General features: G+C 43.8%; 10 protein-coding genes across 14 annotated transcripts in view; 7 read left to right on the top strand and 3 right to left on the bottom strand.

The window, feature by feature from the left end:
- Positions 1–24,962, top strand: part of LOC310796129 (uncharacterized protein) — a gene marked incomplete at both ends in the record, with an annotated part of 167,935 nt that extends 142,973 nt beyond the window's left edge. Inside the window, 16 exons of the mRNA XM_083658276.1 lie at positions 351–404; positions 707–760; positions 1,646–1,690; positions 3,676–3,726; positions 3,966–4,010; positions 8,169–8,222; positions 9,511–9,555; positions 10,452–10,496; positions 11,063–11,125; positions 11,873–11,908; positions 13,883–13,927; positions 15,259–15,402; positions 17,666–17,732; positions 17,850–17,990; positions 22,690–22,767; positions 24,844–24,962. Coding sequence (XP_083514402.1) covers positions 351–404; positions 707–760; positions 1,646–1,690; positions 3,676–3,726; positions 3,966–4,010; positions 8,169–8,222; positions 9,511–9,555; positions 10,452–10,496; positions 11,063–11,125; positions 11,873–11,908; positions 13,883–13,927; positions 15,259–15,402; positions 17,666–17,732; positions 17,850–17,990; positions 22,690–22,767; positions 24,844–24,962 — 1,086 coding nt within the window. The remainder of the gene's footprint in view (positions 1–350; positions 405–706; positions 761–1,645; positions 1,691–3,675; positions 3,727–3,965; positions 4,011–8,168; positions 8,223–9,510; positions 9,556–10,451; positions 10,497–11,062; positions 11,126–11,872; positions 11,909–13,882; positions 13,928–15,258; positions 15,403–17,665; positions 17,733–17,849; positions 17,991–22,689; positions 22,768–24,843) is intronic.
- An 8,892-nt stretch (positions 24,963–33,854) lies between these two features.
- Positions 33,855–66,756, bottom strand: col9a1b (collagen, type IX, alpha 1b; the record flags this gene model as incomplete). Its single annotated transcript, XM_083658453.1, has 32 exons — positions 33,855–34,060; positions 34,152–34,229; positions 35,456–35,644; positions 37,328–37,382; positions 38,598–38,744; positions 39,359–39,391; positions 39,554–39,598; positions 39,747–39,782; positions 40,008–40,079; positions 43,958–44,011; positions 44,107–44,160; positions 44,724–44,777; positions 44,866–44,910; positions 45,500–45,553; positions 45,856–45,909; positions 46,761–46,814; positions 46,935–46,988; positions 47,584–47,637; positions 48,578–48,631; positions 48,770–48,823; positions 52,125–52,178; positions 52,438–52,494; positions 52,589–52,621; positions 53,291–53,344; positions 55,813–55,866; positions 56,018–56,041; positions 56,362–56,397; positions 57,785–57,838; positions 65,703–65,765; positions 65,884–65,919; positions 66,039–66,104; positions 66,682–66,756. 32 exons carry the CDS (start codon positions 66,754–66,756, stop codon positions 33,855–33,857), a joined length of 2,052 nt encoding a protein of 683 aa, XP_083514579.1.
- An 889-nt stretch (positions 66,757–67,645) lies between these two features.
- On the bottom strand, positions 67,646–77,612 carry col19a1 (collagen, type XIX, alpha 1; the record flags this gene model as incomplete). The annotated part of the gene is made up of 8 exons (XM_083658275.1): positions 67,646–67,668; positions 69,108–69,234; positions 69,673–69,756; positions 72,153–72,549; positions 74,677–74,809; positions 75,873–75,959; positions 77,109–77,179; positions 77,569–77,612. The coding sequence occupies 8 exons, from the start codon at positions 77,610–77,612 to the stop codon at positions 67,646–67,648; spliced, it is 966 nt and encodes a 321-aa protein (XP_083514401.1).
- Positions 77,613–86,821: 9,209 nt separating this feature from the next.
- Positions 86,822–106,498, top strand: fam135a (family with sequence similarity 135 member A). 2 transcript variants are annotated; one of them, XM_083658721.1, is made up of 18 exons: positions 86,822–86,939; positions 87,023–87,093; positions 88,008–88,181; positions 89,967–90,093; positions 90,382–90,535; positions 91,187–91,264; positions 93,010–93,059; positions 96,378–96,533; positions 96,691–96,764; positions 97,370–97,524; positions 97,655–99,674; positions 100,057–100,217; positions 100,320–100,411; positions 100,684–100,781; positions 102,608–102,759; positions 103,179–103,289; positions 103,381–103,494; positions 105,354–106,498. In XM_083658721.1, exons 1-18 carry the CDS (start codon positions 86,919–86,921, stop codon positions 105,557–105,559), a joined length of 4,014 nt encoding a protein of 1,337 aa, XP_083514847.1. In that variant the 5' UTR covers positions 86,822–86,918; the 3' UTR covers positions 105,560–106,498. The 2 variants fall into 2 exon arrangements, with proteins under 2 accessions (XP_083514847.1, XP_083514846.1); XM_083658720.1 differs by having other exon boundaries at positions 96,375–96,533.
- Positions 106,499–109,346: 2,848 nt separating this feature from the next.
- On the top strand, positions 109,347–127,515 carry LOC310795927 (uncharacterized protein). 2 transcript variants are annotated; one of them, XM_083658033.1, is made up of 14 exons: positions 109,347–109,481; positions 113,937–113,977; positions 115,087–115,177; positions 117,744–117,823; positions 119,073–119,149; positions 119,623–119,818; positions 120,432–120,587; positions 121,246–121,311; positions 122,034–122,102; positions 122,432–122,606; positions 123,203–124,165; positions 125,095–125,226; positions 125,348–125,418; positions 125,765–127,515. In XM_083658033.1, exons 4-14 carry the CDS (start codon positions 117,767–117,769, stop codon positions 126,032–126,034), a joined length of 2,232 nt encoding a protein of 743 aa, XP_083514159.1. In that variant the 5' UTR covers positions 109,347–109,481; positions 113,937–113,977; positions 115,087–115,177; positions 117,744–117,766; the 3' UTR covers positions 126,035–127,515. The 2 variants fall into 2 exon arrangements, with proteins under 2 accessions (XP_083514159.1, XP_083514158.1); XM_083658032.1 differs by having other exon boundaries at positions 113,937–114,114.
- Positions 127,516–127,864: 349 nt separating this feature from the next.
- Positions 127,865–151,536, top strand: tarbp1 (TAR (HIV-1) RNA binding protein 1; the record flags this gene model as incomplete). The annotated part of the gene is made up of 29 exons (XM_083658274.1): positions 127,865–128,795; positions 128,916–129,013; positions 129,102–129,171; positions 129,379–129,527; positions 129,615–129,667; positions 129,777–129,874; positions 130,633–130,768; positions 130,976–131,072; positions 131,928–132,017; positions 133,162–133,309; positions 133,952–134,188; positions 135,835–135,962; positions 136,062–136,220; positions 136,659–136,873; positions 137,104–137,320; positions 137,829–138,017; positions 139,141–139,334; positions 140,633–140,704; positions 140,834–140,954; positions 141,710–141,820; positions 142,281–142,430; positions 142,649–142,735; positions 144,635–144,846; positions 145,302–145,383; positions 145,509–145,680; positions 146,122–146,307; positions 147,425–147,549; positions 148,354–148,490; positions 150,537–151,536. The coding sequence occupies 29 exons, from the start codon at positions 127,865–127,867 to the stop codon at positions 150,688–150,690; spliced, it is 4,818 nt and encodes a 1,605-aa protein (XP_083514400.1). The 3' UTR covers positions 150,691–151,536.
- A 16,649-nt stretch (positions 151,537–168,185) lies between these two features.
- LOC310796499 (F-box only protein 11) lies at positions 168,186–199,595 on the top strand. 3 transcript variants are annotated; one of them, XR_014553677.1, is made up of 22 exons: positions 168,186–168,449; positions 171,511–171,638; positions 171,809–171,890; positions 172,676–172,820; positions 174,121–174,250; positions 176,555–176,638; positions 177,536–177,668; positions 177,835–177,941; positions 178,108–178,219; positions 179,090–179,196; positions 182,847–182,984; positions 185,695–185,912; positions 186,014–186,194; positions 189,293–189,415; positions 191,039–191,124; positions 191,365–191,441; positions 194,172–194,315; positions 195,237–195,347; positions 195,640–195,747; positions 196,681–196,731; positions 197,105–197,203; positions 199,002–199,138. XR_014553677.1 is itself a non-coding variant. In XM_083658697.1 (22 exons), exons 1-22 carry the CDS (start codon positions 168,362–168,364, stop codon positions 199,129–199,131), a joined length of 2,637 nt encoding a protein of 878 aa, XP_083514823.1. In that variant the 5' UTR covers positions 168,186–168,361; the 3' UTR covers positions 199,132–199,595. The 3 variants fall into 3 exon arrangements, 2 of the variants coding, with proteins under 2 accessions (XP_083514823.1, XP_083514822.1); XM_083658697.1 differs by having other exon boundaries at positions 172,679–172,820; positions 196,681–196,789; positions 199,002–199,595; XM_083658696.1 differs by having other exon boundaries at positions 196,681–196,789; positions 199,002–199,595.
- Positions 199,596–199,666: 71 nt separating this feature from the next.
- Positions 199,667–215,671, bottom strand: msh6 (mutS homolog 6 (E. coli)). The gene is made up of 10 exons (XM_083658324.1): positions 215,386–215,671; positions 213,729–213,931; positions 211,583–211,758; positions 206,705–209,291; positions 205,906–206,207; positions 205,621–205,738; positions 204,541–204,630; positions 203,650–203,804; positions 201,911–202,110; positions 199,667–201,798 (listed from the first exon to the last, which is right to left on the bottom strand). Exons 1-10 carry the CDS (start codon positions 215,655–215,657, stop codon positions 201,717–201,719), a joined length of 4,185 nt encoding a protein of 1,394 aa, XP_083514450.1. The 5' UTR covers positions 215,658–215,671; the 3' UTR covers positions 199,667–201,716.
- A 1,331-nt stretch (positions 215,672–217,002) lies between these two features.
- Positions 217,003–227,178, top strand: rab23 (RAB23, member RAS oncogene family). The gene is made up of 7 exons (XM_083658705.1): positions 217,003–217,326; positions 217,867–218,080; positions 221,269–221,354; positions 221,507–221,663; positions 222,534–222,616; positions 222,711–222,803; positions 222,889–227,178. Exons 2-7 carry the CDS (start codon positions 217,926–217,928, stop codon positions 223,020–223,022), a joined length of 708 nt encoding a protein of 235 aa, XP_083514831.1. The 5' UTR covers positions 217,003–217,326; positions 217,867–217,925; the 3' UTR covers positions 223,023–227,178.
- A 148-nt stretch (positions 227,179–227,326) lies between these two features.
- kcnk1b (potassium channel, subfamily K, member 1b) lies at positions 227,327–234,714 on the top strand (the record flags this gene model as incomplete). The annotated part of the gene is made up of 3 exons (XM_083658272.1): positions 227,327–227,835; positions 233,444–233,839; positions 234,482–234,714. Exons 1-3 carry the CDS (start codon positions 227,481–227,483, stop codon positions 234,712–234,714), a joined length of 984 nt encoding a protein of 327 aa, XP_083514398.1. The 5' UTR covers positions 227,327–227,480.
- Between the last annotated feature and the right edge of the window lie 12,577 nt (positions 234,715–247,291).

The following is a 247,291-nucleotide window of genomic DNA, read 5'->3' as shown; positions in this document are numbered from 1 at the left end:
TTATGACTTTGTTAAAACCAAGGGAGGAAGCCTGCACGTCTGGCGATATGTTTTTATAGGGGAAATTAAACTTGACAGATAAGCGTTGCGGATGGACTGAACGTAATATTTGTTGGACTTGGTGTGTGAGAGCCTACCTGCCTTATCTTAGAAGAGGTGCGAGGCAGAGTGGAGCGTGGACCACTAAAGTGCACGTAGGTCCTGGTGAAAGATCGGAATGAACGCATCTTTTCCTTCCCTTTATGTTTGAAATGAGCCATATCGGTGTATTTGCTGCTATCAGTTAATGTGAACTATCTTTGTTATTGAAAAATGATATGAGGTCTTATTCCACTGTGTCTCTCTCACAGGCTTCGGCTGGAGTACCTGGACTTCCAGGTGTAACGGGTCGTACAGGAGCCCCAGTAAGCAACCCCAATCTTTTTTTTTTAGCTGTGGCCAGTCAGGGTCCAGCTCTGTAAGTCACTGTGTTGGTTAGTTGGTTGGTTAGTTGGTTAGTTTTGTGGTCCACAAAATCAATGTCAATGGAGTGGATGACATCACGATGGAGTGGATGACATCACAGTGGAGTGGATGATGTCACACTTTGACTGACATGGCATATCTGGTTGCAGCCATTGCGAATGTGTTTGTATCATGACATGTTGAACGCTGTTCTGTTGAGGTGTGGAGCAGATCTGACTGCTGGATGCTCTTCTGTTTGCAGGGGCTGATGGGCAGACCCGGTCCAATGGGCCAACCTGGAGGAAGAGGAGACAAAGTAAGCAAGGCGTTTTGCTGATTGTCTGCATAGTGTGGCTATAGTGAGTCTTATCTCCTCCTGGGTTCTGTGCATACGACAGTAGATGATGGATAAGCTCACTATATGCCTTAGCTCATGATGCCATTGTAGATACATGTACTGTTAGGTCAACGTCACTGTGACCTGTCACTGTCCAAGGTCAAAGGTCAACGTCACTGTGACCTCACGAATGCCATTTTCATGCTCGTTAAGGCGATGTCTGAGGAAAGCCTAGACTGAATTTCGTCACATTTGGCTCAAACATCCACTTGGACTCGAGGAAACTGATTACAGTTTGGTGGTCCAAGGTCAAAGGTCAAGGTCACTGTGACCTCACGAACGCCATTTTCAAGCTCGTTAATGCCCTGTCTCAGTAACGCCTTGAATTTCGTCACATTTGGCTCAAATGTTCAAGTCTGGACAGACATGGATGTCGACTGCTCACTTGTTGGCGGAGGCACTGTATATCTGTGGTCTGGATATTGTCACAGTGCTGATTCAAATCTGCTTCTTTTCCACAGATTTGTTGAAAATGGCAACACAAACAAATCTAGGCCCTATACAGTATCACTGCTGTTTCCAAACAGTCAATAAAATACATCATACCAAAAATGGGTACTATATTTCCAATGCTGCTTTCTAAATCTTATTCTTTCCGGGGGAGGACACCCGGCCCCCCTCCCCTTCCCTCCTCCCCCTGTTTGGCTTTAAGATCTCCCCATTTCTGGACTGTACGGTTGGCAAGTGTGGTTCCACATCGTTGGATTGTGCTAGCATGGAGCTATGCTTGATGTATATTTGCAGGCAAAGCTGTGATGAAGACCCTCTTTGCTCTAAAGGTCTCTAATGCTTTGTGTTTGGCAGGGCGGTGAAGGCCCCCCGGGCAGAACAGGACTTCCAGGCCCTCCGGTAAGTTCCTCCTCTCTCATCGAGAAGCAGCTGGTGACAGTGACTCACAGGGGATCAGTTAGTGCCATGTGTTTTGACTCACAGGGGATCAGTTAGTGCCATGTGTTCTCACAGGGGATCAGTTAGTGCCATGTGTTTTGACTCACAGGGGATCAGTTAGTGCCACGTGTTCTCACAGGGGATCAGTTAGTGCCATGTGTTCTCACAGGGGATCAGTTAGTGCCACGTGTTCTCACAGGGGATCAGTTAGTGCCATGTGTTCTCACAGGGGATCAGTTAGTGCCACGTGTTCTCACAGGGGATCAGTTAGTGCCATGTGTTGTGACTCACAGGGCATCAGTTAGTGCCATGTGTTCTCACAGGGGATCAGTTAGTGCCATGTGTTCTCACAGGGGATCAGTTAGTGCCATTCTCCACATGGGTAGTGTAGCTGCCTAGTTACCAACATGAGGGTCGCATGTCCGAGTCCCCGTCTTACCTCCGACTTGGTGGGGCGTCCATACAGGCACAATTGGCCGTGTTTGCTCTGCGGGTGGGAAGCCGGTGGGGTATGAGTCCTGGTCGCTGCACTAGCGCCTCCTTTGGTCAGATGGGGGTTATAGCTCGGTGAAGCTCCTCGTTAGGAGTTGATCCACATTGCACAAGCACCTTCTTTTCTCCGAATTGAGTAAAGGTTAAAGGTCAAAGCTCTACGTTGGCATTTCGACCTGCGGAAGCGACCATCAGCGCATTTGACTGTGGGAGCTGGAAGGTGGGTGCTGCAGCACCCCCTGGTGGCAAGAGATGGGTTTTTTGAAATTGTTGGATTTGGCTGTCTTGTGTTTATACCACCAACAAAATGCATTAAAAAACAGTTTGTGCTTCCCAGCTCTAATCTTATTTCATACGCTCTCTCTTCAAAAGTTTTTGATTTTCATCATAATCTGGTTTTCCATAATAATAATAATAAGTTCAGTGTTTATGCCTGTGTTGCTGTCTGTCGTAGTGTAAAACGACTAAAGGGAGAGCAGGTGCTTACATGAAAGTGAGTGAGAAAAGGAGAAGATACTGAATAATGACATCACAACAGTATAATCCTAATGTTAATTTAAAATTAAATATTCTTCTAAATATGGACCATGAAAGTCCAAAAAACGTCAAATTTTCGTCGCCGCTGAGCACCGAGAGTCCCTTCCTTACAGCACCCCCTACCTAAAAGTACTTCCAGCGCCACTGCACGGTGTCACAGTGCTGAGTGTAACGAGAGTAACACAACTGTCCAACAAGTACAACTATGATGAGACTGTGGCGACCTGCTCGCGGGCCATAAATCACGTCCCCTCCCTTTAAAAAGGCCAGTGAGTAAGCACTTCCAAAGGCAAATCTATAATTCATCAACCGTCCCCTTGAACCTGCTGTGCCCCCCCACACCCCCCCCCCCCCCCCCACACACCCCCACACCCCCCCACACACCACACCCCCCCACAACACGCTCTCATAAAGTGCAGCGGGGAGGACAGGTTGCTCAGGTTGCTCAGTGGCCTGAAAAGGGCACGGGCGTCCACTCGCTTCTAAATGAGAACCTGGACTCCTCCTCTCCATTTACAACAGCGCCGCCTCCTCCCATCCGTCACGGGGGAAAACATTCTTTTCTACTCTTATACTGTCCAAGAAGAAGTCCAGATGATGTAATGTCTTCACGGGCCAATCTCTTCTCATCCGGCTGCTCTTTGTACTTCACAGATACAGATAGGTCCTGTTTGAGTTACCAGCGGCTCGCAGATGAAAGAAGCGTACCGCTCTCTGTTCTTCTCCTTTCTCCCTCTCTCTCTCTCCCACTTGTTCTAATCACCAGGTGCTTGAGCTATTGATCTCTCTCATGATGTAGCATTTAAGGGCTGAACATCAGCTCCAGACCCGCTAGTATAGTTTACTGCAGGACTATAGATGCAGGAGAGAAGGCGTGAGAAGATGATGTCCGCTTCACTGCTGTGCTTGCGTTTCAGGGCGTCCCCTATGTGGAGGGCAACGGGATGAGCAGCTTGTACAAGCTCCAGGTAAAGACTTTCTCACATGACATTATCTGTCATTATTACATTATCTGTAGTGTAACAGAGTGCATGTTGTAGTAGCGCACGTACACCATCATCATATTTGCAGAAAGGAATGTGTGCATGCGTCGTAAGAAAAGTGTTTGACTCAACGTGGCTTGCAAAGTGAATCTGTATTTCTCGGCCTGTTCATTGTGAACACGTTCAGTCGTGAAACGATAACGCACACAAAAATCTCTTTTCAGAGCGGTGGAGCGATGTTAGGACCTCCTGGAGCTCCTGGTGCTCCGGTAAGAATAATCATTGTTGTGCCTGCAGCGAATCTGTTACAGCGCACAGTACTATGGAATCATTCTAACACACAGGCTGATAGGGTATGAGCTGCACAGCCTGGGAGAGCTGATAACAAGCCGTGTGACTGGTGTGACTGTGTGACCATGCCTTCTGAGGCCCCTCTATCACTCACAGTCCACCCTGTTCAGTGAGAGCCCCTCTATCACTCACAGTCCACCCTGTTCAGTGAGAGCGCCCTATATCACTCACAGTCCACCCTGTTCAGTGAGAGCCCCTATATCACTCACAGTCCATCCTGTTCAGTGAGAGCCCCTCTATCACTCACAGTCCATCCTGTTCAGTGAGAGCCCCTCTATCACTCATAGGTCAGTGCCCCTGACCAAGGTACTGGCAAAAGAACTGGAGTTGGTCCCCGGGCGCTGCACAGTGGCTGCCCACTGCTCCTAGTTCTAGGAAGGTTCCTAGTAGAGGATGGGTCAAATGCAGAGGATTCATTTCCCCAAGGGGATAAATAAAGGATAACTTAACTTAACTCACTCACAGTCCACCCTGTTCAGTGAGAGCCGCTGATTGGCGAAGGCTAAGAGACCCCCTGACTCTCAAACAGGTGTCTCTGACCAGCCCCAGGAGCACAGCACAACATCGCTGATGATTATGCTGAATGGACTCAGAACTTCAGCTGTTCTGCACAGTGCCAAGTCGCACTGACCCCACTTGCTTATCAGCTCCCCCTGCTGGCCTGCTGCCTCTGATCAGCCAGCTGCTAATCTTGTCCAAACCCAGGAGCCATTCACTCACAGGCCCCTTGCATGTATCCATCTGCACAACCAACACTTCAGGTGAACACCCACTTCAGGTGCCTCCCACCCCTCCCTCTTCAGGTGCCCCCCCCCCCTCCCACTTCAGTTGCCCCCCACCCACCACCCACCCCCCACTTCAGGTGCCCCCCCCCCACCCCCGTACTGGTGCCCCCCTCCCACCCCCGTACTGCATCCATCACAATCAAACAGCTCCACTGGAGCAATCAAGAAGACAGCATCTTCATCAGTGTTAAGAGGGACCAGGGGCCCTTCCTTGTTTGGCAATAATTAACTATTTTGGGAGGTTGTTGAAACTGAGACGTAAAACATGAGTTAAACATTGGCGCTGTGCGCGCTCATTTCTAGGATGGAGACTCTGGAGATGATGCGCCATGGGTGCACTTTATTTTGGTGTGAGCGAACTCGTGCCGAAAGTTGGCACTGCACTCTGTCGGGCCCACAGCAGCTATAACTATAATAATGACTATATAATATATATATATATATATATATATATACTATATAATAATAAATAATAATAATAATTAATGTGACTTATAAAGCGCTTTTCAAAGACGCTGACAATAAGAGGCGACAAAAAACAAGTAAGAGGAACAAAGAGAAAGGAGGGAGAGGGAACAGGTAGAGATTAAAAAGGGAGGTAGGCAGGGAGACATAGAAGGAGGGGGGAGGGGCGGGGTAGACGAGAGGGGAGAGGAGAGAAGGAGCAGGGAGGGGCGGGAGATGTGATTATGGGTAGGCCTGGGAGAACAGGTAGGTTTTTAGGCGGGATTTGAAGATGGTGAGTGAAGGTGAGTCTCGGCCGGGCTGGGGGGAGAGGGTTCCAGAGACGGGGGGGGGGCTGCTCTGGAGAAGGCTCGATCGCCGAAGCTGCAAAGTTTGGATGGAGGAACGGTGAGGGGAGCAGTGGATGAGGAGCGGAGGGTTCGGGAGGGTCGATGGGGGAGGAGGAGGAGGTCAGACAGGTATCGGGGTGCCAGTTTATGGAGAGCTTTGAAGGTGAGGAGGGTGAGTTTGAAGTGGATGTGTTGTTTGATGGGGGAGCCAGTGGAGAGAGTGGAGGATGGGTGTGTGACGTGGTGCCGGGACCGGGTTCTTGTGAGCAGATGGGCAACTGAATTTTCAACCATCTGAAGTCTATGGAGGATGCGGGAGCTGATGCCGGTGAGGAGGGATTCAGCAGCAGCAATAGTATGAAATGTATGAAATTTGGCACTGCACTCCATCTGGTTCTCAGCAGCGCACCCGCCAAGTTTGAAGTCAATGAGATGAACGGCTCTCGAGATAAACCACTTTTTGTGCTGCCAGTAGGTGGTGCTAATGCCATAAAATTCGGCACTGCACTCCGTCAGATCCCCCTAAGCGCACTCCTCAAGTTTGGAGGCGATCAGAGCCACGCTGTGCCTCGCAACTCTGGACACACGGACGGGTGGACATACTGTACATACATACATACATACATACATACATACATACATATATACATATATACATACATACATACATACATAAATATATACATATATACATACATACATACATACATACATACATACATACATACATACATACATACATACACGCCGGCAATTATAGTAGTGAGATGAGATGAGCTTGATACTTACTTTTTTTTTAATCTTAGAGAAAAGTGACATTATGTAACCCTTGTTTACATTCAGTAAAAGGAAGAAAAAAACATTTATGAACACTACAAATTGTAATGAAACTACTAACATGCACGCTGCATACCAACCATACCAGTTGAATGTTTCAAAGTTTATTGAAAGCATTTTTCACAGTATGTATATTCACTGGTGATCTGTCCTTTTATTTTATCTTTTAAGGGTCCCAAAGGAGACGATGGAATTGTGGTGAGTAGTTTGTGGACTATATTTGATATTCCTTTGTGTGTCTTCTTTGTGTGCGGTCCAACCAAAATGGAGAAGTGCGAGTAGTTAGTTGCTCTAGAACACATGTAGTCTCTATGGCTTACTAAACCATAAGAAGTCAATACAGCCTCAAGCCTGAGCACTCAGCCACACTCAGTAGACCTCCAACACCCCCTCCTCCCGAAAGAAATCACATCTTCTGCCACTATGAAATTGCTGTGCCATATTGTCTTACCAGCGGGAACCTATGAACCCGCGACAATTTGACGCGTCTCCTATCAACTTGAATTCTTTATTCTCGCGGGGCCAATTGCATTTTTTTTTATTGTTTTGCTGCAGAGCGATTTTTCACCGGCATGTTAATTTGACATTTTAATAAATTGCAGCGGAGCAGCGCCGGAGCTGTGGCGGAATTGCCCCAATCCGTCTCCCAGCTGATCCTCTGGCTCTTAGCCACTCTGGCGTTATTCATGACAATCTACATGTGTGACAATTACCTGCACAATCCGTCTATGTCAGCGGCCCGCTGCCCCGCTACGCCGCGGAACGCCGTTTCCTCCACGGCGGCTTCGAGCGAGACGAGGCAGATAGAGGCCATCCGTTTTCCAGCACAGGGAATGCCTCTCTATTTTTAGTGCCAGAAGGCAGGCTAATTGTAATTTTCAAACGGAGCTCTTTCCTCCGACCTCACATGTACCCTACAAGCTGTGACAGCGTATGTCATATAGAACATGTACAGCGGTGTCGTACACGGCTTGCGTTTGAAGTGCTGTCCTCCTAGGATTGCATTAATATTGACCCAGGAATAGTTGCATGACTATAATACCCAGCCAAGGGTATCAAGAGGAGAGATGTGAATGATGTTGAAATCTGACATAAATGAATCTACTTGCCTTAATGTAGCTTTGATCTACATTTGCTAGCTTTATGAAACAGTTATTGACAATAATCAATTGTAAAAAATATGTGGCGATTCATTTTCGGACAATCGACTAATCGAATACCTTTTGAATGAATGAATGAAAACTTTATTTTGACCGCTAAAAAAATTAATATATGTGTATATACATCCACATACACACACACATACACATAAAGAAACAAAATAACCATTAAAATCTGTATTGCAAATAAGTACAATTTCTTGTCCGAAAGGGAGTAGGCTGAAGCACATGTTTATCTCGTCCTACCCTCTTCTTTATCTTATCTTCTAATATCGATAAGAATGAGAAGCGTCCGGCTGTGAGTGAGCAGAATTTTGTCCGGCCACAGCTATGCCGTTTTACGTGCGATCGGGCTGAAACTTTCAGGGGGTGTAGCTGGATTTTTTAATTAGGTGATTGCCCTAATTACCTAATGATGTGATGTCATCAGTGATGATGTCATCAGTGATGTCATCCTTCCTGGCTGAGGCTAAGTTCAGTGATTATGTCATGTGTTGCAGGGCGAACCAGGGGCCATGGGATTACCGGGGCTCGAGGGACTACCCGGTGCCAAGGTAAGCTACAGAACCGCCCCGGCCCAGAGGACTCTGTCATCCACCATGACCTGACCTGACCTGATTAGATGAAAGAGCGAGCCAATGGGCTTCTCCAGTAGCTCTTTCACAACACAGTACATTTGAACCGTTTGGTTGTAGAGATATCAGCATTTACTGGTGTGAAAGAAACACACATTATGGCAAGTTATGAGTCATCCTAATGGAAAGTACGGTAATTATGTTTTGGAGAATTTAAGCATCTGCACTTTAAAAAAAGAAAGACTGACTGCAGAAACTTTCTGAGATGGATATAGCATGTTGGAATCAAACAGCTGATATTGTGTGCGTGTGTGTGTGTGTGTGTGTGTGTGTGTGTGTGTGTGTGCGACTGTGTGTGTGTGTGGGGTGTTTAATTTTCCATGGCATCCACAGTGAATGATCTTTTAGGGGAACATTGTCAAAAAGGTGTGACTGACGTGCAAAATGCAGAAGACTTGAGCTCATCAACTCCATTTCAGCTCATAAAAAGGGTGTTTATCATAAATCCATGTTCGTGGTGTATCTGAGTAGAGCGTGCATTCTTTTATCTTTTATGTTTTTTGAAAGATTGCCTTTATCCCAAGATTGAAGGCACAAAGCAGCCGTGACTTCCTGTATTGACAGTTTGTGACATCAGTTTCTGTGTGTCTGCTTCACAGAGCAGCCATGACTCCCTGTATTGACAGTTTGTGACATCAGTTTCTGTGTGTCTGCTTCACAGAGCAGCCATGACTCCCTGTATTGACCGTTTGTGACATCAGTTTCTGTGTGTCTGCTTCACAGAGCAGCCGTGACTCCCTGTATTGACCGTTTGTGACATCAGTTTCTGTGTGTCTGCTTCACAGAGCAGCCATGACTCCCTGTATTGACCGTTTGTGACATCAGTTTCTGTGTGTCTGCTTCACAGAGCAGCCGTGACTCCCTGTATTGACAGTTTGTGACATCAGTTTCTGTGTCTGCTTCACAGAGCAGCCATGACTCCCTGTATTGACAGTTTGTGACATCAGTTTCTGTGTGTCTGCTTCACAGAGCAGCCATGACTCCCTGTATTGACAGTTTGTGACATCAGTTTCTGTGTGTCTGCTTCACAGAGCACCCATGACTCCCTGTATTGACAGTTTGTGACATCAGTTTCTGTGTGTCTGCTTCACAGAGCAGCCATGACTCCCTGTATTGACAGTTTGTGACATCAGTTTCTGTGTGTCTGCTTCACAGCACCCTGATTTATGTTGATGCTTTATTTGATGTGTGTGTCCTTTCCCTTCAGGGTGATATTGGTTTTCCTGGCCAGCCTGGTATACCAGGTCCTTCAGTAAGTAATCCTTTTTATTCGTTTACTCAGACTTGTCGTACACCAATTTGATCAATCATCTCTATTGACAATGTTCATAAAGTACACAGAATAGCAGTGATCTAAAACCAATGGTTCTCAACACGTTCTAGCCTCACAACAACCCACGTTTTCCCTTTTTTTATGGGCTCATTGAATCCACAAGATTCTCAGCTTTCCAGTCATACCCAACTCATGCAACTCCAAGACTGTTTAGGGACCCCGGTATGGAAACATATTTAAATAGAAGAGAGGAAAATAACTTATTCATACTGCATGCAAAAAACATGTGTGTTTTTGTGTGTGCCAAAAATGCCGTGATTAGCATAAAGCGGGCATTTCTGTAAAGGGGAGACTCGTGGGTACCATAGAAGTATTCTCATTCAGATATCTAGAGGTGAGAGGTCAAGGGACCCCTTTGAAAATGGAGTATTTAGAGTTATTTAGCCCCCTTCCTAGCAAGCATGACATCTTTGGTACCAATCGATGCCTTGGCTTAGGTCTTCTACTTTCTAGTTTCAGACGATACCACTATCTTCACTCTGTCTTTAAAAATGAGCCCAGTACGGCCTCTGGAAAGACAGCGATCCTCAAGGAGTAGAAGAACTTTTTTTTTTCATGCACACATCTGCAACCCACTCAAAACTGCCCACCAGTGGGAAGTCCATCTTCCCGGAAGAATAATAATAATGGCAAATACAAACAGTGGCCCTGCCGCTTCGCTAATAATATACTGTAAGTGGATATAAGGAGAACTTGTGTACAGAAAGTGTGCTATGTTGAATAGCTCTAGCGGGCTAGTTGGTACATTATAACTGGGTGCAGTAGATATGACACCATTTGACGACCTGTCTAATGTGACCGTGTGTGATTGACAGGGGAAGCCCGCCCCTCGTGGAGAGACAGGGATCCCAGGAGAGTCGGTGAGCCTCAGCCCCTTACCCTGTTTCAGCTGTCATACTACTGTCACTCCCTCTGACTGTCTGTCTGTCTCACTGCCTCTTTTTTTAAGCAATTTTTATTGATTTTCCTTTCAATCCAACATAATTTACATCATTTGCAGCGTATATTAGAGTGTATATAAGTGCTGCATTGTTTAAATGATTACAATTATGAACGTCCACATCCAACCCTACCCCCTCACCCACCTACTGCCTCTGACTGTCTCACTGCCTCTGACTGTCTCACTGCCTCTGACTGTCTCACTGCCTCTGACTGTCTCACTGTCTCTGACTGTCTCACTGTCTCTGACTGTCTCACTGCCTCTGACTGTCTCTGACTGTCTCACTGCCTCTGACTGTCTCACTGTCTCTGACTGTCTCACTGCCTCTGACTGTCTCACTGTCTCTGACTGTCTCACTGTCTCTGACTGTCTCACTGCCTCTGACTGTCTCACTGCCTCTGACTGTCTCACTGCCTCTGACTGTCTCACTGTCTCTGACTGTCTCACTGCCTCTGACACCTGACGCCTGTCTCTGTTCTCTGCCAGGGCGAGAGGGGGCCCATTGGAGAGACAGGATTTCCAGGGCCTGAGGGACCCCACGGTGTTCCTGTAAGGAGGCTACGTCAATGGCTTAGCTCATCTCTTTATACTCACTAGAGAGCAGTGTTATAGAGGTCAACAGGCACGTGACTTTTCGTGACGTAATTTTCCCCCGGAAGTAAAAAATCCACAACAACAATGTTTGTTCTCGCTTAAACCGAGTGTTTTACGGCCACTCAAGATTCTCTGGATCACGTGTTGGCTTTGTTCGAGCTTTAAAACTTGTTATAGTTGGATTGATCTAAATGTCCATGGAGAAAATGGATGCAGAACTTACTTCCGGGGCAAATTACATCACGAAAAGTCACGTGCCTGTTCTATAGCTCTATAGTCGAGTCCTTAGCTCTTCTCTTTATGCTCGTTAGAGAGCAGTGTTCTGGTCGAGTCTGACTCAACTCAAGTCTGAGTCCTGAACACATTTTCATGGAGGATTTGAGTAACACGTCTATATTGCAATCATTGTTGTTTTAGCCTTGTGTGGAAGTAATAGCATGATTCCAGGACAATATGGAGAAAATAAGCATGTTAGCTGGCTCTGATCCTGCCGACGACTGCATTACTGTATGTAATTACCCTCAGAGATGGTTTGTGTAATTTTCGCTGTAAGCACAGAATGGAGCGGTGTTCAGGATCATTATCCCGTGCTTGAGAGATCTCATTAACTGTGGAGATTACCAGCAGTGCAACAGGGCTGATCCAATCGAAGCCGGGAGCTGATAGCGATGTCTTTGTTTTTGTTGTTGCTGCTGGATTCAGGGGAGACCTGGGAAAGATGGGATCCCTGGATACGAGGTGAGCCTGTGTGAACAAATCCCCTTATAGAGTGTGCTGCTTCACAGTCCATTATTATCCCCTCCCAGCAACAGCATCCTAACAGGGCCCTCAACCGATTTGCATATTTGAGCATTTTAACGATAAGAACCAAATGAAATCCTGCCGATTTAAGGCTTTGTTGACTTTTAGTCTTTGTATCCTAATTATACAGTGAATGCCTTCAAGGCAACGATTGATGTTTGTAATAGAGGCCGGCAGACTTTGAGATGAAATATGTTTTCCTGCCTGAGCTGTTTAGATCAACCTGAGACAAAACAACATGCGACAGAAACAAATAGTGCTGTGAAGACTGCTGTTGAGTTGATGAGATGCTAAGCGTTGTGCACTATACACAGTCTACACCACACACGGACTGCACATCTGCCAAGCATAGCCATCCCTAACGCATTATACAATCCAACGCGCTAACTGCATCGTCTATGAGTAATAGCGTTCCCCGTGTGACACTCTCTGATGTGCGACACTTTGTCACCTAATACCTGAATGACAGGTCTGTCCGTTTATTGTTTTCTTCTTCTTATTAGTTATTATTCTTCCATCAAGATCTCAGCGTCGCAGCGAGCCACTCTAGATTCCCCCCTCGCTGTGTTGTCTCTGTCACCTTGCCGTGTGAGCGTTTGGTGGGGCAACAGTGCCACCTAGCAGGCGGAGTTGCTCCTCCTCGGCCTCAGAGTCGTCTTCGCACACTGCTTTTGTGGTGTAATGTGATGCTCAGGGAAGCACATTCCTGTGGGCACCGTGATAGATTGAAGCCTCCCCATCAGGCGCTGGGGAATACAGGGGGGAGCGATACAGAGAGGCTGCAGATGAAAGCAGGCGGAGGAGAGAACGGCATCACAAAGAGATGCTGCGTTAAAAACCACAATCATGCCACATTGTCTTCTGCACGGCTCCTGTAATCCTGCAGGAAACTCATACAAAGATGCTCCCAGAGGTAATCATGCTGCGCGTGGAGGTAATGCTGAGCGTGCGCTAAAGCAGAGCAATGAGGAGTGACAGCCAGGGAGGCATTGCCAGACAAGATGTTGTGACAGAGACAGAGTCAGACACTTGGTATAGGTACGCAGGCAGTTCTCAGAGCAAACAGGCGCGATGCAGAGGAGCCATGACATTGCAAAAGGGGAAACCAGACACAAGAGCCCTGTAAGAAACCATCAATATCATTAAAGGAACACTCTGCCCATTTTCAACCAGCTTTGTATCATTAGAACATCAGTAGTATATCAGAAAACTGTAAACTGTTTTGAAGTCTGTCATTTAATTTGACAGTTATTGAGTGTTAAAGTGTGGACCAGTGACATCACTGGTCCACACTAACTCAAATGAATAACTCATTAACCCAAATCAACTCTCAATAACTGTCAAACTAGATGAATGATAAATATTTTGACAGTTATTGAGAGTTGATTTGAGTTAATGAGTTATTCATTTGAGTTAGTGTGGACCAGTGATGTCACTGGTCCACACTTTAACACTCAATAACTGTCAAATTAAATGACAGACTTCAAAACCGTTTACAGTTTTCTGATATACTACTGATGTTCTAATGATACAAAGCTGGTTGAAAATGGGTGGAGTGTTCCTTTAAGTATTATTAATTAATTAATTATTAATATTAAGTTGCGCTTGCTTCCTGTTTTATAAGCCAAAGGAGCAGAAACGTCTGCAAATGTGGGAGCCAAATATGTAAACAATATTTGAACAATATACCAATATGGTGAATTTAAATTACACAGGGAGTCTCTGATTGTAACTGAGCAATACTAGTATATCAATACTTTGTGGGGAGTATAAGAAAGGGGCTGATGAATTTAGCTTCAGGATCAACATCATTTCTAATTTCCAATACATGCGTTACTGCGTTGCCTTGACAACAAAGGGTTAATTCAACTTGAAAGTTGTATCATTTGTCTTTGTGTTGTTTTTCCTCAGGGAGCCACAGGTAGAGCAGGGGACAGAGGATCCAAAGGAGAACGTGTGAGTACCTTCATTCCTGTTTACAGGAAGCTGTTTAATGAGGCAAAAATATCATTCCTGTTTAACGGAAGCTGTTTTGATTAGGCAAAATATCATTCCTGTTTAACGGAAGCTGTTTTGATGAGGCAAAATATCATTCCTGTTTAACGGAAGCTGTTTTAATGAGGCAAAATATAATTCCTGTTTAACGGAAGCTGTTTTATGAGGCAAAAATATCATTCCTGTTTAAAGGAAGTTGTTTTAATGAGGCAAAATATCATTCCTGTTTAAAGGAAGCTGTTTTAATGAGGCAAAATATCATTCCTGTTTAAAGGAATCTGTTTTAATGAGGCAAAATATCATTCCTGTTTAAAGGAAGCTGTTTTAATGAGGCAAAATATCATTCCTGTTTAAAGGAAGCTGTTTTAATGAGGCAAAAATATCATTCTTGTTTAACGGAAGCTGTTTTGATGAGGCAAAATATCATTCCTGTTTAACGGAAGCTGTTTTAATGAGGCAAAATATCATTCCTGTTTAAAGGAAGCTGTTTTAATGAGGCAAATATCATTCCTGTTTAAAGGAAGCTGTTTTAATGAGGCAAAATATCATTCCTGTTTAACGGAAGCTGTTTTAATGAGGCAAAATATCATTCCCGTTTAAAGGAAGCTGTTTTGATGAGGCAAAAATATCATTCCTGTTTAAAGGAAGCTGTTTTGATGAGGCAAAAATATCATTCCTGTTTAAAGGAAGCTGTTTTAATGAGGCAAAATATCATTCCTGTTTAAAGGAAGCTGTTTTAATGAGGCAAAAATATCATTCCTGTTTAAAGGAAGCTGTTTTAATGAGGCAAAAATATCATTCCTGTTTAAAGGAAGCCGTTTTGATGAGGCAAAATATCAGGCACAAAAAGCTCTCCATGAATACTAATGAAAGCACTGAGACTGAGGCACATGACTAATCCATGTAAGCACTACTGTAGATAAAGGCATTTCCAGCTCAGAGCTGTTTCCTATTGTACTTGGAAGCTCTGTCATCTATTGTAAATGCTGCTATTAGAGGGTAGAACGTGAAGCTCCTAGATGGATTGGCTAAGGTCTCTCAGTACAGGAGAGGTGAGTGAGTGGACACACTAAGAGTAATGGCTGACTGTGTGTACAGCATGTTCAATGATACAGCACCGCTATCATCATGTGCCACCTTCTCCCTGCTCCTACAGCTTTCATGTGTCTAGAGATCAGATGGAACTAAATCAGAGCAAACGGCCAGTGCCAACATCAGTCCATCAAAAACAACAACAACAACAACAACAACAACAACAACAGTTATGATGTGACTGGGTTCCATTACTGCAGGGTGACCCGGGGATCTCCGGAGAGAGAGGTGTTCAGGGCGAGAGGGGCCGGGCAGGGGATACTGGAGTGATCGGACCAATGGGGCCTTCAGGCCTAAAAGGAGACACCGGACCTCCAGGACCCTTGGGTTCAGTCAACCTCTTGGTAAGTGGGAAAGTTAGTAAATACCTCTCGGCAAACGGAGACACTCCTCCACATGATGAAAACTCATCAGCCTACTTGCCAGGCTTGTGTCACTGACACATCTTTCCGTGCAGCCAGCCACAGAAACATCTAGCGAGGCTTTGCAAGCAAGGTTGCCATTCTCTTTCTGCTCAACGCTTCCCACTCCTGATCGACTAAGTGCAACCGAGGGTCAGAGAGGAAAGGAGAGGGAGAGAGAGAGAGAGACACACAGACAGAAATAAAGACCGGGGGTCAGAGAGGGAAGGAGAGAGAGAGAGAGAGAGAGACACACAGAAATAAAGACCGGGTCAGAGAGGGAAGGAGAGAGAGAGAGACACACACAGACAGAAAGACAAATATGAAGGAGAGGGAGAGAGAGAGAGAAAGACACAAACAGAAATAAAGACCGGGGGTCAGAGAGGGAAGGAGAGAGAGAGAGAGAGAGACACACAGAAATAAAGACCGGGTCAGAGAGGGAAGGAGAGAGAGAGACACGCACAGACAGAAATAAAGACCGAGGGTCAGAGAGGGAAGGAGAGACACACAGACAGAAATAAAGACCGAGGGTCAGAGAGGGAAGGAGAGAGAGAGAGAGACACGCACAGACAGAAATAAAGACCGGGTCAGAGAGGGAAGGAGAGAGAGAGACACGCACAGACAGAAATAAAGACCGAGGGTCAGAGAGGGAAGGAGAGACACACAGACAGAAATAAAGACCGAGGGTCAGAGAGGGAAGGAGAGAGAGAGAGAGACACACAGACAGAAATAAAGACCGAGGGTCAGAGAGGGAAGGAGAGAGAGAGAGAGACACACAGACAGAAATAAAGACCGAGGGTCAGAGAGGGAAGGAGAGAGAGAGAGAGACACACAGACAGAAATAAAGACCGAGGGTCAGAGAGGGAAGGAGAGAGAGAGAGAGAGACACACAGACAGAAATAAAGACCGAGGGTCAGAGAGGGAAGGAGAGAGAGAGAGACACACAGACAGAAATAAAGACCGAGGGTCAGAGAGGGAAGGAGAGAGAGAGAGAGACACACAGACAGAAATAAAGACAGAGGGTCAGAGAGGGAAGGAGAGGGAGAGAGAGAGACACACAGACAGAAATAAAGACCGAGGGTCAGAGAGGGAGAGAGAGTCACACAGACAGAAATAAAGACAGAGGGAAGGAGAGGGAGAGAGAGAGACACACAGACAAAAAGACAAATATGAAGGAGAGGGAGAGAGAGAGACACACAGACAGAAATAAAGACCGAGGGTCAGAGAGGGAGAGAGAAAGAGACAAATATGTGAAAAATATGTGGGAGTAGAGCGTTGAAAACACCTCCGAGTCACAGGCATTTCAGTTGCATAAGTTATATAACATTCTCGGCAGGATGAAAGAGATCCTTTTTGGCCACAATAACTATAAAGTAGACTTTGAACAGTAATCTGCTAGCCTGCTAAACCAGACGGTCACGTCAACTCACATTTCATTTCGTTCTTCGTTTGCATCTGGCCTCCACTGCAAAGCGTACGAGCCAATCAGTGACCCGCTTCGTAGTTGACATCATAACCGGCCAATCAGGAACGCCACCAGCAAAACAATACTTGCCGCCTCCTTGCCTGTCCGCCTCGAGGAGTAATGTCAATGTTCATCGAGTTTAAACAGCCATAAAGTGCAGTTATTGCAGAAATTTACTCAATAACAACAATAGCAACCGCGGAATTTCTCAGCGGAAAATATGTTTTTGCCGTTCTCCCGAGTGGATTTGGGTTTGACTGGATCCAACGCTGATTGGCTGAAGGAGTTGTCTGTCAAGGCAAGTAAACCCGCCCAACTTCCACCCACTGCTAAACACTGGATGAAAGCTTCAGGCCAGATGGAAACAAAGAACAAAATGAAATGTGAGTTGACGTGACCGGCTGGTTTACCAGGCTAGTAATCTGCACTCCCACCCACTGTTTTCAACATAACATTTGGAGAAACAGTCGTTGGGTTGATTATTATGCCTTAATGCACTTTGCGGAGGCAACCGCTCTCCAGCGGTTCTTCGCCTCCACGTCGTGCATTAAAAGCATTGAACGCACACCTACATGTAGGGAGTGGATTATCCCTTCCATGATAACTTTCATCTCTTTATCTCCTTTGCTGCCATTTCACTGTGAATAAAACATGAGTGACTCATGCTGTCTCTTAAGTGCATTCTCCTCATCTGTTCAATATGTTTTACTGACGTGTGTTCGCTTCTGCCCCATCACACAGAATGATGCCAGCGCCATGGAGGAAATTAAAACCTTTATCCGAAATGAAGTATTGAGGGTCTTTGAAGGTACAGATGTAACCTCCAAAACTGTTCCCCAATATTATCTCTCTATTCTATCTTTTTCTCCCTACAGTACGTTATCTCTAAGCATTCTAAACGTGAATATTCATCTCCCGCTTGTAGAGAAATTATCCAGGTATGTCATGCTGCAGAAGACTCCAGCAGCCATTTTAGCATCGCCCGTTCACCAAGGCCCTCCAGGACCCCCTGGCAAGGACGGTCTACCAGGCACCCCGGGAGATCCTGGACCTCCTGGTCCTCAAGGTAGGAACCACTAGCTGGAAGCTGAATGGCTAAATGTTAACGGTCTCCACTACTGCTCCAATTAAACTCTAGACATAACACCCTTAACCTCCCATTGGCCTAAACCTGAGAATTAACCCTTTGTTTGTAACTGAACAAAGTGACATTCATGCATGTGTGTAGACCATATAGACTGTATAAGGTGTAGACATGCCATGGTGCTTAAATGGACCTACTATCACACCTCAAACACTTTCTCGAATAATTTAGCCCTCTTATAAGTACATCACTGTGTAACAAAGACTGTAAAGTCTGTGCAGAGGGACCACACTTCAGTCAAAGATGTGTTGTTAAGAGTTGAAAATGGCACACTAGAGATCACCTGTGATGAAGATTGCGTTTTGGGGCGCCAATGTAGACTGGCACTTTTTTGTAGGGATTCACGGGTATTTCTCTCCTGCTAGACCCATATATCAAAGCAGACTGAGGGGCGGGAAGCAGAGAGAAGGCCAGCAGATGGCGCTCACACAGCAGTATGGTGCTCACGCAGCGGCTCTCTGCTCTGGGAAACATGAAGACAAACCAGGAAGTTGGCTGAGAATCAGAGACAGTCATACTATATCAGTGTGGACAGGGAAGAGACCCGGGTATCGAAAGCTATGCGAAACAAAAAGGGGCGTAGTCAGGAAAGAGGGCGGACATTCTTGATCAAACTGCTACAGCTTTTTGACTGCTCATGCTAGCCATAGCCGTACATCACTAATGGCTTTCTCTGACTTGCTTAAAGTGAAAGGAAAACATGCTACAGCGCCGAGGCCTGCGCCGCGGCTGGCGAGCAGCTCCCCGAAAATGTGAGTCGACGCAGCTGACGCGAACAGCGCAAGTATAATATAATGTAGATGGGGGAGATAACAGGACAGAGTGAACGCTATTACCAAGTATATACACTGCATTCTCTCCTTGGGGTAACTTCTAGTCATTGAAATCCTAGTGAAATCACACAATTTACTTACAGTATTTTGCTGGGATTCTACTGCGACCCCCCTCGTCAAGCTGACGTTTGAGTGTAAAGGGCTAGCTGCTGTCGGCAAGGCTCCAAGTCGAGGCTAACGTTGTAGCATGTTTTCCACGTACGCCCGCAGCAGAATGACGGTCTTAACGTGAGTAGAGACTGCAGTGTGTTGTGTGCTGAAAGCAGCGCTGCAGCGCCCCCTGTCTTTCGGCTTTGTATCTACCTCGAATCATTCAAGACCACGTAGAATTGACCTTTCCTAAGTCCCGCCCCTTTTTCCTCTGTCAGCTTTCATGTGTCGAGAGAAGCAGAGCAGCAGCAGCAACTGTGAAATAGTGGAAAAGCTGCGTCAAACAAACGTCAATATCTCAAAAACTAGACATCACATCGCTTATATTTTCACATTGTGAGCGAGAGCAGAAGTAGCTGATGGGTTTGATGTATAATATATGTATGTAGCGTTAAAGTTGTGTGAACTGTCGCAGTTTAAAAATGTGTGAATTCAGTGAAAAGTACAGCCCGTCAGCTCGGGTGAATTAATTGTGTCATCGCGCACTCTCGGCTGGCTCCACAGGCGGCCATTATGAAGGTTGAAAAAAGCATCAAACTTGAGCTGCGGATTCTCAAAAAGGACAAAAGGTATCAAAAAGCTGAATAAGAGTGATAAATTAATAAAAGTGGTGACTCGTTTAAGGTTTGAGTGGAGTTTCTATCTTAAAGTAGAAGGAGTTAGGGTTCAAAGCCCTCTGGTTTGAACAGGCCACTCATAGCCGGGTACCAAGCTTGCCTAACTGTTATTGGAGCACATAGCAAAAATGGGCGGGACTTAGGAAAGGTCAATTGAACTCGTTACTACAATATAAGATGCTGCATTCAGTCATCAATCATATATATACTAAAAAAATGTGACTATTAGACTATAACTATTTGTGCTGTGTAAGCCGTTTGCATTACACACGATGTCTTGGATTTTGTTTTGCTTGTTTTATTTTGTATGCTTCAAAAGAGTGTTTTATAGGTGATTCTTGATGCAGCTTTGCAATAAATATGTATTGAAAATAAAGAGGAAAGTTATTTTGCTTGATGAATCAAAAAAGAAATTCGACAACTTTTTCATGTTTTTTTTCTTTGTTGACTCGTGCCTCCACTCAGCTGGGGAGAGAGAGTTTTGGGGTAATATTTTCTCATTATTTCCCGTCATCCTCCACTGGAGACTGTGCTCCTCTGGAAGAACCAATTTGACTTCTTCTGCAATATGCCAAAATTAATAGTTTATGGAGAAAAATCACCCACAGCCATGGTTTGATTTCACGTGGGTTATCGTCTCAAGCTGTTCAACTGCTCTTTTTTTCCTGTTTTCCTTTCTGCCTCTTTTGTTTGTCATTGAATTGTTCATTTATCATTCTATTCATATTTTCCTGAAATCGTCATGAAAATCATCACTGGTGTCATTGTGTTTCCTGTATGTCATATTTCATACATTTTACCTTTTGCTTTGTTGAACCTATATATTTTTTTAGTTTTCTAATCTACTCATGGTTACTGTGTATGTTTGTTAAGTAATACTGAGCGAAACAAGCTGTTTTTCTTCATGATATCAGGCTGTAAACTGTGTATCTGAAATGCTCTGCATTGTGCTGTACAGAATGGTAAATATGGGTAAATAAATAGCCCACAGTAATTGGTCTTTGATGGCGCTTGAAGAACGGTTTCCCTTTTAATTTGTGAGACATAGCATGAATAAAGAGATATTGCTGTTTACAACAGTGTGCAACACTAAAAACAACACTATTATTTTTCATTATCCTATTTTCTGCATTATTGCCTCTAGAAATGTTTGATACAGTTCATTTTCAACCAAGTGAAGAAGACACACTAAAGGCATTTTACATGTATCAGTGGCTGCACCAATTCAACGTGCCCGCCAAGCTTATTGCCCTGTGTACGATATGCAGTATTTCAGGTACAGTGCTCTTTTCCTCCATGGAACGTCGACTTGTTGAACGAATGCCCCGGGCACTGTGAGTGTTGAAAGACGTCTCATGATTGTGCCGATGTGTGGATCGCCCCTCTCTCTCCCTCTTTGAGACGCATTTTGGGAGCGTTCCTTCTCTGCCTTGTAAGCGCTGAAGCGTTGCCCCCTTCAGGCCTGACAGTGCAATGCTTGATACTTGAGTCAATGTGTCTGATGCACTCCCCCCCCATGCAGCCATTCACAGCCCCTCATATTCTCACTCGCTGCTGTTTGGAGTAAAGACCTCTCGGCTTTGTTTGCTATGAGTTTTGCACGGAGTGAATCTGATCCGTCCTTAGGAGTAGTACTGTATGTGTTTGTGTGCATATTTCTATGAACAGCAGCACACAGCCCAGTGACTGGGTTGAAAACTTGCCAAAATGCTTTCTTGACATGGTAAGCATGTGCTTGTGTTCGTCACAGTAGAACATATTTTTTTATATATTTGAGCGTGCAGCAGCCAATCGGCATCTTTAGAAAATACTGTCATGATTTTAACACGAGTGAATCTAATTGTCTTTGTGTGGCCGAGCAGCAGAGAGAGAGAGTGCTGTGTGCATATTGTTGTCCAAGCCCTAGTTTTTAGTTCATTTGCCGATGTTGTGTGACGTCTTCTTCCTTCAGAATTACGTACCCCTTTTGAACTTTTGGACCATCGATCGGAGTCTACTTGTCGTGAATAGACATGATTATTCCCTGTGAATGTCCTTGGTGATGCTCATATCTATCTGACCTCTGATTGGAAAAAAAAAAAAAACACTGCTCTTTTTGGAAGTCTTCAAAGGAATCTGCTTGCAGCCTTGGTGTTGTCAGAAAGTCCATACGAGTCTCATTTTGAAGACAAAAGCACAGATGGCTTGTTTGATCATTTCTATTTTGACAGGATGTCAGTGGGTTTTGCATTATTCAAAGGCTTGGGTTTGAAACTGGGAATTCAGAGTAGCCTATTTCTACACCAACTACCAAAGCTGCTACTCTAAACATGTTGATGCTTGACATGGTAGTCATTTTGATGCTGTTTATAACATCAAGACGACAATCTACATGTATATACCTAAGTCCCTGGACGAATCTAAAGGGTAACACTTTCCAATAAGGGTCTCTAAATTCCTGGCTAGTTAATGCTTCATAAACAACTAACCCTCCCTAACAGGCAATGTACACCAGATGCGTTATGGCTGCGTTGCGGATCTGGTAAAACTGTCCGATCGACTCTCGCCCATGTTAATAGATGCGGTACGGAGAAATTACGCGCCTGTTCTATTTTTGTCAGATCCCACATACGTCTGACAGATTACATGAGTGTGGGGTCTGTTCGCAGCCACACCGCATCTGTTCCGGAGCTGGTGGACATTAGCCTTAACCCTCACTGTAAACATTCAGTAACCATAAACCTTTAAATAATGCATACATGAATACCTACCTGGACACCATTAGTAAATGATTACTAGACACATTAGTTAACTGTTAATTCAGCGTTGGCCTATTTAATGCTTATTAATCATTCACTAACCCTTAATTGAGTGAGCCTTGTTGTAAAGTGTCAGGTGGGAAAGTTGAAGGTCCTTTGTAACAGAACACGATGTGGCATTTTGTACTAATCCTACTGATCACAAACTCCTGCCAGCTGACATCTTCTTGTCATCTTTAAAGCGGTTGACTCAGTCCAATCAGGGTGTTGTGTCTGTCCTCAGGCTACAGGGGGCAGAAAGGAGAGCGAGGCCAGCTTGGTCTGGGCTTACCAGGAGATCCAGGCCCCACAGGCCCACCAGGTAAGACCTGCACATTGGCCTGTGTGAGGGGTTTGCTACTTGATGTCATGTACTGGAGCATATTAACTATATTATATAATTACGACTATGAATGTACACTGTACAAAATGTGCAATGTGGACAAAGAGTGCACAAGTCTGCAATGTGCCTTTGCAATGTGAATTTAGTTGTGTCTTCATAGGAGGGGAGGGGAGAAAAGAGGGAGGGAGAGGAGGAGTCTCAGTCTGAACAGTCTGAAGAGCATTTATACAGCAGTATTTCCATGATATACAGTAGCTGTAGCTATTCAGCCCTGGTACACATGTCTTAAACCTCTCTTCAACAGCTTACAATTGGTCAGCAGTGAGGGTTTAAGGCCAAACGAATGTTTTCATCCTCTCCATAAAATCATAGCACACCCGCCGCCTCCTCTTGCAGAAACAAGCTGTCTGTAGCTCTGCCAACGTTCTGAGAGGCCAAACGCTGTGAACACCCGCCTGTTAGGCTTGAGTCTGGCATTAGCATCTTTTAGCAAGTAGGTGTAAGCTGCCATGCTAGCTAGGCCATGCTCGCCTTGGCACATGAGCTGTGTGGGCTAGCTAATGTGTAAGCACTAAGCCAGGGATACTCAACTTGCTTTGCCCGGGGGCCACTTTCGTGAAATGATAGAAGGCCAGGGGCCAGTTAATAAACAATCAATATAAATGTTTCTGTAGCGGATTGTAGGTGTCAGACGGAGTTTAGTCTGACAATGTTGTGCACACCGGATAGTTACTTAGGTTAAGTACATACATAAGTGCCTGGGTAGCGAGCAGATGGCGGTATTTGACAATTTAGCAGCTAAATCATAGATTATTGAAAGATATTCCATATTCCAGACTGAAATGTTATAACAGAAGTGGAGTATTGGCCAGAATTACATGAACATTTGGACACTTATTCAGCGGGATCTTGCATGTTGCGTTCAGGTGCACTGTAAAAAAAAAAATGTTTTTGCAATTCCATCACGGGCCGCCAGTTGAGTATCACTGCACTAAGCACTAGTACCACCACTACCTCAATAAAAACTCTTGACTCTCCAGGGGAAATGTTCTATGGTCTCTCCTGATTCTGAATAGAGCTGAATCGCTTGGTTTGACTGGTCAAACTCTTCTTAGAAGGATTTTTCTAAAGGGAAAAATTAATGGTGAATGAAATCCCTTAGGTCCCATGCTGAACCAGTTTGCAAATTGGTGCCTTACAGTTACTGTAGGTCTTCTAGTTTCATATGATATTAAGCAGTTCGGCCAAACCACGTCCTTATTTCTCACAATGCACCAATGCATGCACACACATGTGCACGGCAGCCATTACACACACACGTGTGCACGGCAGCCATTATACACGCACACAGAGACGCCCTGAAATTTGTTCCCCCACATTTTCCCCATCCTGCCTCGTCCTCCTCCATGGGCCGGCCAAGAGCAGTGGGCAGCTGCAGTGAATTCGCGCCCGGGGACCAACTTGATACCACAACCTTCTATTCACTCTGTCTTTAAAACCGAGCCCGCTGCCTTGTGAAAGACAGTAAACTTATCGAGAATCAGACCAAATACCGTCATGTCACCGAACTCATCGCGGGGCCACTAAAAACGTTCACGAAGGCTGCAATTGGCCCGGGGGGGGGGCGCACTTAGAGAACACCTGGTGTAAATTGAGCTATAGAGGGCTCGCTTTTATGTTGAGATACTGCATGGATAAAAAACAACAAAAAGGCCAGTAGTGGAGGAGAGCTTTGTCTGCTTGTCTTGTATCTGCAGTACATGAGAGCGAAGGGAGGAATGTAGATAGCTTTGCCACTGCTGCTAGCTGAGAATGAGGAGTATCTCTTCATAGAGTGATGTTTGGGAGGGCAGCATTTCATCGTAGAGATCTTCTCTGCATAGAGATGGTTTGGAGGGGATCATCTCTGCATAGAGATGGTTTGGAGGGGAACATCTCTTCTTAGAGATGTTTGGAAGGGGAGTGGGATTTGTATTCCAGTAATGAAAAGCCCTGTGGAAGAATTGATTAGCTGTAAACATGCTGCAAGAACTAATGTGTAAATTGTGTCTTCAGGCCTGCCCGGAATGGCTTCTCAGGGTGCTCCTGGCTCTCCGGGCCCACACGGGCCCCCTGGGCGGTGTGACCCTGCGGACTGTCTGACACCCTCCTCACGATCCCGGAGGAACGGTTAGTCCACTTCCATGACAACAGGCTCCATTCTTCACCACACTGCCAGTCACATGACCTGGAGACGGCCCATATCTCACAGACTCACAACCGACTGCTTGTGTTCACTTTACAATCACATTTTGGATGCAATTTTTTTCTGGGATTGCGAATGGGTTGGTTTTCAATGCAGTAGAGATCTTCTAAGTGATTTTTCTGCTATGCTGTACTTTTAAATTATTTCTTGTTTTCACACCCCCTACTGTGACCTAATGCATTCCATGTTGATTCTCATTATGTCTTTCAAGACCATGAAATGAGTTTGTTTCTTCAAGTTTAATCCTGTCTGGAAAAAATAATTATCTTAATTATTTGTTTGCCTTCTTAATGGAGGGGCATGGCTGTGCACTCTTCTGGTCTTATTCAGATATGCCACTGTATTGGCAAAAGGTGCATCTTGTGTGTTTGTGAGAGAGGAGAGATTAGGTGAGCGACTGGGTACATTTGTTTTATGTCTAGGTGAGAGAAATTAATCGATTTTTGAAAGCCCTTGTGCAAACCAAAGTGCAGGAGATGTGTCTGATATATAATTTATTTTAAGCGGCTTCTTCTAGACTTTATGAGGGGGAAATGGTTGTTCAAAATACTCGTCGTAAATGTAGCATGAATATCCTCTAATATTATTAATAGAACTTGGATTAAAAGATTTTAGGATTAAGGATTAAAATTACTCCTCATTTTGTTTTTTCCAAACTATCAGTCAGATTTGCATTGTGCATGATAATCAGTTTAAAAAAGAATTGCTGGTGAAAACCAATGGTGAAGAGGTGTTTAGCATTCTGTACAGGCTCTGTGTGAATAGCCTACACGCTCGTTAGCCTACACCTGGTCTGGTGATAGGACGAACACGTAGGCAACCGTGAAATCACACAATTCAAGATCAAAGTTTTCTTTTTCATGTTCTTTCATTTTACACAAGTTTAGATGACGTTAAAGAGCGCACTCAAGATAACAGTTTTAGGATCATCTAAATGGGATGATGTAGTAGTTATACACTACTATAATAAGGTAAAGGTTGGCAGGGCCCATAATTGCTCAGTTGGGCGTCTGAGCACACGCGAGGCAGGGAGAGCACGTTGTAGCGTGCGAGCTGCGTCTGTGAGCCCGCAAACCGGGCAAGACCTCGAGGGCAAGCCAACGAGGCACGCTAGGTAGAAATGAGCGCTGCCAGTTGAGCGAGGGACGCTCTAGAATATGAGCGCACGTAACGCGCGAGATTTCTAATATTTGGCAAACTAAGTTTGTTCACCAACTTTCAGGGCCATTTTCTCTGAGTATGAACATTCAAGTAAGCATGATCTTCTTCAACTATGTTCAGATTCCAATGTATGACACATGATCATCATTTGAAAGCTTACAATCTGCACTTTCATAATCTGTAAACAACTGAAAAATTACCTTGGCCTACTTGTTCCCCATAAAAACACCATGTCACATATTGTTTGACAGCCTACTAGGCTACTCAGATTGTTTCCATATTTTGAAACAGCTGACAAAAAAAAAACACATCAAGGACATGTTGAAAATAAATGAAAAGAATGTACTTTATAATGTTTATAACGTGTTTTGCAGGAGTGTGATCATGTGACCTCACTTTCACACGCACTCCCTTTATGCTCATTTTAATTTTTGCCTGGGAGAGGATGCGTTGAAGGCACTAAATACAATATTCAGCCCTACTAGATGCAAACCACTGCTACAGGCATGTACAAAGTCTGGCCTGCAGGGGGCCGGTTAAAACTGATTTTAAATGGCCCGTGGCTTGTCTCTTAAAATATACTAGATGACCCTTCACACAGTATTGGTTAATCACGCAAGTTCACTTTGCATTTTTTCCGTTCACCTAACAATGACGGCACTATCATACAGTTTGTAGACAAGCACCAAGTAGGACGGTAAACAGGATGAAGTTTTGGCAGACCAGACCAGGCGATCACTTTTTAACAGCTAATCTTAATCACTTTTTTGTGTGCAGTTCTTCTCACTTTTTGGCAGAACACTGGACATTGTGGTCAGTGGATTTACATTACTGTAACAGTGATGATGAAGCATGTATGTAGGCTATTATACTGACAACACCGCTGTCTGCTCGAACGAAGCGCTAACCAGCTGATTAACAGTAGGGGTGGGAATCACCAGATGCCCACGATACGATACTAAAACGATACTTGAGTCGCGATATGATAGTATTGCGATATTGCGATATGCTAGTATTGCGATATATTGAATATTGCGATATTTCGATATATTGTGATTTCTTACTTTTTCAACTGCAAATTATGTCCCCAAAGGAAAACTTGGTCAACATCTGGTTTATATCAGATCAATTTTCCATGTCTGCTCATCTGACTTCAACCGTTTTATTGCAGCAACATTGTCAAGTAGACAGAATCAATTGAAAAAGCAATTGATTCTATTATTCTAGTACTGTAATAGCAAACAGTTTATTTGCACATTATATAATAAAATATCGATACTTGGCGTCCAAATATCGATACAATATCAGCAGGCAAAATATTGCGATACTATGGTGTATCGATTTTTTCCCCCACCCCTAATTTACAGAGTTACTGAGGTAGGCTAGCGGCTGCTAAGCTAACGTCAGATCACCTTTTCACGGTCCGTCGGCTTAGTTCTCCTTCAAAAAAACACTGTGTGCCCATCCCTTATAGACAGAGAGTGAGCATGCGAGGCTTGTGAGCAGTTGTGGATCAAGCTGTGTATGTGAATGGAAAAAGGAAGCGGTCGTGGCCATGAAACAAAGTTATTTTCTGATGATATCACAGCTTGGGACCGTGTCAAAGCATTTCTGGGGTTTCCTTTGAATGCAGTCGGTCGGCTCGCTCTGCATAGTGTCCACTCCACCCACGATAGTGTTGGCACAGCCTGTCTCATACACACACAGCAGACGTCTAGAAGAGCGATGCCAGGGCATACCATAGCTTTGGAAGACGTGCCATATACTGTATTTTTATTTTTATTTGTCTGATGCTGCTGCTCTACCGCGACATCTACTGGGCTAAAACAAAATCGCATGTACAGTAGTGCCTTTAACTCTTCTTCAAGAGCCATGTTAGCATTTCTTGTTTACATAATAGTGTCGTGTATGATGATTCCGCCTCGGGTTTATATGTATATTTTTGATTTTCAGCCACACACAGAAATCAGAATGCTACACTACAACTTTTTACTTCACAATTGTTGTTATATTACACTTGCTAATTGTACTTGAACTTTTGTTTTGCTTGTTGTTTAACAGTGTCGTTGTCTACATCCTGCTCTGATGCTAGGTTTTTTCACTCATTGACCAGCACTGTTTAGATGTGATTATTGTTGTTGTTATTATTATTATTATTATTATTATTATTATTATTATTATTATTATTATTATTATTATTATTATTATTATATTATTATGTTAGCAGCACTGTTTAGTTTAGTTTAGTTTAGTTTATTAGGATCCCCATTAGCTGCAGCAAATGCTACTGGGGTCCGACACATATCATTATACGGTGTGTGTCAGTATATAGAGTACATGTGTTTTGGGGTGTCTTTAAGACTGGATTTTGAACTATTTATTTGTAGTCACATTTCTGAGTCCGTTTCAAGTTCTCTGCAGATTTAATAAGGTTCTCAATAAGTAACCTAAACCTCCTAATAACAGTAAACAAAGTTATATAATATATATATATATATATATATATATATATATATATATATATATATATATATATATATATATATATATATATATATATATATGTATATATACATACAGTATATAAAGAAAATACATTCACTTCTACCTTCCTACAGCTTTCACTTCCACTGAGAGAGTTTGACTCAAAAGCTTTAATTTTCAGAGTGATATGTTTTAAAGTCGAGCCCTGTTTGCTATACTTACCAGTGATGATGTTGTTTGGCAGTTCTTTCTCAGTACTGTTCCTCATAGTAGCTCTGGAAAGTTTGGCAAAAACAAAAGCAAGTTCAACGGGGTCATGCTCCTGTCTGTACCAGCTGACTGAAGCTCACTAAGTTTGACTTTGTGTGACTGTGGATGAAAATGTCAGTGAGCTTCAGTCAGCTTGTACATACTTTCCAGAGCTCCTAGGAACAGCATGTATTGTGCTGAGAAAGAACTCTACCAATCAACATCATATACATACACATACATCATATATATACATATACATATACATACATCATATCATGTAGCAAATAGGGCTAGACTTTAAGAAACTCTGTTTGAAAAGTTATGTGGGTGTAGCGGGACTTTGTGGCATTAAGAATTTAGCTGTCTATCTTTCATCGTTTAAGTTCTGTTTGACACTGTTTTTTTTCTTCTTCTTTTTGTGTGTTTCACATCATTGAAAGCCATCACGCTTCTCTTAAATTGTAACTAACATCGTTCTCTGACGTTTCAAAGTATTTACTTTGTTCTCAGCATGCCAGTTTGGTTTTATCTTGTCTCAATTTGATCTGTTTGAGTGGGTCTAATTTTCAAGGGACATAAAATCTCCTGTCTACCACTGACTTCATTTGTGAATTGAAAGAGCCCCCTGCTGGACATGGTTATGTTTTTTGTTTTGTTTTTGTTTGTTTTTAGCATATTGCTTGTAACTTGAATGAAATACAATCTTTCTTTAGGTTATAGGCTGCATGAAATATTCTCCTTCCCCTGGCTTTCACGGCCCTAATTTTCATATTCAGCTTAACGGGCTCCCTTCTCAGACAATAACATCAACCACAGCCAAATTCAGACAAGACTGGATCAGCAAACTACTAGGATCTGAAGTCTGGTGTGTGCTCTCTTGTACTGACGAGAATAACTCTCTCAGTGCATTGAATTGACTTTGAATTGATATCTATTTGAGGGAGGACACAGGATGTCACAGCCCACTTCAATGGCAAACTAAAGTAAAAACCGATCCAACTACTAAAAGTCATTCTTCTCTACACCAAGGCTGTCATTTGAAAAGTATAAATTCATGAAAAGCATCTGTTGCATAGATACATTCACCTCCTCTTTCATTTCTCAAGTTCAACCTTCTGGCACGCATCATCTATGGGCCCAATGTTCCTTGCAAAGAAGCTTGTGAGGAGGAGTAATATGGATAGGCCTCTCAGCATGGACCCCTTGGTATTTAGAGTGACTGTGTTATTCTCTGCTATTCTCTGATTCCTCTGTAGCTAATGCTGTGCGTCAAAGCATTTCTATGACTTTCTTGGGTGTGTTTGAAAGTGATTATTACTTTGAGAAATATCTACCTCAGTCTTGGGTTACCACATGTCTCCACCCTTCTCTATATTGGACACGTACAGCTATCACGGCACACACTTTAGCCTTCCGTTGTAAAAGCAATTGAAACCTCATCTCTGTGAAATTGATACATTGTAGTCCTGCGGGTTGGCATCAATACCAAGTGGCATCTGCTGAGCTTGTTGATGTAGAAGAGGGTAACGCTGTCCCTAGTGGAGGACGGTGTGGTCTGAGGTGGGACTATGTGGTTACAAGGTAACAGGTTGTTATATTTTACAACACTTTCTTTACAGCATCTTTTATTTACAATGATTCATGGCACCTGCCTTACTCCTGTGCAATAAATGATATTCAGCTTTATTCCATGGCTTCTCTGCTATTTTCAACACCAGCATGCTTCACCCATTGATACCTGATGCAGCATTTGCGTGTATATCCCTCATTTGTGTGTGTATCCCTTTAAGACCGGTTCGCGGTCTTAAAGGGATACACACACAAATGCTGCATCAGGTATCAATGGGTTAAAGGGCCACTTTGTTGATTTTCAACCAGCTTTGTATCATTTCAAACTCGGTAGTAGTATATATGCAAATGAACAATGTTTAACTTCCCTCCAGCTTGCCTGGACCGAGAGCTCCCCGTTCATCCACAGAACTTCCTGGACACAATGATGTCATAATGATGTCATTTGGAGCGGTTTTGCCATGGTGTCACTATTCGCCTACTGTCACTATCACTATTGTTATTGCTGTCTCTACCTTCATTTGCAGTCAACTTCCTGCACCAAATGACATAATTATGACATCATCACCAGGAAGTTCTGTGAATGAACGAGGAGCTCTCTGTCCAGGCAAGATGGAGGGAAGTTAAACAATGTTCATTTACATAATACTACTGATTTTATAATGATACAAAGCTGGTTGAAAATCGCCAACGTCACCCTTTAAAAAATAAAAATATTGATTTGATGGTGCATTTCAACAGTATGCATGTCCAGTTGCTGTGTCTGTTCAACGTATGCATTGCATTACATTATGTTTTGAATATTAAGATTGTATTAAGGTTAAGTTGATCAATTACTGTTCCTGTTTCAACACTCAGACACAAGCTTACTCTGTCCTGCCTGGACCACACATGAGATTATTCAATTTTTGCAGTTGTGTTTGGTTTTAAAATGGAATAAAGTCAGTGAATAGAAATGCAAAGCTACGTAAGAAATTTAATTTGAAATCAAGCTTTTTTATTCAACTTTGACATTTTGGTTTTATTTTGAGTGAACAATTTGTAGAAAAACAATTGAGAAATTCAAGTTTGCGCTTCTTTTCCTGAAATACAGAATAAATCACTTTTGGCAGTGATGATTCGACACTTTGTTTCATTTTACTTAATGAAAATATGTTAAATTTGTATGCAATGTTGGGGAGTAGTTAACTACATGTAGCCTAGTTGAACTATTTAGTTTAACTTTTGCAGGAACTTGCTGGTAGTTCAACTACATTCATATTTGGTAGTGAGTCAAGTAGTTCAACTACATTTTGGGCATTTTTTTGTAGTTTACTCAAACTACAAACTACAATTTTTGGGGAAAAAAATATAGGCCTATATATATATATATATATATATATATATATATATAAACGTGCAGCAAGGGAAAAAAATGAATGTAGGGTTAGTATGTGAAAAAAGTGCAGCCCAGGCTTAATGGATAAGGTGTGTGCCTTCTCATAATGAGGACTGGTGCTCGACTCCCGGATGAACCACACAGTTTTTATAAAACTAGGGTTAGTGTGCGCTTGTGCCGGGGGAGGGGGTGTGTCCTGCTCTTGTGCCGGTGCGGGGGTGTGTCCTGCGCTTGTGCCGGGGGAGGGGGTGTGTCCTGCGCTTGTGCCGGGGGAGGGGGTGTGTCCTGCGCTTGTGCCGGGGAGGGTGTGTGTCCTGCGCTTGTGCCGGGGGAGGGGGTGTGTCCTGCGCTTGTGCCGGGGGAGGGGGCGTTCCCCATAATCATAGGGGCGTTCCCCCACTTCTCCAGATAGCACTACACCTCTGGATATGGTAGGTGATTTGAGACTAATTAGATGTTGGATGTGATATAGTGATATGAGACTATATGGTTTTAGATTTAGGATATGGTGATATGAGGTTTAAAGAAGGTTTAAGGTTTAAGTACCACCCACCACCTCCAAGCTGAATTTAACTGATTGCACCTGAAGGAAGTCTGGCTTTCGTGTGAGAGAGAGACATATAATGAGAGTGAGAGAGAGAGAGGGAACAGGCAGAGCAGGGACGGCACTTCAGTGGGGCAAGGTGGGGCTAATAGCCCCCTCACAAATCTGCCAAGCCCCAGTTAAGCCCCCTCAAGCATTTTAGTATCTTTTTAATTTTTAAATAAACAAATGTGTAAAGTTAATAACCAGCCATTCTTGATTGATTGATTGAATTTATTTGCTAATTGATTTGAAAAAAGATACGTATACAACTGCCCAGCAGGAATACATACATTAAAAAATCATTGAGGTTGACAACACAAGAGAACACAATAAAACATCAGGGACCATGTTGGAAATAAGTGTTTTTCAGTTTTACATGCTATTGTTTGCATCTTTTATTGTGTCTATATCCATGAGTAAAGTCAACCAATTAATTAATTAATCAATCAATCAATCAAAAGGCTTATTTCCATTGTGGACTTAAAAAAAAGTAGTTTGAACTACTTTTTCTGCGTAGCTTGTATAGTTTCCTAAACTACATTTTTCCCAGGGTAGCTTTACCGTAGTTCGAAATACTTCCATGCTGAAGTAGTTGTTAGCTTCCTAAGCTATGCTTTCTAAAGTAGCTTCCCCAACACTGCATATATGCAAATCTAAACTCTGTTAGTTCTCTGTACAATGAGACAAAATCTCACATTCATTCAGTTTTGTAGGAAATATAATTAACCACATTTTCAAACAATTTACAGAGATTTACAGCATACACTGAAGTCAGTGTGACTTCACGTCAGTTTCATCCTCTCCTTTTTATTTTGGATAAAGGCAGTCAGGTTTGTAGGATCTTATGAAAAAGGTGTTTCAACAGGTTTATCTTTGGTACATAGTAAAAAAAAAAACAGCATAAAATAATTGAAAATTTATTTTCTTCAATTTATCTTGACAAAATCCAAATTCTGATTGGCTTTGGGCTGTTGCGATTCTTCTATGAAAACCTGGAGGAGCTTTTATTGATGTGTGAAGTATAAATGGAGAAAAGGAAATGCAGGCATGTGTACAAGGAGAGTGGGACCAACAAACATCTCCAGTCATGATGTATCTTTTCAGAAATGCGAGTACACGTCTCTGAAAATAACAGAACATCTCTCAGACATAAAAAAAAACGGACCAAGATGGATTTTGCAGCACATAAAAACATTGTTTTGTGTTTTTCAATTGGATGAGGCAGAGTTCCTCCGATGGAGATGTGACTAGCACCAAGCATTCTCACAGGACGAGAGGTTGGTGGATGGAAGGCACCAGAAGTCGTAGCCCCTGAGAAGAAACGGTGAGCAGCAATGTGCTCTGGGGAGGGGAGGTATCCAACAGTCTCTCTGTCTCTGCCAGAGTGGCTCTCAGTTCCCTGCGGGCCCCTTTAGATTGGAGTCCTCCAGAGACAGGTGTGCAGCCCCCGCCTGGAGGTTGCAGGCTGAGGGGTCACAGTAGCCATTGGGGCCGGCTGTTCCGGGAGGCCCTGGCACACCAGGCTGTCCGGGGACACCTGGAGGTCCCCTCTCTCCATCCCGTCCGTCCTGACCATAACCGGGCTTCCCCGGCTCACCTGTGATCACAACAAAATGCATTAGGAACAATCGGATTAGAAACAATCGGATTCAACAAGAACAGTTCTTCAAAAGGCGAATTCTACTGACCAGGCAGGCCGGGAGGTCCTGGTTGACCCTTGGACCCTCGCGCAGTGGGCCCTCTTGAACCTCTGTCACCCATTTCACCTGCAGCAGACACACACACACACACACATTATGCAACGATGGAGGACGTTGGCGTACATTTCTGAAATTCACCTACACCAGCCTCAGATTTAAAGCCCCAATATGTAACTGTGTTTTTACCTGAATGTAACAGTTTTTAAATCATTTTGATCTGAATATAACAGTTTTTAAATCATTTTGATGGCACACTGACTTCTAATATGGAGAAGGGGCGCCTCTATCATGCCCACTTTGCGCCCTCAACACCTGTTACTGCACCGTGTCACTTTGATGAAATTGCCTGGATGTAACTCCTTTCTGCTGCAGCTCCTTCATACTAAAAGCTTTCCCCTGACAAACGAATGGGACGCTTTTATTGTGGAGAATGTACTGTATAGGAAGTGAAATATGCGGTGCAATTAGTGACTCGTTAGACGGCGGCCAGACTGATCCATCAGAAAATGGACAAAATTATAAACGGATAGATTTCTGTCCGTTGGGTTGTTTTTGTCCAGTGGGCTACGTTGGAACGCCTCCTCGATTCTGATTGGCTAAAGGGACGGTGAGGAATCAAAGCGTTAAGAAATCTTCATGTAGATTTCTACATGTTCGGGGTTTAAAGCAGCTACGAGCAAGATTTTCGATTGTTATTAAACAGTATAATTACAATATTGATGCATCACATCTTACCTATAATAGTAGCTGAGACCAAAGCCGTGTGAATCGGAGATTGCTCTCTTGATGATTATAGAGTCTGTGTCTGTCTAACCTCGCGTCACCAGGCTCTCTCTCTCTATCTGTCTACCGGCGCCGGATAAACCCGGAAGTGAAACGAAACGGTTTACGGCAGCTGCCTGCGTTCCGCCGTTTCGCTCTGCCTAGCAACAGACCATAAACACGGAGAACGCCATGCAGGGGCTTGCTACTCTCGCGAACATCTCTCGTTTTATTCTAACAGTTTGTTTGGAAGTAATTTTGTTATTTTGTGGTTATGGCCGAAGTGGCTGCCGCAAACCGTTTCATTTCACTTCCTGATCTGCCCCGGCCGCAGACAGAGACACTGGCCGATTCACTCGGGGTTCAAGCGAGACTACTCTGCATTGGTCTCGTCTACTATTAGAGGTAAGATGTGATGCATCGATATTAAATTTAGACTGTTTAATAACAATCGAAAATCTTGCTCGTAGCTGCTTTAAGCTTCATTTCCAATTCAAAGGACAGACGCTTGAGAATCAATGCATTTTTACCTTTGGGCCCTTTGTTGCCCAAAAGTCCTGCTGGCCCTTTAAGTCCTGGGAGCCCTCTGGTGCCGGCCTGCCCGGGGAAGCCGTTGTCGCCTGGAGGCCCGGGAGAACCTGGAGGTCCAGGTTTTCCAGGTAGACCAGCGGCGCCAGACTCGGGCCTCCTGAGACTAGCAGCTAACTGAGCCAGCTGTTCTGTTGGAGCACAGAGGAAAGAAAAGCACAGGCAACAATACTGTACATTAATCACATCTCATCCATTACAGTTAAGTGTCGTCCGGGGGATTTGAAAGCTGTTAACTTGTTCTAAGCCGTGCCGCTGCACAACAACACCTCCCTGGCAGCATTCATGGCGTCGACAGTTTCAATACGTCCGAGTGAAACAAAGCGAGGTGAATGTCTACTCACCATATCCTCTTGAGCTTTTTGTGTTTTCCAACTTTTTCAATAGAAGCACAGTAAATTGAGCAGAAAGTTCATAATACCCCGTCATTTCAAGCAATCATTGACCGAAAATGTATATCCTCGGTTCCTCGGTATAGAGGATCTAATATTTTCTCATGTGGCTCTTTCCTGCATGGTGTTTTGCACTTAAAGGGGGACTAACCCCCCCCATATATGTGACAAAACGGCATGCTGCTTGATTTAAAAAAACAAAGAAAAGAAGCATAAGAGCGCCTCCTCTTGTCTCACTACACTCTTTGGCTGTATTCAGACCATTGATTGGTTCAGAACGGAAAAATAAACCGCCATGACACTTTTCCCCGCATAGAAGAAAAACGTTATATCAGAGAGTATCAGAGATAGAGTACGTTATAAATATAGCCACGTTATAAACAACTAACCAACGCTAAGTAACACTGTTTCCATACGGACCACCAGCGTTGGTCCGTATGGAAACAGTGTTACTCGAAATGGTTAAAAGTTATATCAATTCGGTCATTCAGTGGAATTCTACTGCCATGTAACATAACTAACTACCCACTAACATTAGCCACAGTAGCCGATTACCCACAATGCCTTGCGCTGTTAAAGGGCTCGCGCTAAAAACGGGTCCATTGGAGTGAATGGAGATGTTGCAACTCTCCTATTATGGCTCTGGTGTGAACTACAGTAATGATCACATGAAAAAAAAACATTTTTCACATGAGTGGCAAAGGGGGGAGTTGGCTGTGACATAACAGACAACCACATTTTGGGCATTTTGGAGGGCAAAAAAAAGCAGGTTTGAACCCATAGAGGGCACTTTGCTGCCTGAAAATAATACACTTTGCACACTTGTAACAGATTGGTCTCAAATGTGGAGATTTTGACCAGAATCCTTCACACACCACCCCAAAAGCCATATATATTGGTTAAAAGCTGAAAAAGGTGTTTTGGGGGGTTCAGTTACACTTTAAAATTCCAGTTTTCAGCTTCCCAATGAAAATTCATGCAATGGCTGCTTGGCAGCTTTTTTTCTTTCTTTCTTCTCCTCCAGGCAGACTCTGTGCTGCCTTGGAGCAGAGAACTGCAGGTCGGCTGAAGGTGAAATTAATTTTTCAGCACATCGGGTATAAAAAAGTCATGAGTTGTGAGGAATTGAGAGCAAAGAATAGAGAGAACAGAGGTGGTGACTTCAGTGGGAACATTTCTAAGGCTCAGAAGAGAAATGTGGGGGCTTTCATCCATCAAATAAACCAGGGCTGAAGCAGCTTTCATGTTTTGCTTACGAGTGTGAGATTATTCTGTAATCACCCACAGCAACGGGACAACTGGGGTGACTAAACGTGTGGTCGTGTAATTGGGCATTCTGGCAAAGATGAAAGTTGTGAAATGACGTACAAGGGAAAGATAAATGGTTCTAAGAAGAAAAAGTAGGTATTATCAATCCCTTACCTTGCATGACTCGCATGCAGACTTGTCTGATGTGCTGATCGCTTGGTTCTTTACCCTGGAGGAAAAGATGACAACCTTTTTTATGACTGTCAGAACATCCACATCCAGATTCCATAGCGCTGTTGTCATGAGAAGATTGACTTTTCCTAAGTCCCGCCCCTTTTTTGCTCTGTGCTCCAATAACAGTTGGGCAAGCTTGTAGCAGCCAATGGAGCCAGCCTGGAGTGCGTGATGTCACAAGTGACCAATCCGAAGTCACGCCCCCTGTAGTTACTTTTGCTATGTACAGTACATCAAATGTTTAGCCTACAGCTGACAGTCAAACAAGAGTGTCAAACAAATGTTCATATCTCAAAAACTACACATCCCATCGTTTATATTTTGACATTGTGAATGAGAGCAGTAGTAGTTGAAGGGTTTGCTGTGTAATATGTAGCGTTCAAGTTGTGTGAACTGTCACAGTTTTATGAAATGTGTGAATTTAGTGAAGAGTACAGCGTGGAAAGTCTGCTAGAGTGAATTGTGACATCACGCACTCTCTGCTGCCTCCAGAGGCTGCTACAAGCTTGCTCAACTGTTATTGGAGCACAGAGCAAAAAGGTCAATTGACTCTAGCTGATTGTCCAAGCTTCACTGTTTTTTTACTAAATTCACACATTTTAAAACACACAACTTGAACAGTACAAACACGCTATACATCAAACCGTTCAGCTACTTCTGCTCTCACTCACAATGGCAACACATAAACGATGCCACATCTCGTTTTTGAGATACTAACGTTTGTTTGACACAGCACACACACACACACACACACACACACACACACACACACACACACACACACACACACACACACACACACATATATATGTCTATACATGAGAGTTTACCGAGGTTCTGACCGAGGGGCGGGACTTAGGAAAGTTCAATTAATTGCCAATTTTAATTACACTTCAATTGAATGATCTCGTGCACCTCTATGGGTAGAGATGATTCTACCATCCTTGGGCTTATAAAACACTTCACAAATGCATGGCAGTCAAGCTGAAAGACGAGGCCTGTTTTCTGTCATTCTAACAGCAGGTAGAATCTGTGCTGGGGTTTGACTGATGGCCGTAGGCAGAACTGCATCCCCCTAAGCTGGAGGCTGGTAGGGATTCAGGCCCTGTTGTCCTAAAGCCTTGGATGGGTGCACAAATCTCTAATCTTTTGCCCAAGGACAGTTGTGACGTGTATCCTGATGGAGTCAAGTGTTTTGTGCAGGACTCACGGCTGGACCCTGGGTCCCGCGGACTCCAGGTGCTCCCCTGTTCCCCTGCATGCCTCGTGGTCCAGCGCTGCCGGGGGGCCCCTCGATGCCAGGCTGACCTCGGCTTCCTTCAGGTCCTCTGTTGCCAACCTCGCCGGGGTTGCCAAGCTTGACAGAAAGATCGGATAAATATCACACAACATATCACACAACATATCACACAACATATCACACAACATATCACACAACCGCAACAAAATACTAATACTCCTGCCCCCCCTTTTTTGATCAGGTTTCTTTCAGATTTTCTCCCATTTTCTCCCCATATTGTACTTGGCCAATTCCCCCTGCTGTCCTGGTCGTTGCCCCAGCACCCCTCTGCCAATCTGGGGAGAGCTGTAGACTAGCACATGCTTCCTCCGATACATGTGCAGTCGCCAGCCGATTCTTTTTTACCTGACAGCGAGGAGTTTCACCAGCAGGGCGTAGCGTGCGGGAGGATCATGCTATTCCTTCCCCCCCCCTGAACAGGCACCCCGACCGACCAGAGGAGGCACTACTGCAGTGACCAGGACTCATACCCCACCGGCTTCCCACCCGCAGACACGGCCAATCGTGTCTGTAGGAACGTCTGACCAAGCCGGAAGTACCGCTGCAGGGAATTGAACCCACGTCTCTGCGGTGGGAGGAGACTGCTTTTACCTCTACACTACCCAGACGCCCCAAACACAAATACTTTGGAGTGATATCGAGATGACAGGTGAGTGTAGATCTGAACTCACTGCTCCTTTAGCTCCGGCTTCTCCAGATTGACCCTGTGAGAACATGGAGAAAACAGAGGAGACAAGCAGGTAGACTTTAAAGTATGGTGAGATGCTACTGTGAAGATATACTTTAAAGTATGCTGAGATGTGAAGAGACTGAAGGCTGAATAGATGCATGCAATGAATAGTGTATGCGCTTGCATAACAACTTACAAGATCCCCTTTGTCTCCAGGGTTTCCCTCAGCACCTTGTTCCCCCTATGAAAATAGATGAGTCTGTGAATCAGTTATGTGAAGTGACCTACTTACAGTCATGTCGCAAATCTGTAAAGCCAAACAAATAAATGCCAGCGATTGTTTGTCATTATCATGTCATTGTTTTTCATTTTGAATTTGGATTTCATACCTGCTCTCCTTTAGGTCCTGCTTCTCCAGCTACTCCCTGAAACATTCAAAAAGTTCACTTGAAATGAAGTGCAAAGGTGGATGTCATGTCTAACATCATTGATTGATTATAGAATACTGTGTGTTATGTTTACACGCAGGGCAGCAGAGCATCTGGCTCTCTACAGGGCAGCAGAACATCTGCCTCTCTACAGGGCAGCAGAGCATCTGAATGCACCACACTAGAGGCAGCTGACAATCTGTAGGTTCAGTGTCTTCTTACCCTCTCTCCTTTCACCCCGGGCAGGCCAGAAGGTCCGGGGAGACCGGAGAGACCGAGGTCACCCGTGGGTCCCTGCAACACACCAAGCACATCATCATGATAATCTGAGTGGACACATCTGACACAAGGGATGCACCGATATCAACATTTTGGCCGATACCGATAACCGAAAACGTTGCTCTTATGGCGGATCATCGATATTTTGAAACTTTGAGTCGGGGTGAGGGTTGGAGTTAGATGACATAGGCTGAGGAAATGTTTTTGTATTTCTTTGTTTTGTTTAGTTTTTTGGATTTAAATTTTTGTTTACTTTAATGTATCCTTTTTCTGCTGTATAAGCAATCACTTTTTCTTGGTATGTATGTTTTTGTCTTTTTCCCTTTGCTGTGTCTGAGCTGTCTGAAAAAACAAAGAAAAACATACCGATACCGATATGATTGCCGAGATACATGTATCATGCATCCCTATCTGACATAATATACTGGGAGATATATATATATATATATAAACACATTTATGGGTGTTAGCAATACACCTTAGATGTAGCTTTTCATTCAATCAGAATCAGCTTTATTTGCCAAGTATGTACACATACAAAGAATTTGACTATGGTTTACCTTGCTCTCAAAGTACTCACACACAGAGAAAGGTATGCACAAGCTAGAACAAACAAGGGCACAGGTACATTTGAACATTTACAAATGTTACAGTGACTATGTACGATAAATGTGGTGGAAAGTGTCTTAAAACATATAAAATAAAGGTTAGGATATGCTGTGTGCCACAATGTATCTGCCAATTGTGCACATAATTAACTTGCAACATGGTAACAAGGCATTGCTCCGCCTCCATATTTTCTTGGGTGTGTTTGTGCGCCATGCCCTGCACATCTTTGATCAGTGACCGTCTATCTGAGGAATGCCGGAGGAACAGAGAGCTCTTTCAGCCTTACGGCCACCAGTGAACCTGTCTCCCCTTACTGTGAAAATAGCTCCCATGTGAGATGTAGTCGAGGACCAACGTTATTCTCTGTGACAACAGCCAGGTCGACACAGTCTGAGGCCTCCAGCCAGGTCCACACAGTCTGAGGCCTCACAGCCAGGTCCACACAGTCTGAGGTCCACACAGCCATGTCCACACAGTCTGAGGCCTCACAGCCAGGTCCACACAGTCTGAGGTCCACACAGCCATGTCCACACAGTCTGAGGCCTCCAGCCAGGTCCACACAGTCTGAGGCCTCACAGCCAGGTCCTCACAGTCTGAGGTCCACACAGCCATGTCCACACAGTCTGAGGTCCACACAGCCATGTCCACACAGTCTGAGGCCTCCAGCCAGGTCCACACAGTCTGAGGTCCACACAGCCATGTCCACACAGTCTGAGGCCTCCAGCCAGGTCCACACAGTCTGAGGCCTCACAGCCAGGTCCTCACAGTCTGAGGCCTCACAGCCAGGTCCACACAGTCTGAGGCCTCACAGCCAGGTCCACACAGTCTGAGGCCTCACAGCCAGGTCCACACAGTCTGAGGCCTCACAGCCAGGTCCACACAGTCTGAGGCCTCACAGCCAGGTCCACACAGTCTGAGGCCTCACAGCCAGGTCCACACAGTCTGAGGCCTCACAGCCAGGTCCTCACAGTCTGAGGCCTCAGCTTCAGGTCCTCACAGTCTGAGGCCTCCAGCCAGGTCCACACAGTCTGAGGCCTCACAGCCAGGTCCTCACAGTCTGAGGTCCACACAGCCATGTCCACACAGTCTGAGGCCTCACAGCCAGGTCCTCACAGTCTGAGGTCCACACAGCCATGTCCACACAGTCTGAGGCCTCACAGCCAGGTCCACACAGTCTGAGGTCCACACAGCCATGTCCACACAGTCTGAGGCCTCCAGCCAGGTCCACACAGTCTGAGGTCCACACAGCCATGTCCACACAGTCTGAGGCCTCACAGCCAGGTCCTCACAGTCTGAGGTCCACACAGCCATGTCCACACAGTCTGAGGCCTCACAGCCAGGTCCACACAGTCTGAGGTCCACACAGCCATGTCCACACAGTCTGAGGCCTCCAGCCAGGTCCACACAGTCTGAGGCCTCAGCTTCAGGTCCTCACAGTCTGAGGCCTCAGCTTCCCTCCTTGGTTCTGTCATTTTCTTTAGGGCTGCAACTAACCATTCTGTTCATTGTCAATTCATCTGCCAATTATTTTCTCTATTAATCGATTAGTTGTTTGGTCTATAAAATGTCAGAAAATGGTGAAAAATGTCGATCAGTGTTTCCCAAAGCCCAAGATGACGTCCTCAAATGTCTTGTCCCCCCCCCCCCCCCCCCCCCCCCCCCCCCCCCCCCCCCCCCAGAATCCAAAGACATTCAGTTTACTGTCGGAGTAAAGAAACCAGAAAATAATCACATTTAAAAAGCTGGAATGAGGGAATTTTGATTTTATTTTTAATTACTCAAACCGATTGATTATTAAAATAGTTGGCGATTAATTGAATAGTTGACAACAAATCAATTAATCATTGCAGGCAGCTCTATAGCATCGTGCTAATTATAGTTTGGCAGCTTCAGCCTGGTTTGTGTATTCTCTACCTATTCTTGATGTATCTTTTGTATTACTGCATAGCACCCATAAATGTTGGATATTATTCACACACACACACACACTGATAGAGTTTTATGAGTAGATGGAAAATATTATTTTTGCAGCCTTCTTAACACATTCCCTGCCAACAACGTATGAACACGTTTTCAGAATCCAGCTGTTCCCTGCCAACAACGTGTTTACACGTTTTTGGCATCGATTTTTTTTTTTTGACGGTGGGTTGTGCATCTAAGCCTTTTACATCTCTTATATAATTATTGGAGCCACCGAACGTTTACAACCCATTCCACCGACCCACTAAGTGGCAACAGTGCTCTCCTCGCTAGAGAAAGGAAAGCATTTTTTTAACTTGTCAAGCCATTCTCAGCCCAGCCATTCTCCTTTTCGCGCTGATTGCTGGCGATGCGGGATTGCAAATTTACATAATAGATTCAGCCGATCTACTATGATCGGGTGATAGATAACAGGTGGAGGAACACACTTTGAAACACGCAGCATAAATATGACCAGAATCGCAAAAGCTTCTCTCAACCAAAACTCCAAACGAGCGAGTCCACCCCGACTTCCTCAAACAGCGGCCGTGCAGACAGGCCAGACAGGCACAGGAGAGCAGCAAAGCACTGACTGGTGACAAGCTTGTCCGCCCACGGAGGGCGGAGTTGAAGCAACTCGAGAGGGAGGGAGAGAGAGAGAGAGAGAGAGAGAGAGAGAGAGAGGGAGGGAGAGCGAGAGGGAGGGAGAGAGAGAGAGAGAGCGAGAGGGGGAGGGAGAGAGAGAGAGAGAGAGCCAAAAATGAATGGTTAAAGTGACAGTTCCATCCAATTTCACAAAAAGCCGTTTATCTCTGAATATTCTTTTTCACGCTAAAACCATGCTGTATTCAACTGCTAATGCTTACATAACTACTAACTCTACAAACTAACTCTTTTAGACAGAGAAAGTACACATTCTATTAGTACTTTTGAGATATTGTATGTTCACAAACTCCAAGCTGAAACGAATCCTCGGCTCTTATAAAATGAGCCATAATCCTCAAAAAACGGCTTGGCAGAAGCTATCTACAGCAAAAAAAAACGTCTGGCAGTCAATGTGTTAAAGGATAATTTCACCCCAAAAAAATGAAGATTCAGTCATTATCATTTAGTCTCTATCAGATATGACACGGAAGTATATGAAGCCTTTAAGACACATGTGGGTTGAAAATTAGATGAAAATGATCCTTTGAGTATCATCATATATATATGATATATAGATACATGTACAGTATATGATGAGTATCACCATAGAGAGTGAAGTGAAGTTGCTGTTGTCTTAGCGACTGATCTCATTAGTGCTCCAAGTTGTGTGAACAACTTACCCTGGCACCTGGCTTGCCGGCTGCACCTAGTGGGCCTTGTTCTCCTACATCTCCCTGCAGGACGGAAGAGGAAATGATAAGAGGGCGAAAGTGGCTCAAATGAACAAATAGAATTAAAACCAGAAGATTCAAACAGGAATAAGACTTACAGGTCCACCGATGGGCCCGACGGGTCCCAGTTGTCCCTGTTCTCCTCGCTCTCCCTGTGGGGTGACAAGGACACGACACCATGACACACCGGACACAAAACAGTCAGTGACATCAGTCAGGATCGTAGCCTACCTCTTTTGTTTTTGTTTTTATCAACTTTCTTTTATAGGTTTTTCTTCCATTTTCTCCCCAATTTCCCCCCTGCTGTCCCGGTCGTTGCTCCACCTCCTCTGCTAATCTGGGGAGAGTTGTAGAAACTAGCACATGCTTCCTCCGATACATGTGCAGTCGCCAGCCGCTTCTTTTCACCTGACAGCGAGGTGTTTCACCGGCAGGACGTACTGTAGCGCATGGGGGGGGGATCACGCTAGTATTCCACCCAGTTCCCCTCCCCGCCGAACAGGCACCCCGACCGACCAGAGGAGGCACGAGTGCAGTGAGCAGGAGGACACATACCCTTAATCCAGCTTCCCACCCGCATTTGCCAGCCCTGTATGGATGCCCGACCGAGCCAGAGGCAACACGGGTGCTCGAACCTGCTAGACAGGGAACCTACCGCCGCATGACCCGGATGCCCCAATCAGAACCGTACTTCATAAATGTTGTTCATACTCACCACTTTGCCAGCAGAACCCATTGTGCCAAGGAACCCTTTCAGACCGGCATCTCCCTGTCCCAAAACAACCAAAGTGAGTCTCAGATTTTGACGATTAACTGTTCAAATTTTTTTTTTAATGATCACTGATAGCGCAAACGACCTTAGTGCCACCCGAGCCTTTGGGTCCAGGTGAGCCAGGCAGCCCCTGCAAAAACAGAGACATGTGTTGAGGAGATACAAGAAGAAGCAGGATCAAATGACTTGTCAGCTTCAGAGGAACGTCTGCTTGTCAAGTAGACATTTCAAAAAGTCGTGAAACTGCAGAGAGCTGTGCTGCGTAAAGGAGGCTGGGTTTGTTTGAGTTGAATTGGATAAAAGCTGTTCTCAGTATTTCAATGGCTTTCAATGGCTCTTATGGCACAGTCAGCACTTCATCTTTGCCCATTGATTCTCAATATAGTGCTTTTCATCGGACTAATCACAGATTAAGGGGCTGAAGAAACTCTGCTCTCTAACTTCTAGCCGAAGAAGTCAGTAATTGATGTGTCAGGGCATAAGCTATGAGTGTAAACACATGTAAATACTGAAATGTACCGTAATAGCATTCCCTTGAAATGAAGCTCTAGAAATTGTATTATTATGTAATAACAGCATAAACGCGACTATACAACTCTGTTGACTGCTGCCTGGTACTGTGATGCACATGTGGTGATACTGTATCTTGTGAGCGGCTTGGTCAGGTGCATCCAGTCAGAGTCAGTGTTGAATGCCCGGAGGTCAAAGGTCATACTTACAGGAAGTCCCTGAAGCCCAACTTCTCCAGCAGCACCTCCCTTCCCGAGCCCCCCCTACAGAGGAACAGGCAGAGACAGTGCTGAGAAGCAGACAATACTCCTAAGAGAAAGTCAGCCATTTTGGAAATTCTATAGAAACAATAGTTACAGTTTTCTTTGACTAAGATGAGACTAAACTACTCCGACTTTTTTTTGACTAAATAAAAACAGGAAGAGGTTGACTAAATATGATCAAAACTAACAAGGACATTTGACACAGGACACTAAGACTAAATAAAAAAATTGATGACAAAAGTAACACTATACCAAACGGAAATGTGTTTATTTTTAATTAAGTATGAGAATTGATGCTGTACCTTTCCTCCAGGCATCCCAGGAATACCCTCGCGACCGTCCACACCTGGTAACCCCTGGTTATAAAAAAGACAACTGGTTAGGATCCCAAAGCTTTATTTGTCATTGATAGGGCTGGGCGACATGGACTAAAAATCATATCACAGTATTTTAGGCTGAAAATATCCTATTTGCTACAAAGTTCAAGGTTCTTGAACTTTTTCCACATCGAGGACCCCTAAACTGACACAAATTAGACCATGTACCCCCATTTGATAAGATCTCTTATCCCAGAGTCCCCCATCTGATACGATTTTTGCTTTTAGAGCTTTTATTACAGAAAGGGTATGAACCCCATGACCAAAATAGTCATACATTCTGGCATTGTGTTACTTATGGATGGAATTATAGTGAAAATAAAGTATTCCTCTTTTTGCTGGGGACCCCCTGGAACCCCCTCAAGGGGCCCTGGAGGGTCCCCGGACCCCACTTTGTGAACCACTGGCCTAAGTGGAAGTGGGCTAAGTTGTAAGTCAAAGCACGTGATGACACGAAACAAAACAAAATGTCAAAAATGTCAAAAACAAGAGTCAAATGATGAGTGATTGAAATCAAATGCAAAGGCAGGGTTTCCTTCCCTGACTATTGGTGCTTTAACATATTGACACAATGAGATTTCTGATAAATAATCATCAGTAATGTGGATCTAATGACTAAGTGGGTAAAGGCAAATAATAGAACAGCTAGAACAGTCTGGTAAGTTCAGAAAATGACATCACTTTACTGTAATGCAGCCTTTAAAACCAGGAAAAGAAAACATGTATCACCATATTATTACCATATCAAAAAGACAATATCTAGTCTCATATCACGATATCAATATCAATATAATATCAATATATTGCCCAGCCCCAATAGGGACACTTACACCATCTCCCTTGGGACCTGGAAGACCTGTGATTCCTCTTGGGCCTTGAACACCCTGAAAACAAAACCGCATTTAGTCCATAATCGCACCAAGACAATATGATGCTAAATCAACATTCATTTTCTTCATCTGAGATCATTGTATCAACTCCTTCACGTGTTCTCTGATACTAACCAATTCTCCATTAGGTCCAGGCTCACCCATCACGCCTCTCTGGCCTTGGTCGCCCTGAAATAATGCATGGAACCATTATACATGAGCCGGGTTGGGGAGTAACAGAATACATGTATTTAAAATACAAAATATGAGTAACTGCATTCCGTTACAGTTACAGTTTAAATTGGTGGTATTCTGAATACAGTTACTGTCCTTAAAAATAGATTTGTGTGTTTGTTCTGTTTTATTATTTGCTCCATATGCCTGCCACACAGCACAAGACAATAGCAATGTCAGAGGAGACACACAACAGACAGGACTCTGTCAGGAATGTGTTTTACTGACAAACATACTGAAGAAGGTCGCGACGTTACATCAGTGTGCGTCGCGACCGCAATGCCCTCACATTTGCGTACATTCAGAGTGACCCAGGCAAATGGGCTCAGCAAGACGATTTTGAAGTATTCCAAAAGTAATCAACGTATTTAGAATACGTTACTTAATTTGAGTAATCTAACGGAATACATTATAAATTACATTTTAGGGCATGTATTCAGTAAGCTGTAGTGGAATCCATTTTAAAAGTAACCCTCCCAACACAGTCGTCTACTACATGACTCACATCACATTGAAAAACAAAAGCGTTTACATTATTAAAGCAACTTACAGAAGCTCCTCCAACCCCCTGGGGACCTGGCTCTCCATCATTGCCTCGAGCTCCCTGCCAGAGAAGAATATTAGTATCAGTCTGTTTTGAAGGATAAACGTCTTTACAGAGCGCTATCCAGAGAATGTGCTCACAAAGGAACTATTAGTATCAGTCTGTTTTGAAGGATAAACGTCTTTACAGAGCGCTATCCAGAGAATGTGCTCACAAAGGAACTATTAGTATCAGTCTGTTTTGAAGGATAAACGTCTTTACAGAGCGCTATCCAGCGAATGTGCTCACAAAGGAACTATTAGTATCAGTCTGTTTTGAAGGATAAACGTCTTTACAGAGCGCTATCCAGAGAATGTGCTCACAAAGGAACTATTTCAATCATGAGAGGCCAGTTGGTAGGATTAGACAAACTTTATTTAGCAATCGGCATGCATGGCAAATACTTTGGCGCTTGACTCCATTGGCCAGTGGCGCTGCTCTTGAGGCAAGAGGAGGGCACCTGCATAGGCTAGGAGATCCCCCCCCCGTGGGGGATCAGGAGTCAAGACTCGTTGGTGGCGGACTGGGGAGGTGGGTGGGGCAAAACAACGCTTCGGAGGACGGCTTCGAGGGAGATGGACTGCCGTGAAGCTACTGCTGCTATGATCGGCCAGAGAGAGAGAGGTGACGTAGAACCCTTGCTATATATATGAGGATTAACTGACGTCATATTTGACGTCATAGCAGACGTCATACTAGGACTTTGACTGACCACGTTATGCTAGGACTTGACTGTCATCAGGGGATGATCGGATTATGCATGAGTGGCCTTCAGCTTGAAATATGGTCTGGAGACCTCACTAGTATCAGTCTGTTTTGAAGGATAAACGTCTTTACAGAGCGCTATCCAGCGAATGTGCTCACAAAGGAACTATTAGTATCAGTCTGTTTTGAAGGATAAACGTCTTTACAGAGCGCTATCCAGAGAATGTGCTCACAAAGCAATCCCAGAAACACTTACTAGCTCTCCCTTGGGACCCATCATCCCTGTGGCTCCGCGGATTCCCTGGGGACCCTGCAATCACAAACAGATTAATAGTGGAATGACACCTTCAGTCAGGAGAAAAGGAGACGCTGACACAGGAGAGGGCAGATTATAATTTGAAAGGCGTTAATATCGTCTGGGTGAAACATATCAGTGGGAGGAGCTAACCGTGGGCCCTTGGGATCCGACGTCGCCTGTGTTTCCCTGGTCTCCTTCTTCACCCTGAGGACGTGATGGAGAGAGCATGACGACAGCAATATTCATACAATTTTAACAAAACAATGCAAGGATCTCCTGACACATGTTGTGTTCATTTTGGAGGAATGCAAAATGTCATAGGTGCTCTAATTATCTGTGTGCTTATCAGGAAATGAAGCAGCAATTTTGGAAAGCACTTTTTTTTTTTTATTAATTGCAAGGGGCCAAAAGCAGAGGTTTCATCACAAATGTAGATTAGTGTTATTATGGGTTGGAAATCACAAATGAGTTGTATCCTGAGGTCTAAAGCCTCCTTCACATGATAAGCACAGTGCATTTTTCTCAACGCAAAGTAGAGCGGAGCACAAATCTGCAGGACAAGAGGCGAGCAGCAGCAGCCTTCTTTTCCTCCTCTGATTGGTTGCGCTCATGAAAGGTCAGCGACCAGCAGGTCAGCGTTGAGATCTTTTGAACTCAAAATCGACCTGTAGCGTTGCCGCCTAGTTGAGGAGCAGGAAAACAACGGGACAGCCGGGCGCAGAGCTGTTTTTCCTTTTTTAATACATGTTTATTGAACATGATAAAACAGGTCTGCTTTTGTTTTTGTTTTTTGGTAACCCTTTTATTTTAACTACACATGAACTACATTATGGACACCAAATGTAATTCACCAATGTAATTACATTGTATAGCCTAAAGAGCACCGATGCCTTCGCCATCCTGGGAAAACACACATACGCACACACTTATGATGATGTCATCAGTGTTGTGACATCACTGGGAAAACACGCACACTTGTGATGATGTCATAAGTGATGTCATCAGTAATGCCACTTGAGCAAATGTACATTGGACATCACTGATGATGAGTGCCCGGCCACGACCCATTGCTGCGCAGCAGCTATAATTAGTGGCCGGGCCAGCGAAGCAGCAGGGCCACTTATTGTATTTGTCAATATTATTATTATTATGATTAACTAGTGCAGTGCCCATTCCCCTCATTCACCACCCCGTGAGCGCTACCCCCTACACACTGAACTCCGTCAGGTCCAGTGAAGCGCACTCCCCAAGTTTGAATTCGATCCGACAAACGGTTCTCGAGATACGCGAATGACAGACATCAGAATCAGAATCAGAATCAGAAAGACTTTAATGATCCCCGGGGGGAAATTGATACAGAAGTCGATCGGACAGACAGTCCTGGAGATACGTGAAAGCTGTGATCTTATTGGTTGAATTGCACAAAGCTGAAATTTCTCGGGTTCCTAGCAACGCACCCGCCAAGTTTGAAGTCGATCGGATGAATGGTTCTCGAGATAAACCGCTTTTCGTGTTGCCACTGCCAGTATCTGGCACTATGACTATGCATAAGTCCTAATGGCATGAAATGCGACACCGCACTCCATCGGGGTCCGAGCAGCGCGCTCCCCAAGTTTGAAGTCAATCGGACGAATGTTTCTCGAGATAAACTGCTTTTTGTGTTGCAGTTAGGTGGTGCTATGTCAAATTGCAAGAAATTCAGCACTGCACTACGTCAAGTTCTCAGCAGCACACTCCCCAAATTTGAAGTCGATCGGACAAACGGTTCTCAAGATAAACCACTTTTTGTGTTGCCAGTAGGTGGCGCTGTGCCGAATTGCACGAAATTTGGCATTGCACTCAGCACTGTGTCAAGGTTCTTGAGATAAACATTTTTTTTGTTGCCAGTAGGTGGTGCTGTGCTGAATTGCACAAAAACAGGGCACTGCACCCCGTCAGGTCCCCCTTAGCGCACTCCCCAAGTTTTAAGTTGATTGGACCAACGGTTCTCGAGATACGCGAAGGACAGAGAGACACACTGCTGGCATTATAGTATAGATAGATACGGTAGATAGTCTCTCGGGAAGTTGGACTTCCCAAGCATGAAAATAAACCAAACGTTGCACAAAGGTCCAGTCCCATACCAAACTTCGTTGACGCGAAATTTGCCGCGAATAGTCCTGATGGTGGTCTAAAGTTTCAAACTTTGAAAATTCATAAAAAATCAGGGATACGTGATGTCATCAGTGATGTCACTTGAGCAACATTGTGACATCACTGATGATGTCATCAGTGATCAGTGTTGTGACACATCACTGATGATGCCATCAGTGCCCAGAGATGGGGGGGACTTGGACTGGAGACTTGGACGAGAGTCGCACACACAGTGACTTGAGACTTGACTTGAGAGACTTGTCCTCAAAGACTTGAGAGACTTGGACTTGAGATTTGGGACTTGTGAACAATCCTTATTTTTGTGTGTATTAATATTAATGAAAGGTCTACTAATAATGTCAACTAATCAATGCTGATGCTGGATGCTAATAGATAGAGTGCGGATAATACATGTAGCCTACATGCTTTGAATCCCTTAGTTTTAGCTATGCAGTGTTCTAAGCAGACTGGATGGCATGCAGCAGATAACAGAACGCTCATCCATAAGAGACTTGAGACTTAACTTGGACTTGTGACCAAAGACTTGAGACCTGACTTGGACTATAGACGGTTTTCACGGAATGGTCAGTCCTGCACTTGAATGTTTTTTTTTCTTTTATGTCCATAGCAAACACTGCAACAGGAAGTGAGTGGGGGTTCAATTTAGAATGTTTTTGTTGTCAAGTTAAAACCGTCTATAGCTAAAAGACTTGAGACTTGACAGACTCTAAACTCAAAGACTTGAGACTTGACTTGGACTTGCAAACAAATGACGTGAGCATCTCTGTCAGTGCCCGGCCACGACCCATTGCTGCGCAGCAGATTATTATGACTATCACTCTGATGTGCAGAGAGCGGAGAAGATGCAACAGCACCCCTAAGAGGAAAATGTGGTGGAAGGAGAAAAGCCCAGGGAGACAGAGCGCCGTCAATCAGATGATGGCAGGAGGGGATAAGAGGAGATCACACTCATTTCCATGGATATGGTGCATGGACACATTATGGGGAAAGTGTAGTTGTGTTTGAACGTCATCTCAAATCAATCATATTCCACGCTGCATCACAAGGAGTCAGAGGTGTTACACACAGCCATATATCACTTCATGATACTTGTCCCTGAGGAGACAGAGATCCCCTCATTCCCCTCATTCATAAGGATTCATTCATATTGAAAGTCGGCCATATTTTTTCCTGATGTGGAACGTTGTGGTATGTGTGAAAGTTGTGAAGAGACAATTTATGTGGTCTTATGTGAGCATAATGCGACGGGATGATCTACTGTATGTAATGTTTACTATAGGATGTTCCATATGAGCAGGACTATCTATGGGGCTCAAAGCAAGGATTTCTCCCGAGAATGAATGCATCTTACCTTGTGTCCTTGCTTCCCAGGTTCTCCAGCGTCTCCTTTCCCACCTTTGTGGCCCTGGAAACATACAGAACAAGCATGGGGCCAGACTGGAGACTGGATATACAACAAATCTAGCAAATTAACCCTCGCTGCTGTACCGTCTGTCCAAAACACCAGAACCATACATGCAACCAAGCCAATCAAACACAACACTCTTCTTATCACAACACAACACTGTCTTATCACAACACAACACTGTCTTATCACAACACAACACTGTCTTATCAGACAAAGTCATTGACACCAGTTTCGACACTTCAACCCTTCCACTCACCTTCATGCCAGGCAGGCCAGGATGCCCGGGGGTCCCAGGTGGACAGGAGTTTGGGCACTAGACAACGATGTAAAGGTACAAAGTCAGACAATATTTTTGATATGTCATGAAAAAAATCAGATTCACAAATTTTTAGAAAGCAAAGCCTTACCAGATCAGCACTGCCTAACATTCCAGATGCTCCCTAAAATTGAGAGAAAATAGGATAGACGGTTCTTTCAAAGTGCAATCGACAAGACTAACATCACAATAATATATATATATATATATATATATATATATATATATATATATAGTGTAGTTGCCAGGCGGAACAGAGCGTGGATCATGCTATTCCCCCCAGTTCCCCTCCCCCCAAACAAGCGCCCCAACCGACCAGAAGAGGCGCTAGTGCAGTGACCAGGACACATAGCCTTAATCCGGATTCGCTAACATCACAATAAATAATGAGCAGGTCAATCCTAATTGAAAGGACATCCATGTGCAGTGGAGGCATCACTAACTGAGCTAGACCTTTCACATCTGGATCATATCTGGATCCACTGTTGTAGTGGAGTTCCACTCAACTCCAGTCGGGCCCGAGTCCTGGACACATTTTCAGGTCTCATGACTCGAGACGGACTTGAGTACTGATGACTTGGACCTGGGCTTGGACTCGAGCATTCATGCATTTGGACTCTGAAGTTGGAGACGAGGACTCAGACTTATTTTGATAAAGATTGTTCTTTTGTTTCCGTCAGTTTTTTGTAATAACCCCTAATAATTGCTAATGATTGCTATTATTTCATGCAAGGGCCTAGATCATGCTGGTTCCCTGGTGAGATAGGTATGAGATCTAGCCTGGGCTACTTACTCTGGGGCCCGCTGATCCTCGAGGTCCCTGTGGCCCCCTCACACCCATGGGTCCCTGTGGGGAGAGACACAAAGTAGAAGGTGGTGCACTCTCTCCATCCTCACTGGATACTGAATATGATCATGTACCACCTTTTTAGAGAGATGAGACTCCAGCCTGTGGCTCTATTACAACTAGAGCAGTGATCCTCACTATTTCTTCGATGAGAGCCGCACTGGCAGGACAAAGTCAATAGGAGAGCCACTTTTACCGCAAAACACCAAAAGCCACCCCAACCAAGCACATCTGCCTACCATTTTTTTGTTCTATTGTTTTCCACACACACACACACACACACACACACACACACACACACACACACACACACACACACACACACACACACACACACACACACACACACACACACACACACACACACACACACACACACACATAGATACCAGTTTCCCCTAGAAAATCTTTCAGGCCTGGAGGGATTTCGAAACGTACCCCGACCGCAACGGTGGGGGCCGTTGCTGGCGACGCTGAAGTTTTAGCTAACCTGTTCACATCTACGTTCGCAATAGCATAGCATCCCAAGTATCATCATACTATTATGGGATGCGATGCGAACAGTTGTATTATGGGATGTGCGTTTCCCAGGCAACGACACACGTTGACACGTTTTGGAACGGCGCTGCACGCTGGCACAATACTCCTAAAAGCAAAATGCTTATTGTTTTGAATGATTTGGCACCTTCTATTACTGTCAACACCAGTATTGTTGTATTGTAATAATATGCCATAAAGGTTTATTGAAATTTTGGGGAGAGCAGGAAAAAAAAGAAGATTTTTGCAATTTCTTAGAGCCGCCAACTAAAGCTTCGAGATCCGCCAGCGTCTCGCGAGCCGCGCAATGAGGAACTAGGAACTAGAGGCTCAATAGCCGCAACTCCATCTCTCTGGCCCTCCTGGTAGACAAGGTTTGGCTATTATTTTCTCTGGTGTAGAGGGTATAGCATGGTATGATATTACCTATTACCTATATTAATAGGCCAGTCAATATATGGTTGAACCCTGAAAAAAGTGATAGTTGTGGTACCATTGGTCATGTTAAATAACATACTAAAAATATAGGAAAATCTAACTTCTGGAAAGAATAATAAAAAAAATCTATTTTCTGAAAATGTTTTTTTTTGTCATACTCTGAGCCAGAAATCAGAAAGTACATACACCAAACTGTCCAGTTTTATTCATGTCTATATTCTGAAGGGTTTTACAGAGGAGTTTCTCCATATAATATATATCATTCAGACTCTGACTTACAAATTTATTCCTAAACGCATGGCGAAAACATTTTTTATTTTACTTTTTTTTTTAACAACTGTTGACAGTATGTATTTTCTGCTTTATGGAGTGATAAAAAGAGATATCCAAAATTCCCTCTGTAGAAACATTTGGCTCTAATATATCACCAAGATTAAACAAGAATTTTGAATCTGGAAATCCAGCTTTTAAAGATTTCTGTTCTGGAAATGTATGCAAATTAGTGCAGAATTAGGCTAGTGATCTCGCGTTCGATTTCTAGAGTGGAGACTCTGGAGACCTCTTCTGTGGTGTCTCATGGCAGTTGGCATCCTTTATGTTGCATTACCGCCTCCCTCTGGATTCATCCATCCACTGTTTCTCTCAGACTCTGGAAACGATGCTCCATGGGCGCAATATGTTGTGGGATTTATGACATGACTGGTGTCACTGATGATGTCACGATTTGTGTCACTTTTTGTGTCACTTCTGTTTTTCGGGCATATGACGTGATCATCTCCCCTCCACAGTCCCTTCCCCCGATGGTATGCTAAAACTCCCAAGCAGTCGAAATCGGAGATACGCACGTATTTACAAGTGTCACGGAAACATTTCAAAGCCACCTACCAAAGCAAAAGGGTTCATTGCTTCTCGACGGCGGGGTTTGAAAGCTCAAACTGTTGCTCTAGAATACACTGGGACTCAATGATGATGATAGCATTGCTGCTTATAGTGAAAATGGCTGGAAGTCATTTAACTAAACTAAATGGCTGATATTGTAACAATTTTACCTCACACATTTTTGACTTAAGACTGGCCATCTTTCTATGTTTTGCTAGGATAGTATGTGATGCTGTAGATAAACTATATAGAAAAAACATCTGTCTGTCTGTCTGTCTGTCTGTCTGTCTGTCTGTCTGTCTGTCTGCCTGTCTGTCTGTCTGTCTGTCTGTCTGTCTGTCTGCCTGTCTGTGTATCTGTCTGACTGTCTGTGTGTCTGTCTGTCTGTCTGTCTGTCTGTCTGTCTGTCTGTCTGTCTGTCTGTCTCTCTGTCTGTCTGCCTGTCTCTCTGTCTGTCTGTCTGTCTGTCTGTCTGTCTGTCTGTCTGTCTGTCTGTCTGTCTGTCTGTCTCTCTGTCTGTCTGCCTGTCTCTCTGTCTGTCTGTCTGTCTGTCTGTCTGTCTGTCTGTCTGTCTGTCTGTCTGTCTGTCTGTCTGTCTGTCTGTTTGTACTCACAGGTGGCCCAACTTTGCCCACTTCACCCAGAAGTCCTCCAGGCCCCGGCGGTCCCTGTTCAAAGTCACATTTACATAGTGTTGTTGTTATAGTTGAATGGTAACACAATTATGACAATTACAATTATGACAATTACTGAATTCAAGTATTAGAATATAAAGTATAGCATGGCATTATAACATGTAACATAAAGTAAATTACTTACATATTCTCCATCTGGCCCAACACCCTAAAGAGAAACAAACACACTATCACTCAATTTGCTGGAAACATGACAAGAAATACCATAGACAACTAAGACCGGAGATTTACTTTTTACAAATTGTCAACCCCTTGCTATGTACCTGGTCTTTGTGAATTGCATTCATGTATACATTATTATACCAGTTAAAAACAATTGTCAGTCATCCTATGTTGTATACTGGACAACAATTTAGAATGTAAAACGTTGACTGTGAGGTAAAACATCATGTTAGACCATGTACTTTCTGACAGAGATCTTTTGATCTGATGTTGGTTTTACAGGTTCAGAAAGGAAAAGTAACTCACAGCTGATCCACGGGGTCCAACTTTTCCAGGTTCACCCTACAGCGCAAAGAAGAACAGAAAAACACGGAAATGTGATCATTATACAATTGAGACAGAGAGAGTAGTATATACAACTAATCTTATTCCCCCAGCTAACACATAATAAACAGAGAATAGTATATACAACTAATCTTATTTCCCCAGCAAACACATCTTAAACAGAGAATAGTATATACAACTAATCTTATTTCCCCAGCAAACACATCATAAACAGATAATAGTATATAAAACTAATATTATTTCCCCAGCAAACACATCTTAAACAGAGAATAGTATATAAAACTAATCATATTTCCCCAGCAAACACATCATAAACAGAGAATAGTATATAAAACGAATCTTATTCCCCCAGCAAACACATCATAAACAGAGAATAGGATATAAAACTAATATTATTTCACCAGCAAACACATCATAAACAGATAATAGTATATAAAACTAATCTTATTTCCCCAGCAAACACATCTTAAACAGAGAATAGTATATAAAACAAATCTTATTTCCCCAGCAAACACATCATAAACAGAGAATAGTATATAAAACAAATCTTATTCCCCCAGCAAACACATCATAAACAGAGAATAGTATATAAAACAAATCTTATTTCACCAGCAAACACATCATAAACAGAGAATAGTATATAAAACTAATCTTATTCCCCCAGCAAACACATCATAAACAGAGAATAGTATATAAAACAAATCTTATTTCCCCAGCAAACACATCATAAACAGAGAATAGTATATAAAACTAATCTTATTTCCCCAGCAAACACCTCCTAAACAGAATAGTATATAAACTAGGGTAATCTTATTTCCCCAGCAAACACATGATAAACAGAGAGAATAGTATGTAAAACTAATCTTATTCCCCCAGCAAACACATCATAACCAGATAATAGTAAATAAAACTAATCTTATTTCCCGCAGCAAACACATCATAAATGTGACAACAATCCTGTACGAATTTAGCATTGTGTTCTTCCAAATAGATATTCTCTCATTGTATCAAACACACCACATTTCCAAATCCCGGTCATTTCAGTGTGATTTCAGTGTGATTTCAGTGTGATAACATTAGATAAATAGTGCATTGGGACCTTCCTGAGCATTCCTGAGACAGACTGAGTTAACATTCCTCCAGCTTACCCCGTGACTGAGCGCGGCCGGGCACACTTGACCCAGCAATGTTTAGCTTAATGAGGAGCGATGTCGGGGCTTCATTCCCCATGGAGATTACACAGAACACTTTCAGGATTAAGTCTCATTTGTCATGAGGAATTGCTTTACGCCTTGTAACTCTGACTGTCACGGCAAACGAGTGGACAGCAGCGCTTGGCACCGTTTCACCCAGGCTCTCTGAAGCAGGCTCATTAGTCACTCACTTTCTGTCCGAGGGGACCGTCAGGCCCGGCGTCTCCGATAGGGCCGGTCAAACCCTGCCAAGAGAGGAGAGAGATCAGGCTTAACCATAGGGCTTAACTACTACATCATAACAAAGCTTACAGAGGAGAGAGATCAGGCTTAACTACTACATCATAACAAAGCTTATAGAGAGGAGAGAGACCAGGCTTAACTACTACATCATAACAAAGCTTGGAGAGGAGAGAGATCAACTACATCATAACAAAGCTTATAGAGAGGAGAGAGAGCAGGCTTAACTAGTCCATCATAACAAAGCTTAGAGAGGAGAGAGATCAGGCTTAACTAATGCATCATATCAAAGCTTATAGAGAGGAGAGAGATCAGGCTTAACTACTACATCATAACAAAGTTGATAGAGAGAGAGACCAGGCTTAACTAATACATCTTAACAAAGCTTATAGAGGAGAGAGATCAGGCTTAACTAATTCATCATAACAAAGCTTATAGAGGAGAGAGATCAGGCTTAACTAATTCATCATAACAAAGCTTATAGAGAGGAGAGAGACCAGGCTTAACTACTACATCATAACAAAGCTTGGAGAGGAGAGAGATCAACTACATCATAACAAAGCTTATAGAGAGGAGAGAGAGCAGGCTTAACTAGTCCATCATAACAAAGCTTAGAGAGGAGAGAGATCAGGCTTAACTAATGCATCATATCAAAGCTTATAGAGAGGAGAGAGATCAGGCTTAACTAATACATCATAACAAAGTTTATAGAGAGAGAGATCAGGCTTAACTACTACATCATAACAAAGCTTAGAGAGGAGAGAGATCAGGCTTAACTACTCCAACATAACCATGCTTATAGAGAGGAAAGAGATCAGGCTTAACTACTACATCATAACAAAGTTGATAGAGAGAGAGATCAGGCTTAACTAATACATCTTAACAAAGATTATAGAGGAGAGAGATCAGGCTTAACTACTACATCATAACAAAGCTTAGAGAGGAGAGAGATCTGTAGCCTGTACTACGAAGCTAGTTTAATGCCTTATCCGAGTAAGTTTGAGTTTAAACCTGGTTTAGCCGTACTACAAAGCAAGTTAACTTTCAATCACCATGGCAACTGACGCTGCAAAGCTAACCTGGTCGCGACCAGTAGCCTGTACTACGAAGCTAGTTTAATGCCTTATCCGAGTAAGTTTGAGTTTAAACCTGGTTTAGCCGTACTACAAAGCAAGTTAACTTTCAATCACCATGGCAACTGACGCTGCAAAGCTAACCTGGTCGCGACCAGGTTAGCTTCAGAGGATAAGATCAAAATCCATGACAGACCCATATAATCGGCTCTCTGGAGTCACTCACCGTTCATATAAGATCGCCATATGAAAAATAGATTGCAGTCAACTGAGAATATAACAAGAAAAACATTTGTGGCTCTGTAGGCTACATAATTAAATTAAGCCTAGGCTACTTACCACTTTATGTCTTAACAGCTCAACTATGCGTGGAGAAATATGATCACTATTAATCACCGCAGCGCATATCATAGGCTAAACGGAGCCTCAAATGGAGTGAGGGTGATATTCTCCTACATGCCAGAAAAGCCTATACATATAATATAGATGGGATAAATATGGGATAGCCCCAATACTAAATATGCAGGCTTCTTGCATGTTTCAGCTGGAACTGTGTCCTGTAGGCTGTATGCCAATATATGAGCAAAAATAGGCTAGTTTTTATCAATGAAAAGTATGCCCGCATCGTCTCAATTCAGTCCAGCAGTTTTCTCTTTTATATTAGGATATCATTATTATAGCCTATACTGTATATGAATTATTCGATCAGTGCAACCACACACACATAATGAGTGATAGAGATCATTATTCATTGAGCATGCTTTCTAAATCTATGGTCTAAATAGGCTTACAGATTGTGGAAATTTATAGACTGAGATTACACATTTAATGTACATTTACACTCGCACAAAGCTGTAGGAGACAGAAATCGCTGATCAAAGTAAATCAAATGACTGATGTGAATACAAGCGGCAGCTTTAGACAGTCCTTCCCCCAACTATATCCAACGCGGATTTTCATTCTGCCATAGGTTACATTAAATATCCGCTAAAATCTCTGATCCCACTGTGGCTGCGCTTTTTCATTCAATGAGGAAATGGGTGTGGGCGTGGATCAACTCAGCTGTTCATAATGTGATTGGCTAGCGCACCTCTTTCGCGTGGACGCGCGCCTGTGCACGAGCGAAAAACGTGCGCGTGCACAGGCAGATCCCAGGTCCACTTACCTAGTAGAAAACCAGCGTCGTAGTATCAGTTAACTAGATAGCTTTGATCCTGTTCAGTCAAACCAGATCAAAGGGACTTATCGCGGATCTGTTAAACTAGCTTCGTAGTACAGGCTCCTGGTTAGCTTCAGAGGATAAGATCAAAATCCATGACAGACCCATATAATCGGCTCTCTGGAGTCACTCACCGTTCATATAAGATCGCCATATGAAAAATAGATTGCAGTCAACTGAGAATATAACAAGAAAAACATTTGTGGCTCTGTAGGCTACATAATTAAATTAAAGTCCCTGGAAACCAGAAATATTTCTTTATTATTTAGCATTTTGAGTTAATCACATCACAGGACCCTATGTTAATAAGCCACCAGCCAAATTTGAACGATGATGAACGTCGCAAAGTATATAAATTTAGGTTTGACAGCCATGGCAAAACTCATGAGATTTCATTATTTTTTAGAGTGTACTTTCTCCCGCGGAATGTGTGGGCGTGTCCCATCTACAGCAGGGAAATTTCTGTCTCTCGGAGAGCGCGAGAGAGAGGGGGGGAGGGAAACGGAGAAAGAGAGATGAGTGCACACACCGTGTGTGTGTGTGTGTGTGTGTGTGTGTGTGTGTGTGTGTGTGTGTGTGTGTGTGTGTGTGTGTGTGTTGCTCCGCGGCTCGGAAGAGATCTCTGTCCGTTCTTTGCCTGAGTGTCTGTCGAGAGAGAGAGAGAGAGAGAGAGAGAGAGAGAGAGAGAGAGAGAGAGAGAGAGGAGCGCATGGCTGAAACCCGACACCTTGCTAATCTCACAAGCACAGCGCTTGGTGGCAGACGGCACACAGGGAGGGAGACGGACAGCGAGGGAGCGCTGTCACTGGGGGCAAAGAACGGACTTGCCATAGGTGGGTGGGATTGCGTGCGTGTACAAAGGTTATAGAGCTTATGACGTCATAAGCTCCTGCGTTTTAGCACCTCGCGCACTGCTGTCTTCAATGAGGAAGTACTTTGTAGAATCTTGTAGAAAAGTGTCGATTTTAAGGCTTTGGGTTGAAAGTAATGTATAATAATTTCGGGAGGCACAAAATTACTAACATAAGACCCTAAATAACATAGTTAGAACGTTTTTGTGGATTTTGGTTTCCAGGGACTTTAAGCCTACTTACCACTTTATGTCTTAACAGCTCAACTATGCGTGGAGAAATATGATCACTATTAATCACCGCAGCGCATATCATAGGCTAAACGGAGCCTCAAATGGAGTGAGGGTGATATTCTCCTACATGCCAGAAAAGCCTATACATATAATATAGATGGGATAAATATGGGATAGCCCCAATACTAAATATGCAGGCTTCTTGCATGTTTCAGCTGGAACTGTGTCCTGTAGGCTGTATGCCAATATATGAGCAAAAATAGGCTAGTTTTTATCAATGAAAAGTATGCCCGCATCGTTTCAATTCAGTCCAGCAGTTTTCTCTTTTATATTAGGATATCATTATTATAGCCTATATATGAATTATTCGATCAGTGCAACCACACACACATAATGAGTGATAGAGATCATTATTCATTGAGCATGCTTTCTAAATCTATGGTCTAAATAGGCTTACAGATTGTGGAAATTTATAGACTGAGATTACACATTTAATGTACATTTACACTCGCACAAAGCTGTAGGAGACAGAAATCGCTGATCAAAGTAAATCAAATGACTGATGTGAATACAAGCGGCAGCTTTAGACAGTCCTTCCCCCAACTATATCCAACGCGGATTTTCATTCTGCCATAGGTTACATTAAATATCCGCTAAAATCTCTGATCCCACTGTGGCTGCGCTTTTTCATTCAATGAGGAAATGGGTGTGGAAATGGGTGTGGGCGTGGATCAACTCAGCTGTTCATAATGATTGGCTAGCGCACCTCTTTCGCGTGGACGCGCGCCTGTGCACGAGCGAAAAACGTGCGCGTGCACAGGCAGATCCCAGGTCCACTTACCTAGTAAAAAACCAGCGTCGTAGTATCAGTTAACTAGATAGCTTTGATCCTGTTCAGTCAAACCAGATCAAAGGGACTTATCGCGGATCTGTTAAACTAGTTTCGTAGTACAGGGCTCAGGCTTAACTACTACATCATAACAAAGCTTAGAGAGGAGAGAGATCAGGCTTAACTACTACATCATAACAAAGCTTAGAGAGGAGAGAGATCAGGCTTAACTAATACATCATAACAAAGCTTACAGAGGAGAGAGATCAGGCTTAACTACTACATCATAACAAAGCTTAGAGAGGAGAGACATCAGGCTTAACTAATACATCATAACAAAGCTTACAGAGGAGAGAGATCAGGCTTAACTACTACATCATAACAAAGCTTACAGAGGAGAGAGATCAGGCTTAACTACTACATCATAACAAAGCTTAGAGAGGAGAGAGATCAGGCTTAACTAATACATCATAACAAAGCTTATAGAGGAGAGAGATCAGGCTTAACTACTACATCATAACAAAGCTTAGAGAGGAGAGAGATCAGGCTTAACTACTACATCATAACAAAGCTTAGAGAGAGGAGAGAGATCAGGCTTAACTACTACATCATAACAAAGCTTATAGAGGAGAGAGATCAGGCTTAACTACTACATCATAACAACGCTTATAGAGGAGAGAGATCAGGCTTAACTAATACATCATAACAAAGCTTATAGAGGAGAGAGATCAGGCTTAACTACTACATCATAACAAAGCTTAGAGAGGAGAGAGATCAGGCTTAACTAATACATCATAACAAAGCTTATAGAGGAGAGAGATCAGGCTTAACTAATACATCATAACAAAGCTTAGAGAGGAGAGAGATCAGGCTTAACTAATACATCATAACAAAGCTTAGAGAGGAGAGAGATCAGGCTGAACTAATACATCATAACAAAGCTTATAGAGGAGAGAGATCAGGCTTAACTACTACATCATAACAAAGCTTACAGAGAGGAGAGAGATCAGGCTTAACTAATACATCATAACAAAGCTTACAGAATGTTACCGATAATTATTACGATATTAATCAATTAGTGTGTTAACACTATAAATGCCACTGGAAAAACTGACAATTTATGTCACGATGGATGTCTGCACCTACAAACGTCTGAAGAACGAATATAAGTCTATTGTATTCTGCTTCAATGCTTTGCACTGACTCAGCCTTGTAATGAAAGAAGCTGTAAATAATGTATATTATTGAAATATTGTATTATTACATTATTATTATTTAAAATGTATTATAGAACCTTTTCACAGGGGCCATTTTGTGTCAAAAAGGCAGGATAAACACAGGTGCAAGCAAAACACTAATGAGGGTTTCCATCTTCCATGATTGGAATTTGGAAACCCTCATTAGTGTTTTGCTTGCACCTGTGGTCATTCTGCCTTTTCGACAGAAAATGGCCCCCCTGAGGCATATATTGTATCACAATATATTGATATTGATTAGATCACCATGTCTTACATCAGTGTTACATTGCCACACGCATGTGCGTGTGTGGTGTGTACTGGCTGCCGTGCATGTGTGTGCATGTGCGTGTGTGTACTGGCTGCCGTGCACGTGTGTGCATGTGCGTGTGTGTGTACTGGCTGCCGTGCACGTGTGTGCATGTGCGTGTGTGTGTACTGGCTGCGGTGCACATGTGTGCATGTGCGTGTGTGTGTACTGGCTGCCGTGTACGTGTGTGCATGTGCGTGTGTGTGTACTGGCTGCTGTGCACGTGTGTGCATGTGCGTGTGTGTGTACTGGCTGACGTGCACAGGTGTGCATGTGCGTGTGTGTGTACTGGCTGCCGTGCACGCGTGTGCATGTGCGTGTGTGTACTGGGCTGGCTGCCATGTGCATGTGTGTGTGTGTGTACTGGCTGCCGTGCACATGTGTGCATGTGTGTGTGTGTACTGGCTGCCGTGCACGTGTGTGCATGTGTGTGTGTGTACTGGCTGCCGTGCACGTGTGTGCATGTGCGTGTGTGTGTACTGGCTGCCGTGCACGCGTGTGCATGTGTGCGTGTGTGTACCGGCTGCCGTGCACGTGTGTGCATGTGCGTGTGTGTGTACTGGCTGCCGTGCACGAGTGTGCATGTGCGTGTGTGTGTACTGGCTTCCGTGTTGCCAAAATGGTGTTTGTGACAAATAAAGACAGGGTTTGTCTGTCCGGTTTAATATTCATGAGCGAGCTAACTTGACTACCAGCCCTCCTCTGAAGTGCTTCAATAAATAGCAGCAAGTGCAGCTTGGTGTTCATCAGTCACATGGAGACCAAAGCTCAGTGTGGGATCAGACGTGACTTCCTTGACACCGGCTCTCCGTTCTCCTTCTTCTATGAAACCTACATGTATGCTGCAGTGCAACCCCATATCAGCTCAGAAGGCTTTGGGACACATGGTTGACCTGACTCCAGACAGTCTTCACCCTCACAGCCACACAGCAGAGTTAGACCTGACCTCAGACAGTCTTCATCCTCACAGCCCACACAGCAGAGTTAGACCTGACTCCAGACAGTCTTCACCCTCACAACCACACAGCAGAGTTAGACCTGACTCCAGACAGTCTTCACCCTCACAGCCACACAGCAGAGTTGGACCTGACTCCAGACAGTCTTCACCCTCACAGCCACACAGCAGAGTTAGACCTGACTCCAGACAGTCTTCACCCTCACAGCCCACACAGCAGAGTTAGACCTGACTCCAGACAGTCTTCACCCTCACAGCCACACAGCAGAGTTATACCTGACTCCAGGCAGTCTTCACCCTCACAGCCACACAGCAGAGTTAGACCTGACTCCAGACAGTCTTCACCCTCACAGCCCACACAGCAGAGCTAGACCTGACTCCAGACAGTCTTCACCCTCACAGCCCACACAGCAGAGTTAGACCTGACTCCAGACAGTCTTCACCCTCACAGCCCACACAGCAGAGTTAGCAGCAGGGCCAGAGGTGAACGCTCTCAGACTGTGAAGCCAGTGCAGGGCAGACATTCCTCTGGCTCATTTCAAACAAACCCACTGGGCAGAGATCATTCACACCATGTTGAGGATTCTCAACAGGAGACCCCAACAGAAAGCAGCCAACAATACTGCCCTTGTTTTAGAAATCCTGCTAGATGCACTCAAGGTATAACAACTGCAATGTCATATTGACTGTAGCCTATAAAAAGCAATAGATTTGATACGTTTGGCACAATTAATACAGCAACAGCAATAACAACGCATTTTGAAAGAATGTAATCATCAATATTATTACTCAATACTCTCTCTGCCTAGAAAATGCCTCTCTTTGTCATCATTCAACATCAGTGTGTCTGTTTTCCTACCCTTTCTTTAACCTCTGAAGGCCGTGGCTGTGTCATGTTACAAAGGAAATTTGGATTTGTTCACCCTCTTGAACAAATTCCTCACATTTTTGCACACTTTGACCCACGATTCTGTGGTAAATCGCACATTTCATGGGCCTACTGCAGAAGAATAATAACTGTAAGAACATATGAACCTATTTGGTGGGAGGAACTGGAAGTTCAATCCCTTGAGTCTTGAAAGTAGACATCATTGTGGCCAACGAACAACAATACAGCCAAACACAAAAGATTGATAACAAAATCAGAGTCTCAAATAAACTCACGTCAGCTCCAGGTATTCCTGGCAATCCTGAAGAGCCGGCTTTACCTCCATCTCCGGCAGGTCCCTAAAACAAGAGGTTAAAAACACAAATACAAACATTATTCAAGTTTGCTTTTTAAAGGCCACAAATCAAAGTGATTGAATCAATGATTTCAAATTCAAATGAAATGTCATATAGTTACAGGAGGGCCGTCCGCGCCTTCGTCTCCCCGGTTCCCCTGAAACAAGGAAACCAAACAGCTTGAATGTTTTGAGATCGCACGCATGGTGAGCCATTTTCAAAGTATCTGTCAGAACATCATATTATGGACAATAACACAGGAGCTAGAGGACTTACAGAAATGCCATCGATTCCTGGGACACCTGCAGGTCCAGGAGGGCCAGCAGTTCCTCCTTGGTTCCTCTGGAAAAAGTAGGTCAAAATAATGCGGATGTCACCTTAAATTGCTGAACATTATTCCTCATTTCTGCCTAATCTTCCAATGCCTAGAGCCACTAATGCATTAATGCACTGATCTAGCCGGGTTTGTTGAAAGTGTGTGTGTGTGTGCGTGTGTGTGTGTGTGTGTGTGTGTGTGCGTGCGTGCGTGCGTGTGTGTGTGTGTGTGTGTGTGTGTGTGGGGACAGGGGGGGTGGGGGGGCAGGTGCACAGCCTTATAGTCTCATAGAAGCTCAAACTTTTTCTGGAATACACTGAAATGCAGAGATAGTGCTGTGACTTATTTCAGAAATGCAAAAGCACTAGGTAGCACTCTGCAAAACGGGAAGCTTAGAATGGCAACGCAGCTGAAGGGTTAAGCTTGTTTCCATGATAAACTTGCAGGATAAAACAGTCATCTTGAACTTCTGCCCATAAGAGTAGGCTTTGAGAAATTGTTATGGCACTCACCTGCAGCTCTGCCTCGTCAATCTACACCAGAGAGAGAGAGAGCGAGAGAGAGAGAGAGAGAGAGAGAGGGGGGGACAAACAGAAGTCTTACTTGAGCGGAGCAGATAAGGACAATCTGCAGGAATAGCACCAGGAGTGGCCCTCGAAAGCCAGGGGCCCGAGCCATCGTTACCACCGTTGGCAGGAAAGGTAAAACAAAGTTTTAGTCCTTTCTCTGGGTTTTCGTTGGGTTGAAGGAGCCCCCCGACAAAACAACCCAACTGAATCCGCTTCAACTATCTAGACCGCCCGGTGTACCATAGCCATCAGGGTCTCATGTATATTCATACCAGCTTCCAGTTTTAGGAAGGGATTGGAGGGTTTCCAAACAGAGAGCGGGAGGGGAGGGGAGGGGAGGGGAGAGGGGAGGGGAGGGGAGGGGAGGGGAGAGGGGAGGGGAGGGGGGAGGGGAGGGGGAGGGGTTACACAGGGGGATACGACCAGTTTGCAGCAGCGGGTCATTTAAGGTCTGACATGACCAACTGCTTCAATTCATTATTTTAAATATGGCGAAGTCCCTTCATGCCATTTGCATTGGATCCAAACCCACTTATAGGCTAATAGTCTATCTGCTGATTTTCTGGGGACAATTAGAGCAATTAGCCTAATGACTGAAAATATATTAAGATGAGATCAATTAGACTATGCACTGTGATGCACACAATAGCCTATTCATCCTGGATTCTTCCTTGATGTGAATTTAGACAGCCTAACTCTACAAGATCAAATTTGGACTCAGATGTATGTACTGTATGTATGTATATGTCTGTATGTATGTATGTATGTATGTATGTATGTATGTATGTATGTATGTATGTATGTATGTATGTATTTAATTATTTAATTACTGTATTTAAACCGATAGCATGATACCTGTATACTTAAGCAATAGATCACTTCAGGCCGTGATATACAGTATGCTCATTGTACCACACCTAAGGGTGTTTTTGCCCTCCGCCGTTACCAAGTATGGCAATATGAAAGGAATAAACAAATCCAATTTAAATGGCTGTTATTCAGAAATCATACTCTTGGCTCCCTGCAGTTGCAATGTCAGATAGCAACACAGGGGTATGAATCTTAAAACTAAATAAAAGCTGTATCCGGGACAGCCCTACGGTAAATAAAGTTCTAAAGATGGCACTATTATTCAAGATACATGATACACACCTGATTAAGCCATCTCTACCACTCGGTTGAGATATGTTATGCAAAAAAAACTCTCGAATTTTTACCCACCCACCCACCCACACACCCACCCAATACACCCACCCACCCACACACACCCACCCACCCAATACACCCACCCACCCACACACACACACACCATAAATCCAATGCCACCATGGACCTGGAAAAGTAAAAAAGCAGTCTTGATGACACATTGATATTGACGCTGCTTATTCAGCTTACAAATACATGCTGCTCCCTCTCCACTGCTCTGCTCTCCACTGCATTGTAAGACTTTTTTTTAACAGCAACCTGAGGAGGAATGCCATCATTCTCCCTCTCGTTCTCGCCGTTCCCTCTAAATGTTTACTCTGAACTGAATTCCCAGGCGTTCTCCCCCCATTTCCCCCACTGCTTGAACCAGAAAATGATTTAGCCTCCATGATCTATTATTAGTAAAATACAGACACAGAAAGGGGGAAAAAAATCAAAATTAGAAATCATGCACTTTTATAATGATAATATGATAGTATACCAACAAATGTCAGCATGTTTGTTAGATAGTTAAAGAAATCATACTTATGAAATTATTTCGGCATAATAACACTAAATCTAACATATTAACAACAATGCCGTTTTATCCCATAGAAAATAGTCAATTTTAAACATTCTTTACCAAACGGTTGAGTTGCCACACCATGGACATTTTTACTATGAATTGCCAACTCAACCATTTGGCAGAGCAGTTAATTTTTTTTTTTGACCCATATAAGAATTTTTGTTGTTGCATCAAGTTACATAATTCTGTTAAGTAATATGTTAGATGAGATAATGTGTTAAAACAACTAAGCTTACATTTGAAAATTCAACCAAAATTAGTCCACATGTCAGAGGAGTGATTTTCTTTTCCAATTTCCTGGGAGCAGACTGACTGAAAAGGCTTACTGTTAAAAAGCAGAGTGCCCACTAGTGGCTTTTTTTAGCATAGCATAACTCAACCGAGTGGTAGAGATGGCTCAATAAGGGTTAACGTGGGTTCGACCAACCGTCATGATGTCACAGTGACCTTGACCTCTGGACACAAAAATCTAATCAGTTCATTGTTGAGTCCCAGTGGATATTTTTACCAAATTTGAAGCAATTCCAGCATAACCCCAACCAAGTGGTAGAGATGGCATGTATCATGGTGTGTATCATGTATCTTGAATGTTAGTACCATGAATATTAAGACAATGTTGTTTACTTTAGAACTTTATTTACCGTAGGGCTGTCCCGAATACAGCTTTTATTTATTTTTAAGATTCATACCTGGGGAGGTTGTTTCCAGGATTGCCCCAGACTTTCCAGGTGTTTCCAGGACTGTTACAACCTCCGAGGAACATTGGGCCCTGGGAACATTGGGCTCTGGGAACATTGGGCTCATGGGAACATTGGGCTGACCCCGATCAGGGAATCACAGTTTGTCTCACATTGCTTCTTTTTTAATGTAACGACAGTTAGCTAGCTAACTTTGGCTAATGCTTGTGCCAACGTTATTTAACGCTAATGTTTCCATTTCAGTAGGCAGCTAGCGAACGTTGTTAGCTAGCAAACGGCTAACTAGCTGTCATATCATATACTGATGACGTCACTAGCAGGAGATGACAGTAAAAACTACCGCAAGGCACTCTGGGTATTGTGGTGCGCGGAGCTCCCATTTGCGAGGCTAGGAGGCTAGCTAGCTACCATTTGTTTTCTATTTTCTCATAACTGTGGTATATTAGTGTGGTATACGCTAAATATACCACAGCTGAGCCAATCAAATTGCTTGATTTGAGAGAGCCGTTTATAATGAACTCAAATAGACGTTGGCTGTTTTGTTTTCCCTCCTTACCGACGTCCTGCCTGGCTGATCATTACATTCTTCTCCTCTTGGCCGCGTCACATCACAGTGAATCACCATTGATTGTAGTTCAAACTGCAGAGAAAAAAACAACAAGAAAAACAAACACTGACACAACACAATAACAAGTCGACTGTCTCTGAACTGAAACATGTTAGTCTTCACCAGCTGCAAGTTGAAAGCAGGCTATGTTCACAGTCACACAATGAATCAATAAATTAAAGTTGCAATTTGAGAAGATTGGACTGAATCCTAGTTCAGATTAGCTCAGGTATCACTATACCCGGAAGAAAATGTGGCTACTGAATTATGAAGAGTGATGTGTTCAAAGCATTTTTGTAAATAAATTCATGTTGTCGTGTGTAATTGCACACAAAAATAATCCCAACACCTGAATCTTTGGAAAACATGCATATGAGCCTCATGGTAGCCACCTATAGTAGCCTACTAGCCTGCATGTGTTCAACATACACTGCCTGCTCTTTACTGGACTTTGTTACAATTTCCAGTTTCCACATATCTGCCTGAGTGGACAGACAGGGACAGCAGCAGACTCCCTGCCTGGACACTGCTGGGGACAGACAGACCCAAACAGGTTGGTGAGATCAGGACACCCCAATATAGATTTGAATGTTGAATCCATCTGAGAAGGTGTTGTTGACAAATAGGCACAGTTAGCCTATAATTGTATAACTGTCTACTGAAGATGGGGAGGTAGGCCTAATGGCACAGTTAGCCTATAATTATATAACTGTCTACTGAAGATGGGGAGGTAGGCCTAATGGCACAGTTAGCCTATAATTGTATAACTGTCTACTGAAGATGGGGAGGTAGGCCTAATGGCACAGTTAGCCTATAATTATATAACTGTCTACTGAAGATGGGGAGGTAGGCCTAATGGTGGCACCCAATCTGTTACATCATCACAAGGCTGAACAGATGGTGATCAAACGACATCCACAGCCAATAAACCATATAGGCCTGTTAAGGCATCATCTTTGTAGGCTATAAAATGCAAATGATATCATGAACAGATCAAATATGCATATTTTATAATTCACTCATTATAGACTACTAACTGTCCACTACGATTAGACTGTTGACATACATCAGATGTAAAGAACTCTATAGGCTACTAACTGTCCACCACAATTAGACTATTGACATACATCCAACATAAAAACAAAACAAAAACAAAACTATAGGCTACTAACTGTCCACTACGATTAGACTATTGACATACATCAGATGTAAAAGAAAACTCTATAGGCTACTAACTGTCCACTATGATTAGACTATTGACATACATCAGATGTAAAAGAAAACTCTATAGGCTACTAACTGTCCACTACGATTAGACTATTGACATACATCAGAAGTAAAGAACTCCATTGAGACTAGTCTCTTAAAACAGAGGCGTTGGCTCCCGCAATTTGCAAATGCTATCCGTCAGTACTTCCTGCAGGGGAAGATTGGTCAAAACGTAAAGAGAAACTCCTGTGAAAAAATTGGACTCTGATTGGAGTAATGACCGGATGTCCCGCCTTAATAGTTCTCAATGGAAATAAGGCGGGTACATCCGCTGAAGCCCGGGCACATCAGCTAATGTCTCCAATCACCTGCCTCGGTTTTGTTTACATGTGTCGTGATTGGTCGAATATCATCGAAGGTCCTCCAGTCTGAAGCGTTTTCTCTGGCCAAATTTGAATGGGCTGAAGTACAGACTGTCTCTGGAGCATTCGGAGATTGTGGAAGAGATGGACTGGCTTGAGAGACTATTGAGGCCCAGGCTATTACAGAAAGAAAACAAACTGTAAACATTGAGTTAAAGGGACAGCTCACCCTAAAATCCAAAATACATAATTTTCCTCAAACCTGTAGTGCTATTTATCCATCTATATCGTTTTGGGAGTGAGTTTTGGCGATATCGGCCGCAGAGATGTCTGCCTTCTCTCCAATACAATGGAACTGGATGGCACTCGGCTTGTAGTGCTCGAAGAACCAAAAAAATACATTCGAAAAACTCTCTTTCCAGAAATCATGACCCGGTTACTCAATATAATGCACAGACTTTGTTGTGAGCAGCTTCATGTAGGAACTATTTTCTTTTGCAGTCTCATGTAGGAACTAGCTAGCAGCTAGCGGGTGTAGTTCGTTCAAAAGAAAATAGTTCCTCCATGAAACTGCTCATAACAAGGTCTGTGGATTATCTTGAGTAACGGGGTCATGATTTCTGGAAAGAGACACTGCTGTTGAGTTTTTCAAATGTATTTCTTTGGCACTTTGAGCACCACAAGCCGAGTGAACATCCAGTTCCATTGTATTGGAGAGAAGGCAGAAACTCTGCGGCCGATATCTCCAAAACTCAGCCAACTAACACAAAACGATATAGATGGATAAATAGCACTACAGGTGAGAGGGAATATATGTATTTTGGATTTTAAGGTGAGCTGTTCCTTTAACAAACTTACCGGAACTGCCATTGCTGGGTTCTCCTTGAGTTTCCCTATCAACGTGAAGCCATCCAGGCTGGCCTTTGCTCGAGGTGGGATGTTTTGAGAGTCGACCATGACACAGTCCACGAAGAGAGCGACGGCGTGCTTGGTGACGACCAGCAGAACTCTGTGCCAGCGGTCGTTGAACAGAAATGTGAGGGCGGAGAAAACCAGAGTCCGCCTTCCTCCACCCAGCGCGGTGAAGGAGAACTCCAGGGCCCGGGACTCTCCGTTCAGCCTGACGGCGAGCTGCTCGTCTCCATTCACATCCTGCATCTGCCAGATGTTCCAGTTCTTATGGACGGTGCTGCCACTCATGCGCAGCACCGCCACAAAGGCAAACTCCTCCGGCAGGCCCAGTGGATACGCCGATCTGAAGCACAGACAGAGGGAAGAAAGGTGCTCAAAAAAGGGACTGTGTATGATGAGATGTGTAGCCAGTGACAACACAATCCTGAAAGGGGCTACAGAATAAGTGTCGCAGAGACATTTCCAAAGGTACTCACTGACGCAGAAGGGTCTTGTGCTCAGATCTGCTGGGTTTTGAAAGCTTGATGCTGCTAATAAATAACTTTAATATACCAATCCTGTGAAACAATTTTTTTGAAAATGAAAAGGTCGCAGCCGTGCCTTCTTCTATGTTAGCTTCCGATCAGAGGGGTGTTGTGGAGCGCTGTGATGGCTGGGTGCACCGCCACAAACCACAGAAGGGTTGGTATATTAAAGTTATTTATTAGCAGCATTGAGCTTTCAAAACTCAGTGGATCTGATCACAAGACCCTTTTGCGTCGTCGGTGAAGACCACTGTGAGGACCTTCGAAATGTCTCTGCGACACTTGTAACCAGTGTTGGGGAGTAGTGAACTACATGTAGGCCTACAGTAGTTGAACTACATAGTTGAACTACATTTTGTAGTAGCTTGCTGGTAGTTCAACTACATTCATATTTGCGTAGTGAGTCAAGTAGTTAAACTACTTTTTGGTCACTTTTGTGTAGTTTAACTACTCAAACTACAAACTACAATTTTGGGCAATAAAATGAAAGGAATATACATATTTAATTTATTTTACCATAACTGTTGAACCAGAAGCCCCTTTGACAGGACTGCCTCTTTTTCTTTTCACCCTGATTGGATCCCGCTAATGTCACTGTACTTCTTGACACAAAGCCAACGCTGCCTCTGATTGGCTGGCCCTGATATTCTTACCCTAACCTTAACCAATCCAAGTCAAGTCTTTACTGTTTATTTGTCTGATAAAACAAAACCCAGAACAAAACAATTACATTGGATGTATTGGGTGTCAATAAACTAAATAAACAAAATAATAAATAAAAAGGCATATTTTTGCTGGCATTATGCTTTTTTGTAGGCTATTATATTGTATTTCATACTGTATATCACACATGTACATTGTCAATTGAACCTTGTTTTTTTGTTTTTTTACAAAGTAGTTTGAACTACTTTTTCTGCGTAGCTTGTAGTTTCCTAAACCAGAGGGTCTCAAATGTTTTTCAGCCAAGGACCCCTTACAAGATAGAAAACATACCGGGGTATGTTTTATACCCCCTCATTCTGATTTGTGATTTTGGGCTAAGCTTAATTGTTTCCACGGTAACGTACTTGACTTTTAAATTTATAGGTTTGTTAGATTAGAATGTAAACCATGAACCATTTTAAATTTAAAGCATAAAATATTTCCGTTGAGCTATGAAGCTTTGGCACAGAAAAAAGGTTTTTATTTTTATTTTCCTGAAAACTTTTCACGGACCCCCTGGCAAACTACCACAGACCTCTGCGGGTCCCCGGACCCCCATGTGAGAACCACTGTCCTAAACTACATTTCTTGCAGGGTAGCTTTGCTGTAGTTTCAACTACTTTTGTTTTCGCAACCGTTTTCATATCAAAGACCATAATTTAGTCCACAGACCCCATTTGATGAGATTTTGTCTCTCAGACCCAAATCTGACAATATTTCTATTGTCAGATATGATTTGGTGCAGGACTGTCTGTAGGCTAGAGATAAGAGAGAAAATATGGCCAAAACAGTCATTCTTACATTCTGTAATTGTCTTAACTTCATGTAAATGAAATTAGTTTTCCTAATTTTTGATCAGTTTGCTGGGGACCCCCTGGAATCCCATCAAGGACCCCTGGTGGTCCCCTGAACCCATGTTGAGAACCACTGCCTTATGTATCATTATAGTCATGTTATAGGCATATACTGTTAGCTATATAATGTCATTATAATTTTGCTGTGAGTGAATGCATAAATGAATGAATGAATGAATGGATGGATGAATATTAGTATAGTATGGTATCACTATTATGAGTTATTTTTTGTGTTAAAGGTCTGATTTCGTGCAGATAGGCCCTGGCTTGTGACGTTCAGCACCATGGACAGGGTAGCCAGACCCCCAAACCAACCACTAGGTGTCAGTGTTCACCTAGGCTATAACTCCGTCCAGCGCCCTCAGGCAACAGCACAGTGAGCACACTCACCTTGTGTTGATTCGGAAGTTGAAGGCTGGGCCTATTTGATAAGCAACGTGCTGAGGAGATGCGCCAACCACCTTCTTCACGGTGCCTCTTCTCGCCAGCTCAGCAATGTGGAACTGGGACATGATGTAAAATCCTGACGGCACAGGGACAGGAGGTAGGCTACATTAGAGAAGTTAAGTACAAAATCCCTGAGGAAAAGTCAGTCAAAATCCCTGTAATATTCCAATAAGGACTTGTAGTTTTGTAGTCTACTGTTTCGGCGGTTTGTAGCTACTTGTGTGTGGCTCAATGTGTTTGTGATCATCAAGAGTGAGTTTACCAAAACGGTAACACTTTACAATAAGGTACACAAATAATAGTAGTAAGTAGTAAACTAATGAGAAACTAACTTTTAGTTGATGAATAGTTAATGATTAGCTAATGGCCTTTAGTCATTAGTTAATCATTAATTAATGATTGGTTAAAGTCAATTCTGAGTATAGTAGTTAATCATTAGTTAGTCACTTTGTGATTGTGAGTATAGTATTAATCATTAGTTAATGATTAGTTGTCAGTTCCTTAGTAGAGTAATTAGTACTCATTAGTTAATGGTCAGTTTGTACTCAGTACTCATGAACTACTCTATATGATGCATCACTAAAAGTTTGTTTAGATGTTGGGGGGGGCGGGGCATTTTAGTTAACTAGTTAATTAGAAATAAAAACAAAAACTAGACTTCAGAAAAAAGAAAGCTAACAAACGATAGTGTAGGCTACTTACAAAACTAACTGAAATACAATAAAACAAAAACCTAAAATGTCTTTGGTTTTAGTCTTTGTTAATTTTGTCAAATTCTTACATCTTGCTCCATATAAAAAAGTAAATAAAATGAATACTCGAATAAAAACTAAATAAAAACTAATAGGAAACAAACAAACAAACAAATAAACAAAAAACTGAAATGAGAAAACCCACTCTAGCAAATAATTTAAATTAGACTATTAGATTAGATTATTAATTTGAAAAAAATAAAAAAATAAAAAAATAAAAAAATATTTGATGATCTGGTTTTTATATCATTTCTAAAAGGTGTGCATGATATTTTGTTTTTGTTTTGATATTTTGGGTTTCACTGCAGGACTACTAGAAATGGCTTATGTAACTTAGTTCAAAGAGTAAATAAACACAGTCAAAACTCGTGGTTTTAGTGGCTCCACCTGGGAAACGCTCATCCCCGATGCTGACCTGCGGGCACGCGGCAGTCTGTTCGATTTGAATACCGACTTCTGATGGAAATCTCACCGCTGCAAGGAAAAGACAACAGTTTAGTCAAAGTGTGTGTGTGTGTGTGTGTGCGTGTGTACAGCATGTGTCTGTGTGTGCCACTGGGCAGTGGTAAAAATCAGTCCATGTTTGAAAAGCTGCCCTGCTGCTGCCTTAAATAAATATTGGGCTATCTCTGATTGTTTGCGGTTTCCTGTTTAACACCCAAACTCTACATTGGCTTGTTATCACACATCTGGACAGGAAGTCTAAGTTCTTTATCAAGTTTGAATGGATGCTCACACAGGGGTGTAGTAAATAGCCTGTACAAGGGTGGGTCAACTACCCACCTGACTTCCCCTCATTTATTGATACATTTGATATATCCACATATATTGGATCCACATAATGTGGCTACAACAGATAGCCTACTCCTTCTCTTGACTTGCCAAGTGGTGCCAGCATTGTATTAAACAATGTATTCAAATGTATGACTTGTTATAGCACTGTAATATTTTGCCAGCATTGTATTTATCATTGCATAGTACTTAGTACATAATAGCTTGTATTGAAAGCTGTATCAGTGCCTTACTGTAGCATGCGTGCATACATATTAGTTTGCATTGCTCCATTCGGAAAAACAAACCAAGCCAGGAGTGTTACTAGTACTGTTCCTAAACCCACTGAGCTACCACAATAATTACACATCATCAAATATGGATAAGAGTAGCAGCACATAAGGAATGCATAGCTGCTATTATATGAATTATGAATGCTGTCTATAGCAGTGGCTGGATGGCATTTCGTTTCGCATCGACGTGTCCTGGCTATACTTCTCTTGCCAGAACATTTGACTCCATTCCTGACTTGATATTATTCTCTTTGACTTCGTCGTGCACCTTTTGGACTGTGGGTTCCTGTTTGTCACTCAGGTCCTTCTGATTTGTGTGTGTGTGTGTGTGTGTGTGCCTGTGTGCGCACGTGCGTTGATGTGACCACTATGCTGCATGCTTACACTAAGTCACTTTCCTCGTACCTGTGGCAATAAAAGTGATTGTGATTCTGATCTGAGGAATTGAAGCTCTACCTTGGTGCAGTGAGGCCTACACACAGTACTTACTTACTCACAGTGAGGCCTACACACAGTACTTACTTACTCACAGTGAGGCCTACACACACACAGTACTTACTCTGAGAATGGAGTCCTGTGCAGAGATACTGTGGGATCACGTAGCAGCAGCACAAGTACAGAAGGATTTTTCTGGAATGCAATCAGATATTGTGAGTTTTTGACATGTATGTTTGAGCAAACTATTGCATTACGACTGCCACTGCCGCCATACCTTTGAGAATCAACCTGTCTGTCACTCTGAATTTCTATCAATCACGTTCCTCATCCTTCACAGGTATAGTCGTTAAGCAAATCAATTACCTTTTGACTCCACCCATTTAACAGCTTGATCTGTGAATGAAAGCCCTCGTGCTGTCAGTGCTGCTTCTTCAGAATGGCTTCCGGTAGAGAACGAGACCCCTTGATAGCTGCTGCCTCAGCAAGACTGGCTAGCTGAAGTTGACAGTGAGGGGTCTTATAGTCCAGTCTGTTGTCATGCAGTGGGGGTGCGTCAACAGTTGGAGCCGCCTCATCCTCACATTCCACAGGATTCTCCTCCATGCAGCTCACATGGAAGATTCATGCTTGCCATTACCAAATGACAGTTTCTACCCAACTGCCATCAGCCTCTTCAACGAGACCCCAAAGCCCCCCACAAATAAGGACTTTATCACTCCCCTCCACCCCCGATGCCACCTGAAAGTTAAGGCGTTATTGTTTATTTGATTAAAATCTGATGAAAGCCCAAAACAGCAACAATCAACATTGTCACGGAAAAATAACTTCACAAACTGAATAAAAGTCCACGGCACCAGAAAATAGCCTTTGTTGTTTTCCTTTAAGAAACAGAGTGCAGCAAGATGACAGAATATAGAATCCATTGAGTACATTATAGACCTTAGTAAAAACGTTACATTTGCTTTTACAAATATTTGCTCATAAAATCACATTTCTACACACAACGCCCAGCACAACATTAGACTCATTTTGATGGATGCATCACTTTACTTCTCCTTACATACGGCCCTCGATATGGAAACTACAAGATTCAAAATTCACTTTAATAGCCACAGGAAGTAATCAGATTACAAATGAGAAATTTGGCTTAGTGCAAGTATGCCGTGCAGCTATCACATCAATAGCAGAAGATGGAGCAATACAGAAAAACAATCACTAATTATAAAGTGCAAAGTCCTTTAAAGTGACATCATAATAATAATGTCCGTGGGGGAGACTGACACCAGCCTGTTACTGAGCTGGTTGTGCTCAGGGAGATCATTGTGAAATCCAAACGCTACATATATTTGGAAGCTTATACAGGTATAGGGGGACAAGCAGAACTAGCTTACATACTTTGAGGCCCTTTTACTCAAAAGCATAGTTTGGAAACAGTTTAGACATAAAGGGGTGTACGAAGATCATTTTCATACCAGAAAGCTTTAAATTCTCCTCTTTCCAACAGTCAGTGTATTGAGCTCAAAATCGTTTGAAGGGTCAATGCTTCTCAAAATGATGCAGCATGCCGGTCACAAATGAGCTGTGCAGACGATCATGTGACAACATGGTGGCTTTGTCCAGAACTCTTGGGATGCCACATTCTTTGTGTCTCTATGGCGCCTTCACTGTTCAAACTGAACATCAAGAGACGCTGCGACTAAGAGCCAATTCAACATATTGACACTGTCAGAAGAAGAGGTAGCCAAGTCAGGCTTTTCTCTCTTTGTGTTTCTTAACCCATTGATACCTGATGCAGCATTTGTGTGTGTATCCCTTTAAGACCGCGAACCGCGGTTCACGGTCTTAAAGGGATACGCACACAAATGAGGGATATACACGCAAATGCTGCATCAGGTATCAACCCAGAGGCATCTTTATCATCTCAGTTCAAATCATTTCATTTACAGGGTATATTATGCAGGAATCCTGAACTTAAATTCAATTCTTTTAAGACCTTTTCAATATATTTTAAGAGCCCAATACCACTTTTGTCACATCAGCAATAGGGGTGTAAATCACAAGTTTCATCACGATACAACATAGATTCTTTGGACAATGATACGATATTTGCTGGCATCACATATAGGCTATACAGTAGGCGACTATCAACGCCAAAAAATGAGTCGCCAAGAGGCTAATAGGGGGACTGACCTGGCCCGACGCGCTGGCTGTCGGAGGACGAAGAATCACTGATCCAAAGAAAGAGTTACGTTTTGTAGATTTATTGCAGGTAAAAACATACAGCGTGAAACATCCACAACTAGAAAAGTGCACTCGGTGGAGCGCAGATCTCCCCCAGGCCCGCGTTTTCCCCCACACTGACCCATAGATACATGTGTATACTATATACATGTATGCTCTGCTGTTTATATGTAGGCTGTATTATGTGTTGCTGGTTGGGTGATACACCGGAATGTTTTGTTAATTATTCAATGTTGATGTGTCTGATAATCGCATGTGGGATGGTCAATTGTCCTGACACGAAAATAAAATTCATTCATTCATAGATATTGTTAATATTGTGCGTAATTGATTAATTAGAAGGTTTATTGATGATGAACTATGCCTCATCATTCATGTTAATTCAGGGATATTATGATGACAGTGGTTTGGGGGCTCCACTGTAAGATGTCACATAGGGCCCCAAAAGGGCCAGTAACGGCCCTGGGCAGGGGGGAAGCTGAAGCCACTCGCCATTGACTTGTGAAGTTGTTGGGAAAAAAGCTGAATGGATTTTGTTTATAAATTAAAACTAGAATGACCACACCGCGGATATATGCCTGCGCCAACAAGTGAGCAGTCGACATGCTGCATGCATATCTGTCCAGACGTTTGCGCTCAGTGTGAAGAAATTTGGTCAAGGTGTTACTGAGATATGGCGTTACCGAGCTTGAAAATGGTGTTTGTGAGGTCACAGTGACCTTGACCTTTGACCACCAAAATCTAATCAGTTCATCCTTGCATCCAAGGATTTCCACTAGGTATTCCACTTGAATACGAGGGATCAGCCGAGCAGCATTTTGGTAAACAAACCGCATCACTGCAAGAAAACGGCAATGGGACCCTATGGAGCCAGCCTTGAGTGCTCACTCTAGCCCCGGCTGTGCGGTTTACATTTTAAAAACTGCTGCAGTTTGCACAACTTTACCACGACATGCATATATTATACATCAAACTCCTGATCTACTTCTGCTCTCACTCAGAATGTCAAAATATAAGCGATGCCATGTAGCCTATAGTTTTTGAGATATTGTTTGTTTGACACATTTTGTTTGACACAATAAATGCTGTGGGCTTCTGCATTTCAGGGGGGAGTAGAGATCATCTTTCAAATTCTGTGAATAGCCTATCTATCTGCCATTGCCGTGTACAGTTTCAGTCATTGTCTGGGAAAATAGTACGAGAGAATTTTTTTCATCAACACTTTTATGATATGGGATATCGATACAAGTGGCAATCTTGGATGTGGCGTCAACTGCGCTTCTGATACGCAGTACTGCGCAGTTAAATGTTCACAAGCGCGCAGCTGGAGAGAGCCTGCGGTCAGCTCAGACTGAGTAGAGTAACGTAGCAGAAAGGAATCCGACTTATTTCCCTGGTTTGTGTATCATTTTGACGATTTTAGTTTGGAACGTTAGCGCGGCTAAGAAGTGAATTAGTCAGCATAGTGGTGTTTTCTGTCAACGCCTCAAAGGAAAGGGAAGGGACGACGAGAAGACTGAACTCGGAGCTAACGTTAGCGCTAGCTAGCTAATGTTAGTTAGCGAAGTAGCTTGCCAACGCAATGGTAAGTAGTATAAGTTAGCATGCTGTAGCTAACGTTAGATGTGTTTACAACTGTTGGTGGGTGGCTGAGCTAACAATTAGCGTTAGCTAACAGACTAGTATGAAGTCAGACGTTCCTAGTAAATGGACCGCTAGTCTGTCTGCCCACGGATTTTAACAAGTGGTGCTAATGTCAGGGCCCAAAACATTTAGTTTGAGTCCAACGCATCCAACGTTACACCTGTGACCTCACCCTGCCCATGCCGAGATTGTCAATCCACCAGTTAACGCTATAGGTAACATTACCTGCCTGTAACATCAAAATGACATGCCATAACGTTACTATGTTTTTGCTGCATTCACGTGCTCATCGGAAGCTCGTACTTGTGAAGTTGTGAAGTCGGAATTACGACATGACATTATTCAAGTGCTCTTGGTGGGAAAGAGCAGCAAACAAGGACGCCAGAAGTAAGGTTGTTTTCTCGTGGCTGGTGTTTTTCTTCAAAGCCCAACAAAGTGTAGTGGGTCATTATGGTAGCTATACATAGGCCATAATGTGCAACTCAATCTGGGAACCCAGAGTCTATTTTTATTTGAAAAATAGACTCTGGGACAGCCCTACCGTTTTCCCAGCTTCCTGTACAGCGCGCCTCTCCTGCCACCATCACTTCCTTTTCCGTGTCCGTGCTCAACTGTTTACAGTCTAAATAGCAACTTGCACCGCAACTTTACAGTAATTTTCCACTGTTGTTGTAGGACGAGTTGACGTCTTCTATGCAGTGTGTTTATGTGTTAACGTTATTAACGAATAGCCGAAATGGACGCAGAAAAGGAAGTGACGGTGGCCTTTCCGTCATTTCCGCTTTCCTTTTCTGCATCCGTTTCAGCTATTCACTAATAACGTTAAAACTGCATAGAAGACGTCAACTCGTCTTACAACAACAGTGGAAAATTACTATAAAGTCGCTGTGCAAGTTGCTATTTAGACTGTAAACATTTGAGCATGGAGGCGGAAAAGGAAGTGACGGTGGCAGGAGAGGAGCGCTGTACAGGAAGCTGGGAAAAACAGTAGGGCTGTCCCAGAGTCTATTTTTCAAATAAAAATAGACTCTGGGTTCCCAGATTGTGTGCAACTTAATATCGGTTATCGTATCAGCCAAAATTGCCATTTCGGTGCAGTGTTTCCCATAGAATTATTTTCAGGCCTGGAGGGGCCCACCAAAACAAAACCTAAACCCAGTCCGGGTGTACATAACGTTAGGGTTACGTCATTTCCAATTTGCAGAGTTTAACGTTACAGAGAAGCACATTGTATTGTTGTCGGCCTAAAATACTCCCACACTTTAGATGATTGTGGACAATGTTTTGTAGCATGTCCTGACACTTGGGAATAACAAATCCTACAGGTGTGGTGGTGAAGAGACTCATGTGATGACTTTGTGCTTATAGGCCTACAGGCGTGTCCCACATGATGCAAGGCACCTCGGCCTTTAAAGACCAAGATGAGTGAAGTCCAGGCAACAGTGGAGTTCTCTGTGGAGCTCCACAAGTTCTACAATGTGGACCTTTTCCAAAGAGGGCGAGTATTATCTCTGTTTTGCTAATTGTTCAAATTTTTCTTAATTGGCACACGTGTTTCAAGCATGCGATAAGTTACTAAAGTTTTAAATCAAGGGAGGACGACAATACATTTATTTTACGGTTTTGTACAATACAGGCTAACCTGTGCTTACAGTTAATTCTCTCCCTTGGATACACACACTTATAGACACGTTTAACTGGTTGATTGAAAATAGGCCTATTGTGATTATACAGCTTAAAGGGGGTTACACCTTTGTAATGTTGATATAGTCTGCAGAGAATAGGCTATACAGATCTCGACTAGACAAGCTTGACGCGGACCGATCTATGTTGGTGCGGAACATTGATTTATGCATTCAAACAACTGGACGGACGCGTCACATGGTTACACGAGCGTGGACCAAACTTCACTTCCATCACAACAAACTGATAGCAGACCAGAACCACAACACAAGCCATTGCCAACATTACACGTTAGCTTGCTTTCATGAAGAGTCACATAAACAGATGGAATAAAAATTTGTCAGACCGACGATGGTTTTGTATACGGGAGAGCTAGTTGCAGCAGACGATAGTTCTAGCTATAGCGTTAGCTGGCTGACATGAATGAGATCGCTAGTTAGCATTTTACTGTCAATTTTCTGCATTGGCAATGATATCATTAGCAATGCCAACCTTACTAGTATGCAGATCACATACTGTACGCATGTGACAACACAGTCGTAGAAGGCACTTCTACCGGTAGCGTTAACATAACACCAGCAGACCCCGAAGGGAATAACGTCGGTGTGTCAGTGATGTTTACTTTATTGAGGATGAAGAATCTGATATCGATAATAACGTTAATCCTCCCGATGCCGAGTGCCAGTGATGTCAACGTTGTTGTTGATCCAGAGAATGAGAATGACGTTAACTATCCTGAGAGACGCAGCAACGGTAATGTAAAGAAGAAAAAGCCCAAACCGAAAGATACGTTTCAGGAAGAATAATAAGGATGAAATGAGCTGCTCGATTTGTAAAATACACAGTGGTGTGCCTTTCACCAGCCGATGTTGGAGACGTACCACAGCTGGTGGACATAGGCCTTTAAGGCCATGGCACACCAATCAAACATTCTCAAACAAACACCAACAAACACCAACAGACAATTGTCTGTGAATGTTGGCAGATGTTGGAGATTGTTTGAAAGCATGGCACACCGACCAAACATATTCAGCACAACAGTCCCAAACATGTAAAAAAGAAATACCAGAAAAATAGAAACTGCACTGTGTTACAGCACATAGAAGATGGCTCAGACTGACAAAGTTAGTTATACATCTGTCGAGTAATACAATGATACACCCAGTTTATTTCTTTTGTAGCGACAGATGGCCTTAAACGCCACACTCACGTGACGCTTCTTGAGAGAGAGGTGAGGGAACGTGCATATTTCTGCAGACTTTATCGAGGGACCATGAAGGCGTCATGTGACAGGCAACGCTAGTTGAAGCCTGGAGGTCCTGCTGATGGCAGCTGCAACAGTGTTTTCTCTGCTATCAACCTGGTTAATCTCGCTATATTCTTCATCACAGCGGGTCATTACCCACTGTGTACTTAATCATGCACTAGTTCTGCATAAGCACCTGCAGCTCTCTCCTTATTTTACTGACGTTCTCAGTGATCACACGGCTGTTTACATGTGTTTCTGAACGGCTAGCTAGTTATTAGCATAGCTCGTTGTTAGCCTTCATGGATGTTCTCTCTCTCCCTCATTATGTAACCTTGCTGCGCAACATTACTTATTTGCGGGAGTGCATGGGAGAAGTCTCCCGCTAGTGTTGTTGATGCCCAGTGTGATGGCACATGGTTGGCAGAGAAATGTATGTTTGCTGCGTCGCGTGTAACGTTAGTTAGAGGAGGCTCTGCCTCTGACCAAACTGACCAGACAACCGCATGCATTAGGCGCGCATGCTTGAGCTCCGTTTCCATGGATACGCGACTGAAAACATGGGAAGTTACCAGACAACAGCGAACAGCGAACAACGCCGGATTGAACAAGTCGAATCCTGGCAAACATGACAGAACATCGCCGAACATCGCCAAACACGAACAGACAAGGACAGACAGCTATGACACACCAAACGAACATTTGTCTTTGTTCGTGTTTGTTCGTGTTTGTTTGTGTTTGTTTGAGAATGTTCGTTTGGTGTGCCATGGGCTTTAGAGTCTAAACTAGTTATTCCTATCAGTGTTCACTCTCTCTGTATTTGCAGGTTCTACCAGATTCTAAAATGTTGTCTGTATTTGCAGGTTCTACCAGATTCGTGCCAATTTGAAAGTGCCACCCCGGGTCCCACACAAAGTCGAGGCCAGTCTGCTTCACCCAGCAGGTGAATTCTTGCTCGGAGACTCGTACACTAATTGCCTTGTGCCTTCAGGAACCAATTCTAAAACTTGTTGTCTGGTAAAACAATGAAATCATTGTTTTGGCTCAGAGTTGAATGTTTTATGGTCACTCACGATTCAGTAGCTGACTGGTTAGTTTGGTTCCAGGCTTAAAACGCTTTTATATAAGGATCTTTCAAAACATCTAGTATGGAGAAAATGAATGGGGAATTTTCTGATGCAACGGGAGCTGTGAAAAAGTGGGCGGTCACTGTTGAGCTCTATCCACCTTATTTCTAGCCTGGGTAAACCCAGCCCCCAGTGACCTGCTCTCAGGCTCACCCTGCTTACAGTCACAAGCTAGTGACTGGGAACTGAGAGAGCAGGTCACGTGGGGGCTGGGTTTACCTAGGCTACCTTATTTCTAGCTGCCATGATGCCTGATGGGTGCTTCTTCCGCTTCCGGTGTAATAGACTGTTTTAACTTGACAAAAAAAAACGTCTATGAGGATTTGACAGCAGAGCCATTCTGCTCTACAGCCGTGTCGTTCGGGTGCTGGGATAACGTAATGCATTGTGGGTAGTCGGCTACTGTGGCTAATGCTAACGGCTAGCGTAATAGTTACTTGACATGGCAGTAGAACGCCACTGAATGACCAAATTGATTTAACTTTTAACCATTTTGAGTAACACTGTTTCCATACGGACCCGCAGTGTTGGTTAGTTGTTTATAACGTGAATATATTTATAACTTTTATAACGGACTCCAGCTTCCGGTTTATAATTCGGGTATGCAGCCAAAGAGTATAACAAAGGAAATGGCAAGCTGCAACAATGAGTCACGTTAAACCGGACCTTGTTCCCACAATTATTTTTTACAGTGGGCCATTCAAAAATAAGGTGGATAGCCTGTAGGAATTACTGCAATTCTATTGTATATTGGGAACCACTAATGTACACTGGGGAATTACCTTTTTCATACCTCCGCTGGCGATAGCCGTGGCCGAGGCATTATGTTTTCGGGTTGTCTGTCCGTACGGCGTACGTACGTCCGATTCTTGTTAACGCGACATTTCAGGAACGCCTTTACGGAGGTGCTTCAAATTTGGCTCAAATGTCCACTCAGACTCGAGGATGAACTGATTAGATTTTGGTGGTCAAAGTTCACAGTTACTGTGACCTCACGAATGCCATTTTCATGCTCGTTAACGTGATATCTCAGGAACGCCTTGAGTGATTTGCTTTAAATTTGCCTCAAACGTCTACGTGGACTCAAGGATGAACTGATTAGATTTTGGTGATCAAAGGTCAAAGTGCATGTCCGTCCGTTCCATGATCGTGGTGAGGGAAAGGGGCGGAGCTAGGGATATGAAGGTCATAGAGAGTCGGGATTTGAGGGGTGTGTTGGTGGAGTGAGAGATGGGAAGGGGTGTGGTGAGGGAAATGGGTGGGGCTAAGGAAAAGGGGCCATAGCTTGGAATAGGAAGGTGGTAGGGTCGGGGTTTGAGGGTTGGCTAGAGAGAGTTGCTAGGGGGATGTGGGTGGTGGGATGGGGTGTGAGGGTCAAGAAAGGGGGCGGGGCTGGGGAAAAGGGGCTGTAGCTAGGGACACAAAGGTCATAGAGAGTCGGGATTCGAGGGGTGGGTTTGGGGAATGTCTACGGCAGGGGTCGGCACCCTTTTTGGTATGAAGTGTGCCCGAGGTTTTTCATCTGGAGGACGTGACATTGTCTATCTTTCGCGCCATCATTTTCATCTGCTCTCTGGTGCTTTGGAATGTATGGAATGCAAGGAGGCTAACCAATCAGAGGCAGAATAGAATGGGTCACTACCGTAAATATCGTAAAATAACAAGCAACAGCAAACGGCTGTGAAATAGGTAATTTGGCAGGGCATTTCAACATTTCCACAAAAAATCTCAATTGCACACTTATTGCTACTGTGTGCTAGAAGAAGTGGCACTCTGTTTCTGAAGGCTACACTAGAGAATGCTATTGCAGACAGGTTGCTTGTGATCTGATTTGTTTGACACAGTAAAGTAAAGTAATGTTTTCTGTTTAGGCTCCGATCTGGCCTTCCCGGCTTCTGTCCAAGATGATGTCATCTGCAGCAAAACGTTCCAAATCCTGTACAAGAACGAGGAGGTTGTGGTCAATGATGTCCTCCTCTTCAAGGTCCTGATGCTGTTGGATGAGAAGAGGGTATGTTTGAAGGAGGGGAAGTGCTGCTGACACAGGCTGTGGTTTTATTGAACGTCGTCTAAACTGATTTTCAACATCCTCAGGTGGAAGAGTCCCTCACCGACATGGATTTCCAGCTCTTCTTGGATTTGTACTTCACGGATGGCGATTACACGTAGGTGTTGCAGAGAAATGCTGAAGATCTTCTCTATGTGCAATAGGGATGCACCGATATGAAAATTTTGGCCGATGCAGATAACCGATATTAACATTGCTGTTATGGCCGATAACCGATATTTACCGATGTCGATATGATCTGTATAAAGCCACATTTTTATGATCATCACATTTTGTACATACTGAAAAACACATGTTAACACTGAATTTGAAAAAGTTATGCATTTCTTTATTTGCAAAGCCTTTGGAAAAGCCCATAAATCATAGATTTACTGCATTATTTCATATCAATGTGAAGAATTTGGCTGATAATGATAACCGATATTAACATTGCAACATCTGACCGATACCGATATGACCGATATGTTAAAAAAACGGCCGATACTGGCCGATACCGATATGATTGCCGATATATCGTGCATCCCTAATGTGCAATAGAGTACCGCAGGAAATGATGTATTTTTGTATGCCAACCCAGAAGTCATGCACTTCCTGGTTCCCTCATCGGGAAGTCGATGGGACTTTTGTATGGAAATTTTCGTTAATGCCTGAAATAAGGTGTGCTTGAGGACCACTTTTATCATTTTTCAAGCGTTTTGTGAAAATTGCGATTTAAAAAAGATTCAAGATTCACATTGATGCTTCAAAAATCAAAGGTGGTCCTCATTTGTGAACATTATTTTGCTGAACACACGTTTTCGTAAACTTAGTTCATGCATTTTAACCAAAAACCCCATACAAAAATCCCATTGACTTTTACGAGGGAACCAGGAAGTGCTAACATAGCACATACATATAACTCAGTCCTGCTGTTATTTGAATTCATGAGTTGATACTTGAAGCTCCTATCTCGGTAAAGGAGATCATGATGTACTCCCGTCTGTGTTCCTTTCCCTCCTTTCATTTCCACAGGCCAGATGATCCAAGCTCTCTCCAGAATATCAGTGGCCGCTCTCTGCGTTTGCACTTTAGCCTCCAACGAGGCATCCACCAACACGTCAACGTCATGTTTGACTACTTCCACCTGTCTGTCATCTCCGTAGCTGTCCATGCCTCCCTGGTGGCACTGCATCAGCCCCTCATCAGGTGACACTCACTGCTCACCGTCCCAAGTTTTCTGTCTTTCTGTCACAGAAAATGGCTCTTACATTTTACTGAATATTGTAGTTTACTCTTACAACAAGTGTTGAAGATCTCGCATACATCTCCATTTTGCTATTTGTTGTTTGCCATCGCCAGACGGCAGTTGTACTCTTGCAGTAAATGGCAACTAGAGCTGCAACTATCGATTCTTTTAGTAATCGAGTATTCTACCGAATAATCCATCGATTAATCGAGTAATCGGATAAGAACCCTTTTTTGTGTTTTCAAAGGCTTATCGTAAATATACACCAAAAAATAAGATAAATCTCTTCAAATAAACAACTACATTAGTTTCTTTCTTAGAAAAAACAACATTTTTATTTTTAAATTGCATAGAACTGGCAGTGGCACCATTCATCTTTTCAACCTGACGTTTGAGTTCTTCCAGTGTACAGCAACCGTTAAATAATATGAATGAATGGCTTACTAGCTAGTTTACATCCTTCATTTACCTTACAGCTGCATGACACACACACTCTTTCTCTCTCACACACACTCACTCTCTCTTTCTCTCTCACACACCAACAGGCTAGTGTGATCACACACACACACACACACACACACACACACACACACACACAAAACGCTGTTAAATTAGCCGCTAACGTTAATAGGTTGAGCTTTGTATTTCTCACAGAAAACGGTCCAAACTTCTCAGAGAGAGCGGTCGGTATTCACTAAAGCCTTCATATCTCAGGCTCTGTAGTACATAGAAACATAAAATAAAAAGCATTTGAGAGCTTAACCCTTTGGCTTTTCGTATTATATTTGCTCTAATGTTAATTAAAAAAAAAAGATCTTTAACCCAAAAAAATAAAAATAAAAATATTCTAATGCATTTTAAGAAATGTTAATAAAGATTACGGCAAATGTAACCCTTCCAAATAAAAAGCCACGGGTTTAAGCTGTCAAATGCTTTTTATTTCATGTTGATAGCTACTATACAGGCTGAGGAAATACTTTCTGTTAAACCCTTGACAATTACTGCAGCAACGTTAGCGTTAACGCGTTAACGTTAACGATCTCTGTTTTGCAGTCGTTGTGAAGACAGTGAAAAGCCCCGTTATCTAACAACTACAACGGCAGTGAAACAACTTATCCAGCTAACGCTAGCTAATTAAATAACGTTACCTGATGTTGTAGTCGATGCCTCTCTCAACGTTACAGCTGAGGAGGTGCTGCTAACGTTACCTGCGGTGCGCTGCCTGCTTCATTCACCCTCAGCCTATCTAGTAATACGTTACAGTCTTCAGCATTTAGCTACTGTAAATATATCTTGTGTTTGACCATGCTTCCTCAAGTTTGAGGTGTTTCCCTGGCCAGCTTTGCAATTCACATCACAAATGTTGCAACCAGTGTTGTCTGAGTCTATCTTGGGAAAGTGTAGCCACATTTTCGGGTGGACCCGTTTGTTGATGTTTTCAGGTAGAGTGACATACTGACGTAACGCGCTCTCGCGTGTTGCCTTAAGGTTCCGTCGGAATTTCTATTTTACCCACTCTCTTCTATTACTCAGATGCGTGTCGAGGCGAATCATTTTGGCCTCGATCAATTTAATTATTCGAGTTATTCGAGGTACTCGAGGAATCGTGACAGCTCTAATGGCAACACAAATATATTCTTGTGCCTGAAACAAGGAACCGGACTAGGGAGGTCTGAAAACGCCCTGAATGTCAAACTTTACTATTATGTTGTATTGATTTTCATGAACTCTGTTTATCTATCTAGTTTTCCTCGGCCAGTGAAGACCACGTGGCTTAACCGCAATGCTCCAGCACAGAGCAAAGACTCTCTCATCCCACCCCTGGAGAGTGTGGTGTTTGGCAGCAGCTATGTCAAGCAGGTGTCCCCAGATGTAAGTAAGCCAAGCTCATCTTGAAAACTCTCTGGCAATCTCTGTTCTACACAACTGAAAGATGCTGCAGTTATGCACAACCAAAGAAAACCACTTGCACTTACTGCTGCTGCTGCTGCTGCAGTAGTGCCCCTGGAAACGGGCAACATCTATAACCGTTGAGAGTTGAGAAGATGAACATGTACATTGGTAGATGACCTGCACATTCAGGTGAATGCTCATATGCTCCTGCTTAAGTATAATATACTGTATCTTCTCTTCTTCTCCATGCCACTCTTGACCCCTCAGGGCAGGACGTTCCTGGTGTCTGACCACTGTCTGCAGCATGCCTTCAGTCTGCACCAGAACCTTTGCGCCAATCTGCTCCAAGCTTACCAGGGCCTTTTTGACTATTTCACCTCTGTCACCAAGGACCTGCCCTCCTCCCACCGTATGGAACTAGGTATACTGCACTGGAGCTTCACACCAACTTATGACTGTTTAGATCTATTGTAGCCTACCTGTATTTAGGCAGATCCTTCACGTTGCTGGACTGTTTGACTGGTTGACACCATTTACCGGTAATTTGTAATCACAAACCTGGTGGAGAGATGCTTTAGTTTAGCCCTTTGCACACTGTCTTCATTCATGCACTCACCCAGAAGCACTCAAAAGCATCCAGTACTTTAAAAGCTACACAATAAATGACCTTATTATATGATGATTATTATTTTGTCATGGATGGATGTTTATTGTTTTGATTGTTTATACTTTTCGTTGTTTTTGAAATTTCAATTTTATTGTGTTGCCATGTCATTTCACCCCAACCCTACCTGTTAACAGATTCCAGCCATTATTAGAACACCTCACACCCAGCAATCCACCATATTATTTCAGGGACCTAATTGTTGTTGACTGACCTTAATAATCATAAAAAATAATTCTACTTACTTGGATTCATTAGTTACATGTCAAACATGAACAGCACCCAGACACACAGCTCACCCTTCCTGACCTGGTGGCTCACCAAACCTAACCCACACAAGTGGACTGATATTAATCCATCCCAGAGAAATAGTAAGGTTAAACATGCCTATATGTGCAATCCTACTAGCCAAGCCCAGCATGCAAGTCCTATATGAGAGAGTACTCAGAAGAGCCTATCCCCGAAGCCAGAGGCACGTCTACATAGGTATGTCCCGCCCCTTCCAGTACCTCAACTCAGCCTGCCTCTCTTTCCTTTTTCCCCTCTCCTCTCCGCTGAAGTCTCCTGCTTGTAGACACATCTGATCTCCTTTATGCCACGCCCACTTTCACAGAGACAATATTGACTTTAGCCGCTGTCGTGCTCATCTGTTAACCTGCCTACGCTCAAGCCCAAGTTATGCTTTGTCTCTCAACACTTTTGAAACTGTCTCGACAGATATGGCGTCAGAAGAGACTGAAAAAAGTGTCTCGACACTTTTCTTTAACGTCGCCTACCCGAAGAATGTTATGTCGTGGACACGTCATATTTTGTCGTGCACTGTGATTGGTTAGAGAGAGAGTTCCATCAGTATAGCGGCGTGGCAGCCGGCCTGCCCAGCCAGCAGCTGCTTTTCCCCGGGGAAAACAGATGGCCGGTGTGGGCGGAGGTCTGGAGGAGTGGAACGATTCTCTGAAAAGAGGAGCGAGGCGAGCTGTTGTCTGGCAAAACCGATGCAGGGAGGTACAGATGTAGATCCCTGGCTATTCTTTGAATTTAAAGGTCCCAATTCGTGCAGCTGTAACCTCTTAAAAACGTGTGTCTCTGGTCCATAAAACATGATTCTGGATTAATTTGTCGAAAATATAGCAACCCCATTTGTTGTGACGGAGTTGTCCCTTCCTCATCCCGTTGCGTCCCAAGAATGGTCTGTTTCTATAATATATTCAGAACTAACAGTTCCCATTGGCCTCTGAGGGAGAGCCCGCCCCTGGCTCCCAGCGGCCAATCAGATTAGCGTCTGTGGACCAGCACGCTGGGTTGTGTCCACAACTAACGCTATCGCTAACTTAACGTTGCTACGCTAAAGAGGACATCTCAAAATGCCTAGACTTACCGAATGCACCTCCGCAGTTGCTGGATCACGTACAGTTGGCGTCGCTCCAGCTAGAAGTGTTAATTTTGTGGCTATAGACAAAATGGTGCAGATAGCTTGTGTGAGAGAGACCCGCGCAGTATGCTTGAGGACCATCGTGACGTCCCGATACCCCGTCTGGGGAACAGAGCGTTTGGGGGTGTGGCTTGAAGGAGACTGCAGGGGGAAGCTGGATAGGGACAAATCCAACTGTGGCAGTTCTGAGCTTGTGACCACTCATTACAGGGAGGGATGACAGCAGTATATATGCATTTACAAGTAAAAACAGCTTTTGCACGGAATGGGACCTTTAAGACTCGGGAGAGACGTTTTTACAGTGATTTAAAATATTTTTTACAGTGATTTGAACTCAGAAGAAAACAAACTCCTCGCTCCTCGGACGGCTCGGAGTGAAGCAGAGTTTTGTTGGGGGGGAGGGGCCGGCTCGCTGTTACCATGGAGACAACTGAATACCTGTCGCTGAAGTATAAATTAAAAACGTTGTGCGACTCTTATTTCTATCGAGAGACACTTATCAAAAATGTTGAGCGCCCTGCTATAAATTGAGCTTAAGCCTTTCTTTCTCTTCATAGTTTGGCCTTGGTCAACATCTCCTGACGCTATGACACTGTAGAATTTGTGGGCCTGTGTCTGCTCTCTTCGGTCTCGTGATTGACAAAATGCTCTTTGTCTGACACGACACCAATGCTGCTGCCAGCCTGACACCATTGTCTTCCACAGCCTGTCTTGCAGGTTCTTTTCAAAGCCTTCTGTGTGATCATTGAATAAATGATGAAAGTAAACCTTTCTTTCTAATGCCGTTCTTCTCCTCCCTCAGAGCAACATGACTTAGAGGCCCGTCTAACTGAACTTTGTGAACAAGTGAAGGTAAGATCTGTTGAGTGTCTTTACTCTTTGATCATTGTCTTTACGCTTCATTCACACAGACAACCTACGCCTTGCCTTGCCTCAACCCACGCCTACGCCGAGCTGGGCGTGAACCTGTTACACGCTTTTGCGATCACACCGCACGCCTTTTGCACGCCGAACCTGGAGCCGAGTCACAAGCGCCTCTCCTCTCTCCCGACTGTATTTTTTCACGTGTTGTCCAGAATTGTCATGGGTAGCCTCTAGGTAAAATAAATCGGATATATTTAATGTTATATTGATGCTGGATATGTATAACCAGGTCTGACTATAGTCGGACATTTTAGAGAGGTGATCTTGCAAGAATATGTGCTGGCAGCCTGGCACAACAACATTGTCCATCTTGCTTCTTCGGTCGCTATTCTCTCTCATGAAGATTTGTTTGCCGACGGGGAGAAAGCCCCACGTGATAGCCACCCGTCAATCTCTCTGTCTCTCTGCTCAACATGTTGTAGTAACTCCATTTTATTTTGAAATTCAGTTGACTTTTCCATTTCCGACGGATATTGTGCGTTTTTCTTTCATGGCTTGACAGAAGAAGTCTGCCTGCACGCGCCTTGTCGGCTTCAAAATAGAAAATAAAATCGGCAAGGCATAGGCAAGGCGTGGGTACACGCAGGGTTCACGCTCAGGCGCCCGGTGTACACAGCCTCGTTGACTAAAACGGACGCCTATTAAAAAGTGTGGGTAAAGGCAAGGCATAGGCAAGGCTTGGGTCGTCGGTGTGAAACCAGCCTTAGGCAATGAAACACAAGATGTCCTGCCACCATGGTGCACAGTAGGGGTGGGGGAAAAGATCGATTCACTTAAGTATCGCGATTTTTAATGTCACGATTTTTTGAATCGATCTTTTATTCCAGAATCAAAATTTTTTTTTTTTTTTTTTTTGGGTGCCCGCAGTCAGGCCACTCACTGAACAGCAGGCCAGGCGCCGCCTACTGGTTTACTAGTGGTTTTATTACTTTATTAGTTAGTCTGAAGTAATAATTACACTTCAGGGTTAAAATGGGTGCATCTCATTGTAAAATTGGACTTGGCCCAAATTGGGCTTCAAACGGACAAATTTCACACGCGTCGGCCCATATCGGCCTGGCCTGCTTGGTATCTAATGCCCGGCCTGAATTATGATCCCAGTCCCCCCCTGTTTTTAACTATATCGCCCAGCCCTACTCATGATATAATATACAGTCTCTAGTGTATGATTCAACTTTTCCCATGTTCTAATCTAGTGTAAAAAGCAAACAAACTGAAAAAAGAAAAGAAAAAAAGAAAAAAAAATCGCAATAAATCATAATATCGAATCGCAATAATCGTAGAATCGCAATACTTAAGAATCGCAATATATATCGAATCGGCACCCAAGTATCGTGATAGTATCGAATCAGGAGATAAGTGAATCACCACAGCCCTAGTGCACAGTATGCAGAACGTTGTTACCATGGATTGTGAACAAAAGAACTCAAGAACAATACATGATAGAAACTTAATATCATAGTGCTTGTGATGTGACCAGTGATAACTTTTTATCTAAGGAGCATAAAATAAATTGCTCCTTGTTTCCAAATATGACATACGTCCAATGACAACACTAGCAACCTTTTTATATAAAAGGGAGTAAGTGGGTTCTGCCATTTTGGTCACCTTTTTTGGTAGGGGTATGACCATCTTAGATCTTAGAATCGCGCTAGATGCAGTGCACATTCTATCAGTTGTATTTCTATGTCTGAAAGACGCTTCCAAAGTTTTCCTCCCCTCCCCCTTTTCACCTCACAAAGTGCGAGCAGCATAGCAGGGCTAGAGGGGGAGTTGGTTTGACACACACACACACACACACACACACACACACACACACACACACACACACACACACACACACTTAACCAGGGCTCAACAGGACCTCCCGTCATGCCAGGGACATTCAAAATAGCATCAGGGACGATGAAAATTAATTTGGGGACAGAGCCGGGACGATAGCCTAAACACACGCTCTGCTCGTTACAATGAACGGCGATGAAAATGACACGAACGCAAATTAAACCTCTTTACACACACACACGCACACTAAACACACATGCGGGTAGAGAGACAGACATGCAGATAGAATGGAAAAAGTGTCTGAATCATATCTATGGCAGCTTTACAGTTTGAGTTTTATTTGCTTCAGTCGGATTTGGGCAGTTATTTTAAACGCATTGCTCTTAATCTGCTGTCATCCTGCCTCGTATTCCCAGGTGAGCGTGTTTCTGCTCAGTTTCCCCCTCTCTCACTGCTTAAAGGAGAATTTCGGTTTATTTGAACCTGAGCCCTCTCCTCACATTAATTATCATCTGATGACTCACCCAGACACCCAGTGTTCTCCGTTGCGATTTTGAGCCTCCTAGGCGTTGTTGTGAGGTAAATAGTGTCCAAGGCAGTCCTTGAAAGGCGCTGCATCGGGGCCACATGGCAGCGTGCTGTTACTCCATGTAAATAGACTGTTTTCTTCCCGTTTTCTACCCATATCGTCATATGATCCCTAAAGAAACATCAGAATGCTAATCACCCCCGGGCTATTTCCAGTAGTGTTTACCAGGGATCTCATATCCTCATTCGGGGTCTGTGTCACCAACTCTCGTCAAGTCACACAAGACTTTCCTGCCGCGTGACTCTCACGTCAACCAGGAACTCCCGATCAGCCAATAGGAAAAATGGGAAACTTGAATTTCAAAACCACGTTTTGCTGTGCATATAAATGTAAAATTCAAATTTTTTGCACTTCAATGATTTGGAGCTGAAACCATCAGCAGCACTACTAAATTCCAATTGGTTTTCAGCTGAAAAAAGTGATTTGGGTGTGCAGTAACCTTTTAAAGTCCCCTGCAGAAATGTCAGAGCCATTATAATTCTATTACTATTATTTGTATCAAGTAACAATTCACTTCATTGTGTAAATGGTATTCAATGTAGCTCTTTGTCAAAGAGAAAAACTTACTCAACAGATATATCAGATACAGTTAATTTTCCTCCTTGGTTTTCAATATCGATATTAGAATCAGTGAACCCCAAGTTGTGAGCAGTATGAAAATTCTCTGCTCAAATTCATAGTAAAGGAATGCCAGAATATCTCCTTTACTAGATAATTATAATAATAATAATCATCATTTAGATTGATCTTAAATACCGTCCCTCTTGGCAGCTAATGCATAGAATCCATCACCGCCATTGCCTTGTGTGCTGAGGTTAGGCAAGTATGACATCACTGGAGCCCTCTGGTGGCTGACTTCTTTGTCCTTGTAGCAGAAAGCAGAGAGCCCCGATGAGCTGGCAGAGCTAGTGAACATGAACCTGGCTCAGCTCTGCTCTCTGCTCATGGCCCTCTGGGGACAGTTCCTTGAGGTGGTGTCCCTGCAGGAGAATATCGCCGCCCTGCTGGCTGTGGAGCACCACACACTCAGAGTGAGTCTCCACCTCTCATCTCATCTGCAAACATGAATATCTGAATATCTATCTCTAATGGCAATAGTTCTATTTTTGTCTGAGTTACCCCAAGGCTGGACTCAAGCATTCTGAGCTCGAAAAAACCTCACGTCTGAATCTTATGGTGTTATTGCAGGTAAGGCGATTTGCTGAGGCGTTCTTTTGTCTTGAACACCCAAGACAAACGGCGTTGGCGTATCAAGAGCTACAGTGAGTGCAGAGGCATATTTCCTCTTGATGATTATGAAACATTGTCTTAGTGTAACAAGCCTGTGCCAGCGCATACTTGTCTGAAGTAGAGGCCTTCACGGGTCCAAAATCATGGACCCCGGACCCTAATGGACCCAGGAAATTTGTGCCCGGACCCGGAGTGGACCCGTCTATTATTAGAAATCTGAAACCCGGCCCCGTTCAGAACCGTTCAGAATCGATCCACATTTGTGGATCGATGCAGAATCGTGCACGTCCGCATCGCGATGCATCTTATAATCGATTATTTTTGACACCCCTACCTCACGTGCGCTGTGTTTTCATGCGTTTCTCTCGTGATCAGCGCTGATCACGGGTCTTCTCGGTTCCACTCGGGTATTGCACATAAGGGTAAATAGACCCGGGACCCGTGGTGATAGAATCTGACCCGACCCGGACCCTAATTGACCATAATAAATATGGACCTGGCCCCGTACGGGTCTCAGGTCGGGTCCTAGGGTCCGAGTAGAAGACCTCTAGACTGAAGTACTGTAGCCGAAGTGTGGAAATGCCTGACTCTGTCTCCTTCTCTCTGGCTCTGGCTCTCTCCTTCCCTCCCCCTTCAGTGCTCACAGCCACCAGCAAATGACTAATGCCATCAAAAGCTCCAGCTACTTTCTGTCTTTGCCTCCACTTCCAGTGGAATGTGCAGACCTAGATGGCGATGTCAGCTCCCTGCCAATCATCTTTGAGGATAGGTACCTGGATTCCATCACTGAAGGTTAGTAATGTAGTAAGACTAATGAAGCCGTATTACACATTTGTCACACGTTTTGTCTATTCACTAATCTTTAAAACTAACAAATATCTGTCTGTTGCGGTTCTCGTTTCTTTCTGGGTTGACACTGAAGATCGCGATGGACCTTGGCTGGGCATGCACAATATAAGGGCTGGCTCAATGTCCAGTAAGACAGACAAGCCCAATTCCAAGGACTGCAATGCAGCAGCAAACTTCCCCGGCCCTCTAGCAGAGTCTGGGTATGCAGCTGTGGACACCACCTGGCCAGACAACTGCCATCCACCACCCAAGTCCAAAGGCAAGTCGGTCAAACTGAAGAAAAACTCCAAGACCGAGAACTCCAAGAAGCTTATTAGACAAGGCTCCAAGGACTCTGTAGTTCTGGTGGGCTACAAGAACCTCAAGGCTCCTTATTGCGATGCTAGCGCCAAGCACAAGGAAGGGGAGGCTCCCCTGAACCCGGAAGAGGAACGAGACGCTTTGCTAGGGGACTCGAGCAGTTGCTTAAGGACTAATGTCAATTCTGTTTGTGACTCTGGTGCCACAACCACACATGCTGGAACCACTGCTATTGAGTCTCTCACAGATGAAAACGTTGTAACTAGCACCGCTTGTCAAGAAGGTTCCTTCAAAAATCCTATGAGCTTGGATGCACAGAATAAGCCTCAGGCGGGTACTGGGGCTGTAGCTACATACAACCAAGCAGTGCACAGAGATGAGCAAAGTGACCACTGTAGCCAGAAGATGCCACAGTGGCCTACTGGGGTTAGGCACATTGAGGTGAAACCAAGTAACAAAGATCCGTTCCAGGGGGACAAAGTCAAAGTTCTTCTACCCTGTCGGACCGATGGGACTCTGAACAGAGAGATTCCCCAGATCACCCAGACAGACCTCTGTGAATCTAAACAGTCTGTGGTGGATTCAGTGTTTGAGCGGCCTGGTAGAGAGGCAGCCCAGCGTAGCCGGCCTGGTCTGGTCCCACTGCAGGTGAAAGGTGATTGCATCAGGTTCCCAGATGCAGGAGCCACCAGTGCCTCTTCGCGTCTCTCAGACTCCGGCATCGAGAGTGAGCCCAGCTCCTTTGCGGCCCAGCTGGCGCCAGGATGCCACGGTGGGTGCACAGGGCCGGGTGTAGCCGAATCAGATGGTGCACCCACACACCCTGAGAGGCCCCTTCTGAGCCCTGCACTACCACCTGTCCTGCATAGCTCTGTGCAGAAGGCCAGTGGGGCATCAGAGGGACTGAACCCAGAAAGTACCAGTGCTGTCAGTGGGGTCCAGTCCTCTCTCACCTCCATCAACTCCCTGCCCTCAGACGACGAGGGAGAGGGTTCTTCTCGGGGCTCCGGTGGCGCTGAAATCCGAGGCAGGAAGTCCAGTGTGTTGGTTCAGGAGCAGAGCGTAGTCTTCTCTGGGGATTTCACTAACAGACCTATGGTTGACTCCACAGCACGCTGCCCACCGCCTCCTCCACCACACCACTCTGCCTGCAGTCCGGACTCTGCTGCAGCTGATTCCCAGCCTGCAAAACCTGCCTCTGAGTTGGAAACAGACCCCAGATTGATAGGGAACCCTGAACTTGGGCTAGAGGGAGCAGTGGGCGCTGGGGCCAGTGAACCCCACACTGCCTGCCCTTCCAGTCATTCCGCCACTAGTAGTACTGACCTGGTGAAGCACGGGATGGTGGAGAACTACTTTGGCTCGCGCTCGAGCACGGACGTGTCTGAGATCAGCCCCGTGGAAACATCTGCCATCGCGCTAGGAATCCAGACAAGAGCACAGGGTGAGGAAGACGAAGACGAGGACGAGACGGAGCACGAGCAGATCGAGAACGGTTACTACGAGGAAGGAGATGGCTACGCTTTTGTGAACGGCGTTGCCGACGAGGAGCGACTTGGGGACGGGGATGCAGTTGCTCAAGAGACGAGTCTTTTCTTTGAGCAGCTGAGCCTGGGCTACCTCCTCGAAACAAAGGATATACCAAGAGCTCCCGTCTGCTCTGCTCTAGCTTGCAGCAGCGCTGGCTACAGCCACAGCAGGCCTCCCCGGCCCGCCACATCCTGTCCCGCCATTTCCTGTTCCTCGTCTAGCCTGTGCTGGTATGAGAGCGCACCCACACCACAGATGAAAGCGTGAGTCATGTTTTAATCTCTGCATGCACCTTACACTCTCTTGCTACGGCTTAAAGGAGAAGTCCGTTTTTTTAAACCGCGGACGCAGCTTTGAAAGCACGTTTGAACCCATAGAGGGCACTCTTGCTGCCAAAAATGAATACAGTCTGTACAATTGTAACAGATTGGTCTCAAATGTGGAGATTTCGACCAGAATCCTTCACACACCACACCGAAAGCCTCAAGCCATATATATTGGTTAAAAGCGGAAAAGAAATGTTTTGGGGGTTAGTCCTGCTTTACGTTTGGGAACCCTCCGGTCTACTGTATTTTAAATGCATGTATTCCGTTACTCCCCGCAACTGAAGACACAGTATGATAATTGTGCTTCATCATCATCCAGGTTCATCAAGGCCAAAGAAGAGATGAAGAAGCTGAGGCTACCTGGCTTCCTGTACAGCGAGGTGCCTGAGCTGGCGTCCAGCGTGCCCTACTTCAGCCTGGAGGAGGACGAGAGCTGTGAGGAAGGCATCCACCTCATAATCTGTGTCCACGGCCTGGACGGTAGGAGGCTGCCTCTTTCAGCGTAAAATGACCTCCTTTGAGTCTTTTTATTTCAATCAGAAGAACACATTGCAACCTTTTGTGTCTCCCAAATAACTACAGGCAACAGTGCAGACCTGCGGCTGGTGAAGACTTACCTGGAACTAGGACTGCCTGGAGCTCGAATAGATTTCCTCATGTCCGAGAGGAACCAGGTCATTAAATTTAGCCACAAAGTGACAATGCTGCCTACTCGGTCTACTCTAGTGTCGTCCATACTAAGCACAGCAATAAGACACAATGATACAATACAGACAATACAATACAGACAGACTGCTGTACCGGCAGTACTCTAGTCTCTATCTTATCTATCTGTATATCTCTCTATCTGTCTATCTGTCTGTCTGTCTGTCTGTCTGTCTGTCCGTCTGTCTGTCTATCTTAAATGGAACATTATATCTTTGTTTTTCTGAATGTTCATCCACAGAATGACACTTTTGCTGACTTTGAGTCAATGACGGACCGACTACTGGATGAAATAGTCCAGTACATCCAGATATACAACCTTACAGTCTCAAAGATTAGGTAAGATGTTCTTTCCATATGAGCTTACGAGTATATTTGAATAATACTAATTCCAACGGCATACTGCAACTAGGCATCTCGTGCGCTATGCACGCTCGATTTCTATGCTGCGCGGGCCCGCCCTGCAGCTCGCCGAGCTGGCCCTGCAGCTCACATACACAGCTCGCCCGCTGCTCAGCCTTGCCCGCAGCTCGGCTGCTGCGTGGCCTCGCCTGCTCTATTGGCATGCGCAGCGCGCAATTTCTCAACTTTGCATCAATGATGACATCACTCGCAAATAGCCTACAGTTGGTAGGAAAAGTTGGTTTGTGCGCAGGTGTGCTCACAAAATTGTATTATTAGTGGCAGGGCCACTGTTTGCATTTGCCAATATCCTTCTTCTGGGAAGTTGGACTTTCCATGCATGAAAATAAACCAAATTTTGCACAAAGGTGCAGTCGCATGCCAAACCTCGTCGACGCGAATTTGGCGCCAATAGTCCACTAGTCGTGGCGTGCACGTACCATTTTAACAATGGCCTTATGAAATGACGAGGAATATACGGTACATCTATTTTTTATATCATTTTGGAAGTAAATTGTACTCCCAGTCTTTCCAAGTAGCCCCTGCAGGCTGCTCAAGTATCCCTAGGGGTACACGTACCCCTGGTTGGGAATCACTGCTACAGGGTTTCCGCGGAGTCTTTGCTTTAGAATAACAATGCATAACAAATGTGAAGCCGTTGCATGGTTACCAACAAAATAAAAGATATAAACAAAATGTATTCATATTGTGGAGCAATTTGCACTAAAAAAATATGTCTTTGCTAGTGTTATCTCCGTTTCCCTGGAAATGGTATACATGGGGTATGACTAATAACTGGAAAACAATTAGTCGCGGCCAGTAGACTCCTTTGTAATTAAACCTAGTTTACTACTCCAGCAGGTAGACAGACCCGTAGTAACGACCTAGCAACAAGAGACGAGAACTCGTCCCTGTTGAATCAGCCAGCCAACTTGAGCTGACGCTTTCCTGTTGTGACAAAGATATCTGTTGATTTTTTTTCTATGTACAGATTTAGCCACTTTGTCGGCAAACTTCACGTGTATCTGTAAGCTAGTAGCGACGTGTCACCCGCTCACCGGGCCTGCAGAGCAGATGAGGGAGGATGCCAGGGCTCACCGGGCCTGCAGAGCAGATGAGGGAGGATGCCAGGGCACACCGGGCCTGCAGAGCAGATGAGGGAGGATGCCAGGGCACACCGGGCCTGCAGAGCAGATGAGAGAGGATGCCAGGGCACACCGGGCCTGCAGAGCAGATGAGGGAGGATGCCAGGGCACACCGGGCCTGCAGAGCAGATGAGGGAGGATGCCAGGGCACACCGGGCCTGCAGAGCAGATGAGGGAGGATGCCAGGGCATCTAGTAGGCTAACGTCATGGCTGAACAGCTTAGTGTTTCTCAAATAGTCCTGGAAACCTTTACAGCCCAAGAAGCTCCCCGCGACCTACTGACTTCTTTCCTAGACATCCTCCAAAATGATCAACAAAACCATTCATTTTGTGGAAGTGGATTAATATAATATAAAATTGAGTCATATTTTAGTGATGAGGCCTTTTTTTCATTTGACCTCTGCTATGAGTCATACTGTATGTGTGCGGTTAGGCTGATTTAAGCATGTTTAAAATGTCTAGTATTTGACCAATCAGATTGCTTGGTTGGAACTACCTGTTTATATAATATGTAATGCCCATTTGTCCCCCATATTCCTGCCATGAAACAGCCTGAATTCACAACATAACGATGGGCGCGTTGACAGTGTTTAAGCTTCTGTATTGTTGGCTTGCAGCTTTGTGGGCCATTCCTTGGGAAACCTGATAGTTCGGTCAGTGCTGACCAGGCCCAGGTTTAAGTGTTACCTGAGCAGGCTGCACACCTTCCTCTCCCTGTCTGGACCTCACCTGGGCACACTGTACAACAGCTCTGCTCTGGTCAACACCGGTAAGTTTCACAGCTTTAGCATGGTTGGTTGGATCTTCACGGATCCCACTAATGATAACTTCAGTGAGTTAACAAGTCCATTTCCTGCACAGAGTCTTCAAATTAAATGTTTTCCGCTTACAAACTAACGGGATGCTTTTATTGTGAAGTACATTTAGGAAGTGAAACGTGTTTGGCTTGCTAGCTTGATTAGCGGTGAGATTAGCTACGTCTCTTGCTCTTATTTTGAGCTATTTTTCCGAGTGAACCAGTTATAAACACTGTAGGAAGGTAAGCAAAGTAGAGAGTACAAGTAGAAACGGTAAACTAAGGCCGATATCTGAACATACAAACAGAGAAGTGTAGCATTAAGGTGGGGATGTAGTTTCCTCACACAGTCAAACTAGTGAACGGAGCTTTAAAGAACTGTTTCTCCCTAGGCCTTTGGTTCATGCAGAAATGGAAGAAGTCGGGTTCCCTCCTGCAGCTGACTTGCCGCGATCACTCTGATCCTCGCCAAACTTTCCTCTACAAGCTGAGCAAGAAATCTGGTAAGCTTTGCCATTTTTGACCAAAGATGTTTTGTACATTATGTTTGGTAAATGAGATTGTACCAGATAACTTTTATATCTGTATTTTAAGGTCTGCAATTTTTCAAGAATGTGGTGCTGGTTGGTTCGCTGCAGGATCGCTATGTCCCCTATCATTCTGCTCGTATAGAGATGTGCAAAACTGCATTAAAGGACAAACAGTCAGGTGAGTTGAGGTCGAAACCGTTGATTTAATTACCCAAGTACCCAGTTCCAAAACAAATCAAAATTAATCTTGGTTAGATTTTCATGTACAGCATATCTGGTGGGTGGTGTCTGTTGGGCTAACTGATGTAACAGCTTGCTAGCACAAGACATGCACCACTTTGGTGAGTGTAGGGGTTGCTTCAACTGTGAATGAGAGTTGAGCGAGCAGAAGAGAGATGAGCCAGGCAAAAGGGTTAAGGCAAGTGAGATGTTGATTGTGTAAACGGTGCTGCAACAAATATCTCTATTATTCACCGTTATATACGTAAGGGATAATGTATTGTGAGCCGGTGATTACTGGCGAAATAATGACCGACAGGTGAATGATTGAGCCCGACGCGCAGGGCGGAGGGCTTAATCATTCACCTGAAGGTCATTATTTCCAGTAATCACCGGCTCACTATACATTATCCCGCTTAGAACACGGCCTACAACTAAATTATTTCAGTAATCTGACAAAAATAATTATTCAAATAGATTTTTTAATAGCGTTTTCAACGACAAAGCGGTTTCATTCGTAATTGGCACACAAGACACCACAGCTGCAACTGGTTGGCCTAATTAGTAGTGTCTGCAGACAAAATGCTCTTATCAACTGATTAATCCAGGTGTGGCAGATTAGCGGTCGGTTGTCGAGAAATAATGACCGGTGAATCTTGTTGATTGACCAATCAGAATCGAGTATTCAAGAGAGCCGTGTTCTAATGTATGTATATTCCATGTATCTCTATTATTCACTGTTATATACACCTTATGTTGCCACGCCTACTTTTTATCTTCCGGCCAACTTCAGACATGCTCATAGCGTTACTGCTGCGAGGAGCCGATGGCTGTACCCGGCGGCATTTAACGTTAGTTACAAAAGCACGTCGACAGTATTTTCTCACTGCCAGTACAGTAGTGGTTGACAGATACTAGCCAGTCCGACCGGTCACACAGCCAGCGCTCCTCGCTGCTCGTTAAAAATGTCCAAATAGGCATTATTCTGATAAACTGGTCACATATTTGGAATGTTTTGATCTCATCCGGAAAAATATTAAAACTTTATAAAGTTTTTTTGTTGTTGCTTGAAAACAGCTTTTTGGCAAGTCTAAAAATGGTAAAGGTAGGAGTAATCTACTTCCGGGTCTAATACGGAAGAACGATTACAAAATGACGTAATGCCAAAGCGCCCTGATATGGGCAAATGGTAAGGTGAATACTGTATGTGTATTCCATTGATGCCAGGCTGTGAGAGACACAAAAGAGGACAGGACAGAACAAACCTTGTCCTACTCAAACCCACTGTTTCACTCTAGTCCCTTATTAGACTGTCCAGAAGTGAGAAAAAGCCGGCAGACCAAATGTCCCTTCACCGCTTTTAATGAGTCATCAGAACACTGAGGAAGGCAGAACACTGAGGAAGGTCTGTTGGCTGAAACGTCCCTTGTTGCTGCTGCCCAGATGATTCATTCAAACCTGTCAAAGGACATTTGGTGTGCTGGCTTCTGGACTCAGTGCCTTGCACCCGAGTGAGTTTTTATCTATTTTTGAGTGTGCTCGGCTCGCTACCAGTGGGTTTCTTATTAGACTGTGCCTTGCACACAGTATGCTGCTACTACCGTTTTCTTTATTACTACTGTTTATGCACTTTACTTGAACTTTGAACACTAGAGAAGCCAGGTGTATAATTACACCTTTACCTGAGTTAGGGATACCTGTTGCAAATGACTATTGTATCCATTTCAAAATTTTAGTATTGATACTTTTCGATAGTATCCATACTTTTGACAACCCTAACCTGAGTATAATGACAATAAAGATCATTGTGATTCTCAGGTCCTGTGTATGCTGAAATGATTGAGAACCTGCTGCTGCCAGTACTTCAGAACAAAGACTGTAATCTAGTGCGCTATGATGTCATTCATGCCCTGCCCAACACGGCAAACTCCCTCATAGGCCGAGCCGCCCACATTGCCGTCCTCGATTCGGAGATCTTCCTGGAGAAGTTCTTCCTAGTTGCAGGCCTCAAGTTCTTTCAGTAGAAACGCGTCGGAATCAAACTAACGGCTGTACGAGAGGAATGTGGAGCTATTACCTCACTACATCACATCTAAACCTAATTCTTATCATTTGGTTTTGAAATCCATATCCTCTTGGAAGGCACGAGAACAAAATCTGTTTATGTTCCATGTTGCATTTTATGTTTTATTGGAATGTTACTGGATACGGAGATTGCCATTTTAATGTTTATTTCCCCCATTTTTTTTTTCTTTTAAGATGATTTTTGTTTATTTGACATGTTTGGGAAATGATTCCCTCCCATCGTATGGTATATATTTCAGTGTTATTTATGTGTTATCCCCCCCCCCCCCCCCTTCTTTTTTTGTCAAGATATTAATTTTACTTTTAGATGCTGAACTGGAAATGTAGCTGCTAAAAAAACGAAATGGGTTTTGGTGAGCTGGCCCAAGTAAAATCTGCACATGTCGTCCTCACCATTGCAAATGTTGTTTCCACCAATTTTAAAGATACACTCTGCATTAATTTGCACCACAACTACATTTTACACGTTTTTGTACCGAGAATGGTCATTTGTACAAGTTACTTTTTATTAACCATTTTCCATCATTTTTAAAGGCAAAGATTGCAGTTGAACTAGGATTGTTCAGAATGTTCTGCCTTGGCGTTGGTCTTACGTAATACTATGATGTTCCTTGCCATTGGCAGCATTCTGTACAACATTTACCCAACCTGGTGTTGGGAGAGTAAAGCTTTGCCTAAAACATGAAAACATTTTATTACAGGGGTTGCAATGATCAGATTGAGCAAAAGCACATGTTGGTTATGTGAATTTGTTTTTGAAAGTATTTGGACGGTATCATTTGTGGATTATTTATGTGTTTAAACTGGAAAGTATTGCTTTGAATAAAAAAATATTGTTTAATGATTTATATATCAACATACTCTATCATTAAATATTCATATTATTAAGTGGAGTTTGTGATTTATTTTCTTAATTTCCAGGGTAAATCCAGTGATCTGGAGGAAAACCCAGTTCCATTCAGTCAATATTTATAAATCAAGTTTTATGTTATCTGAAGTGATTTCCTTTCTCACACATTAAACATTGTCTCATCTTGACAGACATGATTTACTTCTATTTATAATTTTCAATCTATTGAATTTCTTTGTCCTTTTTCTCATGATTTGCCCTTTGATTTTACAACCAATTTTAAGATTAGATTTTTTTTTTATCTATAAGTTGGCCCCAATATAGATGAATGAGCAGTTTTTGATTTACAGCCAGGCATTGCTCTGTGTGTAATGTCACTACAGGCCTTTTTCACAGCAGCCATTTTGTGTCTAAAAGGCAAGAAGTAACCAGTGTTGGGGAAGCTACTTTGAAAGCATAGCTTAGGAAGCTACCAACTACCTCACCATGGAAGTAGTTGAAACTACAGCGAAGCTACCCTGGGAGAAGAAACAGAAAAAGTAGTACAAACTGCTTCATTTAAAAAACCATTAAATTAACAATGTACATGTGTGACATATGAAATAAAATAGAATAGCCTACAAAAAAGCACAATGGCGGCAAAAATATGCCTCTCAATTGAGTATTGCAATAGTTGACACCCAATACATTCAATGTATTTAGGTTGTAAACAAATCTGGGTTCTTCTAGGTTTTGTTTTATCAGACCATTAACCAGTAGAAACTTGACTAGGATTGGTTAAGGGTAGGGTAAGAAAATCAGACGCTGCATAGGTTGAGTGTCTTGTCAAGAAGTCGCCTACATATGAACGCAGTGTTGTGGGTATTGGGTGTGCTGTATGCCGTCTGCTAAAATGGTCAAGTCACGTTGGATACATTATGGTAAATGATATAAATACCTGTCTCATCGCTGGTTGGAATAGAATTAGCGAGGCAGCTAGCCTAGCAATGCAAATTCCAGTAGGGACCGTAACGTCAAAATGCTAGTTGTCAATGTTAAGAATCTCTATATATGACCAAATCCGCATTATTTATTACAAGCTCCATAGCGTAATGGTTAAGACGCAGGACTGCGAAGCGGGAGCCGCAGATTCGCATCCCCCATGAGGTCATATTTTTTTCTTTCGATGTAGCAAAAATCGTTGAATCTGGACGATCTGGACACGTTGTCCATTCCGGATATATAATTAGACCCTGACTAGATGTAGTGGTTTGACGTACAGCACACGGTCGTGAAAATGTTTGCTGGGTAGTGAGATCCTGGTTGCCTTCACTGTCGTCTATGCTGCCTTCAAAGCGAAATAAATAAATGGGGATCAGTCCTGTAAAAGGGGTTCTTTGTATGTTTATGTGTTGACATTTACCAATTGTAGGGTACAATGCAATTTGTTAATAAACATAGGCTAGCTAAAAAATGTTTCCGCCCGGTTTCGAACCGGGGACCTTTCGCGTGTGAGGCGAACGTGATAACCACTACACTACGGAAACTGATGCCAAAATGTTCTAACTGGTGACTTATAGGAGGAATTACCGTGACGTCACTGCCATCCAAAATAGGGGGCAGTTAACTGCCGCGGGGTTACGCTATTTTGGATGACGTCACGGTAATTCTTCCTATAAGTCACCAGTTAGAACATTTTGGCATCAGTTTCCGTAGTGTAGTGGTTATCACGTTCGCCTAACACGCGAAAGGTCCCCGGTTCGAAACCGGGCGGAAACATTCTTTAGCTAGCCTATGTTTATTAACAAATTGCATAGTACCCTACAATTGGTAAATGTCAACACATAAACATACAAAGAACCCCTTTTACAGGACTGATCCCCATTTATTTATTTCGCTTTGAAGGCAGCATAGACGACAGTGAAGGCAACCAGCATCTCACTGAGTTGTGCCAAACAAACGTTAATATCTCAAAAAGTATAGGCTACATCACATCGCTTATATTTTTGACATTCTGAGTGAGAGAAGAATTAGCCCAAGAGGTCAGCCGGCTAGAGTCCGACTCTCAAACTCAGGCTCCATAGGGTTCCATCGCCGTTGCCACCCAGTGACGCGGTTTGTTTACCAAAATGCTGCTCGGCTGATCCCTCGTTAACATAAACCCTACAAGGATACAAGGGATGAGCCGAGCAGCATTTTGTTAAACAAACCGCGTCACTGGGGGGAAACGGCAATGCGACCATATGGAGCAAGCCTTGGCTTGAGTGTTCACTCTAGCCCTGGCTGTGTGGTTTACATTTTATTTAATTTTAGAGTCTTAATTTCGTTTACAAAAGTGCTAGGCAAATATTGCTTAATTGTCCTACAGGTGGCATAGCCCTTCTCAGGACGCTGTGAGTGAGAAGGCCTACAGGTGGCAGTGTCCTCACACTATACCGGGTAGGCCTTCTATTGAAGCTAAGATTATGACGAAAATGATGGCATGAAAATACTACCGAATATTTTGCGGAGGAGCTGGCATAAAGAGGGAAAATGATAATGACGCATGATACTACAATTCATAAACACCACACAATTGTACCGAAGAAGATGATTAGATTAGGGTCGCTTTTTAGTTCTGAGCCCATGGTAATCCATAGGGAGGAATGGGAGGACTCGTCCTGTCCTGTGATACCTTTTTCAAATATCTATATATATAACTATAACTATATAATATAGTTATATATAACTTTATTTCTCACTCAAAAACGAAACAAACCAATTAATTATATTCTGAATTGAGAAGTGAAAAAAATACAGTATTATCGTTATTACTCAGACCTCCCCTACAGCTATCAGAAATTGGTATGGCCCAATCTCTGCAGCCTTCAGTCTTCAGACAGCAGGCAGCGACAGGAGTTGTAGCAGGGTAGCAGTCGAGTCTCTCTCCTCTGTCACGTCTGTATGGGATAAAAGTGAAGAATGCGTCTAAACAAGCTTTATGGAAAACCCACGACTGAATTTTAAACGTTTTCCGCTCATCTAACTGAATGGTGAGTACTGCTCTGCTGCACAATTCTCTTTGGTTTAAATGAGTACCGTGCCTGTGTGAGTGATGCACTTGTTGCACCGACCGACCCCCCTGGAATAACGTTATGTTTCCCTATATAGGGAAAATGTTTCACTGCTTGGAATAAAGGGGGCTTGTTGTTCGGCTTGTGCTCGCCCATGGTCTTTAACGTTACATAGAAGTGAATTATGAACTGCATCGCCTGCATAACGTTAGGCAAATGTTTGTAACGTTAGGCGGCCATTTGATATAATGCAACGTAACGATAACGATCCCAATTTGAGATTTTAGTTGACATGATGTAACGGTTTACAAACTTCTCTAAGTTCTGAGGTAGGCTATTTGCTGGCTGTACTTCATCAGCAGTTTGGTAGTCTCTATTGGTACAGTAGGACCTATGACTGAGTAGGTGATCAAACGTCTCTCTGGATTTCCCCAGCAGCTCTGACTCATGCTCCATGTAACAGATGCCCCGCTCCATAGGCGGTTTTAGGTGAGAAACTCTCTGCCTTGGTAATGTCTACTGAGGGCATTCTATCTAAAAAAAACACGGAGCATTGTTAACTGCCATTGTTTTGAGTGAATCTTGTAATTTGAACAAGGTGTTGTATTATAGCTGTATTCTTTTCCCCCAATTAGAAAAAGTAATATTCAGACTATTTTAAGTATCACCCAAAGGTATTTGCTCAGTAGTATTAATCACACTTCATTCACTGAAAAAAAAGGTAGGCCATTTCCACCATGCTGGTTCGTAAGGGGAAAAGGCAATGTGATTTTAGTGATTTTAGGATTACGGTTAAATGCATGAAATAAGGTCTGTGGTTGTCATCACAAGCTCATGGGAGTGGAAATGTGTGTTCAGCAGGATAATCTTCACAAACGACGTCCTCGTTTGTGAAAATTATCTTGCAGTTCCACAAAATATGTAATCACTGTTTGCAAACTGACAAAAGGTCAATTATAGCACGTACAGACTACAAGATCCTCGTGAGTCTGCAGTCTGTTCCTTTCACACTGTACAACTGTCTGTCTTGTAATCAGGAGTCTTTTGAGTTGTTGTGGTTTTCACACTATATGACTGAGCTGCGACAGCATCACACATTACAAGATATTTCACCAGGAGAATCCCCGACAAGTCTGCAAACACACTCTCACACCGGCTTTATTCTTTCTAAACACACGCTCGCACATCAATGAGTCATTCTCCAAAATTGGTTCAATATATTAGATTCATTAAGTCTGAGTTATTAAGTTTATGGCTATCTAAAATATTATTGCGTTTCGAATGGATAATAGAATGATTTTAGTAAACGTGTAAGACTTGCATAGCTTTTTACATTTTTGTTTTTTGGTTGTGGGACAGCAGTTTGTACCAATCTCGGAGAATGACCTCCTCAGTCAGACCAGTTGTCTGTTTGTAGCGTGCTGCAGACAGCACGCATCACCCCGTCTAGTTTGGTCAATTATAGGACAAGATACACTTAGCGTACTGTTAACACAGTCTTGGGTTTTGTCTTCATTGTCTCTAGATGGACACAAGGCCACTAGTGCAACACCAGCCTTATATACAGTAGGTGGGGGGTGAGAAATGGGTGACCCCGGCTGTGTCTGCCTCACTACGCTCTGCTCTCCTGACCACACTCCCGACACGACTAGATATCAAGCAGGCTAGATATCTGTCGGACCTCTGTGATTGGTCGGTGAGTGAGTGCTCGGGGGAGGAGCTCCCCGCTCGCGTCTGTAGACGGTTCACAACTAATAAGCGAGCACGGAGCCAACGTGATTTGCCTCTGATCAGGTTGGTGTTTGTCGCCGAGCTCCAAAAACAGCTCGTCGAGGTCTCAGAGCTCCCTGAGGCGGCAGGGCACTATTTACAGCGACACACAGGGAGGAGGGAGCGGAAGCCGCTCTGATTGACATGGTCGGAACCAATGACGGAGCTTCTTAAGCGGGGAGCGGACATCCGGCAGCGTCTGAAACCCGACGCCTCCAATGGGAGAGCAGAGTAGAGCAGGGGAGGGTTTATCCCAGTTATGGAGACCTGCGGCGCCAGACTCCTCGGACGGAAGGGAGAGGAGGCTGGCCAGCGAGACTAGGGCGGTCCTGAACCATTTCTCAAGAATTGATTCGCATTGTAGTACATCAGGTCACCAAAAGAATCACAGCACCTTCCACACTTTCCTGTTCCAAAGCATTTTCTCCAGATAAATATTTTAAGAACATTCAGTCATATTGGCAAGAATATCTCATAAATTGCTCACAAATGGGGACAACCCCTGCTTACAATACGGTATATCCACAATCAGGTGGAATTGGTTTGTGGATATGACAATTAATCAGAAGATGGGGAAAAAAACTTGAACATGCCTTTTTAAAATGGACCAAGTATAGACCCATCCTGCTGAAGAAAAAACAGCTTAGACCAGCTTGTCTAAGATATATATATATATATATATATATATATATATATATATATATATATATATATATATATATATATATATATATATATATACTGTATATCCCCTGCACTGCCTAGGCTCAACTTGATTGTATAGTGAAATTAGTTTGGCCCTGTCATGAACAGGTTGGATGTTAAGGCTACTGGATTTTCAGGTTTTCAAATGTCTGTTTGCATTGACAGGCAGATGTGAGCGAGCGAGACTCTGTTTCAACATGTTCACAAATCCTAAATCATAGTTGGGAAGACGCTGTTTAGTCTTGTGGGCGGCCAACAACATTCACTTTAGAAGTTCCCACACCTTTGCTTTGTACACGGGGGGGGAAAAGCTTATACAGTATGTTGTTCGTATCAAGGTGAGTAGGAAGCACACAATAATTGCAGGTGTGAAGTATCAATGTTTTGGAGAGACATGTTCTGTCATGGAGCTTTGAAATGTCTTTCTCTTTGCCCCGCAGTGAATATTAAACTCCTGAGAGGAACACAGGTGTGACGAAAAGAAACAACAATTTGTTTGTGCTTCCTCAGTTAAAAGTCACTCTGAGAGGAGGGCATTTACTGGCACAAGAACATAGTCATTTGCTTCAGAATCGTGTGTATTGTGTAGCCTACTGCAATGGTTCTCAAATGGGGGTCCGTGAAAAGTTTTCAGGTAAAAAAAAGAAGAAAAAAAAATGCTACATGTTACTTATTCCTTCTCAAACCACTTCCTACATGGTGCTAGTCTATCAAAATATCTTGGCTGTCATTGATTGTGTTGCATAGTGGTTTTCTGTACTGTTGACAAATTGTGATATTGTAAGTCGCTTTGGACAAAACAAAAGTGTCTGCTAAATGACGTAATGTAAATGTAATGTAATAAAAAACATTTTTTTTTTTTTTTGCAAAATCTTCATAGTTCAACGAAAATAGTTTATGCTTTAAATCTAAAATGGTTCATGGATTACATTCTAATAACAAACCTATCAAATTAAAAGTCAAGCACGTTACCGTGGAAACAATTAAGCTTAGCCCATTCCATCCCCGGTATATTTTCGATCTTGTAAGGGGTCCTTGGCTGAAAAACATTTGAGAACCTCTGGCCTACTGTACTTGGTTTGTTTTCTGTTGGGTTTTGCTTAACTTCTGTTGTGGTCCGGAGCAGGATCTACAAGGGATCAGATTGAGCCCGCGGCACTTCTTCTTAATCTGATTAATAGCTTCAGAGACGCTAATCACTAATCAGATGAGGCTCGTACCAGTTGGGGCTTCGGGTCAATATAATTGCAAGCTTCCGATGGACACTGGTAATACGCTTCGAATACACAGTCTCCCTCCATCATGGCCATTTGTGTTTAGATTGTGGCTTTTTGTCTTGCCAATTAAGTTGAGTTGTAATAGAAAAGGTTTACATAGGATTATCTGAATGCTTAAATGGCCTGTTTCTTGTATGCTAATTGATCTAATTGGAATCCAGTATTGTCATCAGTCCAATGTTGACTTGGACTGAGATTTTGAGTCCAGATGCTTTTGAATCTGGACCTACTTACGTCATCAATACGATTCTTGCATTTGACTGATAATGGCTTTGATGATGATCCTGGAGGAGGATAAATCTGACGGTAATACATTTGGCTTCAAACCATTCAGATGGGACATGCCGTGTGGAGTTAAGCTAATCTTGGTGGCTAGATGATGATAAATGCAGTCAGCCCATGGTGTTTACTTATGTCTGGGTATGGGATTATTTTGGGGGGGATAACACAATACCACATGAATATATATATTTTTTGCTTATGAACCATTTGTATATGAACACAACAGAACTTAGGAATCTTGGGGTTGTCTAAAAGTTGATGCTGTCCAGTATCTGATCTGACACATGGACCAATGTTCTCATCTAAATTCCTTCATGGTTCATGTTGAAACCTTGTTGGGTTATCATGTGTTTTCACCTCCTTGCTTATTATCTCACTCTGATGTCATCTATCTTTTCAGATAAGAACATGGAAGAAGAAGTGCCCCTGGACAGATAGGAGGTGACGGAGAGACAGAGTTGAAGCCGTTTGACGGAGAGAGAGACAGAGACCCAGACACCATGTCTGTCTCAGCCAAGCAGGAGAGGACCATTTGTGTTCTCCTCCCTAATAAAGAGCAGCTGGACATCGCTGTAGGGGTGGGTGTTTTAATATGTCTCTAGCTGTCCTCTTGGCCAGCTTCTGGCCATCACTCTAGGAATTGGCATTTCAAGAAATCTTCATCGATCATCGGGAAAATTGCCAATCGATTAATCATTAATCATAATTTAAAAAAAAAGAAAGAAGAAGCCTATGGCAGAAAATACTAAAGAAAGTGTGTTTTCAATCATCAATCATATCAAACGATAATTGCGCCCCAGTTGGTAAGATGTCTCATTGCAGCCACATAGTGAAATTCATTAATTCAACCTCCGTTTGATACCAGGAAACCTCTATTTGATTTTGATACCGTTAGATCGATCAAATTCCACGTGATTGACAAAATTCTTAGCGATCGATTATTGATCAGCGATTAAACATGCCCATCCCTAATCACTCCAGTGTGAACTTGATGATTTCCTGCCTCCGTGACTGAATCCATATTGATCACACTTCTTTCCCTGTCCACTTCTTTCCTGTTATGAATTAAATGAGCAAACTCATGGTTTCCTCAAGTGCTGCAAACAGCTTGAATGATGGTTTATTTTCCTCCCGACCCGTCTGTCTTGTAGCTATGTGAAAATGCAAGAGGGTGGATATAGTGTTGCATTATGTACTGTATATATTTGAGACATACAGCCTCACTTCGGTGGGGAGAAATAAATGTTAAACTAGTCAGATATGACTTGAATGCCACTTGTGAAATCATCCACCCGTTTAACGTTAGTGCGATCTCGTGTTGTGGACGGACGCATTTTAGGCTGTGCAGCACACATCCCCCCGCCCGCTCTACTCAGCCCAAAAAACACAAGACCTTTTCCTGATGTATAGAAACAACGATCGCTCATGTCTCGAAGGGTAAAAGTGGTATTAATAACCTGCTCTGATATACCGGCCATGGTCCAGACCTCATGTTTAGAAATGGCTATATTACCGGTAATCACACTTGTTTCTCTGTCCACCTGCTTTAGCTGAAGTCCACGGGGCAAGATGTCTTCAGCCGTGTGGCAGAGCTCCTGGGCATCAAAGAGCTCTACTTCTTTGGCCTCACGGTGCTAAAGGGTGAGTCAGCTTCTTCACTCACTGATCTGATCCTTCAGCCTCTCAAGCCCAAAGCAATAGATGACCGCAGGAATGAGTCCAGAAGAGCTGGATGTTAGCATTTCTGCTTCCTTCATCTAGAAGTCAATGGGATTTTTGTATGGGGATTTTGGTGAAATGCCTGAAATAAGGTCTGTGGTCTAGGGGCCCGAGAGACTCCAATTCCGGTACACCATCGATAATATCATCAGTGACATCATCAGTGATGTCACATAGTATGCTTCTTTCCCCCCCGCAGAATTCTGATTTAATCTGAGAATTCTGACTTTTCTCAGAATCCTGATTTAAAGTTATAATCTCAAAGATTTTCATCTAAATAAAATTTGATGGAAGCCTTTTTACAGTATATAGTGACATTATGTGACATTACATGAATGCAACACTGTTACCACTCATCGCCATAGGTGTCACCAACAAAACTGAAATCTTGGAGATTATCACTTTAAACTCAGAACTAAAAAACAATAATACAAAAATCGCAAGTGACCCTACTCATCTTTGGTAGTATTAAAAAAAAATATATATATATATAAAACCACTGGTGTAGGAAGTGTGTGCTTCAGGCCATGCACAAACATCGCCGTATTGCAGCACTCAGTGACTTTGTTAACAAGATGTTTAGCATCTCAAGTAAGGCTGGGCGATAATTCAATATTATGGTTTATCCTCTTTCAGTTGAATCGTATCGTGATGATATGGTGATTTTGGGATATCTGCTGTCTAAATTCATGACAAGCACATTTTTCTCAATTTACTTTAGTTGACAAAAGGAAGTATGAAACATTTTGTAAGGAATATTATTGTAATATTTCTGTTTTGTATTACATCACAGGGGATCCTACCAAAACCACCAAATATATCGTTCCACTCTCCCAATCTACATCAATGAATAGGCTCATTCTTTTTTCTTTTCCTTTTAATTTTTATTACCTTATGTTGGTTTATATCTTCTCTTGTTCTTTTGATCCTTGACTGTTCTGTATTGTTTATATCAGGGATACTCAACTTGCTTTGCCCAGGGGCCACTTTTGCAAAATGACAGGAGGCCAGTGGCCAATTAATAAACAAATATTAATATAAATCTTTCTTTAGCCGATTGTAGGTTATTAGGGTGTCAGCCGGAGTTTAGTCTCACAATTTTGTGCATACAGGATAGTTAGTTAGGTTAAGTTAAGTTAGTACATAATACTGTAAGTGGCTGGGCAGCGAGCAGACAGCCATATTTGACAATTTAGCTGCAGCTCAGTCAAACTTTATTTAACATTAGTTTTCAATTGTGAATTAGAAAATGGTCAGGGGGCCAGTGGCTCTGCACCCTATCGCGGGCCGCATCTGGCCCCCGGGCCGCAAGTTGAGTATCACTGGTTTATATGATGCTGTGTGTTACTGTATGTCTTGTTGTTATAAGAGCAGGGACCACGTTGGAAATAAGTGTTTACACTTTTCCATGTCCACTTGGATTTTGTTTTCTATATCCAAAATAAAATCAATCAATCAATCCATCACTGAGCAAAGTGCTAAATGTTCTCTTTTCTCACTTTCATTCTCCTCCTTTGTACAAATATGTTGAAAAGCCTTGGTCATCTTTTGTGGCGGCTCACCTCCTGAACAAGCAGCCTTTTGTTTTTGTGGTGTGGGTCCAGCGACCACTCGGGCCTGGATTCCAGCAATATTAACTTCATTAAGCCTGGAATGCAGCCTGGCATTCCAGCTCTTCAGTGAGGGGAGTGAGGGGAGGGAGGGAGGGATGATGGAATGGGGAGAGTTGGAGTGGAGGGGAAAGAGCTGGGGGGGGGGGGGGGGGGGTGGGACTGGACATTGACCCAAGTCTTACTCATAAAGGCCTTGGTGAACGAGGAGAGGTGAAGGGGTTGGAGTGAGTCAGAGGAGATGAAAGGGAGGCATGGATGCTTGGAGGAGGAGTGTGTTGTGAAACAGTCCGGGGGACAGGATGCTTTGACTCATACGTTGCACAAAAGAAAATGAAGGAGGATGTTGTGCCGATGTGATGAACCATGGTGGTACCAGGGTGGGGCTGATACTGGGCTTATTTGAGACGGAATGTATTCAGTGCCGCTGCAGCACCTCCATCCTCGGCAAAACAGCTTCTCAGCCTCTACCGAAACGGAACAAATGTGATTTTGAAAACACAGGATTAGTTTTGGTGTAAAAAGTTAGATCCAAGGGATTATTTGAAAGAGAGATTCATATCGCAGCGTCAAGATACAAACATTCACAGTTGTATAATACAACGAAACAACAGCTATTAAGCTTACAGAATGTTAAAGCAACAAAGCTCTTGCCAGCAGTGTTTGGTCCTGAGCTGCCATGCTAACCACTGGGTTAACAAATAGACGCATTAGCATTAGCATTAGCATTAGCATTAGCTTGTTGTCATTCACAAGGGGCTTTTTCTTTCCCCCTAATTAGTCCCATTGTGAAGCAAATGCGTGCGCTTTGTTACATGATTGTTTTGTTTGTTTTGCTGAACGTGTTCTTGTTTCCCGATTGTCCTCCTTCCTCCCAGATAATGAGCACATCTTTTTGGACATGGAGGAGAAACTGACCAAGTACTTTCCTAAGGATTTGAAGCAAGATTCAGGAAAAGTAAGGCAAATATATAGATGATTTTTTTTTTTCTATCCCGGAGAAGGGAAAAAAAGATGGTGGATATTTTGGATATTTGTTGTCAATGCAAATTAGGAGAATTTTGCTCCCTGTTATGCCCAGTTCACACTAGGCGCTCCGAGCCCTCAGCGAGCTGTTTTGGGGCCTCGGCGACAAACCCCGCCCCCCCTGATCAGAGGCAAATCACGTTGGCTCGGCGCTCGCTTGTTAAGTGTGAACTGTCCACAGACGCAAGCGGGAAACACCCCCGAGCACTCACCGACCAATCACAGAGGTCCGACGGATATCTAGCCTGCTCGATATCTAGTCGTGTCGGGAGTGTGGTCAGGAGAGCGGAGCGTAGTGAGGCAGACACAGCCGGGGTCACCCGATTCTCACCCCCCACCTACTGTATATAAGGCTGGTGTTGCAGTAGTGGCCTTGTGTCCATCTAGAGACAATGAAGACAGAACCCAAGACTGTGTTAACAGTACGCTAAGTGTATCTTGTCCTATAATTGACCCGACTAGACGGGGTGATGTGTGCTGTCTGCAGCACGCTACAAACAGACAAGTGGTCTGACTGAGGAGGTCATTCTCCGAGATTGGTACAAACTGCTGTCCCTTAACCAAAAAACTAATTTAAAAAGCATTTAAGTAGCTATGCAAATCTAGGGCGGTACGGTGGTGCAGTGGCAAGCGCTGTCGCCTCACAGCTCGAAGGTCCTGGGTTTCGATTCCCACCTGGGACGCTGTGAACGCTGAAGGAGTGCGTGCCCGGCCGCATGTCCTCGAGTGCCCACCGCCCGGGTGGGCTCGTCAAAAGGGCCTTTCTGTGTGGAGTTTGCATGTTCTCCCCGTGCCTCCCGGGGGTTTCCTTCATATAGGAACCCCCTTCACAAAAACATGCAATATCATGGTTGCTAATGTGGTTCCTCCTCTGGTCGTTTGCAGACTTGTCAGGGATTCTCCTGGTGAAATATCTTGTAATGTGTGATGCTGTCGCAGCTCAGTCATATAGTGTGAAAACCACAACGACTCAACGACTCCTGATTACAAGACAGACTGTTGTATAGTGTGAAAGGAACAGACTGCCGACTCACGAGGATCTTGTAGTCTGTACGTGCTATTAACTGTCAGCAACAGTTCACCGCCATACAGTAAGAGCCACACATTGTCCTTTAGCATGACACACTTGAGATGGCAGGCAGCACACAGGCTAACTCCAGCATCTCTGACCCTTTACACAGGCCATACCGAAGAGAGTCCTGCCTCTGGTACTCTTTCTCAAAGTGCAGTACTACGTGGAGAACGGCCGACTCATTTGGTAAGTCTCTCTATTTGTTCAATGTGCATCTTCTTCACTATAGCACCAGCTCATTTATTCATTTTATTGTCGCATCCTGAACCTCTGTTTGCAATCTAATTGCCGTGCATCTTTGAGGCCATTTACACCTGGCGTTAACATGTGTTTTCTGTGATCAGATTGCAATCAGATTGTGTTTTATCACTTGAAAGTACAGGTGTAAACGCCCCCCAAAACGCATTGAAGGATTGCAATCTGATCGGCCAAACCACCTCCGGAGGTGGTCAGGGATGCATTGTGTACACATTGAACACAAGTGTAAATCCAATGTGTCCTCTCCATCCGGATACAGCAACTGTATGCGGATTGAGAGGACACCCATTTCTGCCATCAGATTGCAATCAGATTGCAATCAGATGGCAGAAAACGCATGTTACCGCCAGGTGTAAATGGCCTCTTTGCCCCCCCCCCCCCCTCTTGTTGTGCGGTGCCAGTGAGCGGAAGGCCCGTCATCTGTACTACTCTGACCTGCGAGAGCGCGTGCTGCGCTCTGAATGCCGTCAGCAGGAGGAGGTGTACTTCCAGCTGGCAGCTTACGCCTTGCAGGCTGAGCTCGCTGACCACCCGCCGCCCGGGGACGAGACCGAGGCCGCCCCTTACTTTCAGCCCAAGGACTACTTCCCTCCCTGGGTAGGTCCCCTGTCCCCATGTGGCAGCAGAGTTTACAATGACTGTCACAGGGTCTCCATGTTTGATTGATGACTACAGCAGGTTTCCTACACAGGTCTGAGAAGTCTGGAAAAGTATAACAAATGAATTGGGTCATTTCCAGGTCTTGAATAGTTTGGGAATTTGAAAACACTGTCTGGAAAAGTATGAAAAATGCTGTGCTTCAGGTCGGATACACACATAATGCTAGCTTTGATGTTGTTGTAGAGTCACTTTGAGTCCACAGTTTTTGTTGATGTGAAGAATAATGTTCAGATAGAAGGATGCTTTTATGACCCAGCCGCTGTCGTGCATTATATAAAATACTCTGCACCAGAATTATGGATGTACTGAATGCAATGATGGGTAAAAAGATGGCCCGCACAAGGTGTCTGTCTGCATCAATCATATTGAACATCAGACAAAATCTTAAAAATAAATCGAGAATAGAAAAAGTGGCATTTTTAAATTGTGTAGGATTAGGAACCCTGTTAACATGAATCATTTCTTTGAAGGGATTTGAATGTTTTGTGGTAAGTTGAGCTCTCTGCTCTGCTCACCACATCACCACATCTCTCCCTTTCTCTTTCCATAGATTGTAGCCAAGCGTGGAGTGAACTATCTCCTCTGCCACGGGCCCAAGGTGCATCAGGAGCTGTGGGGCATGTCCGCCCGCGACGCCGTCCTGCACTTCATCAGGGAGTCGTGTCGCCTGGAGGACGTGCCCGTCACCTTCTACAGACTCCAAAAGGTCAAGGAGACAAAACACACTATTTCAAAGCCATCTGAATCACACGAGTTGCTTGAATTGAGCCTCTGTAGCACACACTACGGCCAGGTGTGTTAATTTTGATGTTTGATGACAATGTGCACACCGAATGGCCGGAGCATTATCTATTTAAGATCATGGTTGAACAAGTAGTTTAAAATACTCTTGACGAAAGTCCAGAGGGACCGAAACACCCTTTTGCAATGCATCTGAGATAGTTGGATGTGCAAATATGTCCTTGGAAAACATGATGTCAATAAAATAAGCGATGGGCCCATTGGCTGAAGGAATGCCTTTTTGATCTATGGCCATTTCATCTCTTGAACTGAAAAACCGTCTTTCCCCACAGATGAAGGCAGTTTGGCTTCACTTGAGCTGTGCTGATGAATGGCTACAGGGCAGTTACATCACCTTATATCATATCTATCCCAGTTTATTGTCCTCCCCATTTCAAAATCACTCAACTGCGGAGTGATATTTTGACAGCTGGTCCACCAATTGCGCAACGTGCGGACACCATTAATTTGCTGTTAAGAGGGCATTTCCCGGTGAAACTAGTCAAGAGGGGCTAAACTGGGGAAAGGGTTTCTTATCTGAACGCTCAGATGCCTCTCTGACATCTCATCGTTCATTTGTCCAGGACAAGAAGGCCGAGAGAGGGACGGCATTGCTTGGTCTGACCCTGCGAGGAATGCAGGTTTATCAGGTGCGTGCATGTTGTGAGTGTGTTATTAATGTGTGTGTACGTCAACATCATACGTAAGAGCCAACCTGCAGATTCCGTTTGTGTGTCTGTGGAGCTGAAAATCCTCCTGACTAGCCATGTGAGGAATGTGTGGGATGCATCAGGAGATAGGGGGGCTGTCAGATGTTTGATCTGTCCATCAGGGGCCATCTGGGGGGGATTAGGGCTGCAGGCCTGGCTGATTAAGAGTCAGCAGACCGTGAGATACCTTGAAGAACTCGTGGCCTCTCAGCAAGGTCCAGATGGCTTTGACTGACCAACAAACACACAATGGAGCACTGATAATCCATCGCTAATTTTAAAATACTAGGCATCTCGCGTGCTCGATTCCTAGGCTCACCCGCTGCGCGGCCTCGCCCGCCCTGCAGCTCGCCGAGCTGGCCCTGCAGCCCACATACGCAGCTCGGCCTCCGCGCGGCCTCGCCCTGGCTGCTCCTCAGGGATACTGGATCACCTGTGTTGGAGCTGGCAACATACAGTTGTCCATGGCTGAAGATGGGCAACCAAACAATCTAGCTAATCTACAGCCTAACCTACTCTAATCTACCCTAACCTCAACTATCAACCAAACAATCTAGCTAATCTACAGCTAATATAGAGAAATCTTGTGTTTAGGCGCATACGCGCTCCCACAAGCGTTTGAGCTGTGTTGGATCACCCATGTGTGTGTTTTGCATTCATAGGAGATGAACAACATACGCCAGCTGCTGTATGACTTCCCCTGGTCTAACGTGGGACGTCTCACCTTCCTGGTACACACACACACACACACACACACACACACACACACACACACACACACACACACACACACACACACACACACACACACACACACACACACACACACACACACGTTCCATTCTCTGTTAACCCATTGATACCTGATGCAGCATTTGCATGTATATCCCTCATTTGTGTGCGTATCCCTTTAACGCGGTTCGCGGTCTTAAAGGGATACACACACAAATGCTGCATCAGGTATCAATGGGTTAAGATGAAGTAGAATCATTCTAATTATTTCATGGGCATTAGCTAGGCACACTAGCACACATGCATAATATCATGTTGTCTTATCCAGGGGAAGAAATTTGAGATCCAGCCAGATGGCTTGCCGTCGGCCAGGAAGCTGGTTTACTACACTGGCTCAGCGTTTCGCTCTCGCCACCTCCTCCTTCACCTGAGCAGCAGCCACCGCCTCTACCTCAGCCTGCAGCCAGCCCTCAAACACCTCCGTCAGCTGGAGGAGAGCGAAGGTGGGGCGAGGAGGAGTGGGATGTGCCCATATCAGTACAGCTGGGGGCCACCTGGGGCCTGCAAAACATGTCTGAGATATCCCAGTTATGTTGAGCAATTGAATTTGGAGCGGCAGCTGCTTAGATATGACATTTCTACACTTTTCGTTGAGCTACATCCAGCAACATTTGTATATTGACTTCTATGGGAAAATAACCAGGACAAGCGTATAATACATAATAATAATAATCATAGTTTTCAATTTAAAATATCTATTTTTGTTTCTGTGACATTTGAAAATATGGACAAAGCAGCTCTGTGAATTACAATTACCGGTATTTAACTGATCAACCATTTTGAAATGGGTGCTAATAATGCTGCCCACCACTGTAACAAAAAGCACCAAATTTGCTATAGACACTGAAAACTGACAGTTATATTAACTGGCTCTTAGCCTCTGTCAGTTTCCAGTTTCCCCGAGGCAGCTGTTTGAGAAGGTGTGATACATTCAGTATATCCACTTCAGTTTGAGAAAAAGATGATAACCGTCAAGATTTGATTGATTGGTGCAGTTTATGCTCTTATGTCAAAGAGTCGTCTGGTTCCTCCCTTCCAGAGAAGAAGCGTTACAGAGAGTCCTACATCAGTGATGACCTGGACCTGGACCCCCCAGGAAGCGAGAGCAGCCCTGGTCTGTCCCGTCACTCCACCAGCAGCTCTGGGATCGAAGCAGACACCCGGCAGCACAGCTTCTCCATGGGGATAGCTTCCATGGAGGAGGAGGGTCAGCACAGCCTCTCCACGGGAATCTCCTCCATGGAGGAGGAGGGTCAGCACAGCCTCTCCACGGGGATAGCCTCCATGGACGAGGAGGGGCAGCACACCCTCTCCACGGGGATCTCCTCCACGGAGGAGGGTCAGCACACCCTCTCCACGGGGATCTCCTCCACGGAGGAGGGTCAGCACAGCCTCTCCAGGGGGATAGCCTCCATGGACGAGGAGGGGCAGCACACCCTCTCCACGGGGATCTCCTCCACGGAGGAGGGTCAGCACAGCCTCTCCAGGGGGATCTCCTTCGTGGAGGAGGAGGGGCAGCACAGCCTCTCCACGGGGATCTCCTCCACGGAGGAGGGTCAGCACAGCCTCTCCACGGGGATCTCCTTCGTGGAGGAGGGTCAGCACAGCCTCTCCAGGGGGATCTCCTTCGTGGAGGAGGGTCAGCACAGCCTCTCCACGGGGATAGCTTCCATGGAGGAGGAGGGGCAGCACAGCCTCTCCACGGGGATCTCCTCCACGGAGGAGGGTCAGCACAGCCTCTCCAGGGGGATCTCCTTCGTGGAGGAGGGTCAGCACAGCCTCTCCAGGGGGATCTCCTTCGTGGAGGAGGGTCAGCACAGCCTCTCCACGGGGATCTCCTCCGTGGAGGAGGAGGGTCAGCACAGCCTCTCCACGGGGATCTCCTCCATGGAGGAGGGTCAGCGGCGAGCAGAGAAGTGTTTCAGCCACAGCAGCTCCTGCACCTCTCGCATCGACACGGGCAGCAAGGCTCGAACTGATGACCAGGAGTGGCAAGAGGAAGGTGAGACGGGAAACAGTTGTTCAGGGTTCCCACGCTCATGGAAAACCTGGAAAAGTCATGACATTTCAAAATCTCCATTTTCCAGGCCTGGAGAAGTCGCAGAATTACTGAAATCTCCAAAGTTTTGGAAAACTCATGGAATTTTGTTGTGTGTAATGAAATTAATTGTTGTTATAGTAATCTGCAGTGGATAACCTTCCAAGTAATGTTAGTGCTTTTTCTATTTTTTATAAAAACAAATGGATTTCCCCCCCCCATAGCTTCCTTGATGTAATGTGACCCACTGACTCCAAATCAATACGATACATTATTAGTACACTAGACAAATAGGACATGCCTCTTTAGATTGGACGTTAGTGCTTCTTGTATTTAATATTAATATTTTTATGGACAATTCATCTTCCATGTAATGCGCTGCAGTGATTCGTAAGCACTCAAATTCAATATTTAAGAGGTGTGTCCTATTTGTCCAGTGTACTAATAATTTCTGGTATGAGTCACCGCCTCACATTACATGGAAATTCCATTATGGATCTGTGAAAAGTCATGGAAAAGTTTTGAAATTTGAAATTTTAGCCATAAAAATGTGTGGCGGCTAATACCCATCCATCCAGTAGCATCTTATCTAAGTAGTATAGCTGTCTGAATGGCTCCTCCTGTGTTACCATTGCAATTTGTGTGAAGAGAGACATGTCGTCCTCACCCTCCATAACTCTTCATCTTCATCATGCTCCATCAATTCATACAAGGCGACAACACATTACTCATTGTCCCCCCCCCCCCCCCCCCCCAATATTTTATTTTCAGTTTTTATAGAATAATACACAAACAAGAAAAACAAACTCAGACACAGGAAAGAAGAGAAAAACAAAGCACATTACTCATTGTTGATAGATTACTTCATTCGGGTTTTTAATCATTTCCCCCAGACATCCAGACCAATGTAGGCAGTCCAAAGGAGGTTCTCGTGGATGATCCTGATCAGATGGTCCAGTTGGCTGATCTTCTTCAGGGCGTGTCAGTGGACGGCCCACTGCTCACCTCAGAGACTCACTTGACAGGTATAAAGAATTAAACTGCAAACCATGAGATCATTGACAGATATACTGTATAGAACATACAGCATATTATGCTTTTTCTTGTCAAAATCGACTTTTACAATGTGAGTTTTGTGCTATACAGACAGCAACGCGTGTCCTCCACACAGTGATGATGATCTCGGGAAATTACAAAGCAACGATACTTCAAACCAGGTCTGTCGTCTATCTTCTGTCACATGGCATGTTATCTCAGCGACCAGCTCAGTGGCCTTGTGGTCTGAGTGTCCGCCCTGAGACTGGGAGGTCGTGAGTTCGATCCCCGGCCGAATCATAACAAAGACTATAAAAATGGGACCCATTTGCCTCCCTGCTTGGCACTCGGCATCAAAGGGTTGGAATTGGGGGGTTAAATCACCATGTGATTCCCGAGCGCAGCGCTGCTGCTGCTCACCGCTCCCCCAGGGGATGGGTCAAATGCGGAGAACAAATTTCACACATTGTGTGACAATCAGTGGGACTTTACCTTTATCTCCTTCCTCACCATATGTCTCTATTCTAGGTGCTGAGATCTAGGCCACCTGCCTATGTGGATCGGCACAGCCAGAGCCTGGACGATGTGCGTCTGGGAACCACGCTCCTCCCTGACTCCTCCCACAGCTACACCTTTGGTCTCCCAGATGCCCCGACAACCTCCAAGATCCCCGCAGATCAGAGTTATTACCCCCTTTTGCACTGCCCGGCCAAACCTTCCTTCTACGGCCGCAGGTCCACCAATTGCCTCTCTCTGGACCTGCTAGGCGACGAACAGTTGCTGGAGTTCATACTTTGAAGACCAGAAAACACTGATGTCCGCAAAAAAAAAGCCTGTCCTCTTCCGTCACATCGAGCACAACTCAAATGGGGGTTTGGCAACACGTGCAGGTGGCAACGTCTTTTCTTTGTGGCGATGATAACGACAACGACAAGGGATGTGCGTGCTTATATTGGCATACAGACATTATGCAAGATGCTGAAGACGTTCATGACGGGACCCAGTGTCCTGTTTTTTTTCTCGCATCGCTTTTTTGTAAAGCTGTGGATGGTAGCAATGTAACGGAGACCAGCAACATTTCAATCAACAAACAGCATATTTATTGACAGATTTGTTTTGTCATTGTATATTCTGTACATACTTGCACTATTTTTTATTATTGCAACTTATCAGAACAAGAAGAAGTTCTAATCAACTTCTTTGTCGTATTTTTTTTTTTTAAGTTTACAATATCAAAAATGTCACAGTTGTCTAAATAGGCAGATGCTATCACCTACTGCATGGGACATTCAGAAGTTGGGACTTCTTTCCTTGTTTTATTCAGGAGAATCTCCGGCAGCCACTGTGCTACTGTTTGTGCTCCTAATATTCTTTTATCCCCATTTTTTAATTGTATTTTATAAGATCCTCAATGTTTTTGTACAGCCCCACTTTTCATTACTGTTAGTCTGCCACAGCAATCCAAATCTGTTGGTGATGTGGAAAATTGAATTTTGTTCAAGCTGGTAATACGTTCATCCAAAGTTTCATCTTGCTATATTTCCTTCCTCCTTTTCATGAGTAGAACAGCAAAGTATTATTTGTAAAGTCTGTTTCTGTAACTATTGACGTGTATAATGGATCTATTTTTGTATTATGTAACCCCCAAACAAAGAGAGCCTTTCTTTCTGTTCTGCTCGGACATGATTGTCAACTGCTTTGTGATGGTAAATTGTAATTGGCGAGCTCAGGATTAGATTTATTTTTAGCCCAGATAAACCGAACTAGCTGGGAAACGATCTCGGTCCTTAAAGGTACATTCAGCGATGTTTTTGTGTTAAAATAAGTGTTAAATGGCTCTATATTCTGACAGCAACCACTGAAATTGAGTGTTTGGTCAGTGACTTAACCCCCAACCCCCCCGCTGTCCTCTATCTCTCTCCTGTTGTCCTGCATGCAGGGCGGACTACCCAATCAGAGAAAAGTTTACATTTTCTGGGAAACAGAACATCAGATTGCGATGCCTAAAGGACTATGTATTTTTGCATGCAGGACTACAGGAGAGATATAGAGGACAGCGGGGGGTTGGTTGGGGGTTTCAAGTCACTGACCAAACACAGTGATTGCTGTCAGAATATAGAGCCATTTAACACTTATTTTAACACAAAAACATCGCTGAATGTACCACAGAAAAACGTTTACTGAATGCCAATAATGTTTGAAATGACACGGTATTAATTCAGAACACACTTCTTTGCTACATCTAAAGCACTGTTTTATATGATAGTGAAAATAAATAAAATGCAACCAGATGTCTCTTGGCTGTTGGTCTTACTTGCTTTTTTTTTGCACTATTGTAAAATAATTATTGTGAAATGATTATATAATTGCATACCAGAACATTAATTGCAAGCTTATGTTATGTTCACAATCCAAAATCTACACATAGATACTGTAGATTCACTAGTCTCTCGCGAGAGTTTGAGTACGATGACGTATACGGAAGTTTACATTCACAAACCACACATGGAAACGTGTGGGCAAGGCAGGCAGTTCTTTTAATACATCCATGGGCACAGAAGGAGGAAAGCTAACGTGGGGCAGCTTTAGCTTGCAAGTTCCCTGTAATAGCAGCTAACGTTACTTACAATGTATTCCGTGTTAATCAATGCGCTTCTGTCGAGCTCCGCTAACTATGACATTGTGTTTGAAAGGCTGTGCTGGCCGAGCGAGTCGTGGCCGGAGACAGAAAGACTCGAGGCGCTGACGACGTTCATTGAAGGACTTGGGGCGCTTCTGTCAGACTCGTCTAGTAGTGACACGAGTCCACTGACAGCTGCCAAAAGACAGCAGATTATTAGTCAAGTCGAGTCAGTGATTTGGACACAATGTCTCCCCTTTCTGTCCCAAATATCAGAAGAAGCCGTGGCTGGCAAAGGCGTTGCTTCACACGAGATGCGCTGCAGAGAGAGCACCGCTGCTGCCTGCAGACTGCTGAGTGCCTGCCTCCCCCTGTGCACTGCTGCTGTCCCGGGCCGACTGCTTCTGTCCGTCCTCCCCTCTCTGTCAGAGGAGGAGCAGCAGCAGCCACTCACTCTGGAGGTCGCCATTGAAGTCATGGCTGTTCTGTTGCCCACTCTTTCATCAGATCAACAGCTTACTCTGCTGTCATCTACCCTGTCCTGCATCAAGACACTAGTGTGTGACGCCTTGGTGGTGTCGAAACTCACCGTCAGGCTCCTCTTGACGCTCGTCAGCTGCTGCAGTGGAGAGAGGTCCAGAGACACATTGCAGTTCATCTTGGAGGACCTGTGCGGCTGGCACTTGAGTGAGCGCACGCCGGTGGTGACGGAGCGCACCTTGCTGTGTCTGACAGCCCTCTCAGACCAGCTGTTCATCAGACCTGGGCACGTCGCCAACCCAGGCCTCCTCTGCCCTCAGCTGTGGAGGATGCTCCAGGACGGCCTGACGCACAGAGACAGCGTGTCCCGTAAGCGGGCGCTGTACCTGCTCAAGAGGTGTGTGGCTCTGTCAGAGGAGGAAGAGGCCGAGTGCCCCTGCTCTGCATCACTAGGAGAAGGTAAAATGCGTGTATTTGGTGACACCGTGCCAGATTCAAGTTCACCTGTGTTTTGTTTGGCTTGCCTCCTATACATTATATAGTGAGCGGACATGTTCCCCTTTCTTACACTTGTTGCAGACGAGATCTTGTTCAAGTGGGACCCCAAAAGAAGCAAGTTGCTTGTGGAGTTCTGGGAGGACTATGCACTGGTGATGGAGACTCTGGAGGAAAACCAGGTCAAATGATGGTTGGGTCAAAAAAAACAGTTTAGTGGTGGGCATCATAGCACAACTTCATAGTGATGCTTGTTGTTTCTGTCTACAGATTCATGTCGTCCGACCGGTTCTCAACAGAATAGACGTGTTGATCCAAACAACAGCACTTGACAGTCAAGGTAAACACTATAATAGGATTAAGCCAAGTATGCAGTTTTGTTTTTATATCTTGAACATGTGTGTGTGTGTGTGTGTGGGGGGGGGGTTGACAGGGAGAAAAGGTGCTTGTAAAAAGAGATTAATTGAATGAATGAAAGATATTTGAATGACTACAAACCTGTGTGTGTGTGTGTGTGTGTGTGTTGCAGCAGCAGCAGCAGCATCAGGCTGTGGCCTGTTCCACCCGTCCTGGCTGCTGTGTGTGTACCAGCGCATGTTCCACAGTGAGAATAAATCCCTCATGAGAGAGGGAGTGTGCCACCTGCTGGAACTGCAGGCCCTCCAACAGCCAGCCTTCGCCTCAGCCTTCTCGCAGGTGCACGTTAACTCATTTGATTCAACTTCCATTTCCAATCATGCATTTTAGAACCATCCCAAAGTTCATCCACCGTTTTCTCCTCAGTTTATTGTTGGCCCCTTCATGGATGTCCTGTCTGAAAGTTCCCTCTTCCACAGGTGGGGATTTAAACAGAACACCACAAACAAAACAACTAATTTAATCAATTTACTGATAATTATGAAGTTTGCACCTGCCCTAATTAATCAGCCTTCTGTCTCTATCCAGGACCGTTGGGCAGAGCATAGGAGATCTACCTGAGCTGGGGGTTAAACTCCAAGTCTTCATAGCCACCTTCTTCAGTAGCCTTCCATCAGAGGACAGAGGTACAGGAAGACAGCCGCCATAGAGAATGCCTATTAACCCTAGACTGTAAAAAAAAAAGATGGACGTAGTGAGTGTGACGGTTTGTGATCTCCCGTTTTGAAGCATCAGGTTTGGCGTTTTCAGAGCGTTTCTATGAGGGGGCGGGCTTCGGTCTTCCCTAACCAATCGGCAGGGCAGCCGCAGCAGTCTTGCTAGTAATCAGACGTTCGTTAAAACGACAAGTACAAAGTCGGCTGCTTAACGTGGCGAAGCTGGCTAGCATTAGCTAGCTACGTTATGTTGTGTAATCTTTATGCCTCTAAGATCACATAATGACAAGACAGAGCAGAATATCAGCAACGTCTGACCAGGAAGTTACATGTCCGTCACATAAACCGGTCCGTGCGGCAACATCAACCTATGCCTAGAATCCACATTATAGGACACTAGCTGTTGTGCATGACTGACAGCAGCGTTAGCCAATCAGCGCCCGTCAATGGATTTTCAACCGGAGAAAAGGCGTTTGCACGTGGCGATTCCATACCAAGAAGAGCCAAAATTCACAACTGTGGAGTGGGCGTGGCTTCGAAGGTCTGGAGCCAGGCTATCTCAGAGCCGCTCCTAACTGGGAGCGCTGGGTGCATTCTACTGTGGTGGGTAGGCCACTGACCATTGATAAGTACCTCATACAACCCCACGTCAAAAAACATCACAAGTATCCCTTGAACACAGCTTCTGGTGTGTCATCTGTCACTCCTGCCGTGTGTGTGCTCTACAGGCCCTGTGTTGCTGCAGCTGATCCAGCGGCTGGGTTCTCAGCACTGGTGTGCGGTGCCCATCCTCTTCCTCTCCCAGGCCCTGTCCACACTGTCCCTCACTCCTCTGCTGGGGACCCACGGCCTCAATGCTTTTAGGTACTTCACCGTGTTTTACACACAGACAGCTGCTATTCAATTCAGGGTTCCCATGGCTCCTTAAAATGCTAGAACGTTTGTGAATTTGAGTGGGGGGGGGGGGGTACATGCCTTGAAAATTGGGTTCTGGAAAGTCCTTGTATTTGAAGGTGTTGGAACCCTGAATAATCAATGTCGTGTAATATTGTGCCTCTGCTGTGTTTGCAGGGAGGTGCTGCGCAGCACTATGATCACTCATCAAGTCCTGCTGAGAGGAGCAGCCCAGTGCTTCCTGCTGAACAGCGCCCTCTGTCTCACAGACGTGGTGGGACACAGTAAATTACACCTCTCATAAAACCAGATGATGTTGCTCCTTTCGTGGAGCTTAATAACAGAAACACGGCCGTGAAAGATAGCTGTTCTATCAGGGGTTCCCAACCTTTTTTGGCTTGTTACCCTACTTTGATGTCCCAAAAATCTAGGGAGCCAAGTCATTCAAATTGTGCTTCTTTTTTCCTGCAGAATTCTGACTTTAATCTGAGAATTCTGACTTCAATCTAAAAATTCTGACTTTTTTCTCAAAATTCTGACAGTAACTCAGAATTCTGACTTTAATCTCAGAATTCTGACTTCATTCTCAGAATCCTGATTTAACCCATTGATACCTGATGCAGCATTTGTGTGTGTATCCCTTTAAGACCACGAACCGCGTTAACGCGGTTCGCGGTCTTAAAGGGATACGCACAAAAATGAGGGATATACACGCAAATGCTGCATCAGGTATCAATGGGTTAAAGTTATAATCTCAAAGATTTTCATCTAAATAAAAGAAATAAAAATAAGGGTCACTCACAATTTTGATTGAGGCTATGCTGCTATGGTCCATTGATGGAAGCCTTTGCAGTGACATTAGTAATGTCACATAATGCAACACTGTTAGGATCTCACCTGCAATTACCACTCATCACCAAAGGTGTCACCACCCAAGAGAACAAAACTGAAATCTTAACACTTCGGTAGTGTTAAATTGTGTGTGGTGTTATTTATTTATTTTATTTTTTTATTTTTTTAGTGAAATTCCAGGCGACCCTATTTGAATTCCAGGCGACCCCACTTAGGGTTGCGACCCTAAGGTTGGGAACCACTGTAATATACGTTTCTTTTGTCATTTTTTTTGCAGAGCACTGTGACCCTAGATGAGTTTTTCAGTTTGCTGATGCATTTCCGTCCAGATGAGTCACTGTGTAGAGGAACACAGCTGTGGAATCAGGTACAGTGTACAGGAGAAGCATTGATAGCATGTTAAGAGAATCAGGTACAGTGTACAGGAGAAGCATTGATAGCATGTTAACTCATTGAGTGCCAGCCACTTTTGGAGAACGGATGCTCCCAGTGCCAGAGTTTCAGAGCGTTTTCAGTGATTTCTCGAGGCCCACAGAATATTGTGTGATATTACTATGTAAACACTGAACACGCACAAAGAACGATGAGACTCTATTCTATCATCTGCAAAAAAAAGTTTATTGATCCCATTTTCCGTTCTTTAGTTATGAGCCGGAGAAGATAGGCTGTTTTGAGCAAAAAGACACTTTTCAAATTAGAAGCTGAGTTATTCCGCCTTTTGTGAAATGCAGCATTTCAAGCACATTCACTGAGTCATCTGGTGGGCATCGGATATTCTGGCTTGCGTTTGTCAATCCTGTCCTGCTGCCTGGGTCTGTCTGGGTGTTGCGCGCTGCTCTGCGTGCCCCCCCCCCCCCCCCGCCCCGCCCCGCCCCGCCCCGCCTCGCCTCAACTGCACACTCCTCCTCCTGTCTGTGGTGGCTCTCTGCTGAGTTTGCTGTGCGCACAGTGAAGGGACATCGACATCCTGCTTTTTTACAGCGTTCCGCGTGTGTTTGTCACCGGCAACGATGCTTCCAGTTGAGAATAATAACAACTCCACGGTGTGGATGTGCGGATGTGCTGTCCGGCTCAATTGTGGGAGCAGATTGGCTGCTGCAGGCACAGCTGCAGTAACGTGCTTCAGCATATCGATGCATACGGATGCGATGCGATTTCCGTTTCCATAACGACTTCTTCTTTGTTTTTTCCTTGCCTTTCTGTTATGTGGAGAGCACTGTCGCCACCTAAGGGTTCTGTAAAATAGGTTAGACACATCCAATAGCTATAATATTTGTACATCAGAGGCAGAAGGCTTTGATCGACGCCCCACCGTCAAAAAACGCAATTGACGAACATGTCCGTCCTTGGCACTCTACGTTACTATTTGAAATGACGAACATGTCCGTCCTTGGCACTCAATGAGTTAAGAGAATCAGGTATAGTGTACAGGAGAAGCATTGATAGCATGTTCAGAGAATTTGCTTAACTGACTCATTTCTACCCCGTGCATATTTGTGACTCCGCTGCAGTTGTGTTTCTGGCTATCAGACAATGAAGGCCGTTTCAAGCCCAATATAAAGGATGGAGGGGATGGTACTGATGCTACAAAGAAGGAAACCGTAAGAGACTATGTTCAATCGGAGATAAACACTTTTCTCCGAGTCCCAGCTAGCACAGGTGAGTCTTGAGATAACACTCAATATAGATGATCAAAATGATATATTATTTACTAGGGCTGCATCTAATGATTAGTTTCATTATTGCGTATATTTTCTCGATTAATCGATTAGTTTGGTGTATAAAATGTCAATGAAAATAGTGAAAAATGTCCCTCACTTTCCCCCCCAAGCCCAAGAGGATGTCCTCAAATTAATCCACAACTATTTTGATAATCGAATAATAGTTTTGAGTAATTTTTTAAGGAAAAATGGTCAAAATTCTCTCTAAAAGTGAATATTTTCTGGTTTCTTTACTCCTCTATGGCAGTAAACTCAATATCTTTGGATTGTCGACAAAACAAGCGATTTGAGGACGTCATCTTGAGCTCTTTGGGAAACACTGAACAGCGTTTTTCACTATTTCTGACATTTTATAGACCAAACAAATTATCGATTAATCGATAATGAAAATAATCGTTAGTTGCAGAAAATATTAACATTTAATAAGAAGCTGTAATGAGATCATTTTTATTTAAATATTAGACTAAATGATTAATCGATTAGAAAAGTATTTGTCAATACATTTTCTGTGGACCAACTAATGGATGCATTGACTAATGGTTGCAGCTGTAATATTGAAAGTATGTGTGATGCTCCCCAGGTCAGACTGAGAGGCTGCCTGACCCGAGAGAGGCAGACAAGCTGGCCAGGTCCATTCTCCTGTGCGTGGACATGGAGAAGAGTGGAGGAAAGACCAGCAGTGGACTGGAGGCTTTACTGCGCCCCCTGCTGGACACTCTCAGCAGAGTCAGCACCAACGTCTACCTGCCAGCGCAGAAGACTGACAAGAGCCTGCAGCTCACACTCCGCCTGTTCCAGCTCGGGGGAAGAGCAGGCTGTTGGCATGTAGGAGAGAGGGGAGGTTTGTCATCAGAGCACTGATTCACTCACTGTGATGTAGGAGAGAGGCGAGGTTTGTCATCAGATCATGTAGGAGAGAGGGGAGGTTTGTCATCAGATCACTCATTCACTCACTGTGGTCGCCATTATAGAAGTCCTGCTTGATGCATCTGTCTCAAATGAGTACTAGAATTAGGCAGTTATTTCTTTCATTTTTACACTTCTTCTTGGGGATAGAGCAAAACTGCAGCAGGAGTTGCCGCCGCCATGAAGGTTATGTTTTCGGTGCTGTCAGTTTGTCAGCAGGATTACAGAAGAACTACTGGGCCAATTTTCATCAAACCTGGTGGAAGGATGTAGCATGGGCCAAGGAAGAACCCATTACATTTCGGCGTGGATCCGGATCTGATTTGGGTCAAGGAAGGGACCCTAGCTAGGGATAGGATACACTCAGCTCTCAGTCTTAATCCGTTTCACTACCTTAAGACTGAGAATATTATTATTTAAATCTTTTCATAACGTTAGGTGGCGCTGTTGGAAGCCTTGCATCGGAGAACCAATCATGAGTGTTGTGGGCGGGCCTGCTTTCTGGAGGCAGTGACGCTCATGCAGAACCGGTGTCTCGCAAAACATCGCCGCGTTTGCGGAGAAACATATTAATCACTTAGAAACAAACATAACCCGTTAATAGGACGTGTTTCATCCGGCCCCGACGGCTAGAGGTCTTTCCCCCAGCGATAAGCCCGACTCCCGAGGCTAACATTACAGAGCCTGCTGATGACTTCACAGTAGCAAGCGGACCATTTCCGGGTAGGAAAAATTATTGTAAAATAAACAACAGGTATAAACTCTCTTTGCAGCACATCAGTGTCTTGCTCTATATTGGAACTATTGGACAAGAGAAAAGCCAGCACTCCAAATGTCTTTTTTGTTGATTTATTTCCTCCTCAATACACCTGGGCAGCAGCAACGAACGTTTCAGTCAGAGACCTTCCTCCAGAGGAGGAAGGTCTCTGACTGAAACGTTCGTTGCTGCTGCCCAGGTGTATTGAGGAGGAAATAAATCAACAAAAAAGACATTTGGAGTGCTGGCTTTTCTCTTGTCCAATATTCGTGCTTGCCTTGCACCCAGTGAGTTTTTAATATTTTTTGAGTGTGCTTGCAACCTGACTTTCTACTATATTGGAACTATGAAACATTGCATTGCCGCTACCAAATAAAATTCTAATAATAAATGTAGGCGTGTCTGCTGCCGGCCGTTCTCGCCGGGCTCAATGAACCAGATTTGGAACAGTAAATTCCCAGACGTTTGGTGGTTAGGTGGCGCTGTTGGCGCCGCTCACCAAACGTCTGGAAACCGAGACTAGGGATAGGAAGGTCATGAGAGTCGGGGGTTGAGGGGTGGGTAGGGGGAGTGGCTAGCAGCATGTGGGCGGGTTATATCATAGCAGACTGGATTATTGGCCTTGGCATGAGGTCTGTGTGTCTCCGAGTGCACTTCTAGTTCACCAAGCAAGCCGTTAAAAGTGGGACTAATGCAATGGTTATATTTATTTATAGATGTCTGTCATGGTCAATATTGTGGTGACTGGGTTATATTTATAGATGTCTGTCATGGTTAATATTGTGGTGACTGCTCAGCAGTGTGTCAGATTCCACTCTCTTTGCTCACAGTGGACAGTGTGATGGTTGCCATTGAGAAGGTGATAGTTGAAGTCGTAGATCCCATCCAAGAGTTGATCCTGAGACGGCTGTCCGGTGAACTGCAGGAGGTAAACTGCAAATCAAGCACGTCACATTTTCTACACCTGGCACAGAGGACTGGTGGCTCCAGTAGCTTGTGGACACGATACGTTTGCTCTGCTTTCCAGCTGTTTGACGTGGACCGGGCGGAGCTGTATCTGTGTGTCCTGAGGCAGCTGGTGGTGATCTACAACACCAGGCCAGAGCGCCACAGTCAAATGCAGCAGAGCTATTTCCCCAAACTCATCAGAAATAGCCTCAAGATCCTGCAGCAACCGACCCAACAGGTAGGCTGCCGAATCTTCACGCTCCTGTCTAGGGATGCACCGGTCCACATTTTTTCACCTCCGATCCGATTCCGATACCTGAATTTGGATATCTGCCGATACCGATATTATTCCGATACCGATATTTTTCTTGAATATACAGTATAGGCAAAGATTTGACCAATTAAAGTTTTTTTTTTTTTAAATATACCTTGCAAAAAGCAGACAAAATTAAGAAAATATACAAGGCAAAGAAGGATACTATTATACATGGGCAAATTATGGCCAGCCTGTGCGGCCCACGCTGGAATTGCAAAAAAAAAAATCTGATTCCGATCCGATTCGTGAATTATGTCAGTATCGGCACCCGATATTGGATCGGATCGGTCCCATCCCTACTCCTGTCATCAGGGAATGTGCTGCTGGATGGTTCAACACGTTGTTTTTGCGCGTTGCCAGATCCCCTCTGTGGCGAGCCAGGTGGCGAGGGCAGTTGCTATGGCATCACTGGCTACGGCGTGTGGTCTTGTGGAGCGGCAAGTGATTGACAGGCGATCGGAGAGCATGAGTGGTTTGAAGTCTGTGAGGGACTACTTCTACAGCCCGCAAAACCAACTCTCTCTAGGACGCTTCAATGAAACCCTGCTGAAGCCGCAGACAGTGGACTTCTCAAGGTTAGTGGAAGCCTTGAAGTGTGATTCGTATCGCTTCAAAGCACACATTTGAATCTCTGTTAAAGGGACAGTTGTGATTTTTAGATTTTTTTAATCTGATCTTATTAATATCTGTATTACAAGTAGTGAGTGGCATCAATTTAGGAGAGAGACCTTTCAGAACACGATATTCACAATAAAAACATACACGTGTAGCACCAGGCTAACATGATCATTCTTTTTCTCTATAGTGATGCAGGACTGCAGGACTGGGGACGCATAGCTGCCCATTTTCTGCGGGACCAGTGGCTGTGCCTGAGCCTCCTGGTGGTGACGGAGGCTGTGGAGACATCCAGAGCTCCAGAGGTCCTGAAGGCAGCTCTGGGCTGCTGTGTGGAAGCCCTGGCTCTGCTGCCCAGCAGCCTGGTGCTGCCTGTGCTCACCTTTATGGAGGCAGTGCTGCCACAAGTGAGTCTGCTCGTTACCTCGGCCAAGGAGGTGAAACCTAGGAACATATTTCCATTAAATTTGGTGAATAGTGGTCCTTGGTGATGTAGGATTAGATTTTTTTTTTTTTTGGAAACGTCGTATGCCGTCTAGAGCAGGGTTCATAAGAAAACATCTTTGTTTGATATCCGCAAAAATCACGCCATAATAATTTTAATGTTTATCAATCAAAATTAAAATGATGATGTAAAAATCATCATTCCCTCTAATATTGCTAATCATATCGCAATTGCAATATCAATAATCAGAATTAGATATTTCTTCAAAATCGTTCAGCCGTGTTCCAAATCTGAATGGTGTGGTGGCACGATCACAATCAATGTCACCTAGAATGTAAGTGATAGGAATGATCTCTTTGGGTGTAACAGTTACAGAATGGTTCAGCACTGGCTAGTTATTGTGTGCAAACATTTCTTATAACGACTGAGTGAGTATCTGCCACAGTGAGTGTTGGTGATCTTGTTTGCAGCTGGCGGTTTGTGAGGAGGCCTTGTGCGTGGAGGCGGTGACTGTGAGCTGGGAGCTGGTGCAGGGGCAGAGCACCAACCCACACGACTTCTGGCCCACGCTGAGAGGTTTCGTCTCCACCGCCTTCCACCATGAGCTGCTCCAGCTGACAGACTCCCAGGCTCCCAGGCTCACTGCCACCCTCAAACAGGTGATTGAACAGAGGCAGAGGGGGTATGGTGCTTGGTGGGAACCCAAACCAAAATGGCGGGTAAACAAAAAGTTAAATTTATTGGACGTCTGCGTAGTGTAGAGTTAAAAGCACTCACCTATCACCGCGGAGACCCGGGTTCAATTCCCGGCAGCGGTACTTCCGGCTTGGTCAGACGTTCCTACAGACACGATTGGCCGTGTCTGCGGGTGGGAAGCCGGTGGGGTAGGGGTCCTTGTCGCTGTCTCCTCTGGTCGGTCGGGGTGCCTGTTCAGGTGGAGGGGAGCTGGGGGGGATAACGTGATCCCCCCCACGCACTATGTCCTGCCGATGAAACTCCTCGCTGCCAGGTGAAAAGAAGTGTATTTGTGTAAAAGCACATGTATCAGAAGAGGGTTTAAAAGGTTTTAAAAAGGTTTTTTTCTTCTGTGAAATAAACATGTGACCTGTTTTGACCCCGCCCCTCAAAGAATCAGAATCGAGAATTGTTATTAACCCAGAATCTATAAGCTGAATCGGAATCAGAATCATTCAAATCCAAACTATACCCAACCCTACATATAGGGCTTTCAAAAAACAATGTGTTCTAGCCATGGATGTATTAAAAGAACTGGATAAGGGACGTGCCACGCCCACCCATGCATTCGGACGGAGGTTGCTCATTGGCACATGAAGCCATCATGGGGGCTTTTTCTTCCTGGTTTTACTTCCTGACCATGCGGCCCAAGGCGAAGTGCGCATGTGTGCCATGACGTGTGACCATGACGTCTCCCACCCCTCCAACCCATGGATTGTATTAAAAGAAGAAAATACACCCGTATATGGCTCTTAGTGGCTTCTGAAGAAAAAAATGCCCCATAAAAAATTAGTTGATAATTAAAAGAGTCGTTTTATACTTTGAGTGACACCCGGAAAAAAATTCCCCTGGGTTTAACAGCTGCCGGAGTCCCCATGCAAGTGGATGGGAATTTTCCTTTCTGGGCTGCATGGCGTCACGTGACTTGCAATACAGAGCTTCGCCAGCATGTTGAAATGGCTTCAAAGCCCAGCGCTAATCCTGGGGGCTTGGTTCTAGCTCTTTATCAGATCTACAGATGTGCTCATTGTTGTGATTCTCTTGTAGATTGTCAGTGAGCTGATGGAGCTGTCTCAGTCGAAGACGGGAGTGTTCAATGTGCTGGTTCAACACTGCTGTCAGACCTGGCTGCCCACAGGAACTGGTGACCAGGCCGACGCCAGGTTTTCCAGTGTTTTCAACCACATCAACATACTCACTGAGGCGTGTGTCTATGGGCCAGTGTTCAGGAGAGACCAAAGGTACTGTCACTTTGGAGAGCCTTTTAATAATTGGTTCAACTGATTTCTCAGTTATGGAAAGTAAAAAAAAAATGAAAAAGTGTTAAGCGCTGCTTAGGTCTGCATTGCATTATGTGAAGGCAGGACAGGTGCTCACTCTGATAAGTTATGGTACAGAGAGTGGTGACCATTTGTCAGATATAGTACATTCCCTGAGCAGGGGTTTTCAAAGTCTGAGACCATGAGCCCCTCCTCAGACAAAGCCTGGAAAAAGGTACCTCCCCTTAATCTACTTGCTTAGTTCAACAATTTTTTTTGACGAAAAATCTCAAACTACTGTATCTCTGACTCTGAGCCATCTCTTTAACCAAATCACACACATTTAGCCTACAGATCCTTTCCAAAAAATTAGAATATCATGGAAATAACCTTGGATGACCGTGGGGCTTCAGCAAGTTGTCAAGCAAAGACGATTCAAAAACAAAAATCGGAGATTCAGAGGGACTGGACTGAGGCTGGAGTCAGTCATAACTGAGAAGTAACTGCTGATTTTCTTCACACTATTCTGATTTCTTGAAATACTGTTTTCGGGGTTTTCTGTAGCTGTAGGCCAAAATTATGAAACATGAAACAACTAAAGGCTAGAAATATTTCACTTTGTGTGTAATGTATCTGTAATCTATGAAAGTTTCACTTTTTTAAAGGAATTATGAAAAAAAACTAACTTTTCCATGATGTTCTAATTTTTTGGAAAGGATCTGTGTGTGATCTGTTTTGATAGCTAATGTAATAACTAATGTGGGGGGTGGGGAGACCTGCCTCCCACTTTGAAAACCTCTGCCCTAAGGGGACCTGAGTTCAGCTGCAGGTTACCAGGGTACGTTAAAAAAAATCCACCACCTATCCAAAAGAATAAAAATTCCAATTAAGTGAAAAAAGAAAAACCAAGACACTTTTGTTGTTCAAAATAAATAAAAACCCTTTCTGAAAAGAGCTGCATCATTAAAGGGATAGTTCGCATGTTTAAATGCCTAGCCCTATTTGCTATACCGCTTATGTTGATTGGTAGAGTTATTTCTCAGCGCAATAATGCTGTTCCTCATAGTAGCTCTGGAAAGTTGGGCAAAAATGAATGCAAGGTCAATGGGCTCACTAAAACTTCATCATTGGTACCGGCAAGTAGCAAATTGGGCTAGACTTAAAAAAAAAAGAGTGAACCATTCCTTTAAAACATGACCAATGTCTAGCAGATGTGGCCTTTGTTAGAGGGCTCCTCTTTCTCTGGGTCTTCCTGACTGGTTCCTCTTGGTCTTCCAAAGGCTAATCCAGGACGTCCAAACCTATGTGGAGCAACTGGGTGAAGAGTGTGCTGCTAACGGCGTGGTTACATGGTGAGCTGCTGCTTTAAGCCTAATTTGTTGTAAATGTGTAATACTTTATACTGTTATACCGTTATACTGCCACTAGAGGTCTCCCCTGCAGTGCTGCTGTCACAGCTGAACTACGTCTTTATCTTCCAGTGATAACAGGGATGATCAGTTGCCCCGCACATGTGTACTAGCCTTCCTCAATTGCCTCAATTCCTCCAATCCGCTGCACGAAAGACTGATGGAGGATCTGGTGACCCGTCTGGTGAGAAAGGTGGGCCATAAGATGGATGTCCTGAGAAGAAGCTCTGCCACATTATGAGCAAGACTCTGTCTAGACTTGTCTTCTACTAAAGGTGCGTTCACACCGACCTATTAAAGTTTGTCGCTGGCGTCGACTTTACATACAAAGTCAATGCAAACGAGCGATTGAGCGTATATTCGCCTGGGAGAATAATCGCTGGGCGTCCGAGCGGCAGAGACAGAGCGACAGGGAGAAAATACGCTCGTCGCTCAAGATGAAATATTCCAACTCCAGCGAAAATACGCTGGCATCAGTCGCTCGCTGTTCAATGCTGATTGGCTGCCGTGTGAGAGCGAGTCAAGGATCACTCTGGCTTGGAACAAACCGCTGGTTTATTGTGTGGCAACAAACCGCATTGACAGGCGGACAGCTGACATGAAGTGAAGTCTGTACTACCGGTATGCAGCTCGCATTAGGAGCACGCTGATAGGCTTAGCTTGTAAACAATGATGGTGGCTCGTAGTGGACAAACAGCATGACATTGCGTAACGTTATATCCCCCACATGTCCGTCATTTCGTGTGCCTGTTGATGAGCGATTTAAACAGAGCGACAGAGCGATTCCAAAGGGTTGACTTGAGCGACAGAGCGAAAAATAAATATCTCGGTGTGAACACAGCTTTAGTTATGCACAAAAGTTAGCATTTGTTTTGTGTAGCTAATTGAACAATATTTAACAGCATCTTCTATCATCCCCTTGAACCCCTCCCTCCTTCTCTATCTCAGGATCAAGAGATATCGAAGTCAAAAGTACGTTACTATAGCAACTCCCTTCAACATCGTGTGAAAAACAGGGTGTGGCAAACACTGCTGCTGTTGCTGCCCAAACTAAAGCAGGTAGGAGACCCTCAGACTCTCACTCACACACATCAAATCGTCACTGAGAAAGTAACTGTGTTCGCACCCCCTGTTACACCTCCGGCTTGGTCGTGTGTCTGTGGGTGGGAAGACGAATTAAGGGTATGTGTCCCCCTGGTCACTGCACTAGCGCCTCCTCTGGTTGGTCGGGGGCACCTGTTTTGGATGGAGGGGAACTGGGGGGAATAATGTGTTCCTCTGCATGCGTTCTTGCCCTGCCGGCTGGTGACTGCATATGTATTGGGGGAAACATGTGCTAGCCTACAACTCTCCCCAGATCTGCAGAGGGGGCGGAGCCACGACCAGGACCGCTGAAGCAGGAGAAATTGAATAAGTGCAATTGGGAGAAAAAAGGGGGAAAAAGAAAGTAACTGTGTGTGTGTGTGTGTGTGTGTGTGTGTGTGTGCGCACACACGCTTGTGTGTGTGTGTGCGAGCAGGAGTTTGTGGCCTCTTTGGTGACCCATGTGTTTGAGGCAGGATTCTGCAGTAACCAGGCCTCCGTAAAGTACCTGATCGAGTGGATGATGATTCTGGTCCTGGTCCGGTATCCACAACACATCGACGGCTTCTGGACCTGCTTCAGCATGGTGAGCTCTCACCTTCTCATCGCATCTCAAGCAGAGGAAAGTTAAACTTTTGGAGAGTTGGAGTTTGGAGAGACAGCAACAAATAAGCTCTGTCTGTGCTCATTGAAAGCACTCTGGAGATGATTTCCGAAGCACTCTGACCTGAACAAAACACTTCCTGTCGACACACCCCCTCAAGTAGTTTTAATAATTGGCCTGTTCCTGTGCCTTTTGTACAGGATCAAGAAAAGACCAAGACAAGCATCTGCACCTTCCTGTCAGTCTTGGTACATTTGAATATCATCATGCCTAAACTGAAGGATAAGGTAAGGAAGGACGCCTCCTCAACACCATGTACGCAGATCACAATAAGACCAGTGGTGCAGCGATATTATCTTCTTCTTTTTTTAATCACAAGACTGATAATGTCATCAGTGATGTCATAAGAGCACTTCATCTTATGACATCACTGATGTCATAGGCACTGATGTAAACTTAACTCATTGAGTGCCAGCCACTTTTGGAGAACGGACGCTCCCAGTGCCAGAGTTTCAGAGCGTTTTCAGTGATTTCTCGAGGCCCACAGAATATTGTGTGATATTACTATGTAAACACTGAACACGCACAAAGAACGATGAGACTCTATTCTATCATCTGCAAAAAAAAGTTTATTGATCCCATTTTCCGTTCTTTAGTTATGAGCCGGAGAAGATAGCTTGATTCATGCAAAAAAAGCAATTTTTTTCTAGAAGCTGAGATAATTGGCCTTTTGTGAAATTAATCATTTCAAGCACATTACTGACTCTGAAGCTAATCTTTTCTAATGTAGTCACACCTCAAAAATAATTTCCTTCAATAAAACAGTTTAGGCCAGGGAATTTTGTTTGGCAGAATAATATTTTTAGCTACAACCAGCAGCGCTGGCCCCTGCGTGCGCTGCTGGTTGCAGCTTCTTGCTGGTTTTGATTTGCTGCTGGTGGGTATCGGATATTCTGGCTTGCGTTTGTCAATCCTGTCCTGCTGCCTGGGTCTGTCTGGGTGTTGTGTGTGTGCTGCTCTGCGTGCCCCCTCCCCCCCCCCCCCCGCCCCCGCCCCGCCCCGCCTCAACTGCACACTCCTCCTTCTGTCTGTGGTGGCTCTCTGCTGAGTTTGCTGTGCGCACAGTGAAGGGTGCGGAACAGCCAGGCTTTTTTACAGCGTTCCGCGTGTGTTTGTCACCGGCAACGATGCTTCCAGTTGAGAATAATAACTCCACGGTGTGGATGTGCAGATGTGCTGTCGCAACCGACACAGAGCGGCTCAATTGTGGGAGCAGATTGGCTGCTGCAGGCACAGCTGCAGTAACGTGCTTCAGCATATCGATGCATACGGATGCGATGCGATTTCCGTTTCCATAACGACTTCTTCTTTGTTTTTTCCTTGCCTTTCTGTTATGTGGAGAGCACTGTCGCCACCTAAGGGTTCTGTAAAATAGGTTATAGACCTCCAATAGCTACAATAGTTGTACCAGAGATGTATCAGGGATTGATCCACGTCCCACCGTCAAAAAACGCAATTGACGACAACCGTCGTCATTGGCACTCTACGTCAGTATTTGAATTGACGACAGCTGTCGTCATTGGCATTCAATGAGTTAAGGGACACACAAACAGCCGAGCTGCGTATGCAAGCTGCAGGGTGGGCGAGGCCTTAGCGACTAGGAATCGTGCCTAGTTATTTAAATCGATGCAGAAATAATCCAATGATAGCCCAGTAAAGTAGCTAAACGTTGAAAACTAGAAGCCTACTAATTTCCACAGGGGTCCTTCAAATATCAAAACTTCAACATTATACAATGTACTTTATCAAAGAAAACAGACAAATAAATATCTATCAGACACATAAAATATACAGGTGGTACATACATACAAATGGAATCTCAGGGAAGGTGTTGCAATTACTCTGTAGTCACCATCTGGTTTTTCGTCTTGAGAGAACCTTTAAACTATTATTATTATTATTATTATTATTATTACCTTTATATAGCAGTCTTACAAAATGAGGTTTGGGTTTGTCAAAAAGCGTGTGTTACTGGAGCGTATCGACCAAACAATAGACCAACCGACCAGAAGAGGTCAACCCTAGAAGTTTATCGAACTCCGTAGCGCCAATATGATAGCTATTGTGGAGATTGAGCACACGTGTGATGGTTCTGATCTGAAGCTCTCCCTCCCTCACCCCCCTAGGCAGTGCAGTGGCGTAAGGCGCTGGATGTCATCCTGCAGTGGTGTTTCAGCCACAACTTCAGCGTGCGCCTGTACGCCCTGCTGGCCCTGAAGAGGGTGTGGTCCCTGGGGGAGCTCAGGGCGGAGGCAGAGGAGGGGGCTCACGGCCTGGGAGGGCTGGCTGCTGTGATCCAGGCCTGTCTGAAGCAGGCGGAGGCCATGCAGAGCACTGGGTGAGAACATAGCAGTGAATTATGGTCACCTACCTTCCTTAGCATAGTAATAATAATAAAAAGCATAATAATTGTAATCTACACAATGTACACAATCTACAAAAACATGCAATAATATAAACGGTGTTGTGTTCACGTTCATAGCTCATATAATATGTGTCACATAAAATTAATGTGTCATATCGTTAATTTCAAGCTCAATTCTTACCCAGAGAAAAGGTACAGCACTGAAAATGTAACAAGCAATAGTTTTTTAAACATCTTCATTTTAAAAGATGAAAAACCCCAGGCGCTTTAGTCCCAAGCTTCAATGCTCCTGGCCAATCCCTGCGCCACAGGGCGTGGTTATTGCTTATCCTATGTGGGGTTAGAAATCACGCAGCAGCTATACCCATGTTAAAAGGATGGTCATAGGGTAGTAATGCACTTACTGGAGGTTTTGTCTGACCCTTTAGAAATGCCAACAAGAACTGGAACAGGATCCAGGAGCACTTCTTCTTTGGTGCCTTTCATCCTATCAGGGATTACAGTGTCCAGGTGCTCTTTGATATTTCTGCTCAACGGGAGACGCCTGCCAATCATTCTGCTATTCCACTTGCTCAAATCAAACGGAACAATAACACAATTGTCTTTTTTTTTCCTTTTTTGCTGTCCCATCCTAGACCATATTTTACACTTTCCCCAGTCTGTCAGAGTTGGCTGATGATGAGTGGATTCCACCGTGGAAGTTTGAGAAGCTGCCGTGTTTCTGCGAGAGTCCGTCTCTTCCACTGACCAATCCAAATCCTGCCCTGAGCCAGCTGCAGCCTGGAGACTGGATCCAGCAAGACAAAGGTACAGTAGCTAGCTACAGATGTCCACATGCCTTCTTTTCCTTCTGAACACAAGTACCGATCCGATTCCAGTGCATTATATATATATATATACATATATATATGTGTACTAACCCTATATGGATTTGAGTGCCCGAAACGTCTTAGAATTAAAGAAATGATTAATTGATGATTTATATGATTGCTTGTTATCATTGTTGTATGGCCTGGCTCAGGTTAAACTCCTTGATCCGGGTGAAACTCCTCTTTTCCGGGGCTAATAAATTCCCGTATGCGCCAATACCAATCCAGAATCGGAGGCATTTCCGATACTGGTATCAGAACAACTCTTAACAGTAGCTAACTAAAACTTCAGCAGAACCACGGCAAACCACAAAAGTACCGTAGCTAGTAATCAAACTGTCTCTTACTGAGTGTCTTACTGGGTGTTGTGATTTACCAGGTGAGCAGGATAAGGAGGAGCGCTGGGCGGAGGTCCAGAAGAAGATAACCCCCTGGAGGCTGGGGATCCAGGAGCAGGAGCCTGAGCTGCAGCTGGTTCCCCAGCAGAGAGCTGCCCGACTGGGCAAACTCCACGGAGCCCTGCTGGTGGTCGCCTCACTTATCGATAAGCCCACCAACTTAGGAGGTCAGAGAAGGAACAGAACGGATATGTTTGGGGTCATGGTTCGGTACGAATACGGTACAACGGAGAAAAAAGCAACAAATCCCAAATTCTGTTTTTTTCCCATAGAATTTTTCGGAATTCTGTGTTTTGCTTTTTACCCTCATTTTACCATCAGAAATAGTGTCTAATAAGTGGGAATGAATAAATGTCCACAATTTAATAAGATCTATGGAAATCCACACAAAAAGGTTTTACTCTAGAGCAGCGATTTTCAAAGTGTGGGGTGCGCCTCCCTCTCAGATGTCTGTATTCCAGCTGTTGCACAGGGCAAAGGCATTTCCCCCCACTTTAAATCTTTATTGTACACAAGTTTGTAAACAGAGTGCATGTGGAGTATTGTTGTCAGACAGCGAGGTGGCTTTCACTTTCCCAAGTAAGTAGGCTAACATTAGTGGATGCGAGTTTTGTTTACCATAATGATTACGTTCGGTCATCATAATGGATTATTGGAACATGACAAGGAGGCATCCCCTCTTCCTCATCGCATCTTGCTTGTCATCTCACGCGATGTAAGTTGCTTGTTTACAAGTTAACAGCTTTGTCAGTGTTATGTAACGTGTAGCCGCAACGCGCAACTATAAAGGACTAAAGCAAAGTCCTTTATAGTTGCGCATCGTGGCTATGTAACGTTACATTAGCAAGCTTACCTCATTGGCTTGATGTTGACAGAATTAGCAAAACAGCTTATCGCCTGAGTCATAAAAGTCATTAGGATACTGCTCTGCACTCACTTTTTTGACAACGGTAAAGGGGGGGCAGCTGGACGCTTCATTATTGTTGTGGTTTTGTGAAGTAGTAATGTTTCCTCTCCACAAAACATTCCATTCAGTGAACACGGATTTCTATGGCCCTTGTGTTGTTTTGGTGTGTCTTCTCCCGTGGCGTTTATGGCATTCAAACAGCGTTTAGGTGCTTTATCAGCACCTTCGTTCTGAATTCGACGTATTGGTCGTGTCGCTTCACGCACCGAACCGTGACCGTGAATTCACGGGACGAATACACGTACTGTACCGCAACACCCCTAGTCCTGTGAGATCTTTGATGGCTTGGTGTCTTTGCTGTGTCTTTGTGGCTGTAGGTCTGTGCAGGACCTGTGAGATCTTCGGAGCCAGTGCTTTGGTTCTGGACAGCCTCCGCCATGTCAGTGACAAACACTTCCAGTCCCTGAGCGTCTCCTCGGAGCTGTGGCTCCCTCTCCTGGAGGTGACGTGCCTCTCTCTTTTTTCACTCCACCAATCATGATTCCTACTCTAGCTCTAACAGCCCTTTCACATTGGATTAGACCTGGGAAATGTGTAGGGGTGGGAATCACCAGATGCGCCATGATATTATATACATGATACACATATACATGATATTATCACAATACTTATGTCATGATACGATAGTATTGCGATATATTGAGTATTGTGATATATTGCAATTTATTACGATTTATAAAAAAGATTCCACTGCAAATTATGTCCCCAAAGGAAAACTTTGTCAACATCTTGTTTTATCAAAGATAAAGTTTCCAGTCTGTTCATCTTACTTCAATTGGTTTTTATTGCAGCAAAATTGTCAAGTAAACAGACTGACCAACACTGTCATAAAAACCACCCGTCATAAATGTTACATGCACCTGACAATTTCTATACTAAAATACTTGGCATGCGTGCAATACGATATATTGCCACACAGAATATTGCGATACTATGCTGTATTGAATCCCGCGGGGACAGTGCGCAAGACAGACGAAAGCGAAAGCATTTGCCACGAAGAATCTTGGTCTCTCTGCAGCTCTCTTTCTACAGTCTGTGCTCTGCAGCGAGTGGTTGCACTGGGCAGTGGGATTGAGTTTGGCTCTTAATTTCAGTCAGACTGTGTTACGTTTGGATGCAATTATTTATTTACATACAAGGATGCTTTCCTTCACTGTGTTGTCGTCTCTTGATTATTGCCGTTGTGTGAAATGAATTTGGAGTCATTCTATAATGTCTAAGATCAGAAATGGTGTGTGTTTTTCAGGTGAAGCCTGCGGAGCTGGCTGCCTTTCTGCAGGTGAAGAAGAGTGAAGGTTACTGCATTGTCGGAGTGGAGCAGACTGCCAACAGCCAAAGTCTGCAGGACTACCAATTTCCCGAGAAGAGCCTTCTGCTTCTTGGGTATGACATCATAAAATGAATGACATCACAGCACAGCCCGGTCTGGCTCTGTCTCAGTCACCACACAAGCTCTCACAGACCTACCTGCATGCGAGGCCGTTCCTCTTCATGTTCTTACAGACAAAGGTGTGAGCTGACCAGGTTGTGTCATGTTATCTTACCAGTTTAGTGTGGGGCCCCAGCCTCTCCTCTGCTTCACTTGCCTGTCGCGGCAGGCTGGCCAGTAATTGGCTTTCCCCCCCGAGGAGTAAATGACACAAACCAATAAACAGCATGATGATGCCAGCAGAATGAAGCTTAACCCTGGTCTAGTTTGAAAGCTTAACCCTGGTCTAGTTTGAAAGATTAACCCTGATCTAGTTTGAAAGCTTAACCCTGGTCTAGTTTGAAAGCTTAACCCTGGTCTAGTTTGAAAGCTTAACCCTGATCTAGTTTGAAAGCTTAACCCTGGTCTAGTTTGAAAGCTTAACCCTGGTCTAGTTTGAAAGATTAACCCTGGTCTAGTTTGAAAGATTAACCCTGGTCTAGTTTGAAAGCTTAACCCTGGTCTAGTTTGAAAGCTTAACCCTGGTCTAGTTTGAAAGATTAACCCTGATCTAGTTTGAAAGCTTAACCCTGGTCTAGTTTGAAAGCTTAACCCTGGTCTAGTTTGAAAGCTTAACCCTGGTCTAGTTTGAAAGCTTAACCCTGATCTAGTTTGAAAGCTTAACCCTGGTCTAGTTTGAAAGCTTAACCCTGTTCTAGTTTGAAAGCTTAACCCTGGTCTAGTTTGAAAGCTTAACCCTGGTCTAGTTTGAAAGATTAACCCTGATCTAGTTTGAAAGCTTAACCCTGGTCTAGTTTGAAAGCTTAACCCTGGTCTAGTTTGAAAGCTTAACCCTGATCTAGTTTGAAAGCTTAACCCTGGTCTAGTTTGAAAGCTTAACCCTGGTCTAGTTTGAAAGATTAACCCTGGTCTAGTTTGAAAGATTAACCCTGGTCTAGTTTGAAAGCTTAACCCTGGTCTAGTTTGAAAGCTTAACCCTGGTCTAGTTTGAAAGCTTAACCCTGATCTAGTTTGAAAGCTTAACCCTGGTCTAGTTTGAAAGCTTAACCCTGGTCTAGTTTGAAAGCTTAACCCTGGTCTAGTTTGAAAGCTTAACCCTGATCTAGTTTGAAAGCTTAACCCTGGTCTAGTTTGAAAGATTAACCCTAGTCTAGTTTGATTCAGCATGCTGTTCTGTGGGACACATTTATTTTTATAACGCCATTCTTAATGACTCGATTACAGCCAATTACAGCGAATCGAAGATCTCCTTTAACAATCATTTTTGGAAATTCATTCCCCTAACCCTCTAAGCCTCGGTTACGCTGCCTTAAAAAAGTGCTAACCCTAAAATAATGTAATTAGTTTACACACTCATGACATGACGGTCTCCATGGTGTTTCACAGGCTTTTCCACCCTTCCAAACAATACAATTTTCCTGGAGGAAACTCATCCTTGTCATGTTTGGCATTCTGGCACCGCTCACCACACACACACACACACACACACACACACACACACACACACACACACACACACACGTGCACACACACACATACACACACACACATACACATACACACACACACACACACACACACACACACAAGCGCACATACAAATACACACACACACATCTGACCTGCTGTCAACTTCTTCTGTTTATGACCTCACCTTTTTGATTAATTGATTAACTGATCTGCTATTTGAGTATTATGTATACTGACCTGCTGTCAACTTCTCTTGTACAGCGACTAATTGTTATTTGTGGATGATTGTATGTTGATGTGGACCCCAGGAAGAGTAGTCTCCACTAAAGTGAAGACTAATGGGGATGCTTTTAAACAATAAACAATAAACATACACACACACACACACACACACACACACACATACACACACACACACACACACACACACACACACACACACACACACACACACACACACACACACACTCTCTGTAGAATGTCAGAATTCCTCCCACACTCAACGGTATATTTCTCTCTCCTTCCTCCAGCAATGAGCGTGAAGGAATACCGGCCAACCTCCTCCAGCTGCTGGATGTGTGTGTGGAAATCCCTCAACAAGGGGTCATCCGCTCGCTCAACGTGCACGTGAGCGCCGCCCTGCTGATTTGGGAGTACACACGGCAGCATCTCGCCTCTGGATGACGTGCGGTCACCTCCCAACCCCTGTGTGAGGAGACCGACACTGTGGCCAGAAGCACCCCAAGTCCTACTGGACAGGATTTTGATTTCCGCAGCGCCTTTTTTCATATCGGCTTTTACTATCACCAAGACAGTCCTCCTGCCTTTCCATGAGACCATCAGACTTATGGAAAGAGATCACAACTGGATTTGACATGAAATTCGGCCAATTCAGCCCAGGAGACCACGTGATTGCGCATTGCATTCTGGGATTGTTTTCACCATATTGTTTGCTTGTTTACAACCGTAATTCATTCATAGTATTGACGACAAAGAGGACGCTACCAGCTGGCATCTTGCCCTTTGTTCAAGCTCCACCCCATCTCTCATTATTGCAGCCTTTCACACAACTCGGTCACCCCACCCCGCCAATGAAAGGAAGCGAACGCAAAGAAATGACACTGCGCGACAGCGCAGACACTGCGTGACAGTGCAGACACCGCGTGACAGTGCAGGCACCGCGCGACAGTGCAGACACTGCGCGACAGCAAAGAATATGGTGAAAGCGGGAGGGTTTCCAGACACTTGACATCACGTTCCCGACTTGGAGCCCAATGGGCTTGCTGTTCTGTTGATAGAGACAGTCTGTCTGGCAGAGCAGCAGCACAATGGAAACTTAACTTTCTCACTTGTGTCCAGAGGTTTCTTGTTTATTAAGTGAGCAATTAGCATTTGCCTCTAAGATAATGACCATATCCAGTAAAATGCAACGAATTGGACTGCTGTTTTTGTTTATAGGTCTTATTTTGTGCAACAACAATAGTTTTTTATGCAATGTGTGATTTTAAATTGCTCATTAATTGTTTGAATAAATACATTTAGTAAAGACTGGGCACAGTAATCTATTTTTGTATTTCTATATTTTATTCATCGTGACTTAGGCCGCATGATGTTGGAAGCAAATAAAGCAGTGAAAGAGTTAAGCACAGGTGTGCGGACACAGCCGGCTCCAGGCTCAAACTCAAAACAATGTTTCATATCATGGCATTTACTGCATGTTTTTTTTTCACATTCCTTTGAGTTTTTTCTTCTTTTTTCAGCAAAACTTTTTTCTCCTGTCAGAATTGAATTCATTGAATAATCAGTCTTCTTATTCCTATTAATTTAATAAATAAATAAATAAACACATGGAAAATAGACTTGAAATGTGGCTCCAAATGTCTTGAAAAGGCAGAAATGGCCGTTCCTGGCTCCAGGCAACCTGAAAACACAAGAACCCAATGACCCGAAGGAGAGAGAAATATACCGTTGAGTGTGGGAGGAATTCTGACATGAGAGAGAGAGAGAATAATGTGTATGTATGTGTGTGTATATTACAGCAGAGTAGCCGATACCAGCTGTCCTCCAGAGGGACATGGCAGGACACTGAGGCCAGAGGTTAGCTAAACTCTTTCTCACAACACAACATGATGTACATCACTGGTTGTCAACCTGGGGTCTGTCGTGGACCACCAGGGGTCCTCGAGGCAGTTCCCCAGCAAATAATCGTTCAACTTAACCATTGTTTTATTTACAATAAATTAACAATTAGAGAATGTAGAAGAATGACTATGCTGTTGTCTCCACCTAAATAGAGATTGTTTTCTGCAAATCTAAGAATAAAAAATACTCCAATTTGGGTCAGAGACAAAATCTCATCAAATGTGTGTCCATGGCACTAAGAACTCCTTGATTTGAAAAAGGTTGAGAATCACTGACAGGCAACTGTACTCCTAAACCTCTAAATGTAGGCTATGTCTTTATGTACAGTACTTGTATGTAGCTACTTTGTTTTGAGTGATTTTTATTTATTTAGGCTAGATTAACTTTGTATATAACTTCTGTGTATAGGCTACTATGGAAATTGTGAGGAAGATGCCCTGCATGGTAGGTATGGTTCCCCCATAGAAATGCAGCAGTAGGCAGCCTATATCGCCAGTCGCTACGAGTTAGAGAAAAAATAAGAAGATACTCGCGTCGCCCATGTTTTCTGAATGGAACGCAAGGAGGACTGAGCGCAATTGTTTCCTGGAGTACAGCTGCACTTTGGTTCCTACGTTCCGCCCATAGCCGGAAGACCCGGAGCCAGGTTTTTACATCCAGACTAGGTTGCTCCGCTCCATTCAATTGTATGCTGTGTCTATGTCTACCGCCCAGGACATTATTGTAAGTGATGGCAGGCTGCTGGCAGGGCAGACGTTAGCTCAATTCTTTACTGTGACAGCATCAGCATCATGTAGTATACACCAGTGGTTCTCAACCTGGGGTCCGGGGACCACCAGGGGTGCTCGAGGGAGTTCTAGGGGGTCCCCAGCAATCTAGAAATAGACTCAGATTTGGGTCCGATAGACAAAATCTCAAATAGGTTCATGGCTGTAATAATCAATCACCTTTTATTTCAGACCCATTGGTCCATAAAAAACAATACAAAACATAAAAAGCAATACAAAAACATTCAAAAGAGATGCAGACAAAGCATCAGCACAGACACCTATGCTAAAAATAAAACCAAACAGTGTATTTAAAAAAACATAGACTGCGGGTCCAGTGCTTCCAGAAGCAAGACAGGTACCTTGTGTCACTCTGTGATATGTCAGTTAGGGACACAATTTTATTTTTTAGATCCAGTGAGTCTACACATGAATCTATGCATAAAATTCCTCAAAACAGCATGAAAAGTAGGTACATTTCTAGTCACAAATATTTCACTTGCACTGCTCCACCTGGGGAGTTTGAGTAGTATTCTGAAAGCATCATTATATGCCACATTAAGTTTTTTCATTTTCTTACTACTATAGTTGCACCACAGGTGGGCCGTATATAGTGGAGTACAGTACGTTCTGAACAAAGCTACTTTAACATCATTTGTACACATGTGAAATTTGCGTGCCAGCATGTTGGCTTGGCCATACAGTTTACCAGACTGACGCTGCACATCGTCATCATCACAGAGATCATCCCTTATCACGTGGCCCAAGTATTTAACTTTCCTCACTACATCTAGCGGTTCACCTGCCAGAGAGAATGAGGGAAAGATGAGCTTCCTGTCCTCCTTGGTTCGAGCAATCATCACCACACTCTTTTTAGAGTTAAGCTTAATGTCATACATCATGCCATATCTAGAGCATACTCTGAGTAGCTGCTGTAGGCCAGCACTGTATGGAGACAGTACCACCAGATCATCAGCATATATCATATGATTAATGTAAGAAATGAGGGCTGGTTGATATGAAAAAGGTTGAGAATCAAAATTTTCGCTTTCTGTGTGAACTAGTTTTCTGTGAACTAGCTAACACTCTTATGTGCTGCAGGTCCATCCAGTGCCTCCTATTAAGCCAAGCCTTGTCGGTGAGGCAGAGGAGACACCTGTGTCCACCTGTGACAAAGACCTCCTTAAGGTAATCCATGCTGTTTATTTGGTCTTAATCTGCTGTGCTTTGGCATTGGAGTGTGTATTTAATTTAATTTATACTTTCACAAAAGGCAAATATTCTGGAGAAGGAGCAGGACTTGTCAAATATCCCCATGGAGGAGGAGGAACTGCCCCAGGCCTTCTTTTCTTTCGCAACACTCATCTATATAGAGAACATTGATGAGCAAAAGGGAGACATGTCGCAGCTCTGCCCTGAGATGGAATATATAAAAGACATTTATTCCTATCTGATCCTTCTTGAGGTAATCCATTCTGTTTATTTGCTGTTACTCTGCTGTGTGTCTGCAGTGTGTATGTTATATTACAAGTTGTTCTGTCTCCATAGGTGCAACAGGCCGTGCGACCCAAGTACCTGCAGGGTTATGAACAGCTCACTGGAGGCCACCGAGCTGAGCTAGTTGCCTCAATGATGCAGGTTCATTCCCACTTCCAGCTGCTTCCAGAGACATTGTTCCTCACGGTCGCCATCTTGGATCGCTTCCTACAGGCACAAACTGTTAAAAAAAAATCTTGTTTAGCTTTCTGTGAACTAGCTAACACTGTTCTTAATGTGCTGCAGGTCCATCCAGTGCCTCCTACAAAGCTGAAGCTTGTCGGTGTCACTGGCCTCGAAGTATGAGGAAATCTACATTCGGAGTCCGAAGATTGCAGACTTGGTAAAGATTGCAGATGACGATGCAGTCACAAAGGCAGAGATTCAGGAGATGGAGCGTGTGATGTTGTGGAAACTCAATTTCCACCTGGGACGTCCTCTGCCCCTAGACTTCCTCACATGGGCTTCAAACATGGCAAGGGTGAGTTTGTCTACTAAATACCTCCCAACACGTTGGGGATGAAATACTACATGCCTACTATATATATATATAATGAATAGAAGTCAGAGTTTGAATTTTGTCTCCTGTCTTCATGTAGTTGATGTCATCAGTGCTCTCTTCTGTCTGTCTAGTCTCCCGTAGAAACACAAAAGCTGGCCAGGAGCTTCATGGAGTTGAGTCTACTCGACTATGACATGGTGCACTATCGACCATCTGAAACGGCTGCTGCTTGTCTCTGCCTCTCTGAGCTGCTGCTGGACGGTCTGTGTTGGGTGAGTTAGCTGAAGTCTAATAGGGCTCCAGATGGAGTCAAAGGTTGACTGAAGCAAGTCAACATGAGTTCATTTGACAGGACTTAAAGAATGAAGCAACACGAGTGAATTGCTGTCTCTTCTGTTGCAGTCTCCTACGCAGCAGCAGTACTCCTGCTATGATGAGGCCCACCTCATGCCCATAATGCAGCGCATTGCCCACAATGTGCTGCAGTTCACGGTGAGTAGTTGGTTGCCAGCAGTGCAGTGTCAATAAGATTACGGTACATGTTTTTTTTTTTACAGTTAATCTGCCCTGATTAAAAAATCCGGCTCCATCAGGTCACCGGCACGGGTACTCTTTATGGTATGCTGTAGCTGTGTCTGAACACAGAACTTGAAACAGAGCCCACATATATTATATATATATATATATATATATATATAAATAGTACCACCTCAGTGTTACACTACGTGACAATTAACACTGTAGGGAGAGAAAACTAAATTAAGTTTCTTAGAAACAAGGAGAAAGTAGACACGCAGAAATTACGCACCGTTACGCACGCTACTACTGAGGCAGTAAAACTCTCAACCCTCAGAAAAAAACTTAGCGATAGACGAGCCCCCATTATGTTACGGCCTCCACATAGATAAACAAAACAAGGCTCAAGTGGAGAACACAACATAAAAAGGACGCCACACAATAATAGGGTTTTTTATTTCTTCTTCCCCAAAGTAGTTAATAAAAAGAGCCCAAAACCATAAAACAAAATAACCTGACAGTTCGGCCAAAATAAGCAAAAGGGAGAGGGGTCTGGGCTGGCCCATATAGGGCCGTCGAAGCCAGCCCCTCTCCTTAAACTAACAATTGAAAACGTTCAAAGAATAATTTAGGATAAACTAAACTAAAACTAAGAACGAAAACATGACTACCGAAACTACCAGGTTAAACTAAAACAATAAAGCCTGGCACCTATTGTGCCAGGACCTAATAAAGAAAAGAAATGGGCAAAAATATCAAACCAAGATTACAGGTGCTGCTGGGCTGGATTCAAGTGTAGAACTAACTGTGTGCCAGCAGCAAGCCAGCTTAATACCTGCAGCAGAGCTGCATCAGCAATCAGCTCATAGGCTGCAGGTGTTTCAGCCTGAGGTAAGGAGGAGCAGAGGAGATCAATTAAGGAGCAGCATAAACACAGAATGTAAACACATGAATGTGCAACATGATACATACCATGTGTGAAGTTTATGCACTGTCCATGGCCACACGCAACAAGATCCTCTTCAGAGAAATGGTAACTGCAAACACCGAGTTGTATCAAACCTTCTGGTGGAGTGTTGATGTCAGTGCAAGTCAGTCTAAGGCAAGCCAATAGAATAGTTTCTTTTTTTTTTCTTTTTTTTTAATATATCATATATAATAAAACAAGGACAGTCAGAACACTTCTGATAATATAGAAACATAGACATTACACCTGCCATGAAATACACCGTACATTACTTCTTCAACTAGGTGAAGGTGTGCAATATTCAAGATACAGTAAATATGGTCACCACAGTATCAAAAATAAGAATAAAACAAAATTATTAGTGAAAGCAAGATTAAATGGAAAGAATAGCCCATGTTAAAATAAAGAGATAAATCAAATATTTCTGTTCTGATTGACCCCACCCACCCCCCCTCAACCCCAGAAGGACCCCATATCAGCGACTAAACAAGGCATTTGATCTTTGTCAATGCAGCATCCCAGAAGTCTATGTTTGGAATCTTTGCATCGTTCATTCTTGCAATGGATCCTTCAATAGACACTATATCCAGAAATGAGAGCAACTATTCCCGCTTAGATAAAATATGGGGAGGTTTCCATCTACAGACAATCATTTTCTTTGCTGCTGTTAGGCCTGCTAGCCACAGCCAATAGAATAGTTTCTGATCCCTCCCATGTCTTACATGCTGAGTATGAGTTACTGCCCTCTGGGAGGAGGTTCAGAGTCCCACGCTGCAGACTAAACAGATTTAAAAATTATTTTATTCCGATTTCAGTTAAACTTTTAAATAGAGACAGATAAAGGGCTGTACAGTTATTGAATATCTATATCTAGACATGAAACTTAATGACGTAATTTGTAATATTAATGAATGTAACTAAATGATGAAAGCCTGCATTGCAGTGGGCTGATGTAGTTACTAAACTCATTCCACTGTGTGTCTAATGTATATGTGTGTCTTCTTGACGGTAGCCTATTGATGATGGGGCTTCCCTGACTGTGGCTTTGCCAGACATGTCATTGTGCAGATACCTTTTATATTGTTTTACTCCTTATTTGTACTTACAGTATTGCACCCGTCGTCTGTTTGATTAACATGTGTTTGTACGTGTATGTTCTTATGGCTGTTGGCCCAAGACAAATTTCCCACCTGCGGGACAATAAAGTGAATCTTGAAATTAAATTTTGCTTTACCTTCCCCTGTGCTCAGAGAGACAGAGAGAGTCACTCGTGAGCCACCCGTCGCTCCTCAGGACGCCTTGTGTGATGGAGGAGTCTCCAGACTCTGTACTCCCCTCCCGCTTGCTCCTCTGGCTAGACCAGCAGCCTCGCAGGGCCATGGTCCCGACCTCACTGCGCACCAGGCAGCAGCACACCAGGCAGATCTGGGCAGACCACCAGGCTCGACTGTCCCTGTTCCCCACCGCGGGTTTGAGTGTTCCACTATTCAAACATGAGTGCTTCCTTGGGCTTTGTGAGCAGGAGCCGTCTTCACTGGGGCTTTTGATCAGGCACCGGTCCGCTGGGTCTTCTGAATGCAACTCCCTGCTGGCTCTGCTCTGGATTCAAGGCTCCCAGGACTTGGACTATCATCTACAAATTGTAGTCTGTTCGTACTGAAAAGAAGCACTACCTTCCTAGTAGGGCTGGGCAATATAGCCAAAAGAATTATAGAATATAAAATATAGCCGCAAGCGGCGATGGGCGGGGTTCAAGCCTTGCGCAGATGACAAAGCTTCTGATTCTGACTAGGACATCCTCCTTGATATATCTGACAAGTTTCGCGATCATTGGACAAACAGGTGTGGAGTTACAGCCTTTTTTATGTTAAGCCACGCCCATTTCTGGCGTTTATGGCGCCCCCTTTTGGTCGAATTGCACAAAATTTGACACACATGGTCTAGGATGGTCTCCGAAGACCTCCTGCAAGTTTCGTGAAGATTCCTTAATCGCTCATGAAGTTATGACAATTTAGCTGTGAGGCCACGCCCTCTCACAACTTTAACGATCAATATCTCCGAAACTAAAGTAGCTTTCAAAAATCCACCAATCACGATTGTAGAGCTTGCTCCATAGATGCTTCCTGGCGAGTCTGGTGCAAATCGGTTCAACGGTCTAGGAGGAGATGTCAAAAATGTGTTTTCCAAACTTTTCCAAATATCTCAAAAACTTTCCAGGCGGACCTTGAGGAAACTGGGGGGTACTTTGAAGAGCAGGTTCACCTGAACATCTGGAAAAAAAAAGTTTGAAAATCGGACCAACGGCGTGGAAGTTATGGCCTTTCAAAGTTTGAAATTTGAACCCCTAATTATAGCGCCCCCATCAGGCCGATTCACAAAATATTTCTGGAGCATCTAGGAACCAACCATATCTGTCAGTGGGCCAAATCTCATGTCTCTGCAGTATACCAACTCACGGGAATTTGCAATGAGGCAGAGAGGAAAAGAAAAAATAAACCATAATATAGCCGCAAGCGGCGATGGGCGGGGTTCAAGCCTTGCGCAGATGACAAAGCTTCTGATTCTGACTAGGACATCCTCCTTGATATATCTGACAAGTTTCGCGATCATTGGACAAACAGGTGTGGAGTTACAGCCTTTTTTATGTTAAGCCACGCCCATTTCTGGCGTTTATGGCGCCCCCTTTTGGTCGAATTGCACAAAATTTGACACACATGGTCTAGGATGGTCTCCGAAGACCTCCTGCAAGTTTCGTGAAGATTCCTTAATCGGTCATGAAGTTATGACAATTTAGCTGTGAGGCCACGCCCTCTCACAACTTAAACGATCAATATCTCCGAAACTAAAGTAGATTTCAAAAATCCACCAATCACGATTGTAGAGCTTGCTCCATAGATGCTTCCTGGCGAGTCTGGTGCAAATCGGTCCAACGGTCTAGGAGGAGATGCAAAAAATGTGTTTTCCAAACTTTTCCAAATATCTCAAAAACTTTCCAGGCGGACCTTGAGGAAACTGGGGGGTACTTTGAAGAGCAGGTTCACCTGAACATCTGGAAAAAAAAAGTTTGAAAATCGGACCAACGGCGTGGAAGTTATGGCCTTTCAAAGTTTGAAATTTGAACCCCTAATTATAGCGCCCCCATTAGGCCGATTCACAAAATATTTCTGGAGCATCTAGGAACCAACCATATCTGTCAGTGGGCCAAATCTCATGTCTCTGCAGTATACCAACTCACGGGAATTTGCAATGAGGCAGAGAGGAAAAGAAAAAATAAACCATAATATAGCCGCAAGCGGCGATGGGCGGGGTTCAAGCCTTGCGCAAATTGAACACCTAATAGTCCTTGAGGCAAATTTGTAGAGCACAAAACCACCTCGGAGGCAAGATGTAAGGTACTTAGCTGCAGCTAGTCTCTTAAAACATTATGGCGAATGCAGCTAAATGCAGCGAATGCAGCTAAACAGTCTGTACGTTACACCCCCAGAACATGCACAAGGAAGTTGGGAAAAAAACCTTCAGACTGGAAGGAAGTTCGACAGAATCTGACCAATCACGACACGTGTGTCCATGAAAAAAGAATTCTGATTGGACTAATGAGTGGAAGACCCGCCTTAAGAAAATTCTGATTGGACTAATGAGTGGAAGACCCGCCTTTCTGCTTCCCATTCCGGTTGGCACATGCTTCTCCCCCACGAATTACAGACGGTATGGCGGAAGCATTTGAAAATTGTGGAAATTAACTCGTCTGTTCTAAGAGACTAAGCTGCAGCCACATCTAAACGACACACAACGACACAACTCACACCCTTTCTCTCTCGGAAATTGGCCATGATGTTGTTTGTGATTTTCACGAAGTCATACATCAAGGACAGGCTGATAAAAATAGCGGGGACATGGGCATTCATTTCCATTTCTTAGAAAATGTCAACTTTTCTCTGATTGGATCAAAATTGGCGCCGGCCTCAAACTATCCAATCAGAGAAAAGTTGACATTTTTTAAGAAAGGGAAGGTCCAATGGCGATCCCTGTAAAGGACTACCGGTATGTATTTTTTCACCCCGAATCCAATGTCGCCATCCGTGAGTCTCTATGAGTTACGGTTGCGGAGATACGTCCGCCCAGCCTGCAGGACTACAGGAGAGAGATAGAGGACAGTGGGGGGTTGGGGGTTTCAAGTCACTGAACAAACACTCTATTTCAGTCATTGTTGTCAGAATATAGAGCCATTTAACACTTATTTGAACACAAAAACATCGCTGAATGTAGTTTTAAGTAGTTATGGGTCGGCCTATGTGAGTAGATGCGGAACATCCCAAGGAATCCAGGGAAAAAATAAGTTTGATTATAGACCCTACGGTTCAAAAGTTATGAACAAAAACATAAAGTGGGCTGTTATAGCGCCACCATCTTGTCAATTGGTGGAATTTTTTCGTGGATAATAAAAGACTCCGCTGTGAACCTCCCTAACAAGTTTTGTAGCTGTACCTCGTATGGTTTCTGAGATAGAGCTAATTGAATGCGTTATTTTTCTCAACATCATTCTCTCTACCCAGGATGCAACACTCCTGCTCAGAGTTGCTCTTAAGCTCTATTTATCTGGTCAAATCTCACCGGATTCCTGTTTCCAGTACAATTTTAGCATGTGGTTTTTAACAAAGAAGAGCTGGAGCTGCTCAAAACATAATATGCAAATGAAAGTGAGACCATGAGGGATATACCACTTGTAATACAGGTGTAGGTATGTCTGAAGTCCATATAATAGCGTGCGTGCGTCAAGTGTCAAGTGTCAATACAAGACGTCAGGCTGGCCATAATTCCAATGAATCAGCACTTCCTGCCGCCCTTCAAAATCAAACAATTTAGAAGGTACAGGTACTGAATGCTGCTATAGCGCCCCCTTTTGGTTGAATTGCACAAAATTTGACACACATGGTCTAGGATGGTCTCCGAAGACCTCCTGCAAGTTTCGTGAAGATTCCTTAATCGGTCATGAAGTGAGGACAATTTAGCTGTGAGGCCACGCCCCTCTCAACTTTAACGATCAATATCTCCGAAACTAAAGTAGCTTTCAAAAATCCACCAATCACGATTGTAGAGCTTGCTCCATAGATGCTTCCTTGCGAGTCTGGTGCAAATCGGTCCAACGGTCTAGGAGGAGATGCAAAAAATGTGTTTTCCAAACTTTTCCAAATATCTCAAAAACTTTCCAGGCGGACATTGAGGGTCCTTATGGCAAACTTGTAGAGCAGGTTCACCTGAACATCTGGAAAAAAAAAGTTTGAAAATCGGACCAACGGCGTGGAAGTGATGGCCTTTAACGTAAAACCGTCGATTATAGCGCCACCTTCAGGCCGATTCGAAAAATCTTTTTTGAGCACCTACCAGCCAACAATATCTGTCATTGGGCCAGGTTTCAGGTCTCTACCATTTACCAACTCACGGGAATTTGCGTCGGGGCAGATGAAAAACAACAAGAATAATAATAAATATAGCCGCAAGCGGCGATGACGGGGTCCAAGCAAGGTCAGTAAGGATGTAGTGGTCAGTAAAGGGTGATGGGGTCAGTCAGGGTGTTGTGGTCACATAAGTACTTGTGACTTGAAGTAGTACTTGGATAGAAAGCAGTTTTTGTGTACAATTTCCCTTTAAGTATCTGGACAGAAAGTGGTATTTGGGTAGAACATACTGTAAATACGACAAGTACTTCTCTGGCTCTGCAGATACATATAAGATGGTCTACAAAGTTAAACACAACAGTCTGGATAGCTCACTTGGTAAAACTCATGACTTATGCTAACTAAAGACCATTGCGGCTCAAAGTTCAAACCCCACGTGGGATGAACAACTTTCAACTTCAGACAGGTAAGTCAGTAACAGTAATTAAAACCCCACATGTTGCCTCCTTATTTTGCGGTGTTTCATGAACCTTTTCAATATCTTGGAAATGTTAGCTCGAGATGGCTGCGTTCAAGAACGTGTTTTGCAACAGGAGAGGTTAGTTCTTGTCTCATGATGGAGCTTTTGTGTTCTGAAATCAGAATTTTCAGTTGTCATTGTGTCTTTCCCACACACACATCAAACCATAGGGCGTAGTGGCATCCACTAGAGAAGGTTGATGGGTTTTATCCCTGAAATTGCTTTTGGTGACTATAGCCAGCACCCTGCATGGCAGCTTGTTATGCAGTCCATTTACCATTAAGGACATTTTTGTATTACACACATAATGCACCACTTTCCATTAAAAGTTTGCCCTGAATGGAGGTGTTTGAACTAATTGGTGTGGGTTGTGCTGTTACAATGAGCACATGAGTGACAAGGATAATTCAGATTGAATTCTCTTTTTGGACCTTTCCCATCTGAAGACACAGTAATGTATTGGAATGTTTTTCCTCTCATATATCTGAAAGAAGGCTCCCAGCAAACACAATTACATCATGATGATGTTCTGATATCATCTTTCAGTGACGTCCAGGACTAGGTCAAATCACAGCCGATTTGGGGATCATTTAGACATCTACACAGGAATGTCAAGATGACGTCAAAATACGACGTTACCATGAATAGGCATATTCAGTTATTCTGCTATGTACACAGTGTGTATTCAGCAGCTTTATACATAATTATATCCAGATTAACCTTTATTCTACATTTTCAAAAAATAAAAAAGTTACCTGGCTGTGGTTTGAACCCAGGACCTCCAGCTTTGGTGTCTGCTACTTTACCCCTAGACCATCCTTCCACAGCAATGACAAGGCACGGATGTAACCTTATTATGGCATAAACTTGTTTTTATTAAAACGTGGGTGTCAAGTCTTTGTGGATCGGGCATTACTGTGTGACATCTAAACCAACTATGTATTATGCTACAGCAGATGCAGAACTCCAAAACACATTAACCCCACCCAAAATGCTACATTCCAACTTCCAGTAGTAGTAGTAGTAGTAGTAGTAGTAGTAGTAGTAATAATAGTAGCAGAAGTAGTAATAGTAGTAGTAGTAGTGTTGGTAGTAGTGGGAGTGGTAGCAGTAGTAGCAGCAGTAGTTGTAATTGACCGGTTAATGAGTTGTGGGCAATTTAGTGTTGGCGTGTGTTTCATTAAAAGTTTCGAGATTTATCATTTCAAAACGGTTTCACGTATCCAAAATCCTTTAATAACTTTAGGTCGGGGTAGTCTATAGATGACCCAGAAAAAGTTTCGTGTGATTTGGCCAAACGGTCTAAGAGGAGCTCGCAAAAGTAGGTTTTTGATCAAATTCAAAATGGCGGAAAATCAACCACACAGAAATGGGCGTGGCCTAGTGGGTTAGATACATGATGCTCCAGGGAAACCAGTAGATGTGGAATTTTGATTCTACAGCTCGCAGTTCAGAAGTTATGGACCGACAAACGTGAAATTGGCTGTTATAGCGCCACCGTCTGGTGGATTGGTGTAATTTTTTTACTCTGAGTAGTGGGTGATGTCGTGAACCTGTGTGGAAAGTTTGGGTGATGGGGGGTGTATGGTTTCTGAGATCCACACACTTTTAGGGTAGGAAAAGAACAAAAGCAAATATACAAAAGTTTAGACATTTATCATTTCAAAACGGTTTCACGTATCCAAAATCCTTTAATAACTTTAGGTCGGGGTAGTCCATAGAAGTCCCAGAAAAATCCCCTTGTGATTTGGCCAAACGGTCTAGGAGGAGTTCGCAAAAGTAGGTTTTTGATAAAATTCAAAATGGCGGAAAATCTAGGCACACGCAAATGGGCGGGGCCTATATGGATAGATGCGTATTGATCCAAGGAATCCCTGAGAAGTGAAATTTTGAGTATAGGACACACGGTTCAGAAGATATGGACCATAACGCGAAATGGTCTGTTATAGCGCCACCATCTGGCCGATATGGGTAATTTTTTGTTTCTGAGTAGTGAGGCACATTTACAATCTATGTGCCCAGTCTGGCTATGCTGAGCATTACAGTTTCTGCTGTACATACAGTTTTACCGGAGAAGAAGAAAAAAAAAAATAATCGGAACAGATACAATAGGGATCCACGCACTTCGTGCTTGGACCCCTAAATATAGCCGCAAGCGGCGATGGGCGGGGTTCAAGCCTTGCGCAGATGACAAAGCTTCTGATTCTGACTAGGACATCCTCCTTGATATATCTGACAAGTTTCGCGATCATTGGACAAACAGGTGTGGAGTTACAGCCTTTTCTATGTTAAGCCACGCCCATTTCTGGCGTTTATGGCGCCCCCTTTTGGTCGAATTGCACAAAATTTGACACACATGGTCTAGGATGGTCTCCGAAGACCTCCTGCAAGTTTCGTGAAGATTCCTTAATCGGTCATGAAGTTATGACAATTTAGCTGTGAGGCAACGCCCCTCTCAACTTTAACGATCAATATCTCCGAAACTAAAGTAGCTTTCAAAAATCCACCAATCAAGATTGTAGAGCTTGCTCCATAGATGCTTCCTGGCGAGTCTGGTGCAAATCGGTTCAACGGTCTAGGAGGAGATGCAAAAAATGTGTTTTCCAAACTTTTCCAAATATCTCAAAAACTTTCCAGGCGGACATTGAGGGTCCTTATGGCAAATTTGTAGAGCAGGTCCACCTGAACATCTGGAAAAAAAAAGTTTGAAAATCGGACCAACGGCGTGGAAGTTATGGCCTTTAATGTAAAACCATCGATTATAGCGCCACCTTCAGGCCGATTCGAAAAATCTTTTTTGAGCAGCTACCTGCCAACAATATCTGTCATTGGGCCAAATCTCAGGTCTCTACCATTTACCAACTCACGGGAATTTGCGTTGGGGCAGATGAAAAAGAAGAAGAAGAATAATAATAAACCAGCACAAAAACAATAGGGTTTCAGCCCCTTCAGGGCTTGAACCCCTAATAAACCGGCACAAAAACAATAGGGTTTCAGCCCCTTCAGGGCTTGAACCCCTAAATATATATATTTTAAATATATATTTTTATTATATAAAATAGTTTTATAATATAAAATATTTCGTATCAGTTGATATTGATATATATATATATATATATATATATATATATATATATATATATATATATATATATATATATATATATATATATATATATATATTTTTTTTTTTTTTTTTTGTATGATTGTTCATTTGCGACAACTGTGCAACAATCATTTTAGTGAGTGATTTAGCTGCAGTTATTCTTCTGAAAAACAAAGAATGTGTGTGTTCATGTATGTGTTATAAACTGGAGATTTACCAATGTTTTCCCTATTTTCTAAAAACGTATTGCAGATTCTGCAGTGAATGTGACCCATAGGGTTGCAAAATTCCACGAATATTATAAGTTGGAAACTTCCCCAGTTGGAAATGAACCATCATAAACTGGAAATGTTGTGGGTAATTTATACTAACTGTATATTACCTTGTCATATACAGACAAAAACAGAAACATATAGGGCTGTACCGAATGTAATTATTTCACATTCAAAGCTTCTGTTGATGTTTTTGAATGAAGCTTCAAATGCTGTGCCGTCATAAAAAAATAAGATAAACAACTTTAGCGCTCTCAATTTGAAGGGATTCATCAGTAGAGATGGCTACCAAAACCTGCTATTAAATGATTAAAGACTATAGTGTTGATAAGCTGCCATGTTAGCACTTCTTTCATCTGTATTGGTGTCATTTATGGTGTAATAATTGATTATGCTGCTGAAATATAGTCATATGTGCAGCTGGACGTCCCCTTTTTATTCTTTCTCGAGCACCTGGCTACAGTGCAGAATTGAGCTAAAACACAATTCAACATGGTATCTCAGGGCTTGTGGAGACTTGGATTACACCAGGTGAGCAGTATGGAAGCTATCCCTTTGGAATAATCTGATCCTGTCAGTGGTCAAAACAAGCTTGTTTAGTGCAGTTGGGGCATGTGGGAAAAACCACTGCCAACTGAAGCGATCTTTGTCAATATTGCATCAATTGCAAAGATTTCTGTTCACATCACTTAGTTATACATAAAAAAAACAATATGAAAATAGGGTCCACATTGAAAAATACAGAAATTCTCTTCCCATGGAAAGTTTCCAATGTTGAATATTGGGAACATGCAAAAAAAGGCATTTCCAGAATTCCTCAGCTTAATTTTCCTTCCACTCCTTTACAATGTCTTACTGCCATGGCATGAATCAGTGGCACAGTGACTGTGGTGCTGCATGATGGTGCCAGAGTCTGATGTCTGTTTCCCTTCTTATTGGAATATCTACTGCATAATTAACTGCTTAACTCTGTACTGTACTACTGTCGTGTCTGCTGCTGCTGCTGTTTATTCTTTCTCATCCCCCCCTCCCCTGTGAATATTGTCTTGTTTTTCCTTTTTGGTGATCTGTGTGTTATGATAATTATATGATTATAAACTGTAAATAAATAAATGTCTGTTTCCCTTCTGAATCTAATGTTGAATTTGTTGTTTCTTGAGAACATTCCTCCTGTCTTTGCATCCACTCATGGTTCATCTGAGGCTGTTCTGTGCATTTGATAATGCTCTGCTCGTGGCACTTTACCATAGGTTTTGTGCCTCCTGTCCTGAAGCTTTTGTTTAGACTATTATGTTGATGTCATCTGTTTTGAATTTGTTTGAATTTGAATTCTGTTTCAATTTCACCACAAAGGGCACATACAAAGAGCAGAGAAAAAGCAGTTTCTTCTTATTAGAATTCATCCTGGATGACCATTCCCTCTCATCATTTGAGAATGTATCTCACTTCATTCATCACACTGACACACACTGACCACTAGAGTGTAGTAAAAGTATAGTCATCATACCAACAGGGCAATGAGGAGGCAGGAAAAGGCCAGTGAAGAACTGGCCATCAGCAGCAGTTCTGCATTCCACATGACCTGACCCACCTGACTGACCTGCACACAGGTTTGCACAGCATTGCAAAGATCTACTGTCAATTCTACAATTTATGAAAAAGAGTCACCTATAGCCAATCCATTGTTTCCATTAAAAGTGGCAGAAGCTCATCGCACGTCCCCAGCCTCCTGCCTCGTCATTTGGACCACCTTCAAAACAATAATGACATCTAGCAGGGCTGAATATCGTATTTAGTACATTTTTCTAAGTCTGAGGAGACAAAATCCATTGAGTTCGCTTGTGTTGCAATTAGTGAGAAGTTGAACCCTATTTACTGGACTTCATTCTTTAAGTGCACCCAACATTTTGTAATGTTAATGACATGTTAACGTAATTAACGTCTGTCCTAAGGCCAGAGGGGTGGGCAACTTGCAAGGTTGCCAGTTGAAATCCGGATCAACTGGGAGGATATGGGTGGGGCAAATGATGTGATTATTCCTTTCTTCTTCCACAAGTGTCGCCGTGCCTGGTGGTGCTCTTGAGCAAGGCACCACGAAACAAAACAAACTCTCCGGGCAGCTGCTATTATATTGGAGTTGCTCAGTGACCACCAGTGGAGGACAGTGCTGCTGAGCTGCGAGGGGTGAATGTGAGGCAGCGCGTTGCTGGGGAAGAGCACGCCTGCTCCAGTCGACTTTCCCTGGATAAATAAGAGCGACAATCCCTGCCTGGCTGGTGGTGGTGGTCTACTCTGGGTCAATGCAAACAGCCGTGAACAGCTCGCTTCTCGGGGACGGTGGTGACGTGACGGGCTCTGCGTCCTCCCATGTGATGTGATGTGGTTGAGCCTGGACGGACTGTGAGCTTGTCTGTTATGGCTCCTCCTGCTACAGCAGAACGGGGCTAGACGGGAGAAGAAGCGCAGGGGACAGCAGGAAAGCTTATTATTTGTCGTCTTCTAGAGTCACGGGGGATGCCGACGGATTGCGCAATGTTGAAGAAAAAGACATGTTAAGATGATGTGCTGCTCAACCTCGCCTCTGCTGCTGTGAAGGGTTCGACGTTTCTCCAGGATTAACAACACCCCCAAATGAACTCCGTCAGAGCAAGCAGCAGAAGACCTAGGCGAGTGTCGAGGCCGCGCCCGGTGCAGCCGGAGAGGAACCCGCAGGAAAGAGGTACGTTGACGCTATATAGTTGGCATTCTCTTAGAGGACTTGTCAGGCAGCTGACATGAATTCTGCATCGGTATAGGCATGCTTATGACGTATGTTCACTGTGCTGTACAAACCAATGACGTCGGCTCGTGTGAATAATAACAGTCGGTAAGGCCAGCCCTGCACGGGGTCAGGGCAGTCAGGAAACACCGAGGCTTCTGTGAGCGTACCGGAGCACTCAGGCCGCGCTTTGTTTGGCTTGCTTTTTGCCCCGTCTCAGCCTGTCCTTTGCTCGTCTTAATCACGACCTGCTGGTCTATGGCGTGCTTTTTACTCAGCCAATGTTATGCTAGTGACGAAAATGACTGGAGCCAGATAACCGCTTGTTTCACTGGTGACAAACGGAAGGAAGGATAACGGTAGCAATACAAAGTGGTTTTGCTGCTAGCACCATAGCATGCTAACCAATATCTATGATGCTAACATAACCTGGCGAATGCTAGCTGTTATTAGCATGTTTGGCTAGCAATTTGACGGATGAAAACCTTCAGCTCTCCTATCCTACACACCGTTGAGAGAAGGTTGTTGTTGTAACGTTACTCTATAATGCATGCGTACATTCAACTAGTTAAATTTGCATTATGATTGTTTGTCATTGGTTTTCATCTTGAAATATTCAGTTGTTTCTGGAAAGCTGTTGTTACAATGTATTGTGGTATATTACTGATGAATTTGTTGTTGAAGTCCCATCATCTCGACAACAGTCAGTCAGTTGTTTAAATGGATGGTTTAAATTCACATCTTTTGCTCAGCACTTGCATTACATGCCCCTGAACTTTGAAGCGTTGGTGTCAATAACGTGTGTGCTCTTTCGTAGAAAGAAGACACAATATTCTTGGGATGTTGGCTTTTTTCCCACAGGAAAATGCTTGTGTCATCCTCAGTACTTGTAATAAATGTGGTGTAAATACGAAACATGGTGTATAAAGAGAACATACATCAAGGGTAATATATAAAGATTAAAAACACATGTTCTAAGTAGTGTTGTCACGATACCAAGATTTTACTCTACGGTACTATACCAGTCAAAGTGTCACAATACCATGGAGAAATCTATATATTTCTTGTTTTATGAATGTGCAATGTATTTACCTCTACAAATTATAATGTATGATGACCTTAGGCAAAAATACAATGGTTTCAGAGTATCTCAGGCACCTCTAAAATGTGTTATTGTAAAATATCTGCTCTCTCTCACTCGAGACACACACACACACATATAAGCAGATATACAATAACACAGATAGATAGATTGATAGATTTAAGGCTGGACAGTGTGTGCTGTGTTTGTACTTGTATACTGTTATACTCTAACCATTTGTTGCACTGCACACCTCCAAAAACCTTTTCTCTCATAAGTGACACAATTTATGCTTTTACTCTGAAGGCACCCCAGCCCAACTTCCTGGCAGACCATGGCACAGCTATACCTAACTTCCTGTCTGTTGTTTGCTAACTCGCAGTATCTTGACACTGGTAACTGCGGAGAATAAGAGACAGACCGAGGGGCTAACGTTAACGTTACAGTCACTCAGCGGTCTCACGTGTTGTTTTGTTGTGACGTGTCTTAAACACAAGATTTAACCGTGCGGTGATAACGTTTCTGTGTCCTTGAAACGCATGTGTGTGTCTGTCTCGAGACTCCTGTCAGCTGAGCCAGAGATAACTACAAGTAGCGACCTGTATGCTAATGGCAGCTGGGCTCCACATCTAAAGTTATATTTTCCCTGTTGTTGCTTCCAGAGGAGAAATAGAAACAAACAATTGGTGTTGTTTCCAGAAGATGGTGCACTAACGTCAATATAGGATTATGAATGCAGCCAGAAACCAATGAATTTGGGAAGGGAGGTAAAGCAATGCTGCTGCTGACACCGCCATTCCACGGTAGTATAGTGTCTCACGGTAGTAGTGTGTCTCACGGTAGTAGTGTGTCTCACGGTAGTAGTGTGTCTCACGGTAGTAGTGTGTCTCACGGTAGTAGCCTCATTTAAAGCAGCTGGTATAGTAGGCACCATACGTTCAGGCACCGCGGTAGACGGTAGGAACCGGTAGACCGTGCAACAACACTAGTTCTAAGATTGATGAGTGACAGAGTGGGCGTGACGGATGGTTCGCCTGGCTGGTATCATGGACCTCTTGCGTGGGATCCCATGTACATTATCTCTTGAATCACATAAGCACCTTATGCGGCTGATGGCACCATGTTGTAATATTGAATGTTGATGATGTATTTTTTAGGGATGTTCGATATTGGCTTTTTTACCGATATCCGATAATGTCCAACTCTTAATTTCCGATACCGATATCAACCGATATCAACCGATACCGATATAAGCGGGCTTTTTTTCCACCAAAATTTCACGTAACAAGTTACATAATGTAGCTTAATGTAGCTGAAGAGTTTAATATATAATATGCATGTTGTGTTAAAGTTGTAAGTGTTAGAGAAGCGAGCTTGTGACCAGAAGGTCGTCGGTTCAATCCCCAGGACCGGCAGGATAAATCTGGGTGGGGAAAGTGAAAAGGCAGCGCTTGCCCCTCCCTCATTACCACCACTGAGGTGCCCTTGAGCAAGGCCCTTAACCCCAACCGCTCCAGTGGAGCTGCTCAGTGGCCAACAGATCAGACTGTGGTTGTACTGGTCAGCTTCCAGGTATGAATGTGTGTGTGAATGTGAACAGGGCACTCCTGAAAAAGACAGCATTGCTCTCAGTGAGACTCCCCCTGTATTAAAAAAAAAATATATATCGGCATGAAAACCGATACCGATATTTTCCGATATCGATTTTTTTATGCTAATATCGGCCGATAATATCGGTAGGCCGATAATATCGGACATCCCTAGTATTTTTCTTTCTTTCTTTTCCTGTGTCTGAGCCTGTTTGTCTTGTTCATATTGTTGTATACAAAATTGGAAAAAACCCAAACATGTTCTGTTTCTCAAGTATTAACAGGGTTTTTGGGTTAGTAATGTGAATAGCATCCAAAGTTCTTGATGTTTTATCCCCCCCCCCATTTGCAGATGAGGACGTTCCTGCAGATATGGTCGCAGAAGAATCCGGTCCAGGAGCTCAGAATAGTCCATACCAGCTTAGAAGAAAGTCTCTATTACCCAAGAGGACAGTGTGTCCAACCAAGACAAACATGGAGGTACGGTACATTTGACAAAATTATCACTGAGAAGTGCAAAATTATTGGTAAAACTATACCATCCATTCGAAGATAGACTGCATATTGAATTAGATGAAAAACAACTTTTTTAACCCACAAAGGATGGGTTAAATGTTAACACCATTTTTGAAACAATTCTTTATCGACAGGGTGCTTCCACTTCAACCACAGAAAACTTCGGGCATCGAGCTAAGCGCCCCAGAGTTTCTGGAAAGTGTCCAGATTTACCAGGTAATGGATGATTTTTTTTAACTTATTTTTTACCTCACAATATCCAGCAGTTATTTGAGATGTGACTTGATGTGTCTTTTCCACAAGGATGCATTATCTGACTAAAGTGACCATGCGATATCACCTGGGCGTTCCACAACACAAGGACAGGCAGACAGAACTGAAACGGATTACATCATTTGTCCAGTGCACAAGAAGACTCATGCTGCCTTCAAATGGAACTTGTGAACTCGTAGTTATGACATGAGAAGTCGTGTACACGTAATCGAAGTCAGAGTACACAAAGGCGTAACTCAGAGCTTTCAGAAAACTTCCAGTTCCCAAGTCGTCAATAACACCGGATTTGGGCGTTCATTCATATGGACTCTTTATATATGGACTCTACAATACCAATTGGTATTATTAAAGGGGAGAAATAATCGACCGAAATAACATTTCCAAACTTTTTTTGAGGAGTTTATATCGACACCTTATTTAATTTCTGTCCGGGGAATTCCACTGTATTCAATCACAAATGCGTGTGTTGTTATGTGATGATATGGTGATACGGTAATGTTTTGCCTAACTGGCTAGCAGTCAATGCTTGCAGATAACTTGAGCAAGTCAAAAACTTATTATTTACTTATGTGTCTCAATGCACCCCATATTAATTCTAAAGAAATTCCAAGATTTCTAGATACTAACTCAAGGAGGACTGTTTTTGGTCCCCTCATGAGAAGTTAGTATTCTAATCTAAGGTCTACGGAGTCTTGATTGTAATTCCTTGGTATCCATTGTCCTCCCAGCAGCTCCAGCAGAGCAGTACCTGCAGGAGAAGCTTCCAGACGAGGTGGTCCTGAAGATTTTCTCCTACTTGTTGGAGCAAGACCTGTGCCGAGCTGCGTGTGTGTGCAAGCGCTTCAGTGAGCTGGCCAACGACCCCATCCTCTGGTGAGCAACGTGCTCCCCTGGCTGTGTTCATCCAGGCTTAGTGATGCTTACATGGACTACAATAATCCGAGTATATTGACATTAATCTAAACTAGTGCATGCACTTCCCACCACATTGCACTACATCACTTCCCCCTAAGCACACCCCCCAAGTTTGAAGTCGATCCAACAAACGGTTCTCAAGATACGCGAAGGACAGACGTACACCTTGCACACTGAGTCCGATGCGTTAATTATCCAAAAAGAAAACTACCGTGATCCTATTGATCCAGAACAGCGGCTGGCAGTGTCTCTTGTGTGGCTCTCTCTCTCTCTCTCACCCCCGTCCCACACACACACACACACACACACACACACACACACACACACACACACACACACACACACACACACACACACACACACACACACACACACACACACACACACACACACACACACACACACACACACACACACACACACACACACACACACACACACACACACACACACACACACACACACACACACCCCATCCCGCATTCCAAGCTCGTTTGCAATCACCCGGCACATTCTGTCTTTTAATTCTGAATCTCTGTATTCCTGTTTTGTCATAAAATGCTTTGTGCTGGGAGACGAAGTGAATTAACGTCTCAGACGCCATTTTTCATTGTGAATAGCAACACTACGGCGGCTCTGGGTGGTCAAACCACTGTCAAAACGATTTTATGGATGCGGAAAAACGCAGAAAATCGAACCTCGTCCGAAAACTTAAATGCCGGATGTAATTGTCGGACTTGGCGTGTCAATGATGATTGACACAATTTCGGACGAAAAAACTGACTCTGTGTGCAAAGTCTTTAAGTTCAAATTGCATGAAATGCGCCACCACACTCCAACAAGCGCGCTCCGCAAGTTTGAAGTCAATTGGACGAATGTTTCTCGAGATAAACTGCTTTTTGTGTTGCCAGTAGGTGGTGCCATGTAAAATTGCAAGAAATTCAGCACTGCACTAGGCCGAGTTCCTAGCAGCACACTCCCTAAGTTTGAAGTCAATCGGATGAACACTTCTCAAGATAAACCACTTTTTGTGTTGCCAGTAGGTGGCGCTATGCCGAATTCCACAGAATTTAGCTCCCTGCACTCCGTTGGCCTAAGCGTACTCCCAGAGTTTGCCTGCAGTGCTGTATTGTAGACTGTTCTTAGGTAGGTCTATAGGACTCATGCCTGCGGTACCCTATTGTAGACTTAAGATATGGAATCGTGATGTGAGTGAGATGAGGATAGTCTTAAAGTGTTTGTCATTTGTTTGTTTCAGGAAGAGGCTGTACATGGATGTTTTTGAATACACACGACCCATGATGCACCCTGAGGCGGGGAAGTTCTCCCAGATAAACCCAGAAGACTCTGACCAGCCAAACCCCTGGAAGGAAAGCTTTCAGCAGCTGGTATGGAAGCTCCCACTCATTTACTACTGCCAGGGTTCCCACGGTCATGAAAACCTGGAAAAGTCATGGAATTACAAAAATCCTTGGTTTGTCGTGTGTAATGACCAGTGTTGGGCAAGTTACTTTAAATTAGTAACTTAGTTACAGTTACTAGTTACTGCTCTGAAAAGTAACTTAGTTACTTTAAGTTACTCGTTACTTTCCAGGTAACTAGTTACTAGGAAAGTAACTTTCGAGTAACTTTTTTTTTAACTCAATTCTCTTATTAACACTTTCAGTGCCACGGCCCTTGGGCAAAAGGTTGCTTGCTGTGCCACATAGGCCGCAATGCATTTTAAAACAGTCATATAATTTTTTTAATAATTACTATGTAAACACTGAACACGCACAAATAACGATGAGACTCTCTTCTATCACCTGCAAAAAAAAGTTTATTGATCCCATTTTCCGTTCTTTAGTTATGAGCCGGAGAAGATAGCTTGATTGAACGAAAAACATACCTTTTTTTCTACGAGCTGAGATAATGAGCCTTTTGTGAAATTAAACATTTCAAGCACATCTCTGACTCTGAAGCTAATTTTCTGATGTCTGGGTCTGTCTGGGTGAAGTGTATGCTGCTCTGCTGCTCTCCGTGCTCCCCCCCCCCCCCCCCCCTCAACTGCACACGCCTCCTGGGTGTGTCTTATGTGTCTGGTGGCTCTCAGTCTCTGCTGAGTTTGCTGCGCACACACAGTGAATGGTGCGCGACATTCAGCTTTTTGGTTCCGCGTGTGTTTGTCACGGGCTGGCATGCTTCCAGTTCGGAATAATAATGCTGATTATGTGAATGTGCTGTTGCAGCGTACATGGAAGTGCTCAGTTGTGACAGCGGATGCTGCTGCTGGGGGCACAGCTGGCGTTGTGCTCGTTTATGGAGGCACGTCGATGCATACGGACGGATGCAATGCGATTTCCTCATTTTCACCAGTGACTATTTCTGTGTGTTTGGCTCCTTTTTCTCTGATCAGGAGAGTGCTGTCGCCACCTAATGGGTTTGTAAAATAGGTTATCGACCTCCAATAGCTACAATATTGTTAGAGGCGACGTAAGAAGCTTAGATCGACACCCCCCCGTCAAAAAAACAATTTGGAGTTATGACGCCATTTGGCGTCGCTGGCACTGTACGGTAAATTTCTAATGACGCCATATGGCGTCGCTGGCACTGAACGTGTTAATGCACACACATTATTTTGGGGTTGCTGTAGCACAGTGTGGGACAAGACAACTGTCAAATTTCATCATTGTACCCATTATCACTATGACAAAAAGTAGTGGAACAAGAAAACACAACATTTAGGCATTGAGGCATATTTATTGTTGCCTTCAAAAAGTAGCCAGTACACTTTTGGCAGTGTATAATTAACAACTGTATCAGTAGTAGTCTATAATATCCTGGCTGAACAACATAAACACTGTGGTTACCCTTTGTAACAGCGGAGTGACAGTGAGCAGCAGAGCCCAGCGCTGCAGATAGGGACAGAGCAGAGCCCCAAAGCAGCCGCTCGTCGCGGCTGCCTTTTAATAGCAGTTCATCTCCAAAAGGCAGCAGACTTGCAGGCATTTTTTTTTCCCATTTCATGACCAACGTGAGGGGAATCTGTGAGTGAGAGACGAGTGCTTGCCTGGTGCAGCAGGGCACTGGTGACAGACAGCCTGGGAGAGAAGTGAGGAGGAGAGGGCTCCATGCTGCTGACTCGCCGAGCTGCCCGGGCAGTGTGAAGTGAACACACCGCTACCGTACACAACACAGCTCGTGCAAAATGACCCGTTTCACTATCAGAATTTGGTCCAGTAACATTAGAAAGTATAGAAGTGCCGCACGATTACTTCCTCATCAGACCGCCGTCAGACTCCAGGCATTTTCCTCTCTACCCTCGCTGCTGTAGGTCCCGCACAGAATCGTTTTACCTGGAAATACTCACAGTGATTAAGGGGCTCACGCGCAAATGTCGGTGCAGTTCGACTTAAAAAAAAAGTGAAGTAACAAGTAACGAGCGTGTTTAAATCGCAATAACTGTAACTGCGTTACTGATTTTGACAAAGTAATTAGTTACAGCACTCGTTACCGGAAAAGTAATGTAGTTATTGTAACGCGTTGAACAACGTCTTCAAACTGTATTCCCCTGTGAAACAGTGGCCTTTGGGGCCAGCACAGACATGTTTCTGGTGGTGACTCGTCAAGATGTCATGTCAGATCCAGATCTTTGATTTGAGAAAATGTTCCATATGAATGACTCTTATGTGGTTTGTTCTTCTTCTCTCCAGTATAAAGGAGCACATGTTAAGCCGGGCTTTGCAGAACACTTCTACAGCAATCCTGCCAGATACAAAGGGAGGGAGAACATGCTTGTAAGTGAATTGCTTTTAGCGTTTCTTTTCTCTCTCGCCTTTTCTCCCCAATTGCTTTTTTTACCCTATCATTTTTTTTTGATTTCCCCCCCATTTGCTCTTTAATTGTTCTTGGCTAATGTGCAGCAGGAGGAAGCTGCCCCGGTCGTTGCTCCACCCCCTCTGCTGATCTGGGGAGAGCTGTAGACTAGCAGATGCCTCCTCCGATACATGTGCTTCTTTTTGCCTGACAACAAGGAGTTTCACTGGCAGGATGTAGCGCATGGGGGGGATCACGCTATTCCCCCCCTGAGCAGGCGCCCGACCCACTGACCAATCCGAGGCGGCGCTAGTGCAGCGACCAGGACTCATAGAGACAGTCCGCATGTCTGGGAACGCCCACAAAATGTTAAGCGGCTGGTGCGCGAGTGGGGTAAAACCACCCATATATCTCATGGGCTGACTCACCAAAAGACGGTGCTGCGCCTCTAAACTACAGGTTTGGGGGTTCTAGAGCAGAACACAAGACGTCTGCTCAGATGTGCGTTTACTGCGGTGGTTAAATCCCCGATCGTGTCTGCCTGGGCTGGGCTATCAGCTAAATCCTAACTTTGCTGAATGGATAGAACGGGGGTTTTTACCCCACCCTGACCACGCCCCCAGCCAGGCGGAGCCAGCTAAACCAGCGTCTATGACGAGACGTGGCCTCAACCTATACCTCACCGGCCAATTGTGTCTGTAGGAGCATCTGACCAAGCTGGAGGTACCGCTGCCAGGAATTGAACCTGGGTCTCTGCGGTGGTAGTGGACTGCTTGTGCCTCTACACTACCAGATGCCCCCCAGCTTTTAGCATTTCTTACTTTGTTTCTACTTCACTGCTCCAAAGTCATTGACCTGAGTGCTCATGTTTTCCTTAGTACTATGACACCATCGAGGATGCCCTTGGAGGTGGTCAGGAGGCCCACTTTGATGGTCTGATCTTCGTCCACTCTGGTGTCTACACAGATGAATGGATCTACATCGAGTCGCCAATCACCATGATCGGAGCCGGTATGTGTGTGTATGTCTGTGTGTGTGTGTGTGTGTGTCTGTGTGTGTGTCTGTCTGTGTGTGTGTGTGTGTGTGTGTGTGTATGTATGTATGTGTGTGTGAAGTCAGTGTCTGCTTTCCTTGTGCATGTGTTTGATTTAAGTTAACCTCTACCTTCATTTTGTAGCGCCGGGAAAAGTAGCTGACAAAGTGGTCATTGAGAATACCAGAGATTCTACATTTGTATTCATGGAAGGCTCAGAGGATGCATATGTTGGATATATGACCATACGGGTGAGAGGACCAGTCTCTTCTGTTTCTTCTTTGTTTTATAATAGCTCACATATTAAATATAATATATAATATTATAATATAATAGCTCAGATATCTGTTTTTGAGTCATCTCTATTGTTTACCTGGATTGATTATGATTTATTTTGTCTGTGTGTATGTGCTGTAGTTCAATCCTGATGACAAATCCGCCCAGCACCACAATGCACATCACTGCTTGGAGATTACAGTCAACTGTAGCCCCATCATTGATCACTGTATCATCCGCAGCACTTGCACAGGTAATGCTCCCCACAAACATTTTTGTTTTTAAAAAAGTCCTTTTTTAACTCTCTAAAACATGTCAGTTGACTGTCAACAAGATTTAAATCGGAAGAGACTAGTGAAAGAATAAAATACATGTTTATTACAATAACAGATTTTTTTTTTTTTACATTGACAGAAAATATAGTGAAGATGTGTTGCTATGCTATGGATAGTTGAGGCCAGCTGGTGCAAACAGCTGATGACTCGCTTGTCACTCCAGGAAGTGACAGTATTGTCTGAGCATGTGTGAAAGATGTGAAGGGACAGGATGGAATGAGAAGTGGAGTAAAGCCTAAATGTGCAAGATTATAGTCTAAACTGCCCAGTGGCTAAGGGGCAACTAAACTGCCCACCAGCAGATTGTAAGGGGCATTACTAGTGGGCATTTCTGTTTTGTGCCTAAACTTAAGCCTAACTTTAAGTCTAATCTTTACAGGTACTTGACATAAATTGCATAGTTTGTTGAACATTTGTTGATGGTCATTTGAAAATACCAAGTGAATAGTCTGTTGAAGGAATTTTTGTTGACAATCAGCTGACGCACTGTTGTGACAGTGTTGAGAGTCAAAATAAGCCATATTTTCTGCCTTTGTTTGCTCTGTATGTTGGCCTAGCTAGAAACATCTGACTACTGAAAGTGTCCATGCTGATGGTGACTTTTTCCATCCTATTACACATGACAGTGGGGAATGCAGAGTATTGAGGACATGACAGTGGGGAATGCAGAGTATTGAGGACATGACAGTGGGGAATGCAGAGTATTGAGGACATGACAGTGGGGAATGCAGAGTATTGAGGCACAGATATTGGTGCTTGCTAACTGTTGATCCTTCTGCTTGTTTCAGTTGGCTCAGCTGTGTGTGTGAGTGGCCAAGGTGCTTGTCCAACAATCAAGCATTGCAACATCAGTGACTGTGAAAATGTGGGTCTTTACATCACCGACCATGCACAGGTAACATAACATGTCTTTACATCACTGACCATGCACAGGTAACATAACATGTCTTTACATCACTGACCATGCACAGGTAACATAACATATCTTTACATCACTGACCATGCACAGGTAACATAACATATATTTACATCACTGACCATGCACAGGTAACATAACATATATTTACATCACTGACCATGCACAGGTAACATAACATATCTTTACATCACTGACCATGCACAGGTAACATAACATATATTTACATCACTGACCATGCACAGGTAACATAACATGTCTTTACATCACTGACCATGCACAGGTAACATAACATGTCTTTACACCACTGACCATGCACAGGTAACATAACATATCTTTACATCACTGACCATGCACAGGTAACATAACATGTCTTTACATCACTGACCATGCACAGGTAACATAACATGTCTTTACATCACTGACCATGCACAGGTAACATAACATATCTTTACATCACTGACCATGCACAGGTAACATAACATGTCTTTACACCACTGACCATGCACAGGTAACATAACATGTCTTTACATCACTGACCATGCACAGGTAACATAACATGTCTTTACATCACTGACCATGCACAGGTAACATAACATGTCTTTACATCACCGACCATGCACAGGTAACATAACATGTCTTTACATCACTGACCATGCACAGGTAACATAACATGTCTTTACATCACTGACCATGCACAGGTAACATAACATATCTTTACATCACTGACCATGCACAGGTAACATAACATGTCTTTACATCACTGACCATGCACAGGTAACATAACATATCTTTACATCACTGACCATGCACAGGTAACATAACATGTCTTTACATCACTGACCATGCACAGGTAACATAACATGTCTTTACATCACTGACCATGCACAGGTAACATAACATGTCTTTACATCACTGACCATGCACAGGTAACATAACATGTCTTTACATCACTGACCATGCACAGGTAACATAACATATCTTTACATCACTGACCATGCACAGGTAACATAACATGTCTTTACATCACTGACCATGCACAGGTAACATAACATGTCTTTACACCACTGACCATGCACAGGTAACATAACATGTCTTTACATCACTGACCATGCACAGGTAACATAACATGTCTTTACATCACTGACCATGCACAGGTAACATAACATGTCTTTACATCACTGACCATGCACAGGTAACATAACATATCTTTACATCACTGACCATGCACAGGTAACATAACATATCTTTACATCACTGACCATGCACAGGTAACATAACATGTCTTTACACCACTGACCATGCACAGGTAACATAACATGTCTTTACATCACTGACCATGCACAGGTAACATAACATGTCTTTACACCACTGACCATGCACAGGTAACATAACATATCTTTACATCACTGACCATGCACAGGTAACATAACATGTCTTTACATCACTAGTCTTGCTAGCCAGCCTCTCTTCCCTTCCGTCAGAAAGTCTGGCGCCATGGAAACAGGCAACAGGGATCAGCCCGCCCCTGCTCTGAAGCTGCTCTCCCATTCGAGCGGCTGTTTCGGTGGCAGCAGGATATCCGCTCCCCCGCTTGCAAGCTCTGTCACGCTCTGTCATTGGCTCCGACCATGTCAATCAGAGTGGCTTCCCCTCCCATGTGTGTCGCTGTAATGCTCCCGGCCGCCGAAGTGAAAACAACGACGCTAACTAGCTAGCGTAGAAAGCTAACGGCAGAAACCTACAGGCTAACTCGTTGCTACACGCTGAAAATGGCAGGTTTTGAAGAAAATTTGGATTGTGCAATAAAGAAGGCCTGCTCGGCACTGCCGACACAAGTTCCACCCCGAAACTATTTTCCTAGGGCACTAACGCTAAGCACCGCCCAAGACGAGGATGATTGGTTAACCCAAACAGAGCATTTTTTTCGCAATCCCACAATGGAAACCTGCGGTGCCAGACTCTCTGACAGAAGGGAAGAGAGGCTGGCTAGCGAGACTATTACATCACTGACCATGCACAGGTAACATAACATGTCTTTACATCACTGAGTGACCATGCACAGGTAACATAACATGTCTTTACATCACTGACCACGCACAGGTAACATAACATAGCAGCACAGGGACAGAGGCTGTGTGTGAGAGGTGAGGCAGAGGGGTCTGTGTGAGTGCATCAATATTGAAACTATGACACCACATGGCTCTTTCTGAGGAGTTGTAGCATTGTATCAGTGACAGTTGTGTTATTTATGCTGCAAAATAGTGTTATAAAAGTGCCTGTTGCAGAGTTAACTGTGAACCATTTACTGCTCAGTGTGTCTGTGCAGTGTTTCTCACACCACAAATAGATTTTGACCGCCACATATATTAATTTCAATTTAACCTCTTCATCTTGCTCTCCGAGTGCACCAGATTGATGCATCTTACTTTAAAATGTACAAAATCTTCTAGTTTAAATAAACCTGGCCTTTGGGTTAGTCACTCAATTTATTCTCTTGAGCTTTCCTCCTTCCCGGCCTATCTGAATTCTGTTGTATTGATACAGTGCATAGAAGTTATGGGATACTAAGGCCGTGTGTCCACCTAGCGTCTTTTCATCAGGTCCAGCGTCTTTTTTCAGTTGTTTCCAATGGGGGGAGAGCGTATGCGAGCGCACACGGACGTGTAGAGAAAGTGCGCACCGCCCAGCATATATTTTCTGCGTTTTTGTGCGCCCGACTCCCAGCGCTCCCAGCGCTTCAAGCTGAAAATATTTTAACTTTTCAGAAAGACGCTGGTGTCGGCTGCTCCTTTTCTGGTAACTAATCATATGGAAAAACTATCGCAACAGAGACAGAACGGCTCAATTGTGGGAGCAGATCGGCTAGACACTTAATATTTCTGGTGAGTGTTGAGCTAAATCACTGTATGTGTGTTGTTTGCTAATGTTAGCTGTCAGCTATCAAGCTACTACCGCACTGAGCTAACGTTAGTTTCAGACTGCTTCCTTGTATAATTGTGCGCCGAGATCCGCGCTTTCCAGCGTACTTCCAGCGTTTAACGTCGGAAAAAGACGCCAGGTGGACACAGGCCCTAAGGCCGTTTAGTTTTGCAATCTCAAACTCAAAATGTGTTAGTTAAAGGTGTGTCGCTGATGTAACCGGTTACAGCTCGAAGTGGCGATGGGGTCTTGAAATGTATTGGAAGGGTCTTGAAAAGTATTGAATTGAACTTCAGGATTGCTGCATATACCCTGCACATAACATACACCTTTGTTTCATGATAGTTATGTAATGCATCACCACTTCAAGGGATACGCCAGCATTTGTATTATTTTACAATAGATGGTAAATGGACTGCATTCGTATAGCGCTTTCATCCAAAGCACTGGAGGAGCCGGGGATCGAACCACCGACCTCTTTTATCGAAAAGCAATTAGTGGACTACCTCCTCAGCCACAGCCGCCCCAGACGATAGTTCTCACACATTCATAGCACTACATTAATTGGAACAGGAGCAACAGAATCCATCACTCGCATTTCCATGCTTGAAAATGGCTTAAAGAAAATTCAAATGTACACAAACGACATGCTGGTACGTCTACATTTGCGTTGCACTTCTAACATGATGAATACTGTGCATTTTCAGGGAATATACGAAGACAACGAGATCTCAAACAACGCGCTGGCTGGGATCTGGGTGAAAAACCATGGCAACCCCATCATCAGACGGAATCACATCCACCATGGCAGAGACGTGGGTGTTTTTACGTTTGACCACGGCATGGTAAGCCACAACTCACTTCTGTTTGTCTCAACTTTTTCTGTTGAAATATGTGGTCTTCGCTCTCCAGACAGCTGTAGTATTTTCAGCAGATTCAGGTTAAACCCCCGAAGTCTAGGAATTGTACTTTGGTTTGTAGTTTTGGCAGTGTTTGTGAGCCGTCAGCCACAGATATCCTGTGCTGTTTATCCATTAGGGATGTTATTTGCTTGTTTTCTCTTAGATTTTTGTCAGTTTGAAAAGTGTCCAATCATCTTCTTCAGTGAGGTGAATATTCGGGATGGCATGATCTCATAATGATCTCATGATATGATTTGATATTCGATATGGGGTTCATGATTCAATACGACCACGATGCAAAGTAATACATTAACAACAAAAGTATGACTTGATCACCAGCCAATATGGCTCCTAGATTTTAAAGTTACCAGCCAATCAGAATTTCCATGAGCCAGTCTGTCTGTCTGTCTGTCTGTCCGTCTGTCGCACTGACAGGAAGAGAGAATGAGAGAGAAACCCCGGTACCAATTTATTGCCAAATGCCGTGCACTTGAGTCACATGACTTGACAAAGGCCATCATGCCGAAATGTTGTCTATTCTAAAATTATATTTATACTATACTATTTTTACTATATTTTAAATGTCTGCATCTAAGAGCCAGAGTGTGCGGCTTGCTCTTCTTCAATGCACTGGATTCAACACATTAACATTGCTTCCCATAGGCAGAAAAAGTCACCAGATTTGCTGCTAGTCGCTTTTGAGAAATAAAAGTCACCATGGGGTCTGAAGAGTAGCTAAATATAGCGACAAAGTCACCAAGTTGGCAACACTGATTGTACCATGCTGCAGGCAAGAGAATGGACAGAAACGTGTGATGATGCACTGCGTTTCTATTTGTCTGTATTTTGCAGGCAAAATGCCAAATAAAGGGAAATAATAATTCACACTGACTGGCGTCTTCCTTCAAGTGTGCAACACATCAATTGCAGTATTTCACTGATATTCATAAATTGTGGAAAAATAAGAGATCATCAAAATAACAAAGACTTGCCAAGTTGTGCCATGAGACTATAATCTAGCATAGGGATGCACCGATCGATCGGCACGTGACCGGAAATGGCCGATTTTCACGTGATCGGCCTCGATCGGTGATCTGTTCCGGTCACTCTAAATAGCCGATTCTGTGAGCCGATTTTCACATGACGTGCGCGCACCCCAAAGCACCGAGACAGGCACCCAGCCACCACACCACACACGCCAGCATACCTTCCTCGTTGTGGATTTTTTTCACCGTCAGTGAAGTAGACAAAGCTCGCAGTTTGTCACACATGCAAGTCGAAAATAAGCCGTGGAGACAGAGGTGCGGCCGTGTCCCGCTCGGCTGGAGTCCAGTCAGAGCGGCTCGCTTCACCTCACTGGCCCCTCTCTCTCTGCTCTCTCTCCCCGGGAAGCGGTGCTCCAGCAACCCGCCACCGCGCACAGCCGGCTTGGCGAGGTGAACGCGAGCATTGTGTCAAGTATAACCATTCCCCGACCTGCTTTTCCATTCCACATCAGCGCTGGTGCCTCAGCCTGTCAAGTCATGTTGTAACGTGACGTGGATACAGGAGAGACTATTTGTTTCGTATTGCAAATAGAACGACATGAGAACGACGGACATAATAATAAAAATGCATCGGACTCACAAGTGTGCAACGTTTTCTGTGCGTGACGATATTTTTTCGGATGGCAGATAAAAATACGCATACCAAACTTCGGACTGTGTGTAAACTCCGCCTGATATTCAGACTGAAGATCGTTACTGTAACTCATAAACTCATTTCCCCTCTACTCAAGAGGACTGGTCTGGAGCCAGTCTATAAACTCCTTGTCCATGGAGCATTTTGATGTTCTGTTGCACCTGTTTTCTTTTGGAAAAGTAAATGCATGATAGCTGTGGGATATAGGCTATTGGATTTAATTAAATTTGTGTATTCATTGTATTTGCACAAAAAAGCTCTGTCCAGTAGCCTAACCTGGAACACTTTTATTTTGAGATGTGTTTGAGTGAGAAGGTCCTACTTCATGCAAATGATAAGAATTGTTTATTTGTTTATTTGGATCCCCATTAGATGTAAGAATTGTTCTATGAATCTTAATTTTTAAACAAAGTTACAAAAACGTTTGTGTAAGCTGTCAATTGTTGTTTTTAGAAAAAAAAATCGGAATCGGCAAAAATCGGTATCGGCAAGTCAGACTATTCAAAAATCGGAAATCGGAATCGGCCAAGAAAATGGCAATCGGTGCATCCCTAATCTAGCAGCTACGTAGCCTATAATAACAGAGTCATTTTGCACTTCCTTGCATCGCCAGGGAGGTTGAAAAGTCGGCAAAAAATTGGCAATACCACTTTGGATAGCTGCGGTCTCGCGCAAAATGTAGGATTACGGCCAGGAGGATTATTTTTGCAGCCTGCTTCAAACGGAGTATCAGTAATATTTAGAGTTGGGTTCATCACCAGCCAAATTGACTAGTAACTTTACTGTTACCCGCCCACAGTACATTTTTACCCGCATTTGGTGGCTTGTCAGCTGTTGATTTCAAGCCCTCCTATCCCTAGTGAATATAGTGACAATTGTCTAAAGGTTTTACTACTTCAGTCAGTCAGTCACTGCTCATGAACTCATAGGTATTTGGTAGAAAATAAGTGTCTGTTCTTCTCTCCATTTTCAGGGTTACTTTGAGAGCTGCAACATCCATAGGAACCGTATAGCAGGCTTTGAGGTGAAGGCGTACGCCAACCCCACGGTGGTTCGCTGTGAGATCCATCATGGCCAGACGGGGGGCATCTACGTGCACGAAAAGGGCCGCGGGCAGTTCATCGAAAACAAGATCTATGCAAACAACTTCGCCGGAGTCTGGATCACATCGAACAGTGACCCAACAATAAGGTCAGGGACCACGGTGGGGTCAGGGTATTGAATTGGAGGCTTCCCGTTCCCGGTGTGCAGGTGCATCTGGTGCTGAAAAGTTATGTTTTATCCAAATGCAGGGGCAATGCCATTTTCAACGGGAATCAAGGTGGAGTTTACATTTTCGGTGATGGCCGAGGCCTCATCGAAGGAAACGACATTTACGGCAACGCCTTGGCGGGAATCCAGATCCGGACAAACAGCTGCCCTATTGTCAGACACAACAAGATCCATGACGGCCAGCATGGCGGAATATATGTGGTGAATATTTACTTACACTATTATGAAGCCATATGATATGCACACACCAAAAGCATGAAATAAGGCCTGCTAGCCAGTGTTGTGAGATGTGACCGTTAGGGGCTGCAGCTATCGATTATTTTAGTAATCGAGTATTCTGCCAATTAATCAGAGTAATCGGATAAGAACTACTTTTGTGTGATTAAAGAGCAACAGTAATTATACAAGGGGAAATAAGACCTCTATCTTAAAATGAACAACTACCGTAAATTCCGGACTATAAGACGCACCGGTCTATAAGCCGCAGCACCAAAATTGACTATTTTTTTCTTCTATAAGCCGCACCGGACTATAATCCGCGGGTGTTTTGATGTTTAATTACCATATGAAAGGGTTCTGCACAGAGAGGAATGTCGGGAAAGAGATCGCTGTTTGGGGAAGCTCCCATTTATTTTCAACAAAACAAGCATTACGGTAGGGTAGGCTATAGGCTATAAGAAGCTCCCATTTATTAACATTTCAACAAAATAAATACCGTAGCTATAAAAAATAAAACAATAATAATAATAATAAAACAATCCTCAAAAGGATAAAGTGCTGTAAAAACAATAAAACAATTCTCAAAAGGTTAAGGTGCAGTAAATAACTGGAAAACAAAAAACAATCCTCAAAAGGATAAGGTGCTGCCAACAAAACCAGGTACCGTAATCCTTCTCTTCATCTTTTAGATGAAGGTGCAGCAAACGGCTGTAAACAGAGTCAAAGTAAAGTCACTAATCCTCGTCTTCCTCGTCTTCCTCTTCTTCCTCCGTACTGAAACCAGCAAAGTCCTCAACTTCAGTGTCGGAAACGAACAGGTTCAGGGTGGCTTCGTCAACCACTCCTCTCTCTCCTTCGTTGTCGCTCTCAAAACCAACGAACTCCTCTTCGTCACTGTCCGAATCGAACAGCCTCTGAAGGCCCTCAGCTGTGGCGGCGTCCTCCTCTTCGTCACGCAGCAGTCCAGCCTTTCGGAACCCGTTGGTGATCGTGGATGTCTTAACACTCCTCCACGCTGTCAGGACCCACTGGCAAACTTGTGCGAAAGTTGCCTTCCTCATTCGCCCTGTTTTTGTGAATGACTTGTCCCCGCTCGTCATCCACGTCTCCCACTCGATGCGCAGCGCCACTTTAAATGCGCGATTGACACTGATGTCGAGTGGCTGGAGATGCTTGGTCGTGCCCCCAGGTATCACAGCTGGAATGCTGTTTGTTTTCTTGATGGCTGCTTTGACCGAATCGGTGATATGAGCCCTCATGCTGTCCAGGACGAGCAACGCTTTCTTTTGGTGAAAGAATCCTCCAGGGCGCTGGACGTAGCACTGAGACAACCACTCCTTCATGACACTTTCCATCATCCACCCTTTCTTGTTGACTCTGACGCAGATACCACTGGGCATTTTCTCTTTCGGCATCGTAATCCGCTTGAAAATCACCATTGGCGGCAGCTTCGCTCCAGATGCTGTGCAGCCTAGAACACAAGTGAAGTTGGTTCTCTCGTGACCTGTGGTTCTTAACGTGATCGACGATTCACCTTTCTTGTTCACAGTGCGAGTGAGTGGCAGGTCGAACGTCAAGGGCACTTCATCCATGTTTATGATCTGCTCCGGTTCGATGGAATGATCCTTGATCTTCCTTTGTGTGTATTCGCCGAAGTTTGCGATTTTCTCCTGGTAGTCGGGAGGGAGTTGTTGGCACACAGTCGTCCGCGCCCGGACAGACAGTCCCTTTCGTCTCATGAAACGAAAGCACCAAGATGGCCCACCTCTGAAATGTTCAATTTTCATCTCGGTGGCTACTGTTTTTGCCTTCAGTCGGATCTGCACCGTGGAAACGCCTCGGCCGTCTGCTCGCTGGGTCAACACCCAGTCCTCAAGGGAATCTTCAAGCTCCGGCCATCTGCTTTTGTGGCCTCTGAAGGACTTTTTTGTTTTCTTACACTGAGACAGTTCCTCCTGCTGCTTTTTCCAACGTCTCACCATCGATTCATTTATGCCCAGAGTACGCGCGGCTGCTCTATTTCCCTCTTTTAGTGCGAGTTCGACTGCTTTCAGCTTGAATGCTGCGTCGTGTGAATTTCTGCGTACCTTCCCCATGGTAAGTGAGAGACAGACTGCTCGTCTTGTTGTGATTCCGGGCTGATGAACTTTGCTTACCGTAATTACCATATGTAAGGGTTCACGCACAGAGGGGATTGTTGGCTGTTTGAGGAAGCTCCCATTTACCGTATTACCGTAACATTTCAACAAAACAACATAACACAACACCTTTGTTTATTTCGACAGTGCACACAGTGTCCGCGGTGTGGTGAAAAGAGGGCAACAGAGGAAATTAAAACAGAAGTGGATTTATAGGTAGAAAGAGTGCTAAAAAAGAGAGATTTTATTTGTATTTGAAATTTTTTTTCTGAAAAAATCCATAGATAAGACGCACCGTTATATAAGCCGCAGGGGCCAAAAAACGGGAAAAAAGCCGCGGCTTATAGTCCGGAATTTACGGTACATTGGTTTCCCTTTTAGAAAAATCATAAATTTTATTTGATTAAATTGCATACAGCATACAGTAATCAAATAGGCCTCTGTAGCCATGCTTGTCCAAATGTCACTAGTGAGTGAGCCATACTGCCCGTCTTCTTAAGCTTCTTCTTCAACTTGCCTTTGATGTCTTCATACTTTTCCTCCGTCATGTTTGTGTGTGTGTGTGTGTGTGTGTGTGTGTGTACCTGGGATTGAAACTGGAAATCATCCTTTGGAAGCGTTTATCCTCCACCATGGACAGTGGGAGCATGTCTGTGACAATCATGTTCAGAATTCTGTCTGTGAACTCAGCTGAACATGATGGAGCTGTCCATACGATGCTGTGATTTACTGAAAAAGAAATTAAATAATTATTATTGATACTAGAGAGAGAGAGAGGCTTGAATTGACCCAATTTTTCTGGCCAGTTTCTTCTGCTTGTCCATGTTGTGCCACACTAATGAACGTCAATGCGAAACACAGTCTAAATGACGTGTCAATTCAGATAATTTTGGAGAAATCGTTTCAGCTCTAGTGACCGTGTGACTCTTGTGTATCTTGCAGCATGAAAAGGGCCAAGGAGTGATCGAGGAGAACGAGGTGTACAGCAACACGCTGGCTGGAGTCTGGGTGACCACAGGCAGCACGCCCACGCTCCGCAGGAACCGCATACACAGCGGCAAGCAGGTACCTGTGTTAAGCCACTTTCAGACATGAACTCGGGGTCAGGTCAGGGTTGCTTCTCCTGAGCCTGACCCCGGGGGATACGTGAAGTATGTACCCTTTCAGACATGAGGCATGTTGCTTTCATACATGTGGAGCACCTCCGGGTGTAGACTAGAGAGGGGGCGGGGGTGGGGGGAGGAGCACCTCCGGGTGTAGACTAGAGAGGGGGCGGGGGTGGGGGGAGGAGCACCTCCGGGTGTAGACTAGAGAGGGGGCGGGGGTGGGGGGAGGAGCACCTCCGGGTGTAGACTAGAGAGGGGGCGGGGGTGGGGGGAATTGCACATCTGCACATCATGCATGGAAGACGGCAGTCTAGGCTACAGCCTTAATGGCACAAAATGAATCGCATTCAACAAACTAGCACGACATGCAGAGTCTGATAACAAGTTGCTAAAAATGGCCTACATAATGGGCGATAATTGCCCACTAACGTTCGCGCATATAATCGTTTGCGCATAACGCTAATTAATTAAACAACCCTACAACTCACGCCCAGATTCATCGATTTCCAGATCAATCAGTACCGCAACCCACCCCGCCCCGCAGACATGAGACCCGCGCCCCGATCCGGAACCGCATATATCTAATAACCGTTAATCTTCAGTGCAAACATTTTGTAGTGACCCTAACGAAACTGCCACCGTTTCCCACGGGAGGCGAACAGCAGTCTTTCTGGCCGAGACTCGTCAGCTGATGTATGTTAATTCGCTTTTAGCAGCTGCTAGCTGACTAACCAGCTGGATAGCTCTGCTATCAGACACACAGACAGTTACAGCAAGCAAAGTGACTTACCAGCTATTTCCAATATGTCCGGTATAATCCATACTGCCTTTATGATTGCTGTTGCAGGAACGTAAATCCACGTTGGGATGAGACCTCTCCACTTTCACGCTATCCATCCATGACATGTTGTTGCCTGTTGCTATGAAAACAGCCAGTGTGTATGTTTCACTGTAGTGGAGGCTAACGTTAGCCTACTATATTATCTGTCCGACTTGTATTGTCTCCAATCAATCACCTTGATCCCCCGTCCATATAGCGTCACACAATGCACGGTATGCGCATACTTGAAACGATGCCGGTTATGTAAACAAAGCGGAAAACGTGTGTCAGAAACTTTTCTCCTCTTCCAGTCAGACCAGCTGCCAGACACACCCCCTGCCAGACACACCCCCTGCCTCAGTCTGAGTGCAACAGAAAAACATACATGGCTCATACGTTGTCGTTGTTCCACCCGCCCCCCATCCGCATTTAGTTCATTTTTACCCGCCGCCCGACCCACCAATTTACAGAAGTGTATTTTTTACCCGCACCCCGCGTTTTTTTGCGGGTACCCGGCGGGGCCCCGCAGAACCCCGACCCGGTGCAGGACTCTGCCACAGGGTGGAAATGGCTGCTCTAATTGGATCACATGAACAGAAATGTTTTTGTGTGTTTGTTACACCTGTCAAGTGTGGAGTGGCATACGGGCATAACTGAATAGCATGCATGTCTTCTTTAGTGGGGTGACTTAATTGAGAAATGTGCACACTGCATGTTACTGAACAAACACTAACCGAACACATTCTGTTGCCATTCAAACAGGTTGGGGTCTACTTTTATGACAATGGCCATGGTGTGCTGGAAGACAATGACATCTACAATCACATGTACTCTGGAGTTCAAATTAGGTTTGTGAAAAATTACAATAATATAACAATCTTTGCAGCATTCCTTGAAATGATAATACGGTAATTCAGATTTGTGGTATTTGCATTTTGTTGTGAATACCTGACTTAATTAAGCATAAATAAAATCATTGAACGTGTCACAGTAAAGTCAGACATAGTGGTTTTCCTCTCGGCAGGTTGGAGAAATACATTCAGGATTTGCATTAAACAAGTATCGTACATGTGCCCTTTTTTTGACAGAACTGGCAGCAATCCCAAAATCAGACGGAACAAGATCTGGGGAGGCCAAAATGGCGGTATTTTGGTTTACAACTCAGGTTAGAAGCAGACTTGATCTTCTCTCCATTTCATTTTGTTTCCAGCAGTGGTTCCCAACATGGGGGTTGGGACCCCCACTAGGAGTCATCAAAGCTTCATGGGGGGTTGCAAGGCCTTCTTGGTTTTAAAGGTTGTAAGAAAACATAAGAAAATCTATATACAGTATACCTCAGCATTTCATTTAATTTCATCACTGTGAAGAAAATAACTAAATGTAGTTATTTTTTCAAGTTGAGATGTTTTTATAAGATATAAACAAGGATGTATGGCAGTTAAAAATAAATAATACAGAGAATTGTATAACACTTTCCTAAAAAAATATTAGGACAACTAAACTCTCATGCAATATTCACATAATCTGCTCAACATTCTTCCACATTGCTCTTTTACGCTCCCTGCAGTTATTGCGTTCACTATTTGGGTTAATTGTACAGTTATGTTGTTCTGTGCTGCTGTTCTGCATTGAATATAATGAAATATCCATAAAATATGCCACTTCATCAGGGGTAGTCTGTTCACTCAGTGATAGAATAGGGGTCCCTGAAGGAAAAAGGTTGGGAACCACTGGTCTACAGACACTTGGCCTCAACATTACCTGCTAATAGTATGTCACTGCTGTGACAGTGTGACGTAACAGCATTCTCCTTTCCCCCAACGCTGACACATGAATACTATGTCACTGCTGTGACAGTGTGACGTAACAGCATTCTCCTTTCCCCCAACGCTGACACATTAATACTATGTCACTGCTGTGACAGTGTGACGTAACAGCATTCTCCTTTCCCCCAACGCTGACACATTAATCTAATACTATGTCCCTGCTGTGACAGTGTGATGTAACAGCATTCTCCTTTCCCCCCCCAACGCTGACACATTAATCTAATACTATGTCCCTGCTGTGACAGTGTGATGTAACAGCATTCTCCTTTCCCCCCCAACGCTGACACATGAATCTAATACTATGTCACTGCTGTGACAGTGTGATGTAACAGCATTCTCCTTTCCCCCCCCAACGCTGACACATTAATCTAATACTATGTCCCTGCTGTGACAGTGTGATGTAACAGCGTTCTCCTTTCCCCCCCAACGCTGACACATTAATCTAATACTATGTCCCTGCTGTGACAGTGTGATGTAACAGCGTTCTCCTTTCCCCCCCAACGCTGACACATTAATCTAATACTATGTCCCTGCTGTGACAGTGTGATGTAACAGCATTCTCCTTTCCCCCCCAACGCTGACACATGAATCTAATACTATGTCACTGCTGTGACAGTGTGATGTAACAGCGTTCTCCTTTCCCCCCCAACGCTGACACATGAATACTATGTCACTGCTGTGACAGTGTGACGTAACAGCGTTCTCCTTTCCCCCCCAACGCTGACACATTAATCTAATACTATGTCACTGCTGTGACAGTGTGATGTAACAGCGTTCTCCTTTCCCCCCCAACGCTGACACATGAATCTAATACTATGTCACTGCTGTGACAGTGTGATGTAACAGCGTTCTCCTTTCCCCCCCAACGCTGACACATTAATCTAATACTATGTCACTGCTGTGACAGTGTGACGTAACAGCATTCTCCTTTCCCCCAACGCTGACACATGAATCTAATACTATGTCCCTGCTGTGACAGTGTGACGTAACAGCATTCTCCTTTCCCCCCCAACGCTGACACATGAATCTAATACTATGTCCCTGCTGTGACAGTGTGACGTAACAGCATTCTCCTTTCCCCCCCCAACGCTGACACATTAATCTAATACTATGTCACTGCTGTGACAGTGTGACGTAACAGCATTCTCCTTTCCCCCCCCAACGCTGACACATTAATCTAATACTATGTCACTGCTGTGACAGTGTGACGTAACAGCATTCTCCTTTCCCCCCCCAACGCTGACACATTAATCTAATACTATGTCACTGCTGTGACAGTGTGACGTAACAGCATTCTCCTTTCCCCCCCAACGCTGACACATGAATCTAATACTATGTCACTGCTGTGACAGTGTGACGTAACAGCATTCTCCTTTCCCCCCCAACGCTGACACATGAATCTAATACTATGTCCCTGCTGTGACAGTGTGACGTAACAGCATTCTCCTTTCCCCCCCAACGCTGACACATGAATCTAATACTATGTCACTGCTGTGACAGTGTGACGTAACAGCATTCTCCTTTCCCCCAATGCTGACACATGAATCTAATACTATGTCCCTGCTGTGACAGTGTGATGTAACAGCATTCTCCTTTCCCCCCCAACGCTGACACATGAATCTAATACTATGTCCCTGCTGTGACAGTGTGATGTAACAGCATTCTCCTTTCCCCGAACGCTGACACATTAATCTACGGTAATACTATGTCCCTGCTGTGACAGTGTGATGTAACAGCATTCTCCTTCCCCCCCCAACGCTGACACATGAATCTACGGTAATACTATGTCCCTGCTGTGACAGTGTGATGTAACAGCATTCTCCTTCCCCCCCCAACGCTGACACATGAATCTAATACTATGTCCCTGCTGTGACAGTGTGACGTAACAGCGTTCTCCTTTCCCCGAACGCTGACACATTAATACTATGTCACTGCTGTGACAGTATGACGTAAAAGCGTTCTCCTTTCCCCCAACGCTGACACATGAATCTAATACTATGTCCCTGCTGTGATATAACAGCATTCTCCTTTCCCCCCCCAATGCTGACACATGAATGGATGTTTTTCAGGCTTAGGCTTCATCGAGGACAATGAGATCTTCGACAACGCGATGGCCGGAGTGTGGATCAAGACGGACAGCAACCCCACACTGCGGAGAAACAAGATCCACGATGGCCGAGACGGCGGCATCTGTATCTTCAATGGAGGAAGAGGTAACGCCTACTGGATTCAGTTGTATTCATCGTAGAATTGAAAGTGGGTTTTTGGGGGAGGGGCTGGACTCATTTGTAAACTCTTCATCACTTTTAGATTGGTTGATATGTTGTGTTCATAAGATCCTACACTTGGACAGCAGGGTCATTTTTAAAGCTATAGTGGAGATCCTGTCATCAGAAGAAACTAGAAGACCTAAGGCATCTATTGGTACCAAGCATAAACGCTCCAAACGTAGGTTAAATGTGGGCGAGGGAAAACTGTTTCAAAAGGGTCCCTTGACCTCTCAGCTCAATTGATCTGAATGTACCCACGAGTCTCTCCTTCACAGATCAGGTAGCATTTTTCACAGCCTAGCATTAATAACTTGTGGATTGATTTCTTCTGTTGTTGCTCATCACATTTTGTCTCAACAAATGTGTCATGCATGCAAATACTTCTGATGAGTAAGGGGGGAGAAAATGTTGGCAGTGTGCTTTTGGGTATTTCTGCCGAAATGTTTTTGTATGTGGATGGATTATTATTTTCCCTTGTGCCAAAGTTCACATGATCTGTTAATGGGAAATATATATTTGTGTGTGTGTGTGTGTGTGTGTGTGTGTGTGTGTGTGTGTGTGTGTGTGTGTGTGTGTGTGTGTGTGTGTGTGTGTGTATATATATATATATGTGTATAATAGATAATAATATATAATAGAAAAAAACATAGGGAAATACATCATCTTAGTTGCGTGTGTTGATTAGAGTTGTGATTAAAGGGTTGGGTGGGCCCCGGAAGATTTTCGGATTTCAAAGTGGCCCGCGGCATTATCAAGTTTGGGAACCCCTGTATTATACTATGTATTGTGACTGATCGAAGGGTGTCGTTTTTGTTTTTGTCCTTCGTGACACGAGTACACATTTATTGTCTTGTCTGTCCTCAGGTTTGCTAGAGGAAAATGACATCTTCAGAAATGCCCAAGCTGGAGTCCTCATCAGCACCAACAGCCACCCCATACTGCGAAAAAACAGGATATTTGACGGCTTCGCTGCAGGTGGGTAGTGCCGACACAAAGGCTGTGATCTGTCCTTATTTGATTTAGAAACCCATGACATGTTATAATGTAACTGCTAAACTAAAGAGATGTTATAATGTACGGTAACTGCTAAACTAATGAGATGTTATAATGTAACTGCTAAACTAATGAGGTGTTATAATGTAACTGCTCTGGCTTTTCGACAGTCGTACAAATGTGTCGGCGTAAACAAACGGCTTTGCCTAATGAGGTATATATTTCTAATGGGGAACCAGGAACTCTGTGAATGAACTGTGGTTTTCTCTACTAGGTATCGAGATCACAAACCATGCCACAGCGACCCTAGAGGGCAATCAGATTTTCAACAACCGTTTTGGGGGGTTGTTTCTTGCATCTGGTGTCAATGTTACAATGAAAGGTACCCCCCTCCTCATGAACACTGTCCATTTCCACAGTCACAAACCTTTTCACACATGTTTCTTAGACAAACCCTGAATAGAGTGCTGCAGGGATGAGTTCTAAGACCTGCCTGAAACCTGGATGGTAACACTACGTCTGGTTCCCTCATCGAAAAGTGAATGGGATTTTTGTTCGGGGATTTGGGGTAAATGCCTGAAATAATGGAAATAATGTCTGTGGTTAGCAAAAGTTTATGAAATGGCACAGCTCAAAAAATGCTTCAAAAATCATAAAAGTGGTCCTTATTTGTGAAGATTATCTTGCTGAACACAAACTTTACAGTTTCATAAACTAACCACAGACTTAATTTTAGGCATTTAACAAAAATCCCCATACAAAAATCCAATTTACTTTTTTATCTTATTTCTCTTGCACTCTTCTTATATTTTATACTGTTTTTGCTTGTATCTGTTGTTTTGCATCTGATTTTAACTCTGTAAAGTGTCCTTGAGTGACCTGAAAGGCGCTTTTAAATCAAATGTATTATATATTATTATTATTATTATACAAAAATCCAATTTACTTTTTTATCTTATTTCTCTTGCACTCTTCTTATATTTTATACTGTTTTTGCTTGTATCTGTTGTTTTGCATCTGATTTTAACTCTGTAAAGTGTCCCTTGAGTGACCTGAAAGGCGCTTTTAAATCAAATGTATTATATATTATTATTATTATACAAAAATCCAATTTACTCTGAAATGAGAGAACCAGGAAGTGGACGACTTCTGAGTGGGCCTACATTGTAAGCCCACCCAGAAGTGGTGCACTTCCTTGTAGGCCCTACGACAATACATCATCTCTGCTGTCCTCTATTGCCTGCTCCAAGTCCAAAATGTAAGTGATCCAACCACAGCTCACCAAGCTGATCAATTATTCCACTTTCTCCTCCAGATAACAAAATAATGAACAATCAAGATGCCATTGAAAAGGCGGTGAGCAGAGGTCAGTGCCTGTACAAGATTTCAAGTTACACCAGCTACCCAATGCACGATTTTTACAGGTAAATGCTCTGTTTACCTTCACCATCACGCTGTCCTTATCTCCCGGTCTGCTGTGTGATTGTGACTGACACACTGTGGTCCCTGTCTGTTGTGTGATTGTGACTGACACACTGTGGTCCTGTCTGTTGTGTGATTGTGACTGACACACTGTGGTCCCTGTCTGTTGTGTGATTGTGACTGACACACTGATGTCTCTGTCTGTGTGATTGGTCTCTGTCTGTTGTGTGATTGTGACTGACACACTGTGGTCTGTGTCTGTGTGATTGGTCTCTGTCTGTTGTGTGATTGTGACTGACACACTGTGGTCCCCACAGGTGTCACACCTGTAACACAACCGACCGCAACGCCATCTGTGTGAACTGCATCAAAAAGTGCCACCAAGGACACGACGTGGAGTTCATCAGGCATGACAGGTCAGTCTTATAAACCCACTCACCCTGAGCAAATACTGTGCACAGGGTTTCTGCAGGTTTCAAAAGTTACATTTAAGACCTTTCTAAGACTAGTATGAATGCAATTTAAGACCTATTTGAAATAGGTCCTGATATCACAGCATGTTGTGAAGAGTACATGGCTATATAACTTGTAAAGATTTTATTATAAAAAAATATATATGCTGTATTCTCTTCATAAAATGTAATATTTTTTGAAAGAGAATTTTATTTCAATTTTTTTTTTTTTTTTTATATATTTAAAATTTTAATATATTCCATGTAGCTGTGATACCGTGAAGCCGTGGTATTTATGTTATCATACCGTCAAAAACTCATACCGGCACATCCCTAGATACCATTTGTTTATTATATCGCAATCACAATCGCAAATATTGTCCACAGTAATCGCTAATCGCACCTTTTCCCCAAATCGTGTAGCACTAACCTTGACCTAGGCTGTCAGTCAGCCTGTTGACTGACGCACGGTGCAGGTTAGGACATCTTCAGTGGGGAAAAACTCAAACAATTTGATGTTTGTTTGCGTCCAGTTAGGAATTTATGTTACAGATGGAGCGACACATAGCCAGTGTTGAAGAAAAGTAGACAATGAAAAAAGTCACGGAGGGGATCTGCTTTTCGTCAGAACCAGAGTTGTCACCTTTTTCACCCCTAACCAGTTTGCATGCTTGCCATGATTTCAAGTGAATGCTGTGATCAGTGTTGTAGTCAAGTCACTATACTATAGTCTCGAGTCCCAAGTCGAGTCTTGAGTCCCCGGTGTTCGAGTCTGAGTCCACGTCAACAAAGAAAAGAACGTGTCAAGTCCCCATTACCAGCTAAGTGTGAGTCTGGAGTTCAGCTACTGAACATGAGCGTGAATCATGTGCACACAGTGAGCTTCAGTCAGCTGGTACATACAGGAGCGTGACCCTGTTGACCTTGCATTCATTTTTGCCCAACTTTCCAGAGCTACTGAGATACAGGATGTATTTGTGCTGAGAAAGAACTCGACCAATCAACATCGTTGTTTATTTATTATTATTTCTGATTTCCCTATTTTTCTCCCCAGTTGTACTTGGCCAATTCCCTGTGCTGCCCCACCTTCTGCCCATCTCAGAGCCGTAGACTAGCACCATGCTTCCTCCGACACATGCGCAGTTGCCAGCCACTTCTTTTCACCTGACAGCGGGGAGCTTCACCGGCAGGACATGGCACGTGGGAGGATCACGCTATTCCCACTAGTTCTGCTCCGAACAGGCGCCCCGACCGGCCAGAGGAGGCGCTAGTGCAGTGACAAGGACAGCCTCTTAAGCGCAAATTATGCTCACGCAAAATCGAGTTAACGTTCGAGTATGCACGGTCTTGCTGTCGCCGCTGGTCGGCGGCAAGGCTCCAAGTCGAGGGTGCGCAGAACCCTGTCAGCGCCTTTAATCCGGCTTCCCGCCCGCGCACACAGCCAATCATGCCTGTATGGACGCCCGACCAAGCCGGAGGTACCACGGGAGCGTGAACCTGCGACCCTCGTTTTGGTAGGCAGGGAATCTAACGCTACACTACCCGGATGCCCCAACATCAAAATGTGAACTAATATCTTATACCAAATGATTAGGCCTATTATATAAAAAGTCTTTAACAAAATAAGTCCAAGTCCTCGTCTCCAACTTCCAGTCCGAATGCATGAATGCTCAAGTTCAAGTTATCAATGCTCAAGTCTGAGTCATGAGAATGTCAGTTGTGATTATGTAGTAATTAGTCTTTTCTCTTGTGTCCCCTGCAGATTTTTCTGTGACTGTGGTGCCGGGACCCTGTCGAATCCCTGCACTTTAGCTGGAGAGCCCACTCATGACACAGACACACTGTATGACTCTGCTCCCCCTATAGAGTCCAATACCCTGCAGCACAACTGAGCTCGCCCACCCACAGTCCTCGCAGTTATGCATACAGACACTTTGTTTATTCACTTCTACGTTGGAGGAAGAAATCCAAACTTTAAATGACAGATTCACCTTGACAAGAGCATATAAAGTGACTTAAAAAAAAAGACTTGGACATGAATATGCTGAAAGAAGACAAAAAAAAAAGTTCTGCTATGGATCTTGCATTTTCTTTCTCTCCTTTTCCTGCAATTGACAAAAAGATGACATGGATGGGACAGAGAGCAGACTCAGGGTTTGGGGAGATGTTTGGTTGGTTGGTCAGGTAAGTGAAGCTGTGGAGAGATGGACAGAAGCCACCAGGGCTCATCCACAGTCGTGTACAGACCCATGGTGGAAAGACGCCCAGTCAGAAGAGGCAAAGCCCCCCCCCCCTTCCCATATACAACAATGCTTCCATCACTGGGCAGCCGATACGCTCGTATATGTACGGGAAACACGACCTAGCACTTAAGCTTTTTTTTTTTTTTTTTTTCCCTTCTCAAGACAACTGTTGAGATTTGATTTTAATGCTTTTTGTGTAGTTTTGTATTTTCATGCAAAAATCTTACTGTACTTGAATGTCTTTATTTTATTAAATGTGTTATTTTTTGGTTACGACACCATAGACTTGCTGTAGTTGTACTCATGTCGCAGTATCTAACTTCTTTCTGTGAAAGAGAACGGAGAAAAGAGAGGATACACTAAACATTTTCTCCAGCAATGTTGGCTATATTTTACATTTGCAATACAACAAAAATATGCTTTCACAAGACTTGCCATGGCTTTGTCTGGAGTAGCGTCATACAAATGTTTATCTTTGTAAGCAAACTGAAAATGAACATTTATGAAATTTCATTCCATACGTCTTTGCATAGTCTGTATACAGGTGTTGATATAGAGGCAGTCTGGGAACGCCCACAAAATGTTAACCGGCTGGCGTGCGAGTGGGGTAAAACCGCCCATATATCTCATGGGCTGACTCACCAAAAGACGGTGCTGCGGCTCTAAACTACAGGTTTGGGGGTTCTAGAGCAGAACACAAGACGTCTGTTCAGATGTGCGTTTACTGCGGTGGTTAAATCCCCGATCATGTCTGCCTGGGCTGGGCTATCAGCTCAATTCTAAATTTGCTGAATGGATAGAATGGGGTTTTTTACCCCACCCCCAGCCAGGCTGAACCAGCGTCTATGACGAGATGTGGCCTCAACCTATTGACCTACTCAGGAAGACTTACAGCAAGTTCTGAGGAATTGGGGTTAAATGATTGATCAATAATTGACTCAAGGCTGGAGTAATGACAAGTTGGGGTTGTAATGTTAACTCAACCAGTGGCAGTTCATGTATCAGTGGTTCTCAAACTTTTTTGGCTTCAGTACCCTTTACCCGACTATTTTGCTTAGACTGCAAGAGAAAAACGATGCACTGAACGATAACCCACCTTTTGAAGAATATAACATTACTAAATAAGAAATTGAGTCAGTTGCAGAGTTAGTGCCTCCTAAGCAGATTTATTTTAACCTTTCATTTATTTTCACTATTTCTTGCATTTTTCCATTTCTCCCAAGTACCCCCTGTAGTACCGCCATGTAGCCCTAGGGGCACACATACCCCAGTTTGGGAACCACTGACAGAATATAAAAATGAACACACTCCACCTTGTTACATACAAATAGTTGAGTCTGGTTACAGTCATGGTATGATGCATCGGTTATGGAACTATAAACTCATACATTTTCTGTTTAGATACTGATTGTTTATCTCTGTTTAATCGTTTTTCAATCTAACAAGAAATAGAAGAGACAAGTCTTATGAAAGCATCCCTGGCTCAGTTGCCCATAATTCTGATGACCTGAAACTTTGTGTTTGCCAATGTTGCTGGAGAATTTCAAGAGCTTTTACTCTACTGAAGCTGAGACAAGTATCTCTACAGCGCCCCCTCCCTCCCCCCCCATTCATGTGTACTGGTGATTGTGGGTTCTCATACAGACTGAAATGTATGCATGTATCATAACATCTAGACTTAATATATTGTGAAGTATTCAATAACCATTATGTAGGCGCTAGCGTGAATTAAAGGGGTTTAATTTCCTAGATGAGAAATTGTCTTTTTTTAAATAAACTTTATTAGATCATTAAACAGTAGTGGGGTTTTTTGTGCCAAGAACAATGAAATACAAAAATGAACGAATAAGAGTTCCAAAGTCATGCCCTCTTCAGCATACAAACCAAATCATCCACCATTCATTTTTCCAATCTGCATTTCGTAAAATGCTTATAAAAATAGTTTTATTTTGTCAACCCAAGCGATTCAGCTAATTTTAGAAACAGGAGAATATAACATTTTACTCTGACCAAAAATAGAAATATTGAAAAAATTGTAGTGATTTTTGTGTGTCTGAAATGTTATATGGTCTCTCCGGGTTCTAAATATAGCTGAATCGCTTGAGTTGACCCAACTAAAATTATTTTTATAAGCATTTTACAAAATTGGTGGATGAATTCCCTTGGTTCGTATGCTGAAGAGGGTGTGACTTTGGCACTCTACAAGTGTACAAACAAGAACAGCATTTTCTTTTTTACAAGTTGTTGATCATCTGAACAAGAGAGGTGAAGTGTGTTTTGCCCAATGTGGGGTCTGCAGCAAACTGGCACAGCTTCCTGGGAGGGGAGAAAAAAACACCATCAGCATCAAATCTGAACTTTGACCCGAGAGCAAATCTGAACTTTGACCCGAGACCTGCACAGCAAGCCATGTCACGTTAATACATACTTGAAGACTCGGCGGCTGACGGTGCTGTGCTCAAACTCTCTGGCCTTTCTGTGTCCTGATTGGATGACCTCTTCCGGCAGGCTGGCGAGCCGTGCGGCGTTGAAGCCGTAGCTCTTGGGACACGCCCCAGCTATGAACTTGTAGAGGAAGGTGATGGTCTCCTGACTCGGGTCCTCGCATTCATTCTCCACCATGCATGCCTGAAGGGTAGCAGGGACATAACATATTAGCTACACTATCTAAGTCAAATGTAAATGTACAGAATTGCCTGAAAAGCAGTGGTGCAGTTTAGGACAAAATGGTCTTGACTTTGTAAATTAATCTCCAGAGGCCTGTACCACGAATGGGGATAAACAGATCCAGGATCTGTCCCCTTCCATCTGGTTTGACTTAACCACACAATCACAATCGAGCTCACCGATACCACAAAGGTGGTTATCAGCTGGGTCTGTCAATTTAGAATTTCCCTATCTAGCTCGTGCACGTGAAAATGCTCGTGCACAGGAGCTCATTCCATTTATATACTGATGATATATTGTATAATCATCAGTAGGTAAATGGGAGCTAGGGCCCTGTCACCGTTTCTCTGTCTGTCCCACTAATGACATCAGTGAATTACTCATACATACAAGGCTAGTGATGATGTCACTGATGACATCATCAGTGACTCAGTGATGTCATACATAGGCATTGTGGAAAAAAGTGGAATGCGCACACGCACATCCTAGTAGACAGGTGCTGGACCAAATGAGATAACTTAAGAAAAAAGATAGAGGTCTGCACACTGTATAATGCTCCCGAAGTGGATTTATTAAAAGCACAACGTTTCGGACGTCACGTCCTTCATCAAGGTGCAATACAAAACAGGTGTGGGGGAGTGGTATAAATACCTGGGGAAATGGGTGTGTCCCGATTGATTAAAAGATACACAGAATGCACACTAGGGGGCCCTATTTGACCAGAGTAGACAATCAAACAAACTTGGTTGTCCTAGAAAAAAACATTAGGCCTACAGGCCTGTATAACAATGAACAGAGAAAACAAACAGTGTCATACGGGCAAGGCTCAGCAGTGACAATGTGTCTAATGTAGGCCTATAGTGGTTTCTGAATGATGACGCGCGCCGCAGTGTCAATAGGCATTGTGACATCATCAGTGATGTCATAAATTCACTCACACAGCTAAGTTCAGTGATGTCACTGATGACATCACTGATGACTTAATCAGTGATGTCATAAATTCACTCACACACACAAAATCACGAGAGACTGAGGGAGAGGCGGAGACGGAGGGAGAGAAGAGAGGAGTGAGAGACTAAGGGAGAGGGGGTGTTAGACCTCTGGTCAGTGATGTCATAAATTGTGACATCAGTGTCAGAGGCATTGTGACAACCATTAATCGATTAGTCGATTCATTGACAGAAAATTTATCTGACTACCGGTATTTTGATAATCAATTAATTGTTTTGAATAATTTTTTAAAGAAGAAAAGTCAAAATTCTGATTCCAGCTTCATAAATGTGAAAATTTTCTAGTTTCTTTACTCATCTAGTAAACTGAATATCTTTGGGTTGTGGATAAAACGAGACATTTGAGAACATCATCTTGGGCTTTGGGAAACATTGACATTTTTCACCATTTTCTGACATTTTATAGACCAAACTAATCGATTAATCGACTAAGTAATCGACAAGTTAATCGATACTGAAAATAATCGTTAAGTTGCATGAAGCGACTCACCATGTGGCCCGAGCGCACGGCGGGGTTGTCGGCGTAGTCCTCCACCAAAGAGTGGTAATGTGTCGAGAAGAGGGTGCGACAGCCCATCTTCTCAGCAAGCTCCTTCACGACGGCACTAGCAATCGCTGTGCCATCGTATGTGGCTGTGCCTCTGCCTACAAACACGAGTTACAATTGATTTCACCATGAGGACAAGAAGCAGGCATGCAAACTGGTTAGGGGTGGAAAAAGATGAGAAGGATGCTTGAGCAGCTACACTCCCACACTAACATCACAAAACTCATCTAAATAGAACGATATGGATTCAACCGGACAGACAAAAACCCTGTCTTTATTTTGTCACAAACGCCATGCATGCACACACGTGCACGGCAGCCAGTACACACATGCTTTTGCTTTTGGAGGCGCCGTGAAATTTGTCCTCCGCATTTGCCCCCATCCCAATCTGCGCTAGCCTGGGTAAACCCAGCCTCCACGTGACCTGGTCTGAGAGCAGGTCACGTGGAGGCTGGGTTTACCCAGGCTAAATCTGTGCACCCATGGCTGATATCTCAGGGTTTCTGGTGTAGAGCGGACGTCCGTGCCAAGACTTCCGCTTCCATGCGCCGGGGTCATTGGTACAGTCCGATTGACGTTGATCGATACTTTTTGAAGGTGTTTTTACATTTCGGCTAATCTCGAAACAGATAAGTGCATATGCAGGGCCTGAAATTAATTTCGCAAACTATGGGGGAATTCACCGCTTATGTTCTTCAGATAGGGGGGGATTTATGAACTTCATATGCTGAGTGTGAAGGCAGTACTTTCTTGTTTCTTCACACTCCGCATATGAAGTTCTATGAAGCTCTGAATAAGCCTCGTCATCGTGTTAGAACTGCAACAAAGACTTACCTAGTTCATCCAGGAGCACGAGTGAGTGTTTCGTGCCATGGTGCAGAATACTAGCAGTCTCACTTAGCTCCACAAAGAAGGTACTCTCTCCTGGAGAAGACACATGGACAAGGTCAAAGGTCAGTTAAGGCCACAAAGATGGATGCTTTTCAGCAATGTTGGGCAAGTTACTCAGGAAATGTAATTGGTTCATTATTACGCAGTTTTTGAAAAGACCGCACCGTTGCGATATAATCCACTTCTCAAGTTCTGTGGGTGGGGCCTATTTCACAAAAATCACCATAACTCTGGAATGCACCAAACTTGGTACATCTACGCAGGTATGTACTCTGAGCTGATTAAAAAACAATTTTGTCATTTCACCTATAGGGGACGCTATATAGCAACATTACAAGTACCTGTAGCTCACAGACCAAATTGGGTCCATAGGTTCATAGAGTACTCTTCTACTCTGGTCTAAAAAATTAGACTGATTGACCTGAGGTGGCGCTATAACAGCCATCTTTACGTTTTGGTCCATAACTTTGGAACCGTAGCTTCTACAATCAAAATAATTTTTTCCCAGGTTTCCTTGGGTCGTTCCACTTTTACTCATTGCTGTGATCTAACAAATTACACCTACTGACCTGATGGTGGCGCTATAACAGCCCTCTTTACGTTTTGATCCATAACTTTTGAACTGTAGTGTCTATAATAATAAAAAAAAATTGCCCCTGGATTCCTTGGCTCCTCCCACTTCTACTCACATAGGCCCACCCATAACTACTTAGTCCACCCTAGCAACCATCTACAAATGCCATAGCGACCAGCCGGAAACACCCTTGCAACCACAAAGAGACAACGTCCTAGCTACACATTGCCGATTGGGGTTGCATGGGCAGGGCGTTGCAAGAGGGCGGGGCGTGGCGAGGACAGCAAGCACAATTCAATTTCCATTAGGAAATTTAGCATGTTCTAGTTTTGGAAATTGTAATCGCTTACATTATTAGTTACTGGAAAAGTAATGAAATTACAGTAACGCGTTACTTTACTGCCCAACACTAATCTTCACAGAAATGTTTTGGGTGTTTGCGTCGTTACCGGCCATAATGCGATCTGAGGCTCCCAGCCGGGTGAAGACCCTGTCCACTGGCGTGAGGCGCAGGCTCTCAGCAGGAACATAGCAGCCCAGCTGAGCCAGGATGACCACGAGCCCACACTGCACAGACAGCACAGTATAGGAACAAGTAACCAGGACTGAAATTGACTCGAACGGTCCACGTGAAAATGTATGTTTTCCAGCACTTCACTTCCTCCTTTCAGTTTTTGTGGTTTTATGTTCAATACAAAACAAACAAAAAACAGTCAGGTTATAAACTACCCCACCTGTCTCATGAGGGTGGACTTTCCACCCATGTTGGGCCCTGTGACGAGGACACAGGAGGCACGCCCCTTTTCCTCCTCGCTGCTCCGCCCCTTTTCCTCCTCGCTGCTCCCGGGGCAGCCGATGACGACGTCATTGGGGATGAAGTCATCTCCAAAGTAGGTCTTGGTGACACACGGGTGGCGCGATCCAGTGAGGTCCAGGAAGGCTGCCGATTGGTCCTTTCCCTCAGGTAGCAGCACCTGTGGCCTGGCCATCGGGCCGTCTCCACCTTGACTGTAGCGCGAGAGGCTCAGCAGCACGTCTGAAAACAAAGACGTGACATTTGCGTTGGTTATCAAAAATTAAGCACAGGTAGTGTAGCAATCAAACCTTTAAGACGTCTCTAGTCATCCTAAAATGTAGCAAATATACTCTTCGCTTCCTGCTCTCCGTTGAGTGTCAATATTTAATAAGTGGTTTTTCAGTGTGGCTTGAAAACAAAACAAAACGTGGAAAAACACATTATAGACACATTATGCTACTGTGATTAATGTTGTAATGTTAAATATGCAGAACTGTATGCAGGTCTATCAGTAACATCTGCAGGATAAGGAAACACCTGCAACCTAAATTCTTTTTCACAAGCCCTTGTTTTCCCTTTAGCAAAGGAAGCTGCCTTCTGAGTACCAGATATTAAAAAAAAAACATTTTTTACACGTTTTGTATTCTACAATAACTCACTGTTGACACATTTGATTAATGCTCACTGTAAACAAAAACATACATTTCGGACAAGCACAATAGATTTCTAATAATTACCCAGCACAGCCATGCACTCTACAGCAGTCTGCCAGTCTCTGTAGTTCTTGTCGAAGTTGTAGAAGAGCCTCCTCATGCAGTCTTTGAGGGCAGCGTCTCTCTTCTCTTCAAATCCTTGCAGCTCTGAGAACAGGCGTTCAATCTCCCGGGTCACGTAACGCTTCCAGCCCTTCTTTGTAGACTTCACCTCGTACTCCTCGGGAACGTTCCTCGCGGTCTCTGGCACCTCCATCTGGTAGCGGTTTCGCCCGGTGCCCCAGTAGGTCATGTTCCTACAGCCCAGTCTCTTCTTCTGTCTGTCCAGATACTCCTGCAGCTCTCTTTCACAGCTCTTGATTTCGGTCAGAGCCAGATCAAACTCTGGGTCGAAGCCGGCCTTGGGGGTTATGACGCCGGTTTTGCGGGCTTTCTCGTGGTCAAAGGCCGTGTCCCAGCGTCTGAGTTCGCTGGAGAGGTCGGGGAACAGGCCGCCCGTGCCGTTCGTTTTCAGATTGACCACCTGGCGGGGCAACGTGGAACGAAATTCGCCTAAAACTGGAGCGAGGACAGAAATGATCTCCTGCATCGTTTTGAAGCCCTCCAGCGCAGAGAGGAAGTCTGCTATCTTGCGCTTGCTGTAGGTGACCTCCTCGTAGAGGACGGCCCTGCTGTCTGGGTGGTCCTGGCCCTTCAGCGGAGTGCCAATGCTGTGGATCTTACTCAGAAGTCGCTCCAGGTCCGGGAGCTTCTTCAGCAGCTCGGAAACCTCGCTAGCCTGGGCTTGAACGCCCATCAGGTCTTCCACCGCATCCAATCTGTCCGCAATGGATGTGGGGTTACAGAGAGGTGCACAGAGCCACTGCTTGAGGAGCCTTTTGCCAAACGGGGTCGAGCAGGTGTCCAGACGCTCCAGCAGTGTCCCCTCTACTCCCCCGGAGCCGTTCTGGATGATCTCGAGGTTTGCCAGCGTCACTCCATCCAGGACCATGCGCTGACGAGTCTGGGCAAAAAAGCTGGTGGGGCCGGCCGCTTTCTCCATCTCCACGTCCACGGGAACGTACTCTTCAAAGTTGGCCATGGAGAGCAGCTCCTGATCCACGAGGCACTTCTTCAGGTAGAAAATGCATCCGCCCAATGCCGAGAGTGCCAGCTCACAGCTCTCCTTCGGGGTGAGGCACAGCGAATCGCTCTCGGAGGTCATCTTCTTCAGGACAGTGGGAAGTGGAGTGTTGCCCACCGTCTCCTCGTCCTTCCCGACGCTCTCTTTGAAGTAATCTTCCTCTGCGAGGGTTTTGAGAGTCTTCTGAGCGTCCCAAAACTGAGTGCCTGCATTAAGCCCCTCCTGCATAGCGGAGGACAGAGAGGACTTCAGGATTTTCCGTGTTTCGACGGACGGGTTTCCCTTCTCGAAGAGCACCTGGGCGGGGACAAAGCGCGCCACCAGGGTGCGCAGGCGGGAGCAGTGGCGGTCATCTTGGAATTGACCCACATGGAAATAACCCACGGAGGTGTCGACAAAGCTGACCCCGTAGGTGCGGCAGCGGCCCGAGCTCTCCTCCTCGGCCTTCTCCTTCAGACTGAGCAGGTACTTGCTCTGACTCTCCGAGGGAGCGCCGTCCAACACGCTGTAGGTCTGCGTGCCGCGCGTGATGATCCTGCACACCTCTCTCTTCACCACCTTGTCGAACTTGGTGGGCTTGGACATGGTCTTACAGCGCGCCTCCATCATGTCCGGGGTCTCCGTCTGCTCCACCCGGGCCACCTTGTAGCCCTTCTGGACCAGTCCGTCGGAAAAACGTCCGAAGCCGATCTCCGGAAAGCCCGAGTGTGCCCAGGTCCCCCTCATGAAGTTGAGATTCAGCTCGTTGACTCCGATCGCCGCATCCATGTGGTAGAGCTCGTAGAACTTCCCCACCTTGTAGAAGATCACCGTGTCGAACATCTGAGATTTGAGCTGCCACCAGCGCCGCATGCCGGGAGTGGTTTTGTTGAGGAAGTCCTCCGGCACGTAGAGGGTGGTCGGGTCGTAGTCGTCGTCCGTCTGTCGCCGCCTGCGCCCGTCTTTCCTCCTGCCGTCCTGCAGCCAATCCAGAGTCTCGTGGTCCCAGACCGTGGCGGCGGCCGAGGCGTTCGCCTGGCTCTCAGAGCTGTCCGGGGCAGAGAAGGCCGACAGTCGAGACTTGGTCTCTGCTGTGATGGCGGGCGGAGCTCGTTTAGGGCCACCAGCAGGGGTGGTAGGCGTCTTGGCTTTCGGTTGGGCAGACTTCTCTGCAGGACGCTTTGGTTGGGCAGACTTCTCTGCGGGACGTTTGCGCTTCACAGGCTTGACTGGGCTTTCTACTTCAGACTCTTCCTCGCTCTCCTCCTCCTCCTCACTGCCCACTGTCTCTTCTTCCTCTTCATCCTCACTGCTGGCCACAGCGTGCTCTGGTTTAAACTCCTCTTCTGATCCTTCACTGTCTGAGGCTACAACGATGCGCCGGCGCTTGGGCTTATTTCCATTTTCCGCTGGAACACGCGATGAGCGACGAGCGACCTTGGATGAAGTCACTTCCTGTTCTTCCTCATCAGTGGCTTCCTCATCATCAGTCACTGTTGACTTGTCAAGCTGAAAGAAATAAGGATATAAACATGGGGGGGGGAAACCAATATGAAAACAATCATTGACGTGTCTAGATCAGAGGTTTTCAAAAAGCCTCCCCGGGGGGGGCTCCAAACGGTTTCAGGGGAGGGTCAGTGAACATTAGGGATGTCGACGGTTAACCGTTAACCGGTTAACCGCCGAGAACGTCTTTGGTCGGTTAAGCATGTCGGTTAAACGGTCAATTTCCATGTTAATTTGCATATAACAGTGTTGCCAATGTGGCGATTCCCCCCCCCTCCTTCGTGGTCAGCAATGTAACATAAGTATATTAAACGATGGGGCAAGTATTAATCAAGCTAGATTTGGAAATAAACACATGGTTCATGTTGATTTTATCTACCCGATGTCTGATCAAACGCATTCCGCAGCGAAGCACACACACAGCTGAACACCTGCTGCAGCCACAGAGTCACTGTGAAGTGAGCGCACTGACTGCCCCGCCCCTCTGCTGCTCATGTCTGAGCCTATGGTCTGAGCACACAGCTCAGATGTGCTCTGTGACCACTTCAGAATGATGAACACACCCAGCGAAACAATCAGCTCATACATGTTCTATAGTTTTGTTAACTCCGTGTGTGCTGTCATTAGCCTACTTTTTCTACGGCCGGGACACACATCTTGCACGTGCGTGTGCGTGGCGTGCTTGCTGCGGCTGGCAACTCTCTCCCTCCCTTCGCAGTGCATGTTCATCATGCACACGCATGCATACGCTCGCACTCAATGATGAAAGAGTAGTTTTTACCGTGTTACAAAAATGACATGAAGCGGTCGAATTGACGATTGAAAAGTATCAATTAACGTTAACGTTACTGTCGGACTGTGCGGCACTCGTTTTTATAATGTTGTGGAGCCCTGCCAGAGAGCACAGCCCTCGCCGTGTGTGTGAAGAGAGAGAGCGAACGGGTGAGACAGAAGCAAACTATTTTTTGCAGATCTCAAAAGCAGGTAAACCACTGTGGGATTAGTGAGACTATTGCTAAAAGAGAAGATACTGTAGTGATGCTGCGCACTTTTTCAGTGCGCCCTGCAGCCTGGGCTGTCATCCGCTCAAACACTACTTCACGGGGCGGCTGCATGTCAATTGACGTGCCCTTAATATGCAATGCGAGCAGTATAGCCTATCGGAGGAATGTTTTTGTTTACCGGTAGATGGCTGGAGGGTTCAACTTGTCTTCTCGTTTTGTTAATGTGTTTTTTTCTGCTTGTAGATGTAAAAATAAACGCTTTCTACTGAAAAAAAATCAAGCATTTGGTAGCCTAATGGTTTAATGGTGCACAGACAGTAAAATAGCGCATTTTAATCCTCTCGGTTAACCGACAGTTGTCGGCTAATGAGTGTCGGTTGTCGGTCAAGAAAAATTATGATTTTCGACATCCCTAGTGAACATGAGTTATTACATTAGTTGTCAAAAGGAGATCACATAGAAGAGCCTAGTGTGATTAGCCTAGTGTGTGATTTGGTTAAAGAGATAGTTCAGAGATATCGTCGTTTTGGGGGAATTTGACAGTTTTTCCCACTTTCCCAGAGTCAGAAACAAATAAATGCCTTCAGACAGACACTGGTTTTAGTCTGAAGTGCGTCAAACAGGCAAACTTGGCTCAATTGTGGAGTGTCTATGGGATCAAATAACAATCACAATCCTCTATGTACACAGAAAGCAAGTCAAGTAGGGGCCAGGGGGCTTTGTCTGAGGGGAGGCCCACAGTCTCAGACTTTGAAAACCCCTGGACTAGATCCATCAAACATGCACTTTATTACTATGACAATGGTTTAATGCAGTGATACTCAACTTGCGGCGCGGGGCCGCCCGCGATGGAATTGCAAAAAAATAATAATAATAATATATATATATATATTTTTACAGTGCACCTGAACAACAACATGCAAGATACCCGCTGAATAAGTGTCCAAATGTTCATGTCATTCTGGCCAATACTCCAATCTGTTATACCATTTCAGTCTGGAATATGGAATATCTTTCAATAATCTATGATTTAGCTGCTAAATTGTCTTATTATTACATACTTATGTATGTACTTAACCTAACTAACTTAACTAACTATCTGGTGTGCACAACATTGTCAGGCTAAACTGACTAAGCTGACACCCCAAAAACCTACCATCCACTACAGAAAAATGTATATTGTTTGTTTATTCACTGGCCCCTGGCCTTCTATCATTTCACGAAAGTGGCCCGTGGGCAAAGCAAGTTGAGTATCCCTGGTTTAATTGTCAACATAATAAACATTTTCACCTCCATTCCTTCCTCATCACCCTCTTCCTCATCAGAGGGATCCATGCAGACGGGCATGGTCAGTCTCTTCTCAGGGCTGTCAAACATCACGCCGTCAGCCAGCTCCATCGCACGGCGAATCACAGGCTTGCCACTGAAGAACACCCCTCCAGTTTGAGCATCACTGCTATCAGAGCCTGCAACAGTGCAAAGGAAGGAGACACCGTTAAAGTCAAGCTGAAATGAAAAATGACTATTATAGATCACTGGGTCCCTGGGTCATAGAGTGCACCTATTTAACAATGTATGCCCCCGCCCCCACAAAACAAACAAAACACAAACATTCCATTGGATTTTTATATCAAAATTCAACCCCATTTTCTTCTCGTAAAACACAATCTACGGTGTTTTTGAGGTCAAACACACTGACCAGCTGTACATAGACTGTTATTGAAACGTGACCGGTAGGTTTGTCTGGTAAAATACATTATTTAGCGGACTGCTCTCTGCCTCTGCTGGGAGGCACAGAGGTCAGAGGAGTCTCAGTCCCTCATGTCAGACTTTTCAATGGTCAAATCAAACTCCTACAAACGCTATGTCCCTCCTATATCCTGTTTCACTATGTCCCGCCTATATCCTGTTTCACTATGTCCCGCCTATATCCTGTTTCACTATGTCCCGCCTATATCCTGTTTCACTATGTCCCGCCTATATCCTGTTTCACTATGTCCCGCCTATATCCTGTTTCACTATGTCCCGCCTATATCCTGTTTCACTATGTCCCTCCTATATCCTGTTTCACTATGTCCCGCCTATATCCTGTTTCACTATGTCCCGCCTATATCCTGTTTCACTATGTCCCTCCTATTTCCTGTTTCACTATGTCCCTCCTATATCCTGTTTCACTATGTCCCGCCTATATCCTGTTTCACTATGTCCCGCCTATATCCTGTTTCACTATGTCCCGCCTATATCCTGTTTCACTATGTCCCGCCTATATCCTGTTTCACTATGTCCCGCCTATATCCTGTTTCACTATGTCCCTCCTATATCCTGTTTCACTATGTCCCGCCTATATCCTGTTTCACTATGTCCCGCCTATATCCTGTTTCACTATGTCCCGCCTATATCCTGTTTCACTATGTCCCGCCTATATCCTGTTTCACTATGTCCCGCCTATATCCTGTTTCACTATGTCCCGCCTATATCCTGTTTCACTATGTCCCGCCTATATCCTGTTTCACTATGTCCCTCCTATATCCTGTTTCACTATGTCCCGCCTATATCCTGTTTCACTATGTCCCGCCTATATCCTGTTTCACTATGTCCCGCCTATATCCTGTTTCACTATGTCCCTCCTATATCCTGTTTCACTATGTCCCGCCTATATCCTGTTTCACTATGTCCCGCTTATATCCTGTTTCACTATGTCCCGCCTATATCCTGTTTCACTATGTCCCGCCTATATCCTGTTTCACTATGTCCCGCCTATATCCTGTTTCACTATGTCCCTCCTATATCCTGTTTCACTATGTCCCGCCTATATCCTGTTTCACTATGTCCCTCCTATATCCTGTTTCACTATGTCCCGCCTATATCCTGTTTCACTATGTCCCGCCTATATCCTGTTTCACTATGTCCCGCCTATATCCTGTTTCACTATGTCCCGCCTATATCCTGTTTCACTATGTCCCGCCTATATCCTGTTTCACTATGTCCCTCCTATATCACTATGTCCCGCCTATATCCTGTTTCACTATGTCCCGCCTATATCCTGTTTCACTATGTCCCGCCTATATCCTGTTTCACTATGTCCCGCCTATATCCTGTTTCACTATGTCCCGCCTATATCCTGTTTCACTATGTCCCGCCTATATCCTGTTTCACTATGTCCCGCCTATATCCTGTTTCACTATGTCCCGCCTATATCCTGTTTCACTATGTCCCTCCTATATCCTGTTTAACTATGTCCCACCTATATCCTGTTTCACTCAGAAATATGTCACAACAAACAAGTCAGATACTCTGGAAAATAAATACCATTTCGACTCGACTTTAAAGTGTAACAAAAATAATAAGCATGACTCATACTGTGATGGCAATCCATGTAACATTTCAAATCAATAACAAATAGCCAATTTGTCTCTACAAGTTGCGACTAACTCACCTTGGTATTGTCGAACATACTTGGTGCTGACCCATCCTCTAGTAGGAGTCTCATCAAAGAAATGAACATGCAAGCGTTGGTCACGACCACGCCCCTTCATCTGCTGTCCATTCAGAGGCTGGGGTACCACCATGCATGGCCACCAGGGGTGCCCCTCCAGTTTGGCCCACACAAGGGCACCAGCGCTGAAAGGGCATGGGGGGCTGGTGGGAAAACAAAAACATCCAGGAAGTCATGTATCGAGTTGGAATGTTAAACAAGTGATCAGCCCTTAGATAGAACACTGACAGTGTTGTATCTTAAATAGAGCCCGACCGATATATCGGTCCACCGATATTATCGGCCGATAACCGATATATCGGTATCGGCCGATATTTTTTTATTTTGTATTTTTTAAGTCATAGACAACATGTTGTGTATATTTGATCTTTTTTCTTAATTCAAGTTATATTTTATATTTGTGTTTTTATATTTCTATTTATTTATAATTATTAAATCCCCAGTTGAATTTACTGTTTCATTACATTGATGTCATTTTGGACAATAAAGTTTATTGATAAGCTGTAAAATATCCTGCCTACATTACATATCTCAAGTCATGTCAAGTCATATATTTGTCAAGTGTTTGATATTTGAAGGATCATTGGAAAAACATTGTGTAATTTAATGTGTATATTTAACAAAAGAATATCGGCCGATATACCGATAGCGGAATTTTTTTACTCCCCAATATCGGTATCGGCATCGGCCTCAAAAATCCAGTATCGGTCGGGCTCTAATCTTAAATATCGCAAACTGGAAGAACGATCAGAGATGTTACAAATTGTTGAATACAGCAATACAAATAATTGCAATACCACTAGATTACCAGTGAAAGTTTCATCAAAGATGCATTATCCCCGGTGTACAATGTTGCATGGCTGATGTTGAGATTTATTTCTGCTATTCAGTAAATAATACCTGCCATGGCATCATCTTAGGGGAAAAATTAATAACTCATTAACTCAAATCAACTCTCAATAACTGTCAAACTATTCATCATTCATCTAGTTTGACAGTTATTGAGAGTTGATTTGAGTTAATGAGTTATTAATTTGAGTTAGTGTGGACCAGTGATGTCACTGGTCCACACTTTAACACTCAATAACTGTCAAATTAAATGAGACTTCAAAACAGTTTACCGTTTTCTGATATACTACTGATGTTCTAATGATACAAAGCTGGTTGAAAATGGGCGGAGTGTTCCTTTAACGCAAAAGAAGAAGAAGAAGCTGCGTTCACAGACCCACCAAAACCCTCGTAAATTCCCAACAGATATGCCAAACTCCACAGGTAACTCACATGCACAGAACAGCATAACACAGAGACAGTCAGACATAAACAAATACAGTAGCACATAAATCTAGTCCCACAATATATAAAAAGGCAATATATGACTTAATAGCTAACGTTATGTTCCGTCGTATTGAAGCATTTATAGTCCTTTGTATCTAACGTCCTTTGTATCTAACGTTAATTAATTGATTGATAAAGTCTCTCTCGGAGCGTGCAGACAGCCTGCAGCAGAGGAGCACGGTGCAAGACAATGACTCAAGCAGTGAGGTTAGCTGTTACAGGCCAGCTAGCGTACACACCGCGTCCAAATCTCCCAGCTTACCTTTCTGTGGTTGCTGGGGCCTTGTCGCCAAACAGTTTGTTGAAGCCTCTCGCAGACTTTGCGGTACTTTTTGTTGTCTTGGCCTTGGTGGCTTGTTGTTTAGCTTCCTCTTTCGGGGAAGAGTTGGACTTGTGCACGGAGGACGGCAGGTCTGCCTCGGTAGGAGAAGGACTGGGCTTCGGCGCAGGAGAAGGACTGGGCTTGGGCTTCGCCTTGGAAAGCGCTGGCGGAGACTTGGTGAAGAAATTGAAAATGGAGCTCTGCTTGGCCATTTTGTGCGAGCGGAAGGCTGTTCTGTTCTGTCTATTGTAGAGAAAATCCACGTAGCATCACTTGGCAGCTCACCAACAACACACTGACTGTACAGACAGCTTCGCGGGAAAGAGACGCATGGGCGGAATGGGCGGGCCGTGGCGATTAAGAGGAAGTCACGTGATCTTATCCTGCGTTCACTTGCTCCTCGCGGGACGGAGCTTTCCAAACTACAAACGTTCCCCAAGGAAACCCTCTGTCTCAGCGAATTTAGATTAAGAAGTGACAACTAAATTAATCCATCGTTCCATTGCAAAATGTTGTCAAAAAGTATAGGCTTTGTGGCGACTGTTGTCTTAATACTCTTTGCTGAGGTGGATACATGGATCAGGTAGATACGTATCAGTTTTGTTATGATAATGTGATGAAATGTGAGGGAGGGGCTCTCTCCCTGTGGGCTGATTGCTCTCACCTGTGTTGCATGTACTGGACTGATGATTGACTGATGAGGCTCACCTGTGTCGTCGGTGTGTGGAAGCACACGCTGTCTGAGATAATAAAGACATTGAACCATGGCCAGAAGGATGTCTAGAGTTGTAGACAGTAATATTGTTGTGTGTATTGTGTTTCAGATGTCAAGAGTATGGTCATGTAGCTGCGGTGTGTAGAGGAGATAAAAGGTGCGGTCGGTGTGGGAAGGATGATTGTGATATGAATGAGTGTGAAGAGCAGGTGAAATGCCTGCATTGTGAGGGAAAACACTATAGCCTACAGGATCAGCAGCACAGTGCCCAAAGTGAGAGAAAAGAAAGGGTTGTCATATGCTGAGGCTGTCAAAAGTGTGGAGAGGAAACGAGGACAGGGTGGGTCGTGTACAAAAGGAATCGAAAAAGGAAAAGGACAGATCGAATCAGAGTAATGTTATCTGCATGGATAAGAAGCGATTCCTGGCCTTTATTGCTATGGTGTTGAACTGTGCTGCTAGTATAACTTGGAAGAATGAGAGGACTGAAACGGTGGTGGACGCTGCAAAGATGTGGTGGACGTATCGGGAACAGATATAGATAAAATAGTGAGGGACGCATTTGCGCAAACTCAGACAATTGCGTCTGAGTGTTAGTATGGACAATAATTATGAATGGGAGCATTTTGGGTGGAAACTGTTATTTTCTGTTCACTGTAAATAAATGCATTGCAAAACTACTAGAATTCAGTAGGTGGCGGTAATGCTCCTAAGTTGGTTGCCAACCGCCAATCAAATCCATAAAAGAAGAACAAGAATTTGCTTTGGCAACGTTTGGCAACAACTAATGTTAGCTGCTAGCTAGCTAGTTCTCTCATGCGCAACATAACATAATGGGTTGGAGGGCCGCGGATAGATATGCAAAATACATCAGCTAAACGTTATAGATTTGTATCTGATGTTGACGTTAATTAAAATCTATCTGCCGTTGTGAAGCGGGACATATTTGGTTTGTGCAGTTGCTAATAGACAGCGTTAAAGGCAGAAGCTTGTCTTCGCTGGGCACAGCTGAGCTAACATGGTCGCTAACCTGCCCTGAGCTGCTAGCTAGGTAACGTTAGCTAGGTTAACATTCGTCTCCTCTTGGCACAGAGACGACATGACGTGGTTGTTAGCTCGCTAGCTAGCTCATCTAACTGCAGTCAACGAACACCAACATTTGACAGGTAAGAAAGTGATTGGCTAACGTGGCAGATTTGGTAACGTTATTTGACCATCGACCGTGTGTGTGTGTGTGAGAGAGAGAGAGAGAAGATGAATCTCTGAGAGGTGTATTCATCTCCTAGATATTTCGATTGTATCGAGCTTCTCTGAGTTGGATAATGCTTGGCTGAGTCACTATATAATAGCAAAAATATGTCCACATAATGTGTAGCCTGGCTACAGTGTTTGTTGTGAATCCAAGCTGAAAGGAGGTGCAGCCTAGGGTATTACTTGCCTAATGAGGCAGGTAAGTTAACGTTAGCTGGTATCAAGTATCTTGAATCTGTACTTAACGGTAACATGAGCTACTTGTATGTTACAAGTTGGGCTCGGCTTTATGTTTAGGCCAGGGCCTACTAACGAGTTTACTGAGGTGAGGCTATAGCACATTTATGCACTAATTACAATTTTTTTAATTGCCCCCATCATTTTGTAAATGCAATTCCCCCCCCCTACACTGTTCCATTCCATTTGCTTATTGTTTGTTTCCACATGTGTTTCAGGTGGTGTATGTGTTACTGTAGTAGATCAGTGGAACTGAGAACACCAACCACACCTCGCCATGTTGGAGGAGGACATGGAAGTGGCCATCAAGGTGGTCGTGGTGGGCAATGGAGCAGTTGGCAAGTCGAGTATGATCCAACGCTACTGCAAGGGCATCTTCACCAAGGACTACAAAAAGACCATTGGAGTGGACTTTCTGGAAAGGCAGCTACTGTAAGGAACTCAACTGAATAGACACTCGACACTTGTGCCAGAGTAGCCTGTTATTGCTGTTTGACATACATTTACTTCAGAGTACACCAGGTACATGACAAAGGTCTGTCTGGCATTTATTTGTTTCTGGTTCTGGGGAAGTGGGAAAACGTAACGAAAAACGAAAGTAAAATTCTCCCAAACTACTGTATCTCTGAACTATCTCTTCAACCAAATCACACACAGGCTATTCTGTGTTTTTCACTCTGATAAATAATGTAATAACTAACATAATGTCTTTTCACTTCCATTCACTGAGCCTCCCCTGAAACGATTTTGGAGCCCCCCTCGGGAGGCCCGCCTTCCACTTTGAAAACCTCTGGCCTAGGAGGTTCTGTTTTCGGTGCCGTCGGTCTGTTAGCAGGATTAGGGAGACGCTACTGTACTGGGCTGATTTTCATTAAACTTGGTGGAAGGGTGTAGCATGGGCCAAGGAAGAACCAATTACATTTTGAAGCCGTCTGAAAATGTGCATATCATAGCTGACTGGACTATTGGACTTGGTGGAGGTCTGCGCTCTCAACGTGCCCTCCTAGTTCATATTTTTAACTAAAACTAAACTAAAACATAACTTAGCCACCTAAAAGAACGCCCACCTAAACAAGTCAATATCAGTGTACGTTTATTTTGAAACTTTTCAGCACTTTACTTTACCGTCACACAGCCCTCTCATTTGGCACAAAATTTTCTCTGCATCGCACAACTACCGTATTCCTCCGCAAAATGCCTGCACATTGAAAATGTTTTTAAAACACTATGCCAAGGCACACATGTCAACAATGACTAAATTAAAATGCACAACATGCAACATTGAACATTCCACACAAAAATAGTAGGCTAAATAAAATTCACTGCAAAACAAATATACATTCTTTATACATTAAAGGAGGACCCCTTCACGAACGTGAAGGTGTGTTGCTCAGGAGTGATGAGGAGCGGAGAAACCTGAGACGAGGCGCAACAGCCAAGATTGAGGAGGTGTGAGAAACACTGGAAACTTGAAAGAAGAAGAACCAGGTCTAGAGTTCTCCAGATTCTTCGTCACAGATGTGCTTTTTTTGGCTTCTGCTGGGCAGACTGCTCACCTTTCTTCTGCGGTGCAAGGCACTCTGGGAGTTAGGTGGCATGGTTAGATTTAGTAGCTCGCTAGCCACATGAGCTATTTACATCCTGGTACACCTGGTTACTTGCACAGCCAACCCCCCCCCCACCCCCGATGAAACTATACCGTCATATACCGATGTCTTAATGACGAATTTCCCCCCGGGGGAAAATAAAGTATAACTAAGTAACTAACTACCGTATATCTAGCCTACGTAAACCCAGCCTTCAACGTGACGTCACAGACTATGCCTGTAGAGTGTAAGTTTCTTCGTGACTGATAGTACACAGAGGTCACGTGGAGGCTGGGTTTACCCAGGCTACCATATATCTGGGTCTAATGTCAGGAAGGTATGAAAAAATAGATACCACCCAAGCCTTATTTTGTTGACTATCAGAATCACTTTTATTGCCACAATATGCAAGATTAGATATGAGGAATTTGTCTTACTGTAAGTATGCAGCGTAGCGGTCATATCAATATTCAGAGATGAAAGCAAAATAGGAAAATATCTAAATACAAATCACAACAAAGTGCAGTCCAATATATATACACGAATAGGAGGAGTGTTAAAGGAGAATTTCGTTTTTTTTTAACCTGGACCCATCTCCTGGCAATAAATAATTATGATTTGGCCACTCACCCAGCGATGTTCGCAGCGTTTCTGGGCGTCCTAGCGTTGTTTTGAGATCAATAGCGTCCAAGTCAGTCGTAAAATGGAGCTGATTTGGGGCCAAGTGTGAGCCTGTCTTTCCTGCATCTAAATAGCTATTTTTATTCCCGTTTTCGCCACATATCGCCATAATCTGATCCGTCAACATCCACCAGAGTGATATTTTCCCCCAGGCTATTTCCTGGTCTCTCCCAGGGACCAAATTACCTCAAACGTGATCTCGGTCACCAAGTCTCGTGAAGTCCCGCGATACTTTCCTGCCGACTGGTCAACTACAGGTAGGACGCTTTGCAGTGGTGGTTTTAGCGTAACCTATGTGGGGTTTGGCATAACCTTCGTTATTTTGAATCCCACATAGGTTACGCTACAACCACCACCGCAAAGCGTCCTACCTGTAGTTGACCAGTCGGCAGGAAAGTATCGCGGGACTTCACGAGACTTGGTGACCGAGATCACGTTTGAGGTAATTTGGTCCCTGGGAGAGACCAGGAAATAGCCTGGGGGAAAATATCACTCTGGTGGATGTTGACGGATCAGATTATGGCGATATGTGGCGAAAACGGGAATAAAAATAGCTATTTAGATGCAGGAAAGACAGGCTCACACTTGCCCCCAAATCAGCTCCATTTTACGACTGACTTGGACGCTATTGATCTCAAAACAACGCTAGGACGCCCAGAAACGGCGCGAACATCGCTGGGTGAGTGGCCAAATCATAATTATTGCCAGGAGATGGGTCCAGGTTAAAAAAAAACGAAATTCTCCTTTAAGTAGGCATTAAATGTGAATTTACAGTCCAAGTAGAAAATGGTTGGGGGGGCACTCTGAGTCTGAACCCTATCGCGTGCCGCATCTGGCCCCGGGCCCGCAAGTTGAGTATCACTGATGTAGTGTTACTGTAGCATATTTATGACTGAGAGAGCAAGCAATTAATCTCCGCAATCTTCTAATGTGTCTCCAATAGTAGCTAGCAACTCATATGGCCTATGTCCACTGGGCCCGCTCCGTTATGGCTCCGTGCAGCTCCCTGAACAGACCCACACCCATGTCATCTTGTCAGACGCATGCGGGATCCGAAAAAAATGGAACGGGTGCATATTTCTCCCGTACCGCGGGTCTGTTCCGGCAGTTTTACCGGATTCGCACGGAGCCATCTGGTGTACCTTGGGTTTTAGAATTGCCATGTAAAACTGCACAAGCAGATGTTGATTCTCCCCTTTTTCATGGGGCTCTGGGTATGGGGCTCATGAGTGCACCTCTGGCATATTATGAATATTACTGATCAATCTGGAAACTGGTCTGCGAGAGCATCGTTGTTATGCAAGGCTGTAGAACATGTCCAAGTCATGTTTCTCCCATTGCTCATTGTTACAGTGTCAAAGACGAAGAGGTCAGATTGATGCTGTGGGACACCGCTGGGCAGGAGGAGTTCGATGCCATTACCAAGGCCTACTACCGTGGTAAAATCCTCCCCCACTGCACTGGTGCTGCTCCTTTGGGACACCATCATGACAATCACATTATTATTATTATTAGAAGCAACTGTAATGAAGTTGTTTATAAAATCACTATCTTGAAAACTTTAATGGTTGATTGGTTGTCTGTCTTCCAGGCGCTCAAGCATGTGTCCTAGTCTTCTCTACCACAGACAGGGAGTCCTTTCAGGCTGTTGGCACCTGGAGGGAGAAGGTGGAAACGGAGGTTGGAGATATTCCCACTGTCTTAGTGCAGAACAAAATTGATCTCCTGGATGACACCGTTATAAAAAGGTAAGAGGTGCCAAGATGATGATGATAATGATAACAATACATTTTATTTGGAGGCCTCTTCCCCCAACACCCAAGGTCACCTTACAATGTACTACTGCTACTACTATTGTCTGACAATTCATGTAACGACAATGTAATACTGTAAAGCCCAATTTATGCTTCGTCTGCCGACACTTTTGAAACGGTCGCCGACAGAAATGAGGACTTGAGTCGACACTTTCAAGTGTCGGCGAGCAGTGTCTGCTACCTGGTGAAATGTCTAGTGTCGCTGACTACGTCATATTATCGCATAAGTCTGATTGGCTATATAGACGGCACACGCTTGACTTCCTTGTTTTGTTTGGGGTCCACCCGCTAGTTTTCGCTCGATTGAAATGAATGAACGTGTCCCCGCTATTTTTATCAGCCTGTCCTTGATGTATGACTTTGTGAAAATCACAAAGAACGTCGTGACCAATTTCCCAGAGAGAGAGGAGGTGAGTTGTGTGGTTGTGTGCTGTTTATATGCGGCTGCAGCCAAGTACGTTACGTCTTGCCTCCGAGGTGGTTTCACTGTGCATTTCGTTCCCTCTCTTCTCTTGGCTGTCTGCAGCTGCTTATAGCGTTCGAGTGTCACGTGACCGTTGAACTGAGGCAAAGGTCCTCTAAAGTATAAATGCAACACCATGAGCGACATTTTGTTTTTCGTCTGCGACCATGTGCTGAGCGACACTTTATAATAAGTATAAATTAAGCTTAAGTCTTGCAATTGTATGTGAATAAGGACAGTCATGTTCACTGCGCTGTACTAATTGTTCTAATTGATTACTGACTGAATTAATATGAAGCATGAAATTGAGTAATTCTGTATTTTCTTGATTTGCTTTGCAGTGAAGAGGCAGAAGCGTTGGCTAAAAGGCTGAAGCTGAGATTTTACCGGTCCTCAGTAAAAGAGGACCTCAATGTCAATGAGGGTGAGCTACTGAAAATGTTATTCCGACGAAATAATGATCTGAATTTTGAAAATCTACTGACATAACATTTCCACCGGATTATCTCTCTCTTTAGTTTTCAAATACTTAGCTGAGAAGTATCTGCAACGACTCAAACAGCAAACGGCAGAGGAGCCAGAGGTGGTCCACACAACAAGCAATAAAATAGGTAACACATATTCTGTTCATCACTTCTTCTACCGTCTTTTTCAATGTTTAAGGGTGACATTAATGACGCATCTCAAATTTCCAAGGTGTTTTCAATACCACAAGTAGTACTCTCTACAACCAGAGCTCCAGCAATGGCCGAGAAGTCATCACTTTGCGACCTAGCAAACAGAGGACCAAGAAGACTAAAAATCCCTTTGGGAGCTGCAGCTTACTCTAGATTTAATCATTTCAATTTAGTGCCTGCCTGTGTTTAAGCCCAGATTGGTCAAACGTATGATATGGAGGGAACCACACTCAGAGACCAAAGACTGCAAAGAGTGGGAAATACTATTCATTTGACAAGTCGATGTTGAATATCAGTAAGTGTTTGCCCCCACCTAGATGGCTGGAAATCAGTTGATTCAACCTTTGGTTCCCGTTAGTGTTCTGTGCACAATACCTGTGAACGTTTGTGAGCTCTTGGGTTCTGCTTGTGGTTTCCATAAGTCATAAAACAACAAATGCAATCTTGTGCCATGAAGTTAACGCAAAGATCCGCCCTAAAACGGAATTCACAAGACACTTCTTTTTTCTTTTCAATATTTTATTTTAGCAGCCTTTTTTTTTTTTTTTTTACAACACACAAACAAGGCAAACAGACAGGCTCATACACATGAGGACGAAAGAAAAGAAAACAAAAAAACAAATACATATATTCTTAACACTCAGTATTGTATCATACTACCAGTTGCACAACGTATCTAATTCACAAGACACTTCTATGTTTCATAAACAGCTTAATCCAATCCAGGCATGTCCAAAGTCCGGCCCCTTTGACCGATCTTAAGTGGCCCTCGGCTTGTCTCTCAAAATATACTACATGTGGCCCTCCGCACGGTATTGGTTAATCAAGCAAGTTCATTTAGCATTTTTTCCCTTCACCTAATGATGACAGCACTATCATACAGTTTGTAGACCAGCACCAAGTAGGAACAACACAGGCAGAACTCATGTTTTCAGATGGTAAACAAAATCCTTAGAGTACAATTGTATTGTTTGGGATTTTTATTTTTATAACCCATATGATGTGAGAAGCAGCTGGTCGGCCCCCCGTTAATTTCGCATGATCTAATCTGGCCCCCATTCAAAAAAGTTTGGACACCCTAGAAACACTGCCTTAATCGGTACAGTGTTTCTTTCAGGCTGATTTGCCTGCAATCTTAGGAATAACCTGAATCCAGTTTTAGTGTGATTTTTCCCTTCATGGCAGAGAAATGTATTTGATGAAATTGACAATATGAATTGGTATACAATCCTCTCAGCAAATTATGTAATGGGAAGGGTTGCACTATTCACTGAAAACTTTTGCTCATTTACATTATTTTTACAGTTATCCATACCTATGTTTGACTTTTCACCTGTGCAATATGTTTGTATGTATTGTAGGAGATTATTTTGTACCATATTTTTCTAACTATCAATAGAATATGGTTCAATGCTGTTTATTGTGGACAAAAACTATCGATTATTAGTTAATTCTTTGTGCAAAAGTATTTTTATACGAATCATGACAGTGTTGAGTGATATGTTGGCTGAAGTGTTTAACACCTTAAAGTTGACATAGTGCCAAATTTCATCTTTCTGTCCTGTAATAAGATATTAAGTGATTGGCTGTAACATGGAATTGGTAGAATATGTTCTTATGTATAACCAAATATCAACTACTATTGGCACAAAATAGCCCTCTATATGTCTGCTTACACTCCACCTATTTACAAATATGTTAACCAAATGCTACGACTTTGATGTGGATCACATTAATGAGTCTCTGAATTGGCTCTTTGAGCCGTTGTACCTCACATCATCAAAGGTCACTTTATTGTCCCTTACAGGGAAATTGCTTTGCAGCCAGATAATAAGAAACACCCACATCATACAAAACATACAAACGCAAAAAAAGAAGATAAGACTAAAACCTAAAAACAGTGCAATGGAGGCAGAGGGGTTTTAGAAAGTACAACAGGTAGCAGCATCGGCAAAAGTGCATAAGTGGGCAGTCTGCAAAAGGAAAAAAAACAGAAAAATAAAGTGCCATCTGCTGTTCATCAGCTGAATAGCAGCCGGGACAAAGGAGAGTTTGAAGCGCTTGGTCCTCGTTGCCGACGACCTGAGGGGCAACAGCTCAGACTCCGACCGAAGGGGGGTGATCTGGGCCCTCCAGGAGGGAAGTGGCTTTTCTTAAGTAACTGCCCCCTGTAAAGGTCTATGAGCTGGGCTTGAGTTTTCCCAGAAACCTTGCTGGCCACTCGGACGAGGCTAACGAGCCCGTTCTTATTGGCCAGGGTCGTGTTACCAAACCAGGCCACAATACAGAACATGAGAACAGATTAGATAAAACTCCTGTAGAAAAGGGTCATCATTACAGAAGAGACATTAAAAGAGCGCATTTTCCTCAGGAAAAAAGACGCTGCTGGATTTTTTTTTTTTTTTTAGATGTGGCAGCAACATGAGAATTAAAGCACAGTTGTCAAGAACAACACCCAGGTTAGGTATTTGTAGCTGTCCACAAGCTCAATGTCGGTACCTTTGATGCGAGTAGGAATAGGAGTCTTTCTAAAGCTGATGATCATGTCTTTGGTTTTAGTTGTAGAAAGGATTCGTCGCACCAGGATATGAAGTCATCGACCACTCATCTGCAAATGTGATGATATCTCGGTTAGGGTGATTGCTACGACAGATGTAGAGTAGTGAGGAGAGACTGCAGCATTGGGGAGAACCAGTGGAAGAGTGCAGCAGAAAAGAAAGGATGTGTTTCACCCTCACGCACTGGGACCTAGGCTATGTCAGAAAATCTATAATCCAGCTCACAAGATTTAAATCCAGTTTAAAAGTATGAATCAGCTTTTCTGCTAAAAGATGTGGCTGGATGGTATTAAAGGCTGAAGAAAAGTCAAACAGCCTGGCGTGAGTTTTTGTCCCCTCAAGGTGGCGATGCAGGAAATGCAATAGTGCTAGGTACATCATCTACACCTCCGCCAGACCTGTATGCAAATTGCAGGGATCAAGAAATGTCTCCACCTGCTTTAAAACAACTTTTTTTAACTAGCTTTTCTAGAGATTTCATGATTAAAGAAGTCAAAGCAACAGGCCTGAAGTCATTTAATGTCTTAGGGGTCCTACCTTTGGCGACTGGGACAATTGTGGACCGTTTCCATAACTTAGTACTGTTCAGCTGTTGCTGAAGAGAAAAATAAAATGAAAAATGCTGCAGAGCTGTTCAGCACATGTTGCAAGAACCTTGCCGCAGATATGATCTGGCCCCACGCTTTTTTGTCTGAGGTGTTTTCCTTTTTATGTCAATGACTAATCTTATCACTAAAATCACGATTGTCAAATCTTAAGTAAAAATGATTTGGCTCATTAGCCAGCTGCTCATCTGAGTTAAAACCAGAGATGGGGATGTGCTTATGGCCTTTAGCATTAGACCCAGTGATAGAGTTCATGCTGTTGCATGCTTGATCTCCTCATTTACTTCCTTGACCTTAGAGAGATTGTCCTCATTAAAAGCATTTTTCCTTTTGTAAATTAAGCTCTTGAGGGCTGCCCAGGGTTTGTTATTAGGAAAAATCTTGACAACCTTAGTGGGTTGTCTTCACAGAAGGATAGATAACTACACACAACGTCTGTTAATTCGTCAATATAATCAGAGGATTCTGTAAACACAGACCACTCTGTGCATTCATAACACCCCTGCAGGGCAAGTGGTCCACATCAGTGAATGTTGAACCATGGTTACAATGCCACAATGCCTTGTCCTCGTTTACATTCTCATCCATTGAGCTAAACGTTTTAAGCCCTCTTGCTGTTTGTTTGAATTTGCCTGTACAGTAAATATTGTAAGTTTATATCTTTATTTCTCAAGCTTCCTCTTGTAACAATGTGTTTACTGCCTGTTTTGCTTTTCAATTGAATGGATTTAGCGCACTTTATCAATAAGATGTCGACAGTCTCCTGAAATACAATATATTATATAACACATGAAACTAACCATACTGAAGTGCTGTCACTCAGGTGTGCCCTCTTGTTACTTTTCACAGATGCCTTCATAAACAACTTTCACACATTCATGTAGAATGATTCCAGTCTTGAGCTCCAAACAGAAACACTAGTCTTAACAGTTATATACATGTATCTCATCTTGAAGGTGTGACACAGCCATACACCTGTTACAAATGTGATGATAATCTGACATAAATACAACTTTACTTTTTTCTCCAGCATCAAGTGTGCAATTTCAAATTACTGTAAATTGTAATTTGTTGTATTACACTACAGGTCTGATAATTAAATGTATGTTACTGTCACGGGATGGTTTTGATTTCCTTAATAAAGTTGTTGAGTTGTATTACAGGCAGCTTTCAGTGTCTCTGTTCTTGTCGCGCAGCCTAAAAATCCTAACATTTCCGACAGCACCTGAAGGCATCAAGTGCCACCGCACGCAGGTTTGGAGGTGACGGGGAAGAGAGGGTCTACAGCGTCCGGGAAGAGCCCATCGGACGCGGGCTTCATTCTCAGTATCCCCCGCTATAAACCTTATAGCAGACATCTCGGTAGTGTGGCGTTTAGGATTGTTTGTTTCTCTTCACATATCGGTAACCTATAGTATCGAGGTGGGGAGGGGGGGGACCTCTTGAAAATGCTTCAGTCTCTAAGCAGCAGTTCGTGTGTGCGGTTGATCCAGAGTCACAGGTCGGCGTGGTATTTCGTCTCGTTGATCTTCGGCTATCTTCTCTATCTGATATTCGGCGCCGTGGTGTTCTCGTCGGTCGAGCTGCCGTATGAAGACCTCCTGCGTCAGGAGCTGCGAGCCCTGAAGAAGCAGTTCCTCCAGGACCATGTGTGTCTGTCCGAGGAGCGCCTGGAGAGCTTCTTGCACAAAGCCCTGGAGGCCAGCAACTACGGCGTGTCGGTCCTCAACAACGCCTCTGCCAACTGGAACTGGGACTTCACCTCGGCGCTGTTCTTCGCCAGCACCGTTCTGTCCACTACAGGTGAGTGACGTCATGGGGCCGTGCTGTCCACTAGTACAGGTGAGGGACGTCATCATAACCGTGCTGTCCACTACAGGTGAGTGAGTAACGTCATAACCGTGCTGCAGGTACAGCCAGGTGTAACCGATGCAATAATGGCTCCATTCCAGGTGTCCCAGTGACAGGGCCATTAATGTTATTGGTTATACCGCTTTACTTCCTGCTTTACAACCTCAAAACGGCGGATGTGAAGGGCGTATTATTACGCTTATTGGGCTCCAATTGTGGTCGTTCCCCTGCTTTAATCTCATCTGTAACATAACACCATGCACAATAACGTTACCTGAGTTGCCATACAGACTACTACATCATCAATCATGCAGTGGTAAACATAGCCTACAAGTAGGCTAAAGCAGGACCTGCAGTAGGTAGGCTACTCATAAAGGAACAAAATCACTCACTAATAGCTCAGTGGTTCCCAAACCTTTTCACTGTCAAGGAGCTCTAAACTATTCAAATTAACCTTAGACCACGCCCATTTGATAAGATTTTGTTTTAGTTTTATCACAGAAAGTGTATGAAACCCATGACCAAAATAGTCATATACATTCTGTCGTGTTACTCTTGGATGAAATTATTATTGTTGTTGTTGTGATTGAGCTCGTATCAAAAGGAGGTTCAACTGAGTTAGGTGGCTTTATGCCGTATTTCTGTACCTCCCTGGTTGTTAGCAACGTTATTCATAATGCTGAATGCGGTCTTGCCTCCAGTTATTGAAAGAGTAAACACACCATTCATATACAGTAGGCCTATACATCCTTCAGCAAATAAGACCTTGCTGCAAAGAAAGTGCCTTCATGCAAAGTATAAACAGACATATGAGTTGCTATATTCGAGACATAAGCACATAGTTTCAAGGCACGTAAGGTGCAAAATGGGTCTAAAGAAGAACAGAAGAACATGCACTCCAACCCCCTTCCAAGTCACTGACCTCTTATAGCTCATTGCATAGATAGACCACATCAAATGCCATGCATTGCATAGGCTGTCTTCATTATCACTTAGATAACAGTGCACAAAAGTCCACGCATGGTTGCTGTCAGTCAGGCTACCTGAAGAACTTTAGTCTGACCATAAGGCAGTGGTTATCTACCTAGATATCTGCTGTGTGCACACTGCTTTCCCCCCCACACACACACACGCACACACACACAGGGACTTTCCAGCCAAGCCATACAGGAGACCTTACATGGCTGTGAATCTGAAGCTGTCTTTATACACACGTGGTACCAGACAGTATCATTTCCTGAAAATGTATGAACTATCTGAATATATTTAGATATCCGTGTCCCTTTTATTTCAGCTTATAAAGGAGCATATTTATTTATTTATTTATTTATTTATTTATGTATTTATTGATGGTTTATTTGATAGGGACAGGTACAATGTAGACAGACAAACTGACAGCTATCCAATGCAAGTATCATAGTGTTTACAGCGGATGCTAATGTGCAACACCTGTCTCTCTTGGCGATTCCAGGATCACATTAAAGCAAACACCTGCTCTATTGTGGGTTGCTGTCTCTAGGTTTGTAATTCAGTGGCTTAGTTACCAGTTACCACACACCATATAACCTGCAGTCCTCAGCAGCCATGCATTCAACCTCTATTCCTTACAGAAATATATGCATCCTGAGAGCTGTGCCTTTCTGCATCTCTCAGCATCCACAGTTACCCTGGGTCAAATGGAGACATGAAGCACAGAAGGGCTAGTATATAGTACTATAGTAGTATAGTGTATAGTAGTATAGTATATAGGCTCTTGTAAGAACTTGAAGAAGACCACTCTCAACCCATTTGTTAAAAATACTCTGTTCATATTGCATGAGGTACAGAATGTTCTAGGCCAGGGGTTCCCAAACTTTGCCGACCAAGTACCACTATGTATCGAACCAAATTTCCCAGGGACCACTTCCACTGCGTATAGCAATCCCCCCCACCCCTAGGGCCGTATGATTTCCGCAAAATGGAAAAAGCGGACGGAATCATGGAATTTGGCGTTTAAATGGAATCAACTGTAAAACATGGAATATTGCAGAGTTTTCCATAATTTGGTTGAAATTGATCAAAGTAGGCCTAATGATCAACATAAGAAGTAGATCTAATGATCGTAGTAACTTAAATGATTTCATACATGTAAAATAGGCCTAGAGAAATGATTCGGTTTTCGATTGAGGTGTTTTGAGAGGGGGGTCAGTCTTGCGTGGGACCCTTACTGTACCTCACAACTTATATTAGTTTTCACCTTGAGGAACATCTCGAAGAGGCTGTCTGAGAGAGCCAAGTCATCAAAAAAAGAAAAAGTATCGCTCCTAACCCCAAAATTAAAATTTGAAATGGAGAAAACTGAATTCTGAAAAAAATTAAACGGATTTCATATGGCTCTAGCCTCAACCCACCCCCTATAAAATAAAATGTGCTGATTGAACCATGCAATAGCAGGCAGCAGAAAGGCTAAATAACAATATAAGGCTACTGGTTCTAAAAGGACACACACACAAACGGACCCACACACACACACACACACACACACACACACACACACACACACACACACACACACACACACACACCTGCCAACATTAGGCTGTGAAAAAGAGGATCCCTTAGAAAATGATGTTTCCCTCTGCAAAATTTAGCCTGGAGTGTTATTTAGCCACCTTCCTGACAAGCTAGCATGGCATGGTTGGTACCAATCATTTCCTTAGGTCTTTATAGCTTCTATAATACCATAAACCTCACTCTGAGCCCCCTACAGCCTCTGAAAGTACATTTTCAATATTGTGATATTTCCCAAGTATCGCGATATTTCCCAAAATCGGCCCAAGCCGGCTACTCCTCAGGGTTAATGTGTAAAAACTTGTTGTCTGTTTAAAGAAGAAGAAATATGCAATTCTCTGGCGGTGACATGCTCTTGTCAGACGGCCATGGTATTTTTTTTACTCACTTGTTAGGTCCACTTGACAAGAACATGTTACAGCAATATCACCTTGACAGAAAGTACCGTCGTGTGCCGGAAACAGGCTGAATCCAGCCATCACTGACACAGGCTGTTATTTACCCTTTGTCACCACCTGGTGAGTAAATATATGTGTAACTAAAACCATAAGAATTAACAGGTCTGCAACTTTTTTTCCAATGTATCTACTTGGCTGGTTGGGAACCCCTATGTTACATAACTGGACAGTCATGTAATTCAGGGTACAGCTCAAAAAACACATTTTGGTATCACTAACCAAATCAATATTGAAATTGATCGAATCGGAATCGAATCGAATCGAAATTAATCGATTCGCAACCTTGTGAATCGGAATCGAATCGATTCTTGAAATTTGAACCAATACCCAGCTCTACATCTGACATTGTAAACAATGACCTTACGCCACAGTATTAAGCTGTATATAGACCTACTGTATGTATAAGCATTGTAAGTGTGGTAAAATCATTTGTATTTTTTCGTAAGTACATGAATCTCTCAAATGTACATCATTTACATACTGGAATTATGGAATGATATGATTTGTCATATTGTTTACATTCCTTTTTCTTTGCCGGGTTATATTGGTACAGTATGTACACATGCTAAATTAAATTAGGCTAGATTTCCACAAAGTGCACAACATGTTCTCATAGGTTAATGCACGGGAATTAAGCCATTGTAAAGTATTAGATTACATTTTATGTGCATAACTTCAGATCTGTCCTGAATAGCTTTGCTGTCACACATTATGTTAACATGAGACTACTACATGGTAGTGTTAGTAGCGGTAGATTCCCTGCCCAGTGCCTACTACCATTACAGGTTTGATTCCCTGCCCAGTGCCTACTACTACCATCACAAGTGCCCCCAAAACTTTGTAAATGCCCCCAGTTTTTAGACAGTGGGGGCTAGTCTACGGCTCTCCCCAGATCGGCAGAGGGTGGAGCAGTGCCTGGGGCAGCAGGGAGAAATTGGCCAAGTACAATTGAGGGGGAAAATGGGGGGGAAATCAGAAAAAAAATGAGACTACTACATGATCGAAGGGAACCAAATAAACAGGCTAAGATTGTATTTTTATCCCATCTGTCATCTCACGCACACACACGCACACACACACACACACACACACACACACACACACACACACACACACACACACACACACACACACACACACACACGACAGGGAGTGATGATGTCCAGGAAGTCACATGACAGGGAGTGATGATGTCCAGGATGTCACATGACAGGGAATGATGATGTCCAGGATGTCACACGACAGGGAGTGATGATGTCCAGGATGTCACATGACAGGGAGTGATGATGTCCAGGAAGTCACACGACAGGGAGTGATGATGTCCTGGATGTCACATGACAGGGAGTGATGATGTCCAGGATGTCACATGACAGGGAGTGATGATGTCCAGGAAGTCACACGACAGGGAGTGATGATGTCCAGGATGTCACATGACAGGGAGTGATGATGTCCAGGAAGTCACACGACAGGGAGTGATGATGTCCAGGATGTCACATGACAGGGAGTGATGATGTCCAGGATGTCACATGACAGGGAGTGATGATGTCCAGGATGTCACATGACAGGGAGTGATGATGTCCAGGATGTCACACGACAGGGAGTGATGATGTCCTGGATATCATCACAGCTGTGATTCAGTCATAGGCTGAGTGCCCGAAGATCATCACAGCCGTGACGATATACTGTACAACATCGCAACCTCGAGTCGTGCTGTTGCTTTTATACAACAGTTGTAAAAGCTAGTAATACTAGTATTTTGAGACAACAGATGATTTTTGTCTGTTAGGCTACATGTCTCCGCCAACAAAAACAGTTCCCTCAGGATTGCACTACCAAGTGTTGCCAAGCAACAGGTAAACCTTTTCTGCCTGCAGCTTCCCAACTGCAGCTAAGCTAACGTTAGCTACTTGAGTTTAGCATAGACGATTTCAGCTTACCGTTCGTAATTACAGTCAAATGTATCCATATCACTGTCCCTACTACTAGGGCAAACACCTAATTAACATTTCATTGGAACACCTGTGAAGCAGATTGATCTACATAAGCGTCCCGTGCTGTTATACTGAATGTCAGCACGGATGGAAGGCCTCTTGTCCAATGAAATTGCTCGACTAGAACTAACTGTTAATATTAGAACTGCAACGATTAATCGATTAGTTGTAAACGATTAAATTAATCACCAAATATTTTGAAAATTGATTAATTGGGTTGAGTATTATTATTTTTTTTATTTTATTTGAGGGAAAAAAGACAAAATTATATGATTCCAGCATCTTAAATGTGAATATTTTCTGGTTTCTTTACTCCTCTATGACAGTAAACTGAATATCTTTTGGTTGTGGACAAAACAAGACATTTGAGGATCTCCTCTTGGGCTTTGAGAAACACTGATCACATTTTTTTTCACCATTTTCTGACATTTTATAGACCAAACAACCAATCGATTAATCGAGAAAATAATTGACAAATGAATCGAAAATAATTATTAATCCAAACTAATCATTAGTTCCAGGCCAGCCCTAATTCATATTTTGCCTTTTGTTTGCCCACAGGCTATGGTCACACAGCTCCACTGTCCGATGGCGGTAAGGCCTTCTGCATTATCTACTCCATGATCGGCATCCCCTTCACCCTGCTCTTCCTCACCGCTGTGGTGCAGAGGATCATGGTGTTCAGCACACGAAGGCCCATCATGTACATCCATAGGCGCTGGGGCATGGCGAAGCCACTGGTGGCCATCGTTCACGCCACTCTGCTCGCCATCTTAGCCCTGTGCTGCTTCTTCCTCATCCCTTCCGCCATCTTCTCAGCGATGGAGGAGAACTGGAACTTCCTGGAGTCGTTCTACTTCTGTTTCATTTCCCTCAGCACCATTGGCCTGGGAGACTACGTCCCTGGGGAGTCCTTGAATCAGAAGTTCAGGGAGCTCTACAAAGTGGGCATCACCGGTGAGTGCCGAGGATCCACCTGTAGTCTAAAGAAGTCATTCACACGCCTGTAGGCTAGGGCCATTGGAACGAATTTCGAGATTCAAATGTAATTCGATTTCAATAAATATTAATACAATCATATTATTAATTTGTTTTATCTATACATATATATGTAATAATATATATATATGCAATATGTAATATGTAAAATATATTATATATTATATTATATATTATATATTAATAGATTATATATATATATATATATATATACCGGTATATATATATATATATATATGACTCTGCAGGCTCTGTCAGCAAAATTTGCCTCCAAAATATTTTTTTTATTTCCTACACTGGCACAGTAAGGTAAGATCACTATGAACACACTGTGAACAGTATATATATATATATAGCTGCTGCCCCCTTGTGTCAGATTAGCAAAAAAAAAAAAAAATAACATAAAGATCCTACAGTGCCGGAGACACACTACAAGATTTTATAAGAATACCATAGGGATCTTTTTTGGTTTGAGCTAATAGCAAATGAAGGGTTAAGGTTTGATTTTGGTGTGGCAGTATTTTCTTTTACAAAACCAGTACTCTATGCCCTTATTATAATAATCCCATCACCTCTGTCTGTTATGATGTGCCTATGCAGTGTACCTGATCCTGGGGCTGATTGTGATGCTGGTGGTGCTGGAGACCCTGTGTGAGCTGCAGCAGCTGAAGCAGCTGAGGAAGATGTTCTACCTGAAGAAGGAGAAAGCTCAGGACCGCCTGGCCATCCTGGACCACGACCACCTGTCCTTCACCACCGTGTGCCACAGCCAGGACAAGACTCACCCCGTGCTGGCCTCGCCCTGCCAAGCCGATGACCCCATGATCCAGTAAACACACCTGTAAACATCCCATTTAAGGATGAAAATGTGAAAGCAGTGGGTCGTACTCATAAGGGTATTAGTATATAAGTACATGAGATGAGTAGATCATACTGTATCTCTCAGCTCTGCAACGCTCAGCCCAAACAACTTTTAGTAAACAGTCAGAGTGTTAGTTGAGCCAGTGATGCACATGTAGCTTGTTTTGGTACCTGTCAAAATATCAATTAAAAAAAAGAAAGTGTTAGTTAAGAATAACAAGGGCAAGCAAAACTCTCCTTTATCAAAACAACAGTGAAAATTTAGTGCGATACAACAGAAATTAACATTGATAAGGGACACAATTTGATCTTGTTAATTTAATTAATTATGAATTGTTAATAAAAGAAATGCCTTTTATAGAGTACTGCAGGAATGAGTCCTAAACCTGCCTAAGACCCGGATGTTAGCACTTCCTGGTTCCCTAATCTCAAAGTCAATGGGATTTTTGTACAGGGATTTTGGTTAGATGACTGAAATAAGGTCTGTGGATAACAAAGGTTTATGAACCTGCAAACTTTGTGTTCAGCAAGATAATCTTCACAAATGAGGACCACTGTTATGCTTTTTGAAGCGTTTTCTGAAAAATCACATTTAAAAAAATCATGTTTAAACTTCAAAAATCATAAAAATTGTCCTATTGAATTTATGTTTCATAAACTTTTGTTAACTACAGAACTTATTTCAGGCATTTAACCAAAATCCCCATGCAAAATTCCCATTGACGTCCTGAAGAGGGAACCAGGAAGTGCATGACTTCTGGGTTGCCCTACAAAAATAATATGTCATCCCTGCGGCAGGGTTTCCATTATCCGGTAATTGCCGGACTTTTACCGTTATAATTAATCAAAGTACCGACAAATTAACATCTGCCGGTCATCAAGTCCGGTGAAAATAATCCCCTCTCAGCACAATTTGAGTTGTATTAAATTAGGCTCAAATTACATTTCCACACTGCTCTTCCTATTAAATAACCTAAGTGAATATTTGTATGTGTAGGTTAAAGTGCAGGCTACTGTATGTTATGCGATGAACGAAGCAACGAAACATAGCCTAAATCACAATTAGGGTGCATGCGCAATGCACGTGCTTGCAGTCAGTCAGCAGCTCTCAACAGGTGGAGACTCTGGCTATACCGCGCCTGCATATGAACATGCAGAGAGAGAGAGAGATGAATCAAACCTAAGAACCTATAATACATTATTGTTAGTTACCTGATAGCCTTCATCTGAGAACTGAAAGCCTTGGTGTTGAGCACTGTCACGGTTTATTTTTTCAGGCTTTCGTTTTTCTCACTCGTTGCTGCTGGCTCCAAATTCTGGGGAATTTGGGGGCCGTTGTCTGAGACTCAGCATGCAAGGCAGCATGTATGAAAGTCGACGCTGCGCGCCACGGAGATTGACTGGTCATAGAAACATGGTTATTGGTGCAGGGAATTTACGGCAATATCGAGATTATAGGCTATAGCCTGCTATCAATTGTTTTAAAGATCAGTAAACAGATCTAATATTTGACCAGAATTGATCCCAATTGTCCGGGAAACTGAAATCATACTGGACACATTGAGCTGGCGGAAACGCTGCCCCGCGCTACTGTATTGTATTGTCAGTAGGCAGACTATCAGCTGAATTATTTATATGATATTTAGAGACATTTTAGAAACCCTGGTCTTTAAAATCTAGCTGACATTTCTAAACATTCTCTGTAGTACATACATATTTAAGAGATACAGCATACAGTTGTGGAGACAGATGAGGTATAGTTCATTCATGGGTAAAAACAGGAGATTATTATTTTTAGATCAATGCTGTTATTGTTTTTAGCGGGTAATCTGTAAAAGGCTTGATTATCACTGAGCAAGGATAGAGCAAGATGTTGAACTGTATTTAAGAAACTTGAACATAAAACGTATATATTTTTTTAAATGGTCACAATCGATGTTTACACATTTTTGTTTTTAATTTAAATAAGATAATTGCATACTAGAAATGGTGTTTTAGGGAAACTTGAAATTATAAATTGAAACAGCAGGAGACTCCCAGTCCTGTTAATGGGACATTTCTGTTTTTACTCTGCATATCAAAGAATGGGAACTTTCCACATTCAGAAATGAGGCCTGTGCATAATGCAATTGCAAATGACGAGACACTCCTGTATGTATTTTTAAATCACATTTGTAAAGTGGAATGTTCTTCTGACAAAGGTAGTACTGCTTTCATGTCATCCACCCATCTTCTGTAATATTCTGTCTGGAGCAAATAGAAGCCTGTACATGATTGTGTAGCCTACCGTCGTAATGTAGACGCATGTGTTGAATATACTAGCATACAGTAGCAATGTAGACTCATGCGTTGACTAGTTAGTATACATTAAAGGAGCTATATGCAATTTATTTTTGCCCAATGTTACGCTAGAGCTGTAACATAAAACGCATAGGCAGTAGCACGACTTCCCATGCTACCATATGCACTCGCATCACTCTCTATAGGACAACATCACACACTCAAAGGAGCTCTCTGTCTATTTATCAACACGGGGGAGGACAACATCACACTCAAAGGAGCTCTCTGTCTATTTATAAACACGGGGGAGGACAACATCACACTCAAAGGAGCTCTCCGTCTATAAACACGGGGGAGGACAACATCACACACTCAAAGGAGCTCTCCGTCTATTTATAAACACGGGGGAGGACAACATCACACACTCAAAGGAGCTCTGTCTATTTATAAACACGGGGGAGGACAACATCACACACTCAAAGGAGCTCTGTCTATTTATAAACACGGGGGAGGACAACATCACACTCAAAGGAGCTCTGTCTATTTATAAACACGGGGGAGGACAACATCACACACTCAAAGGAGCTCTCTGTCTATTTATAAACACGGGGGAGGACAACATCACACTCAAAGGAGCTCTCTGTCTATTTATAAACACGGGGGAGGACAACATCACACTCAAAGGAGCTCTCTGTCTATAAACACGGGGGAGGACAACATCACACTCAAAGGAGCTCTCTGTCTATTTATAAACACGGGGGAGGACAACATCACACACTCAAAGGAGCTCTCTGTCTATTTATAAACACGGGGGAGGACAACATCACACACTCAAAGGAGCGCTCTGTCTATTTATACACTTGTTTGTTTTCACAAGGCTTTCTTCACTGCTCAAAACAAAATAACTTGCCTGTCTTGCTAGATATATAATAGTGGCTTGCGGGCATCTAGTACGGCTGAATATCGCATTTAGCTCCTATAATATCGTGATACGCATTTGCTGTGCATCTTTACAATGTTTCAGCTTCAGTAAGACGCTGAACTTCTGACCTCATCATTTTCTGCTTCGTCGCAAATGTTTTTTATGCTGCTCCACTGGCTTTGTTTATGTACAGTTTAAACATGGCATGTATATTGGAAAAAGTGCTTGTAGGTGAGCTGTGGGACTGTGTGTCTGTGACACTTTATGATAGAACCAGGAAGCTAGTGACAGATTGCGGTGGCCTGAGTACTATGTCCAGCACAAATTTCCCTATGGGGACATTAAAAGTATATCTTAACTTATCTTACGGTATCTTATCTTATGTCATGGTAATAGAGTGCCCAAAGTCACACCATCTTCCGGGTTAGGCATACGAACCAAGGGATTTCATGCCCCATTCATTTTTCCATAGACATTTCATAAAATGCTTATAATTACTGAGTTAAACCAAGCGATTCAGCTATATTTTATTATTATTATTATTATTATTATGTTGTTTTTTTCAACGTTTGGTCCAAGTGAAATGTTATCATCTCTCCTGATTCTAAATATAATAATACATATATTGCTTGGTTTTGAATAAGTAAAACATTTTTTATAAGCATTTTATGAAATATCTACTGTATGGAAAAATACATGGCGGGTGAATTCCCTTGTTTCGTATGCCTAACCCGGAAGGGGGTGTGACTTTGGCACTCTGTACTTCACACAGCCACCGGTCTGCAGTTCATCTCCACACTGGACTTCATGTAAACTGCCAAACAAAGCCTAATACTCTGTTGATATTGTTAACTGAGCAAAAGGAGAGCTTGCATTTTGGAGTTTTCTCTATCGTTGTAAGATGTTTGACTGTTCAGTGGATATATTGACCCATCTTTATTGTTATCATTTGCAGTGTTTGTTGTCCTAGGGGCGTACAACTTGTTTGTGTTGAAATGGAGGAACTGTCAGGGAAAATTGTGCCGTCCTGGCCCATTAGCATTCTCTGCCATCAGGGAGTATACATAATGAGACAAAACTAACATTGTTGATTTATGCTTTCAAAACTAAAAGGTGTGGAATATTTTGCATGGCAGAACTGTTAAATATTTGTCTGGTATGTTTTGGTGCACAAAGGTACAGTTGGGTATTGCAGGATTGCATCATCGATATTGGGGTAACTCTACAGGGTCCAGATGGAGTACCAGGGTTCATGTAAACTCATTTCAACATTAAGAGATATAATCTTAAGGAGAATATGAACTGTAAAACATCAGTGTCTTCAATAAAGTGTTGGTTTCTTCTTACTTCATCTGATTTCTGATTTGATTGAGTGCAATGGCAGCTATAGCTGTGTGCGCCACTGTCAACAGAAACGTGTGATTACGTCAACAGAAAAAAATACTACAAAAGAGTAATTCTGATGAAGACAAAGGTTGAGATTTTGAGGCAATGGACAGGCTTCACTACAAATAAACTTATCATCGCTGTTGGGCAGAAACCCTGTATCTCCAAATTCGCCATTTTCTCTCTTTTTCCCCATAAATGATTTAGTGGGGCCCAAAAATAACCTGTGAAAATGTCATGTCCTTTGGACCAACGAAACCTGTTATATTACTTGTTATTAATGTTGGGTTGTTATTATACTATGTTAAAATGGCAATGTTTTTTCTTGTGTCTTTGAAGTGACTGTTTTACTCTTGTATTTTTGACTTGTATGACATACATAGGCATTGTCACAGAGAGCAGGAAAAAGCAGTAAGCTCTCACTCTGCCCAACTTCCGGGTACCACAAACGTGGTTACAAATGTGTGTGTGTGTGTGTGTGTGTGTGTGTGCGTGTGTGTGCGTGCGTGTGTGTTTGTGTGCGTGTGTGTGTGTGTGTGTGTGTGTGTGACACAAACGGTTCCCTAGCAACACAATTCCGTAAGAACTACATAGGCTACATTTCGGTAATTTAATGTGATATTGATTGATTCACTTGTTAGCCTATTTTTCAATGCATCTTCACGTTTATAGCTAATTAACAGAGCTTATCATTGAATTGAATTGATATTGTTATAAGAAAATGAAGTAGGGCCTAGATTAGTAGCCTAAAAATAGCTAGGCTATTTTCCATTCATATGATAGGCTGCATTGTCAACTCACGCGCACGCGCCCGTGAGTTGAGACGAGATGTGAGTTGATTCAAATCTGACTGCGGTAGTGACAGTATAAAAGAAGCGAAGACCTTCGAAACCGCGCACTCTAGACGACTCTTCTTAAGAGACAGTTTGAGAGCGCATCTTCGTTGAGACAGTTTGAGTACATTTCACACTCTAAACGTCGACTCTTCGTTGAGACTGTTTGAGAGAGAACTTTTGAGACGGAGCAGCAGCTTCTTGCAGAACTTTTGAGACGGAGCAGCAGCTTCTTGCAGAACTTTTCAGACGGAGCAGCAGCTTCTTGCAGAACTTTTCAGACGGAGCAGCAGCTTCTTGCAAAAGGACCAATTTAATTTTCACCACCGTCATCATGATGCAGGTAAGGTATTTCAGTGCAAATTGCAGGGTGGCTAACACAATTTTTGTTTAAAAATGAGATGAACAGTGGCTGGTGTATTTAAATTAGCTAACCACGGTTAATTAGCTCTCTAGTTAGCCAGTGTCCAAAAAATATTGTCCGTGCTTTATATTATGTCAGCCAGGTAACGTCGTGTGATAGCATGCTAACATTAGCCATCTTGCTAGCTGTAGAGAAATGGGCCCGGGGAGCATCGATAGCATTGGCTTTCAAGAGGAACAATTTTCTCGACCGTCATGATGCAGGTCGGTAGCGTTAATTCAATGCAAATGCTAAAGAAAATTCTTGTTTTAAAATGTAACCGACAACAAGACATGAACGGCCGGGGTTTGTGTCTGAGATGAACAGTGGCTGATGTATTTAAATTAGCTAACCTAACCACGGTTAATTAATTTTAGTCTAGTCAGCCAGTGTCAAAAATATTGTTCGTGCTTACAGTTATATTACGTCAACCAGGTAACGTCGTGATATCATGCTAACATTAGCCATCTTGCTAGCTGTAGAAATGGGCCCGGGGAGCATCGGTAGCATTGGCTTTCAAGAGACCGTCATGATGCAGGTAGGTAGCGTTAATTCAATGCAAATTGCGGATGGCTAAAGGAAATTCTTGTTTTAAAATGTAACCGACAACAAGACACAAACCCCGGCCGTTTGTGTCTGAGATGAACAGTGGCTGATGTATTTAAATTAGCTAACCTAACCACGGTTAATTAACTTTAGTCTAGTCAGCCAGTGTCAAAAATATTGTTCGTGCTTTACAGTTATATTACGTCAACCAGGTAACGTCGTAGCGTGCTAAACGTTAACCATCTTGCCAGCTGTAGTTTAACGTTAACGACACTTGAGAACCAGACACAAACGGGCCCGGGGTTTGTTTGTTAAGTTTGTTAGCGCAGTATCCTTAGCAGAAATGTAACGTTAGTTCAGTTAATTTGCTAGCTAACGTTGTTAACGTGTGTGCGTGTGTGTGTGTGTGTGGGGGGTGTTATTACAGCTGGGAGACAGCACCAGAGGGACAGCACAGGCCACTGGCAAGACACTGAGGGCAGAGGTGAGCTAAACTCTTTCTTACTGTCACAACACAACATGATGCAGTCAAACATAATGTAATATACAACAGTGGTTCTCAACCTGGGGTCATCGAGGCAGTTCCAGGGGGTCCCAAGCAAATTGATTAATTGTTAAACTTACTTCACCATTGGCTGCCATGTATCACCCAGGTGGGTGCTACACATCGGTGGTAGTGGATGAGCTGAGTTCCCTCCCCCTCCCTCCCCTGATATGTGAAGCGATTTGAGTGGTCTAGAAAGGCGCTGTATAAATCCAATCAATTATTATTATTATTATTGTTTTATTTACAAGAAGTTAACACACACATTAGAGAATGTAGAAGACTATAGCTATTGTGTTATCTCTACCTAAATAGAGATAGTTTTCTGCAAATCTAAGAATAAACAAATAGACTCAGATTTGGGTCAGAGAGACAAAATCTTATCAAATGTGCGTCCGTGGCTTTAAGAGATTAGGGGTCCTTGATATAAAAAAGGTTGAGAATCACTGACAGACAACTGCACTCCACCTCTCTTGCAGGCCATGTCTTTATTGTATTTTCATTAGCTACTTTATTTTGAGTGATTTTAATTTATTTGAGCTAAATTAACTTTGTATATAGCTTCTCTGTGTATAGGCTACTATGGATATAACGTGGAAATTGTGAGGAAGATATCCTGCATGGTAACTGAATGTAAAAAAGCGGAAATGCAGTGGACTTGTTTGTCATTGTTTGTGCTGTGTTTTTCTTCATCAGAAACGGGCCAGCAGGCGAAATATGCCATTCACTGTGCAGAAGTGTCCCTGTGGATGGAGCAAGCCAACTAGCCACAGAGGCTTGCTCGTGCACCAGAGGAAGTGCAAAAGCCAGGTAGAGCATGCAAACACACACATGCACACATCTGCATACCCCTGAGCGGGGTTAGGGGAAATAACAGTGGGGGGGCACAGTTACAAAGCATTTTTAACCATTGATTAATTGCCAACACAAAGTTAACTGCACTCCATGGACAGCCAGTCTTAATACCTACTTGGAGAGCGATTGGATCTGTGAGCTGTTTCCCAAAAATCACCTGTATAAACCAGAATAAACATCTTGAACAATGTCAAGATAAACCTGAGGTAGATGTATTTCCTCAAGAGATTTCAACATGACATTATGTGCTAAAGTTCCAAATGCATCACGAAAGTAAAAAACAAACAAACGTTGTTCATTCATACCTTGCTACACACACACACACACACACAAAATTAAAGAGTACCGCAGGCATAACTTATTTTTGTAGGCTTTATCCAGAAATTGCCGCCATTTGGTTCTTCAGTGGAAAAGTCTATGGGGTTTTAGAATAGGGAGAACAGCTGCCACAGCCTTACAGTATTTTTTCTTTGCTTTCTTTTGATTGGTGGTTCCTAACAGCTTAGGGGCACAGAGCACCCAATGCAGATGGGAACAGCCTCAGCAGCTGGTCAAAGGAGAGTGGCCCTTGGGGACCTGACCAACTGTCCGTCCAGCGCAGGGAAAACAAAGGTGGAGCAAGAGGAAAGGTCCTTCTCTGAGTCACTCCTGTCCGACATCGACGACATCGATGAGCTGGATGGAGAGATGCCAGAGCTCTGCTCTGAGTACATCAAGGACATATACGCCTACCTGCGCCTCCTTGAGGTAATTATGCTCTTTATTTCTCCTCACTATGCTTTTGATTGATTGATTGATTGATTGCTTGATTTGATGTTACGTTAAAAACCCATGACAGAAAAAGACATGCACCTCAATAAAACAACAAGGATAGACACAATAAAGTCATGGACTTGTTTCCATTGTGCTCCTTTGTCTCAGACAGGCGAAGCAATACAACAAAGAACAGGCATCAAATATTATATATACATACAAACATTCAATAAAAATATACATTCTAAAGTCCTACCTCAAACCTGTTCAACCATCCGTCTTTGTTTTTCTAATGCCAGCCTGTTTTACTTTGAGCTGCTATGCTATTCTGTTGTCATTGGAGTGTGTATTTTTATATGACAAGTTGTTCTGTCTCCACAGCTCCAACAGGTTGTCCGGCCCAACTACATGGAGGGCTACGACATCACCGAGCACATGAGGGCTAAGCTGGTTGACTGGCTCATCTCGGTCCACTCCTGCTTTGTGCTGCAACAGGAGACACTGTACCTGACAATTGGCATATTGGACCGTTTTCTCCAGGTACAAACTGTTTTAGACATTGACTTGTTTAGCTTTCTGTGAACTACAGTAGCTAACACTCTTCTTATTGTGCTGCAGGTCCAGCCAGTGCCAGTGACTCGGGACAATCTCATGCTTGTTGGTGTGGCGGCCATGTTTGTGGCTACAAAGTATGAGGAAGTCTACCCTCCACCAGTTGCCAGGTTTGCCCGCATCACAAAAAATATGGTCACAGTGGCCCAGCTTAAGAAGATGGAGCAGGTGATCCTGAAGGGCCTCAATTTTGAGCTGGGACGCCCTCTGCCACTGCACTTCCTCAAGAGGGCTGCAAAGGCTGCAAGCGTGAGTTTGTCTACTGAATAGTTCCCAAAATCTTGGAGATGAATACTAATGAATGATGAATACTAATATATATATATATATATATATATATATATATATATGAAGTTGGAGAGTTTGAATTGGTTTATTATAGATAGATAGATAGATGTGTGTGTAGTTTATGTCATTGGGGTTCTCAAACTGACTGTCTTCTGCCTGTCTAGACTGACGTTAATACAAACATACTGGCCCAGTACCTGATGGAGCTAACACTGATGGACTACGGCATGGTTCATTACAACCCTTCCGAGGTTGGTGCAGCTTCCCTCTGCCTCTCCCAGCTGGTGCTGAATGAACAGCCATGGGTGAGTTTACTGAAGTCTAAAGGGCTACAAATGGTGTCAAAGGTTGACTGAAGCAAGTAAACATGAGATGAACATGTGAGTGAATTGATCTGTCCTCCCTTTATTTTCCAGACTCCTCTACAGCAGCATTACTCGTCTTATGACCAGGTGCACCTGCAGCCCATCATGCAGCACATCGTGAAAAATGTGCTGGCTGTGATTGAGGGCAAAACAGAGTTCACGGTGAGTTGGTTGCCAACAGTGCAGTCTCAATAAGATGACATGTGTTTTTAACATGACCTAATGACATTCTTTGTGTTTCCCTCCAGGCCGTCACAGACAAATACTCACGCTTGGACCAGATGAAATGCTGCCTCCTTCCTCTGCTAGCCAGCTGGTGCCGCAGGTAGGCCCTGTCCAACTTCTCTGAGGTGGCTCAGCACGAGGAGTTCCTTCGACCTGTGCAGGGACGAGCTGGAACAGTACATTTGCAGCGTTGAGCTGGCCATCGGGAAGGAGGAGGTGGTGTTTGAGTCGGATGTAAACTCGCAGCTCAACCTGTGGATCAGAGTGGCCTCCCTCAACAAGCCCCTCACAGCTCAACCTGTGGATCAGAGTGGCCTCCCTCAACAAGCCCCTCACAGCTCAACCTGTGGATCAGAGTGGCCTCCCTCAACAAGCCCCTCGCAGCTCAACCTGTGGATCAGAGTGGCCTCCCTCAACAAGCCCCTCGCAGCTCAACCTGTGGATCAGAGTGGCCTCCCTCAACAAGCCCCTCGCAGCTCAACCTGTGGATCAGAGTGGCCTCCCTCAACAAGCCCCTCGCAGCTCAACCTGTGGATCAGAGTGGCCTCCCTCAACAAGCCCCTCGCAGCTCAACCTGTGGATCAGAGTGGCCTCCCTCAACAAGCCCCGCTGGAGACACAAGATGGCCGTCCTGCTGCGCAAGGTCTACGCTGTGGGTGGCTATGACAGCCAGAGACAACTGAGCAGCATCAAGTGCTACGACTCCTTCTCCATTGCTGAGCTTATAGAACTCTTGAACCTGAGTAGGATGAAGGGATGAGAACTATACTTTTTTTACACAGCGATCCCGCAGTCCTGCCATTAGGACACACCACTTTTTCCACTTCCCTTTCCTGTCAGTCTTCCCTCTCGGTTCCACCCCCCCCGCCCCTCCCCATCCCTCCACTTATCCCCTACTGTAGCTCCACTTCCCATGTCTGCTTCTCTTATCACTGTTTGTGCCATGCCATCATCACCTGAAGCACTTCTCATTTACATTATCGTTATTACATGTTCTTATAGATTTATTCTTTATACGATTATAATATTATAATTATACTTGTCTTTTTTATAATGATGTTTTTTTATTAAATGTATTGTACTTTAGCTTTAGCAAGTGTGTCTTGATTAGTTAATTGGTGTACTGGGTGTGTGGGTGGTTTGTTAGATGTGAGTAAATAAATGTTCTTTTCTCATTTTAAGTCAAGTATCCTGGGTTATTATTTCAGTTTTCTTTGTGGCTTATGATGCTGACAGAGGTTTTTGCTTTATTCCCCCACAAAGCTCTTGAAAAGTAGGTTTTCATGCACTCCTTGACAGCCCCTCCACCAGTAAATGTTTACTTTTAGTATCATCACTAACATTACTGCTCTGTACCTTCATCCACAGTACTTCCTGCACCATGATGATGTCATGGTGCCCCATGATGATGTCATGGTGCAGAAAGTGCTGCGAATGAACAGGGAGGAGGGGGCACGGTGGCACCTCACAGCTAGAAGGTCCTGGGTTTGATTCCCACCTGGGGCGCTGAGAGGGTGCGCGTGTGTGTGCGCCCCCGCCCCCCAGATGGGCTATCTCATCAAAAGGGCCCATCTGTGTGGAGTCTGCATGTGCTCCCCTGGGGTTCCTCCATACATCTGTATGGAACCCCACTAAAACATGCAGAAGATTGTCATCTGACCAGTGGCAACAACGTCTGAAGTGTGTCCCCGGGTGTTGTACACAAGAAAGCTGCCCACTGCGCCTGGCCTGCCCCCCGGAGGAAGGACATGCCTGGATTAGCCTGGGTTAACTCAGCCTTCAACGTGACGTCACAGGCTATGCCTGTAACGTCACTTTCTTCATGGCTGATAGTAAATAGAGGTCACGTGGAGGCTGGGTTTACCCAGGCTAGTGCGCGGGTACGCACATTCTCATGGCCTGTGGATTTGTAAACATTGGGAAACCTGTATGAAAGTGGTGCAGCACACTTCCTGTGTACACAGGGTTCAGTCTGTCTGCAAAGGTCACGTGGGGTCTGTGCAAAGGTATTGCACTAGTAATGATAATGATAGTAATAGTGATACTGACAAAGTGGTCCAAATGACATCATTATGACATAATTTTGAACAAGAAGTTATGTGAATGAACAGGGAGCTCTCGGTCCAGGCAAGATGGAAGGAAGTTGAATACTGTTCATTTGTGTAGCTATACAGTATGCTACCGATTTTGTTATGATACAAAGCTGGTTGAAAATGGGAAAAGTGGTTTAAGTCTGAATGTCTTAACTCTTAATGCTGTTCCAGTGGTGGACCTGTACACGTGTAGCCTACCATTTCACCACGGTGCGCCTCATCGTTGTGTTCAGCATCTATCTGCCTGGGCTTCCTCATGCTGCTGCTCCCGGAGGCCTGAAGTTAATAACTGAAGTTATTTTAATTGTGCTGCAAGCCAGCAGCATTATGAGGTATTAATGCATGAAATGTCTGAATGTCACATTTTCAAACGTCATGTTCCACCACACTCACTGTAATCTGACGTCATGTTCCACCACACTCAGTGTAATCTGGCCATAGAAG

This window comes from Poromitra crassiceps (assembly GCF_964638095.1).
Source record: "Poromitra crassiceps genome assembly, chromosome: 22".
Taxonomy (NCBI): Eukaryota; Metazoa; Chordata; class Actinopteri; order Beryciformes; family Melamphaidae; genus Poromitra; species Poromitra crassiceps.
Note: the sequence above shows the minus strand (reverse complement) of the source record. Positions and strands in the feature narration are given on the sequence as shown.

Coding starts and splice junctions, on each gene's coding strand:
- LOC310795927 (XM_083658032.1), top strand. CDS start 114,037: ATGTCTGTCTCAGCCAAGCAGGAGAGGACCATTTGTGTTCTCCTCCCT. Junction 120,588..121,245: donor CCTTCTACAGACTCCAAAAG/GTCAAGGAGACA, acceptor TCATTTGTCCAG/GACAAGAAGGCCGAGAGAGG. Junction 122,607..123,202: donor TCAGCTGGAGGAGAGCGAAG/GTGGGGCGAGGA, acceptor CCTCCCTTCCAG/AGAAGAAGCGTTACAGAGAG.
- rab23 (XM_083658705.1), top strand. CDS start 217,926: ATGTTGGAGGAGGACATGGAAGTGGCCATCAAGGTGGTCGTGGTGGGC. Junction 218,081..221,268: donor TTTCTGGAAAGGCAGCTACT/GTAAGGAACTCA, acceptor TCATTGTTACAG/TGTCAAAGACGAAGAGGTCA. Junction 222,617..222,710: donor GGACCTCAATGTCAATGAGG/GTGAGCTACTGA, acceptor CTCTCTCTTTAG/TTTTCAAATACTTAGCTGAG.
- fam135a (XM_083658720.1), top strand. CDS start 86,919: ATGCTGTTGGATGAGAAGAGG. Junction 86,940..87,022: donor TGCTGTTGGATGAGAAGAGG/GTATGTTTGAAG, acceptor CAACATCCTCAG/GTGGAAGAGTCCCTCACCGA. Junction 99,675..100,056: donor CCCACACCACAGATGAAAGC/GTGAGTCATGTT, acceptor ATCATCATCCAG/GTTCATCAAGGCCAAAGAAG.
- LOC310796499 (XM_083658696.1), top strand. CDS start 168,362: ATGAACTCCGTCAGAGCAAGCAGCAGAAGACCTAGGCGAGTGTCGAGG. Junction 168,450..171,510: donor GAGGAACCCGCAGGAAAGAG/GTACGTTGACGC, acceptor CCCCATTTGCAG/ATGAGGACGTTCCTGCAGAT. Junction 171,639..171,808: donor CAACCAAGACAAACATGGAG/GTACGGTACATT, acceptor CTTTATCGACAG/GGTGCTTCCACTTCAACCAC.
- msh6 (XM_083658324.1), bottom strand. CDS start 215,657: ATGGCCAAGCAGAGCTCCATTTTCAATTTCTTCACCAAGTCTCCGCCA. Junction 209,292..211,582: donor GTGATGAGGAAGGAATGGAG/GTGAAAATGTTT, acceptor TATTTCTTTCAG/CTTGACAAGTCAACAGTGAC. Junction 206,208..206,704: donor AGAGTGCATGGCTGTGCTGG/GTAATTATTAGA, acceptor CTTTGTTTTCAG/ACGTGCTGCTGAGCCTCTCG.